Source organism: Larus michahellis, chromosome 1 (assembly GCF_964199755.1).
Source record: "Larus michahellis chromosome 1, bLarMic1.1, whole genome shotgun sequence".
Taxonomy (NCBI): Eukaryota; Metazoa; Chordata; class Aves; order Charadriiformes; family Laridae; genus Larus; species Larus michahellis.
The window spans coordinates 16,477,373-16,690,470 of record NC_133896.1 but is presented as its reverse complement, the minus strand read 5'-3'; the positions used below and the strand labels follow the sequence as shown (position 1 = coordinate 16,690,470).

The 213,098-nt window shown below is 40.4% G+C and overlaps 3 protein-coding genes across 6 annotated transcripts; 2 read left to right on the top strand and 1 right to left on the bottom strand.

The window, feature by feature from the left end:
• The first annotated feature begins 53,804 nt into the window (after positions 1–53,804).
• Positions 53,805–122,449, top strand: LRRK2 (leucine rich repeat kinase 2). 2 transcript variants are annotated; one of them, XM_074582633.1, is made up of 51 exons: positions 53,805–54,127; positions 54,220–54,305; positions 58,593–58,699; positions 63,124–63,212; positions 65,155–65,289; positions 66,965–67,099; positions 70,502–70,633; positions 73,140–73,259; positions 74,440–74,564; positions 75,094–75,173; positions 76,032–76,138; positions 77,773–77,902; positions 79,057–79,181; positions 80,143–80,273; positions 80,750–80,894; positions 81,200–81,339; positions 82,696–82,824; positions 82,911–83,081; positions 84,640–84,895; positions 85,103–85,291; positions 86,668–86,789; positions 87,566–87,635; positions 88,103–88,323; positions 88,839–89,089; positions 90,362–90,510; positions 92,354–92,447; positions 94,329–94,515; positions 94,910–95,091; positions 95,621–95,850; positions 96,849–96,976; positions 98,068–98,286; positions 99,342–99,543; positions 100,164–100,252; positions 101,226–101,413; positions 102,340–102,494; positions 103,510–103,656; positions 103,810–104,001; positions 104,765–104,911; positions 105,239–105,339; positions 105,516–105,706; positions 106,380–106,540; positions 107,347–107,517; positions 109,416–109,516; positions 110,166–110,360; positions 111,334–111,527; positions 111,812–111,884; positions 112,687–112,871; positions 114,256–114,408; positions 115,136–115,344; positions 118,574–118,648; positions 120,541–122,449. In XM_074582633.1, the coding sequence occupies exons 1-51, from the start codon at positions 53,965–53,967 to the stop codon at positions 120,660–120,662; spliced, it is 7,599 nt and encodes a 2,532-aa protein (XP_074438734.1). In that variant the 5' UTR covers positions 53,805–53,964; the 3' UTR covers positions 120,663–122,449. The 2 variants fall into 2 exon arrangements, with proteins under 2 accessions (XP_074438734.1, XP_074438825.1); XM_074582724.1 differs by lacking the exons at positions 53,805–54,127; positions 54,220–54,305; positions 58,593–58,699; ... (6 more) ...; positions 75,094–75,173; positions 76,032–76,138 and having other exon boundaries at positions 77,834–77,942.
• A 9,946-nt stretch (positions 122,450–132,395) lies between these two features.
• Positions 132,396–159,510, bottom strand: ERGIC2 (ERGIC and golgi 2). Of its 3 annotated transcripts, none has more exons than XM_074582919.1 (14): positions 159,488–159,510; positions 154,140–154,285; positions 151,061–151,169; positions 149,059–149,105; positions 147,786–147,856; positions 146,209–146,249; positions 145,377–145,478; positions 143,803–143,898; positions 141,978–142,033; positions 140,896–140,994; positions 139,586–139,683; positions 135,819–135,981; positions 134,859–134,938; positions 132,396–134,072 (listed from the first exon to the last, which is right to left on the bottom strand). In XM_074582919.1, exons 2-14 carry the CDS (start codon positions 154,243–154,245, stop codon positions 134,007–134,009), a joined length of 1,134 nt encoding a protein of 377 aa, XP_074439020.1. In that variant the 5' UTR covers positions 154,246–154,285; positions 159,488–159,510; the 3' UTR covers positions 132,396–134,006. The 3 variants fall into 3 exon arrangements, with proteins under 3 accessions (XP_074439020.1, XP_074439104.1, XP_074438952.1); XM_074583003.1 differs by lacking the exon at positions 159,488–159,510 and adding an exon at positions 159,185–159,383; XM_074582851.1 differs by lacking the exon at positions 159,488–159,510 and adding an exon at positions 156,677–156,862.
• A 12,362-nt stretch (positions 159,511–171,872) lies between these two features.
• Positions 171,873–212,759, top strand: LAMB4 (laminin subunit beta 4). The gene is made up of 34 exons (XM_074572625.1): positions 171,873–171,906; positions 173,126–173,283; positions 176,934–177,069; positions 177,829–177,902; positions 178,564–178,752; positions 179,348–179,411; positions 179,975–180,189; positions 180,955–181,075; positions 181,742–181,930; positions 182,975–183,154; positions 183,959–184,068; positions 184,551–184,630; positions 185,632–185,782; positions 186,730–186,861; positions 187,612–187,797; positions 188,981–189,102; positions 190,070–190,190; positions 191,167–191,344; positions 192,680–192,823; positions 193,050–193,281; positions 194,881–195,038; positions 196,621–196,845; positions 197,936–198,156; positions 199,320–199,416; positions 199,772–200,147; positions 200,514–200,674; positions 203,702–203,907; positions 204,796–204,999; positions 206,581–206,725; positions 208,558–208,765; positions 209,393–209,531; positions 209,777–209,953; positions 210,959–211,112; positions 212,620–212,759. Exons 1-34 carry the CDS (start codon positions 171,873–171,875, stop codon positions 212,757–212,759), a joined length of 5,427 nt encoding a protein of 1,808 aa, XP_074428726.1.
• The last annotated feature ends 339 nt before the right edge of the window (positions 212,760–213,098 follow it).

Genomic DNA, 213,098 nt, shown 5'->3' with positions numbered 1-213,098 from the left:
GGAAGAGAGGCAGGGCACTGTAGCACTGCAAATTACACTGCAACTTTCTGTAGTTATAACGCGTCGGTGCCTGTCATTTGAAATTTCTGCATCAGTTATTTAGGAGTTATGTGAAAGGACAAAAAAAATAATTTTTAGTCATCAAATTATCATAACTGGTTGGGAAATAGGATTCATCAGAAACTTAGGGTAAGAGAGGAGATGAGAGGATCCTCCTGGATGTGCGAGTTCCCTAAGGAAAAGAATTACTAATGAGAGAAAATAAACGGTATAAAATAGATCATTGATTTTTTTGTATGGGGGAGGATCGCAAATGATCAGTGTTCTTTCTTCACAGGTATTACCTTGTCTGTGGCCATGAAAACTGCCACTGGCAGCCTCTTCCTGATATTGCCTAGGATCACCACTCATTAGACCTAGGACAAAGATATTTCGGACTGGTACCCTGGGATGGGATCTGCTTCTATTCCCCATTACATTGGGTGTCCAGCTGGAACTCTTCTGAGGTGCTGAGATGCACCTCTCCTACGAGGACAGACTGAGAGAGTTGGGGTTGTTCAGTCTGGAGAAGAGAAGGCTCCGAGGAGGCCTTATAGTGGCCTACCAGTATCTTAAGGGGGCCTTACAAGAAAGCCCTTTTCTTGTAGGGACTTTTTAGGATGTCAGGTAATGGTAGGACTAGAGGGAATGGATTAAAACTAGAGATGGGACGATTCAGACTGGACGTTAGGAAGAAGTTCTTCACCATGAGTGTGGTGAGACACTGGAACAGGTTGCCCAGAGAGGTGGTGGAAGCCCCATCCCTGGAAGTTTTTAAGGCCAGGCTGGACGGGGCTCTGAGCAACCTGATCTAGTGGGAGATGTCCCTGCCAATGTTAGGGCAGTTGGAACTAGACGATCTTTAAGGTCCCTTCCAACCCTGACAATTCTGTGATTCTATGCCTGCATGCTAACACTGCTATTCTCTGGGAACCTCTGTTCACTCTCCCTTTCTGATGCAACATTTAGAACCAACACCCTGTTCTAGTTTTATTTTCTAATTGGTTGCCTTGGTGAGTTGGACCATTGATTTAAGATTTCTTCATTGATGAAAGGGATGAACGTTTCATTCTAGAGAGGCTTTGACCAACTCCCTGAGAAAACAAATGAGCTTATGAAAAGCACCAAAGCAGACCTGTTGCTCAGGAGCAATACAAATGCCTGCTTAAGGCCAGACTTTCTGGACTGGGGCATGTTCACATCAGGTTCATCTTCTGAGAAGCTGAGAATCTCCCCCAGGTCTCTATTGAAATCTTTTTCTCAATGATTTTTTCCTCTGGGAAGGTTTTAATATCTCTTACGAAATTGCAAAACAGACAGCTGATTTAAAGTCCTCTTTTCTACCCAGCAATCACCATCTCCTGAGTCCAAAGCAAAGAGATAGCTGGTCTTCTCACTCCCAAGATTGTAAGAATTGAGTATTTGGTTACTGACATGGTCAAATCAAAATGTTTCTTCCATAATTTACTCTTTGGAAAATTTTACTGACATTTTCAGGAAAAATCCAGACTGAAACAAATGACAAACTGCAGTCTAATAAAGTCATAACTGTCTTATTTCCAAGGGAAGCACTGAACAGCTTTAACTGTGGCTGGCATCTGAAGAAGTGAGAGTATGTCCGCACCACGTGCTGAAGCTCCAAGCCTATATATCTGAACTAGAGCAGGGTACACTTAGCCACCCGAGCAGAGAGCTCTGCTCGGGCTAATTTGTCATTCAGACGGAGTTTTTATTAATGTAGTGCTGAACATCACACCAATAAAGCCATGTTTAAGATGTAGCCCAGGTACCACTGAATCCCTGAATATTTAGTAGCATGTCTGCACTATTGTTTGGCTCATGGCTTTCCATTTTATTGCACTTAGTGTACACCACTCAACACACTGCAAATTCATATAGGCATTATAAGCTATCTTCTATTAGTAAGACATACCCGAAGATGGTAGCAGTTGGTCCTCAAATTTTCCTGTGTCAGGAGAATAATTTATTCATTCCTTTTTATTCAGTCATGAAGAATCTTGTGTCCTGAATCTGTCCATATTTGATGAAACAGTAGAACAGCTACACTCTAGAATGGACTACATCTGTTGTAAGCAATGGTCTTACAACAGCAAACTGCCCCACCAGATGTGTTCTGCAACATGAGTTTATCTTGGGGACTGATCCTTAAAACAATTCAACGAAGAAGTCACAATGGCTTCAAGGGATTCTACTTATATGTATAAATATTTAATTCAGTATGTATGAAAAGTGTAAGATTTGTAATGGTTTAATTCAGATTTGCTTATACCTGCTTTTCAGCAAGAAAAAAGCTCTGGGCTTTTCGGTGAAGCTTGTAAATGTTCGGAAATATACCTGGATACAATAATGGGCCAAAGACGATAGTGCATTAAAGGAAAGTATTAAGTTATTCTGTACGATAGAGATTTACCAAAGAAAACTAGAAATGAAGGTGTTACCCCTGTGCTGGGAGAAAAGTTATAGCAACAGATACTTGGGGAAGGGAAGACTGGACCAGAGGGGAACAGCAATGCAGTCACAGCCAGTAACGTCATCGCCAAGGGTGCTGTCCCACAGCACCTGAGGCAAGATGAGAAGAGCAGGTCCAGTGACACTAACCAGGGTCCACACTATCCATAGATGCACCAGCCAAGTCCATAGAATTAAGGTCCAAGGTTAATCAGGAAAATCAAGTCAGCAAATCAGGGTCAGAATCAGGTCCAGTGAGGATAGCCAGGGCAGCCAAGAATCAGTAATGGCCAGATAAGTTCATAGTAGTGAGGCTGATCCAAGGTCATGCCAAGAGGTCAGATGCAAATTGACCGAGTACATGGACATGGCTGTAACGTAGCTCAGGCACAAAGAAGGGCAGGGGGCACAGCTGAAATGCAGCTCCAGAGTGAAGGAGATGCTTCTTACAGCTCTTCCTTGCATATCTCACCTGAACATAATTCACCTGAACCAAGGTTGCACAACAGCATCATGTCAGCACCAACCTTGAGCACAGGCAGACAACCCCCAGGAGTGTGGAGTGTGCTCAGGGCCTGACAACAACCAGAACAAGATAAAAAAGTAACTGGCACGTTTTACACCCTACTTGTTGCGTACTCCCAAACAGAGCTGGAAAAAGCACTATTCAAACATCCTTCAGACGGGACTCAAAGTGCTACCACCGAGAGGAGGAAGTGGTAGTAATGTGGAGACAGTATTTGTAATTCAAGTACACATTCCTTGAGTTGCAGCATGTGATAGGACACTTTTGGCTTTCCCTAACTGAAGTCAGCCAATGAAGGTACCAATTAGGTGCTCTAGGGGGACCTGAACACATTCTTAATGTTATGATCTAGTGTCTAAACCTATCTATTGGTCTAAAAATCTATCACTGAAGTTCATCTGACCAGTGTTTTTAAATTTACCACTACTTTTGATACTAAACAACTGTCTATGTCTCAATGAAAGTCAATCTCCTTTGGGATTGGCTTTACCTGAACAAAATGCTATAGGCCAAATATAAACCTAATTATCCTCCAGCACCCCAGGCTACTAAAACAAACACAGAAGTATTTTATCAGCTAAGTTCTAAAAACTGTTTCATAAGAGGTTTTGAACATGGGAAGTGCTATAGATCCTGTGTGCTGAAATCCATTGCATCCGATGCTTGGAAAACAGCAATGCTGATTTGAAGAAAAGCGGTTGTGAAGTTTTGACTGTAAGAAGTAACATTCCTTCTATCTAATAACGTTGACAGTAAAGTACTACTAATCCTCAACAACAACATTTTGCTTCTTAGTTCAATAGAATAATGTGGTGCTACAGCTGCTATTTTGATATCAACATCTGTCCATGCCTTATGGAGATTTTAACTTTAAAAAGAAAACTAAGCTAGCGGATGCCAGCTCCCTCAATTTATAGAATATTAGTGAATGAGAAAGCATTAAAAGCTGATTTAAAATTGCAATATATAAAGAATGAAGCATCAGGTGAAGTAATTAGCTAAAAGAAATGCCATGGAATTCTGAAATGTTATTTACACATAATTAATTTAGAAACAAATCCCCAAGACTTTCAAGTCATAGATGGTTACACAAGCCATATGCAGGTGTGGTAGGTAAACTGAGCATTCTTAGTTACAGGACAAATGCCAGAAGAGACAGTTCTGCACTTCCAGGCTTCCTTGCACAAAGCAGACAAAGGACTTTTATAAAGGATAGAATAAAATAATTTTTTAGAAAACTGACTGATCTCATTTTAAAGTCCCTATACCATGCAGGCATGCCAGCAAATTTACCTCACCTGTGGAAATCCCCATCTACCAGATTGCAGCTTCCAGCTGGAAGCTTCACCTGCAAGCTATTATGCTTTTGTCTAAAACACCGAGAGGTTCATCACTTCTTATTCCCACATGTAAGCATTTATACAAAATCATCAATCACCTTCAAAGCTGAAGAGATCATACTTCTTAAATTTCATATTGGAAGATTCATTTTACAGCTTCTTATTTATTTTTCTGGCTTTAATCCTGGGCAATGACACAGCTTTCAATCAATACACATGGACGTATTTCTTCATGTATAGGTGTTTCTCCACTACTTACATTTTTGGCTCAAGATGACGTGTAGGAATTAAGGCACTGAAAACACATTGGGAGTCAGTATAAACAAGAAGTTGCAGATAGGTACGTACCTATAACAAACTTTTAAAATAATATTATTTAACTGTGAAGTAGTAAAAACATGAGGATCACCCAGCCCTAAATGGGTCTTTCTTGAGCATCCATCCAGCAGTTTGAATGTCCTATTGAAAAAACAGAGCATGCTCACGACATTGAATATCACACCATCGTGCCCAATAAGAGGCACCTGACTATAAATCTCTCTCCTGTGTGCTTCACTTCACCATTTAAAAGTTATTTTGAATAAAAGAGTAAAAAAGAGTCAAGTGAGTTCAGTGGCAACATTTTTATTATCAGGAATCAGCACTACGATTTGAAGTCTTGAACCTCTGTCTACCATGACAACTAACAACGTTCAAAACTAGTTGTGCTGGCTGGTTGTGGCACAGCAGCTCAGTATGGAGGTCCGACTGCTTCCAGGAGCCTGGAGTGAGACAGCTTAAAATAGCGCCCAAGGGTAGACCAACAACAGACTTAGGACCTGTTTCTAAGTTTGGCTTAGCTTTGGGGGTAGAAAGGATGCACTATACCTATAATCTATACCCTTTGCCTTAAAGAAGACCTCTTCCACACAGTATCCTTTTCCTTCACCTCACTCAGTACAGCTGCTGTGGCTGGTAGGCTGGGAACAAGGGATGCTGAGCGCTTGTGCCAAATGGAGCGTTCCTGTGCAGTTGCTAAAATTATCACGAGGACTGAAAGAGAGAGAACGGAAATAGCAATTAACAGCTTATAGTTCCCCAAATGCTGATCAAAATTCTGTGTGACACATAAGAGACACTCCTGAAGCCCAGTGCATCTCCCCTGCTGGACATCAAAACCCTGTTATAAACTGAAGAGTTATGGGGGCTTCTTGAAGAAAAGGCAGCCACAGCCCTTAGAACTTAAATTGATTGCTAACACCAGTCTTCCCATCTTCACTCCTCTTCCTCTGCCTTCCTTAATAAATGGTTTAAAACATTTAGGTTTTGAACATACAAAGCATTACATTTACACTGAAGCCACTAATATTATCCTTCTGTCCAGCCAGCACTTCAGCAAAGGCTCCCCAGTAACAAGCATTCAGACACCACTCTACCCACAAAATACAAACAAAAGCACCTTCACGGTGCATAAACCCTCTTCCTAATCTCCTAAAGGAGGCTTTACAGCATGTTCAGAAGGCAGAGACAGAAGTCTGGCTCTTGCAGACAAGCTGAGGAATCTATTTCAAATCATAGGACTCTTGTAAGATGACCTGCTGTTGTTCAATCTCTTCCATAGCAGGTAATTTCTAACTCACTACTTTCAAGGGTGGTTTATCAAACATCTCAAACATGGTGATTTCACAGAGAAACACATTCTGTCTGGTTTGCGTTCTCTCCAGCTATTCAAAGCTAGCACTTTGCTGAACTTAGAGTTCACATGCTTCTTAACCTTGCTCAGCTTCTTCCAGGCAGCTACTAGGGACAATCAGTCCTTGTCAGCCTCTGGCAGAGACCCAACACCTACCATGTATCCAGATGCTTCCTTGTGCCTTTGTATATGTTTCCACCTTCCACATGAGGCTGACAGACACAAAGTCTGCTCACATCACATAGCCACAAAAATGCCTCAGGAATTAAAACAGGCTCTCAAGTAACACATCCGCAGTTTGTGAATAGTGACCTACATGAAGAGAAGTATCAGGTACAGAAGAAAAGCCGTGTTTCTTCTCCTATTTTCAATGTAGTGTTTTTCTTCAAGGGAGAAAATACCCATAAGAAAACTCTGCAAAGATTACTTGCTCTTAGGTATGCCACACAAGATATAGATTGCCCATTTCACCCCAAAATAGTACGCTGCTTTCCAATTGCCTCATCTTCTGAATGTTAGGAGGTCAGAAAAATAGAGGCAATAAGGTGCAAGTGCCTTATGTCACAGCCTCCTGGAAACCCAGGAGGACTGCTGGTGAGAGCAGGGGATCCCATGAAGGTCTTACAGGACCCCGTGGTTGATCTCCTACAGGCAAGTGCCCCATGGAGGTATTTGTGGTGACACATGCAGTACATCAGCCAGGCATCTGCATCCCAGGGCCTCAGGGCCTGGATCTCCCACTGGATGCTCCTACATACTTCTCCTTCGCAGTACATCTTCCAAGACCCAGTTCCACCTGGTCTTTTGCCATTTTCTGTATTAATATAGGCATTTCTGTGAAGGGACCCAGCAAAGGCTGGGTTTGATATGGGGTTGGAAATCTCTGTGCAAAGAAGGATAAACGTTCTGATGAGTGCCAGCATAAGTATGAACCTCCCAGTACAGCCTAGCATACATGCTCCATAAAGGAACCCCATCCACGTGCGCACAGACATCTGGGTAAGAATAACAGGATTCTTCAAGGGACGTCTTTCTCTATAACCACATGGAGGGCCACAGAGGAAGCCCCCCACCTCTCCAATACATGCAGTAGTCAGGCTTTCCTGTCCCTATAAGGGTAGCCATCACTGTGCACTGCTGGAGGACAAAACTGGAACCTCTTCCAGATTTTCTGGAGCATGGGAGGTAAAAAGGAGAGAGCCATGGGCCTCTGAGCCTGACAGTTCATTTAGATGAGCAGCCGGCAGGATCACTAAAGCTGTTGGCAAGAGGGCCGCACCCTGAACAACCACAGACAAACTCATGCTCCTCTGCAAGGTGTGCAAGCGTGCCTGAAGTCCACGAAGCCACTGGGAGAAACTACTCTGCTGTTTCAGAGAAGACAGGAAGTCTAAGGTGACCGTTAAGCATAAGGCTGAAGTAGAAATACCTGTTCTGCAAGGATGCAGGTACTGGAGACCAGGACCACTCTGCTTACTTGTCTTCAGCTTTTTCAATTTTATTGTTGTACTGACAGTTGTTACAGATTTGGTCCCTTTGTGCAGACCCTAGTGGTTGATAGCCCTCTACCAGCTAACCAGTACCTGCATGAGCTATACTATAGAACCACAAGTTCCTCAGCCTGACCTTTGGCTCCTCTGTGCAACAGACACTCATAGAAAGGGGCGTCGGCTTTTTATTTCCCCAAGGAACTAAAGACCAAAGGAGTCACAAGTTACAGTTAACTTGGAAGCTGACATTCCAAAATCCCATAGAGCTAGCAGCTTCTTTAGTACTAGCACAATAAATGCCTGTTGGGACGGAACAGAATGGGGCAAAAGGCAGCACCTGGTAGCAGCTCCTATTTTAGTGCATTCCCGTTAAAGATAGCAAAGAGGGGTGCAAGAAACATTCTTGTAAGCTTGATATTTATTTTATTTTTTTCTGAGAAGAGGCAGGTACCAAGGATGCGTCCCTCTGAAGCAATCTGCTGTAACATTTTAAATGCAGCCTGGGATCGTGAGCTACAACCTGGCTAGTAGCTAGCAATTAGAAAGAGCACACTTAACTTTGCAGACATAGAGGCCTGTCAAACTGAGATGAGCCATAACGTCACTTGAGAAACTTAGAAATGTCATGAAAAAAATTAATAATGTTTTTGAGGCACAGAGGTACCACACGGGGCCCAGTAGAGGCATTACTTCTGAGTGTTTATTCGCAAAAGAAATTGGAACCAAAACAATACATTTTAAGATGCATTCATACCCTCTCTTCCCATCACATCTGTGTAGGTTGAAATTCCACAGCAGCGATATCCGCAATGAAATGCTTAATAACTTTTCAAACACCCACTTGCTAAAAAGCAGCACAGGCCTCCCCACAGCTGATACCTCAGCTTGTTTCCCAAGTCGGAAAGGGACTTTCCCATTCCCAGCATCTTCCTCCAACATGAACAGAACTGGACCACAGCAGGGAGTGGGAGAGAAAGAACACTGAGGACTATTTGGGACAAGGAGTCTCAGAGACTCCTTATCAGCCCCACTAAGAAGTATGTCCTAGCTTTGCAGTAATATGGCTCTGGGAATAAGATGTTTTTCTAAATAAAATAGACGTAGCTATTTGTGGATAAATGTTAATGAAAATCTCGCAGAAATGACTGAGTATCTTCAGGTTTCAGTTTCTGGTCACGTAAACTATTTCAGCCTTACTAGTTTCTTCTCAGAATCTGACAGTTTCAAAAGAAATTGGTATTAAAGTGAATTGCTAATGTGGAAAACTGCCTGTGATGCAAAGGAATTAAACATTTCATGAACGAAAATGTGGAAATCAAAATACATGGTGGGAGTTGATGTACAGTCAAATCTTCATTGCCAGAAATGAGACATTTCCCTCCCTGCCCAGCAGTGTGAGCAGCCACCAGGCAACAGCCACCACAAGCAGGATTCTGGGGAGTCTCTCCCTGCACCCCTGTGACTGCGCCAACGTAACCCACAGGGGATCAACCCGGTCACTAACCATTTCATGGGGAAGGGTGGTCAGCCTCCCCTCAGCAGGAGGGGTAGACCCTACCTACCCAAAAGAAGCAAGAATTCACATGCCAGGGTCAGAATCATCTCCAGAGTATTTCAGAGGCCTATGCTTATTGCACTTCTGGAGAGCACCATCAAGACATGGCCTCAAGATCAGGAAGATGCAGAAGGAAAATGGCTGGGAAAGAGGTTCACACGCTGCAGCACTGAACAGCCAATGATGCAGTTTGTCTTCTGTACCCAGAAGGGCAGTAAAGTAAGACACAGGGCACCGTTCCATCTTCGTGCAAAACCTTGCTAAGCTCTCATCTCAAGCACCTTTTGCAGCCCCACTCTCCACATCTCAGGAAGGAAGTAGCAGAGATAGGGAAGCAACAGAGAAGGGCAACTAGAATGATGAAAGGGAGAGATCAGCTGACTTGCAAGGAGAACTAAAAATGCTGAGGGGGCACACAAGCAAAGCTTACAAAATCATGAAGGCAGAGGAAAAGTTAAATGCACAACTTATCCACCAAATCCTTCAAATACCAGAACTATAAATCACTTACTGAAAATAGTAGGAGATAAGTTTAAAACATATAAACTGTTGGGGTTTTTTTTCATGGGTTGCACTGAACTTGCAGAATCTGTTGCCATAGGACAGGAAGCTGTCAAGGCAAAAGGTTTGAACATGTATTGTACCAGTACTGAAGGAGCAGACCAGGACCTTCCCCTCTAACATCCCTCACACAATGATATTATGATATGGATATTAAAGGAGTACAAGTGTAACAGACGTCAGAAACAAGCTAGATTTGTGTGTTGCCCCTAAACAGCATTTCTGATTGCCACCAGAGACCGGTCTGACCCCACAGGGCATTTCTTGCATTCTTGGAAACCCAATGAAATGTCCATGAGATTTCCATCAGACTTAAGTGATTCCTACACAGTATCCAGGCAAAGCCTTTGCTGGTGAAGATCTTGAGGAAGGAACAGAGATGTTCATAACTGGTGGAAAACGAATAAGCTCTTAACAACCAAATTCAGGGACTCTACAAAGAAAATCACAAAAATGACTGGGGCATGGGCCTGCTCAGCAGAGAGCAGGATTAGGGGGATAATTATGTATTTGGCTTGTGCAGGGTGATGAAGGCTGGAGAGGGCATTAAAACACAAGTGTCAAAGTGGCCATAATTTGAAATAGGATAAAGTATGCTGCTTAGTGGTACAGTCAGAAAATTCAGCCCAATTTCAATTTTCTCTGAATTTGTTCAAATAAAAATAACAAAATAAATACATAAATGAATAAAATAGAGGTATAGCTTTTCCCTGTAGTCTTGGGTCTTCTCAGGTACAATGCCAACACTACTACAATGCTTACAACCTTGCTTACCAACCAGAGGGCAGTGACATATGCAATATGACAACAGCGCTTGTATTCAGAATTGTTTTACAAAACACTACTTATTTTTTAGTACCTGAGAAAAATACTGAATTAAGGCAGATAGCAAGTCCTCAAATAGTTGCAAGTGGCTTTCTTAAACTCAACAGTTTTTGAAATTACTATATCAAGAAAGTTAATCTTGAAACAAGAAAAACAGACTAAGCTGACATCCCGGGTTGTCTACTCTGCTGAAGACAAATCAGTGATAAAAGATATGTTAATCTCACCATGAAATATATTGAAACAACATCACCTCAAATACACTATCTGGCATTGCACCCTCCCCACCTCAGTATGCTGCATCCATTTTTATTTGACCTCTTTTTTTTTTTAAGTATAAGTGGCTGACATGATCTTTCAACCAAGTCCATTCCTTTTGGTCTTTCAGTAAAGACTTAATTTAAATCGTTTCAATCACACAAAGTAAACCTTACATTCCTAGTCCTATGTCATGCAATTGTTCTTCCAAGAGTCCTTTCACCATCCAGCAGGGTTTGTTTCAGTTTTATTTTTAGTTGTTTTTAAATTCTTTCTCTTACCCCTATTTTTAGTAGTTGTTTCTCCTTTTTCAGCCTTGGTAGCCACAGGTCCCAGGCGTATCAACCCCAAATAACGAGGCTGTCTGTACCACTACAGAAACTACCTCACCTTTTCCTTTCCATGTGATCCTGTCATGATGCTTTTTCCCAGCTACGTTTCTCCTCAGCTTGAACCACAGACTCTGGCCAGAAGCTACTTTTAGTATTCTGAGTCTGGTGCTCATTTCCCTCAGCAGTGATTAGCTTAGCCTAATGCAACCATATTTGCAAGTTTATGAGGACAGCTTATCCTCTGATGCACATCCTTTGTGTCCAGAGACTTGCCTGTCTTTTAAACCGAATTTAAAGTCACAGAAATATGTTTATAAACATTGTAATATATTATAAATGTATTTTATATTGAACTGAATTTGTATTTCACTCTCTGGTAATGTTTATCAAACACTAACTTTTATAAATATAATAAAACACACATGACATAAAAGGTAATAAAAATAGAGACAAGGAAAGTTAATCTCTCAAATACAATGTAAAGAAACAGGACCCAGATCCTTAATCCAATCTTATTATTTATTTCAAACTGCCTAGGAAGTCCACCCAAATTACCTATACTATTAGTTGTTACTGAAGAAGTTGTTTTCTGTTGTTGCTATGGTGGCCACATGTGCAAACCCAGATTTGGAGTGAATGTCAATAATCAGTCCTGAAAGAAAGTGCACTTAGTCACTATCAGAGCTACTTGGAACTACGCAGATTAAACATGATATCTACTAAAGAAGCATGGGGTTTTTTCCTTTAAACTGACTGTCAGAAGGAAAGGTTAATTCTACAGTTGACTTGTCTGAACGGAACAATAGGAAAATTTCATAGTACACGAACCAAGAGGTGGACCCAAGTCCTGACAGAGCAGTGCCTGGCATGACAAAAAGTCCAGTTCTCAATAGTATGGAGCCCCATGTGCTTTCCAAATATGTTTTGTTTGCTAGTGTGAGACCAACCCAGCAAGTGCTTCATCTTTCACAAGGTTTCTTTGTACTAGCATTCTGTTAACCCCATGATTTTATATTTACACACTACTATGGTATTTATCAGATGTTAAGTACTGGCTTTGAGAAAGCCTCAAGGCTTTATTTTAATCATATGGCATTTAAGAGTAACAGACATGAACTAAGAATTTGAAGCTATAAAAATGGCCATGCAGGAAAGCAAAACGTTTTTAAAGAGGTAGCTTGCTAGTGAGAGAGTGGTCTGCTTTTCAGAAGTTAAACTAAAAATGTCAAACTAAAGAAATCTGAAAAACAGAATCTTTCATTGCCTGCTTTTTAATGCACAGTCATAGCCTGAGCTAGTTTAAATGCACAGGATTTATGCGTGCAGCATAAGTCTTTTCCATTTCGCTCCAGAACGGATTAATACATGGAAAAAAAATCATTTTCTAATCAAGACTGCAAGATGATTCAAAACCATGTTTCACACTTCTGGTATACCAACCAATGTGGGTAACATTTAGCATAAGATATCTCTTAAATTTTCACCTGCTGTTGTTTAATAGATTTTCTTCTGTCACTGACAGGTGTTTTAGATTACTTTAATTTTAAGCCTCTGAAGAATGCTATTAAGAAATAATTTTGACAGCAGGAGTAGCAAAGAAGAGATATGACAAAGTTATGCTACACATTATTGGAGATAGGTCTAAAGCTAGGTCTATGCTACATATGAAGGTCTAAGGTCTATACTACACGTTAATGGAGACAGGTCTAAGGTCACACCTTATTTTTGTGCATTCGTGACTCTCTGTGCAATGGTTTACAAACACTGATAGTAGCAAAGCAACTCAACAGCTGAAAGAAAAGAACAGGGAATATGACATACAGGTCATGGTAGGACAACTTATGTGTTTTTCTTACCTTCATAACTACTCCAGCCGTTTTTCTACCTGTTCTTCATCTACTACCGAACAGATGCAATTCACCAAGTGACTAACAGCTATACGCTGCCTGTTAAGATGGAAGAAAAGACATAAAAGAGATGTTTGTATGGCTGTAAATCACAGGGCTTTGAAATGAACTGTACAAGTCCTATCAAAACATATGCTAGAAGCCATCTGCGTCGGAAAGGGAACAGGGGGAAGAAAGGAAGGAAAGAACTAGAGCCTAAATTTAAGTGCTCTCAATTACATTTTTGTTTCAGTATTTCCTCTTGTGTGTCCAGTAAAAAAAATTTTCTAATACTAGAACAGGATGTTAAAAATGGGTAGTTTTCTGTGTACAATAAATGGGTGACAATACAAATATTTAATATCTAATTGACTGTTCAAGATAATCTGTACATCAGCAAAAGTAATTGTGTGTGATTAATCTAAGAGGAATAAGTGCCACACTCCAACCTCTGAAAGTATGATTCATTTCGCAGATTTACTATCTGTTGATAACACCTGACCCTAACATCAACAACCAAACATCAATGTGACTGATAATGATTTGAATTTGACCTGACAAGAATAGTATTTACATAGCATCCAAGAGACTATTAATCATGCAATCAAAAATTACCTGAAAGAAATGCTGTATTTCAGAATACGTTGTGCTAATGCATCGTAAACACCTTGCTGTTCCCTGTCCAACAAGTCCCATGAAAAAGTGCAGGCTTCACCATCTGAGATCATGTATGGCATGCAACTAAAAATCCATCAGTGTATATACTTCGAATATCCCTGAACTAGACCTTAAATTGATAGTAAAACATCTCAAATGGAAAAGTGTAGCTTTCTTTTTAATACTTAACGCATCATTCTAAACATTTTACGTGTCCACAAGTAATGGAGTTTTTCACAACTAAAGGCTTTTAATTTATTTCCATTCACTTAATCAAAAGTCACACCTGAGAACAGATTCATCAGAGTCACCAGAAACATTTCAAGTTGCAACAGTCAGAAAGCTCAAACTTCCAAGGAGACAGAAAAAGTTCTGAACAAATGCAAATAGGGGCAAGTGAAACAGATACCCAAATTTAGGAATCTTGTAATTATATCTGCTTGGAAGTGGTTGCTTTTACAATGGTCAGCATTCAACCACAATTCAAACAGAAAGGCTATAAAAATACTTACAACTGCGACAGCTTCAGATTCAACAGATACAGAAAGTCAACGTCTGTTTGAGACATATGGTTCTAATCTCAACTGTGATTGTTGACTCAGATGAGATTATTGCAAGCCAACTGACATCTTACAAAAATTACGTCCAAGTCAGTTCAGAAATATCACAGTTTACTTACCCAAACTGAATAATACCTTCTATACAAATAGCGCAATTGGTAATGATGAAAACGCTTTCATTAGCTCATTGCTAAGGCAGTATACTTTCTGTGCTCTGCCTCATATTAGAGTCTGCCTTTTAACCCTAACAGGACAAATCAGGCTTGGCTGAGAGGTAATTTCACAACTAGCAAAGACAAATTCATTTAAGGAACCACAGGTTAAAAATTATCACGTGGAATTCCCTTATTTTTACGTTGGTAGAAATTGTGTAGAGGTGTACCAGGACTTGAACTATCTACTTCTGAATTAGCTTAAAGACTTGTTACAAACTGAGAGCTTTCTTTCATTAATGGGACAGCAGGGAAGAAGCTGAAAATATATCCTGCAATGCCTGGTACAAACAGGCTGCAGATTTAGTGTTATTTTTACCATCCCAACACCAAAACACCCCACATGCAACTTGAAAGCATGTCTGGGTGGGAGTCCCCAGCTGTCTGTATTCAATGGGGTTCAACTCATTCTGCAGTATAATTCATATGTCAATTCTTGCAACAAGTGCCTTTGCAATAGCTCAGAAGAATTTTGCTTTCAGTTTTCTTTTTTCTTTTTTTTTTTTAAATAAACGCTGGAAAATACAGAACTACTTTCCAAAACAGAAAACCTCTTACTCATCCTCAGAAGAAGTAATTACAGTTGATCTGAAAATATTGTAAATCAAAACATCAGGAAGAATCTTTTCTTATGCCTAAATTTTCTTCACTGTCGAGAGTTGAGGTTCTTCAGCCTGGAGAAGAGAAGGCTCCAGGGAGACCTTATTGTGTCCTTTCAGTACTTAAAAGGGGCTTATAAGAAAGATGGGGACAAACTTTTTAGTAGATTTTGTTGCGATAGGACAGGGGCAACAGTTTTAAACTAAAAAGAGGATGGTTTTAGATTGCATATAAGGAAGAAATGAGGGTGGTGAAACACTGGCACAGGTTGCCCAGAAAGATGGTAGATGCCCCATCCCTGGATACATTCAAAGCCAGGTTGGGCATCCCTGGATACATTCAAAGCCAGGTTGGATGGGGCTCTGAGCAACCTGATCTAGTTGAAGATGTCCCTGCTCATAGCAGGGGGGTTGGCCTAGATGACCTTTAAAGGTCCCTTGCAACCCAAACTATTGTATGATTCTATGATTCATTACAGATTCATTTGGCAAGTAAAGGAATCCTACTTTGACATATGTGGTCCTGAAAACTACCATCAGACAGGCACTTATAACTCAGAGATGAACACTTTTAACATGCCATCCCTGCAGTAACTTGCAAAGGAGATGCTTCCTCTTCTTACTGAGTTTAGTTCCAGGATTGTGTAATCCTAGTCAACTTTGGGCTGCTTTCAAAGGCTAGGAGGGACTCAATGACTCTCAAGGGGAGAAAAAGAGATAGCATTCAAAGGTTTAAGGCTTAAATTCCCGTTCTTTATCTCCCTAGGCAAGCAATGTTTTATCATAGCAACATAAAATGCTTCTAAGTAGGTGCAGTGCTTTTTCAGCAGCAAGAAAGATAATGGGCTCTGAAAACAGATTGCTTGCTTTAGTGCCATAAGCAAGGTCCTTGCAATGCACAAACCGTCCAAGTGGTCAGTGAGACTAACTTTATAACGAGCTGAAATATGATGAAAGGCAGTCTTCATCCCATGCACACCTCCAACACCAGGTGCTGCATCACTTGACACCTGGTACCCCACTCATTAGTGTGATCTGCTATTGTCCTAATGAGTCCACTGGCTTGTCAAGAGCCCTGGATCCTCTGTTATCTCAAGGATTAAGCAATTGCTTGCTTTTTAAAACTGCTCTCACAAGAATACAGGAAAGTAGAGAAGTGTGGCTCAAGACGATGAATTCATAGTGAAAATGTTTGAGTGATACATTTAATTACCTAGACATTCTCAATTTGCACCTACAATGAGATAAAACTAAAATCTTTCCAAGGTTTTTTTTTTTCTTCTTTCAGCTGATTTCAATTGCCAAAACATTCCAGTTCCCAAAGCTGGACAGTTCTCGCGCAATCAGCCAAAGTACCTAATATAATGCCAGAATTCTTTGATCAAGCTCAAGAATAGTTCGGCTGACAAACATCAAAATTTTCACCTGCTTTAAGCCCACAATGTTACTTCACCAAAAAATGAATTTGCATCAAACCGAAAGCTATTGCTGCTGCCTTTTGGCAGCAGCGTGATTTTAACATGAGCAAAGTCAGTAATGATCTGTTCCCTAGTTTCACAAGGAAAAAGTGGAACTTCCAAACTGAACTTGCCAGTATGCTTCAACTATGTCACATAAAATTTAAGTATACTCGTATTTATAAATATTATGGTAAATATCAATGTTATGCTATTACATAAGTGTTACTTAGCATTTGTAAGTCTTCACTATAGCAAACTTTTGCTTTACAAAGCAATTCAGAGTCTAGGAAGAATATCTAATATAAAATAAAGTAGATTAGAAGAATTCCCTCTCACTTTGATTTAATGGCATACAAAGCTTAGGTCCTAACTACAATTAATGGGCTAGTATAATTTATCATATAGACTTGTTATGAAAATATAAGATAAACAGAAAATAATTACACACACTGGTGGGTAATTTTAAACAGTCTCATCATGAAAATGTACAGGTTTTTGCAGCTCTCCCAGTCATTTTTGTCTGACTCTAATAAAGCAAAGATGTAACTGTTTTCCCCAGCAGTGGGATCATAAACAAGTACTGTAAAATCTGTTTATATAAGAGAGAGAGATAAAAAGAAAAAATGAATAGTTCTTAAGGGAAAGCTTTCCAATCATTTTCCAATTAAAATCCTAGCCCTGAAACAGTTCTGAACTTAGATAATGAGAACACTAATGCAGGCTGTTAATTACTTTTTATTTCTGTGAAAATTGCAAGATATTTTGAGCATAGTTGGTACAGCTCCTCTACAGTATTACTCCAAAAGCACTAGGAGGAGCTCTAATTGTTCCCCAAAAGGGACTAATTACCACCTAATAGCTGTTAAAGTAGGCCCAGTTTACTGAGTTTGTTAATGTAGACTTCACGTAAAAAGTATGAAATACAGCCATACCACAGAAACTTAAGTTTATTACTAGAGATTAAAAAGACCTCCTGCAGAACAAATTTTATCGATGTTTCTTGTTACTGTGATATCTCTCTCTGTACATATTTTTTTATATTTATCTGTCTATATATCTGTTCACACTGTTCATCCTATGCACATACATTATGTGTTCCCATCAGAAGTAGAATGGTGATGGCTACGGGTGAGTTGGCCTCCCCGGTTAGTAACACACACCTGAGTGGATATATAATGATGTACATATATTATATATAAGCTTTTTTGGTTTGAAAGAACACTATGCTGACCAGAGGTAAAAGGCAACACTTTGCAGAAGCCTGGTTTAAAACAGACTTTCTTTACACACTGCTTTTAATAATGTCTTTAACTCATTAGATGTATATATTTAAGCTGTATGTGGTTATATACCAAAAACTGCATTACAGTTACCTTAGGTTATATCTACACAGCCACAAACCTCTCCCCTGGGGAGCAGTTTCCTTCTTGCAGCCCAAAACAGACCACATCTACTCTTTCATGTCCACACTGCACTTTCAGTGCTCAGTATCCATTCTACAATCTTACATGTCTCCTCATCTGCACACTTCCTTAGTACAACACATGCTCTATGTGCACCATTTGCCTGCTCATATCACAGAAACAGATGGAACCACAACTTTCTGGATATCAAGGAGCCTAACATCTGCTATTCAGCACTAACACACCATCTCCCAGGATGCTATATTGCTGGAGATAAGGACATAGCTCCAGAGGGCAATGGTAACCATCACTGACTCATAAAGGAGAGCAGGGAAACCTGTGCATGTCTGCAACGAGCATGTTTGTGGAGGAAGACTGAGTAATTTGAGTGTTGGCTTCCCAAATATATATAGGATAAAGTTGGCAGTCTCTATCAGTCAGGGGTTCCTCAGCTGCATTGGGGCCATCAACAAGAACTGTATCCCTTTGTTATCTCCCATGAGGTTCCTACGAAGAAAGCGGTTGCAAAGGCTACCTCCCCATCACCCTTGGAAGACAACTGAGAAATATGAATACAGAAGCTGCACTTACAACAGCAAGGTCTTTAAGATTTCTTCTCTTACTAGAAAGGTAAAACCAAGATTGTCTTCCCAGGCACAGATACCCAAGGTTCAAATACCAGTCTAAGGCTTGGCAGATACTGTGCATCTCCTGCTACCATAATCACACAGGCATTCACTGCTGCATTTCCGCTAGCCTTGAGCGCCTGCCAGACCTTGACCAGTGTTTACATTTGTCAACTTACCACATGATGTCAATCCTTAAGGAACTGGGTGAATGCCAACAGCCCTAATCCCAGGTGCAGCTGCTTCCCCAAATTTGCAAAAGCTCTGCAGTAGACCCTGGGAGAGTTTCCTAAAGGAAATTACTACAATTTTGCATTGAAAGGTCAGTGCCATCAAGTGAAGAGCCATTTGCACACAACTCAAATGCTGAAAGAGGCAGGTGTCAAAAGCAGAAAAACAAAGTTTCAGGGCTCCAGCTCCAGATGTAATTTGCACCTTGAAGATTAAAAACTCTGCAGCTGGCATTAGTAACAGTTTGACAGCTGTGAAATCTGTAGAGAATCCTGACAATCCTGAGGAGAATCATCTCCTCAGGACTGCCTCCATTCCTGCCTACATTCAGAGGCAGAAGACAATGCTATACAGATCTGTGGTTAAAGAAGCAGTGAACTTGGAAAAAATGGCCAGGGTAGCCATCATGACAATTCTCTGGCCCTGAGTTTATGCTCATACAGCTAAATAGGCTTCTCCCACCAAAAGTGGCCTGATTCATACCACCCATTGGGAACAGTCCTTTGCCTGTGTTAGCACATATCCATAACAAGGCCAGTGAGTTTGCCTGCAATTAGCTGATTCTGGTAAACTGCAAAACAGAGTTCTTGAGTCTGGCTACTGAAGAAGGGAGAGAGGAGGAAGAGCATGAGCTCAGCAGAAAAACAGAGCCAACACAGTATGTACAATAGTCACAGGAACACTTTAGGCTCTCTGAGTGAACAGCTGAAGCACAAGTTGTTCAGATATTGACCAAGAAGACAGTGCACCCCAGTAAGGTCTGTGTATGGGTCCCACCCAAAAAGAGACATCCCCCATTACGTAATTTGGGTTTAAGAAGTACACAGCTGAAACGTTTCATGGACTTTAGCAGATACAACTGTGATTTGTGAGGAAAAAGTACTGCCATAACTGAACTGCCGAGTGACCTGACTGGAAGCCAGGTCTGTTCACATGAAACAGTCTGGAAAGTTCAAGGGCCAACAGGGGCCAGAATCTCCTGACTACAGACATCCTCAGTCTTAGTCTTCACTTCATCCTGCACACAGGTGTCAGCATAGAAGTGAGTGCTGTGCTCTCGTTGCAGTGATGCATCAAGGGGCAGGAACCACTGGCCTTTGCCAACCAGTGAAAACTCTGCTGGTGAGACTGCATCATTCACAGCATGGAGTTCATGGCCTTAAAACAGGCTCTTTCAAAAAAGTTAAGAGGCTATATTTATGATGTCAACCTGAGGTGCCAATAACCAACATTTCTATGCTGAAAAGGGTCCAGATAGTTGTTCCCATGCAAGATGGGTACCCAGTAAGTTACAGGTTGAGCATTCTCTCCTAACCTAGAAAATCCCATCACAAGGATGGTGATGCTCAAGTTCAACATCCATAGGCTCCAGACACTGCGGATATCTGAGAAAACTAGGAAGCATTTAGATGACTTGATAGTCTACATGCGTGTTCGCAAAACTCTGATCCTGAAGCTTACCATTAGCTTCTCTCAAATAGATTGGAGAGGGGGTATTTAATCTATTTTAGAAAATTATTTGTTAACCAGAGAATGAAGCAGACTGACACTGATCAATGGAGCCCTGCAGTGGATACTTATAGTTCTTTAAAGGATTTGGAAAAAAATCAGTGCTATTCAGGAAATAAGAAGCAAATGATATTAGGATCATGAATCATGACTTTGGTAACTGAAGGAACTTTAAAACATACTGGCAATAGGTTCTATTTACAAAAATTTTCTCTAGTAGCAACTCTTTGGAGCTGCAATGCATTGATTTGCTTTCCAGAAAAGCAGACATAAGTAACTCTGGAAGCATCGACTAACCACAGATCATTGCACCCAATATTCATCATTCTCAACTTGAAGCCAGAAAGTTGAAACAGATGCTTGAGTGATACGAGTCACACTTTGTGCAGACTCCATGCTTAGAGACATTCCACTAGTGGCAGAAGACACCTCCGCAGAGAACAGCTTGAAGTGACAAAGGATTAAGAGTCAAGGATCATCTCAGTGTTCACACAGTGATCTCAGCAACGTTCTATTAATTATGTTGAGGAATTAATGCCCAGGGCCAAAAGCACACCGGAGCCCACAGGCTGCCATTTTGGTGCTTGAGTAGAAAGCCAGCCAGGAATGATTTGCCTGAAGTCTAGACCACCTTCTGATATTTGGTTGAGAGGCAAACAGCACCGAAGGAAATGCAAGTGGTAGGTCTCTAGTGTGTGCCTGAGTCTCAATTACTTCAGTCATAGCAAGTCCTCCATTCTTTGTTCAGCTTTTGAACAGCATTATTCATTTTCTTACCTTGGGATTATCTTTGAAACCCAATGTCTTATTTAAACTTCGAACCCGAGTGTCTCCTCATCTGAGTCCATGACAACCTTCCAATAATTATACCAAATGTTTCAAACTGTATGTAATGCAGAGAGACTGCTTTTTTTTTTTTCAGACAGGCATGTTTACTACCACTGCTGCTTGGAAGAGAACCACACATCTGGGCACTGCTCCATCTATACATAGCTCAAGTCTCATAAGCTTTAGAGAGCACTGTCAAGAGCACTGTCTATAGAATAACTGGCAGGCATCTGCCCATACAGCCTGAGGAGGGCAGCCCAGCCAATAAGTCTAATTCTGAAAAAGAATCTCATCTCCAGCTCTTGTAGTACCCATTTTTGGAATTTGCAGCACAGATCTAATCACTTCTACCTCAAAAGATGGGCTCTGAGACATCCCATCCTGAATTGAGTGTAAGAGAAGCTTAGAGTGCAACGAAATGCCAACATCAGTGCCCATCATGCCCATCATTCTCCGTGTACCCATTCAAAGCCCAAGACAAATATTTTCTTTCCTCAGTCCAACTGATGATCGCCAAATACTACTCCCACAACAACGCAGTTTTCCTGCATTCTACCTTCATCTTGACATCAGGTATCTCGCCTCTGCATCTCCCTTCAGTATCCAGAAGGAATCTTCTTGTGCATGAGTGAATTGGATGTCTCACTCAGTTCTCTGCTATGTCTGTTTTTCTAATCTGCCTCTTCTTTGTCTAGATAAGGCTGCAGAGAGATGGTGGCTCCTACTACCACTCAGCTTCAGCATCTTGATCAACTCAACATTCCCCAAAGGGGGAAAAATAAAGCTATTAATCTGCCATCTTGTCTGCTAGGAGTCCTTGAAGTAGTTAATCTGATTAACACCTACAAATTCAAGCTAAACTATATTCAGTATACACTATTCCAAGCTACACTGTTCAAATAATCCTGAAAATATCTGCCCAGGAGGAGTTAGCCCTCTAAGGCAAGTAACCCCTTCTTTACACACCTTGGAGTCAGTGGATATACTCCACAATTCTTACAGCCTACTGATTTTGCACTTGTAGATCTGATTTTGCAGCATCTGGAAGAACATGGCCATCCTTGGAAGTCAGGAAGGAGTTAACACGTGGCAATGGGTGATGCAAATTTTTATTTTGTCAGCTGAACTGTCATCTGTGGTAGCACACAGTAGAGCTGAGAAAGCAGAGAAATGGTACTTCTCCAAAGAAAGATTTCAGATGTATTAGATGCTTGTGACACTGAGCAAGAGCTGGAGGAAGGGAATTAGAATCACTTTGTGGTTTCAGAGCTGTCACACAAAAATGAATATTAGGCAGGGGAATTCAAGACTGGGAAAGATAAAGTGAGCTGTCTGTAGGCAGGTCAAAGGATAACACTCAGAATATCAACAGTATGAAACTGTATAAAATGACAGCCTTTGCCTCCATCTGTCCAAACAGATTTCTGTGTTGAGTTTGGTTTTGGCAGGGAATAGAGATTAAAGATCTTAGACAGGGACTCCAGTATTAAAACCTTTCCTCTAAGTCCAGAGCTGCACTTGACGTCTGTTGATGAGCAGAAGAGGATAGCCTTTCCTTCCAGAGTGTCATTGCACTGTTCTTTGAAACCAAACACGCTGCAGCTGGCAGTACCACGCTCCATGCATACAAATCTAGCTAAAAATCCCAATTGTATGAGTTTTCTATGTTGACTACCTATGCATTCAGTAACAACCAGGGACTCTACCTGCTGAACTGCTGATGTTTTTGATACTGTTTCTTGACTTCAATAGCAGTTTTAGGGTTATCACAATTACTTACTCCAACTTGAACTGCTCAGCACCAGTGCAACTTGTCCTGTGTCAGTCATTTTCAACTGCTAGTAACAATCTCACACTACTTAAACTGTGCTTCAGTGTTGCTTGTTTCCTGCTTCAACTCACAAGACAGAGCTGCTTCTAGACTTTCATTTTAGATGCTGGCTGACCCAAACCTCATGGCTTCAGCTTCTAAAAACCAATTAGATTCCACACCATCATCACTGCAAGTTTCATCTTGACACCTGGAGTGCAATATGGCACAAAGATGGCAACATAAACCTGTTTAAAATCATATAACACCACAGCAGGTTTACAGGAGTACTGCGAGAGTATGAACAACATAAAACATCTTTAAAAGCAGCATAAAAGATAAAAGCTTCATGACAGTCAACACAGCCTTGTAGGTGTTCCACCTTGGCTTCTCATCAACAATTTCATGTATCACTAAGTTCAATTTATGTAATGCCATAACTTTTTATTGATTGTTGTTACATCTGCAGGAAAAAATTAAGGTTTTGGGAGCATTTCACATTATATATTAAGAGCTGAATTTTGATATCGACTGCATCATGTCCATCAGTCTGTCCTATACACAGTAGACACGATTCCCACATCTTTCAAATCATATGTGCTGAAAAATTATATAGTTGTACTTTCAATCATTGCTAGGATTCTGGATATCTTCACACCATCTTTTTATTTTGTACAGTAGAAAAAACACATTAAATAATTGCAAACTAATGCTTAACCTTTATTTAGCACAAAACCCTTGTTTTTCTATTTTTCCAGAGTGCGGTACCCTCTGTGACACCACTAAGCTGATTAGCTATTTCCATTTTGCCTTGGAGTCTCCATAATATTATTTGTTCCATACTGACACTGATACTAATATTTTCTACGTTGGAAAGGAAGAATTCAGTGAATTAACAAAATATAAGCAGAGACTAGGATATGCAGTTGAATGAAGTGTGTGCAAGGCAAGCAGGACAGAAAAGAGGAACCCTTTTAAAATTCTGTCTTCAGTAAGAGGCAGCACCCACCTATCACTGCCCAAGACTTTAGCCCCTGTAGGATCTGTCTCTTAGATAGGCATAAAATTAATTCCTTCTCCAGTGACACCGGATATACCATTGCTGCCTCTACTAGAAGTTATGTCCAAAATCTACCTGAATCACATAATACAGCTGCCTCAGCTTTCTACCTAACCTCATGAGCTGAGATAGTCCTTCACAGGCAAGTGATGCAGTTCTTACATACCTCCACAGGAAAAAGACTCTTACATAGTTGCCATCATTATACTGCCACTATTCAAGACATCAAAAGCCACATAATCACTGAACAGAGATAGCTGTAAGTTTCTAGCTTTATGCACACATTAGGAATCAGATCTGTTCAGCTGATTGTCATCCTTAACCAGCTATTAGCTCTGGAGACAGTGCAATAAGCAGCACATGTCCAGGTGAAGCCATTAGCAAACTACAAAGCTACCACATGCTGTTTATACTATTCTTGCATAGACAGGAAATTAGCCTCTCTATGAGAAACTTTGAAAGTCTTCTATAAATAACACTGATTCTCCAGGAAGCAAGGATCAGAAAAAGACTGCAAGTGCTGAAATGCCCATTTTTAATTCAACCACAAATACCTTTCACTTCGTCAGAGGTGAAAGCTCCAGTACAGCTCCTCTGTACTGCTAGTACAAACATCAACCTTTTTGTACTGATACAATTTTATATCCACTTCTACCCCATTGCATAGGTATCATTAATATTATTGGCACTTCAGATCAAAAAGGTGTTTTAAGCTTATCCAGATATGCTCTAATTATCTCCTCATGCCTTCAGATGAGTACAAGAGTGAGGAGCAACAGAGTCAATAAGCGAAAGACATGGGGTGATCTGAATGGAAGGGATCACAAAATCAACAATATGGTCTGAGGCAGGGTCACCTCCAGCATTTGCAGGTAAAGCAAGGAACTGCCTGCAAGGCACTATTATGGAGAAATTCCCAAAACCCTTTTTAGTAAGTCAGCATTCTTGGGTGCCTCACTGGAGCGCCTCTATGCTAATGCACACAGCGTGGGGAATAAGTGTGATGAGTTGTAGATCTGTGTGCAGATGCAGGGTTCCAATCGCATTGGGATCATGGAGATGTGGTGGGATGGCTCCCACAACTGGACTGTTGCAATGGAGGGATACAGGCTCTTTAGGTAAGGGCAGGATGAGAAGACAAGGAAGGAGAGTTGCCCTTTAGGTGAGAGAGAAGTTGGAGTGCATGGAGTTCTGCCTGGGGATGGATGAACCTGAGGGAGCTGGCCAATGTCATTGTGAGGCTACTCTCTAACACCTTTGATTAACCACAGCAATTGGGAGAAGTGCCTGAAGACTAGAGGAAAGCAAGTGTAACTCCTATCTTCAAGAAGGACCCAGGGAACTACTGGCCAGACAGACTCAACTTGATCCCTTGGAAGGTGATGGAGCAGCTAATCCTGGAAACCATTTCCAAGCATATGATAGAAGACAATCATCAGATAGAGTCAGCGTGGATTCACCAAGGGCAAGTCACGCTTGACAAACTTGATAACCCTCTATCATGAAATTATTAGCCTGGTAGATGAGGGGAGAGCAGCGGATGTAGTCTACCTAGACTTCAGTGATGCTTTCAGCACCGTCTGCCACAAGATTCTCATATAGAAGCTGCTGAAGTATATGCTGGATGAGCAGGCAGGAAGGTGGATTGAAAACTGTCTGAATAACCAGGCCCAGAGGATGGTGATGAGCGGCACAAAGTCTAGCTGGAAGCCAGTAACTAACAATGTAGCCCAGGGGTCAATACTGGGTCTAATCCTGTTTACCATCTTCATTGATGATCTAGGTGGTGATGCAGAGTGTTCCCTCATCAAGTTTGCTGATGACACAAAACTGGGAGCAGTGGCTGATATACCAGAGGGTTGTGCTGCCACCCAGAGGGACCTTGACAGGCTGGAGAAATGGGCTGACAGGAACCTCATGAAGTTCTACAAGAAGTGCAAAGTCCTGCAGCTGGGGAAGAACAACGCCATGCACCAGCACATGCCACGGGGCCAGCTAGCTGGAAAGCAGCTTTTAGAAAATGACCTGAAGGGAGCGTGTAAAGAGGATGGAGTCAGACTTTTCAGCTGTGCCCAGGGACAGGACCAGAGGCAATGGGCACAAACTGAAACACAGGTGATGTCATTTGAACATCCATCAGGAAACACTATTTCACTGTGAGGGTGACTGAGCACTGGCACAGGTTTCCCAGAGAGGTGGTAGAATCTCCATTCTTGGAGATACGCAAAAGTCTGGTCATGGTGCTGGGCAACCAGCTCTAAGGTGACCCTGCTTGAGCAGGGAGGGTGGAGCAGATGAACTCCCAAAATCCCTTCCACTCTCAACCATTTTGTGTTACTGTATTTCTTGGTTCTCATATTGCTTCCGCCACAGCTTCACTGAGCCATTGGGACTATTTCTCCTTGTTTGTGACACCTTCTATTTCCTCAGCTGCACAGATATAGCAGAACAAATTTTCCCCCAGCATTTGCACAGTAAAGCCCTGAGTATCAGATTACAGCACCACACAAATGAGTAAGAACAGACCTGCCAGATGTCAAGGTTTGATCTGAGTAGTCCAAGCTTCAGCACTGCTTCCAGGAATTACAAGTTCATGGACTTCCTGAGACAGAAGTGAATCTTTGTATTTAATAGTCATTGACATATTTTTCTTCTATGAATTAATCCCATCATTTTTGGAACATGACTAAATCTTTAGCATCCACAATATCCTGTGATAAGCAGTTCCACAGCTAAATAGCATGTTATGATGAATTATATTTTGCATTTGTTTTGAACCTACTATGGGCTAGGTGGCTTTGACACCCACTAATTCTTGCACAGAAAGAGGATGGAAGAAGTTTCCTATGCAATTTGTGCCATTCACAGCTTTATACACGCGTAACCCAGATCAGTTCTGTATTTGAGAGCAAAGAGCCTGGATAAGGATTCAGCAAACTGTTCCTTGTACAGAAATAATTCCACTCCTTGATCAGAAAGTCACCATCTATTAGATAGAACACTTCCAGCATTACTATATTCTTCTTGAGATGAGATGACCAATTATAAAATGTTCAAGATGTTGTATACCATAGATTTATACAGTAACATATTCATTTAGTGATGAACAGTTCAAGAAAGAAAGGAGCACAAGCAAAGGATGTTGCTGAGAGAGGATGATGTTAATTGCATATACTAAACTTCACAATGGAGCATGATGGCTTTAAAGCTGTGAATAAGCCTGGGAAACGCAACATTTCTACACAAGGCAGTGAAAAGGACTCTCGTGACAGAAACAGCAGCTGCAAAGAGGACAAAGTTGCATCCACAGAATTTATTTTAACTGTTCATAAGTCATAGCCACAATGTTGATGTGCAAGATGATGGAAACAAAAGTTACAGCTGCAATACTCAATGACTTTTCCACTGTGTGTACAATAAAATGTGAACATACAAAGACCAAGCGAATTTTTGGTCCTCCATGCGGGAAAAACTGTATTATAGTCCTTTTCCATCAGCAGATATATCAAAGAGACCAAGAAACATTCTTTCTTCAATTACTTGTTTTCATAAACAAGAAGGCAAAAAGCCTCCATATTTTTAGGAAGACATTCATAAAACCTTGACTAGACCACAGCACACAAGCATAGACCATTTACAAAAATGCTGGCTACTCTGGTCTGTAGCAGTATTAGGTTTGTTTAAGATTTGGCAACTGCTCAAGACTTGCTTATCCTGACTTCACAAGAAAGGCTCTTCTCATAAAATTTCCACATATCTTGTATTTTCAAACTGCCACCTTCATCAGTTCTATTCTTTCACTGTTTGCTAAAGCAACTGAAGCCCGAAAAAAAATACATGTTGGCGTGGAATAGCAGCAGTCACTAGATTTTCATGGTAACTATCTCCAAAACAAGTTCATATTATTCCAAGATGTATTCATCAGCAGGAAATGCAGACCTGACAGCAAATATATGGTGCATGAAGCTCTTCCAAATAAACAATGATTTTAATTTGCTAAAGATAGCTCAATAGGTTATGGCAATATCAGGAAGCAATACTCACACTGATTATTTTCAGCAACATCTGTAAGCAGTGTGCACACTGAGCATTTTTGCCCTAATGAACACTTTCAGGTCTAATACAAGAAGCAGAATAGAAAATGAAGTTCTCAAAACAGAACCATGCTTAAAACAAAACCTCAGGTTCACCTCTGATGTTTAAAGAGGAAGTGAAAAAAAAAAATGCAAAATTGAACAATAAATACGAGGCTAAATACAGTGATTGCAGGGAGCATTGTAAGGCTGATGAATGAGGCTGAATTGCATCAACTTTTTTGTTAGCCCTTTCTGCACTAATAGGATAATGTGGATATGGTAACATGGCACATTTAAGTCTCATCTGTGAATTTTTCAATTAGCAAGTAAAAAACAAGGAACAATAATAATTTTGTCAACAAAAGCAGACTTTAGTGTTGGGTTTTTTAATTCCTAAAGAGAAGTAATCTGATAGAAATAATGATAATGACAAATTACTGTCATCGTAAATATTCTATTAAAACTCTTCTTGCAGCCCTAGCCTGTTAAAACCTTATACTTGAATTCTGAGCTTTTTTTTGTCTATGACTGAATTTAGTAAGTATATGATTATATATAAGATTTGGACAATCTAGACTTGTAGCCCACAGCCCACCAGTTATGCACACAACTAATGCTCTGCTAAGTTTTGTTTGCAGCAACAGAGATCTGCCATACATTGATTTAACCGTAACAAGTTAGGGCATATTTGTTTTCTGAAATTGTTGGCTTCACAAAGGGCAAATTGTGCCTGACTAACCTGGTGGCCTTCTACAATGGAGTGACTGAGTCAGTGGACAAATGAAGAGCAACTTACATATCTACCTTGACTTCTGTAAGGCCTTTGATAATCCCACATAACATCCTTGTCTCTAAATTGGAGATATGAACTCCTCTATGGATAAGAAACTGTCTGGATAGCCATATCCAAAGAGCTTTGCAGTCAAGTCATTGTCCAAATGGATCAGTCTTGTTCCTTTTACCTAACTGGTCTGTGTGAGCCAATGCAGGCAGGACGCAGGAACAGCCACACACCACAGATGACAGGCAAAGAACAAATTTAATCTCGATACCTCATAGACTGGGGAGTCCCTGAAGCAACACCCGGGCAAAGGCACGCAAGCAGGGACTGCAGGCACTGCAGCGTGAGAGAGAGTTCTTGTTAGCAGGAGTCCTTAGCAGCGAGAGAGTCCTTGTTAGCAAGAGCACATGCAGACTCCCTGTTCTTGTTGGTATTTATAAGGTTCAAACAGGCATAGCTTTCTCACCGTGCTTTGATCTTCTTCCACAGTAGGCCAGGATTCTCAAGCGGCTAGATAAGGTGTCCCCGAGTCCATCACAGACTTCTGTTATCTAAGTGCAAGCGTTTTTCTTGCAAGCACCTGAGACTGAATAACAATTAGTGTGATATATGTGTTTTCCAGTACCCCAGGTGTGAGTCACTTGAGCGTATTTACAATCCTCCTTGCCAATCTTCCGTTGCCTTCCCACATGGTCTGTAACTGACCAAATAATTTTGGAATCCTTGTCCACAGGGGCACAGGTCAGAACTCACATAACCATGACTGGACCCCATTCATCTCAGGATGTGTAGATACTTGTGCATACAATGTTGCTATAAATATCTGTACAATTACAAGTAAAAGTCATTTTTGCTATATAAATCCAATTACTTCAGTGTTTTTGCCATCCTTTGGCCAGTGCCAGAGCAAATCCCTGCCTGCGGTTTGTTTGGATTGTGATGTACCTGAAGTGAAGTACATTTAATCCAGCAGTGTTTGTAAGTAGTTTATCTCTGATAAATCCTGTAAAATCAAGCTGAATTCTAAGAAGCTACTGAAGAGTTTGATGGGAAAATGGGCAAGATTTGCATGTGCCAGGATCCAGATCTGGATCCGTCTGTAGCCTATACCACAAATATTCTGCCCTCTATACTTAATTTTCAAAAAATTCCATTTGTGCCGGAACGATGAAAGAGATAGCTAATTACAGATTCTTAAATTAAACTAGCTCTGTAACAGATATTTTGGAGCAGTTGGCTTTGTTACAAAATGCTTCACAGTCTCCCTTTATGACTCCATTCAAAGCCAAAACCTGATTAATTGCACAGTAAAAACCTTGAACAATCTCCAGACAAACTGAAAATAGGATATGCCAAAATTGGTTGAATCCAAAAATCTTCCATTGCACACAAAATAGCTCAAAGCACAACTTTTTACCAATAAGAAGACTAAATCAAAGCATAATTGAACAAATAAGAACAAGACTTATCTACAGCTATTACCAACCAATGTGATCAAAGGCAGAAAAGGAAACCTATAATAGCGATACATGGAATTTTAACTTCATTTGAATGGGGCAAGCAATACAATCACATGAAGAAATACTTTTCTAATAAAATAGGAGTGAAAATTTCAGCTAGTGAGTATTAACTCTCAGCTTCAAAGACTTCTTCGTCATGGCCAATCCATTGACATACTACATTCTAGCCACTAGTTTTGGGGAAAAGATTAGCAAAATACAGCTGCAAGAAGCTGCACAAAAAAATGCATAAAACAAGGCTTTAATTTGATGCATAACAAAAAATAAGCAAAACAGTCTGCCCACCAAAAATTACTAACTTAAAGACAGTGCAATACATTTGGAAGCCTCTGACAGATCAAAAAGCAATGCCATTCAGCAAGACCGGACCAAGAAATTGTTACCTGTCTGCTGACCCTGAAATTCAGATGACTAGCACAAAATTACATAAAATTGAGAAGCAATACTAAAACTTTGAGTATAACGTTAAGTGGAAATTGTTTGGGTTTTTTGTTCAGTGATTTTCATAAATAGTTTAATAGCTTCTAAAACTTCAACTATTTTTGCTTCACTGATACTTTAAAAAGAATTCTGACAATAATAATTTCTACTAATCATCTAGATTCAAAATCTTTGTTCATGTTCATTTTGTCCTAGTTTTTGTCATGAAAGAAGAGAATCCAAAAGCACATGGGCTGGGCATGAGCCCTACTGTGCACGAATGCACAGAGATCATAAACGAAATGCAAATAATTACTGAAAGCCCAAGAGTTTTAAATCTACAATTAAGGGATGAGATTATCCAACTGTGAGGTTGTGACTGACTTCCTTCAATAGAATGGATATATTTGAGATTTGGGCTTTGTATGATGAGCCATAACTGAGGAAAGGAATTTTTTGCTGTGAGAGGAATGTGGTGATGTGGCTGCTGTTCATGCAATGCTCTCTAGTACTGGACAAATTTTGTTGCGGCTAAATTACTCTGGGAGAGAAAAATGAGGTATTATCTGCTAGTATCTATGAAGGTTTACCTTATGGAAAATACAACTGCTGGCCAACATATTGACAACACAAAGTTGTGGAATACTCTTGCAGTCCCCAAATATTCATTCCTGTCACTATAACCCAACTCATGCATCTGAATACAGGCTAATTTTAGCTTGATAATAGACATATCAGAACCATATTTATCAGAAGGTTGAGGCCATACATCAACAAAAATAAGTCCCATTTCACTGATTATAAAAAACCAAAAATGAAATTTAAAGCCTTATTGTGGAGTACATTTGCAGAAACCAAATCTCACTTTTTACTATGGAGGAAAGAGGATGACACTCCTGAAAGTGTTAAATGCAAGGTTATCAAATACCCAACTACAAACTCTTCAGGGAAATCACCACACTTTAAATAGTAACAGAAGTCCATGAGTCTTTCATATTAGACTCTCTTACACTTGCACAGCAGACAAAAACAGCTGAGATAATACTGTTAAACAGTACTTCTCAGTGAGAAATTAAGTGCTACAGTTTGCGCTGTATGGGACTATTGGCTGGCTATCCAAGAGACAGCAATGCAGCATTTTTCTATACCAACATATGCCCTCTATAACCAGTAGTGGTTAAGACACTGACTGCATCAAAAGTGATGGTTCAGATCAAATCAAAGTTCACAGAAACTTGCCAGGCAGCCTACAGATGGATTTCACAACCTAGTTTTGTGCATTACAAAAAAGGAAAAGAAAAAAAGAAAATAGATCAAATCCAGTCTTGCTGTTTCTATGCAGGGGGGAGGAATATTTCTGCTTTCCTCCTACTCTTTATGGGGAGAACAGAAAAATAACTACAAGGTACTTTGTCACTTTAGCCTCATTCACGGTGAGTCAGACACATGAAATTTTCACGTGAACAGCTGCAAACTTTCTGAACCAGCAGCAGTGAGTGTAGCTTCGCATACAGTTGCAAGATTCAATATGTATCGCCAACTGATTAAACCATTCTCATACAGGAAACAGCAAAAGTCCTCACAGGCTGCGTCCATGTTACAAAATAGCCCTAATAAGCAAGTCTGGAAGCAGCCAGCCTCATCATCTACATAATAAGTATCCCAGTGATTCAAGTGGCTTAGTGTAGAATGAAACCTCAGAGTGACTGGGATAAGATGATAGCAGGGATTGCTGTTCAGAGGTTGCATGGACAAGAGTTTGCTAATGTCACATCATCTTACTTGCCACAGTCCATCACTTGCCTGTCCCAGTACACTTGAGGCTTACCAAGCTCATATATATCAACACCATGCTCTAAGGCATTCTATATTCATCCTTCCCTTCTTGCCGTATAAACACTAACTTAGCAAATTGCAAAGTGGCCTCACCCCTTATTTTGGGGCAGAGCCTGTCTCTGCAAGCATAGCAGGGGAATACTAGTGCCCAGTGCTGCAGGCTATACCAGCTTCACACAGAAAGACATGAAAAGTGAGCTACTAACACACCAGGGAGGATGGTCAGATGCCTTTCCCCTCTATGAGCTGTTTCAACTGCAAGCACCTGTGGCAGCATGACCACTGGTCTATGACCAGGTGTCTACTACTACCAAAGCTCAGGACAGGGAAGGGTGACACAGCCTCTACGCCAGGCCTTCACTTGACCATGCTCCAGTCCTCTGAATGGAATCCCATCCTCCCAGTTGGGCTTGCCTCCCTCTCCTCTATGCAAAGCCTCTCAGCTTCCACGGTGCCAAACTTCTTTGGCCCTCACACCTCTTTGTTGGCCACCCCCACGTGTCATGTGGGCCAGGACTTGAGCAGTGGCTTTGGGACACTCACTCCTGAGGCATCACAGTGCTCAGGTGGAGAGGGCAATAACCTATACGAAGGCTTCATTTTCCTTTCTGTTTAAGAACTCAGCTGAGACAAAGCTTATTTAAATTAATATTTTTCCATAGTAAACATCTGGCTAATTTTTTTTCTCCTTTAAAGACACAGCTAGAAAAGGGCCACACGTATTCCAAATAAATGCTTTCTTCCCTGCGATCTTGCAGAGTCCATTGCACATTTCCCTTTCTAGCAGGTGCTGCTCTGAGTCCATGCACAGGCCCACTAGTGCTATAGGTAATCAGCCCCTGATATAACAGAGTGTTATTCAGCGACTGAAGTGAATGCCAAATCAATTCTGAAAGAGGCTTAATTACACTGGCAACACCACCTAAAACAATAAGGACCTTGAACACTGTGCTCTTGTTAACAGAGTGCAAGGACAAGAAATAAAATTGTACCCTTTCATTTCCAGAGTTGGAACATCACCCACTGATGTGGTAGGAAGCCTGCCAGAAAGCTAACCACTGCCAGTATTGACAACACCAAGATAAATGCACATTGCAGCAGGCAGTTGTGCTACTGTGAGCAGTGTTGCCCCCTTGATGCCAAAGGCTCTGTTGTCTTATGAGCATTTTAATATACATACCCTCTTTGGAAAGAGGCAAAAGCATGGAGGACTTGGCACACCTGCGGTGAACATTAACTGAGATATCTGACTGTCTTGTGGCTCGTGGTTTTTATCTTACTGCTAAGATAAGATCAGCCACTGTAAATAGACTACAAAGTCTTCCATATCACCACCACAAGTAGTATAGGAAATACACAAGTATGCTATGTTTCTGTACTCAGTATCAGCATGTTGAGTACCACATTATACTGCTCACACAGTAATACATTTACTGAAGTGATTTTCTGGTAACTGCAATGTAATTTCAACACTATAATCAGTTAGGCACAGTATCTGGAAATGTACCATTAGGAAGTTTATATACCATAATGATTTTCAAATCAGTTAATAATGCTCTAGCACAGTATTTGACAGTGCCATTATAATTGGGTTTTGACAGTATTGTGGAAGATCCAAGACAATCACTACTGGCAGCAGCAAGAGGGATGGCAGGCACCTGGCCAAGCTGGAAGAGGGAGGGGAGTGATGCTGCAGTGGGATATGACAGCAGGGCATGACCCTCTTTGCCACAAGTCCTGTCTTGGGGCAGGCACCGCTCGTGCCTCCATCAGACTAGTGAAGGACCACAGGAAACAAACATGCCAAATTCAAGACAGAAATATCTTGGGCAATAAGAGGAGTTCTCTGAGGGACAAGAACAGGAGTAGGGAACAAAGACTGGAGAATCTCCCATCACACCAACAGATTTCTGGTCTGATCCAAACTACATAGTGCACAGAGTTGGCATCTTCTGGAGTTGTTACAGCACAACCCTCATTTATCTACAGGAACTTTTGCAGCATATGGAGCATCAACTTACCTTGGAGTTAGCACAGATATGATACATGTGACAGACTGCACATACATTTAATTCACTAATAAAAAAATAACTTATTGCTATTGGTATATAAGGACTATCACATTTCTGTGTTACTCAATTTCTGAAGTGAACTATATACCTCATGCTCCCCCATACTGCCTTCTGGCACGTCCAGAAGTTGTATTCAAGGTAAAAGATTTTAGAAGTTGCTTGTAATTGAAAAATAAAAAAGAGAAAAGAATCCCACTTGGCAGAACTGACAAGATAACTTAAGTTGGACAGAGAATATGCAGAGTCTATCTTTGAAGAAAAGACAGATGCTAATTTATGCTTTGAAAATTAGGGATTGGGGTTAAACCAGAAGAACATTCTGTTCAAATCCTATTATTTGTTTACCCTTGATTTGTTATTGTGGCAAAAATTAAGAATTATTATGAATTTAGAATAACAAGATTAAAATATCGCTTGATCCTAGCAGCATGCTGTTACACAAAACCTTGCAAAAATAAATAATTAATGCATTTGATATGGTAGGTAATTTGTGGAAATATTCAGACAGTAAAACTATTGGGACTAAAGCTGTTCCAATGATCAAGAGAGAAAAATATTGATCAGTAGCCCCTTGCAGTGACAACAGACTAGTTTGAAGCACTTAAATACTCAGTTTCACAAGAAAATTAATGAAGTTAACACTAGTCCTACTACCTTAATGAAGGAAATAAAGATGACAGGCCTTACCACTGTCATTGCTGACAATCACAAATCCAATTACAATCAATATTTCAAAGAAACCACTTGGCCAATTAAGAGCATTACCAACTTGTATTCCTTTATTTTACTTTGAAAATGTTAGTAGATTGACTTTTTTCCCCCCAGTTTGAGAAATGCAATAAATAAATAAGCAACCAATTTAGAGAGATGTCCCCTTGGTAAATGGAATGGAAAGTTTTATACTATTTCAGTGGTAAGCTAGAACCTGCTACATGATAGCTTAGCTATTACCTTTCAGTTACTTCAGATAGCACCAGAAAGCTTAGAGAGACACACAAGAACCCTAATTTTCTAATTGTCCATCATTTTAGCTTCTTGCAAATCTGGTAAGTGCTTCTTAGAACAACTTTTATATTTGAACTGATGAAATAGGCTCTTGTAAAGAAAATGCCTTGGATTTATAGCTAGTGCACAAACATCTATTGGACAACAGTGCATTCTCTGGAAGAACTAAAACCAGATCTACTAACCCTAAAAACATTTCTAAAAGACAAGCTTTCCACTTGGCAAACCCAATAACATATTTTTCTATAAACTGTCAAAATATATCTAGCATAAATACTGAACCCACATGAATAACTGCCTATATAAGAGCCAAGAGCCTTCTTCCTTACTAAAAATAGTGTAGCTCAATTCACCAATAAATGAACAGACAGAGAGGGAAAAAATTATGCTACTAGATTATTACTTACCTTGGTGCCACATTCTTAAATTCTGCTTCAGGGATTTACACTCATTTGCATCCCTGTGTTTATTTGTGCTCTTTATAAAAAGTTGATGACAGATGGATGTTATGCTACAATTAGTGAGACCCATAAAAATTAAATTGGAAAAGACAGACAAAGCTCTAGACACAGGCAAAATGCATCATACCTGGCCCTGTAAACCCACTGGCGCTGTATAGTATTAGCTCTAGTTATTAAGCAAATACTTAAAAATGAAACAAGTAAGAACTGAAATAAACCCAAGATGAGCAGTGCTACCCAGGGCAGACACAGTCCTGGCCTCTAGCTGATGAACAAAGCCATTTCTGTGTGCATTGTAGTGTAGCTGGGATGGTCTAAGCTATAGAAAAGTAGCATAAGGAGAGGTAGTACCTTCTAGGAGACCAAACATTATGAGGCAGACCGTATTAAGTAAACCAATGGCCCGCATTTCCTGTTATATCCACAATCCATATATTTCAGTCACTCTAAAAGTGTTGATTCTTCCTGGCTCTTGTTTTCATGCACCCAGTGCTATTTTTGATCCTACATTCCCTTGCAAGTCCATCACGACCAAGTGCTACCTCCCCACAGATCAGCTGCTCCTTCTGGATCAGCTGGCCCTTAACCCTCCTCCTCCCAGCCCTCTTCAAGATAACCTTGAAGCCAATGCCCATGAATTTAGGCTTTATGTTTCACCTCCTTAGAAACCAGCCACAAGCCCCACTTATCAATTTTTCAGTTGTGTTTCTTGCCTTAAAGGTCTGATCAAGTGAAAGCTTTGCCTCTTTAAAAAAGTGTTTAATCAGCGGGATACTGGCAGAAAACATCCTGAACATCTCCTTCGGTTTCTAATTTAGGCACGCAAAGTGCATCATCAGCTATTCAGCAGGAAAAAATATTTGGACTTTGAAGTACTACAGTAATCTTATCTGCTCTGTTAATTTATAGACCTAACAGTGTATGGCCAAGCAGTGCACCTCAAAGGATGATGAGAGGCAAAAGCAGACAGGAGGAAGACAGCAATTTCAGGAAAGGTGGAAGGCAGGAACTCCAGGGACAGCCCTTCTTTTGAGCAAATCTAGGTCTTCTCTGGCCTCTCCTGAGAAATCATAGTTCCAAGCAGCCTTAGTTTAATTTAGAGGACCCACAGGACCAAAGGATCCATAGACTGTATATTACCATGTAAGTAGCATAACCACCACTAGGTGTCAGCCCAATTTAAGGTATTATATATACAATTTTTTTAAAATAAAATCTCACTTTCATTATACTTTAATCTTCAACTACACCACGGAAATATTCATACATACATATATATCCCTCTTAAGCTGACTTCAAGGAACACACCTAATGACATACACTCAAATACCTAGCCGCTTTTTGAAATTCAACTAGGGCACCTGCTTTCACAAAGGTACATTTGGAGGCTGTGGAGATGATACACCTTCATGTACAGAGAACAAGCTCAGGTCCATGGACAGTACTTCGTGTTTTTAAAATTCAAAGCACCAAGAGCTAAAAATGCGAGCTGAAAAGCCCATCTTTCAGGTTGAAGTAGAATACCTGCCCTACCACTGTTTCCTGAAGCAATGAATTCATTAAATTAACACCACAGAGCCCCTGATAGCTACAAGATAAAAGCAGATGGACCATGTATCAGCACTTTGTGCAGGAGAGAATCAAATAAATGTCATATGACTTCTGATAGTCTGAGCACTTTCTGTCATTCAAATTCACACCACCCCCTTTCCAATCACAGGGCTTAACACACACTCAGAACAGGGAAGCAACACAGGGAAAAATATTTATTAAGAGTATTATGCCTTCAGCCATAAATATGCATGGACTCTTCCAAGCACACTTCAAAAACAAAAAACGTGGTTATGAAGTCTCCTGTAATTAAATTTTCATTCCCTTCTCTAGTGGGAGTATGATGAGACAAAACTGAATGTGGAAAAACGGACATGACTGACATTGCGCTCAGTCAGAAAGAGCTTGCAGAGGAGAGTACCCAGGCAATACCTAACACAGACTCTGCAGGCTCACCAGTGATGTAAAGCACTGCAAATAAAATAATGGGAGAGCAGGAAGGGGAGCAGGGAGGGGGGACCAAACCAAAAAAAAACCCTAGAACTAGCAACAGTCCAGGGAAAAGAACTGTCATGAATTCAAACATCAAGTGGGAAATTTTATTCCAAATATGATAATGAATGTAGCCAAGAAGGAAAAAGGGCTCAAGACAGCAAAAAGATTCTCAGAAGAGACATCAGAGGCAACCGAGAACAGAAGGCAAAAATGGACTCTTTACAACACTGATCAACCTGGAGCTCCAAGCTGGATTTCACTTCTAAACCTAATCCTAGGAACGGGATGAGCCTCAGACCCAGCCCCCAGCCATAACCCAGATTAAGAAATTCTTGGGGCAGGCATCTGCTGTGTCTTCTATCAGCCTGCCCCTTCCTTTGGAGTCCCCTTCACAGGCCTACTCCAACAGAAGCTTTAGGATTTGCCTCTCTCCTAACCTTAACGATGGGCACAGCCAGAGCATTAAGCCAAGAATCCGAGCAACAGCCGAAAAACAATGTTCTCGGGGGAGATCTTTTGGCAGACCTTCCCTTGGCAGCTCCCTTCAGCCCACACCAACTGGAACTCAAGGCTTTGCTCCTAGCTCTTCTCTCAGCCTCAGCCTCCAGCCCTAACTTAGGCCAAGCAGGTCTCAGGGGAGAGGTCTTTTGGCAGCCTAAACCTTCTCTTCGTGGCCCCTTAACACTCAAACTCTAAATGGAGCCCCAGACTTTGTCCCTCTGCTAATCTTGTGATGTAAGCAGCAATAACAGTGGCCTGGTTAGGAAGGAAAAAAAATTACTGAACAAAAGAAAACGTCTGCTGAAAAATACTGACAGATAAATGCCAGATAGCCTGGGAAGTAGGCTTAGGAACCAGAAACATCCCTGAGAAGTGTAGCTGGCCTTTTAGAAGTAGACAGACAGATACCTAGAAACCAGAGACATCCTAAGATATCATCAATAAGTGCAAAAAACCAAGAAACTGTAACATCTGAAAAAGCGGAAACAGTCTGGGAAAATAAAAATAGGTCTGAAAGAACAAAAGCCATCATCTATTAGCTGTTACAGATGAAAAACAGAAGTTAACAGAATCTATTGGCTGCTCAAAGCTGTGGCACCCTACACCCTCTTATGTCTGTATGATACAAGGAGGACTTAATTTTTATCTAAAGTTGAGCTTTTCTCTGAGGACTTCCAGTGACACACTTACTTTTTTTTTCCTAAACAGGCTGAACTCTCCACACAAACTTTCTGTGAGATCTTGGACCATCACTAGGGACCACCTGATTGACTCCAAACTCTGTGACACAGATGAGCTTTGCAGTGAGACTTATTTTATTGGTCTCCCTCTAGGTCCCTCTCTGAGGTCTGTTCAGTTTGTCCTCTCACTTCTGGTTGGATTTCCCTCTGGAATCTGTTTAATGCACTTGGTACCATGCATATACATAAGTAATCTACCATAAGTATATCTGCTCTTATATTGTTAAGTTTGCTTCACTAGTGATAAGTTTGTAGTAACCTTCAACAGTATATATCTATGTGGTTGTTGCTATTGTATTGATTGTTACTATACAATTGATTTCTGCCATACTATTAATGTTGCTATATTATTGACTGCTGATAGCAATTTGTAATAGCTTGATATTTATATTCAATTTATTGATCATAGATATACTTGCTAGTGATGATTTTTTGCGGTATTTGTAGTAATCTGTACTAACGTAGAGAACTTTAGAGGATAAAAGCCTCCATGTCCTCATTGCGTTACAGAATCCTACAAACCCACAGTCATGATCTCTGCACACCTGCAGGCCCAGTAGCCCTTCAGGTTGTGATGTGCTGTCACGAAGTAGCAAGAGACAGCTGCTCTGCAAGGAGCACTGAGCCAGGAGCCAAGCATGAAGCCAGGCAGCAGTGACCTCCCCAGCAAGGACAAGGCAAGTCTGTGTCAGGATTACATCCAGAAACAGGCATCTGGGCAGATACTGTCCAGCAAGTCCATAGTGATGAGGCAAGTCCAAGGCCAAGCCACAGGCCCAGGTCAGGATCAAGGAGGTCTGAGACTGGAAGCAGACATAGCTGCTACACAGCTGTAATGTAGAAAGTGCCCGGGGCAGCAGTGAAACCTCAACTTATAAGCAGCTCCCAAGGGAAAGATTCAAAGTGCTTTTCTGATGGGGCACTGTGGATCTTATAGATGCAGAACAGCTGAGTGGAACAAAATTGCTATTGGACAAATTGGGATGGTCAGGAAGATAACACCAAGTGACTACCCCTTATCTGAGAATGCAGTACATGTTAATATACGCATATTCCTCCTGAGCAGAAAAAAGGGTGGGTGGTTTTTAAGCCAAATAAAAATTATATTACCCAAGTCATGATTCCTCCTTTTACATTATGAACATTACTAGCGTTAAAGATGTCAGGGAGGTATATGAGGCAATAAACCTTTGTAAGCATTGTTTATATATTGTATAGTCACATCCACAACAGAATTATAGCCTACTCTGCCTGTTGCAAGACTGTGCAGCTAACCCAGGCGCATGCATACGTGGCCCTAGCTGCAGAATGATGTACAGGTCTGGGGAATATTTACAGAAACACAAGGTCTTGGCTGCTAGAAATCTGTGGGGTTTTTACCCACTGCCATCAGTGCAAGGCCTATGTGGCAAAGCATCACAGGTATAAAGGTTGGAAGTGTGCAACATGCTGTGAGCATATCTTAGTCAAAAAAATCCATCACCAGTACTTCATGTCTGTGATCAGCAACTGAGAAGGAAGGCAGGGCTGCATTTTCCATGCTAGAACGCATGCAGAAAGGCATGGTATATACCAAATTACATTTCTGCCACGCAGTACTGGAAGCGCTGGAGTTTGAAAAGGTAGAAAGGAAATCTGACAGTTTAAAGGGATACATCCCTTGTAGACTTCATTCAGTTGCTTATAGACAGAAGTTTGATGCTTTCCTAGCCCATACACCAATGGCTATAATGGCTACTTCACTCTTAGTCAGCTTGTGTTTATCAGAGCACTACATACTATCATACTATTTAAGAAAGTAGTTACAATCACATTTGCTCCCAGAATTCATTGATTAACTCCTACTTTTCCCTGCTCAGGAGGAATGAGGACAGAGGTACCTCAGATATTTTTAAATGGGAATATTGAAACTGAAAGTAGAATCACTAATTAAAAATGAGTAAGACTGGAACAAGGTATGAAAGGGGGAAGAGATATGCATGCAAAAACATTAGGAACTGTGCTGAGAAACCTCAAGATGAAACAGCTCAGTGGGAATCTTGTCAATGATAGATAATTTCTAATAAAGGAAGGTAAAGACAACACAGAAAGGGTCTGCTCAGTGGTACCTAGTCACAGGATGAGCAGCAGTGGCACAAACTAAAATAAAGGAAATGCCATTTAAGCACAAAAAAAATTTACTGGGCAGGTGGTCAAACACTACAATAGACTGCCCAGAAACCCTTCAGCCCATGGAGATATTCAGAACCCAACTGGACAAGGGCCTGAGCAACCTGTACTGAGTGACCCTGCACTGAGCAGGCATTGGACAGACAGTCTACAAAAGTCCCTGCCAACCGCAGCTCTTCCGTGATTCTGAGATTAATTACTGTTGAATATTGAATTGGCAATGAAATAACAATGCTAAAGCCTGAAATAAGTCAAAAAGAAGCAGCTTACAGGTCCATTTTATATGCAGGTAAAATTTAAGCTCAGGAAAAAGCAGCTGAAGTCACAGTGCCACATTGTCTGGTTAGATATGCAGGAATTAGTTGTCATAACTGGAAAAACATCAAGACAATATCAGAGAAAGGTTAGTAAAAACATACAACCTTCATAACATTTTTTTTTTCCACATAAAGGTCAGGATCAGGTTATGTAAACTTAAAACACAGAAGTGAAAGTAACACCTCAACTGTCACAAGCGGTCAGGTCACAATATTCACAGTTCTGTCGGATAAAACGTGCCAATATGAGCAGTTGCCTTCGCTGACCGCCTCACAGATTTCACAAGAACAGTCACATTCATAATAAAGATTAGCAACAGAAGGGCAGTATACTTCTCCCAACCCCACTCCCAGTCCTATCTGTGTAAAGGCAAGAGCAACCTGTGCTGACAACTGCACACAGGAGCAGTTCTATTCTATGTATTCCAAGGCTGGTCAGGCCTTTATCCAGTCAAGTTACCAACGCATCCAAAGACACAGACCTAACAGCTTCTCCAGGCAACCTGCTGTACTGTCTGACTTGTCTCATGGCAAAACCGTTTTTCCTTGTATCCAGACTGAACCTTTCAGTTCAGTTTATGCCTGTTGTCCCTCATCCTCCCACCATGCACCACAGAGCCTAGCTCCATCTCCTCAAAGGTACTGGCAGGCTGCTGTTAGGTCCTCCCACAGCTGTCTTCTCTGGTCTGAAGAAATTTCTTCAGCCTCTCCAAACTGGGCAGGTCCTCCTAGTCCTTAACCATGTGGTGGCCCAGTGATGAAAACGTATTCCACTTACATGGACATGCTCAGTAAGTTTCCACTATGTGTTCAACAACCTACATGTAATACAAACAGAGAGAACTATTTCATACAGTAAAGGTATGATAACCAAATAAGAGGATCCAAGCAAACATCACAATTTCTATTCCAGATGTATAAGAGGAATAGATTATATGGGAACAGGCATATGCAATTGGCAGAAAATAAATAATAGCTCATTTAGCCACATTTGTAAGGAGCAGGAATCAAAAAAAAATCAAATTAGATGCATTATGCAGACAACAGCTTTTTGGCCTCATGTCCTTATAGATCTTTGCTTCTGGATATCACAAAATGGGACTTGAGATTTTTGGGGCTGTACTTTGCCATTTAGGACTCCAGGGTAATTCTTCCTTATTCATAACCTATAACTCCCAGAATATCTGAGAGGGCATTTTGTCATGCTTTGACCAAGTTTGTGTTGCTCACAAACAGTATTCAATAGGAATTTACTTTAGTATGAGCAAGCCACCAGCTGAGAATGAGATATTGAAACCACTGACTGCTTTGGTTGGATCTGCCAGCCTGCTATATGCATCATTTTCCAGAGGAAAAAACAACTTTAGTCTAGGAAGATCTCCTCATGTATGCTAAGTATAACTAATGCTCAGTGAATACCTACTGGTAATCTCCAGTAAGATTAAAAAAATAAAATGTTGCATTCTCAATAGTTAAACTCAGCTATCAGTCTCATAAGAAAAATGTTGCAAAGTTACTGCCTCTTCACAGAAGACAAAATGAAAGAAAACCAAAGGTCAAGGAATAACGGAATTGTCAGCAACGCTCTGCTTGGTGAGATGGGGAGCTTACTGGGAATTGTGGCTTCCAGAGGGCTTAAGAGTAGCTGATCATGGCAAACCGCTATAGAAGAAAAGTAAAACACAGTATCACTTAGATTAAAATTTCTTGAGACTCCCACTTGCACACATACAGTCAGAACCAAAAGTGCTGGATGAAATCCATATCATATGTGAATCAGCTTCAGAAAGGGTCAGGTCACCCTTGACCATATAGGCAGCTTATTGAAGATTTCCAAGTAGTCAGCTACTGTAAGCATACAGGTTAGTTCATGCAGACAGGTTAGTCAACACTACTTCTGTCTGAAAGAGAAATACTATAGGAAAACATGGGAACTACTATTCCCTCTAGGTCTGATGGCAAAGGACCAAGATCATACACAACTCTCCTGAAAATGCTAAATCAATGTAAAATAGTGTCACAGTCAAATCAATTAAATTGTTTGTAAGATTATTAGGCTACTGTTGATGAATATGCTGAGCAGAGCACATTGCTCCTGTTAGCTTCTACATTGAGGACAGTAAGGAGGCACAATTCAGAGCAGAAATCAGGTAGTCCCATGATCTGCACTCCCTCATTCCACAGCCCATATACTGCCTTGCTATCACCCCATGCTCTCATGTGCAGGCAGCACTGATGAACTTTCTGCATGTTTTCTGAATTCCTATCCAAATCAACTACTACACAAAGTTAAAAGAAAATTCAATTACAGAAGACTCAAATCTATCATTGCATTCACTTAGGAAGTTTCTATATAGTTCAATGCATCCTTCATTCATGCATAACATTACACTAATTCTGAGAAAGCATAACCATATTAATTATTCATTGGATGATGAGGCCACGGAAATTGTTATATTTAATCAGAAGACTGGCTGATCTGGACTTACAGCCTGTGTCCAACAATAAATGCTTCGGAGAAAAAGAACAAAAAGCCTTGAGCAAGACTTAGGAAAAACTAACTTAAGATTTATTCCACAAAGCACAAATGTTTAGACTCCAGAAGAAGCTTAACCACTTTAGCTCTCAGAATTCTGAGGAATATCGAGTGCTCCTTTAACTCTGCTACACATTTTCACTGTAAGGCAATGAGTTCTACAGACCCGTTAGGGTATTGTGAAGCCATTATTTCTTTATCATTCATATCACATATCTTGCCTTTCATCGTAGGGCTAGGGTAATGGCTGTGCTTAAGCAAATGAAAATAGGTCACATGCAGAGAAACAGAAGAGTGTCCTGCAGGAGCTGTTGTGTGGCAACAGCACAGGCCACGCTGTTGGAAAAAGTGACAGGAGATCAGAAAAAAAGAAATCAGAGCACTTCTGAGTCACTGTGTGGGTAGGTACTGAGCTAAAGAACTTATGCAAAGAAAGTAATCATTCAATGTTCAGAATCAGGTAACAGTGATTACATGCTATTTACTATTACAATCTGGAAGAATATATGTATTTTTGCTTAGTAGATTCAAGATTGATTGCAAAAGTATTTGTATACCTTCATCTTTGCTAGCACTCTTAGAGGGTTTTTTTGCTCTACACTTTGACTGCTCTCTCACAAGACACTGCCCAAGAGTATGAGTCCAATAAACCATCATGGTAAGAAAATTCCTTGCTGCTTTGCTAAGGCAGATGCTATGTTATGTTTATGACACTGCCACCGTCAATGGCTAAGCCACACCCCAGTCTGCACTGACTCAGTGCACAAAATGCACAGATGATTCTGGCCACCGTTTTAGCTTCAGTTTAGATGTTTGCATCATTATTATTCAGGTATCACACTGCCCTTAGGAAATACATTGTCCTTTTCAGGGGAGCTCATCTCCAATTCCTTGGGTATCTCTACCAGGTCACTGCAAGGTGTGCACCAGTTCCGCAGAGTGCCTACTTGGGGTACATTTATCAGTACCCTGTGAAAGGAAACAGCTCTGAGGATAAGATGACGCACACAGGTCACAGCCCCAACAAGCACTTTGCATGTAACCACATCAGAGGGGCAGCCACACTACAGCTTGCTCCAGTCCTCCAAACGAATCATGGACTACCTCAAGCCCCACCATACCTTCCTGACACGCTGTGGCCAGGCACCACACACGTGCCCACAAAACTGCAAAACATTAGTGACAACCCAGACAAAACAGCAACCAGAAATTATCTGCAGCCAGTGACCCATGTAAACCTCTGCAGATTCATGACTGATGTGCAAATTAGAATATTCTTGAAGGCAATTTCATTGTGGTTGTCCAAAACCAGTTAGTTGTTTTTCTGAGAAAAAGTTGAACTAATTAAGGACATTCACATTTGCTGAACAAGTCAGACTGAAACCTTTGCGTACACCCTAATAAAATTGTTCAAATAGACTAAGATTTGGTTGCCCTTTTTTTTTTTTAGAACACTCAGAACACTCTGCACAAAATTCAAGTCACACCAAAGCATAAGTGCTAAGAGTAACAAAACCCACAGGGATAATTTCTTGCTGCTATTAGGCCTCACACCAACTGTATCACATAAACTGTAACACAATACTAAAGCATCAAATGGCAAAGCACTTCAACTACAGGTGTCCCTAACTGTATAGTACAGTATCAGAGTGCACTGAAGATATTTATTCACGAAAACAGAAGTTTTAAGTATAGACTTAAAAAAAAAGTCTAATCTAAGTGTGATTTTACACTCAAATGAAAGCTAGCTTTGCTAGTCTTTGTCCAGAGTTCATCTGCTGTATTTGTGGTACCACTTCCACAAGCTTTGTACTGATGGGGAAAAGTACTATTATATTCCACACCAGACAAACAATTCTCATTTTAGGGAAATTGTTAAATGGCCTTAGTGATGCCATTTTCTTTTAGCCTGCTTTGGATGTTATGTTTTCCTCCCATTTAGTTTCTGCAAGATGCCTCTCAAATTCATTCAATTATCAACTCCATCTTTCAAGACTCAGGATACACAGCTGCTACCATTGCTTCCGCTGACACCTACGAAATACAAGATCCAGGAAATCACAAGGTCTTTTGAGCATTTGCAATGAAGTGTATTGACTAGTCAGGCTACAATGAAAACCAATACGCAGGGTACAGGTTACACAATGCTCTGCCTACACAGGCCCATAGCTTCTGGGAAGCTACCTGACATAGTCCAGAAGTTGCAACCACCACCATACACATTGGCAGAAGAGTCATATCAGATACAAATAATATTTCCTGGTACTTCCATTCCCCACAGTCCCCTCTCTAGAGAGTGAGGGGGTCTAGTAGCAAGCTACTGAGGAGGAAGTGCAGCAGCAGGCTCTTGGAAGGTATAGATAAGACCGGGCATGACATGCAGGTAGAAGTCATGGCCAAAGAACAGGCCCAGAGGAACACAAGACAGGCCTGGCAGAGGGACAAGACTTACCAGAAGTGGGTTGACACTTCCTGAACCCGGCTTAGTGGCTGAGCACTCAGGGCCTAATCTTTCCTGTCACACAAACACAGAATGAGGAAGAAACAGAAACCAGAGTTTCCCCACGTTATACACGTAACAACTTAGACTTAACAGTCCAGGAGTATGGCCCCAACATGAACAATTACGGTTTGGTCCATGACAGCCCATTTTACAAGAAAAATGAAATTCAAGCTCACAGGCAAAAAAAAAAAAAGTCTCTCTCAACCAATCTAGTCTTCCCTGACTGTTTCAGTTCTGGCCACATCTACAAAAAGAATAGGGAAATGACTACTTGCTTCTTACAGGAAGTTACCCATTCAATAAAGAAGAGACAACAAATATTTCTTGTGTTTTTTTCTGTTACGTTTAGAAGGATTTACATCTGCAGGGGTTAAGCTCTTTTCAGCAACAGGCCAGCTGCACCTCAGGCATCCTGTTGCATGGCCCCACTTCAAATTCTGGATTAGCCTTTCAGCCACATCCATGCATCACCAAGAGGGGAATCTGCTTGACAGATGCCTGGATTCAATGTGAACAAACTCTCACCAGATGCACTACTAATATGATTACTCTCATCCCCATTCCTAAAGATTCACAGACTCCCAAAGCCAGGTGCAATCAGTCCAAAAAGGTAGAGGAGGTCACCAGCTACAACAAAAGCTGCGGGAAGTCAGAGTAGAAAGAGTGGAGTTCAAACACACCAGTTGGAAAATGCAGTCCCACAGCCTGAGACAGACTTCCTAACTATGGCTGTCCCTGAGAACTTGGCCTGACAGCCCTGTCAGCTTTCAGGAGCAACTCAGTCCGGAAACCCCGGAAGCTATAAAAGGGCAGAAGCTAGCAGAATTTGTCTTGCTGACCATTGAGTGAAAACTGCAGGACACCTACCAACTTCAGGAAGCCCCAACTCACCAAGGATCCTTTGGCCCAGCCAGCCAGCCTCCTCAGGCTGGTACAAGAGGACCACATGTGTACATGCATGTCTTCCCTCTGAATGTTGTGTATTTTTCCCTTCTACATCAGTCAGCTCAACCAATCAAAGCTCAACTGAACATAGATTGTACCTGACCAGTTACTACTTTGGGCAAGAACACTATTAAAAGCCAGAAGCTACATAACTGCAGCTGACCACTCCAAAAACTGAAAAGCACATCTGTTCATAATTCAACATGCCAAGAAGCAGCACAGCCCCTTGGGGGTAGTGTTCAATTTGGTGCGGCCACCAACTCTGTTTCCTCTGGGTTCTTAGACAAAAGAGGCTCATTGCCAACTAATTGAACTAATCTTGCATGCAGCCAAAACTCTTAGTCCTCACCTGTAATTGAAGGAACTCATTGAGTCAATTACTATTAAGACTGGATTTTAAACAAATAAGATCAAACATTACCACAGACTCACTATTCTACCAGTTAGAGGACATCAGCAGTGGATTCCACTATGGGCAAAACAGATCCACCACCCTAGCCTTTGCTGGTGGTCCAGTCCTGAGAAGCGACTTATGGTAATATATATGAGGACCTCTCTCACAGAAGCTTCCTGTGACAACACTGGTTCACAAACCTACAGGGAGAAGTGTCTTGAAGTCTTCCATCAAAGCCAGCCATAATGCCTACACAGTCAATAATAGCAGTCCTTGGATGGTGTCCAACATTCTCAGTATGAGCATCCAGGCAACTTTAAAAAATATACCTAACTAAAAATTGATCTGTGAGTAGCAACTGCTAAACCAGAACTACTGACAAAACTGGAATTTCTAGTATTAGAAAAGCTCTGTTAGATCCTCTCCAAAAGCTCACAATTGTATGCATCTTTACAATCTCAAGGCTTGTATACCTAGCAGATGGAAGATCCATACCTTTGAAGTCTGAATATTAACATCAAAAGCACTGCTAAAGGATGGCTATACTTCCTGGCCTTTACAGAAAACAGCTTATTTTACAGCAGTACAAAGGGCTGCAACATAGCAGTTACCCACCTCAAAAGCTGACTGTGAATATATAAGTACACTGATTACAAAGAATTTCATACACACAGGATACCATCGTCCTGAGAAACAGCTGTGGAGGCATGCAAAGAAATAGTGACAGATTACAAATAGTCATTGGAGTTAGTGAAGAGACAAACATTACAAGAACAACAGCCCTAGAAGTGCGAGCTACCATAGGCACTAATGGGGTCAAGTGAACAATGTAACAGAAGACCTCCACAGTCTTCTAACAGTCAAGTTAGATTTCCAAATTTCAGGAAGGAGGAGTTTAAGAGATGGACCTGTTTGAAAGCTAGGGCTGTGGAGTAAAGCACTTTGAGAAGACCCTACCAATAATAACTGGCTAAAGAACCATCAATATCTGTCAGATATGCCTGTTAACAACTATTCATCTTAGGGCAAATGGTTACACAGTTAAAAGGATTTCCAGGGAGTGGCAGATACAACACAAAGAACTGTAGACATCGCTCAGCCAACAGAGATCTGGGCATGTGTTTTTTCAAAGCATGCGCATAAAACAAGACAACAAGCTATGTCTGATAAAGGGCAGAAGAAGTGGAAGAAACACAATGACCCCCAACAGAGAGAAAGAGAACACATTGTTTAGACTAGTTAAAGATGAGGTGACCCTTTGTTGCGGTCTTCATGGTTAGGCAAGACAAGCCATCCACACTCACTGATGCAGCATTAGAGAGAGTGCAGAAATATAATAAACTTCCAGAACTGAAAAATATTGAAGCCGTGCTCCAGAGGTAAATTCCTTTGCCACTTTTCCCATGGTCTGATAAGAAAGCCATCCAGACAATTACACTTCACTATCAGAGCTCAACCTCTCTACCAGTAATCAATACAAGACTGCTCAGTCTACAACCCCTAATCACTTCTACAAATATTATTGGTATCTTCACCAGATTTTCCCAGGAAAATCTAGGAAAACCGTACTTACCAGGACTGTCTTGTTCTTTCCATTCTCCTGTGGTCTAACTAATTAACACACTACAGAAGACTTTTGGCAAACTCCCAGACTCATGGAGACTTAGCAAAAATCAGCAACCCCTCCAACCAGCCCTCCAGGGAACTACCACCTGCAAAGGAATGAAGCTTGAGAGCCATGTTGCAAGTTTTGGGCTTGAGATGCCTGGATCTCAGGAAGCTGGTTCCTTCATTTACTCAGCCACCTTCTAAACACTAATATCTTTTTTTGTTCTTCACCAACACAAGTGGAAAGAGGAGGAAACATTAACCCAGGCCCCAAGCTGTCTAGCTCAGGAACCTACAATTACTACAAATTATTTACTCAAGGAGCTACAAATGATCTGGCACCATGCCAGCTGTATACAATAGGACGGAACAGGCAGGGAGACTGCAACATTTACTATAAAGGTGGGTAGAAGATACACGCTGAAGATTTCAGACATCTGTAGTTTCAGGCAGGACTTATCATCATGGTTTTTGTTTACAGTACTGTCTAAGCTGATGCATTAGTATAATTTGTTTTCCCTGTCCTTTGTGCCTTCCACAGGGACACCTGTCATGCATCTGGAAAACAAAAAATAAGATACTATCTTGGTATTGACTACCAGCCAAAAAAAAAATTCAACAGCTGCGGAATCTTGAAGCAATAAATATAGATTTGACTGCTCAATTTTTATATTGCATAATGCTGCCGAAAGCAGCCCATTGCATACATATGTGATGAAACCAGGCATAATGCAGAAGTGATTGCACCGAGTACGTGGTCAGACATCAACATTCATACAGTCATTAATATATATAGTGAATCCTAATGATGTTCTGAACATTAAAATTCAGCTTTTATAAAGTGTGTTCAACAGTAGCCTCATTCCAAGTTCTGTACAACAAAAATGCTCAGTGTGATCAGGCTGCCACTTTTTCACTGAAATTAGGTGACAAATAAGAACAAAGACTTCCTGATGTATGTGGGTTAAAATTACAGTGATCAAGGCAAAAGTCAAACATTCAGGTTGCTTTCTATTCTTTCTACACACCAAATCTCAGTCTTGAAGTTATGTTTAGTATTCCATATAGCTTCACATTACCTCAAGGTGTTCATAAGCTACAGCAGGAAAGCTGTAGTGGCCTAAAACAGTAGGTATCCCATTGATGATGCCACCACCAAGCAGTAAGGACTCAGTTCACTTGAAAAAATGTGTCAGAACTCCAGGGATCTCTGATATTGCGCAATTTTCCAGTTGTGATACGGGAATGCAAAAGCTGGGGGTAGACATATGTTCTTATACATTACCAGACAGAACAATTTATTAGTCTCTGCTATGCTAGCATGTCATGGTATGTCTTTATGTCTGTCCAGATGGCCACACACTACAAATTCCATATTACTTAATGGCTATTAGTAGTCACATCTGAATCTAAGAGGATAAATACAGAATAGTCCAAACTGGGTAGTTAGCTACGGCACCCATTAAAACCAAAAACGGGAAATAACTCTTTTACGCCCAGCCTCAAGAACAAACCAGCTGCTACATGAATCTTGCAGATTTCATGAAAAACATTAAAAGGAAACCTCAAGTGAACACAAGTGCTTGGAAGTGAAAGTCATCTGGAATTTAAAGAGCAACAAGTGAGGTGGAATGACAACAAAATCCCTTGAATACGTAAGTAGGATGTGCTGAAGAAGTTGCAGTTGAGATCTCTTAAGAGACTGAAAAGAAATCTTTTGGGAGTATAAATCAAGATTACGTTTTAGCTCTGATCTTTACTTTCATTTTCCACTTATCTCTGTAATATCCTGGCCTTAAGTTTGCTAAGCAGCTGACAGTTGTTTGTGACCGAGTTGACCAGAAACGAACTGAAAGAACACAGAAAAGGCTCTAAAAGCAGCAAGACAGAAACTATTACATGCACATAATCACAAGTAGTCTGCATCCAGCACACAGTTAAAGAACTCAACGTATTTCAGTAGAAAGGCCTGGTCTCCAATTTTCTTTAAAGAAATCCACAACTTTTTTACACTTACATTCACTGAAAACTCTAATGCATAACTTGTACTTGTGCTTTCTTATATAAACCACAATGCCAGGAATTCGAGAGCAGCAGTACAGCTGCTGTGCTAAATGCATGAAGCAGCCACAAATTCAGTTTAAGATGAGGATTTCAAAGTTGGTTTAGTATGACTTTATCAATATCACTAGTTGTAACCTACAGCTGACATTTCTGTTCTGTATAAAATATGAAGATTGACCTTTAGAATCTCTCACTGAAGTCTGGTAATGGCTATAGCTTTGCAGATACTGGAGAAAGCTGATTACTGATATAACCTGAAACACTGTATTTGCATTCACACCATTTGCAAGATAAAAGAATCTTGTCAAAACTGCAGAAAGCAAGCAATGAGGCTTTAAATCTAAAAGTTAAATCTTTAAGTTTTTCTTTGTGCTTGAATTACTGCTTCTGTAAAAAGGAAAAATATCTTTCAAGTGAAACTAATCCATTTAATTCAACGAATTTTTGGTTTAGTCCAGATGTAATGCATTCCACACATCTCAAACTATGAGTCACTATTTCATAAAGCTATTACATTCATATTTGTTTTCCAGTGCTTCAGAGAGAGTGAAAGTAGCTCACCATTTAACAAGTGCAGCCCTAGTTAACAGGCTATAATTGGGATGCCAAGACAATAGTTTCTTTGTGCACAAAAACCTAAGAAACACTGAATGATGATGAGAGCCACATACAAGTTTTGAGACCAAAACACCAACAAACCACAGTCAGTTTATGCACGACCACATGGCTTTAGAGGCATTACTAAATAATGTTTCTTAAAATTTATTTTCATAAATAAATAAATTACCTGTTAGTCAGATATTTAATGAACATTATGCATGTCTGTCAACCAAACATTGTAATCTAATCAAAACCTTCAAGTATGTCCATGATCCTCCAAAACATCAGACATTTGTCTAACAAAAGTCCAATTCAACTGAAGAGCTTACTCCCTTAAACAATACTTTTATACTTAAGAGGTATATGCAAGTTCTTCATGTAACATATTCCACTGATACTACCTTTCTAACCAATGGTTATTGTAAAAAGTGATTACTAGTCTTTTACCCACACAATGCTGTTTTGGAGGGGCAATGGAGACACCAGAAACATCACCAGACCTCAGAAAGATTGCATCAACCACAAATGAAGCAATGCACACCCACAGCAAGAGAATCTTCTTATCTCCAACCAGCAATCTCTCCCCACAAGGCTGAGAAGGAAATTTGACCTCCAAGTACAACAAAGCACTGTTCTGGTTTTTTTTAAACAAACCCACAGGCTCAAGTCCATGAGGCCAAAACACACCACCCTCAGGGAAAGTGACCTAGAGCTTCACTTCAGCTACCACACAGCACCCTTAAGAGCTCAGCTCCCCCCACATCTTCCCTGGCCCCTCACACACCCACCACACGGGGAAAAGCTGACAGCCCCAAACACCACATGAGGCATGGAGGCAGCTCATCAGCTCAGGACCTAGTCCCTGCCCAGGGAGCTGCACAATGGGTACATACATCAGCTACAGTTGTTTCCCCTCACCTGCCATAACCAGTAGGGCACTATAAAGCTACATTTCCTTCTTCAGCAACTCAGAAGACACAAGGCAGACTACAAGCTTTCCTCCATCGCGCGCGCGCACACCCACCACCACCCTCACCTCAGGGGGCAGGTCAACCTCCGGGCCCTTTTATAGCACTGGAGTGCGACGGGGCGGAACCTAGGCTCCAGTTCCGGCAACTATTGGACAGCTGTGCTGTCAATCACGTGAAACGGGGGAGGGGCCAGCGTGCTTGGCCCCCTTCGCCGAGTGACGTGTGCGCCCCCTAGGGGTGGTGGCGGGGCGCCCGCCCGCCTGCCTGTGAGGGCTGGTCAGTCGCGGCGGCCGGGGCGGGAGGGGCCGGCGGCAGTGGGAAGGGTGACTGGAAGCGGCCGGGTGACGCCGGGCGGGCGGGCGGGCGGCTGTGGCAGCGGCAGCGCGGCGCAGCGGCGGGACGGGCCCGCACAGCTCAGTCCTCGTCCCCGCGGGCCGTGCTGGCCGGCGGATGGGGTGAGGCGTTCGCCGCAGAGGGGCAGCGGGTCGGCCATGGCCAGCGCCGGCCCTAAGGAGGGGGAGGCAGCGGCGGCGAGGGAGGAAGAAGCCCTGAGGAAGCTGGTCGTCCGGCTGCAAAACGTCCAGGAGAGGAAGCGCCTGGAGACGCTGGTGCAGACGCTGAGCGACCTGCTGGAGCTGGCGGCCCGGCAGAGCGGTAAGGAGCGGGCGGCCCGGCCGCCTGGCCCGGCCCTGCCCTGCCCCGCCCGCCGCCGGTCGCTAACGCGGCCTGTCTCTGTCCCCTCACAGCTCCCCGGCTCTTCAGCGGCAAAAACGTCCATGTGCCCTTGCTGCTGGTGGTGGACCTGTACCCGGGCGCGGCGGGCGTGCAGCAGGTGAGGCGGCGGCGCTGAGGGGCCGGGTGAGGGCTGCCGCGCCCGAGGGTGAGGCCGGCACCGCGGCCCTTTCACGCAACAAAAGTTACCGCTCAGCTTGCTTATTTCTTTTTAACTTGCCCTCTTCTGGGACGCTGCATGAAGTACTACTGTTGATCTGGAAAAGGGCGCTGTATCCGCTTGCGTTTAAAGGGGCAAGTTTTCCAGCTTTTTGCAGATACCACTCGTTGCATCTCTGAACGGCAAAAGGCGGCCATGTAGAAAATATAAATTATCCAATGTGAACACAGCATGGTATAGCCTCCTGAGTTACAAATAATGCTATGTAATATATTTTGACGTGTCGATACTAAATTTTGCCGTGGTTAGACAAACTTCTGAAAAGCAGAATTGTATAATATGAGTTCATACATGTGTGTATCCCTATCGTAGAAGGATAGTTGTACTAGCCCAGTTTTTTAAGGGTGAAGAAAAAAACATTTTAGCTAAGAGAAGGTTCTTCAATTTAAGGTTCTGCTTGGCTGCTCTTTTAACAGCATTGGCCCATTTAGACGAGGTGTGGCACTTGCACAATGTGATGTTGTACTTATGGTACAGCTGCCAGACTTGTCATATGAAACAGCTCCTTCCTGGCAGGCATATATTAAATTTCTGACTATGTTATGCTTAAAGGATATCTATAAGCTCCAGATTTCTGTGCAATTCACTTGATTATTATTAAGCCCATTTGTATGGTTACAGTATTTTTGGCATCTTTTTACTTTTTTCAATTCAACTGGAAGGCAAAGCATAAATTAAATTGCAAATGTCTCTTAAATAAAAGTATATTTTACAAGATTTTTTGATCCGGTAGACCTTAGCAAGAGGTCAAAGGCATAAAACTCAGATTAAAATATTAATTTGTGTAGTGATTAATCTGGAGTAACAGTGATCTCAGGTTTTCTTTGAAGATTAAATACTTGTGCAGAGTCTGAAATTTTAACTTATTTTAGTATTCAATTGTCAAGTCATTAAGAAATACATAAGGATAAATCAGCAGTTATTTTCAGGATAAAGCATATTGTGTGTATAACAATTTACAAAACCACTGCCCAGAAGTTTAGACTAGGAAGTTAAAAATATGAAATCCAACCACAACCAGAAGTAGGTCTGAAGTGACAACACAAGACTCTCAGAAGTGCGTAAGGAAGATAGTGATTATTTAATTTTCATTTTAACCATGTTAAAACACCTCACTCTGGTTTAATACAGAATTTTAAAATCAGTTTTCTCTCTGCCTACATTTGCAGTCTTACAGTGTTTTGGCTTAGAAGTTTTGGAGCTGCTTTGCATTACTACTTTTCATTAAAGTGTGAAATTCATAGCCAGTTCAAAGCTCAAATCCTGTTCCTCGTAAAATGTCATAGGCAGCTCTTCCTTCACATTCAGTTACGATATTTACAAACATCCACAATATGTTAGTAGGGCTCTGTCTTCTTGCTTCATTCACTGTGTTTTGTTTACAGTCTTTGTGAATACATAATTCTCGCTTTATGGCAGTGATGAAGTAATGTAGTCCTGATTTCAGTGCAGTCTCTTTACACTACTAATGAATCTTCACTGAATAAATGGATTAATCAACCTCTTTTGCTTTTGTCATTGTAATAAAATTGACTCGTGTAAGAGAACAGACACAGTAAGAGACATAGCTAAAGTAAGGATTTGATTTTCTTTCCTTCCCTTCATTAACTGGTTAAAAACCATCATGTTGTGCTGCTGTTCCACTGGCTTGTATGGAGTAAATCTGCTTAATAGATAAATATTGACAGTACCAGTGCAAACTGGACTACAGGCATAAAGCCTGCAAGCTTCTTTAGAGGTAGGAAGGTACTGGGCTGGAAAGTTAATAGTGCCTTAAAGTAAAATAGATGTCTTTGATATGATAGTTTCTTTCTGCAGTTACTGGCTGGCAATGATTGGACCAGCTTAGAAACTCCAGAGCAAAATATGTTACACTTGAGTGAAGAGCAGTCAGCAGAGCTTTATTGTCTCACATAGAAGGTGTGACCTAATGTAATATAAATTCATTGCATGCTAGAAATGAAAAGGGTCTGATTTAAAAATAAGAGTTTCAGTGCTGCCACCAACTGTTTCTGTGTACAGGGACCCCTTTAAGTGTTCATAAGAATGTCTTTGTTTACTCTTTTTTTTTTCTTTCCCTTTGACCTTTAGGATTTCTGTTATTTAAAAGACCCTTACTTTCTTATGTAATTATTAAACAGATAATAAGCTCTCTGTTATCTCAAGTTGTGATTTTAATATTGTAAAACAGACCACATGTGAGCAGGTCAGATGTTTCCTTCGGTCTTCTCTGGATCCACAGTTCTCGTAAATGTTTTGACAATACTTGGGAGTCAGAACAATCCAAATAAAAATGTTTAATGGAAATATAAATTTAATCAGAAACAGTTTCTATATGAAAAGGAATTGCATGCTGTTAAGCTAATTTTCATCAGGTTCTAAATTTTACAAGAACAGTTAGGATGTCATGAAGTGGGACTTTTAAAATCTTTTCTAAGCAACGCACAGTGTATGAATTCATTGTCATCTCTACAATGTCTTTGCCATGTAGGCTTGAAATTTGTATCTGATTGATTGTCACTGATAAACTCTGTTTTGCTTGGGATATGGAAAATTAGGTAATTAACATATCCTCATGCTCAGGAAGACTGGTGATTGCTAAGGCTATTCTGTGTACTTATGTTTAGTCAGGACTCAGTTACAGAGACCGATCTAACCTTCCTGAATGTCCATAGTAATTGGTTTGCAGTCTTATGCAGAGGGAACCAGCTTGCTATCCAAGCAAGAGAAGAGAATGGAAATTGGCTCATGGTCAAGCTCAATCTGGTTGTAATTGTAATTGGCTTAAAACATTTGGGTCTGCAAATCTAAACCAAAACAGAAAAAACCCTACTGCAGATAGCGTGAACTATATAGCCCATGTAACCAAGTATGTGAAAAGTAAAAGCAGAATTCCAGTTCCTAGGGAGCTACATCACTTTTTTCATACTCACCAAAGCCGTCATGAAAGCTGTCTAGATTCAAGCCTATGCTGTTCCTATGGGTGTCTCTACACTACTAGACTTGCAATTTCATGTCTCTAGTCTTGCAGGCTGTAGGGTTACACTTTCCATGAACTTTGCAGTTAAACTCTTCAGAGGTAGCCATTTACATTCCTGTTTTTGGCTGTCCTGTCTTGACCCCTTTGCTTTACATAATACTTCTGCCGAAAACTGATCCAGTTATGCTTATAACTTTTGAGCCATACTTAGATTATCTTCTGTCTTAACCCTATTCTCAAAGCACACAGGCCTACTTCATTATTATTTTTTTTTATATGACCGAGGAAACTTTTATGCCTTGTTTTAATTCCTTTTTGTGAAATCTGCTTCATCTTGACTTTTGACATTTCTCAGTTCACTTCTCGTTCAATACAGCAGGGTTTTCGTGCTCATCAGTTAATTCTTTGTACGGATTTTGCTTACTGCATCCTCACTAAAGCCCATTCAGTCATATCAGCCTGCAGACATTCATAAAAGAGCAGATTTCTCCAATACGGAGACCAAAGAGGAATATTTTTCAGTTTTGGCATCATTTAGAGATGTTTGAAAGTCAAAGAATTTGCACAGGATAGAGCCGGTAGTTATTGAGAACAAATGCATTGTCTTTAATTAATCTTTTATTCCTTGTGATCCCAGAGCTTTCACTGCCTTCATTACCTTTTGAAAGCACACAGTATTGAGGATTGATGTGAGAATATGAAATATATAGTATTGTTTAGGTATCTCATCTCTATTTAAAACATTGAACACCTTTAAAAACCTGTCCTTTCTCCTTACAGTTTGCAATTAAATGACAAACTCTTGTGGAAACAGCTGTTCTTCAATAAAGCTGGACTACGTGTAATAGTGCAGTGGTCTTCCCTGGGCCATGATGACATACTATGGATCACATCATATTTTTCTCTCTGTCATCATCTCTTTTAACTGTGTGTCCTTTATCCTCAAGCAGTGCTGAAGGACATTGAGAGTGATGTGTTCCTACAAGCAATGCATTCAGAATCATTAATGTATGTCTTTTACTTCCATCTTTTAACTTTTTATGTCATTTGTCTTGTGTTAATTAATTTTCCCTTATTGATTTAACTAGATAAGTTTTCAGAACATCCATCTTCCGAAAGCCAAGAATATTAGATGTAAGTTCCAAACAGAATACCTGTTCTAAAATAGCTGCATTTTTGTTTTACAGATGGGCTGGTCACTTCTTTGTAAATTAATAGAAATTTGTCCAAGTACTCTGCAGAACATAGCTCCTAAGGATGTTGGGAAGGACTGGGAAGTACTGGGTGTTCACCAGTAAGTATGTAGTATGCAAAGAGTCTTCTGTAATGCTTGCTTATCATGGCAGCATATATATGCAATGAAATATAGTTATGTAAAGTTATTACATCAGCTTCTAAATGGTTGAATATTCTTTTGGGTTTCTTCAGCCTTCAGAATGGGAGGCTCACACAAGCAGGGATCTTATCTGTGTGTATAAATACCTGATGGAGAAAGTAAAGGAGATTGAGACAGGCTTTTCTCAGTGGCGCACAGCAACAGGACGAGAAGCAATGGGCACAAATTGAAATATAGGAAATTCCACTTAAACATTAAGAAAAAAACAAGCAAACTTTTGTTTTGAGGTTGATCAAACATGAACAAGTTGCCCGGAGTGGTCATGAAGTCTGAAGCCTTAGAACTATTCAGAACCTGACTGGACATAGCTCTGAGCAATCAGCTGTAGTTGACCCTGCAGGGGTCAACCTTGAGCAGGGGAGTTGGAATAGGAGACCTCCAGCGGTCCCTGCCAGGCACAGCAATGCTGGGATTCTGTGGTTACCAAGGTCTTCCATTTTAATAGACAGATGCAGTGTTACCTGTATGGTTGTGTGTGTGTTCTTTCCAAATGTGAGGAATTATATCTACAAGCCTAAAGTAGTGTAAAGCAAGAGGAGGGGGTTTTGTCACACCCAATCTTATCATCTAAAAATTAAATGGTGACCCCAGCTACCCGTTGAGGTTGAGTTAATGGACACAATTACCTTCAGAGAGGGTGGTTCATTCTATCTTTTTAGTAAGTTATCCTGGAGCAAATTGTGGTTTGGACTGGCTCGTATCTGACCATTAACCATCAAGGGAGCCTAAGCAACTGTTTTCTGGATGGCTGTGGTTAGGTGGGATGAAAACCCACATAGGTTAGCTCTATGGTTGTTCCATAGCACAAACACTAATTGTAGATGTAGGCATGATACAAGTAGGGGTGGTGTTCTCTCACTTGGACAGATTGCCTCATTCAGAGTTGAGAATGACCGCAAGAAGCCACAGCCTTATAACTGCCCTAGTGAATCTGCTTCTGACTTCATAGTCTTCACCATACCCTTCCTTAGAAAGGTTGCTATTGTAAGATCATTTGCATGAAGATGCAGTTTGGTTTTGTGGGGTTTTGTTTGTTTTACAGTGGCTAGAGTACATGGTCAGTGGGTGAATGAACTCCCTTGAAAGAAGCGTTGACAATTTTTGTTAGAAAGCGAAAGTGATTTTGGTTGCTTTTCAGGAGCAAAACAGAACTCAGCTGAAGCTGTACAAGCTAGCTGCAATATCTTTGGCAGCTTAAAGGCTTGTGGATCGACCGAGAGTTATTCTGAGAGCTAGAGATATTGCTGTTCATTCTTGGGTCCCAGAAAACTTACTCTTTGGTGCTGATCTTTCCCAAAACCCTCCCAGAGCCCACACAGTGTGTGCAGTTGAACAAAGCATCCTTTTCAAACTCAAATTTTACTAAAGATCTGTTGATAACATTACTGTACATGATTCCTTCCCACTACCGATATTTTAGCCAGCTGTGTATCCCTGTCAGTTTTCCTTGCTGTGGAAACTTGTTCTTAGTATGGGAGTGGGCTCAGACATTTCTGTCAGTGCCAAAGGCAGAGCAAGCCAGCTAAATTATATCTCAGGTTCCTTGTAGGTGGATTGGACTAGTATTGCAGTGCATCAACACCATAATGAATACATGCTGTTTGCAACAAGGCAGGAAACAGTTATGGTAGATAAGAAAAGATCGGTTTTTTGCAAGAGATTTTCACTTTTGTGTAACTATTTTAGGAGAACAGAAAACTTAAGCTAGAAAAAGCATTTGTTTCTGTCTCTCAACAGTGAGCCAACTTGACCACAATACAGTTGTGTTTACAAACAGTAGTTTGATATTGATATAGGTGTCCTTGACAGACAATGCGATAAATAATTAAATAGTCGCTGTCACTGTGAGGAGAAAGGAAGGAAATGCCTTCAATGTATTTGCATCCTTTCTACAAGCTCAAAGAGACTTCATGAGATGTTTAGTAATCTCTTACATTAAACTCTCAGAGAGTAGATGAGGTTTAAAAAATTTTACATCCTCACTCTTTATTATACTTGAAATGGGAGGGTATATGCAGGGCATTTTCTCCTTGTATTAGACATGCTTTAGTGTGTGATTATTTTACTCTGCAGTATACCGAGCCAGTCCATGTCTTTATGTATCAGCACTTGCCTGAAACAGATCACCCTCTATAAAATGCCCTTTTCCAAAGCAGAGTTACTTCCCCACAGCAGAAATCATGAGCCATTGGTAGACAAGGGAGAGATGTTTAATGGCTTCAGAGTGTTTGATAACTCAGTGAGGTTTTCCATTTATGCAGGGTGTAAGAAGGTCTAAGCCACAGCTACTTATGGGACAAGGAGGTGAAGGAATCTTCACCCCATGTACAGTTTCTGCACATGTATGTACATGCACACACACCTGTAACCACACAATAAAATGCATTAGGAATTCTTAAGACTAGAACACTTTAATCAGGAGGTTAAAGTGGATTTAAGGGTGTCTGTTTAGCTACTCTACCAGCTTGGTTAGAGTGGCTCTGTGTTTTGCTTGATTTGTCACCCTACTACTCAGTCCATACACGTAGGCTGTACGCTGGGTCAAGAATTTACTGCAGGATTGAAAACCCAAATGTCAGCATCTATCCTTGTCTGTGGACTTGTAAGTCCAAAGTGTGCATACAGAAGTTTCAGTGAGGTATCTATACTCAGTTTAAGAAAAAAACATCTGCATTTAACTGGATTTTATTTCCCATTCTTAAGACCATCCCACAGAGTATTCTGACTAACCTTAGACTTCAGTAGCGGTTTTGTGTTTATGAGAGTGCAAGTGTGTAAGCAAGTCATGGTTTGTCTGAACAGAAAATATATCTTTTATTGGACTGATACTGTTATAATTTCCTATCTTGCAAAAGGTAATGGATATTATATCTCCCATCAGACTTTGACTGTTATGTGTACTTTGATCATCGTAGCTACAACACTAGCGCTACAACAGAGGAGAAAGAAACTAGCAACATCATAGTACGAGGGGAAAAGAAATAAAACACCGATACGTTCATTCTACTTTATAAAGTTTGACTTTAGGAAGGCAAACAACATCATTGCTAGAGCTGGGGAATGAAATTTGGATAAAACTTCAAGTGCTGCTTTTTGTTTTTCAAGACAAGAAAAGTATCTGCTAACATACTGCAACTACTATACAGTCCATTTGTATTAGATATTATATATACAAAGACTGAGATATATTATATATACATGCTTTGAAGATCGTTAAGATTGCATAGTCAAATTCTCCACAATCATGAAAATAAAAAAAAAGAAGGTTTCTTTAGGGTTTTTTTGTGTTACCCTATTCATTTTTATTTAGTTTTTAATTACACAGTCTGGGTTTTTTCCTCCTTTTGAGATGTGCTTCATTCAGTGCAAAATCAATGCATATTTATTTTCTGTCGTCATCATTCAGTGTTCAGCCCACTGCTTTATTTACTGTATGTTACTGATACCTTATGTGAACACTGGCCTATTCATTTTCTCCTCAGCTTTTCGTAGTGTTCATCAGTATTGTTTAGAGCTTTTAAAATTTTGTTTATTGAGAAGGTGTTACAGATTTGTGGTAGCTGTTTTACAGATGGTAGTTTGAGCAAAATACGTTAAAAGTATCAACTGAGTTTTGCGTGCCTAGTTTGATACATGCACTGGATTTTTCAGTGTACTTAGCATTGTTTGGCTCTCTGTTTAAAAAGTCAGCTTTGGTTGACTCTGATGAAGCATTTCAGGGGATAGTATCTATGGGTCTCAGTTAGGGCCACCCAGAGAGTAAGGAGTGTGCAATTGGCAGTCTATGACATGGGGTTTTTTAGTGATTTATCCAGCATCACATAAGTGCTGTCTGGTGGAAACTTAGATAGGATAGAGTTTTTCAAAGTGCTGTTTGAGTTTTTTAGCTGCGATAACTGCTGCTTCTCTTCCAGCAAACCCTTGATCGTTTGCTCTAATTTATCTCTTGCAACAAACAGAACAGTGCCATACTGTCCACAGTCTGCTGCATTCCACAACACTGCTTTCTGTAGAGTAACCCCATCCTGAATGAGACTTGTCCCCTGTAGAATTAACGTATAATTGATTACAAAATCAAAGTAAAATTGATAAATTATACATCATTATTTTAATGAAGTATGAAAATAGTTAAAATGCCAACATTATTTCATTACTAACTTGAAAAACACATAAACTGAAATAAAAGTTTCTGAAAAAAATTAATCAGAAGCTTTTTAAGCTTTTGCTATTTTCTGTATTTTTTAAAGTAAACGTTTGATAAAATTTTGTATATGTTAATATTTCTTCAGCCATAACTCTTTTTTTTTTTTTCTTATTTTCAGGCAGATTCTTAAAATGCTTACAGTCCACAAAGGAAATATAAATCTCTCAGTAATAGGACTGAAAGCATTAAATCTACTCCTCATGTCAGGTATTGTATGTTTTACTTTCCTACTTTGTCTAAACCTTTAAAACACAGAACTGTGATATAAAGTGTCTCACTGTACATGCAGGGTCTGATTTTTCTCTTTGTTTTACTCTGTAAAGTCACTTGTCATTTGTACTTGTATACAAAATAACAAGAGTACTGTTTTGCACCTTTTTTACACAGGTAGAAAGGATTCTCCAAATTGCAAGACCGTGAAGAACATGACCAATTAATTTTGCCAAATTGTTATTAGCATAGACACAAATACTTACTGTTAAGTAGATAAGTAAAATAAGTAAGAGTTTATTTTTTCTTACCAAAGTATAAATTCGGCAACATTCTGACTTACTTCCTTTAGTACTGGTTAGTACTTTTGAAAACAGTAAATGATCTCTGACATTATTCTGCTCTGCAGAGACCTGATTTTACCAGGTACTGAGGACTTTTCTCATGATGCTGAAATTCTTGATCTTCTGTTGAAAGTAGAGACACCCTAAGGGAGAGATTCTGCTAGTTTTATTCAAGCTACCATATAATATTAGCACAAATTATTGTTAGACTAGGAATGTTTCCATTGATTTTAATGGGCTTTGGAATCAGCCTTATTTACAAACTGAGGATTAAACCTGACTTCAGGTAGTTAAAGCTAATCCAGCCGTCCAAGCTTCTGCTGTAGGCAGTAGGGTGAGACAGGCACTTTCGGAGGATGGCTCATGCTATTCGTTTGTCTGTTTTATAAGATCACTTACCCCTTGAACCTGTTTTCCTCTTCCTTTTGATTGTAGAGAGGTCTGGAGGACTAGCTTAAACCAAGTACCTAACTTTGTATCTGCTGCAGTTGGGTAATACAGGTCTTGTTGTAAGGCATTGCACTGTGTGATTAATAATAATAATAGCAAAACCTGACTATTAGTAACTGTAACCAGCAGCTTCTTTCTTTTATTTATGAGGTATCATAAAGGGTCCTAAACTGTTGACTATATATTCCAAAACAGTTTATTCCTCACTGCTACTGTTCTTCTCAGCAGTTTATTAACCAAACTTAAATTCTTATTTCAACTACCATACTTCAGAAAAATATATGGAATTTTACCTTGTCAGAAAAATCTCAGTATTCTTTATATGTCTCTAAACTTGAATTGTACTATAGCTGGAGCTGACAGACCAGTGTGAATGCCATGTAGAAAGTTCTTCTCTTTAAAAAAAAAAAAAACACAAAAAAAACCCCAGCTGCAGCTGAAACACTGGAACAGGCATTATGAATTCTATTGTTATTGCTGTAAGCTTGAAAAATTTTCATGAATATGAGTATTTTTGCCTACACATGCTATAGAGAGAGTAATATTTTTTCATTATTTTTTTAATGTCATAAGAGCAACAGTGAGATTGGCTTGTTAGTGCTGTTTCAGGCTGAACAAATGGCTGAGAGAATGAGAACAGGGTTTCTCACTGTTTTTTGATACAGACAGTCTGATTTCGTGGTTTACTGTAGCTGACAGGTACATTTCAAAACCCCTTTTGTTTTCCTCAGGCAGTGTAGTCCTGCCCGCTTTATTCCGTGAACCTTACTTCTTAGTGAAATTTTTCAGCTTGCTATGACTGCAAAAATGGGGCTTTTGGTGGTTTAATTTTCTACCAGTTTAGTGAGTTGAACTGGCTAATTGAGGGGTCAGACAATTACCAAAGCAGTGCAAGGTGGGAGGGAAGAGCAGAGAGGAGAAACTGTCTTTTTGGCAGTAATGTTTTAGAACATCTCAGTTTTATTTTAAAGTACTACCTTAAGAGATAACATCTTCATGTGTTATACAAAAACCTGGATTTGAGTCATCAGAGTAAATTTTAAGGACGGTATTAAAGAATTTTGGATTTAAATGGTTAAGTACAGTGCTTCAATAAAAATGTTGAGAACTAATCAGTGCAACATGTAATCTCTTCTGCTATTCAGACGTTATTGCTTTCCTGCTCTTGGAAGAAGAGGTGGATGTGTTTTCATTGGTATTTAATGCCATGCACACTTTCCCTAAAAATGAAGAGATCCAGCAACATGGATGTAAAGCATTACACACACTTTTTGAGAAAGGTATTTATATCTTGTAGTTTATTAGATTAGAAAAATGTGTAGGTTGGGAGGGGACTGTAGGTGTTTATTTAACTGTAATAAATGTAATAAATGAATTCTTGCATTCCAAATTCTGTTTTCGGTGTTATATGTGTTAGCACAAAACAGGTTTTCCAAGCAATATAACAAATCTTCTAAATTAGAGCAACAAATAGGAAATTTTCAAAAAATCAAAATATCTCTCCATTTCTGACTCTAGAGGTAACTGAAAAGATGGGGTTTAATGTTAGTCAGTAACGCTGGAACAGAGAGTAGTGACATTTTATTTTAATTCTCAAAAAACAGGGTTGTTTATTTAAAGACTGGCAAATTTTAGTAACTTGTGAACAATTCCAAAATAAAGCAAAATGTTTGCACTTTAGAAAAACATGTGATTCTTCTTTTAATCATGAGAATGCTAAAATATGAGTACATACATGTATATTCCTGTGTGTCTTCTGAGAAATGGAGTCACCATTTATTGAATTTCTGCAAAATTTTCAGGAACTGTGTGTGTAACGGCCAGAAATCCCACTGTTGTAGCAGCCTTGCTTTGCTTCAAAATAAATATTGAGAAATAACTAGCACTCCTACCAAGTCTGCTGTACTCCTTCGCTTCAAAGATAGTCTCCAATTCTTTAGATTTTTTCTTTCTGGCACCGTTTTATATTGTTTTTTCTAAGTCTTCCTCCCACACGTGTGCCTGGAATTATCTTCTGCATTTCTTTCTCTCTTCTAGTCTCCCTAAATACTTTTGTCCTGGTGTATTTTCTCTTCCATCTCCATAAAGGTCTGAGCTGCTTAGATTTTCTGTGCATGCTTTTTCAAGTGCCTGATTTTTACAGATCTACAGACTGCTCCAGGTACAGACCTGCATACCTTCCTGATGGCAGTGCTAATTTCATAAGTTCTTAGGTTGTCCCTGGCTATTTTTTTCCTGCCTCTGAGCCACCTTGTCAGTTATTGTAATGTGAATGTTTGCCTAGCCTTAGCTTGAACCAGATTCAGAAAACGATTCTGCTCACAAAATGTAAAATGGATTGTTCTTTCTCAACCTGGATCAGTTTCCTTATCTGGTTCATTGCACAGACCTGGTTCATTGCACAGACGTGCAGTTATGTCAGCACAAATGATAGAGGACAGGGATGGAAAAACCTTAAGCCATTATTACAATGAAGGTAAGGTATTATTAAAGCATGGCAGTAGTCTTTATGGAGAGAACTCCATTATAAAAAAAAAAGTTGAGAAGTAAAATAAAATCATGGAGTATGCAAAACGGCATTCTGTCAAATTGTTTTCACTGTATGCTTAGCCTTTCCCTCACTTATATACTGTCTTGGTGAGGGATATCTGAAGTTTATTCTGTGAAAAAGACTAAAAGACTTTTTTTTTTAAATGTTGTTTGTTTCATAGGGAAGTATTTAAAAAACTCAGTTACTTAAAGTGTAGACTAGAAAAAGGTCTTTATGAAGTAGCTCAGTTTTTAGTAAAAGGAGTCATAACTGTGAACGGTGTGTATGGAGAATACCTTACTTCTGTGAAACATAGAAAATAAATATAAGGAAACTTGATAAAGACAATTGTCTTTTCTCACATTGTACCAGGATATGAATTATTTCCTCAAAACATACTGTATCTCTCTTGCTTTTCAATTTAGTTCCTGAAGAGCAGCTGACTGAATTTGTTGAAAGCAAAGATCATATGATTATACTGAAAATATTTAAAGAGTTTCCAGAGAAAGAAGAGGTGATTCTTCCTGCACTGTATTCATTGCATTCCTTAGCTGGTCCAAGTAAGTGCATTATTGGAAGTTATTTTCAACTCCTTATCTCCCATAGCATGCATCAGCTTACCTCAGTTTGCGGTAATCTTTCAGTAATTGTAAAAAATCAGTGAGAACTGGTTTGGAATTGCCAGACAAATTACTTTTCTGTTTTCTTTGGGAAATACTGATTTGTAATTTTTCATGGGAAATTTTCATATTCAGCCATTCTGATAAAACTGAAATCTCTCATACTGAACAAAAAGAGACTTTCTTCTGCTTGGAGTAAGTGGTAACAAACATGTTCATTATCGTTCTAGCACTTAAGTTCAGGACCCTGCCCTGTCTTTTTAATGCTTGAAAAATAAGATATATTTATTGACTATTTATTGACTAAACAAGTCTTTCAGTAAGTTTGGGTAGCAGGTAAAGAACACCGTCATCAGAGGCTGTTCCACAAGGGGAAAATCACCCACACAAATCCAGTGGCCAGGGCTGAGAAAAAGTGTCTGGGCTCAGACACCCCACTCTGATCATTCAGTGGTGGCTGCAATGAGGAGCATTGGTAGCACTGCGCACATTATAGAGTCTTACGGTGTCCTCAGGTGTTGTGCAATAAGACTGGAAGAAAATGTCTTCATTATGTCTTGTCTTCTGGTAACAGCAGTCCCTGTTGTGGGCAAGATCAGGTCCTGAGAAATATGGTTGATGATTTGTGTCAATTTGTTGACAGCAATTTGATCTTGTTGACACAGAAAAAACTCTTGTCAGCTTCCTGCTGCTAGTCACAGCAAAATTGCACAATTTTGGCAAGCATAGAGCAAGGTCCTGCTCTCCATGTGTTCCATGAGGTACATGATGTTGTACTCTTGCAGATGTGGTTGTTCACAAAGCCTTGCTCATACATCCTGTCTGGCTCTATAGGAATCGTGCTGGCCCCATGTATGCCACAAAACAAGAAATAGACTGGACTGTTCTACATTTCATCAGACTCCAAGCTATATAGTTTCTCGTTCTCAAACTTCTTGCTGTTCCAGTTTGTGCTTAAAAAGTTAAGTGTTCCTTGAGCCAGAAATAATTTTACCCTAGCCCAGAAGTTACTGCCATTTTCTAAGGAATAGGATGCCAGATTTTAAATGCTTTCTAAAAGAGTAAATACTTGTAGAAAGCATAACAAGAGAAGGGCATGACAAAGATCTGCTCTAAAGTAGGTATTTATTTTGGGGTTAGCACTCTCGTTTCTGATACAAAATATTGAAAGTAGACAGAGAAACAGACATAGCTTGCACATGAATGTGCAAAGCTAGGGTACTTTTGCCAGCATTCGTAATCTTGGTCTGTGACATCCCACAATACCTGCAAGAAAATGTATTCCTTTAAGGCCACCATGGAGAAGGTCGTTCACTGTAAGTACACACTCTCACTTATCCACTAGTAAAATGTTTGTCTCCTCATACCCTGAAGTTCAAGTCTCTATTCCAAATGAGTTACATCAAGGATTTGTACCTCACTATACCTTCTTTCACTAATACATATGTAGACTTTGGTCCTGCTCATATGTCATGAGAGATTGAAGGGTAAGAGTTTATTCCAATGCGGTGCAGGAACTCTTTTAAATCTCAGTAGTTTCGATGGAATGAGAAGAGCTTTGCTGCTGACTAGGGGCTGATGGGTCACAGAATGTTAGCTATCTAAATGGTAGTCATTGGCAGCCATTTAGGCTTCTCCTCTGTTTAATGCGGAGAAACAAGCACCTCAAGAGGAAATTTACCTAACCCTAAGAGAGGTATATGTTACAGGTGGGATGAATCACCATACGGAGTCCTCGGATCTCTTCATCAATTGTTGTGAGAACCTAGATGACCAAATTTTGATGGTTAAGATTAAACGAGATCTATTCCACCTCCCCTTCTCTAGCTTGTTCTGGGAACAATTTTAGAATCTTCTAAATATTTTAATATGTTTATAATGTCACCTGTGAAATGATAACTTAATGTGAAGTGATGCAGTGCTATTTTGTGGAACATACCTTTAAAAAGGTGTTTTCAGTGGAGAATGACATAAATAAACTGCTGTCATCTTAAAGCATTTTGAATGGTACCTTCCTTCACTATGAAATAGAATGCTTCAGAAATGCTTCCCACTCAGACCTTGCTTTTTCAACTTGCAGAGTGTCATTATTTAATATTCAGATACATATTATTTTGAAGATCTCCTACTGCTTTGAAGACTAATTATCTTTAATAATACAGTTGTGAATATTCCTCTTACGTTGTATAGAGGAAAGCCAAGCTTTTGAAAGAATGATTAAGAAGGTTTGTAGACCTCAGCAGAGTAATGCTAACTCTGTTGGAGTCAGTGACAGCACTCCCTTTCATTTACTGGGGCCAGGATTTTGTCCAAGATTTTTTGGGTTGATATTCTGTCTCATACCCTAGATAGACATACTACAAGGATGCTTTTATACACTGTGTCTTAACTGCCATAATGCTGTTTTGCCTTAAAGTATAGTATGACGGATCGCTCTGTCCTCATTAGGAAAGGATGTATTCTTTTTACTGGCTCATGTGAATGTCTCTTGGTTTCTGTATCTGGCCTGCGTAATAAGCAGTAAATAGGGTGAGGGTGACCAAGCACTGGCACAGGTTGTCCAGAGGCGCTGTGGAATCTCCATCTTTGGAGATACTCAGAAGCCATCTGGCTGCGGTCCTGAGCAGCCTGCTCTAGATGGCCCTGCTTGAGCAGGGGGGTTGTATAAGATGACCTCTTCCAACCTCATCCCTTCTGTGATTCTGTGAAATACAAAATTTGCAACGAATTTCAAAATATTGCAGGAGCATTAGATGAACATTTCTGTACGCTCAGTACACAATAGGCATATGGTAGAACTAATTTAAATTAAAATAATGTGTTGCTAGCCTGCCCCCTAAAAAGAAGGAAAGCTTAGAAGAACATGATTAAATCAATTAAGTTACATTTACTAGCAAAAAACATTTCTAAGTTGTTTCTTAATTGTATGCCCCGGTAATGTTACTGAAATACTGTAAAATGTTTACCTGATCACAGTCATGTTGTAAACATCATTGGTAAGATTGAATTAATATTTATAAAACAATTTGTTCAGCTTTATGAAAAATGTTATATAAGAATAATTTGTGAGGAGCTTTCTGTTACATGGCCATGTAAAATGGAACAAATGCACAAATGTTAATACAGACTCTGAACTTAATGACTTATTTCAAAGTGTTGATAGTCATTAATGTCTCCTACGGCAATACCAAGGAAAAAAATGCCATCTTTCTCTCAAGTTGTAAGGCAAAAACTGAAACATAGGCCCAGTTTTCTAAATAAATCTATTTAAATAAAGTCTGAATTAGAATCCAATTAACTTTTTTTTTTCTTACGGAGCAGTTTTTGTTTCTCTTTCTTTAGCCAGCAATGTGGAAGTGCTCATGTCTGGAAATGTTCGCTGCTACAATATTATAGTGGAAATGATGAAAAGCTTCTCCAATAGTGAAACAGTTCAGGAAGTGAGTTGCTGTTTGTTGCATAAGCTTACATTGGGTAAGTTCACAAAGTTTTTTATGGTCAGCTTACTCTGGCTGTGTAAGAGTTGGAGTTATTTGACAGTAAGCGTCACAGGCAACAAGAGAACTACTATTCCAGTTAATCCTCAGGGTGGTGTATAGCTCCATGTCTCTAATGATGTAAACATAGTGAGGTAACACTGGCCACGGTCAATATGGTGTTCTTTTATGTACTTTGGTTGTCTGGGCTTACGTGGGCTAGTGTCACATCAAGAGGAATGATGGCGATTACAAAAAGGGATTTGCTGTGCCTCTTAGCAGCTCTGTACCCTCTCTTGCCACTATAATAAGCTGATCTGAGCAGTTGCCAAGGACCACGTAATAGGAAGTTCAAATGAAAATAAGTAAGTTTTTCCCCCTGCTGCATACAAAAACACTTTGAGTTTTGCCAGAGCAGCTCCCACTCCATGACAGGTTCTTCTTCATCAAGGACTTAGCCAAGGTCTTTCTCATGAGTTAGATTTACGATTCTTGCAGGTGGTGGCCTGAAGCTACTGCAGATTCTGGTACCAGTGCATGACTCCCCTTAATCAAGTCAGTCCCATTCTTTCACTATCTGTTTCTGCTTCTTCATGCAGATCTTGTAGAAAATACAGATCAAACTTGAGTGCAGCCCAGAGCAACTTCCAGTTCCCCTTCAGAAAGACAAATAAAAATTTCAAGAAAATGTCATGGCCGCTGAGGTGGTATTTGCAGTTTTTTGGCAAGAGGTGATGTTACCCTTGAATGGTTTCCTGTGCAAGGCTGACTGAAGATAGGAAACCAAGCACTTGTGGGGACACAGCAACTCTGTTGACATGCCTTGATCTTGCCTTAAGTGCAACCAGCCTCGTTTCGGTCCCACGTTTGTCATGCACGTATGATGACCAACAAGTAATAGTGGCAGCAAAGCAACCACAAGTTACATTTCTTCTTTCAGCATAACAGGTGCCCTTCATCTTGATAAGGGGCCAAGTCAGAAGAGTTATGGGAAGAGGTGTCCACAGCACCACACAGTTAAGGAAACAGGTGTGAAATTGCTAGGTGCCCCTGGAACCAGGAATCCAGCCAGTGTGGATTCCCATATTATTCTGATGGACACTGTCTTCCTAAACCCGTCTTGACTGGCAGTGAAATGGTAAAGTCAGCATCTGCTGGCTTCCAAAATCACCATCTTGCTAATCTGGTAATGACTATCCTAGATTTGACTGTCATCAGAATTTTAACTGACTGATACCTGTTTGGCCAGCCACAAGTCCAATGTAATTACTCATCACATAGCCTAAGATTATTAATTTCTGTGAGGTAAGTAACATATTCACAGAAACATACTGTTTCCATTAAAATATGACAAGAAAGAGCAATGCTGATATAACATGACCACACTACTACAGAGTAAGAAAAAAAATACTGTTTCCACTTGTAATAGTTGTTAAGGCCAGGATTTTAGAATGATGAAGCTGGAAAGGACTTGCCTTAAAGTCTGTTCTTAAACATTCTGTTAACTTGGTCTAATCAAACTGAATCATAAAATACTGGGAGAGGTACTTACCTCCCAGTGCTCCAAGTGAAAAATCTAGACATTGATGGTAGTCAGCACCTGTAGGACTCAGGGCCAAAACTAAGCGAAAGAAATGAGGTTAACTTTTCTTCTGTATGTGATTATATTTTTGATGCTAAAATATGTGAGACTTCTTAATTTCATACCTTATCTTTTGAACCTTATCTGAAGGGTTTGAGAAACATCGATACAGATTTTAATTTGACCTTTCACATTGCTAGTGTGATTCTCATTTTTACTCATCAAGAATTAAAAAAACCTGAATATCAAAATAGAAACCATAGCTATCAAACTGTATTTTACAAAGCGAGTGTTGCTGAATTATTTTATGCATAATAACTTGTTTTTACAACAAATGAGAAAGTTATTTTCATTTGCTTGCTTTTTGCAGAATTCCTTGTATTCAAGCTATCATGTAAAACACTGTACAGCCTATGATAAAAGTTATGCTTTAAATGTATTTCTTATCAATAGGTAATTCTTTCTACTATTCCAGAATGTATATATTCTGTATTTATAATGCTGACCTTGATCTATTTAATGAGGAGGGCATAAACAGGGCAAAACAGGGCTAAACCACTTCCTTGATAGGATAAATCAAATCAGCAGGAATTCAAGACCAGGACAGCATTTGCTTCCGGGCAGGAAGTCTGCAACTAATACACTAACTGTATTTTTCTTATTTTGATGACGATGTGCACTTCATTTTGCATTAAACCTTAGACTTTTGTAAAAATAAACCAAAGAACTTAGATCCCAACTGTTTTTTATCCTTGATCTTTTCTTTCCACAAATAAAACATTGTAGTGTCATGCCCTGTAATAAGAAATCCAACGTTTGCTACAGACCAAGTTTGTGCATTGTGTGCTGAGAAATTTATGTTAAATGCGTGTAAAGCTCTAGATATGTGTTTATATTCATTTAATATCTTATTTATTTTCAGGAAATTTTTTCAATATCCTTGTATTACATAAGGTTCCAGAAGTCATTGTGAAGGCTGTTCAAACATATCCTGAAAATACAAAGTTACAAGCTGCAGCTCTCAGTTGTTTAGCTCTTCTGAGTACGTAAATTCCTTCCTAAATACATAAATAAGTTACTTAATTTGTCTGTCTGCTTGTTAATTTTTTTATACTGTTGCTTTCCTGTAGTCATTTGGAACTCCATTTCTTTAACATGAAAGCCTCTCAGGCAGGATAGCTGTGAGAGAGCTTGATTTCCGACATGCTTACAGTTTGTTTACTGTGATATGTCTGTGTTCGTACCATATGCCTAACACTTTCAGTGTTCAGAGCTGGTAAGTTACGTTGACAGATCTTAACAAAGCAACCAATTTGTTCATAGGCAAATATCGGATAATCCCTACTTAACATAAAATCTCTAGAGATAACAACACTAATTTGATGCTGTGTTTGCCATGTATGACAGTACTCATTATATTGTGGCAGTTGATAGCAAGACCAAATCAATGCACGTGCTTGAGTTCTGAAATCAATTAAAAGATTAAAACTTTTCCTTGAGTGCACTCCAGGTATTATTTTGAAATAGAAGTTAGTTAGCTAGTGGCAAAAAGGTGGGGATCTGATCCTCTTAGTCTTTGAGTAATTGAGTGACTGTTCCATACAAAAGTCAGGAGAAATGCTGTTTCAAAGTCCCCAAAAAAGCAAAGATCAGTAGAAATCAATATACACTCCAGTAAGCCTCTGATATTATGGTCAGTGTTGATATACTTTTTTTTTTTCATTAAATGCTGAAAAATCACAGGTATAAAATGATTTCTTTTAAATTACACTGCACTTTCTGGGACCAGATATTTCTCTCTTAACAACTGCCATTTGCGTTTTGTTTTTTAATGGCACTGCTTCAGAGTGTAGATGGATCTGTGATAAGTGGTTAATGTGCAAATGAATCACAATTATATTTTATGTCTGTGGTATTCTGTATGTAAATACACCAAAAAAAAAGTAGGTGCAGGTCTTTTCAGAGTCTGAGCATTGACTGATACATAACTATGTACTAATTTACTACACTATAACAAATTATTTCGGTCCCTTTACAACCTTAAAGATGTTTTTCAAATCCGTCACAGAATTTATGTCAAAAGACTTCTCCCTTCCTAGAAAAGGCTAATCCTCCCACTGATTTGCGCACATAGACAGTGTGACCACCTCCACAACTACAGGAAGGTTAAGACATAAGTGTTTTCACAATAACAATTTATTGTAAATATTTTATATTTCAAGCTGAAACAATATTCTTAAACCGAGACTTAGAAGAAAGAAAAGAAGAGGAGGAGGAAGAGAAATTATGCTGGTTGGAATCATGTTACAGAGCATTAGAACTGCACCGAAAAAACACAGATGTGCTGGTGAGAATTTCTGGATGATGGGGCTGTGGAAAGACTGCATTAAATAAAATGTTTAGCAGTATCATTTTCTTTCATATACCCTCAGGCAAACAAGGCCTGGATTAGATTTAGAATAAATCTCACCTTTCTGGCCTTTCTTAGCTTTGTTCACCTCAACTGTTTTCAGTTACTCCTTTGGATCAAATGTAGGTAATTAAGATGAGACTTGTTACCTGAAACTTTGGCCATTGAGAGAATGTTGTTTATTGGTCTCCTCTGTATACAGCAGCAAAACACAACAGAAGAATTAATCTTGGCCTAAAATAGGTTTCAGAATGCAAATCAAATGAAGAGAATGTGGCACATGTTTGTAACTCAGACCTATTCCAGCTATGAAGAATGTGACAAGTACACAAGTTGTTGTATTTCTACATAAAGCACCTTGTCATGAACTAAAAAGCAGTAAAACTATTTAAATTTTTTCATATATTTTTTATATTCTAAAGGCATATTTTCGTGATCCTTTTGTCTCCTCTTCGTTTTTATTTAGGAGGCTGCATGCTGGGCTTTGAAAAATCTGTTTCTGTATCAACGCAACCTTCATGAGAAGATTGGAGATGGAGATAATCAGTCAGTGTTAATATCTTGAACTGTATTTTTGTAAATGAAAAAAATGAAAGCCTACTATTAGGCCATTTGGGGTTTCATGTTTCAGTTCTTTTTATTTTTCTTTCTTGTTGTCTAATATATGATGAAATGCATCAACAACACTTGGGAAAGTTTCTTTCTTGAAAAGTGTGCTAACCTTGACTCAGGCAAAATTGCAAGTGTTTTAATAAAGGGTTAGAACATAGCCTTATAGAGCTAATTTTTAAAGTTCATAAGGAATTACATCATCAGTTGCAGCAAGGATAGGGAGGATTAAAGAATGTAAGAGTATGGAAAATGGAGAAGATTAAGATATCTAGTAGAATCATAGAATGGTTAGAGTTGGAAGGGACCTTAAAGATCATCTAGTTCCAGTCCTCCTGCTGTGGGCAGAGACACCTCCCACTAGACCAGGTGGAAGTAGTATGGAAAAGCAGTGGTCATTTTCCCACAGATCAGATGAAAGGGTATAGTAGAGGGGGTGCTGTCTCATCAGGGAGAATCTAGTCATGGGTAAGACACAGATTTTCATTTTACTTAAACTATTTCTCAGAGTTGCTTAAAATTTTAATCATTCAAATTTTAGTAAGTGTCTTTTATACCCCTTTGTGGACCTCAGGTCACTTGGAAAGCATGGTTCCAAGTGAATTCAGTGAGATTCAGAGTAGGCTAATTTGCAAAGGACTTTCCATCTTGCTCTAGAAAAATATTGGAAGCCAAATACAATCATCTGAAAATTTAATTATGTCACTTAATACCTTTTTAGGAAATTGAACTACAGTTATGAAGTAACTGCTTTAATATGGTCAATGTGCAGTGATTTGTTTCTCTCTGTGAAAGGTTCCCAATACACAGAGCAGTGATGCTCTCCATGCTGATGCACAGCTCTTCAAAAGAAGTGTTTCAGGCAGCTGCTAGTACCTTGGCAATTTTGTCACAACAAAATGGTAAGGGAATTTAATTATCTTTGCTTTCTAATTCAGCAGAAAGTTATTGCTGTAATATTAAAGAATGTTTGATGTGTTGTATGAATACGATGTTCCTCAGAATTAGAATATTATGCAGTTGTGTTTAGTCTGAAAAAGCTATTGTTGGCTAGTATCAGAGAGAGTATGTGGAAGTAAAGAGCTCTTTGCCAGCTTACGTGTTGCAATTGCTATTTTTTGGAGCAGGAGGCATGAAAAGACTGTGTTCTCTTTGTATGCTTGTTTAAACATCACACATTTGAATTTCGTCAAGAACAGCATTTGTTGAAAATCACGTGAGTAAGGATTACAGCCCAACAGATACCATTTTCTTGCTTAACACAGGGGATTTAAGCAGTCCTGTTGACTTCGGTGAATCAAACCATTTGTAGAAAGTTAAGCATGTGCATAACAGTTTTCAAGATTGCTTTAGTCCTGATCGTGTCCCTAAATATGGCTTCCTAACTTTTTTCAATTTGTAGACCCCCTCAAAATTTTTCAGTGGAGATGTGGACCCCTGGGTAGAGTGTTTAAGCCTACTGACAGTTGGCCTGCTTTTATTAAATACCTTTCCCAGAACCCTTTGAAATTATTATGGACCTCAAGTGGTCTGTAGACTGCACATTGAAAACCACTGGCTAGATAGGAGGATAAAGACTAGCAGTTAATTAACGTTCTCTAGGTGAGAAAGCATTGTTTTAACACTAGGTTACTGAGCCATCCAAGTACATAAAACCTAACAATTAAAAGGTTTTATAGTTACTTATGAGTTAAATATGTATCTATATTGAGAAATAGATCTCATAAATTTATGCATAGTGTTATAATATATTATGCCAGGTACTTTCATAACATGTTACTGACAAGTGGGCCTCTGATTCCCTTTGAAAATCTAAAGCAAATTTTCTTTTTCTTTTTTTCATTTTTTTCCCACTAAATGACTGTACTTACACCAGAAATGACAGACATAAAGAAGCTTAGTAAAACCCTCTGGTACAATGCGATATTGCTTGAATTAACCATTTGAAATGAATGTACTGAACTGGGAATGACAAGAATTGGCGGTAGTTACCATGATAAGTAGAATATTTTTATAGCATTCTGAGCTGTATTGGTTACAGTTATAGCTACAACATGTGCTTGGCTATTTGATTTTTTTTAAACTCAATTAACAAAGTAAATATAAATGTAGTTTCATTTTTGAACCCTTATTTTGGAAGTTAGAAGGTTTTTTGAAAATTTTAAATTCTGGCTTTCCTACATGACCACAGAGTGCAATTAAGAGGAAAAATGGTTTAAGAATAAACATTTTTGAAAATAAAAGCAAAGCTGTACATTCTCCTTCCCTTAAGTTAACTTTATGTAAGTAAAATTAGCAAATGTTACTAAACCTATTAGGCATTCAGGAATTATAATGCTTTTGATTAAGCTATACAAACAGAAGTCAGCTTCAGCTCAAATTGTTTCCCATTCTAATTTATGCTTCTGTAACATATGTGTCTGGTGAGGAAAAGAATTTTAAAAAGGGGGGAAAAAGGTTAGCAGTTCTGTTTTTGAGAACTATGCATAAAGAGAGAGAGGTTTACTTACAGGATGCTTGCTATTTTGTGTTGTAGTAAATATTAGGAAGACACTTTTGGCTAAAGGAATACATATGAATGTTTTGGATATAATGAGGAAACATCCACATTCTCCTGAAGTGGCTGAAAGTGCCTGCAGAATTCTGAATCATGTTTTCGAAGGAAGGTAATATACTTAGAAATACGTGGCCACTTCCGAAGTGAAGGTTTGTGAGATTCAGTGCTGTAATTGATTACGTTTAAATTATTGACTGTTTCACTGCTACTAAAATTGACCACAGGCTGACAGCCCTGTTCAGGACATTGAATTTCATAAGCCCTGTGGTCAGCTGCCCAGCTGGAGATGTGTAGGGAGCTGCACCTTCTTCCCCTCATGGTTCTTGAGCAGTGAGGTTTGAATAAACTATCATTAGCTGGTGTCCCATCCTGTTAGCCACACTGAATTCTGAGAGCTAAGAAATTTCCCACAATATTAGCTCTGATTGTTAAAATAACATTAATATTACTTTTGTGTTGGCTTTTGCAAATGCTCTAGAACATGACTGTAAACTAAACTTGTGACTCGTAAATACTAGTATACAGGGTGGGAACGTTATTCCAGGTGTCTTGCCAAGTTTTTCCAGCCTTCCCTGAAACCTTTATATATGCTAAGCTGTCTGTGAAAAAATGACAGACTCAAGATATAGTCACAGAATTTCTTATGAATAATTTCATTTTATAAAGAAAAAAATCTCAAAACTTCCATAAACGTGTTCACAGGAAATATTATAAAATGAAAGGAGAAAATAAACTTAAAAATGAATCAGTGGTGCTTGGCTGCTGTCATTTCTAGAGACGTTAATGACAGAGAGATTTTTTTTTTTTTTCTTCAAGATTAGAACCTAACATGATTGATATTTTTCTCTTTATTCTACAAGTATCTGACAATTTGTCAGTACTTTATGACAGTTGTGGAGCACCAAAGTAAGGAAGATGTGTCTTTTCACATATCCGGACTGGAATCAAAGTGAAAATATGAATCCACCACTCACCCTGAATGAAATATTTTATTCTCTATGTATGGCTGTTCTGGACTGGATTGAAAATTACTTCTCAGCAGTCTAGAATGGAATTAGTTGCATAGACTGAATTAATGAAGTGGCATGAAAATAATATATTTGCTATAATGAAGAAAAGTACCATAGTTTAGTTTGTATTGCATAGCTCAAGCCAGACTGACAGTGTTCTAAAGGGTTATCTCACAGTATTAATTAAGGAAACAAATACATGTAAAATTTAGAAATGCATTCTCTTTATTTGTTTTATAAACAATATTTTCAGTTTCCCTCATCTGGATATAATGACAGTAGCTGCATCAGAAGTTGTAAAAGCCATGAGGAAGCACGAAAAATCACTGTCTGTACAACTGGAAGCACTTCGAGTCCTTTTACAGTTTATGATGCCTGGTAAGTCATCCAAAAATATAATCACTGTGGCATCATACACTGAATCAGAGAATAGAATTAGATAGCTGGGTTTTAGCTCTGAAACTAGTAACTTGACTAACATTCACATTTTCAGTTTCCTTCTAGTCTTTGAATATAACCTAATACTTCCTTTTTTTTTGCAATAAAGAGCGGGATTAAGACTTGATATGTGTATTCTAACATGTAGGCAAGGCGCTTTTTTTGCGAGCATCCTGGAAGTGAGGCCCTTCTAAAGCATAATCAAATAAAGAGAGAGCCAACTGGATGTTGGAACTTGCAGGTTAATTGGGGAATAAAAAGTAATTCATGGGGAAAATAGTAATCAGAACAAATATGAATGCTTGAAGTGACTTTTAAAGGATTTCTGGGTACTTTCTGTAGTGCCACTTGACTGCAAGTGCCAACGGCTACAAGAAAGGTAAATCTGAAAGACCTTTCTCTGTTCTTTTGTTTGTACTCATCCTCCACTTACGTCATCTGTGGGTAAAATTTGTCCTGTGATGTGCTGCCAAGTGAGAAAGGGCAACTAGTTTACAACTTCTCTATAGTGTCTCCTTTCCAGAAGGAAGAGGCACTCTGAAGTAGGTATCAGGAACACCATGAAACCCTGTAGCTCAAAAGAGTGAAATATTGCAATGTACCTTAAGCAAAATTCTTTGGCATGATTTTGCATTTTCACGGTAAGCAGTGGGCAAACATATGGTGAAATCATTTCAAAACACAATGTACTCACGCTACAATGTAAATCTAGAGAGACTCCAGTCTCTGTAACTACAGCATTCTGAAAATATTGTAAGTTCTGAAATACGCCCTCTGAATCAGTTGTTGAAACCTGCGTGTTCAATTCAATTGTTATATTGGATTAATAATATTGGGTTAATACTGGGGGGAATATTAAATCTTCTGTTTGCCTGAGGAAGGCTGTTTTCCATTGTTGCAGATACAAACAATGACCAGAATGGTTCTTCCAGAGATGTGGGAGATGCTGCTTTCGCACTTACAGTAAAAGTCATTAAAAGCCAGTGTCTGTTGGAGGGAACTCATTCTCTGGTGCTTAATGCTTTGAACAGGGTATAGTTAAAGCTTTATTCTAATGAATCTTGTCACTATTTTACACTTGCAGTGGTGAATCATTTGTAAGTTTTAGTTCCACATTGATTTTCCTATTGATTTGATAGAATTAATCTTAACTCCTGCATTTCATCTATCATTTGTGTTTCCTTCTTACTTTCTGTTCTGGAGTGTATTTGATGATCCTTTATACAGTAACTCTAAAGGACATTTATAAAAGCAAGGCAAATTTTTTTGCAAGCATACAGTTTGTTTGTGATTTTTTAATGGACTAGTTTATACATGAAGAGTGTCCTCATACTTACACCTCAGCTACACATAGAACTGAGTGGTTCTTTAATATAATTTCACATACTTTAGGAACAACAACTGCTTGTTCTTAAAGAACAACTTTAAGAACAAGCAACTCTTCTGTTGATGTTGTAAGCAGAAAAAAATTGATCTGATTTTATATTTATATTATATTTCTCCATTAGTTTATTGGAAATCCGAGCATTCAGAAGTGTGGATTAAAACTGCTTGCTTCTGTGTCTGAGTGCACTGGTGCACTAGAAATTTTAACCCAGCAAGGAGCTACTGACACTGTGCTTCACAGCCTCCAGATGTTTCCAGACGAACAAGGTAGGGAAGGTATTTTGTTAGTTGAATGTGAATGATATAGTAGGAGGGGCTGGTGAACCATAGAAGCTGTAACCCATCTATTACACTTGTTAATAGTGGATGTGATGTAGGTTACATGGCAAGAAAAGGCTGCAGTACCACATAGTCCTCAGGTTCACCCACTTTTTAGTTATGCCTGGCCCTGTAATAGCTTATGCAAATAACTTCCTGGAATATTAGTAATATAACACAACTTAGATTGTGGGTTTATTCCACTCAGAATGTCTGAATAATCAACATTATTAACCTTTCTTTTTTACTTCTAGACATACAGTGTTTGGGTTTGAGTCTTCTGCGCTCTTTGATTACAAGAAAGAGTTTATGTATTGCAACTATGCATGTCCTGTCAACAGTTCTAGTTTCTACTCTGCGGAGATTTAAAGAAGTCACTGAAATCCAGATGCATGTACGTGTTATTTCTGCATACAAAGATGGAAGTGAAAGGCAAAATTTTAGAAACTAATTATTTTAATGTAGTTACATTTGAAGTAAATTCCTTATTTTAATTACTTCATTTTGATTTTATTGCAATTACTAGATTAATTTAAGCCTTTAAAATTAAACCAATATGTTCGCTGAAGAGATGGCTTTCTTGGAGGCATATATTCAATCCAGAATACGTAAGCATAGGTTTAGGTGTTTAATACTTCTGAGATCTGCAAACTAGAACAAATTTCTCAGTCATGGTCCATCATTCAGTCTATATCCATTTAATGAAGTAACTGTCATTATAGTACTGATTGCCCTTTTTTGAAAGGTAATAGAAAATAACTTACTTCCCAGCCCTGTCACTAGCAATAAGCCTGGTGTAGGAATGCTGTATTTAAGAAGGATATTACTGGAATACTGTGTCAGACTTCAGGTCTACTTCTGAATGTGGAAGGAGAGTTCTTATTCTGTCTGCAAACACACGTTGAGTCCTCCTTGTGTGAAAGTTCTGTTTCCTCCGCTTCAGAAGCGTTTCCTGTTTGTTGCAAGTTTCATTTTTCTAGCAGAATGGAGCTTGCCTGTGAGATCAGCTTCCTGTGAGAGTCTCCGTACTTCTGTTTCAGATCAGTATGGAAATATCACAAGTACAGCCTCCCTTCTTTACTGCTCTTTTCCCTCAACCTTTCCAAGTTTAGCTTAGCAAGCAGTGTGGAGAGAAATCAAAATAATGTGGTGGAATAAGAAAGTTCCTTAAAGTGATATAGTCCCAATTAGGTTTGGACAAAGAGTCCATAATTTACTCAGTTCACCCTTCTAGGTGAACTTTACTTGCAGAATCACAGGATAGTTTTGTATTTCTTTTTAGTTTTTAGATATATCTGTAGAGTTTTTCATTTAGCCTATGTATTTTTTCAAATTCAAGGATTACAGAGCAATGCATTGGGATAGGGGATGCATCTTCATCCCATATCCTTAGAAGGAGATTGTTTCCTCTGTATGTTTTCAGGAAATCATGAGTATGTTTGTCACTACCAGGCAGGATGTTGTCAGATATTTTGGTGCATAATTTGGCTTTTCAAAGTGTCAGTTAATATCTGTTTAAGTGGGTCAGCTAAACAAGCGTGAAACTACAGCTATATAACACAGAGACACTAGGTGTTCTGCCTTCTTTCCTGATCTTCTCCAATTTGTGAATTATTGCGTGTTTAAAAGCAGGACAAAAAAAATTAAAGCACATATCTTTTGGTTGAAATTTGATTTTGTTGCATGACCTGTTCTAAAATGACGCTTTTTAACACTGTACTTATTTCAATCTTCTCGTTTGCGTTCTTAGGGATTTCATGCAATCTTGTCAATTCTTGGTTTGTCACCTTGTTTTGCAAAGCTGCTGGTACATGAATCATTTGACGCAGTCATTTTCTACCAGATGTCTATGTGTTTCACTGACCAGCGAGATCGACAGGTATCTTTTTTCTTTTGAGAGCTCCACAGCTAAAAAATTGTGGTGCTTTTTTTGTCCTAACTTTCATTGTTTGTCTTCCCATTCAGTTTCAAAGCCTCTGTTGTAGATGCTTTGCTAAAATAGCTGAAAATGATGATATAAAAAATATGATGCTGGAAAAAGCATGTATTGAGTACAATAGTATTATGGCTGAATGTTTACTTCTACTGGGAGCTGATATTAATAAGAAGACAAAGACAAATTCTTTGATCTATCAGGTAATACATGGAAATATATATAGTTTTATCACTTTAAAATTTGTGTCTTTGGGTTCCTTTTTCTTTTCATGTAAACTTATATTTGGCAGATCACAGCAGCAACACCCTGTGCAATCTAACTGTGACCTAGTGATGGTAACCATTGCTACTCACGGCGACTTCAGACTCAGTCTGATTTTCATTGAAATGCCTGCCACTTTATTGAAGCTCATAGGGTCACTGTCACCTAGAATGTGCCCGCGCTGATGGTTCAATTCTGATGCAAGTTCACTTTAAAGTCCATGCTTTCCGATTGTTTACCCTGTTCACATGCAAACCTGCGTTCAATCAAGTACTGACTTAGCCTTAGCTTTGGAGTATTTTTGAGGAAGAAGACTTAAGCTCAAGCATAGCAAACTCCCCTTATTTTTTCTGAACTAATCAGGCATAGATGGCAAGTCCATGAGAGCCCCGTCCATGAACTGATATTCCAAATTCAGCTCCTTCCAAGCTCTCTGAGGCCAAAATACAGATGGACTAGCAGGCAGCACTGTGCATAGTTAGGCTTCAGTGTGCTTAGTCCCACTCTGTTCTAGACCTGCAAAGATGACTTTTTCCAAAATGCCTGCCCTGGAATGGTGGATTGTTTTACTTTGTGTTGTACTTAAAGATGAATATAGTCACCAGGTTTTGTGCTGATTTAACTGTTCTGGTTAGAATTCTGACTTTTTATCAACATAGCTGAAGTAATAAAACATCCTGGAATGCCTGCAGTGACAGTAGCTGCAAAGAGCTTGATCCAGACAGTGGCCACATCCAGAGCATCAACTATTTGAAATACGTTGGTGTCTGAAATAAGGCCATAGGCAAACATCCCATCTGGATTCAGCCATGCCAATGGAGAGGCTGTTCCCACTGGCTTATAAGTGCTCCTTGCTAAATGTGACTGCCTTTAAAATTTTTTTTTGAGAAAGAGTGTATATGAGCACGTCTTGAATTTCCTTCAGTGTCAAAGTTTTAAATGGTCCAAGATAACCCCACCAGTACTGCCTGAAGTGAACTAGGAAGTGTTTACTTCTGCTGGCAGAGCTGGCTGGGTGATAATGCACAGCTGATTTTGGAACTGACCAGCCATCCATGGAGTCTGAGGTAGGCAAATCAGTGTTAGTGAAACACAGTGGAAATACTGAAGGAACTGGAAGTATTTCTAAAAAATATTTGTAATATTCACAGTCAAGGCTGTTCTGTGTAGCAATGCGGGCTGAGAGACTGGAAGCAGTAAAGCTGACTGAGGCCAGTGAGCCTGAGTTCCTTAGCACTAGGCAAGGCTTGATGAGTATCACTGTTGTTGCCTGTTCATCTGATATCCAGGCGTTCGTTATATTTTGGGCAGACTTCAGGAAAATGGGAATTGTTACTCAGATGCCTTATGCTCTGAGGGATAGGGAATTGTGTAATTGAAAAAGAGACATGATACTAAAAATATAATTAATCTGAATTTGAGACAAGTCTCTTAATGCCATCTGAGCTGTTGTTTGAGTGCCTCACATAAATTTTTTTCATTGCTTTTGTCTGTTAGGTTTGTGAGAAAGGAAATAATCCTAAATTGGTAGAATTGCTATTAGCCAATGGTGCTCGAGAGCAGGATGTTCGGAGTGCTTTAACCATCAGTATAAAGAGAGGAGATAGTCAAATCATCAGCTTGCTCTTGAAGAGGCTTAGCCTTGATGTCGCCAACAGCAGTATATGTCTTGGAGGATTTGGTATTGGGAGACTAGAACCTTCCTGGCTTATTCCTTTGTTCCCAGATAAACTTACTCCATTAAGAAAACAAAGTGAGTATATACAGAATTTGCTATACAAAATGTGTTAATATCTCTTGATGGTACTATATAAGTGTTTTAGATCCAAGACCTTCAGTTGAGGATCTCTTCATAGCATTCAGCTTGTTACAGAAAGACTGCTAATTTCTGTGATTTTTTTTTAAAGCTATTTGGATTTCTTGGAGAATATGCTATCTTTTCAGTTTCTTATACATACAGATGCAAGTTCTGCACTGGCAAGAATGGTGCTTAAATTCCAGATGAAGAATATTTCAGAGGATAGATCAAAAGCCTCCACTGATCTAAACTTCTCTGAAGATGGAGTGGATAAAAACTATGATTGGAATTTCATTTCTGACCCGTTAGTGGACAGTGTTTTTCCTTTGAGTGATGATATTGATAGTGAAGGTAATTGTTTTTCTTTTCTTTTTTCTTTTTATAATCCAAATCTAGTGTAATAGGGCTAGATCATAGCCATAAATCAATTGTTTATTTGTATTTGAGACAGAAAACTTCCCATGAAAGAAATACCTTTCTCTAAATTTTTTTTTTGTGGTGACATTGGAAAATAGTTTGTGATTAATATGTGCTTTACCTACAAAATTAGGACCTTAAAGCACTTTATTCATTCATGCGCTTAAAATTAGTTCTTCACGCATTCAGTTTCTTATAGAGAGAAAGAGTGGGATTCGTCCAACCGAATTTAGATATTGACTATTTTGATGTCTGTTTCTGAGCTATTCTCAGATGCTGCCTTTAGAGTCAATGGCAAAAACCAAGTGCTCCAAGAGCACAATTTGTCTCATCATGAAGTCAGGTGTATTGTGATCTAGAAACTCCTGTTCCCTGGGTTGTCTGTAAATAAAGCGCGCACAACTATGTCTGGTATAGAGGACTATATTGTCAACAAATAAAGTAGGTGAAACATGCCCTATCCCAAAGGTATCTAATTGATCAGAACATGTAAATGACAAGCCTGGGTTCAGTCCAACATCATTCTTGGTAACCATGTCAGGAAATCTGAATGTCTCTAACTTTTATTCAGATGTCACTGGTGTTTTAGAACTGCTGGATACTTAAAATCATCACAGATGAAGAATTTGAATTTTAGAACCAGAGAATCCTAAGGAATTTTTTTGCTTTTGTTTTGTTCTTTTCCTTTACATCATTCAGCACCATTTTTCATTTCTGTAGGACTGTAGCACAGACACATAATAGGTACTATTAGTTGCCCATATAGAAAAGTTGTTTTCATATGTAAATTATGGTAAAAAAAATACAGGCTTTGCTAACAGGAGTGATTTTAGGAGTTCTAAAAGTAGCTTTGAGAAGGAGAACACTAGATGAGTCCAGACAACCCTGTATCACCACAGCCAGAGTGGCGTTTGATGTTTTCATTCCCAATAAATGTGGGAGTGCAAATTTATCTATTAAAATATAAACTTTTTCTATTTTAAAAAGTTATTTACAATGTAGTAGCACAAAGATGTGTTATGAAACATGTGTAATAATCCCAGCCTGCTGGAAATTTTAAATGATAAAGCTTCAATGTAACAAGCTGCAGGTCATATTTGGAGCATGGCAGGTTGGTACGGCCCATGTACTGTAAAACACGTTGACGACATTCTTGGCCTATTGCACACACAATTAACCAGTGAGATCCTGCCAGTATTGATGCTTTTGAAATGTATCTCTCCTTTGTATGTCAGCATCTATATTACAGTTGAATTCTGAGCCACATCTTTAAATAAATTTTCTTACTTATTTTTCCTCCTGTGTACTAGGAAGTGAATGTTCACTTTTTACAAAAAAGAAGTCCAATTCCATTGCCGTTCCTGACTTATATTGTAGGGAAATGGCATTTCAAAGAGGTTCTCCTACTTTGCCACGACATTCCTACTCTGTGGTAAGTCAGATCCTTACTCATTCCAGGATTCTTGTAAGTCCATCTGTGTTGCCTACAGCAAAATTGTGAATAATCAAGTATTAGGAAAGGTCTTGTAACCGTATGGGCTCTCGTCTCACTGTTGCCATTTAATATTTCCTTCCATTGCTGTCCAAGTACTGTGCTCCAGATCACTGCACAGATGAGAGTTTATTTCAGCAAAGATGTATGATCAATAAAAAGTACACATTCTTGTGAATTGCTCAGATTTCTGGTCTGATGTTCAAATGCAGATACAGAAACCGTTGGCCTATTCACAAAGACTTAACTAGCCCTTAGTGAAGCTAATCTTCAGAGTGCTACTGTGGTCAATGACGAGAGACCTATTCCATAAGAAGACGTAAGAGAACAAATCAGTGGAATCAAAGTCAGGTTCCTGCGAGAGGAGCTTGTTGCTTTCCATTGACTGTAAAGGGAAACTAGGAAGACTGGCTTCCCTAGAGAAAGTTATTTTTTGTAATATCCTGCTCCATCCTACTACCCCACCCTACTGAAAGTCATTTTAGGTTGCCAAAAAATGCACTGCTGTTCTTTCATATTGCATGGATCAGTAAGTTTTATAAAGATGTGACCTCTTGTTATTTTTAGTTGCAATGTACAATTTCTTTGTGTTCCCCCTGGAAGTTCTGATAAAAAGAAAGCACAATAAAAAGACATTTACTGAATTCAGATCATTTCAGATATCTGCATATGTCCGTAACTGTTTTTTTTTTTTGTTCTCTTCCGGGACTTTCCAGGGACCTGGCTCAGATTATGAACCACTAATGAAACAAAGAAGAAAATTCTTCCCTTCTGATGAATCCCCCAGTAAGTTAATTATACAATTTAACATATATATATAACAGCTTTTTCGTCCTTAATGCTTTCACAACTATAGCATGCAAAGATCTTAGTCAGATTATATATTTGTTTACCAAGAGGAGGATACATTCTGGAAATACTACAGTGGACTACAAATAATGCATATATAGGGATTTTTTTTTTTTCTGGGCTTCACAAATAATTTCTGTAGAATCGAACCAGCAATGAAATTTCCTGAGTGCCCTTGTTACCTTTCAAAAGCTATTTCTGTTGTGCAGTGCATAAACATCCATCTCTTCCCTGCTGTCTTATAAATTTCTGTCTCTTAGTATAAGTCTTCATGGATTTGGATCCTAACCAATATCCAGACATTCACTGTCTTCTGCTTCTTTAGATCCCAAGTTGATTGATCTTAATTTTAATTACATGATAAATGAAATCATGCTGTTTTTCCCATGTTTTTGTTTTAATAGAAGGCATCTCAAAATTTTCACCATATATAAGACCATCAGACAGTCTTTCTTCATTGATCTCAGAGAAAGAATATATTAAATCACTAGATCTTTCATCAAATGAGCTGGAGAACATTGATGCCATCAGCCAGAATAGCTGCTTAACTAGTCATCTGGAACATCTTGAGAAACTGGAGCTGCACCAAAATGCTCTTAAAAACATTCCAGAACAACTGTGTGAAGTAATTCTGCATAATTTTATGTAATACAAGTTGAGATTAGTTACAATAAATTGTTTGTCTCTAACAATGTACCCATAACAATGCTACTTATGAATATGGGTGTATATTTTTGCATGCTTCATACATTCACTCAATTTTCATTCAGTGGATTTATGTTCAGCTAGAAATAAAAGTATTTTTTTTATGGAACTGTTTAAGTCACTTACCGCAGAGAACTGCTTTAGGACATGTTATATTGAGTAACATAATAACGTAAATGGAACCGAGAACTCCAGGCAATTCATATTTGTTAAATTTTTTGAAACTGAGCTAATTAATTTTGAGGAATGCTTTATATTTTATTCTGTAATAGAAATATTATGGGTTACTTTGGTATGATTGCTATTTTCTGCTATTTTTCCTAGTGAGAGAAATATAAGGAAATTAATAAATTGTATAAAATATAACTCAATTTAAAACCTATAAATTAATATTTTCATTTAACTTTCTAAAAACAAATTATCGTTTTCTTTCAGAACTTGAAATGCTTGACTTACTTGGATTTGCACAGTAACCGATTTACTTCTTTTCCGACTTATTTACTGAAAATGAATTGTATTGCAACTCTTGATATCTCTCGAAATGACATCGGACCCTCCTTTGCTTTGGATCCAAACCTCAGATGTCCAACTCTAAAGCAACTTAATCTTTCATACAATCAGCTGGTCTGCACTCCTGAATTTCTTACAAATGTTGCTGAAAATCTGGAACAGCTATTGCTAGAAGGGTGAGTAGCATTAGTAAATGGACTGTAGCATAACAAACGTTAACGGAAAATAGTATTTGCCATCCAGAATGATGACTCTTACAGCATGGAAAGGATTGTTTATTCAGCAGTGAAACACTGACATTGTCTTCCAAAAGTGTATATTGCTACAGTTGTCAGTGTTGTACTGCAAAATACAGAATTACAGAATATCTGTGGGCCTTGATAGAATGTAACAGCATTGCAGTTTCAGTAACATACTAAAAATGTTGTAGTTCAGCGATTTTCTGCTGACACTCTGTTCATCACAGGACTGTGTTGTCTAACGTATTCAGCTAGGTTTTCTGTGTGCAGAATACTTTCCAATTTATTTCGTATTCACCAAAGGTGTTTTGGAAGTATGATTTGTGGAAGTGCATTTATTGGTATGAATATGTTTTAAATGAGAGAAGCAGAGAATATATGTCATTTTTTTTGTTTACCAGCACTTTTTATCATATTTGTTAGTGAGTGAGATACTTCATACCCTTGCAGAATTCTTAAAAATGCTATTATTGATAGCTCTGCAAACTGCAGATGCTGTCTCTTTCATCTCTCATAATTTATTTTAAATAAGGTGGTGATATTTTTTTTACACAGAAGTTCACATAGAATAAAGATAGCAATACATGTAACTAAAACAAGCGTCATTAAATATGTGAATCAAATTTACAAAAGCAATATTTTAAATTCAAAATCCTGTTGCATTTCTTCATTAGCTTTATTTTGAACTTTATTAGCAATATTACCCTTGCAAAACAGTGCTGCATAGTTCTTTTATCTCTGTGTTTTCAGGACCTTTGTCTCTTTCTGTTGTTTTTCTTCCCAGAGTCCATTGTTTGTAATATTACATACTCATCCTGAATTGTATCCCCTATGTGGGATTCCATGCTTTTTTTTTTTTTCAGATCGGTAGTCATTCTGTGATGATAATCCTGCAAACACATATCTTTAGTAAACAGAACTACTCACAAATGCAACAGCCCTCTTTGTGTGGAATTGTGAGGAAATGACACCTTGTAGTACATTCTGACATTTACTCTCCAAATTATTTGAAAAAATCTTAATATCCATCATGTAACTTCATGTTGCCACATGTACCAGTATTTTTGCTGACTGGTCAGTCTTTATACAGATAAAAGTCTTCCTTTTGTTTACCATTGTAAGGATAACATTGTCAGATCAATACTCTTTCACTTTTTAGCTAATAGTTTCTAAATAAAACATGACTTTTTTTTTTTCTTGTTATCATAGAAACAGAATTTCATGCTTATGTTCACCCATATGCTTGAAAGAACTGAAAATTTTAAACATCAGTAAGAACAATATTTCATCCCTTGCTGAGAATGCCCTTGTGGGCTGTACAAAACTGGAGCAGTTCAACGCCAGGATGAATGCTCTTGGTAAGTATCTCTGAAAATAGGATCCACCTTCTAGAAACCATTCCAAGTCACAAAAGTACTCAGCCACCAGCATTTGGAGTCTTGGGAGAACAGAAAAGAACACCATGTATGCTTGTCCTTGTTTATACAGCTCCCTAAGCATCAGCTTTTGATCACTGTTGGAAGGAGTATACTTTCAATGGGGCTTGATGGGCATTTGATCTGACTCAGTGTAACTCGTCTTGTTTTTACCTTTGTACTGGATGCTATAAAAATGATTGCGTGTACTTGAGATCGTACGTACTGTTGGGGAAGTTAGAGGAAATAATTCAAAGTTAGCATGCAAATCTAGTACTAATATAGGTTTAATACTGTACTGAAATACATATCATACAATCATCCTGGCTTGTATTGGAAATAGTGTGGCCAGGAGGAATAGGGAAGTGGTTGTCCCCCTGTACTTGGCACTGGTGAGGCCACACCTTGAATACTGTGTCCAGTTTTGGGCCCCTCACTATGAGAAAGACATCGAGGTCCTGGAGCATGTCCAAAGAAGGGCAACGAAGCTGGTGAGGGGTCTGGAGAACAAGTCTTATGAGGAGCAGTTGAGGGAACTGGGATTGTTTAGCCTGGAGAAAAGGAGGCTGAGGGAAGACCTTATCGCTCTCTGCAGCTACCTGAAAGGAGGTTGTAGCAAGGTGGGTGTCGGTCTCTTTTCCCAAGAAACAAGTTAGAGGATGAGAGGAAATGGCCTCAAGTTGCGCCAGGGGAGGTTTAGATTGGCTATTAGGAAAAACTTCTTCACCAATAGGGTTATGAAGCATTGGAACAGACTCCCCAGGGAAGTGGTTGTGTCACTATCCCTGGAGGTATTTAAAAGACGGGTAGATGTAGCGCATGGGGACATGGTTTAGTGGTGGACTTGGCAGTGTTAGGTTTACAGTTGGACTTGATGATCTGAAAGCTCTTTTCCAAGCTAAATAATTCTATGATTCTAAGTATTATCACACCATATCCAACGTTGTCTTCTGAATAAGATAGGATGTTTGATTCACTTGCCTGAACACAGGTGTCATTTGAGATGCCCTGAAGTATCCCACTTGGCTTCCAGCTTCTGGTTCAGAAGTAACAGGTCTTCTGTAGCTCCTGTGTTGTATTTCCAAGCCATGTGCAGATAGCTCAGGTACCACAGGGTGGATCACCTTCACTAGAACCCAGTGTTTAAGCAATTTAATTGAGTTCAGAGTGTGTTACAGCGATTTAGCATATTTTATGCAAAGGTGTCAAAATTAATTTACCTATGAAAAATAAAATTACATAAATGAGGTTTTAATGATACTGCAGGAGTTGCTAAGTTATTGTCAGAATTTATTTCGGTCTTCAAGACAAAGTTTTTTGACATTTTGACATAAGGCATTTTGAATTATTGTCACAGTATTTTAGAAGGTAGCTCTTACACCTGCATTAAGCACAGCTGAGCCATTAGAGTCATTTTTATATGCAAAAGACCCATCACTCACTGGGTGAATTATGGGAATGTTATATATACTGGCAATACAGCAAAGTGTAAGTAAGATTATTCCAGGGTTTAATGCCAATATGAGATGAAGTATAATACCATGCAAGGTGATAAAAGCCAATACATTAACTCAGTTCTAAGCTTCTTTCATTTGGGGAGTTTAGTTTTAAATAAGCTTTAGAAAAAAAAATCAGATTCTGCCTTTGGTAGCTTGTACAAAGTCCTGTGTATAGCAGATGATAGACCAACCTTTTAGTCTGTCTTTGATTTTTAGAAAACTCCAGTCTTAAAAATAGTTTAAATAGTTCTGAAAAGTAATAGGATTAACCTCTTTTTCTACTCTAGAAATAATACCTGAGTTGTCGTCCAGCATAACAAGCTTAAAATTATCCCAAAATCGTTTTATTAATGTTCCAGAAGCAATTCTTCTTCTACCACAGTAAGTTATTATTTTATTTACTGAAGTTAATGTCAAGTTCTTGATGAAGAAAACCTGATGGCGAGGCCTTTGTTAAGCAGAAAATTCTGCATGTTTTACTGATTTTCAGGAAATCTCTCTTGGTTAAATCCAAAACTTAGTAGCTTTTAATTGAAGACAAATTAGTCACATTTTCTTCATTATTTTGAGAAATTCTGTTCCTCAGATTCAAATCATTGTTATTGAAAATATACTGCTTTGCTGCTGAAGCTGACAATTCTTGCTGAGAAGACCAGAATTAATTTATTATCTTCTTGAAACCAGCAATAAAAAGATACTGGCAATTCTTCCTTTTCAAGAAGTTCTGCAGACTTTTGCCCAAGGCTACTGAGATCAGTTTTTCACTTCCCAAATATCACAAGATATCTATTCTCAAAGAACGACACTTCCTCTAGATGGAATTGTGATAAAGATGCATGTGACATTTATTTTGCTATACCTTCAAGGCGTTACTCATGTGAAAATCAGACTTCTGCTTTTTTTTTTTTTTTTTTAATAGAAGTTACTGACCTTAACGGGTCACTAGAATCAGATTGTGGAAGGAGTGCTTGAAAAGGATGATCAGATCAGTTACCTGATAGATGTGGGTAGATACGAGTGCTGATGGCACCGTGGGGAGGGCAGATGCACAGATTTGTGAACTTACATTAATCAACTTTGCATAGAGCATGTCATTATTAGCATGCTATTACACTGTTTCAGCATGCAAACGTTTATATTTACAGCAACATATTTAACGGATGTGTTGAAAAAGGCGCACCTTTCAGCTTCTACATCTTCTAGCCCAGACAAGTCAATAAGGAGTTGCATGGAATTTTTTGCGTGCCTCATGTTCCACAGTAACATAAACAGCGTATTTGTCCAACAGATGACATACAGAAATTAAATGTTCTTTTTTTATGTAGTTCTTAAATACCTGTGTAGTTGAACTATATAACTTAAGCAGATACATGTATTTACAAACATATATTGATAGAAACATTCTGATAGAGTGAGATATCCATACCATCTGATGTTGATCTCCTAAGTTAGGAGCAGGAAAGAGAGCAGTTCACATAACCTAGTTTATAAGTGAAATCTGGGGTTCTAGAAAATTGATAATACCAGGAAGTTCCCCATTGTGGTTTTTTTTTAATTTGAAATTTATAAAAAAGCACATGAAAATACATATTAGTATTACGTTAGATTGCAATTAACTTTTTTAACACATTTATTCTAGTAAGTTAGACATTGCACGTAACAGCGTACTCCATGGTCCAGTACTCACCAGGAACTGGAATCCTGAGCTAAACTCTATTCCCTGTTACCTGGATATAAGTGTATATTAACTATACTTTTTACAGTTTAATTACTGAATATTTGCACTACAGGAGTGTGAACCATATTTATCTGTGTCTTCTACTCATCTGAACAGAGCTACGCATGTCTGCAAATCATGGAAAGAAGGAAGGAGACTATTATCACAATACGTACTCTTATTTAAAGTCACTCTCTCATTTACTATCTGAAACATTTACACAAAGTACAATGTGGATGTTTATTTTCATGACCAGGCTATTTGATTCACAGACAAATGCACTGAAAGAATGTTATACTGAATCAATCATATGTATTTTCTTATAATTTTTTCTGAGGTAATGAAGACCTACTTATAAAATCTTAATTACTTTTGCTCGTAGTAGTAATTCTCTATCTTCTTTTTTCTGCATTCCTGTCAGAAAACTGTCTGTTCTGATATCTAATCCATTTGTTTACTTATTAAAAATTAATACAGTTCTAGTTAATCTCAGTTTTATTTTTTTCATTGGCTAATTTTTCTCCTTTTTATTTTCACGGGTTTAGTTTGCGATCAGTAGATTTAAGCCAAAACAAGATCATAAGCCTGCCTGGACCAATGCACTGGAAATCATTAAACCTAAGGGAGCTGTTATTTAATCATAATCAAATAGATGTCTTGGACTTGAGTGAAAAGGCATGTGCATGGTCTAGGCTAGAAAAGCTACACCTGTCCCACAACAAGTTAAAGGAGGTAAAGTGTAACATTCTACCTAAAGAAAATGAAATTACTTTTCCGTTGAATGCAATTTTTCGATTTCATTTGATTTTCATGTCACCTCTTATATCATTGTAAATTCTATTAGTAAAATGCAATGTAAGTGTAAATAGTATTTCCTGTGAATGAAAATCACCATATTCTATTAAGCTTTTCTGTCTGGCATCTTGTGTCATATAATCAGTTTGTGTAATTAATTCATTGGGGTCCTTTGTCTATTAGTGTTGGATATTAAGCCTGTTCATTAAAAAAAGTTAAACTACAGCAGTAAAAATAATACCTAGTTTTTTTAAAATATTTAATGTATTCATGCTAATACTTTTTTTTTCTTTTTTTTTTTTAATGTTCCATTAAATGTTCTTTTATTTAGATTCCTCCTCAGATTGGCTTCCTAGAGAACTTGACTTCTCTGGATGTTAGTCATAATCCCGATTTGAGATTCTTTCCAGACGAAATGGGAAGACTGTCCAAAATCTGGGATCTTCCTTTGGAAGGCCTCCATCTTAATTTAGACTTCAAACATGTGGGATACAAAGCCAGAGACATTATCAGGTTTGTTGCCCTATTGTTCTTGAATATTCTTGTTTTGCTTTCTTGGGATATGCAGTAAGCATTAAGAAAATAACATATCCTTTTGAAAAGACATGCTGGTTTGTCCTGTGAAATTCCAGCATCATATCATATATCGTATGTCATATCATTACATGTCAATACACACATATAAAACAGATTTTAGTGATTTAGACTACAATAGTATTACTTCTTGAATTTGGTGCTTCTATAAACCGTGCAATAAATGGTGCTTACCAATTATTTCTAATATGTTTCTTGTGTTCCCAAGTGCATTGCACAGAGCATATTTTTGGGTAATTACAAAACAAAAAAAAGGGACAAATTCTGAGTTAAGCTTTAACTTTCAAATCATAAATTTGCATAGACTGTTAAAATCCCAGTAATATCAAACAAATATTGAAAATTTTAAGAAAATTGTATGGGTTTAGATTTTTCCTTGGTCTTGAGTTCTGCTGGTATTTTTCTTTATTATACACTTCTGTGAGTTCTGCAAACTTTTTTATGCCAGATTTCTTCAACAACGACTCAAGAAGGCTGTACCTTATAACAGAATGAAGCTCATGATTGTTGGAAACACTGGCAGTGGGAAAACTACCCTGCTACAACAACTAATGAAATGCAAACGAACAGAATTGAGCTCTCCAAAAGCTACAGTAGGCATTGATGTGAAAGACTGGATCATTCAAGGGAAAGGCAAAATGAAGAAAGAGCTTATATTAAATGTGTGGGATTTTGGAGGTATTTCAAGAGTTTATTGTGCTTTATTATTGTCTTCTCTAACATAATACATCACTTAAGAGTCAGCCTGTGAAATTTCTACATTGTGGCCAGCAGAATCACGCAAACTTACCTTAAAAGTTAAGTGACCACTTATAAATTAGTGAATTCTGCAAATTGGCAGCTAATCCCTCAAATTTAATATAAAGCCTCAGGAATTTCTCATCACCAAACGTGGTCTGACCACTCTTTTTAATCATAGCAGTGTAGAACTGTCATTTCAGAACAGTAAAAAATGGCTTGTAATCACCAGAAGAATTGTCTTCCACTCAACTCTGTTTCTCCCTTTTATAGTCTGGGTCTCTCAAGGCTCTACAGTATCACTGTTTCATAAGGTCACAGAAAACAAAGCTCTTAGGAGGAGTCTTTGAACTATGGGCTTTTGGAAGACTTTCTAAGTTTGAGGAACTCCAGAAGCACTTCTAAAATTCAGGGGTATTTTAGGCTATAGAAAATTCTTTTTAAACATTGGTCCATGATCATGTAAATACAGTCTGTATCACAATGGATAGGCACAGAATAGCAGCATTCAAGCTGAATGTCCTGCTTCAATTGTGCTTAATCACGTGAATTTAGGAGTCTTATTTTAGAGCTGCTGAAAGAATAGGAGAAAGGGAGGGAAGAAGGAAGGAAGGAGTGAGGGAGAAATTCAGTATTGTAGTTCTTAAAGAATCATGACCTTTCAAGCTGTCATTGTAGCAACCATGTTTATCCAGTTGTTAAATCTTACACTTCTTGATTTACATAGTTCAATGTTACACTTCAGTGAATGATCTACCATAGAGTACCTGCCTAAAATTCATAGTTATTACCCATTTCCTGTCAATTTAGATAATTTTCTGTAAGCATTCATTTCATTTGTGGATTAGTGATCTGAGAATAAGTGTTCTCCTGCTTTTTTGTGATCTGAAGATGTTCAATGAGGGAAGTACTAAACAGTGGAAATTTTTTAACATTAGGACAAGAAGAGTTCTACAGTACCCATCCTCATTTTATGACCCAAAGAGCTTTATATCTTGCTGTTTATGATCTCAGCAAAGGACAAGCAGAAGTGGATGCTATGAAGCCATGGCTTTTTAACATCAAGGTAAGCCATAGATATGTACAGAATGGAATTCCTCTTTCCAGGGAGCTTTTGGTGAACAGCAAATTAACTACACGTATTTTTAGAGGGGGAAGAGAAAAGAAGCTCTTCAGCAAATAAAAATAGTAAGACGAAACAAGAGCTGAAATACGTCAGATATTGGATATGAAAATATTTGTAGACATACAAAGACATACATGCCATTGTAGATTCTGGGGAGATCAGAATTTGACTAATATAAAACTGACTAGATGCTGGTTTGAAACCGTGCTGTTAAGCGTATGCTTAGCCTCCTGTTGTTAATAGAGATGATTCCAGGACTATGATAAGGAAATTGGTCTGAGAATCCGCCTATATATTTTTCTTTTGCTCTAAGTATTTTATTTTCCTTTAATGGAATCACCCCATGGTGAGCATTACTTATCCTTTCCTTTTGTATGATGGTTAGCCATGGCTGGGCAATGCCATTACGTAAAGATTTTGTATACTGATCCTGTTTGTTAAACTTGTCTTTTCCTCTTCACCTTGAGCAGTGATACGGGACAGAGGGTTACAGTCAGTTTAGTGTTGGTGAAGACCATTTCTGATGTGTTCTCCTTTGCTATGCAGTACTAGCAGGTGTTTCATCGCTGCACTGTTCTGATGGGAACGAGCAGAGTACCCTTTACTTTTTAAGGAAAAATAAAGTTATCCCTCTATTTTACTGACAATGTTATTAATCTGCAAAGCTTGAAATCCAGATCTACACTGCTTCCTTTTAGAAAAAGCTGATTTTTTGGTATTTCTATTTTGAAATTGACTGCTCTCTGTATGTTAAAAAATATGTTTCATATAGGCTGATGCACTTTTATTGCCTTATCCAGTGAAGGCTATTATACGGGATTGCTGTTTGAACTTATTCTGAATAAAGCCATCAAATAGTATTTCAGATTTCAAACTTACTTAAAGAGGTATATTTAAAGAGGAAGAAAGAATTGCTTTTTTCATTGTAATGATTGTTTTGACTAAATTGCGCACTTTTATAAAGGTGGATGTAAAACAGTAACATCAACATTCACTACTGAGTTAATCAGCGGTGTGGATCTTACTAACAGGCTCGAGCTTCAACATCCCCCGTCATTCTTGTCGGCACTCATTTAGATGTTTCTGATGAAATGCAACGTAAGGCCTGCATGACTAAAATTACTAGAGAGCTGTTGAATAAACGAGGCTTCCCAGCAATCCAAGATTATCACTTTGTGAATGCTACGGAAGAATCCGATTCCATTATCAGACTTCGGAAAATCATAATAAAGGAGAGCCTTCACTTCAAGGTAAGCTACATACTATTTGTAATATTGAAAACATCCTAGTTTTACTTAAGTAAATACATTTTTAAACATTAATTAAAGACATAATTAAATACATTTAAATACATTTTTAGTGTGATAGCAAACTCATAAGATCTTACACATAGCAAAATAATGAAGGAAAATTGCCAGTTTTGTTTTCATTTCATTTTCTACCAAAAAAATCAACTTAGTAAAAATGTCAGCTAAGTTTTGTACCAGTTACATTTTCACAAAGTACTAATGACATTTTTGACACGCAAAAATGCTACATTGCGTTGATGTTTAACTTCTTTGAGAGGAAGGTTACAAACTAAGAATTGGAGATTGTGGGAAAATTGTTTCCCTTTTTACTCAAAAAAAATTACTAGTTCAGCCCCCATGAAGAACGAAAAACCTGTTTTTCAGGTGCAGACTAATACCAAAGGTCAAAGGATGTCTCCAGGAAGGAACTCAGGCTCAGGAAACAGGGGCAAAGCACCCGACTGTGTTTCCCTTCAGTGTCACTAACCTGGCCAAACTTATTTCTTCCTCTCCTCTTCTCCACTGACTATCAGCAGTGGAGACGTTTAATTGACCTACTGCCCTTTTCACCCCAGTTTATCTAAAGACATGTCTAGAGATATTACAGATTATAAGAGTTATCTTTTTTTTTATTCATTTGCCTATTGTCTTGTGTTAACCTGAGATGTATGACATCATCTGTTCGTACATTGGATATTTTCCTTTTACTTCAAATCAAAGCTTCTCTTTGAACTTCTTAGAAGACATAATTTTTTAATTTTTATGTACATGTAATAAGGAAGTATTTTCTTCTTTGAGTATTCATTTATAGAAAGACATTCGTATTGTAATTCTGAAAGAAGAATTAGTCACATCTAATCACACCTTTCAGAAGCGATGTTAGTCAATAAATGAGTATTCTTGTTCCTTCTGGCTGCTAGTATTGAGTGGACATAATCACATTACATCTTAGTTTTATTGTCTGCATTTCACATGAATAAATAATACATATAAGATTATTATTCTTAATTATACAGATCAGAGATCAACCGGTGGTTGGTCAGCTAATTCCTGACAGCTACCTGGAACTGGAGAAAAGAATTTTAATGGAACGTAAAAATGTCCCAGTTGAATTTCCTGTGATTGATCAGAAACGCTTACTGGAACTGGTACAAGAAAGCCAGTTACAATTGGATGAAAATGAACTCCCTCACGCGATTCACTTTCTAAATGAATCAGGTAAAATATTCTCTTCAATGTATGTTTGTTAGCACTTTGTTGCAAATCTGCAGCAGACAGACCTGTACACATTTTTAAATCTCGCACAGGGTTGCCACAAAGTGTTGAGCTGAAATGCTTAAGCTTGGGTAACAGTTTTATAATCCAGGTTGTTATGTCATAAAGGAATTCCATGATATAAAGGATCATTACTGTAACAATTTATATATCTTACCCCTCCTTGAAAACATCATACCTGGTGGTTAGACAGCAGTTTCTGAAGAAAGATGCAGTTGTAATAGCTTGAATAGAGTAGCAGTTAGGCAAATATATGTAACATCTTATCTTAATGCTGTACAGACTTTGTAAGATTAAATAATAAACCACACCGAGCATAGCTGCTTGGCTAAAACCGAAGTCCGTTTACAAATCTAACAAAACATCTGAAAATAAAGGTAAAGCTGAAGAAACGATGATTGCATTCTACTCTCCTGAGATATTGACATAAATTCGGTAGCTGTATTTATTATTCAAATTGTTCATGTCAAGTCATGTAAGAAAAACAGCCCAGAGAGGGGTGTTTATTTTGCTTAATATGGAGCTTGAGAAATGCATGGCTAATTACAATATTCTTTGTGCAGGTGTACTCCTTCATTTTCAAGACCCAGCACTACAGCTAAGAGATCTGTATTTTGTAGATCCTAAGTGGCTATGTAAAATCATGGCACAGGTTAGACTCTGATTACTTTTTGTATCTATATTCATGGAACTTTTTCCCCTGTCTCAAACCATTGTAATTTATCAGTGGTTCTTCTTCACCATTGCTTAACTGTTTCATGATCTAGAATTTTCTCAGGGCCCAGATTGGTTTACCTGGCTCTTTCTGTTTCCTTTGCTTTCTAGACAACTGTCTGTCTCAGTGGTTCTATGTTTTTATGCTGTAATGTCCAATATCATTTAAACTACACTGGACACAAAAATACATCTAGAATAGAAAAATGCCAGGGATGCAAGATAATCCTGCAATACATTGTGATAGGCTGAAGTGAAAGCTGGAATTTTGGATTGAAGTAGTAAGAATGGGGGAAGAAGGGTCATTGTATGCTTGGTCCTGACGGCAGAGGAGAGTGATACAGATTCACGTGTTGGGACGGGAGAGTAGCTTAAATGGAAACCATCGCTGATATATTGATCTAGAAACAATTTCAAAATTTTTATATGTACATATTCAGATTTCCTAACCTCTGAAACTTTACCTTTCATTCAGTGCAGGAAATGAGATGGCAAAAATGTAAGTTTGAGCCTTTAAAGCTGGTTGGATTAAGAGTTAGAAAAGACCTAGAAGATCATGTTGTCAGTACCAGTATGCTTGTGTGAAGTGCTGATATGAAAAATCACTGTACATAGGCTTCTTTCAGAGAACACTTTCACAAATTAACTCATGGAATAAATCTCCATATAATGTGGAATAGTGAAAGCTACTGAAGAATGGTAGCACGCTAGTGGCTTGGACAGGTTGAATACTTTCACTGCTGTCGTCTTGCTGGTTAGCATTATGGAAATGTTTGGTTTCGCTGTGAAATGTAGTCCATTTTTTCCCCCTAACCAATAGGCTATCAAATATTTCAGGGGAAAAAAGATTGTCAGGAAAATGCAATCTGATGATGACTGTACACCTGAAATAGTTTCACTTTTTTTGAAAGATTCTGACGGTGAAAGTGGAAGGGTTTTCTAAATATCCTAAGGGAATTGTTAAGCGTTCAGATGTGGAAAAATTCCTTTTAAAGAAGAGCAAGTTTCCTAAGATCTACATGTCACAATACTTCAAGCTTCTGGAAAAGTTTCAGATTGCGTTGCCATTAGGAGAGGATCAGCTACTAATCCCAAGCAGGTAAGCAAAGAACTAAACCCACACATGAGAGCCATAGGGATCAATTGAAATTAAAAGCTCCCATCAGGCTAACTAGTTTAACTGACCATCACAGCTGTTCCGTATATGAAAACATGATACATACTTAGTACACTACATTTTAGTGAACAGTTTCACAGGCATGTTAAGCCAATCTTGTAGCAAATAAAGCTTACATCCTGTTAGCGTGGTGGATAAATGGAATCTATAAATGTTAAAAGGCTTTATGAGGATAATATTTCTTTTATAGTTATGATGCTTTGAGACTGCAGCAGGAAGATTATAATTTAGCTTTACATCACGGTATGCCAGCATTGCGGATATTTATTGCGTTATAAAAGATAACCATGAATTTCTGTAGCCTGTTTGCTTGGAGTGAGAATCACAGTCAAGTTACTCAGAGGCAGTATCTCCTCCAAACAGTCTAGTTATTAAATGTGGTGACAAAAAAGTGTTATGTATTTGAATGCAGTCTTTTTGCTTCATTTGAAGCAGGTGACACAGTTTCTCTGCCTCAGTTACAGATTTCCCTCATGTGTTTAATAATGCTTATTTTGCTTAATGGAGAGAGTGCTGCATGGTTGCATTGATTGGAGTTTCTACATTCTTCAGAGTCCTGGGATAGATTTGCTCTGAATGGCTTACCTGGCTTATGTGTGTTTCAGGTTTTTATAACATTTACATTTGATATCTAATGATTGTTAGTGAGGTTCTATTGGGTTTAAATTACAGCAGAACTTCACTTTATTACAAACAAGCAGAATCGGAATATACACTATCTGTCTGCTCCCTGATCATTTCAATCATTCATTCATTAATAAATAATGCATTTTACATAATAATGTATGTCATCAATCAGTTTGGATAAAGTACATCATTAAATACTGTTAATATTTTTATTCTTTCAGTTTGTCTGATCACAGACCTGTTATAGAGCTTCCCCACTGTGAAAATTCAGAAATTATTATCAGGCTTTATGAGATGCCGTACTTTCCGATGGGATTTTGGTCCAGGCTGATCAACAGGTTGCTTGAAATATCACCTTACATGCTGTCAGGAAGAGGTACAAATCTTTATCTTCAAAAGCAAGAGTGAGCGTGTTTGCTTTGAATGCCAACATCTGCATTTTAAAGCTCTAATCCCTAATATTGTTTTGCTTTAGCTCATTTCTGGCCAGTTCAGAAATGTGAAAAAAGAACAGTGGACATTTTTGTAACTTAGAAATATCAGATAGTGCCTGATCTGTACAGTGTTGTGTAAAAGAAATTAAAGGTTGTATGCAGCCTATTTCTCTTTTTCACATGCTAGAGATAGAGGAAATCCTTAAATTTATGCAATATTGCCATTCTCCTCTACAAGGAATACAGGAAAAAGGATATGCCTTCCACACAGAAAAACAAACTGCTTTTCTTCAGATTCATTCCTTTATGAAAGTCTAAAACCTTTGCTTTTATCAGAAGGCAGCAGGGGGAGGGGGAGCATCTTTAATTTTTTCCCAATAACTCTATGCTTTGACATGAGGTCTATCTGCTGAACTTTGCAATTTCATTCATCTTTGTTTTTTTAATGTGTGATTTATGAATACCGGTGACAAGTAAAGTATGAAAAATATGCATTGCTAGACATACAAATGTCATTTATAACTGCCTGGTCTCCTGGCATTTGATTTCCTCCTGAGCACAGGCTTCCATATTCTTAATATTTCACGTATGTGTGATAGAGGGAAAATTTAAATCACTGACTTTTTTTCATATGTTGCCTAGGATATTCTGTATTTGAACCTGAATGTACCTAAGCATTTCTGTAATCCGTGCATGCATCACCTGCTGCATGACTTACTGTCTTACCATTAAATATTTAGTTTGTCTTATAGAACTGAACATTAGTTGACGTGCATTCAGCTTTTGTGGAGCTATTCCGTCTGCAAAGTTTTAGCCTTTATTTTATTTTTTTATTTGGGTAGGCATAAACCTACAATCATAATTAAATATTTTAAGTACCATAAATTATTCTTCATATTTTAAAATACGACATTCATATTGGAGATCAGATTTTTAATCTTTTTTTGTATTTTCTAGAGCGAGCTCTTCGTCCTAATAGAATGTATTGGAGACAAGGCATCTACTTGAATTGGTCTCCTGAAGCTTATTGTCTAGTGGAATCAGCAGTATTTGACAACAACCCAGACAGTTTTTTGAAAATTACGGCACCTTCTTGCAGAAAAGGTTAATTATTCCTGAGCCTGATTTTTGCTCCAGTTTGATTGCAGCTTGGCATTTTGGTTTGTTGTGCTCTTGCCTTTGGAATGTAGAGTTTAGCTTTGTAATTACAAGTATGGCAGGTTGAGGCTGTAATTTCCCTCTTCTGATTTCTTAAAGGGTGCATCCTTTTGGGGCAAGTTGTGGATCACATAGATTCTCTTATGGAAGAATGGTTTCCAGGTTTGCTGGATATAGATGTATGCGGTGAAGGGGAAACACTGTTGAAGAAATGGGCTCTGTACAGCTTTCAGGATGGTGAAGAACACCAAAAAATACTACTCGATGACTTACTTAAAAAAGCTGAAGAAGGTATATATTTATGCCATTTGAGGTTGTTCAAAGTATACCTGCATGTAGATAAATACTAAACGACATCTCCTTTATAACATTTGTGTACTTCATGTTATTTAAAAATGTTTCATTTCTGTAAGAAATAATTACAGTATGAGTCAAAAGCAACTTGTTATTTTTTCTTATGTAAGAGCTGTTAGTGTAAGTATAGAATATGGGGCAGATTGCAGCTATTCTTTATAGTCATATATCAGTGGCAATAATGAAAAGAATTGTTTTGTCATAGTAGCGATAATGTAACTTCATTCATGGAACTGAAACCAGCACATAGTAAAACTGATACTAAATCTTTTGATTGGACCACATAGAACAGTAATTTAAAGGGCAATATTCATGATAACATTCTACATACTAAGAGAATTCTTTCTTTTTATAGACAGAAAAATAATCTCTTGGTTAGTTTGGTGTTGTTACATAGCAACGTTTGCTATCACATTTGATTGGTACATATACAGAACCTTGAAAATACTTAAACATGTAAGATACATTAATTTGAATGGCAAACTTAATTAGCGTTCTGTTCCATATGTGTGTGTATGTATGTTTAGGTCTGTGCGTGCTTATGTATATATATAAACAAACACACACACATATGAATTGAATGTTAGGTACATTGATCATATAGACTCACAGAGATCCATGTACCTTTCAGTGCCTTTTGAATGATGACTATCCTTTTTTTCTTTTTTTTTTTTTCAAATGTCTCATTTATTTTTCCTAGGTGACCTTTTGGTAAATCCAGATCAACCAAGACATACCATTCCAATAGCTCAGATTGCTCCTGATCTGATACTGGCTGATTTGCCTAGAAATATTATGTTGAACAATGATGAGCTGGAATTTGATGAAGCTCCTGAATTTCTCTTGGGTAAGCATTATTTGTTAGGATTTTTTTACAGAGCTTGTGTAAACAAATATGTTGAAGTCAGTTGTGCAACATACGGAAAAAATTTTAGAGATTTCTGTTCTGTGGAAATGTATTTTTTAAGGTATTCTGAATTTCAGGTTATTGAGTTTTGATTTTCCATTAATTTGTGTGCTAGGAAACTGGTTTTTATATGTTTATGTTACTGATCATGAAGCTTAACACAGTAGATGATCCACACATTAAAATTGGACCCTTTCAGCTATTTTTTTGAGAAATAGTTGATATCCCCTTGTTTTTAATATTCTTTTCAATTTTATCTTTGAAAAGGTGATGGTGGGTTTGGATCTGTGTACCGTGCATCCTATGGCGGAGAAGAGGTTGCTGTAAAGATTTTCAATAAACATACTTCCCTCAGGCTCCTAAGACAAGTAAGAAATACTGCTTTTTTTTTTCTGTAGTTCTGCTCTTGGAATACCAACCCTAGTGAAGACATTAAAAAGCTTAAGTAAAGTGCAAGACTTCACTCCAAGACATTTCTGAGTTTTCTTCAGAGCTACAGAGGTTATGCTATTTCCAGTATTTCATCTGATTTTACGATTTACAGGAGCTTGCAGTGCTTTGTCACCTCCATCACCCCAGTTTAGTGTCTCTGCTGGCTGCTGCAATCCGTCCCCGGATGCTGGTGATGGAATTAGCCCTTAAAGGATCTCTCGATCGTTTGCTTCAACAAGACAATGCAAGTTTAACTAGAACACTTCAGCACAGGATAGCTTTACACGTAGCTGATGGCTTAAGGTAAATGTGACTTCTGTGTTGCTGCAAAAGCAGGATACAGCTGCAAGTAGAATATACTGCAAATGAAAAGCTTATCTTTCCTTTTATCTCAAGTAGAGTATTCCCTGGGTCAGACAAATGCTTGTATTTTTATGATTGATTATCTGATACATAACACAAACTTTTGTTACCTGTTTTTTTTCTGCTAACAAGCGTTGCTCATATAAGTAGAGAAATAGAGAAATCGATGGAATTTCGATGTGGCTGTCGATTTCTTATTAAAATGTCAAAGAAATTAGTTTAGTGCATTTTTAAAGTTCAGAAAGTCCATGAATGTGCTCAGGAGCTGTTGAAGTGTGACCGTAAAACCACAAAACCTGCAAAGGAGCTCAGGGACCAGTGAAGCTTAAACTTCTAAGATTCACTTTTCAAACTGCCAGTGACTCTTCAGATACAACTTGGTACTAAAATACTGCAATGTTTATGTGCCAGTAAATAGTATTTCAGAACAATTCTAAAGTCAGTACCCAGTAAGGTGGTGTCATGTTGGTATTGTAATGTTTGACATTTTTTAACACAATATTTAACATTTGAAAGTAAAATTTACTGTTGCGGGAATAATGCATTCAGTGTGTGTGTATGGATGCATCCCTGAATTAGGAATGCTTTCAATACACACTTTTTTGATTAACAGGTACCTGCATTCAGCAATGATCATCTACCGTGATTTAAAGCCTCACAACGTGTTACTCTTTACCCTGTATCCCAATTCAGCTGTTATTGCAAAAATAGCTGACTATGGCATTGCCCAGTATTGTTGCCGAATGGGAATAAAAACCTCTGAAGGCACACCAGGTATGGAAAAATGCTTTGTTTTACAGTGCATTATGTCAAAAAATAGCTAGAAGTAACTCAAATCTATACTCCAGTCAAAATCATGAAATATAGTCCTAATCCTATTACAGGTTGTGATGCCAGATTTATACCTCTTGGCCTTTCTGCCTGTTCATGTTTTAACCCCTTTTAGAAGAATCAAGGAGCATACTCTTTAGAATCAATAAGTTCTCTTTAAAAAGAGAACAAATTAAATTGCAAGCATTAATTATGATTTTTTTCTGTCTTGTTTTAGTATGGTTATTGTGATACTGAAATTATACTGCTAAAATTATTTGTTGTTTTAATTTTCATTAAGGCATAGGTAGGTCTTAATTTTTTTTAAAGGCAATAAATGCCTGCACTGTTCCCTGACTTTAGAGAGAACATATTACTATCTATTTTAAAGCACGGAACAATTTAACAACTTTGAAAATTGTCTTTATGTCTTGGAAACTTTGTCTGAGGGTGTGACTTCAAGTGTTAAATGTTAGGCCTTCGGTGAGGACTGCAGACTTGCCTTTCATTTTCAATATTCATTGCTAAATGAATTATTTTATGTGTAATGGTGCAGGAGCTCTGTAACTAATGTGCTGTCCCCTTCCTTTATACTGATTGCTGATATTTTTGGAGGTTTGCCACATGCAAACTATTGCCAGCCCAGAAATAGTGTGCCATTTTGGTGTACTTCCTGTGACATTTTCATCAATAAGTGTTTGCTCTTAAAAGGATAAAGAAGGCATCAGCTTGGTATGAATCACAACTATTAATAAATGATTTATTTGCAGGATTTCGAGCACCGGAGGTTGCCAGAGGAAATGTTATTTACAATCAGCAAGCTGATGTTTATTCATTTGGCTTGCTGCTTTATGACATTTTAACCGGAGGAGGTAGAATAATGGAAGGCTTGAAGTTTCCAAATGAATTTGATGAATTAGCAATACAAGGAAAGTTGCCAGGTATGCCGTGTTTCTTAAAGTTTTAACATGAAAGTGTGTCATTTGTCCTGCCTCCTCTGAAAATAACACCTCTCAAGTTTTATGTTGTATCTGGCAGTGATCTGAGGAGGAGACTAAATAATAGAAATTTTTAGAAGCTTCTCCTAATTTCACATGGACTGGAAATAGTGAGAAATAGGCATCTATTCAACATCACATTGGTTATAATTTCATTGCAATTTCAAAGGAACTATCTGGTTCACTTTTTAAAGAAACAGAGGTTTTGTATACTTGGGACTTTATCCAGACCTAGGGAAAAAGGATGTTGCTGAAGGTACCTTCTAATGCCATGTCTGGACTTGACCCTTACATATTACTGTGATATCATGCACTAAGATAAACACAATTTCCCTTGTGTTCTTTGATCATGATACATTACGGTAAAAAATCCATTATAGAGAAGCTGCATATCTTAAAATCTTTTTTAAAAAAAACAAAACAAACTCAAAATCATCTTTTTTATTTTTTTTTTTTTTCCAAAAAAAAGTGCCACTCCCTTGAAAGAGCAGCCACCCCTAAAGGTTTTAAATAGGGAATTCCCTTTTAACTTGTCAAGAGTGTGGAGTCCCTGCCCAGCTATGTAAAGTTCTTCATATTCAATTTGCATTACAATATGTAGTTGTTGGCTGCTGTAAGGAAGATTAAACAGGCTCTCAGGCTGGACATGGTGTAGTCTTCTTGACAGTGTAACTCAGTATTTGGCAATTTCTGTGTAAAGAGCTGTTGAAGTTTTATCGTACTACAAGCTTAATGCGTGGCATTCTTATTTATTGCCCTGCAATATTGGATATACTCATGAAACATTCTTTAAGACTGAAAAGTCACTCCATCTAGGAAAGGGCAGCAACTGTACCACTTAATCTGGCATGGCTTGTCCATTAGGAGAGACAGAGAGTTCATACATCCTCTACTCGTTAAAGAGAATAGTCCAATTCATAGCTCAGACAGTTTAAAACCCCTCCCTAAAGAGGCCGTCCCAAGAACTGAAGACTAAGAATCTCTTGAGTGCAGCTGTCTATCTGGCTGTTTCCTGTATTATAAGCCCTATGAAATAATCAGAAGTATTAGTTTCTGGAGGTAGTACAGTTCCATCTGTGCACATGCTCATCATTTATCTATTTCCACCAAAAACGGGCTGACTGAGGTCACAGTAAACAGTGCCTATCGTTTGCTGAACAGGATATGTTCATTTGCAAGTATTTATCATTAATGTTACCTCTGTCTGATGTAGGACTGGAATATCAGCTGTGGATTATGATGAACTAAAAGGAAATGCAATACAGGCGCTGTTATTCATGGGTGATTTGTTCTTAGAGAGGTCAGCGCCTATAGTTGTAAGATACACATTCAAAGCACTGAGTGGGAATTTAAACTTCCATATCTCATAAATGCTATATAGAGTTGTTTGTCTAAATTGCTATACATTTTATTGCAAGTTCATCTGTATTCCATATACTTCTGGCGAAACACAGAAGAGTTAAACGTGGAGAAAAATGTTCACAGGAATTGAAAAAACTGCAGACTGAAATGACGTGCCCTTTAATGGTCAGCATTAGTCAAAACACAACTCACACATATTTGTGATTCAGTCCCAGGTATAGGAACATTAAAAAAAAGTTAAGGCAAACCCCATTTGCTTTAACTGCTTTTAATGACAAGGATTCTAGCTCTAGCATTTCGTGCTGTAGCATTTAATGGCAGATGAGCGATTCCAAGCTGTTCATGCTGACATTTTACCTAACAGTATGGTATTTCTTAGAGCAACTCTGTAAGAAATTAGATGAATTCTTAAAATAAGAAGAAAGTTATTCAGAACTCCCATTTCTGAACTAAAGAAGTTATCTAATTTTACATTTTAGATCCTGTCAAAGAATATGGGTGTGCCCCCTGGCCTAAAGTTGAAAATTTAATTAAAAAGTGTTTGAAGGAAAACCCTCAGGAACGGCCAACATCTTCCCAGGTATTACTTAGTGTATTTATTTGTATTTTTGAGATAGATGAAGCTGTTGTGCTTTCTGAAAAGGAATGGAACGTTTTAGTTAGTAAGAGGCACAGGTTTCTTCTTTTCTGGAACTGAAACAGCCATGCAATATTGCCTGCTCTTGCCATCCAGGATAAACTGTTCCATTCAAATCTACCAGCCATTTATTCTAGCCTGCTGTTTTTCCCTGTTTTGCTGTATAGTTATTGTAAAGAAACAGGATTCGGATTACTTCATGGTCTTTACCAGAGCTATGCAAAAAGGACTTTGCTATTTAGTACCAAGGTGGTTAGTCTACACTGTTCCATGCATGTGAGAGGAGGAACAGCACTGTGGATCCGAAACCTACTGGCTGTTACCACACATCGTGTTGCCCTTTGAAATGGGTGAAGTTTTCAAACATGCCCTAACCCCATTGACTTCCTGAAATTTTAACAGAGAAATGAGTGTCAATGTAAAGCTGCTCAGTGCACAAAGATTGCTCATTAATAGTGGTAATACAAATGAGCAGACCTGCTGAGATACTGTGTCCATATTCCATAAAACATTGTTATCCGTTGCTTGTTATGTATTTCTCACTGTACAAGCCATTGTTATTACCATCTGCATGCTGTGGCTTTCTTTGTAGGTTTATGAGATCTTGAATTCAGCAGAGCTTATCTGTTTGATGAGGTATGTTTCAATACCCAGCACGTCCACAGCAGAGTGCATGGTAGCTGCCAATCAAAGCTGCAAGAAGGCAGGAGTCTGGATAGGCAATGGGAACACAGAAAAAGCACAGCTTTCATTTGTTAACCTAAATACAGATGGACACACTTGTGAGGTACGTGGGAAAGTTGCCATTTAAGCTAATTTTTTGGCACCCAGATGTATTTCAGACAAAGTAATTGCATTTTAACAGCAGGATACTACTTTTGGAGAGCTAAGCTTTGAGAGAACAAAGATTTCTCATAAGTGAGTCATCATTGTACCCATGAAATGAAGCAGAAACGGCAGTCGCTTTTTCCTCTCTTCCTGCCATCCAGCCTGAGCTTTCTCATAGTACAGTCTCTCCACTACTAGGTTCCTTTCTTCCACTCAGATGGAAGTGATTTCTAGCACGGAGGCCCTTTGTATCTCTACATCCCATAACAATCCAGCTAGTCTCTTAATGATTCCTGTCTTCCCATGGATGCTACCTCATTGTGTCACTTTGGGTGATACCCTCCATCTCTTTTCATTTGTTTTTTGTACCATTTGCCTGTGCCATCAGAAAAGGGAAAATGTTTTACCCAGGCTTGATGTGCTGTGATGAACATGTATGCCAGAACTGAGTGTGAGTCATCATCAAAGTTGTTTAACTGCCATCTGTTGACCATGATACACTTGAATTGGCAGCTTTTGGTATAAATGATATGGCTTCTTTTTCTAAAACTAAAATGAGAAAAAGAAGACCAGTAATTTTATTGTTAGCAATTAAACTGAACTTATATTGCAGTGTGGTTCCATTTGCTTAGTTCTCTGATGGCTTTGAGACCTTCATTAGAACAGAGAGAGACAATATTTTTTTCAGCATTCAGCATAGAGATTTTCCTGTGTACTGCTTCAGGGGTCCTTCCCAGTGCTTTGGAGATAGATGGCACAGTTGAAGATGTATTCTGCTAAAAGAGAATTAGATTTCTTAATGGGGAGGTTAGGTCTTGGGTTTGTCCAGGGTCCAAGCAGATTTTTATTTTATTTTTCTTACCATCAATTTACTAGCATTTACTGTTACTGAAATCATAAACAGGTTGTTTTTCTCTTTTTTTCTGACTCAGGATATTGCGGATAGTAAAATTTTAAGTTTGACCTTAGTGACCCTTCCTACTGAGAAAGAAAACTGGATTGTAGCAGGAACCCAGTCTGGTTCTCTGTGGGCAGTTAACACAGAAGAAGAAACAAGAAGGCACCGTCTGCAGAAAATGTCAGATTCCATCACTTGTTTGTACTGTAATTCTCTTTCAAAGCAAAGGTATAAATGAATCAAATATTTTGGGTTACATTTTGAAAATATGACTAAACAGAGATGTTCAGAAAATGACATCTGTACACTCATGCAGTTTTGTTCAGATATCTGCTTATTTCGCTTACATTTTCACTTTAATTTTGCACCCAGTGTAACTACATTCCTGACCACAGGTAGTTGTATTAGCTTTTAGGTTTCAATGAAACTCTTGAAATATCAGAGGCTACTTATTTAATTTTTTCTTGCCTGATTAAGGCATTTCTAGAATTCATTATTTTATTTTATTTCAGCAAACAGAAGAATTTCTTCTTGGTAGGCACAGCTGATGGCAGACTGGCAGTTTTTGAAGACAGAGCAGTAAAGGTAGACTTGTTCTTTGCTGTCTATTCTACAAAATGATATCAGTTATATGTAAAGTAACTACCAACAGTAGCTTAATTTCATGCAGCTTATTTTTTAATTGCTTCTCTGAAACTAAAAATAAATTTCTACTGCAGTCTTAGAGGAACTGTACATGTTTTACAATATCTGTTTTAACCAATAGAGTTAAGATGGGAAAATTATTTCTCATTATAGGACTTTGAAAGGCCTGGCAAACTGACTAGCGAGTGACATTAATGGCTGTTATAAAGAATATTCTAACAGTATTGCTGTTATAGCTCCTTTTTCTTTTTGTTCACGCTGAATTTTCGTAGAAAAAAAGAAAAAAAAAAAGACAATATTGTTTGGATTTTCTGTAGGTCGGAGTTCTGCTCACAGAACAGATAAAGAAATGCTGGGAGCTGCTTATATCAGCTGGTTCCTGAGGGTTATGCAGGGTTCCTGAGGGTTCCTGACCGTATGCAGCCTAGAGCAGTTATGGAGTTGCAATGTATTGCAGAACTCGAATGTGGTCCAGTGTGGGATGTCTCCACGGTGACTTTCCCTCCGGTTCTTGAACTGTGCCAGGGGTTGCAGAAAGTATCAGTCCCAGCTCTGTCCTGCTTCTGCTCACACAGGCAGTTTCTGTGAGACACCAGTTTCTAACATGGTGGAAAGGTACCATAATGGTTCAGAAAATCTGGCTGTGTAAATTGAATTCAGCAGACTGTGGGGCCTTGTTTTAACAGTTTCTGAGTGTCTGTGTACTCCTTATTTCTAATGGAGAGTATACTTTTTCTTGCAGTGTAAGGGTGCAACACCTTTGAAGATACTAACTATAGGAGATGTTAGCACACCACTGATGTGCTTAAATGAATCCTCATACTTATCTGAAAAGAATATAATCTGGGGAGGCTGTGGAACAAAGATCATTGCCTTAACTAGTGATTTTTCTGTTCAAAAGCTCATTGAAACAAAGACAAGTCAACTGTAAGTTCTTTTTATAAGTGATGTTAATTGGCTCTTTCGTTGTTTTCATTAAAGATTTCTGGCAGTACTTTGATGTAACATCTTGCTCTAGAGCTCATTCTTTGAGTTCTCTTGTTTCCGTTCTTTTCCTTCCCCAATACAGATGGAATACAGTGTGCATTAAAATAAGATCAGTGAGTAGTATTTAAAGTATGTACTGCTGCTTTTAAACAAGGAATATGCATTTTTACTATATAAAGGATTTATGAAGTCAGTATCTCTTCAGAAAATGTATAAATGCAACTGATCATTTTTTCTCCCCCAGTTGCATTTGTCCAGGCCCTGGTTACTTTATTTAGAATTATTCACGCATACTTTGCATAGCATTTGTCCTTAAATGTTTGTCAGTATGATATGTGTGCGTATCTTTGCCCTTTATAGTTCAGTCATGTATGATTGCTGACTTCTCATTATTTAGAAATTGAAGACTGCAGGTTTTGGTGTGTTTGAGCAAATCCTGCTCTGAAGTTAAGGGGAGTTTTCCCTGAGCAGGGAAAACAGTGTTTGATTTTATGCTAGTAGAGATCATTATTTTGGGAAATTACTTTTCTTTAGAAAATAATGTGTCAATATAAAGCGAGAAACCAAAACGTCAGTAAAATGCAGTTCAATGGCAAGATGCAAAATATGTCACAGGAGTAATCTGAGCTTTGTGGAGGCAAAACTGTATATAGTTTTGAAAATAAAGTTGTCAAAAACAAGTAACGTTAGGGAAAGTAGCGGTGTTACCGAGTGTCTGCTATCAGGCACGGGTGATTTTGAGCTGTTCTTTGAGATGAATTGAAGAGTCAGTGAAATAAGCTAATGCTGTTCAATTGATACATGCAGGCACAGAGCTGGCATGAGAGACAAATTCGTATGTAGAGGAAAATAGCCAAAAAGGCTGTCAGCTGAAGTAAAACAAGAGCAGAGCAAGGTGAACTAAATCTCACAGCTGCTTTTTAGGCTTACTTATCTTTGTGTTGAGTGACCCTTTATGGCCTGTGGGCCCTGTAAGAACTATTGAGTGTCTCCAAACATTGAAAGAGTGGTAGGAGAAAGGTGGAGTTTGCCCTGCTGTGATGTGAGCATATGTGATTTGAGCAGACAAATGGGGAAGACTTATTAATAGGTTTTGGGCATTAATGTGCCTCTGGGGATATCATCAGCATAACTCCATTACAGTGAGAATTTATGTCGAACTGTAGGAAGATTATAGCAAACCCTTTCAGTTGCATCCTAGCACAGTTTGGTTTTAAGGCTGAATGATTCTGTAAGAGTTAGAGGGAAGCTAATCCCACTCAATAGTCAAGTTTTTCTACTAGATTTTTTCTGTGTATCTAACTGGAGTTTTTTTCTTATCTAGGTTCTGTCATAATGCTTACAGCGATGCAAATATTATTTCAATAGCAATAGACAAATCCATCTACTTGGCAAAGAAAAACAGCCATTTTGTGGAAATCTGGGACAAGAAGACAGAAAAACTTTCAGAACTAATTGACTGTGCACATTTTCTTAAGTAAGTATTTCTGATTGATGGCCATAGAAAGCTGAATGTCAGATTGCCTTCTCTAGCATAGTACCTTTACCTGCTGGAGGTAAGGGATTTGCCCCATTCTTTGGGCAAATGTGGAATTCCTTTCCTCTCTTTTGGCCTGGAACTTCAGAATATCCCATACAGAATCTCAGTTTTTTAAGACCCTTAATATATTTCACAATTTGTCTATGACGTTGAGAAGATTCATTTAACAATGCTCGAGAAAGAAGGAAGTTTTTGCTGTCCTTCAGGTACTAGTGCTTTTGCACCCAGTTACTTCCTGCATCCCCTGAATGTCTTCTCTCTCCAATGCACAGATTCAGTAGGAGACAGAATTTTAATAGCAGTGACTGTGATTTTCATTTGCATTTAAATTGTTGCTCTCCCTTAATGTGCCACGTCCATTTCGTTTTCATGGCGAGGTGAGGAGCAGCTCTAGGTGTGCTCCTCCCACTTTGCAGTGACATTATTGCCCTGCAGACTAGGAGAGACCAGAGAAGTATACCTGCCTTTAAAGGTCTTTTGAAGCAGACCAGCTGGGTCTTAGAAGTCCAGGAGCTTTCATCCCAGTTTGTTTCAAGTCAGTCAGCTGATTAGCATGAGATTTTTGCAGCTTCTCGTTTAAAAGGCTGGTATTGAGAGAGTCAATTTAGCAGTTGTGGAGTAGTGTGCTGCCAGATTTTAATACAAATTTTCTCCGTGCTTATAGGGACAAAGTGGAAAAACTAAATAAGGAATCAAAACATAAACTGGCTTATTCTGGAAGAGTGAAGACAATTTGCCTGCAGAAAAATACTGCACTGTGGATAGGGACAGGAGGAGGACATATCTTGCTGCTTGATTTATCAACACGTCGTCCTGTACGAGTTATAGACAACTTCTGTGATTCTGTCAGAGTCATGATAACAGCTCAGCTAGGTGAGTACAACCATCACATGATGAGTATTTTGAAATCAGTGCCAAGTTTAGGGTTGCTGTCTGCTGTTTGACATGGTGTTCCAGGAACAGATTAGCATTTTCTGTGGTTTGTTCATTCATTCTATTCCACTGCTGTCATCTTCAGTCAATGTCAGACGCTCCGGTATTAGCTGAATACCAGCGGGCTGTCATACCTGTGCCCACATCAAGCAGCTCTCCCCCAGCTTGTCACTGAGCAGCACATGAACACCCCCCGCCATGCCATGCTTCAGCACAGCTCTCACCATCTTCTGTCCGATAGTCTTCATCTGTGTCTGCCTGTCTTCTTTCTCCAGCTTAAGTTAAGCTTCTGGCTTCTCTCTCTGTGGAGCTTGTTAGGTTTTAATAATTTTCCCTTAATTGCTTATTGCCTAGTTTTCTTCTCCCATCCTTATTCAGGAATGGTTCTTTTAGATTTGAGTCACAGGCAGATCACAGCAAAGCTGGGAAAGTGCAGCACACTTGGACTCAGGGTGCAGACTTGAATATATGTGCTGTTCCGGTCCCCAGGGCCAGTTGCTTTGAGCTGCTGTGGGACAACAGTAGTTGTGGGTTTTCAGTGGTAATTACAAACAGCCAGAGGTCCGTAGTTGAGTATGGGGTGCTTCTTGGCTGATGTAACTTCCTTCACCTGTGCACTTTCCTGCATCTCTCCCAAAAGTAGTAAAGGCCATACCAACTCAAGAGTTCATGGTACTGCAGTGGTGGGTATGCTTAAAATACATGTTACTTCAAGAAGTACTCTGTGGCACAACATGTGGATTCCCATTGCCTTCCTCTGTGCTTTGAAAAAAACTCTGGAGTTCCCTTGTCAGTGTGATTGAAAGTGTGTTTGCTGTCAAAAAAAGACTGAAGCTGTTGTTGTGGACTCAGAAACACGCTGCAATTCTGTTAACAAACTTCATAGCTGCAGGCTGTGGATGTTTTCTTGTTACCATCATGAACTTAATGTGGGGACTGTTTTTTCCTTTCTGGCACCAGAAGTATCCATAGACCACAGTTAGCTCATCGTGCTGACAATGCTGTACGAATCAAAAGAACCTCCATCTTCCTCTGACTTGCCTTTCCCTGAGACAGCGAGTTTGTAGAGTCTGTTTGGTCCTCAGCTTTTAAGAGTGTCAGCTGTAGAGTCCAGATTCACTAGCACAGTATTTTCAGTCCTTGTAGTCCTGATAGATGAAATATTAGTAATATAAAGGGACATTTTATTTTTAGCATTTTGTAAAGAACAGTTACTATGAAAACAAAATTTCAGCCTCACTTATTACTGTAATTGATAGAGAAAGTATACTGTATAGAATAATACAGTGTGATTTAAAAAGCCTGGAGTCTCATAGTCTTTGTTTCTAGTCACCTTAACATTTTAAATCAAAATTTTACGTGTAGAAAAGTTAATATTTCAGGAGAAAGAGTTTAGCTGCTTTTGCACAAATCTCAAGAATGGCAAGTAAGATTGACACATGCAGTTTGATGTGTACTTTCTTCTTTTGATCATTTTTCCCAGCAATTATTTATAAGCGCTGGGTTTTTTCCTAAATTCAAAGACTGTTTTTACTGGGGATTTTACAGAATCAGTGAAAAAGCCACTGAGGCTGCTGAGCAATTCTTCAGTAGTAACACATTGCTTGCGTGAAATGAGAGAAGATAGAGGGAAATATTTTTGTATTAAATAGTTTAATTTAAGATTAAAATATATAATGTCAGTCAGATGTAAATATTTCATGGAAAAGCGATTGCCAGACTTTGAGACATCAATTTTATCTGTAGCTGATCTATGAATACAGAAATATAATGTCTTTTTCTAATTCTGTCGCCTAACACATTGACGTATAATAGACAGGAGACTTATCGTAGAGAATGATTTATATGTAATATCTGTAGTTCATTTTGCAAGTGAAAATTTAGACTTCTGTATAGTAAGAAAGGACCCTAGTCTGAATAAGAAACATGATTTACGTTCCAGTCACATTTGTAAGGAATATGTATAGGACTGGTTGCAGAAAAAAATTGAAGTGATGAAAAATCTGAGCATGGAAGATGTGTGTGGTTCCCACCAGCCCTCATCTGCCATCAGCAGATTTACATCAGCATCAAAGGAGAATACACTGCAGATTTCCACAGGGCAGGAACAATCTCTCTCTCCCTTGCAGAGGTCCCGGGGGAACCACTAGAAACGTTTGATTATTCAGGAGGAATGTATCATGGGGGACACGCTGCAGCGTGGTCACACAAAACTTCCAAGACTGTGGCTTTCACAGTAAGCCATACTCAGTCTATTTATACTCCAGAAACCGAGCCCCTCCTCGTCTTTTCCCTGGGGGAGTGTGTAAGACTTCCTGTGTGGGGAGGTGTGGGGCACAGCTGGGCTGTCTGCGCATGGAGGGCTAGTTCCTTCCCTGGCCCAATCTGTGACTCAGGAAGCGAGGCCCTGTGTTCCTCTGCTAGCGTACGGCCAAGGGTCACTGCCCTCCTTGTGCTGCCAGGGGGACAGGGGGCTGCTGTGGCAGGAGAACATGTAACAGCTTCCATCTTGTCTTGCAAGACATTCATACACATGTTCTTGTTGGGAATGAGTGGGAAGTTGATATTGAAACACTGGCACATTGAACTCATCCTTCTGTGGTCCAACCACTCCTATCTTCCTAGTCTTCTTTTTTTTTGCATTATTCAGTAGGCACCTTCCTACGATCCATTGCCTATTTCTACTTCCCTACTAACTCTCCTTTCCTACATGCCATCGTTAGTTCAGAACACTTTTAATTAGTTTGTATCATATGTGGTTATTTTGGTTTTTCCATAACCAAACTGATCACCACCACTTTCTGTTTCTGCCGTGCGCTGGGGACCCCATTTGCAGCCCATCCCTTCGCTGTGATACCTGTTTGCTGTGACTCTGCTGCCTCGGCTTGTGCTGTATAACGGGGAGCTTTGCTCTTAGGCTTGTTCAACAGGCCGGTTGGCACGGTGCTCGTGCCTTTGAACCCTGAGAAACCCCTACATTAAACAGAGACATGAACTATATTGTTTTCATGTCTGGGTTTTTCATGGTTAGTGATTCTGAATAAAGGGTCCAGTTGACTGAACTCTGCTTTCTGTCTTCTTAGTGGCATGAGGTTATCTACTCTCTCTGTCCTTAAATTACAAAGTTCCCATTAAAATTAAAATTTGATAATGTATTTCTTTGAAAAAGGGAGTCTCAAGAATGCGGTCCTGGTTTTGGGATATTGCTATAAAAGTGACACCGAAGACAACAAATATCACAAAGGTACCTGAACTGTATTTTATTAATTTGTATTATTAGTGGAGTAGACACTGTTATGTTTGACTACCCACTAAGAGTGAAGAGTTGACGATCATTATTTGATAGAATTTTTGGAATGTCATTATTAGTTTTTGTTGTCTTTTGCATTTCTGGGCTCCATACCAACTAACAGTAACTTCCAAAAACGGATTAGAGGAAGCCACTATTTGAAGTATATAATATAATTTGCTGGAAAACTGTATTTGGGGAATAAATAAATGTCATTGTCTAATTGGAGAACGTATCAAATGGATTTCCAGAGGGGTCTGTGCTAGGCCGTGAATCCTCAGTGTTTCCCTGAATGATGTGGATGAAGGAATAGTGAATGTGCTTTTCAGATTTGCAGACAATTCTCAGCTAAGACAAAGCCACAAGCACACTGGAGGGCAGGATTAGAATTCAAAATGACCTTGACAAATAGAACAAATGGTCTGGAAGGAAACAGGATACAATTCAGTGAGGACAAATGCAAGACTTTTTACTTAATTAGGAGTGATCCGTTGTACCAAGGTGAGGAAATGATCAGCTTAAGCAGCAGTGCTGCAGAAAAAGGGTTATAATTGATCGGAGGCTGAACACGAGTCAGCCGTGTCACGTTGGTGCAGAAGAGGCAAACACCGTTCTCACACCGATCAAAAAGTGGCATCTCTGAGACATGAGCTAGTTCTTACGCTCGGCTGAGTGCTGATACGGCCTCTGCTGGAGCAGCGTATCCGTTTGGGGACATAGATGAATGATCGGGACTGTTAGGAATAGTCCAGAGGAGAAAAATGCAACCTGGGAGGAAATGCTACAGGAATTTAAGTTGGTTAATATAAATAAAGCGTAGAGAGGATATGATAATAGGCTTCAAATATGGAAATAAAGAGGAAGGGAATAAAGACTTTCTACATATTTCCTATGGACAGGATAAGGACTAACCAGTTTCTCTTGCAGCAAGGGAGATTTAGGTTAGACATCAGGAAAAGCTTCCTGACAATTAGGATAGTGAAGTGCTGGAATAGCAGGATAGAAAATCTCTGTCTTTGTTTTTTTCTAAGAACAGTTACCGCTGATGCTCTGATCGATGCCCTTCACCTTTGTCTTATCCCAGTTTCAGTGACTCCTAAAAATGTGGCAATGGCAGTATAAAGTTGAGGGTGGCAAGGGTAGATGAGATGACTGTTTGGAGTAAAGTAAGAATCAAACTTATAGTAGTGGGTTTTATAATCTGATATTCCCTGATTATTACCATAAGAACAACTATTTTAGCCTTTGTATTGTATTTAAGAGTGCCATTAACTATACAGAGAGGAATCAGAGACTCCCAGAAACCCTGGGGCCTTAGTTTGTGAGCCCTTATTCGTGCAAGTGTTCTCAATTACCCTTATTCCCCTAAAAGCAATGCAAGTTCTCCATCAATAGAGAGTTCTTTGGATGAAGGGAGATTGAAGAAGTGACCTTTTTCCAGTATGTTCACTGCCTGATGAAATCAGTTGTCATTTTTAGTTTACAGTGAATGGGGTTTGGGTCTTGTAAGCATTTAGGGTGTATCTGCCCGGGAAAACACAGGTAAAATTTTGTGCAGAAACCTCAGCACTGTCTGTAGCTCAGGTCAGTACCTTTGGCCCACAGGCACCAGAAAAGGTTTTTCAAGTGCTTTTAAGTGGTATACTCTAAGTTTAGGAACTGGAATCCAAATCATTGTGCAAGTACTTGCAAGTACTTGTCTTCCAGGTCCTACGCATCATGCTTCATTGCGGCAACTTATGAGTAATTAAAAAATAAGCAGATAAGTAAAACCAATTCTAATTATGCAGTAATTCTTCTCTGTTGCAGTTTTGCAGTTTTCAATTTTTTATAATTTTTTTTTCCAGAATTACAATCCTGCGTGTCAGTGTGGGACATCAACCTGCCCCATGAAGTGCAAAACCTGAAGAAACACATAGAAATGAGACAGGAATTAGCAGAAAAAATGAAGAGTTTTTCTTTGGACTGAAAAGTCGCCCTGCAAGTGCCATTCTCTCTTTAGTCTTCCGTCCTAGCTTACTGTGCAATATTTATAGCTTCTTGTTGCTGGGGGTTTTAATCGAAAAGCAGGAATAAAACTGCCACGAGAAGTGCAGTTGGTATCCATAGGATAACAAGAAATAAGTTATTTGTAATATCTGAAAGGACAGAAAACTATTGAGAATTTCTGAATCTGAAGCATTACCGTGCATCTGTTTACTCGGGAAGTTCTTCTCTCAGCAGCTACGGCTCAACTTCAGTATAACATCGTTCATCCGGGTTTTGATCCCGGTTAAATTGGGACTGAGCCAGGATGGCTCTTATTTACTTCATTATCTCCACTGAGTTGACGCTGTAATAAGCAGCAAAGTTTAAGCCTCTGTGTGTTTATTGCAGTTTGCATGTATGAGTTTGCTCTGACGATTCATGTTTTAGTAACAAGTCAGAGCTCATGACCCCGAGTATATGAAAGAAGACGTTGTATCTTCTATAATAACAGTGTTTAAAGGAACATATAATGACTACGTTACTCCTTGGAAACAACAGGCAGAATAGTCTTTATTTCTCCCATGAATTCTTGACATTTTTTCATTATCATCAGAAAAAAAAAAAGTTGTGCTACAATAATAAAATAGCTCTGAATTCAAAATTGAAATACACCGACAGACTTCTGCAAGTTGATGTCCTCTTGCAGTACTGCAGTCTGCCTTGTCCTAGGAGGTGTAGTCACATCCTTAGCAACATTCGGATGGGGCTTTGAGCAACCTGGTCTAGTGGGAGGCGTCCCTGCCCGGGGCAGGGGGTTGGAACTAGAGGATCTTTAAGGTCCTTCCAACCCAAACCATTCTGTGGTTCTGTTATTACCATTCCCGTGTGTCTGTTGCACAGCTCACTTGGAAAAGCCAAGAGAAAGCACAGGCTGAAAGCTCTGCTCTAAATGCAGCTACAACTCATACCACAAAGGAAGCAGCGCGCTGCTGTAGCCAGACCACTGGTTCTTCATCCAACTTGCTGGTTTGCTTATCTCAATTTAAAAAACCAAAGGGAACTTTCATTTTGATATTTATAATGTGCGGAGTTTCCGCTTATTCTGGTTTTACTTTATAGTGTTATTTTAGGGGTAAGCAGGGGAACCTTGAGGAGTGTAAGAATTGGCTACCTCTTGCGTCTAACTACAAGAATTGGTTGCCACACATCTTCATTCCAGAGGTGGCTCTTGCTGCTCTCTGGCTATGAGTCCGAGCTGCTGCTTCCAGCCTGCGCTGACCTGCTCTAAGTGCCTGCCTTATTTCTGTCCATCAAAAGACAGATGTCGTTTCCTTTTTTTGATACCAAAAAGAATCTATAGGATGCTCCTGAAATCTCAAGGAGTGGAGTATCCAGAGCCATTCCTGAGTTTATTTCTATGGAGCTGAACAAGGTAGAGCAACCAAAAAGTTCTCAGTTCCATTCTTACAGTTTTGGAGAAATTACATACTTGGACAACAGCATTTATTGTGTCCAACTGTATCATTGTGCTATTTTCTGCCATTTGTTGAGCGCGTACTCAGGCTTCCTTTCAGATAGGCACCCCAGTTTTTATGTATTCTTGTATTCTGCATACTGAGAGTAGTTTGCTATTTATATGGGATTTTATAACTCAAAAATATATATTATCTATAGTGAATACTTTTTTAAAAAATAAAATATATGTATTGTGATTATGTTTATTTATAAGTAATGTTGAGATGTATGCCTTAAACCTTTTTATTAAAACTGTGCTTTGTTAATAACGTAGTCCCCTTTCTGATTGCTGAATTTCCAAGGAGGAGCAGTTTTTGTGGAGCTTAATCCCTCACCTCAGGGTGACGCAAGGTCCCGGTTCTGTGGGTTGTGTTGACACAGCTGTGTTCCCACTCCTTCCATGTCTCTCGGTGCACGTCTTGAGCCCTTTTCCTTTCCCCAGTTTGTCTTCTGCTTGGTGCTCCTTGCAAGTGCTCCTCGCAGCCTTTCCCAGAGGTGGCAGGTGACCTTTACCCAGTGCTGTCCTTGTGGTCATTGGTCACCTCTTCCAGGATTCTCCGGAAAAGGACGATCCATAGACTGACTCCGGCCAACATGGTGGGTATTACAGGGAGAGCAAAGAACAAAAAACCAATAGCAACCAAACGAAAGACAGGAGATTATTACAAACCTGACTAAATTGGCCACTGTTGAATTACCAGTGGTGAGAGGGTACAATTCTGTAACAGCGGTAACTCACTGTGACTATTTCGGAACGCAGCCCTCATTCATATGGAGCACAGTGATCCAGCTGCATCCTCCCCAGATACTTTTTTTTGTACTGCAAGAAGAGAGTTGAAGACCACGCGTTGGTGCTTCTTGTTATTCTTTGCCGTTTGATACAGCCTGGAGTTGTATCTCCGGCCGTTCTGAGCCCTGTTCAGCTCATGCGCAGCCGCCTGTCTGCCGAGCGTGGCTTTTCTTGGAGAGAACAGCGACAGGGCATTCCCTGGCGAATGAAGCGGACAGCCCTCAGCATCCGCCTGGATCCTGCCTGGGGGAAAGCTCTGCAAGGAGGTGGCTGCAAAATGGTTTGGCCAGGAGCTGACAGGCAGTAAGTGTGCAAGTCCAGTTTGGGAGCACGCAGGGACTGGTGTCCCCTTCCCAGCGGGGACGTGCCACCAAGGGGAAGAGCAGTACTTCGCGTAGCAACCATTTAAACCTGCGCTATAAGGAAACCTTTCCCAGAACTGTCTCTACTGACAAACTATAAGGAAAGATGAAAAAAAACCAAGATTCATGACTTTCTGTGTTCCCTCTGGCTTTAGTGGAGCTGTTTGGAAGCCAGTAGGATGTGATCACACAAGACTATAGGCTCTACCAGACGTAGCACTTATCGTGTAAACTTCGGATAACATCCAGCACCTGAAAAGAGAGAGAGAACCCTTACTTCAAAAAACAGCCTGTGTGCTTATGGGCACCAAGCAGGGTGGTGTGGCTGCGACGTAACACCTGAGCTGGAACTTGTAATTAACCCCACGCTCCTCAGAACTGGCTACGGGGGTTTAGACCCAAGGACAAGACCAAGCTGCATGCTTGACTAGGTGTTGATTTTAATTTTTTTTAAGTATCTTTCCCCCTCCATCGACTTTAATTAGAGTCATTGTTTTTATTGGTTGTTTGCTCTGACATAGAGCTGGTTCATCTGTGCGTCAATTTTGACCTTATTTCTTTCACAAGCGGTTCCTGGTTAATCCCACTGCAAACAAGTGCTACAGCCTGGCTTCATGGACTGTCTGTATTATGTCCTGGCCTTCCTCTTACTCTGAAATCTCATACTGCCTCTCGCGTCCCTAATTATTATCTTATTACTGCTTCACGTACCACTTTGGGGCAAAACTGGGACGTGTAATGGAGGAGAGGGAAGGAGGCCTCCTGGGTGCTAGTTAATCCCCAAACACGGGCATTTGTCATTCCTGCCGCTTAATAACCATACCCATCAAATAAGCAAGACAAATAATGCATTTCATCATGAGTTCTTCAGATACCAGAGACATGAGAACGTAAGGGGAAAGAATGAGGCTCAGCAAACGAGGAAAAGAATGACATTTGTGTTTTTCTATCAGTCTTTCAAGGAGAAAAGTGTATGAAAAAATTCTTTTTCTCACTTATTTTCTGGCCTTTAAGTCATTATTAAAAAAAAAAAAAAAAAAAAATCTGAAAACAGCTCCCGATACCTGTCTTAAGAGAACCAAATTTTCTGATCAGAACTGGCAGTTGTTCTGGTTTTTTCTGTCTGCATGAGTTCTTCACCCCTGTTAGGAACTCAGCCCAGGACTGCACCGACCTGCGCAGTAGCTTTATATCAAACCTCCTTCCAGGCCTTTGAACGAGCGTCACTAAGAATCACACGTACTGGCTGGCCAATGTACCATTTTGTGAACTTTTCCAAACCTTTCCCCCCCACCCACCCCGCAGTTAGGTAGGCATGTATCTTTATACCAATTTTCTTAATACCTAAATAGTCACCTGAGAGCTGAGAATCGTACTTATTGCATACCTGTATTTTAAAATTCAGGATTTTAAGAGGGGGAACAACCCCCCAAACCCCCCAGCTGTATTATTGCTGTATTAGCAAAGGGAAGCCCATTTTAGCAAAAATTCAGAGGCCAATGCAAGTGAAGTTCCCAGCGCTCAGTTTCGAGAGCGCTCATGGCTGGGTTCCTGAGCTGGGCACCTACGGTATGAAGACACCTCAGGAAGACTCCTGAATGCTTACGCTAGGTCCTGGTCAATTCAATAACAAAATTACAAGAATTATCAAATTGCGAAAAAACATTTTTCGCCTGCAGTGACCTCCCGGTGACCGGTCCCTACCCCTGACGTGGTTTATTTGGACTGAGCAGTAAACTGGAATTATTTTTAAGAAGTTATTTAAAATTACCATACACCCATAGGTCAACAACAAAAAAGTAGTTTTTTTAAAATTAACCTAATACAATTCTACTAAAACCAAAATGTAAGTAAAAGCAAGTTAAGGCCTTCTTTTTTTCCCTTTTCTTTTGCGTTGCTTTGATTTTCTTGCAGCCTGAGAAGGCGGCAGGCGAATACTGTCAGGTTAGTTAAGCCCCGCCGTCACTCCCTCCAAAGCCCATCACTAATTAGTGAGAAGAGACTTAAAAATCAATGTTATATCTCTAGCGTAGGTAATTATTTACTTCACTTCCACCACAGCCCATTAGCATCAATGACCTGAAAAGTTAAAACGGACAGAAAAGGGGAAAGGAATTAAAATCTTCTGTGGCAATTGCAGTGTTTTGCCTTTTCTGCACCGTTTTTCACTGCCTTTTGCCGTGCTTTTCCCGTGTCACCTCCTGGCGCTGGCACAGCTGTGCCTGGCATATGGAGGGGGCTCTTTGCTGTGGTGGGCTTTGACCCCGCTCCCATCCAGAGGAGAAGCACAGGCACCATTTTGCAGCGGAAAAACCAGAACAGGAAAAAACACAACTGTCTTCCTGCCGAAGGACACCAAGGAGGGGAGGCCAGCGGGCTGGCAGCGTAACTAGTCACAGAGGGAATGGAGAAGCCTTGGGCTCCCCCGCAGGCCCTGGGTCAGCCCGACACGGCGACAGGAGCACGGTGGCTCGCAGGGTCACACATCCCCAGCATCGCCACCTCCTCCCTGCTCCAGGTTTCGGCAGCTCCGTCAGAGCCCGGCCCACGCAGGACCATCTCTCCCTGAGGACGCAGCATGGCAGGACAAGACTTGACTTTGTAGGAAGCAAGTGATACAGCGGCAACAGAAACACCGGGCTCTTTGCTCTGCAAATACATTAGATTTAGTTCATTGATGCTCAATTCTGCTTTTCTTGCCTTGACATCTCCGCCGTCTCCTTGAAAACATCTGTTCTGTGCAGAGCGGAAAGATCCGCCCCCGGCTGGGCTCCTGGGCTCTGCCGTTTGGACTTTAAATCAACAGAGCTGAGGCTCAGAAATGTCGACTTTGCACCATTATCATCAGAGGTCACAATAAAAAATTTTTATTTTAAAAGCTGCGTAAGCGCTCGCAGAACCATGAGCCCTTGGAAGAGCAGCAGCAACATCTGCAGCTTGCGAAGCAGCGGGCGGGTTGGTTCGGTGTGGCAGAGCTGCCAAAAGATGTGCAGTGGCTTCCCCACGGCCGTCCCCACCACGGCCACCCTCCCTGGCCCCTGCTCCCTGACCTCTGGCCAAGCACAAATCCGCAGCCACCGAGAAAGAGTTCAGTTCAGTTCAGTTCTTCACCAGTTCAGTTCTTCTCAGTAAAGGCTGTGCGGGGCTGAGGGACATCGAGCCCAGACGTCTGCTCCAGCACAACGGCGTTCACAGGGGCTGGCGAGACACAGGGCAGCCACGACCTGCGCCCGGCAGCACCCGTCCCCCAGCAACCTCCTCCCAGGGGGGCGCCCCAGGCTCCGGTACGGGCTCATCCTGCCGGGCTCCTGCCCCTGCCCCTCTCCGTGGGGCTGGGAAGCGACAGGTCTGTGCACGGCTGCCAGGAAACCACCACTGAACCCCGTCGGGTTTGGGCGAGACCTTACCCAAATGTAAGGGGAAGCCAGTTCTGCACACTAACAATTTCCTTACATTATTGTAAGCGTTTCCTGATGAACACCCAACATAAATCTCATGTAAATTTTGCCATTTTGAAGCCCACTGCTCAAACTCGGGTCTCTGCTGAGCTATGTCCACAGGTGGGCAAAGTGAACAGTGGGGCCAATGCCCCAGCGCTCGGCCAAGGGGGTGCTGACCCCAGGGGGGCTCCATTTGGACCCGTGGTTCATTATCCAGATCCAAGAGAGGCCACCTCGCCTATCAGAACAAGCCACCAGAGCTCAGACACCAGCCCCACAGCCCTCCTCTCTGCAGGGGAGCCATCCACGCAACGGGGCTGAGCCCTTCTCCACCCCGGCCAGGCTCTCCGGGTGCTGCCGATGGAGGACCAAAAGCCCATCCGCTCCCCCTGCGGTGGTGCCCGCCATGTGGAGGAATATCTCCCCCCTCTCCACATGCCTCCACAAACTGCTACGGTGACAACTCTTCTGCGTTAGTGTAACACCGTCAGGTTTAGGCAAAACTCAAAGGATGCTGTTAAATCACATGTGCACAAGTAAAGGTTTAAGGAGTTTCCGATTACTTCGGAAAAGTTCAAAATTTGGAAAATTAATTTCTCAACTTTAACGAACAGTCAGTCCCCCGCTAGAGCCCACGCTCCCGGCTGACGCAGAGCAAGAGCAGCCCCTGACAGACAGGGAGCCGGAGGCACGGGCTGCCCGGCCCTGCTCGGCAGCCGGGCTCAGTTTAAATGCCACGGTTATTCATACACGCTTTTAATAACTAACTATCAGCCAGGTAATTAAGCTTTACTAAACAGTAATTCTCAAATATTATCCATGTGTCAAAACTCACCTCCCCCCCATTTTTTTTTCCCTCCTCCAGAACACTAGCATGTGCCGAGCGCTCTGCAACTGCGAAGTCTCACGGCAAAACACTCTCCTGCCTTGTAATTACAGGAAAGTTTGTAAGGGAAAAAAACCCAAAAACCAACAAACACACACCGTCAATGCCCTGATTTATAGCCATTACAGCTAAACCCAAGAAGGGACACAACACCTGGGCTCTGCAGGGGCTCAGAAGCGCAGCCCGCTCTGGTCCAGTAGCAAGCTGGTACAGAGCAATCAGCCCTGCTGGAAGTGTCTTAAATTCCCATTGCTGGAGCTGGGGGGGACAGAAAAAAAAAAAAAAAAAAAAAAAAAAAAGGAAAAAAAATTAATCCTCAGTGACTGCAGTTCCACTAAAACCAGTGCCAGATACCGACGGGACCACACGCCCCTGCTCCTGCAAGCCCCAGCACAGGGGTGCCACGGGTGGGCAGCCCTGCGAGACGCCTCACTCCTTGGTGCCACTCGCACCACGAGGAGCTCGTCGCAGAGGGACACGCAGGTGGGTGCGGGGAGAGGCTCCTGCTGAGAGGCTGCTGGTGGCCTTGGCCCTGGAGAGGAGCAGGAACGGTCCTTCCTGGGGGAGATCAGAAAGCCGCCAGCTTGCCCAAATCCAGGCTCCAATACAGGGACAACAGATAGGGAAGCTCATCACCAGCTATTTTTAGCTCTGCAGCGCTTCACCTATCCACTTTTTCTCCAGTTAAAGGTTTTATCCTGGACAAACTTTGCTTTCTAGTTTAAAAGCCCTTTGGGCTCTGACCATGTCAGCTTTGACCAGTACCTGTGGAGATGCACAGGCATCGCCAAGACCTCAGAAGAACAAAGCACAAAGTTGCTGTTGCTACTCAGTTGCCCCATCGCTGCTGAAAGACAGAACTAACAGCGTCCCAGTAACACTGGAGGACCCATCATTCTCTGCCCTGTAGGAAAAGCCACAGGACCAAATGTGGGAGCTCCCTGGCTCCAGCAGAAGCTCTCACAGACCCGCACACCATGAGGCAGCACGTTGCCACAGCCCAGCAACACACAGCCAGCCCCCGGCTCGCTTTGCCCGCGGTGAGGGTCCTGCACAGCAGCCACAGCCTGCCTGTGGCTCCAGCCCACCCATGGGGCTCCCTGGGGAATGGCTTTTGTGACACCTCCAGTCTGCGATGGCGCAGGGAGGGACACGGGCACAGCAGCCGGGAGGAGCTCTGCTCACCCCGAGCCTGCCCGGCACCGGTTCGCAGTCACCTCTTGCCCCTACAGCAGGGCCCTCCTGAGCTCGGGTCCTGGCTTTCTGTTTTTCACACCTCACCTTGCTGGTCCTGGGGCTCTGACATTTCTATTTATATACACGACGTAAAAATAGACAACAAACGAGCCACAATGAGATTTCGCTTGAGTTCTGGCATGTCAAAGGCAGGGAGAGGCGGGTGTTGGCAGAGCGTGCCCTCAGCTCTCCCCCAGGACAGCCCTAAAGGTTTCTGCTTTACTGAGCTTATGGACCGGCTCGCAGAAAATTCTTCTGGAAGACAGGAAAAGGTGACACTGCCTTGTTCCTGGGCCAGCAGCAACCAGAAATGCTTTGGAAAGGACAGTAAGCCATGGCAAAAGGAAAAGATTTCATATCATTTTAACGAGACGAGCTGAAATGCATGCCGGTGCTCCAGCGAGGGGTGCGAGGGCAGAGGTGGACAGCCTACAACGCCAAACCTTTGCCAGGGCCCCGAAGGAGCAGGCAGACTCTCTTAAGGCTTCTTGAAGCATTAACTACTGTATGTTAAGTACATATGCAGGCAAGGATATTTCCTCTAAACAACAAACCACCAGCAAGGCCAAATGCTAGACACGATTTGCATTAACTGAGTGTTGGTAGGAAAAAAACAAACCCTGTCTTTACGAGAAGTAACTCTGCAAATAAGCACCAATCCGAGTACGTGATGCGTATAGATGTATCCTCCCACACCCCCACCTTCTGGGGTGCCTTTTAAAAAACAGATGGAGATATTTGCGAGTATCCCCAAACAAGCTGTTTTCATTTAGTATCTCCCAGAAAAACGCTGTGGCGCTTGGTTACCTCTGAAGATATAGAGGGCAGGGAGTTTTAGTATCATCAATGCCACCAGGAATGTGACCACGGTGATCACATGCTTCCTGCTTCAGTTACTGCATCAGTAACGCGTTATACAAGACGTCCTTAGTACCGGATCTTCTCGCAGAGAACTAGATAGCAAAATGACAAGGCAACAGCTGCCTCCCTGACCTTGGTTTTGTCTGTACAGTTAATCACAGCTGCATTTATACCAAATATACATTTGCCTCTGACCGTTCCTAAGCAACTATGCCGACTGCTTAGGGCTCAGTTTGTCACATCAGTCCCTGAAAATCTTAAGAGGATCTCAGGGAGAGCAAGGCAGAGGATGGGCAGTCTTAGTCCAGCCCCAGCAGGACTGACTCCACCAGAACATCTCCCCATCCCACCATGGGCCACCCCACGGACACAAACAGGCACCCAGGGCAGAGTCGGTCAGAAAGGCCAGGCACTGCACCCACAGCACTGGTCCCCAGTGGGGTGCTTTTGAGATGGGAAGAGCTGAATTTTCTTTCAAACTCAAGTTATCTATTTCTAGGATGAGAATTCCATGGGAGGGAACAGCAGCTTGGTTTTGCTTTTTTAAAGAAAGTCTGCTACATTAGTTAACCCAATCCCTCTCCTCCTACAGACACACATACATTTCTTCCTCACCTCCCTGCCAGCGAGAGCCCCAAAACACCTGCTAGAAAAGTCAGGGGGGAAGAGTGAAGAGAGCCTGAAGTAGGAAATTTCCATCCATACACCCACTTCACTCTCTTCTCCTGGTCTGTCCTGCAATAGGCACCAATAAACACAGCAGAGAAGGTGGTAAGAAAGATGGAGCAACAGGCAGCGCAAAGACAGCAGCCACAACACGCAGTAGGATCCACCACAGCCAGACTTCCACCGTCTCCCCCCTCACACTGTTCTCCTACACCCACCACAGCACATCTCACACAGCTCAAGAGCACAGCACATCACTCAGCTAGAAGACAGCATTATTATAAGTTACGTGAATTTACCCCTTACGTCAGCTCATGATCAATTTTTCTGCCCGAAGAATTCTCTCTCACAACTGTGGGTTTTGACCCCATCTTCGGTTTTTACCCTGCTGGCTTGCTTCTGCTGCCTTCTCCGCAGAACAGCCCTGCACGGCCTCCCCTGCCCACTGAACATCTCGCCCCGTCTTCTGCCGTACCATAAAGCAAGCAATCGCCCTCCCTGAACTCCTGCAGGTGCCACGGCTGGCAACATCCTCACTGTTTCTTTCTCTAACTAGAAATATTTTGTGAAACACATGCAGAAACACAGTAGTGAAGCGTGTCATCTTAACTCAGAGCATTTACAGCAACTTCTCGTGCAATTCTGGCTCACAGGTGATGGGGCTGAAGGTGCTCTGTCCTGTTAAAAACCCAGCTCAGTGTTTCCTCTTGAGCCCTAAAAACAACAGTTACTTGAGAAATATGGGTTACTTGAGCTCCCATGCCCTCCCCACCTCTCAGGGCTGGCACTGGCCTTCTGTGACACCGAGGTGCCTTTCAAGGGAGCCGGGGACAGCCACACTCAGGCACAGAACCCCAGGTCTTGGCTTGGAGGCAGTCAAGGCGACCGTCCTCCTGCCAACACAACCTGAGAGCACAGCTGCAGCAGACCAAAACCCAAACCATCCCAGCTGGAAGCAGGGAAGACTTTTTGTCCAGAAGGACAGCTGAGGTGGACGTGGGGAGCCAGAATAGCCTGCAAGCAGCATGCAAGTGCGTTATTAAGGTTAAAAATTTCTTCCCTGGCATTCTGTCCCTGCAACATCACGTAAGAGACAAAGATAAAAATACATATTTTTGACCATCTTTCCTGATCCAGAAAATGGTGTTTTTCATCTACCATCCCCCCTTTCAGAAAATACACATCACATCAACACCAGGGTTTCTGTTTCCCTTGGGACACCCATTCCTTTCATTTTTCCATACTATACTCACTTTTACACAATGTAAATACACAGAGCCAAAAGAAGTCACTGCAATAAACTCCTGTGTTCTCTGGAACGCCCTTGCACATGCTGGTTAAGCTAACGACAACGTGTGGTACAAGGCTGACGTGGTACTAGCAGTAACAACCAAACCCTTCTGCGTAGAGAGAAAGCAAACAGCACAGCTGCAGGTTCAGCTGATCCTGTATTCGCTCCACAATGCAGCATCTCACATCTGGAAGTCGATCCCAAGTTTTCTTCCATTAGCAGCTAGCCATCACACAAGCTTTGCTCTAGACATAACAACAGGAATACCCCACACAGGATTTAAGACACACCAAACCGCTTGGCTCTTTTATGTGAGAATAGAAAATAACATTTAAGTTCTGGTACATAAAGTCAACCAAGATCAGAATCTCCCATCAGTAAGTACAGTCTGTTCCAGGCAGAGAAGAAACGAGTGTTAGGACAAAGCCCAAAGCAGAACCAGTCCGAGCAGAAGTGGGGAAGAAACCTCAGAAGGAAAAGCCAAAGAGAAATGGGAACAAAAAATTTACAGCTTTTGATTTTCTTGTTCACCAAGGACAAGAGTTTCTCAAACTGCTGGAGTTTTAACCAGTGTTAAAAAAAACCAAAAAAACACCCACAAAAGATAAAACCGCAGACCTGGCTGTCAACCCCAAGGACCTGCCTTCCTTGAATTTCTTTCTCAACCATTGAACTGAACAAAGGTCCTTCCATATTTCCCAGATTTTATTTACTATTTCATATAATTTCTCAGTTTAGGAAGCCCTTTGCTTTGCATAGCAAATCACTTACATTATTTACACTGTGCTCATCACCAAGATCCAAGCGTCCTGTAAAGTACATTAACAGACGTCAGCAAAACCTGACAACGCCACAGAGATTTTTATTTTTCCATAATTAGTCCTCTCAATTATAATATTCATCCCATAACGAGTAAGGCCAGGGTCAGCATCATCTCCTCATATATTATTAAATCAGTTTTGCTGAGAAGGAATCCTATTATTAATTTTTTACCCTGGTGGAGTAACTGTTTAACTACAGGTGTACACCAGTAGTTCAGCAGTGACAGGATGTTTAGTTTCTCAAAGCACCATCTGCATTAATGACATTCATTCTCAGTAGCATATTTACAATATAAAACTGATATTGCTCTCTTCATTTATTTTACAAAAACCTTCATGAACAATAAGGATTAGTTCTGCAGACCCCTTCTCATCATCTGTCTGCAGCAAAATGATTCCAATTCCCTGAAGTCACCTACTACCAACTCCACCACTCCCTGCCTGGGCTAACAGACCTCCCAACTGCCCCGAGCTCCACGTTTCTGTAGTATTTAGCTGAACCAGAGCAAGGCAGCTTCTTGCTCTTTTGTCTCCCCACCTCCAGGATTTACATACCATGGCTTACATACTAGCAGCAGGGGTACAACGAAGGTTCCATCTTTACCAAGAAAGAGGCGTACAAAGATTTCCTGATCTTTTGCTAGGGAGTTTTGCCTTTTCTCAAAACTACAGTCAAATGCCTTATTTAAAAGGCTTCTTATTCCAAGTCAAAAAACTGTGCACACTGGAGCCCATTCTCAGAGTCCTTGGGCACTTCCACATCAACACCAGAAGCGATATTCTCATTGTTGGCAAAGCGGCTGTGTGAAAACACAGAGGAACTCCACTGCTCCGCATTATGTTTCTTCCACTAAGGAATGGTGGGACTACAGAAAGGCAGCAGCTACGACCAACATTATGGCTTGGGCTCCACCTTACTCCCTGAGTTCTCTCTCATCTCCCTCTTCAGAATTTTCTAGGATCGCTCCCCACCTGTAAGAATACCATCTTAGCCCCTGGCCCCACCATTTCAAAAGAACAAGAAAACCCAAACGGCAGCCTGTACACCCAAGAGAAACCCCAGCTCTATGACTGTCCCTCTTTGCCTGCTGCCTGGCTCTTCCACACATCCCACTCGTACTCTTTTCTCCTTGGAGCCTTCCCAGGCACAGAACCAAGAGCACTAAGATGCTTCAGTGGCCAACGGCAGTCATCACAAAGATGTTCAGCTTGATCGTGAATACCGTACTGGCAGCAACACTCCTTTAATCTCCAGAAGATGGTCCACCTCAGTGGTCTCACAATCTCCTAGGACTCCATGTGCACTTAGAAAGACAAAAAATTACACAAACTGTTTTGTTGGTGTTTTTTTTTGTTTTGTGAAGGCTTCGGTTTTTGCTGCCCATCAGCACTGTCTCAGCATATTGCACAATGTTTTCTTTATTATAAAAAAATGTCTTCTGTATCAGGCAGGAAGAAAGAAAGTTTTCTCAGGAGGCTAATGCGTACTATTGTCTGTACTTAGAGGTAAGTGGTTGCTTGTGTGGCCATCAGGAAGTGGGACCTAGTCAAATAAAAACAAAGTGTTATTAATTGGCTTGTCCAGAAATGGAGTCTCCCCTCCCTCCCCCAAAATATGCACTACTTTATTCTTGGGCATTTCTTGTATGCCTTTTGCCTGCTCTCCCAAACAAAAATTACACAAATCTGCTTGCCTTCCCTTCTCTCCCCCCACTCACGTAACTTTGCCAGCTGGCAAACTTTAACCAAATGTGAGACAAAGGTAGAAGTCTTAAAGGCTACCTACAGGCTTAAATGGGAAAAATAAAAGTAAGATAAAAATCAAGCAGCTCCTAAAGGAGCAATCCTATTGATGCCCAGTGAAGGCAAAAGTAAAGACTGCTCAGCTCTTTCACGCTGCTTGGCAGTAGCCTGCAGGCTAATCAGTAGCAACATTGAAGTCCTGCAGCACACAGCGCGTCTTCTTCGGTCAACAGGCCAAGCAGAAGAAGAATATGTGAGGGAGACTAGCGAGGCCTGGGAAAACATGTCATTTTTGTAGTAATATGAAAATAAAAAGAATATAGTAAGGACAACAGATGGAATGTAGCAGAGAAACCTCTAAGAGGCTTGGTTTCATTAATTCAGCTTCTTAGAAAACACCTTGCTCCCTTACGTGTTAGGTTTCCCAACTATTTTTAAAAGCTGTTGAATCTCTGCTCATATGTATGTCAAAGGGAGAGTTTATTGCAAGCATCTTAAACTCTGCTGGGACCAAGTCCCACAGTTGTTCTTGTCATCCACGCTCACGTAGCTGTACCACTTATTTAATACTGAAAGTTTTTCCTACCGATGTGGATTTGGAAGAGCCCAGTCTGAAACGGCAAAAAATAATTTCTGCTACAAATCTTCCAAAGCCATGTAAAATTCCTGCAATGTCAAATGATTAGAATTGTCACAAGTAGTAAAACCGTAGTATTTACAGAAGTATTACAACAAAACTCTACACTATGCTTACAAGGAATACAGTGCAGTAAATCGGTATGTAAAACACTGAGAAATGAACATAAAAAAGGAAACATCAAGGGCAGGGGGAATTCTAACGTTCTGAAATGCATCAATAAAAGCAAAACCAAATCTATTCAAGCAAACGCAATTCCCTCTGCCCAGCTTTCATGTGTGAAAATACACTCTGTGGGACAGAAATATCTACTTTGAAAGAGAGCTCTTAGTTCAAGGTCTCTTTACTATGCTTTCTTCAACTGAAAGCCAAGAAAAGTAGTAACTTGTAATCAAGATACCTTATTATGTCTTGACTACTAAGTGAATTGTCTTTTCAACTTAGTTTATTTTCTTTAAAGGAGCAAATCTTGCAGTACATTGACAAGTTATGCAAGGAAAATCCTCCCAATTACTTCAGATGGAAATTTTATCTCAACTTTTGGCACTGATTTAGCACTGGATCCCAACTATAGGAAATACACAGAATATCAGAAGTCAGTGTGTGTGTATATACATGTGTGTGTATATATGTTATCTATATCTACCTCCTTGCTTTTTCAGAAGTAAATAAACTATGCCAGAGTTACCAAAAAGGAATCAACAGGCCCTCAGAACAGCACAAATGGTATACTGGCACACAAAAAATGAGTAGCTTTCATTGCACATTTCAGTGCACACAAATGGCCGTTTAGTCTTAAACCTGCCAGAGGTTCAGGAATTCCCTGTAATTTATCCATACTATAATCACCATAAACAAAAAAAAACCCCGAAGCTAGTAGAACTTAAGAGGGAAAGCACTGATAGTTACCTGTAGTTGAAAAAATTCCACCAATAATGCCACAGAGCCTCACTAAGAACTGCCAAAAAGGCATGTGTTCTTCTGTCACCGTCACCATAAGTGAACTGATATCATATTTCATGAATATTCCTGACACCCCGTGGCTGCCAGCTGCATGGTTAATTACTCTTTCCTGAAAGAAGAGAGAGAAAAATTAGTTGCTTATTAGTCACAAGGAAAATAATACTAATAGATGTGATGACAAAGAGCTACTTAATCAGAGTTAGCAATCAACAGAAGACCAGGGAACACCAAAATAACTTTGGTCAGTACCTTTTAAAAGTCAAACATCATTAAATAACAATTTACTTTCCTGGTCGCTGGTCTTCTGTGTTGCACATCAGTGCTCACTGTCTGGCCCTGGTACTATCCTCTTGAGATTTGTTTACATGATCCTTTAAACAAGGACGTTTATAATTAAGCTGCTTTTGGTACCTCTAAGTGGGTAAGTGCCACAGTCTTAGTCTATCCAGTGAACTCGACTGCACTGGTATAACACAGTCCTCCAGCTCTTTCTACTTTATGCGCTGCTATTAATCACTTAAATCAGGATGAGACCTTCAGGAGACATTTAGGTTGTTGAACAGCCTTAGCTATGGCAGTTTTCCCAGAGGGTGTTTGTAGATCTACATCTGAATACTGCATTTAAGACTCATTAGGCTTCATCCTCCTTCCTTGGAGCATATCTCTAGATTCACATGCCACAGAAGATTTAATTGCTGGTTCTTAAAAGTATCAGGGAAGACCCTAAACTAGAGCATATCATAATGGAAATCAGAAGCTTAAGTTAAATTAGACCAATGCCTTTTTTTTTTTTTCCCCTTCAGGGCATACTTACACATAGGTCACAATCCATTACTTTGATAGAAAAGAAATAAAAGGAAAAAGATCAAAATCTCAAAATTTCTGAGGTCTGAAAACCGAATACCAATATCAAGCTTCTTTTCAAAATTTTTGTCAGTCAGCTCATTTCAGACAACAGTCACACAGCAAGAAATACACCTCGATAAAAATAATAACTAACTCACCATGACTACTCTAAACATACCAGAGTCCACAGTCCTAACCCAAGAACTTCTATAGTTTCTTCTTATTTACCCAAATTCTTAAACCAAAAGATCCCAAAGGGAAGAGTGTGGCTGATACAAATCTCTACTTTTTAAAAAAGGTTTCAGAAGAAAAAAGCTCAACACAATCTTAAGTTTCCTTCAAAAGTCTGCTACCATTTTGTTGTTAGTGAAAGCTGTTGATAAATGCACTGCCAGGTAAGTCTGGCTGAAAATATACAAGGGCAGCAGAAAAGAACATAATTGACTGAAGACAAACTCAGCCATGTCTAGGCTAATAAGAGTAGAGAAGACAGACAAGCAAGACTGAACAGAAAAGCAATATATCACAGCTCCACTTCACCTGTAGATTTAACAGTCTGTGCTCAAAAACCATGCAGAATATAGCACAAAAGAAAAAGCAGACTATCGCTTTGAAATACAGATTAGGCAACTTCTCCAGTCAGCTAAAGCTGACATAAACCATACTGCTTCTTTTGCTACCAAACCAAAGTAAAAAGGAAGGCAAAATAACGTATCAGTTATGACACCAGGTCACAGAAACTCTGCAATGCTTAAATAAATAAACAAAAACCAACCCAAAAGAGTACAGAATGCTTTCTGTATTTCAAGAGCATGACAACATTCAGCATTAGAGGATGGACGATCAGGGACGCTATGAAGGAAGAGAAGACTGAAGGTAGTTAAACAGAACCTTGCTGTTGGCAAGGGACAAAAAAATTATTTTCTTGTTTGTTTTTCCTCTACTGTTTCCCTAAGCCTTATTGGTCTTTTGAAGTCAAATGGTGAAAAAAGAATATGAAGTTAAACAGAATGCCCAAAACTCCACCCTCAAAAGATACAGAATTCTTTTTCCGCCACCCCTTTTGGTCTGCTTCTAGCTTCTATTGCTGCACATAATTTAACTGTTGGTTGCCAAAACCATGAGATCTCAGGCATCAGATCTCAGGTATCAGTGAAGCCTCATTAAATCTTTTTAATGTAGATAAACACAGTATATCAAACATCAACAACAGTGGAAATGATTCTGCCCACACCTTTTAAACTCTGCTTCACAGTCTGTTCACCACTGGCAACTAAACCTCATCGTATTCAAGTTTTAGCTGTGGCGAGCTGGCCACCTTCTTCCAGGTCTGCATACTCTTATAAAATAAATGCACTAAGTTGTTCAGTGTTAACTGTTCTTAATAGCTTTTCCCAGCTCATCTGCTAGGGGTATTTGGCTTCCAAAGATAAACACAAACAAGCTTTACAGGCAACAGGCCTACCTACTGAGAGAGCAAGCATGTAATGCCACCTTACCTCCATATTCACAACTTTTTCTCCTAAGCAACCTGTGACTGTGTTGCAACTTTCATAAAAAAAACACATCCCCCCAAGAAAATAAAAGAGCTAACTAAGACTGCACAGTTAATTGACAGAAACCATCTCTACAGCAGGAGAAAAATTTCATACAAGATGAAAAAAAATGCAATAAAGAGTAAGATAAGCAGTTGACTGATGCCCAGAAGTTTAAGGAGTGCCTTCTTTGCAGAGAAAACATGAAGCAGAAGATTGCTAGACCAGCAGGAGATGGGAGTATATTGCATTATGAAATTCCTCTTCATTCCTCTCTTTGCTCCAGTTTTCATGAGTTTTAGAATGAATCTTTCCCTTCAGCAGTCTGCATGTCCCAAGTTGACCCCTAAGATACCACCTCTATCCTACTTCCCCTAGCTATATATTTTTCAGAAGCACAGCATGGAATCATGAGGAAATAAAGATTTTTCTCCCTTGGAGAACACCACAAACTGTATTACAGTGAACTGCTATGAAATCTCCGAATTTCCTTTCAGCCCAAGGCTTCCTTCTTAACTCTTGTTTTATCTGTCATTTTTAATTAAACTTTTTGCAAAGATTTTTTTCTTTAGCTTTTGAATAAAAGATCAAAACAGAGTTCAGTATCTGGAAATAAGACATGTAACTGGTACACACGAGGCCTTTTCCTTATTTACAGCAGTCTTTAAAATTAGTACCTTATGATTTGCCCATATACTATGTTACAATAACTACGTTCTGTATGGATTCAGAATTAAAAGCCTCTCCAAGCCCATAAGTGGAAGCTCTCTAGCCTGGACAGTAATTGAAGTTGGTGGTTCCACAAAGGTTACACAAGAGAGCTGAGAGACAGAGAAGCTTTCTGTGTGATTAGTTTTTCATACAAACTATCTTTGTTTCCATTTCTAACACTCCACAATCAAGTTCATGACATTCATGTGAGCTGTGTTTTTTGGTTTGCTTCCCACATGGACAAAAAGCTAAAGGTGGATTAAGCATTTGTAAAGCTACACACAAGATTACAGACCAAAAAGATTACCGAGTTTCACCACCACCACTATTAACATCCAGTGAACTGGAAATGACTGGATATCTATTATTAACTCTAATACTAGAGTCCAGATCTACAGATGCAAAACACTAATGCAAGAAGTCAGCACGTGTCACCAAGCATATATATTTTAGCATCAGTATTACATTATTTACAGATAAATCCAGTGCATCTTCTACAAGTCTCTTCACACTAGAGCTTTCAAAACCACGGTACAACTCTCTGTTTCCACATTTGAGCTTCTGTTAAGAACAATCACTGTTTGATTTTTCTCCGCACAGTATTCTCTTACTTCTACTTACTCTTTCTGTCACTGAAAACTGATGAGTTTCTGCTGAAATTTTATACGTATGGAGTTTGGTTGGCACAATTGTGATAAAATATTGGAACATCTGGTTGTCTAGAAGAAAACAAATCTCACTGTTGAATTATGTACAGAGTGAAAGACCATCTGAGACATTCACAAATAAATCAAACCAATAATACTTAAAACAGTTAATCAGCTAAGCCGTTTACACTAGGGACATTCTTCAAGGAGTCACAGCACTGACAAGACTATTTCAGCACCATCTGCACAAACAACGTTAGTTTCCATGGGCAAGGCCTATGTCACATTTGTACTCAGAGAAATTTACATTTTACTTATGTAATGAAAAGATTCATTAAGGTCAGGCCACTCAAAGCTTCAAGTGAAATGCATAGATAGTGTTTTCCAGGACACTAGAACCGAACAAGTTTTACACAGTCAAATTCTGCATGATACACACATCTCGACAGTGCTTTGAATAGATTTTAGCCATTGAATTGTCTATACAATGCTGGAAGCCCTTCTAAACTGGTTACAGTTTTTCTCTTGATTAGACAGACTTCTAGAGAATTATTCTAGAGCAATCAGCGTGCTTACGTATTTATGATTGCTCTGTCTTTGTGCAATTCCCTAAGAGAACAAACACTGATAGACTGAAACAGTTAGTTTCAACAATCCTACACCCTTCTGGCTGGAACAGCCAACGGACTGACTGACTTTGAGACAACAGCAGCTTTAGAAGATTCTGGGGATCGCTCTCATAGAGAATGCAAGTCAGAGGATGAGGCATAGGTAGCTCTGTAAATTAGGTTACTAAACTCCTTTATCTATATCCGAGGAAACAAAGTGATAAACAAACCCTTCCTGTAGTAGCCTCACAAAATACACTGTGGAAGTGACAAACCAAATACAGGAATAGAATCCAAGACTCATGATGCCATTTTTTAAAAACCAAATCAGACTTATTTTTCCCCATTCCCATTATGACAACAATCAGATCTATGATTTGCTGCAAAATTCTCTGCAATATGTTCAGACGTACTGTAACTTCAACATAACACAAATCTGGAAGAAACTGCAAATCAACTTCAGTGAAACAGCGAAGTACAGCAATACTGATATTAAAAAGAAATCGTCCACTTAAGATGCCATGTAGCTAGCTGAACACTGCATTGCCCACTACCAAATGTAGCAGGACATGTTGTTTGTAAATCACAACATTCATGAAACATGATAATATTTTAGATGTAATTATTGGAAAAAATATAAAAACCAAGACGCTTTTTTTAAACACACAGCACTTACGATCTGATGCTATTTTTTCTGTTCCATCCAAAGGATTAATAATTCCTGGAATAAGCTCTCCAAATGACAAATGATCTATTCTGTGAGAGAAGTTATAGGCTGAAAGACAACACAGAGGAATGAAAAAACAATTTAAAACTATGAGATTCTGTACTCTTTGCAGAGAAAGAGATGCACCCACTTCTCACATTGGAAAATGCCTTATTTAGAGTATTTCAAACAGTGGCGTGCATTTCATTGGATTTATGCCTGTGACTATATCAACACATGTACATGTTTCAAACAAAACTCAAATCCAAAATACTTAACAAAGAAATTCAATTTCTCTAGAAAAGAACTTCTAAAACAAATCCTAACTCTATCTGAATCAACCCTGGAGTTGAAGAGAGTTAACATTTCATGACAGAAAATTTCTAGTTGGCCTAATACAGAAGTTATTCTACAGTTCAGGTTCTTGTATGTAACAGCATTAAAGAGGAAAAATTCATAAATGAAATGTACAGAGGAAGCGTAAGGCAACTACCAAGTTACTACATTGCCTGATTTTGCAAAGATATTTAAACTCTGTAATATTATACGCTTGTGTTGACATAAATTCATGGGCAGACATTTGGAGGTTTAACGAACACCAAGTTCATTTTTCACAGTACGCTACTTTTGCCTCACACTAAGTACAGCTGCAACACGCATTTAGTATCTGGACTCGCAACCTAAAAATGAAGTTTATAAGGACAAAGGTCAGAAACGTCTAACCTTATAAAAACAGATTTTGCAGGAAATAGGTAGCTTGGACAGAAATACGGGAATTTCGTATGGTATCTCTGTTACAACAAAATACGTCCGAGATTCCTGTTATCATTACTGTAGAAGCAACCTACAGGTAATACTAATAGTGTTAAATGTATGAAAGTAAGTCACTACTGAGTAATAACATTGCAAAGAATATTCTTCACTTTCTTCTACAATGCAATTGCCCAGCTAGAACATCTTTACAACAGCAAGTTATATCAACATATGAATTAGGAGACAGCAGTCTGAACAAAATGATACTCGTTTGTATGGAGATGATAGAAATAACTTACACTCGTGGCTTACAAGGGCTGCCAAGTGTGCATGGCCTCGAGGGTGTGGTATTGCCCTAGAGAAAACAACATATGTTTTATGAAAAATTTGTTTAATGAATCCACACAAAAGACACAGTTTTCCTAAACAGAACTATGTAGAAAAACTACCTCTCCCCCTCTATTTCAATAAATACGTTTTTATATATATATATTAAAAAAATATGTGCATATATATAACATAGATGTTTAAATATATAAAATATATATGTTTTACAAAGTTTTATCTATATAAAAATCATGTGTATCTATATTAAAAAAACAACAAACATGACATTTTTATTATTGCCAAGCACAGAAAGACTCAATGACAAGGTACGGGAACATTAGACTCATGAAAACCCTCTTACACAAAATTAGTGTCTTGCATTTTTAGAAATGTCAAACACACATCAAGTCACTAGGCTACTAGAAGAGCCACCAAGGCCTATCACATGAAAATCTGCTGAACTGCTCGAGTGACTAACGAAAACTTTACTGTACTTGATTTATGGATAAGCAAGTTAACTATGCTCTGTATTTGCTTCCTGACTGAGCAAGTTAACTTCAGGTTTGGACACTTGTTTGTAGACCTGCCAGGAAAGTACAATGCAGAGACTGGTAGCAGCACGAAGAAGGGGAAAAAAAGTGCAACTCTGTCTGGAAAGTAAAACAGTCTCTCAGACACACTTCATCCCTACCAGTCCCACCAATAATGCTGGAAATTTCCCTATTAGCTTGAGGTAAATCATTACCAAATACATGTAAGTTTTGGAGAAACAGAAGGTGAAGAAAGACAATGAGATCAGTCAAGATAGGACTACAATAAATAACCAGGCATAAGGTACAGAGGCAGACAGTGAGAAAAGCCATTAAAAAAAAATCTACAAGAAGAGAAAGAGCAACTTAACAGAACTACAAATGTAATGATGAGCAAAAGGAAACAAAGGAAAGCAAAAGATTACTCAGGGTTGCAGAAGTAGAGACAGGAAGAGAGAATTGATGGCAGTACATATGAAAGGCTGAAACGATCAGCTCTGAAAAGGGCTTAAGAAGTTGGACATCTAGGGGTAAATCAGAAGAGGTGGTACAAGACCAGACAGAATGATATTTGGAGAAATACCCATATAAAGACAGCAGCTGGAATTACATGTCGATAAATTAGACAGTACAGACTGCATGCTAAGATCTCTGGTGACAGATGTGACAGGAAGGCAAGCGAGGACAGCAAAGCTGGAGAGCACAGAGAAAAGCGAACACAAGTTTGTATGCAGCATATATAAGCTAATACCATTGCCAAAGCGTATCAGAAAGTCTCTCCTCAAATCAAGATGAACTGGCATTTAGCTCCCTAACTATGGTTCTATAACTATGTTATCTCAGCACTGAAATGGCACATATCTACACCTCATCCATGTTAGTCAACTGTGTACTAAGAGAAAGGAGAAGTTTGGACCGGCCTAAAGAATGGAGGCTAGCACAAGCAGTCCACTCTACATCATACACTTACAGGGGACCTATTTTCAAGAGTTTTCACCCTGTAAAACCCTGTAATTCATAACCACTACATTGCATGCAATAATGCACTGCATTGTTTTAGTAACTTATGAAGAAATTTGGTTTTAACTGTGCAAGAAGAGATACCACATGGAAAATAATACCAAGCGTGTGTATGGGAAGGTTAATAAAAACCAGTCATTAACTCACAAGTGTAAAAACATAGACACACATACACGTGCATGTACTATATATAATGTAGAAGTCAGTTATTTTCATTTATTGTTTTCAGGAATTGAACAGAACATACTTGCCCACAGTTATGTGAAAGTTCCCTGCCACTTTATTGACGTAGAGATGACCGTGAATTCTACATGCATCTGGAGACTGTAATGAATTATCTTCCCTGTTTAAACAAAAACAACATAAAGAGTACTTGAGAATATTCACTAACAGAAATAACAGCAGTACAGTTAGATTTCTTTTTCCTAGCAGAAAGATACAGCATTATCATCTACCACTCCTTATTGTATTCTTCTGGAATTATAGCAGGGATGTTGGAAGTGAAGGAGTCTAATAAAGGTCAGTCTGATGAAACCAGTAAGCTTTGTTCATACTTGTATTCAGAGATCCAGCCTACAAAGCTAACTTATGACACCTGAACATGTGAACAGAAAACATAAGACTGTAAGTATATCTTGCTGCCCTGGGGATTTTTTTTTCCCCAATTACTTCTACCAAAAATGGTTTGTTGGGAAACTTTTAATGCTACAGTGAACATCACAAAATGTATTAGTCACATGAACAACACCGTAGCAAGAACAGCTTTTAACATTTATTTTTTATGAAACCTTCCTCTTCCCACGTTTGTTGGGGTGTCCACAACTCAAAACGTATCTAAATCTACTCCTTAAACACATCTCAAGCATAAATACCATCTCACATACCGCACTAACAAGTATCACAGAGGCACAGAAGGACTTAATGACTCTGAAGACACCAACTAAATGAGAAAAAATATTTTTGAGCCCTCTTTAGCCTTGTCTTAGGAAGAAAGGATGTATTTGGTCCTCAAACAGGGAAATTACAACATGGAACGTGCATACAGGATTTTTGGTGTTTGTTTTGTTTTATTTATGGCTTGCTTGTGTAGAGGTTTTTTGTTTGTTTGTTTTTAAGGGGAAAAGAATTTCAGCTTTCATGTAGAAAGTGTTTTCCAGGGGGGCGTGGCTAGGAGATAAAATCACATAGCATCTAGATTCTGGCAGACAAAGCCTCCTATGCATTAGCCTCTAAGCATTTTGTGCACAGCTGGAATAAAGTGTAAAGAGCATGGTTTCTCCACACAATTTTAACAGTGCTGTCTTAGACCAGGGCATTTACTAACAAAACGCATTTTTATTCAAAGGTTGATTCTTTTAAAACCATAAAGTATTAAGTCACAGCTAATAGCAGGACTCCTTTTTTTTTTTAAAGTTGCTAGACAGAAAGATATTCTTCCATTAAAAAAAGGACTCTTGTTTAGTATTGCTTTGGCATTACTAATTCACATTAAAAAGGAAGCATCAGATAAAATGGACTAAAAAGGTGTATGCATATATTTATGTGTGTGTCTGTATTATGTATACATATATACCTATAAATACACACACAAAACCTGTAAACCTTCTCCAGGTTGGAAAACCCAGAGGTTTTCATGAAACAACAGCTCTCCAAAGCAAGTACTGAGTATACTAATTTAAAATGCAATAAAAAGCAGTAAGGTCTTCTTTTCTTACAACCTTATCTTCGGGGGGGCAGAATCATAGCCACAATAAAATGTGAAGTCTAATTAAATAGGGCATGGAGAGCGGAATGACAACACAACAAAGCAATTTTTCTTACCGTGGTGGCAGTGCTGTAGAAGCACTTTTAAAAGCACTTTTGAATATCACATCTTGAAGAGAGTGCTCTTCCTGCAGCCTACTCTGAATTACCTGCAGCATCCTACAGATTACACAGACAAGTGTGAAAGCATGCAACAGTAAAACAAAAAATAACTTGACAATTAATTATCAGCTTCAGTTGCAGGTTATAAATCAAGAAGTTAGTAAGGTTCGTGTCAGTATTAAAGTGGAACAATAAACTTTGAGAATGATATTTTATACAGAGCTTAAAGCTCTGGTGTTCACAGCAGCGTGTTACTAAAATACCAAAACTGGCCACATAACCTGGCTTCACGTTCTATTACAAGATTATTAGTATAGTGATCACACACATAACCAAGCTATTCCAGTTTAAATGATAAACAGCGCATCAATTATATGAAGTTACATGAAAGTCCCAAACTCATTTGCTTTTGCAAGAACATGCCAATTTGTTACTATGGTTCAGCTTTGACATTTAGATATCAAGCTATCTGCGTTACGCGTCTGAACCTGTAATTAAAACTTGTGCTACCAAGCATTCGTTTGGAAACATAAATTGAGTCCATCTTGGCTTGCAACTGCATGACCCAATTCCACAAATAAGTCCAAAGCCAATTTTTTACATAACAGAACTCTCAAATCATGAGAAAAGCAAAGTAAATGAATATCTTTTCACAGGTTTGCACTCTTAAATTACAAGCAAGAGCTGTTAGACCCAAGGCATAGTTGTGTCACGTGACTCTGGTGTACCTCAAAGCCACTTCCAGTACAAGTAATACAAACCATAGGCACGCATCTCAGTGCTTTACCTTTGCCATTCCTTTTGTTGTGGGCTGAGATCAAATACTACCTGAAACAAAAATAACACATCTAATAAAACATGCAGGAACCACTGAAGTCCCATCCATGAAACCCAGAAGAGAACTGGGGAGTGGGAAGTTACAATCAACTTCACACTTGGTACCACATACTCAAGTTTATGAAAGGACTTCGCACTTTAACACATTTAGTGTTCAAGTATGGAAATTTCTGTCCCTCTCCCCCCAGAATTATTCACTTGTTTGCATTTATAACTTCAGCATCTTTTCCTAAAGCTCTCATAACTCAAGTCATCAGTCTCTGCCCTTCTAGCCTTTGACTAACATGGGCTAGAAGAAGCAGTGAGTGTCCGTTTAATTCTAGTTGATATAACTGACATACATGGTTTTGATGCAAACAGCAATGAAACAGGCAGAGAAGCAATCTTTGAAAACAAGGGTCCAGGTGCACAAGGGTGCAGATTGTTTATTTCTGGGGTCATCCCACACTGCGTACTTCTTTAAGACAAGCTACGAGATCTGCTATACTTCAACCAGGGCAATAATATCACCAGTAACATCTGTGCACAGAATTCAAATCTATGTGTTAACACTGACGTACTCCAGACAGTAAATTCAATTGCAATTAATGCTCAAACCTAGCCAGAGCTATGGCCCAAAGAGATCAAGTACAGGAAGTTTCCTCTTTCTAGGATTATAATCACTGGGGCAACTGCTAGCATGCAGCAGCTACAGCAGCGCAGAGATGCCTGTCCAGACAAGAGGAAATGTTTCAAGGAGAACACACAAAAACAAGCTCCTTCCCCTTCCCGAGCATGTCCTTCCATTCAGCCATCTCCTCCTGCTCACACACAAGTAGGAATTTGAACAAAACTGTTATAATTTAGATTATCGTTCAGTTATTAGAGAATGCAATAATTACAGCAGAAAGCTACATTCTCTAATAGGTTTTCTGTAAATTATAAATTACTTTCATACAGCATAATTACTTCAAAGCTTATCGTGCCATCAAAACCATTTGAAGAACACAGACTTACACAGTTACAGAGCCTTCAGTTCACAATACAGAAATTAAAAAGACACTAACACAATTTACGATCTTTAATGCCATTCCACATTATAAGGATATCATGGAGACTTTCTACCCCTTTTTAGAATCACAGTATTCTTCTAGTTTAAAAGCAATTACATCAATTCTCTTTTTATGAGAGCTCTGATAGTTTTCCTTCCATATCAAATACTGTTAGCACTTATCCCTAGAATTTGCACATGTAAAAATAACTAGCTGTAGAAATCACTAGCTTGTTAAGAAGCACTGATCCAGGAGTCTGCTGTATTCAAATCTGCTGTATTTGCAGAGAGTGAACACACAGAAATTCCAACGCTAGCCTTTTTCCCTAGCAGATTCCTGGAGTAAGCACTGCAGACCTCACTCAAGGATCAGACAATACTTGGGAAGGCTCTGTGCAGCTCAACTGCGGGATAAAAAATACAAGCAAGCCCAGTAGTGCTCCACATCAAGTAAAGAGCAAACTGCTTTTTAAATAAAAAGGGAAGAATCAACTTACTGGTTCATAGATTAGCCCATCTGCAGAGGCGACCATTGTTTCTGCTAAATCCAGAACATCAGCCCCCACATCTATTTTAAACAGGGAGAAAAATATTAAGAGTCATACAGATGATCATAAACAAATAAAAAAAAAGGTTCAAGTTAAAATGAAGTTTCACAGTACAGTGGCAAACTTTCAGTATAAGTTTACTGTTCCCTGTTAACAAAGTCCAAACCAAAAGAAAAACAAACCTCGCAAGAAGCAGATTACTGGGAGGTAGGGGGAAACCACAGAATCCTACTTTCGACCTATCCTATCAGAGTATCATCAACTGATGCACAGTGACAAGAAACACACTTTTCAGATTTGCAATATTTTCTCACTGATGCAACACCTTCAGAGATGTATGAACCACATACACAAGCTTTCTAGGATCTGCTGTGCATAAGTATTTTTTCCCTGTTTCATAAGCACTGAATCCGAACCAAGTCTAGTCAAAACAGAGGATAAAGTTTTATTTCTCAAATTAAAAAAAAAAAAAAACCAAACACAATTTTCAATATTTTTTATGCTAACTGGAAAACAATTGAAAAAAACCCAAATTTTAAGAGTTAGAAGGGATGACTTACGAATTAATACTTGTGAGACAAACACAAATTGTATGGTATTGATGTACCTTACAATTAACGCAAGGTTTAACCTAGACAAAAAAAGTCAGTCTTGAAGATCTGCTTGCGTTCCTGGTAGAAGTAGTATTCTCTCTCTCTTTCTCAGTCCAGGACAACCAAAGCCAGACCATACAAATAATGGTTCATTACCCAAATGATGTCAAAAGAATAGTAAGCATTGTCTTTAAAAGGGAAGGCATTTGTCTGTTCATCAGGAGGATGAAATTACCTGATGCTTCCAGTATTGTTCAACAAAAGACCAGGTTTATATTTGCCAAGTTCATAAATAAATAAAAGTTGTGATAAATTCCTACTGCTGAGTTGTGTCTCACAATGAGCTTTTAGAATATTCCAGCTAGAGAAAGAGTGGAACAACAGGATCCCTTTTTTGCTGACAGGCAAAAAAAAGTTCTGAGATGCGAATGAGATGGCATAAATGCATTTCTTCACATCTACCAGTTCTTTCAGTGAGTCATATGCCATCCAGATCACTACATACCATCAAGATCAGAAGAAACCTCACTGTTAGAATATTTTGAACAATATCCAACTGTATTGCAAGTAAATGCATGTTCTGAAGAGCTTTTAAAGTGTTTCAAAACTTTCACTGATGGAATACTTACATTGACACCTCATGGCAACTGTAATATCAATATTGATTCTTAACTTACTGGAAAGAAAAAAAAAGAGACAAAAAGACAGTAAGTAACATTGAGTACATGTATTACTAAAATTCTCAGATTACTTGCAGAAACAGTCAAATAACAAAATTTACACCAATAAACTTAAGCTGTTTAAAATTTGGGTGAACCAAGATGGACTTCTAATTATTAAAGCTTCGATGATCGCTTGTAACTTAAGAGATAAAAGCATCAGATTTCCCTGTTGAATTTTACTATGAAAGTTTTAAGATACTTTTTGGAAATATTCTTGACCCAAGAGTTTGTCACACTTATTAAGAATATATAGGTTTCAATATTTTACACACTTTTTTTCCCCACACAACTACAACGGTGCAATAAATTCCACAGAATGCAGTGGATCAGGACAACGTAGGAGTTACAAATTTAAACTAAGTAAATACTTGAGCACCTTCCTCCTGTTTTGTCCTTAAGACAGGCCATAGTATTTCCAATCCCAATCAGAATTCCTCAGGACAGTGAGATTTGGGATCGGACTGAGAAGTTGCTAAAAACGGTTCCCAGAAAATGCTGCCATGTCATAAAGATCGTTGGTTTTGCTAGCACTGCTTCTTCAAAATGCCTTTGATGTTAAGATCTTTATCCTGAATGTTTCCACAACGAGGGGCAGTAAAACATAGTTCTTCCCACCAGAGCAAAAAAAAAAAAAAAAAAAAAAACACAACAACAAACCAAACACCCCCAAAAAAAATTTATGACACCGAAAGTGTGACTGTGTGGCATTCCCCAATATTCTGGGCATTTCCTATTGGTTTTTGTGTTAGTTTCACACAGTCCTATCACCTCCAGGGAGGTTCTTCTGGGAACTTAGCTGACCACAAACAAATCACATAAGGGATTCAACATTGGCTCAACTTGGGATCAGATATAGTCAGTAGACAGGAGAAAAGCAATTAAAGTGATACCAATCTCCATTGGCTTAAATTGTCACAGAACCCCAGGCTGAGTGATTAGCTCACAATCAAACTAGAAAATCTGCAACAGGACATCTCCGAAGTCCCACAATAGTCTCTTAACCACCAGACTGTCCTTCCCATGTGATAGCTTCACTAGGGTAAGGACCCACACTAGCAAAGATCTAAGTGTGAAACTCCCATCTGTCTGAATGGATTTACTCTAACTTGAGGTTTTGCTGCATCTCCCTTAAATTTCTCATATTTTTTATTTTTTCATTACAGAAACCTTTGGTATTTCTGACATACAAGACATCCAATTAACAGATGTATCTTTAGCTTGTTACCACAGCAACTAGTCAAACAGCTTTTAAAGTTGTTTCAGTTCCAGATGCATGATATTTAAAGGTGTTCAGTGCCCAAAGTCTCCATTAACTTCACACGGACTCATGGGTGCCTGATCACCTCATGAAGAACGGTGAACGCAGTCCAGACAAGCACATGAAACCAACCACAAATATACCTTCAGCCAATCTTGGAGGCCGTAACTGTAGACAAGATCAGTAGCAATTTCTAGATGACGTAGTCAAAGTTTTTAAGGTTCACCTCCAGCAGCACGAAGTATAATGGCAATATACTAACTGTAGAAACTAGAGTAAGCATCATGTGAATCTGGTGGGTTTACATAGCTGATGTAAACCCACTGATTTACATATCCTAATATAATTACAAGCTGATGTACATATTACAGTGTCCTCTGAATTGTTAGCAAATAATTTCTCAAGGGACTCCACCAGCAAACCTACACTATTTTGACTTCTTCATTGCAGAAATCTCTATTTCTCTTCTTCACAGATTCCAGAAAATAAAAAACTCAAATGAACAGAAGAGAAGATTCAAGTCCCTTTAGTATTTCATTTTTAATTTCAATCATAAATTGCTTGCAAGTCACATGAACATTTCAAATCTATTCTTTCCTGAAATAAACCTAATTTAAATTTTTAAAAGGAATTCTAATGGATAAAAATTACCTAGTAAAATCCTTGTCTACTTCATATTCATATTTCATCCATGTGTCCCGATACACCGTGAACTCCATTACAGTCAGGAAAGCTATCGTTGTAAATGCTATCAGAGAAACTGAGTGGTCAAAAGAGGAAAAAAAAAAGTTTATATTGTGAGAAATATTATTCAGAAACAGCAGAACAAAATTCTAACATTCCAGAATCTGAGCATTACCAGTGCCATACTGGTATCTTTGATTTACAAATCCATAAGCTGCTTTTAGAAAAATGTTTTCACATCTACAGTATTTGCTTTTATTTAGGAGGAGGAAAGAACAAGTCCTACCTTTGCATCAAGAATGAACTTTTTACATTAAGTACAGTCAAATACTAGAATGATGGGGAGGCTGTGAAATCCCTATGCAGAAGATTTAAGAACAGGCTAGATCCTCCTCAGCATATAGAACAAAATGCCCACAAATCACTGTCAGGGATGGTCTAGGCAAACTCAATCCTAAATTCAAGCATGAAAGGAGAAGGTGCACCCTGAAGTCCCTGTAAGCCTCCACTTGTCCAAAACCTAAGTTTTTATAACAATTTTTTTTATATCTAGTTTTAGAGCCAAGAAGCTAGCAATATACCACATTCCTAGAAGCGTTCAAGGCCAGGACGGATGGAGCTTTGAGCAACCTGGTCTAGTGGAAGGTGTCCCTGCCCACAGCAGGGTGGCTGGAACCAGATGATCTTTAAGGTCTCTTCCAACTCTAACCATTCTGTGATTCTATAAATACACATTACATGCACTGTCCAGTTAGAAAAAGGTGTGCTGATTATATTACTTGTGTATAGCTGTACAGTCAGGACTCCTACCCTAATATTTCAAACAGTTCTCCCTCTGGTGATAAGTAACATGTAGCCATCGCCTCTACCAACAGCTAAATAAGTGAAGAACTGGTTTGAAATTATTCTTAGGAAGAAAACTAAATGGTATGTTTTCATGGTATATGTGCCTCGCTTATCTCCAAAGCAGCCTATTCATCACGTTTGCAAAACTGTACAAAATATTAAATCACAGCTTTTGTTAAGTTGAAAAAAACTTCAGTTATATAGAACAGTAATGATTTGTACAGCTTGACAGTATACGTTTTCCATCTGCATGCTGTGGAGTATTTCTATGGAGTCTGTGAAGTGCAACTTGAGAAAAAACAAGCCCGTCGTTGATAGGCTTCAATTCCTACACAGCGGTCTACAGCGCAGGGGCAGCAGCTGGGACATGAAGGCACTGAACTACGGGATTAGAAAATAAAACAGTGGCTGCAGCATTGACTATCGCGTTGAACAGCAACATTTCAAGTTCTAGCTTTCAGCTGAAGCTATGTAATGATCACATATATGAAGACCTTCAGGTCAATGCATAGCGTGAAAGCAGATGCACTAATCAGTTAACTACTCCGGCTAACAATTTCCTTTTGGAGGCCAGTAGGCCAGACTCACCCTAGCTATGCAATAGGAAAGCTGGAGCCTTACTATCTATCCAAACGCGAGGAAACAATTAGAGCTATAGCTGCTTTCTGGGTAAATCTGAGGAAAGGTATTCACGGATCTGAACAGGAAAACGAAGTCTTGTAGAATTTCCAAAGACAGATCCTCTTTTCTGAATGCTCTCCCAGCCCCAGAGCTGGAGTCTCAGCCCATTTGAGAGACTGGTACTTCTTTTCCAATGGGTTTTAAGGCACTGAAAGTCCGAAAATAGAGTCTTGCTATGTTTTGTATCCCTATCACATCAGAAAATAAGCCTGGCACTTTAATGCTGAATGAAATGGGAATACTATATTAAAATTTTAGAATGGCATAGAATAAGACAATCCTATATTATCATTTATAAGGTTACTGGGATAAACCAAAGAATGCTAAAATAACTTCTGGTGTTGAGAAATCTTTAAGGCACCCTTCACCGAAGTGACGTTCTCATGAAGGATGGCGCTATACTATAAAACAAGTAATTTTTAAGCATTTAATGTTTTTCTAAGAACTACAACATAGAAACTACTCATTTGCTTTCTCAGGAACTGGAACTAACATTAGCAAAAACTTATTTAATCAGCTCTCCAAGATTATTTTATATATATTAATCCTCTAATCATTAACAGCACAATTCAGGAAACATATCAAAATAATACAGATCCTTGTGATATTTACTTCTACACAAGTGGCGTAATGACTTCAGAGGCTTATCTGTAGATTGTAATTGCTTCTTGTACTTTTTATTCAACTGAGTTTGAGACATAATTGCACATGAGAGAGACTTTTGTCCTCCACTTCAAACTAACTGCTAGCAGTTTCCTATCTAACTGCAAACAATTTCAATAGATGAAGTCACCGTCTCCAGATCAGGCTACCTCTAACCCAACCCAACTTAGAGGTGCAATTTTCTGTTCAGATACATATAGAAAAGGTACTTCTTACAGCTATGCTTTTTGAGAGAAGCTCAAGTGACTAATAAGGACAGTACAAGCACATGCCCTGGAGTAAAGTGTTTAGTTCTTCAAAGGGCTTTCCTTACTCTTACAATCAACTACACCTTCAAAACAAAAAGCTTTAGAGAGCTGCTCTTCATCCTGGTGCTTAACTTAGTCAGCTCTTAGACATCTCTGGAGAATGTTTTTCATCTTTTATGAAAGCACAAAGCTGAATCCAGCCTGCATTTCAGCTCATGCTAACACAGTCTCACACAGAAACCTGACAAGGAGAAAAGGACTTAGTGAGACGACAAATGAAAAAGTTATTATGGCCTTGGCACAGCGCACTTCCAGTTGTAATTGGTTAGACGTTTTTACAGTGAACCTTAAAATTGGTTTGAGTCTCACCTGTTCTACACAAAAATCTCCCTTGCAATGAGTGATGAATGCATCTATTTGGATAAGATACTATACCTTTACTTAAAGGAAGCTCTGTCAATCCACGAAAGAAATCAAGAAACCAATTTTGGCTAGTTTCAAATGAACACAGATGCCTGCCTTCCTCCTATTGAAGCTTCTATTCCCAAAGCATGCTAGAGTGAACTAAGAGCCAACATGAATCACGTCAGCATCTCAATAAGGCCTACCTGTGCCTCCGCTCACTGAAGTCTCCACATAGCTTTCAGGAACCTTTGGAAAGGCATCCAATTCTTTCATCAAATTCAGGGTCTTCTTCCGATTCAGTCGCCTCATCTTCAGCACACTCCTCTACTTCCTCCTTCATATATTCCCTCTGATTTGAGAATAAATCATTGTGATTAACATACACAAGCAGTATTACTCAAACCGACTGGCTATAATCAAAATGCAATAATAAGGCAATAAAATCTAACAAATATGTTTTAAAGAAACACATGCTAGACAACTGGATGGTCACTCTTGCTTCAAGATAACTGTTAAAATCATCCCGGACACTGCTGCTTACATTCCAACCACATCCAGCATATTCACCATTTAATTACTATGACTACTATGACTAATTTCTTTCTCGATTAAATTCTTATTGGTATTGAATATACTGAATTTTAAATAAAAAACAAAAACAAACAACCAAACCCTCAGTCCTGAAGTAAGCTTGCTAAACAGACCTGCCAATGCAAGGAAGTCACTGACTTAGCAGGGAATACCTAATAGGCTGCATAAACTCGGGTGGGTGTCAAACTGCACTGGGCTCCTGTATTCAGCCAATGTGGACACATGTTATAGGCTAAAGGGGGAAAAAAAAAAAGCATCTCACATTTTCACAGCTGTAGAATTTTATTGCCATAATAAAATTAACAATTTCCCCTCTATAAAAATTCCACCCGAAGCAAATTAAGTATCAAATCCTAGCTCCATCCTTCAGAATCCTTTTTGTTCATGACATGAGCTCTGCTCTTCTTGGAGTCGTTGATACATGAAGCAGCAGGATGCTGAGAGAAGCAGCCTGCCCAGGAAATACTGTCTTAAACTGTTTCCAAAACATGCAAATATTCTCACAACCCAGTCCCGCCATTACGCTGCGTGTTTTAACAAGCTGGCACTGCTGTTTTCCTTCTGAGGGAATGTTGCACTTTGACCAGAATTTCTGAAGCTACGAAAATCATCGTGCGTTTACTGTATTCTAAGAATACATCATATTATCGTCCCCTATTTAAAGGCACTAAGGCAGGCAAGCTAGCCTACACTGCCAACGTGCGAGACGATCCTCATCATCGTCTTGTAGAAAAATCTGTTAACTCATCTCCCCTCTTTCACGAGCAAGTCAAGTCTCCAGCATGTCCTAGTGAAATTACTTAACAGCTATTCCCTGCTCTGCCCCTCCCTGGTGCTGAGCAGGCTTCATACCGTGCAATAACAAAGGAGTAGGCTTTACTGGAAAGGGAAATTCACACATGAAGAATCACGATCTATGCCTGCAATTTCCTCACTACGCAAATTCGCTTTCAATCTTAGTGAGAAGATACAGACTCTGCACTTGGCGGAAGCATCAGTCAAGTCAGCCTGCAGAGACAAACAAAATGATTCTCTATGTGTTGCAGAGGATTCAAAGAAACCACAGTTAAAGTGGGCAGAGAAGATAGGTGCTGGAACAGGATTTCAGTTATATAGCTTCAAAACAAACAAAAAAAAAAAATCAGGGAAGCAAGGTCCTGTCCTTACTACACTACATAATTGTGCTTTAAAGAACTACCTCAACTCCACTCAGAGTAGCTTAAGGAGAAGTCGGATAACTTAGGAGCAGATATGGCAAAGCAGCTGCTTGGACACAATGACTGGAGCCATAACATTCCTTAGCCCAGAGGAAACATCAGACAGGCTTGCCTGCTGTCCTGCACTGGAGACAGCACTGAAGTGAACTTAGCATGGGTTCATTTTCCACATGTCTTCTCTGCCACCACATGTATAGGAGCACACCATAAAGAGGTACAAGATAAACCTAGAGAATCTGAGAGCACTTTACCAAGAAACTTTCTAAGTCATCCTGCATCAGTGAGTATGCAGATTTTTGTAATCTAGCTAGAAGTATTCAAGTTGTTCATCTGTTTCTTTAATCCCACTTATACAGACCTGGGACAGACAGCTGATACCTCCCCCCTGCCCATCTCACCACACGCGCCTCAGAAACACCAAGTATAAAATTTGGAATCCACTGCTACAAAAGTAAAGTATTACAAACACAACAGCTGTTATTATTATTACAAGCTAAAAAAAAAAGAAAAAGCATCGCGTAAACGTCACTCAAGCCCAGAGCGACAGCAACTCCGACACACCGGAGGGGCTCGGGCAGTCGCCGCTTGCTCGGACAACTTGGAAGCGACGCCGTTATCGGCGCCGGTGGGCGTCCGACCATCCTGTCCCACACCCGCGGAGCGGACCCACGCCGGAATCCCCTCCCGGGGGCCTCACAACGCCGCCGGCCGACCCCCACGCGGCTGCCCAGGTCGAGGGAGGCCCCGGGAGGCGGCGGTCAGATCGGAGCCCACACGCCCGTGCGGGCTGCCGCCGCCGCCCTGAGGCGGGCGCAGGCCCGCAGCCCGGCACCGGGCAGCCACGGGACGGGACAGGCCGCGCCGCGGGACGGGACGGGACGGGACGGGACGGGACAGGCCGCGCCGGCCGCCTCTCCCCCGCCCTCCCCTACCTCTTGCTTCTCTCGCCGTTACCCAGCGCGGCGGGGGAGGCCGGAGAAGGGAGGGGAACCGCAACGCCGTGCTCGGCGCCCGCCTCCCTGACCATGGCAGCGCCCGGGGCAGGCTGGCTCCGCCACCGACACCCGGCGGCGGCGGCAGGCACAGGCCGACGGGAGCGGCAGCCCGCGCGCATGCTCGCCGCCTCACGGGCATGCGCCGCCCGCGGCAGCGCGGCACCGGCTCAGCGGCAAGGAATAGGCGAAAACACGCGCGTTTAAGGAAAAATGGCTGTTGTTCCCCGCCTGCGCGGCGCGGAGAGGCCCGCAGCGGATCCCTCAGGTGTCTCGGGACCCGCGGCCTCCTGCGGCGCGTCCCCAGTGTCATCACTGCGCTACAGCCCGGCTGGCAGCGGCGATACTGTTGTAGAGGCTTTGGATATAAAAGCAGGTAATGCATGAGAAGAGGCAGTATCTTCTCTGAGCTTAACTAGGAGCGGAAAGGCTTTAAGACATTGGGCTATAACAGTGGGGAAAAGGCAGATGTTAAGCTCACGAGCCAGTCTTCAGATCTGAAGCGAAATAAAGTAAGAGAGCTCATTTGTGCCCCAAATACCTGTTCTTTTCCCTGTGTTGGTGGAGCCAATATAAAGGCGCTGCCTCTCACCACAGACCTTACCCCCTTAGTAACAGCACTGTTAGTTTATCTCCAGATGTTTTCCTTACAACTCGTTCTCCTCTATGCCGGCATCCCCTGTAGTCTTTACAACTATGCTGCTACCAAAACAGACTTACAAAGTCAATTATGAGGTTATGTTATGTGACTGCCACCATGCCTGCAAGTTCACGAGTAGCTGAGCCAACGTAAACATCATCCTACAGCCAAAAGGCGAGCTCTCCGATACCTTTGGGAAGTACTAACATCTTAGGTGACACTAAAATTATTCAAGGAGAAGTACTCCATATAAGATTTTTTAAAAATAATTTAAAAAATTATACCAAACATTTATATTGATAGATCAGAAAGGACAGAGACTGAAGACTCCAGTAATTTTTGATAATGAGGCAAGCAAGTAAAACCCACACCCCAGAAACACAGTGATGAGTTTCACAGCATTAGTACAGATTGTCTCTTTTTAGTGCTTTAGAGGAAAAAGTAGATCCATGACAAAAGAGTCTTAAGTAGCATGCCAGAGTATATACAATTTGAAGAAAACAAATCTTTGTCTGGTTATCTACAGCATTTGAGCACGAAAGGAACCTGAAAATGACAAAGTTGTATTTTTGGCTTTTTAGGGATAGGCAGACAGTGGGTTTCAAGGAAGGAAAGAAGACAGCAACACGCTGATGTTGCCACTGAGTTCTGATCAGTCTGTTTTGATCATTTTGGCAACTATAACAATAACTGGATCAGAGAGTCAGAAAGGAAAAGGGGGTGAGAGAACGATAACAGAAGAGATAAGTAACTAGGCCAAAAATACGTTTATCTGTGCATGCGTTCCCTCATCTCAGAAAGCGCAGACAGCTTTAGGTACAGCACTGAAAGTTCTTATATTGATGTGCCAATGGTTGTAGGGTATAATTCAGCAGCCAGAGATTTTGCTGGCTAAGCCCTATTTTCCCTTGAAATGCTCTCAGCACTGGGGCCTGGAAAGAGCAACCGATACATCTGGTTATTAGCTGTGCATCAGAGATGCTCAACAGATGTTCTCACAGGCTGTGAACTAAGGCAATCCAATCTGCTCACAGACAAAAATGGTTTTGGCGTTAGTGCTCAGTGCCACATTGAGATGCCTCTTACAGAGAAGTGGCATGGGACAGAACTGCTTGCAGCTTTGCACCATTACAGTCGTATTTTTAACTACAGATGTCTCTATAGGATTTTACAAGAGAAAACGCAGTAATCATTTTTCAGAAATTAAGAAAAATTGAGAAAATTATATAGCGCATTACACTGGCATTATATATTTGACTGTACTGTGCTAAAGCGACGCAACAGTGATCATACTGCATCCATCACATACCAGACTATTCCAGTTCAAACTGTGCTCCTTTCCTTATGCCCCTGCGTGTTCGTTTTCTGCTCTCCCGATCACACCTCAGTGGTGGCAGCCTACGAGCACCTGCCTGAAGGGAGCAGGGAAGGAGGAAAAACCCAGCTGCCACGCAGGCGAGCCAAGGGGCTGGCCCGCTGCTGCTGCTGCTTTATACACATTTGTTTCACTACGGTATTTAACAAGATCCCAAAGCACCCTGAGACTTAAGTGCAGTCATCTATGTAAAAATACAACTGCCTTGCCAAAAACCCCAGCACTTCTTAACACTGATGATTTATGAAGTCCCTTGATGTGTGCAAAGAGGGGAAACCACATAAGATGTCTCATATCTGTACAGTTTAGCAAACCACAAATGAAGCAGGACAGAAAGAAAAAGAAAAAAAATCCCAGGAATATTAGGCTACGAAGCGTAGAAGACGGTAGACCAAACAAGAGGAGAAAACGTAAACACGCACAGATTCCCCACCTGCGCTTCAACACACTTCAGCGTCGACATGCTGGAAACCATATGTGATACACACAATTAAAAACCTGGCTAAAGTGTTTTGAGACTAAACCCAGGCCGTTTTCTGCTGCTACAGTCGCCTGCACAGGTGTTTCACGACGGCTTGAAAAGGCGCTTTGAAACCGTTCAGCGAGAAAGGGACCGGGTCGCAGGAGCGCCCGGGGGTCACTGGCAGCGGGGATGGAAGCGGCGGGGATGGAAGCGGCGGGGAGGGGGTGAGGCGAGGCGGGGGTTGGGGAGGGTGGGGGAAAACAGCCGCTTTACCGGAACGTGGAGGCATCGAGGTGGCATTTAGGCAGGAGAAGGAAATGCAGGTGCAGAAGAGCACATATGGAGATGAGGGGGTGGGAGTGGCGGGAAAGGGGGTGGAGGGGAAGAAAATCAGTCCTGGGGGCCGGGCGGTGAGGACTGCAGGGACTGGGAGGGGTAGAGGGCGAGGGTGGCGGCCACCAAGGGACAGTGAAGGCGTTGAGGGGCGAGAGTAAAGGAGAGCGGGCCCCGGAGCAGCCGCCGGACACCACAGAGCGGCGATGGCGGCGGGAGGTCCCCGCGGCCAATGGGAAGGAACCACGCTCGCAGGAACCAGAGCGGAGAGGCAGCCGGAAGGGGGCGCCGCCTCCTGTTGAACCCTCGCCGGGCGCTGGGGGGAGCTGGGCGCTGCCGTCGCTGACCCGCAGCCGCGATGGTTGGCAGCGTCCGCCCTGTGCCCGGTGAGAGCCGCGGGCCCTCTCGGAGCTGGCTGATCTGCGCTCCCGCCGTTCCCGCCTTTTACCTCAGGGGCGGCTGCTCCTGACGCCTTTTTGCTTCAGGTAGCGGAGCTGTTTGATCACAGAGGGATTTCGGCCTTTGTGCGTCCCCCGTTTTAGCGGATGCTTAAAACCGGTTATTATAGTCACAGGTTGCCACGGATCTGTGTCTCCTGCCGGTGAAGTAGCCCCGTGCCGGCCTGCCCGGCGCAGGGCTGGCGGTCGCCGCCGGGCCTGAGGCGGTCGCCAGCCCTTCCCGCGGCCAGAGGTGCGGCTTCCTTGCCCAAAACCTGGACAGTGACGTCCCTGCATGTGTAGGAGTTTGGTTGTGGTGGTATTTGTTCACAGTCTCCCGTTTTTGTGGTGCATCTGTTGCTGGTTTAAATAAAAACAGGAGGGGCACGAAAGGAGGCCTTGGTCTCTGTTCTTCTACGTCGTTTTTTTCAACTCGGTCCCACTCTGGTCTTTTGAGAAATCCTTTTTAAAATGATCATTGTGAAAATTTCTTTTCATAGGGTCTCAGACAGCAGACCAGTTCACTGAAAGGAAAAATATGTTAAAGCTACTTACCTTATTTACCATTAATTCATTGTGTAAACAGGATCACTGCTGTACAGAAAAAACACTTTTAATACGTAATCCAAAATTATTTACTTCTACAGATCTTTTTAAAGAGAAATTAATCCTAATTCTTCTTTTGAATATTTCTGTGACTTAGCTAACATTTAGAATTCAATTTATACAGCTGCTTCATAAGCCTCATACTTCACTCACAGGGGAGCTGGCATAAGTACTGTAGCCGAGTAAAGCACTCTAAAAGCTGCGGTTAAAAATATTGTGGTGTAATCTTGTTGGTTTTCTTCTTTTTCCGAGGAATTTAAATTGCTTGGTGTAGACAGATAACTGATGCGAAGTTGTGTCTTTCATTCAGGGGAGATTTGCTGTATGTTGTTGATAGATTGTATGGTGTGTGTGGGGAGGAAGGGAACATCAGTCACTGAGCTGAATTCCTGTCTAGATTACAAATGTCAGGTTAGTAATAAATCCTGATCTGTCACCGCTTGGCTATTTTTAGTAATTAGATCATGATTACAAAGCAGAAATATTTTTATAATTGATTAAGTTACATGAAAACACTAATCCTTTCGCATAATGGCTTCTTGAATCGTCTAAACATTCAGGATAAGACCAGCAAGTATCAGGAGGCAAAGATACTTACACTAGCATATATTGTGACCTTCAGTATTTCTTTAATTTTAGTGTTCTGTTTTCCATTCTTTGGAACACAGTTTTCTTGGGAAAAGCACATGAACATTAATAAATAGGTTTCTCAAAGTTTCTTTGAAGTTGCATTCACAAAAAAACATATTTTTTACTCCTTTGCTACACGTGTGCTGTGTCCCAGCATAAAGCTTATTCTTGAAAAGTGTTACTGGTCTTAAAACCCTGGATGGTAGGAAGGATTTGGGCTTCTGCAGGGCTACCTGGTTGAGAACAGTGTTAGCTGGCGCAGTGTGGGGGTATGAATGATTTGCCTTTGACAGAGGAAAAGGCGTTGTCCCAAAGCAGGGTCATTTACCCAGTGTGCAAGATGCCAATGTACACAGCATTGCTATTTGTTAATTGTGTAAAAGACACTGAAGTCTTTTTCACGGTTTGTGAGAGATTTGGATAAGCCTTATGTGAGCTGATGTTGGTACTAGGATATATTCATAAATAACAAGTTTGACATGGTCTTACTAATATTTTATCAAAGTTTTTCAAGTTGTCATGACCCTTGTGGTATTAAAAATATACTAGTAGCATGCATGTAAGTTGATGCTTAATCAGCAGAACAAGGTTCCTCAAACTTATTGTGAAATCTGTGTAGGTAAGTATGCATGTTTGACTGTTTGGGCATTACAAGAAATAAATCTTTAGAGTTTTCTTGAAAATTATTCCTTTGATGTTCTGCCAGGCCAAACAGGTTTTAAGAAAATATTGGCAAATTGCTAGAGAGGTTTTGCTCTATAAGAGTATTGTTTTGATTTTAATGATACAGAACACTAACTCCATGTTTTGGTGTTTGTTTTTTTTTATTTTACCATGCCTCTTGCTTTCTGTAACAATTTGAGTATGCTTGGTGAGAGCTGAACCTAGCAAAAATAACAACTGTTAATAATTAAGTTTTATCCAGTCTAAGTGTAATCTGGTAAACACTAGGGTTTCAATTAATTTTCAGGACACTTCTGCAAGGCAATCTGAAAGGGTCAGGATACTCTTACGTGAGCACCTCAACATGCCCAGTAGGTCCAGTGCATCCCATCTCTTTAAACAGACGTTGTATTTCTGCACAGACCTGCTCACGCAGTGAATGGAGGCCCTGTGGACAGGCCTGTTTTTTCTCAGCCTCTGTTCCTGCATGACAATACTTTTTTTCCAAACTCCTAGCACACAGCACTTCTTTCATGTCCATCTGACTAAGCCACAACTTCCAGCTACAACTTCTGACATCTTCTCTGTAATCCCCTGCCCATCTCTCTTCACATCTTCCTAGCCCATTCCATGTCCCTAGGAGTACCTGTGGACCTTCTCAAAACATTACATCTTTTCCCTGCCAGGGTACCTGAATCAGCTGCTTCTCTTCCCACTGCCACCCTCTCAATCCCCAGCTTCAAACTGACCCTGACTTCTCCAAAGCTCTGATCCTTTTCTACCCTGTTTTCTGTTGCAGGCTGCTTACCCTTCAAGATACAGCAGAGACTCTGAAATGCCGTCTGGCTCGGTGTTCACAGACACCTTCTGCCTTAACTCCACTGCAGGGAGCTCAGGGTAATGGTCACAAACTATCTGGTGAGAAAGGATGGGCAACGTGTGAGCAAACAGATTGCAGTCGAAATGCGCTTCATGCAGATGGTCAGCAAGGGAAAGATTCCTTCCTGCCACCTTCTGCCAAAAAGCAATTGCTTCAATAATGGTGTTCGAAAGCAAGAGGTATTTCCTTCTCTCCAGGTTTGTTGCTGGCATTTTCTGTACTTGGCTGGGTTTCCATCATACCCAGCTGCTCCTTAGTGATGACACCACTTCCCTTCCTTATGACAAGGTGAGATCAGGAAAGTGAAGGCATTAATTTTTCTGCTTTCTCCCATCTGGTGCAATTAAGTACTTGAGAGAAAGATAAAGCAGAGGTTATATATTCTTCATCCTGGACAAATTATATAAAACTGTGCACCAGTTCCCAACTTGCTGGCATGCAGTGTTGTTACTGTACTGTTGTGACGTTGGTTATATTGTTAGGGTCCAGACGAAATCTAATCATTCCCCTCATTTATTTTGTGTGTGACTTATGCATGATGCTTTCTGTGTTTGTACAGGTTCCAGATGTTACAGAATAGACACAGATAAAATTAAAAAGCTGATAGCCATCATTCTGTCATACTTTTAGGTAATTAACATGTATATGTTGATAGATTTAAATACTCCCCAGAAGCCTTTGTAGTAAACTTCATTTGGGACTGAAAATGGAGACTCTCCAAAATGTCAGTTTAGCTGTTTATGTTGCCAAATTAGGCAAAAGAAGGTATGTTGTCATGGTTTTCACTTCAGTAGAGTTGACTTTCTTACTAGCGGCTGGTATAGTGCTATGTTTTGGGTTTGGGATGGGAATACTGTTGATAGCCCACTACTGATTTTGGTTGTTGCTAAGCAGTCAAGGCGTTTTCTGCTCCTCACACTGCTCTGCCAGTGATTAGGCTGCGAGTGCACAAAGAGTTGCAAGGGGGTACATCCAGGATGGCTGACCCCAACTGACCAAAGGTGTATTCTATGCCATATGACATCATTCTCAGCATATAAAGCTGGGGGGGAAAGAAGGAAGGGGGGAATGTTTGGAGTGATGGTGTTTGTCTTCCCAAGCAACTATTACACTTGATGGAGCCCTACTTTCCTGGGGATGGCTGAACACCTGCCTGCTGATGGGAAGTAGTGAAAGAATTCCTTGTTTTGCTTTGCTTGCCTGCACAGCTTTTGCTTTACTTATTAAACTGTCTTTATCTCAAACCAGAAGTTTTCTCAATTTTACCCTTCCGATTCTCTTCCCCATCCCACTGTGGGGGGAGTGAGCAAGCGGCTGCATGGTGTTTTTTTGCCAGCTGGGGCTGAACCACAACATACGTCTAGCTGTTCTAACGCCTGTCTGCTCTGTGCTTGCTGTCTTCTGCAACCAGGGACCTCATGGGTGACCACAGGAGAGGGGCTGTGTGAGAGTGCTGTTCTGGTGACAGCCAGACACCACGTGTATTACAGGTGTTGCTGACTACAGATGGAAAATGTCAGATTTCCCAGTTTGACCGTGCAGACCTTTCTGTTTCTGCAGCTTCCTGAACCTTTATTAATTTCAGTTTAAACAGACTTTTTCAGATTTCTAATGATTTTGTGCTACTTTTTTTTTCAAGTTATATGAGAAAGAAACCATTTCTTCCAGTCAACAAAATAATGAGAGAGAAAAGTGATTCTTTTTCAGCCCATCTCACTTTTACTAACTAAAATTAACTAAATGAACCAAAATTATTTTATTCCAGGTCAATCTAAAACATAATATTTAAATTTTCAGTTCTTGTAAAAAGTAAGGGGAAACTATGAGGGCAGACTTCTTTCATTTCAGAGACCCATAGTTTGGGTGCTCCCCAGGATGGTGGAAGAGCTGGTATCACTTTGTGCTTCCAACCGGAGGACCAGAGCCAGTGGCTCCCATGGGAGCTCTCTAACCATTGGGCTTTGGTGGCTGGGCAGGGGATGCTCTTGCTGCTGCTGCTGCTGTTGTCCTCCAGAAAACACATTTTTCTCTCCACTGTTTTCTGTCCTCAAACTGAAGCTGCAATCCTTCTGTCTGTCAGGTTCTCCTCCCAGCGGTCTCAGTTCCCTAGGGGTTTTTGGGAGCTTGTGGAATTGACTGTTTTCCCTTTGTTCTTTAAAATGTAATCTCCTGGGTTTTGATTTTTGTTTGTTTCCCCCCCCCAAAAAACAAACTAACCCAAACATAAACCTTAGTTCTCAAACAGACTACAGTATGGAAGGTTTCTGCATTGGTAACAAAACATTTCTAAGCCAGTAGGCCACAAAGGTTCCTCAGGGGCTAGAGAGCTCTGAGGATAATTCCTATCTGAGCTCAGGATAATTCCTAAACATCAATTTAACCTTTGCAGAAGAATTTGCTATAACCTAGAGAAAAATACTTAGGATAATTTAGGCTGACAGGTATGGAAAAATCTAATAACAGGGATTTAAAACAGAACACTGCCACAAATTTTGTGTGAATGAAAATAGGACAGTCTTGGCACTTTCAACAGTACAGATACCATTAGCAGAATAAGAGCGCTGTTATGTGCTATTAACAGGTGCTGTGGTGGGAAAAGCTTTCCATTGAGAAGATTCATTATTTTATGTTTCAGAGGAGTGGCTGTCATGGAAAAGCTGTTGCTGTTATCCTAGCTCTGTATATATTGTCCTCATACAAATTGTATTTTAAAGCTATAGTAGAGTTTTAATCCCTGGTTTACTAAGAAGTTTCTTTGGTCTTTGTTTGCCAAAATATAGCTTGATATTTTAAAACAAAGTATGATTGACTCTTTAAAAGCATGTAGGTAAATCTAATTCAACAACTGCTCTTCATGCTGCTCAAGTCAATTTGTTGGCAGAGCTGGAAGTTCTGTACCCTCTAGCCTGTGTTGTATGCACTTTACAATTTTTGTTTTCTTAAAGAAAGCAATTGAACAAATGTCTTTAAAAAAAATCTTTGGTCAAATTGTCTCTAAAAATAGACATTTTTTTAAATAATGTGAAGCACCTTGGCTTTAATGGCTTGAAAAGAGCATCAGTTTTCTGAGACGCAAATCTTTCCATGTACCTAAAATAGTGAGATGTGCAAAGCAAATATTTGCTTTCAAAAATCTTTTCCAGTTTTCTTATTTGCAGACACTTTAGATTATTCCTGATAAAGTCATCAATATAAATATAGCTTCTCTTAACTCCTGCAAGTCTGATACAACTCTCCCTTTTTAGTGGACTCCCTGTTTTAGAGAGAAAACTTGCACGGTTAATTCCTACAGTTGTGCGGTTTATGTATATAGCCTACAGTGCTTCCATTAAAGCCTCAAAATGCAGTTTTCTCCTCATAATCACGGAGGAAACTTGTATGCGGACTTAATGGGGCTGAATAAAGCCGGGACCCAGAGACTGTGCTCAGGAGGGTAAATCTGCTTTCCTTGATGTACTTTCCATTCGTTCCCCTGTGGTAGGTCAGTGGGGACACAGCAGAACACCCTGGGCAGCTGTTGGTGACAACACCACGTAGGAGCAAATACTCCAGGCTGAAGCACTTCTTCAGTCTGGGTCTTTGTTAGTGTCTCAAAATCTGTAGCAGAGCCAACACAGGTTCTCCAAACAGCTGTGGAAATGTTGCTGTGTGCAAGAAAAGAGCAGGGCATGCCAAGGGAGGAGAGTTATTTGTGGCTCCCCAGGCTGGGCGTTGCTTTGTGTTCCTGCCTGGAAGGCAGCCTTCATCAGGGGGACGCCAGTTCCATGGGGTTTTGCAGTTTATTATTCAAGTACAATAAATCATCACTAAAAAAATATACCTAAAAGCTCACCATAGCTATCATGACAATGTACAAAACAATATGGCTGTGCTGATCTAACAGTTCTCCACTGCTGGTGCTCTAGCTTCAGCCTTTGTCCACATACCTGGCATCCGTACTGCTGTGTCTCTGATCCCATGTGGCATGGTCCTACACCATCTGGACACACCAGCCAGAGCTGGATACTGGTAATGGGTTTTGTCAATACACCCAAGGCTTGATAAAGGGTGAAGCAGGCTTGGGGTTCATCCAGGAGGTCTAGTTGGGAGGGAAGCAGAGGGAGAGGGGCCAGAGGCAGCCCTGGAGACCAGACTGCAACACCTTGTGGAGGTTAGAAAAGCTCTTTTGCTTCCTTTTCCTCATACATGTCTTCAGTTGTTTCTTGCTGAACATGTTCCTTTTCTTTTTTTCTTTCTAGTTCCCTCTGCTGTGTTTTCATGCACAATAATCCGTTTTTTCAATTGAATTAAGGGAGAAGAATTTTTTCTAATTATTAGGCCAATAAGCAATGAAAAGTGTAAAATTTCAAGCACTTTAGTTTATTGATGTGAGAAGGTTCCTAGAAACAACCTTGTCCAATTGTACTGCATGAACTCACCAATTCTGAGTAAACTAACATTAGATCACAACAAAGTACCCGACAGACTTTTCATCCTACCAGTTGCACTGCCAGCTTGGAAGTGTCAGGACCTTAAGAAATAACAGGAAATGTTCTATCTTGAATATATATGTCTTGAATAGCACTTTGAAAATCACACTGATATTTAAAAAAAAATACAGTCTTTTTTCTCTTTACTGTTGATTAAAACGATCAGCAACGCTGTGCCTGCCAGGGAGATGATATTCAAGTTGAAACTGGACTTCTTGATTGTGGTGAAAAAACCAAAGATTTCAAATATCTGACTTGCACACAAAAGGTGAAGGGTACCATGGGGTGCTGTGACTGTTACAAAATGAAGAAGTTTCTCATAAATTATAAACAGATTTTTCATCCTTTTGAAATGTGGAAAAGCTCATTTAAACAATTATTAAATACAATTTTTAAAGTAGCTGTTTGCTCCAGGATGCAAGATATGGAAGAGCAGCCAGCTGGTGGGATGCAGAGGCGAAGAAGCTGGGAGAGAAGGGGTGACCTCCCTCTCCCCCTCCCCCTGAGCTCCACAGCGTGTTCTTCTGCTGTCCTTATCTCTCTCCTGATCAGATCTGACAAATAAAATACTTCTCTTATTTTATTATAAGCTTATACTTCACTCTGTTTTTATTATTTAGTGTTATAGTCTCACAATGTGTAGAAAACAAAAGAAGTCTCTGCCTTTGAGAAATTACACTTTAAGCATAGGATATGCTTGAAGAAATGAGAGCAGAAACAAAAGAGGAGAGAGACAAATGTAGCACGATGGTTTTACTTTTCAGAGCCTCAGATTTCATTTATAATTTTGACCCGTTCTTTATGGACAGGATTCATCTCAGTACACTTTAATTGCTTAAAATAGCGGCATCTGTCCTAAACTGAGGAAATGGGCTACCCATAGCCAAAGGAAAGCAGCGGATACCTCCAAGGGGGGATTTACCCCTTTAAGGTAAGTGTCTAAAGAAGGTGGTAGGATAGACCCTGTAGGGATCCCTGTCTTTCTCCTTTGATTCTGAAGGAAGCCTGGGTGATTTGTTTAGATTAAATGCTTAATTTTCACATGGCAAGAATAATCCCAGGCTCAAGTAATTTTATTTCTTGTTGAAACTTTAAAGAAAACCAGAATTGTTTTTTATTTTTTCTGATGTTTTTCACATTTTCATTACAGGGGAAAAAATCTGTATACTCAAAGAAAAAATTTTATTCAAAATGTCCATTGGAGGAAAATGCGTACCTGTATGGGCTGACGGCAACTGCCCATCAACCGGCATCCCAGAGCCAGGCTGTGAAATGTGGCCGGTGCCCCTGCTCCTGCCCTCTTCCCTCACTGCTGGTGGAAGGGAATATTATGCCGAAGTGCTAGCAGTTCCTGCCCTTTGTGTGTATTACGGATGTGCCTTGGGCCTAAGAAACAGCAACCGTAGGACCTGTGATGACTTGAAAAATCACGCACCAATGCTATCCACCCTCCAGCCAGCATAGGACAAACGATGCATTATAAATCCAGCTCCTTTACCAGTGGGGAGATTAAAGAAGCAAGAAAGAAGTTTCTTAATCCCTGCCTCAAGCAGTTTAAAACCTTCTTGCTTGGGGTCCTACATAAATCAAAACACGGGACCGGCTATATTCTGCAAATAAATCTTCCTTGATATTTACTTCTCACATAACTTCTCTGTAACAAAATCTGAATTCCCTACCAAATATGCTAATAAAACGTCAACCGTTCTATAATTTAGTAGCATCATAATACTTTCTTCAGTTGTATGTCTCTCTTTGAGAGAGTACTTGATATACTGCTTACACCTAAAAAGTAAAATTAATATCTTAATATATCATTTAGTCTATTATTTCTTAATATTGAAACTCACTAAATATAAACCATCTGTACAATAATTAATCATGCATGAATGCAAACAAAATGTAGATTAAATCAGCCTAAAAAAAGACTCCCACAAGTAATTTCCACATGCACTTGAGGAAAATAATTTCAAAAAATGGAAGTATATGAATTATTTCTGCTAGAGTGAGCAATCGTAGCAATGGCAGAGGACACTTAGTACTGAGCATTGCAATAGGATTAAAGAACATGTTTGGGGTTTTTTCCTGAAAGAATAGGAATTACCAAAAAAAAGCAATGATTAGTTTATAAAACATATTTTGCACATACAGAAAACCTGTTCGAGGATGTGATGATACTTTACGGACAATCATGAATTAAGCCTTACAAGCAGGCAGAGAACTGGTAACAAATATATCACAGCTGAAAACATGTACCCAAGACAACCTGCCATGCCAACAACTGGAATCAAAGTGCCACAGGTTTCAATAAAGACACCAAAAACCATCGGCCGTCTCTGTGCATGAGCCACATCGGAGCTGTTCCATCACCACACGTCCTGCCACCACGCTGGATGCCACACACCACTCTGCCCCTTGCTTGCTGCCGTGGGCACTTACAGGCACAGCCTGTGCTGAAATGCAAAGCTGTGACTCAGGTTGCCATGTTGTCTTTAACTTTAAATGGAAAAAAACCCAAAACCTAGTGCTCACGGCAGTGACCCAGAGCTTGAGCTAATTTGAAGCTGCCTCATACGTCCACACGGGTGCGATCACAGCTCTCAGGTAGGCATGTTTGCAGTCACCTCAAAACCCCAAATTGGCCCTTCCAGACCGTTTGCACCCCAATTGTGAGAAGTCATGCCCATGTTCGGATAAGCCAGTACCACTAGACTTTTGATGTTAAGTAGATGTAAAGACTCTGATGTTTCATTGCAAGCCGGACCGACTGAACAGTTGTTTAATTAAACAATTAAAGAGTTGTTTGTTAAGAATTCCAGCCTTCTGTTTTCTGTTGCATGAACTTTTTCTGCTGTGAACTTAACCTGTCACAATTTTCTTTCACTTCACATATTTGCTGATGCCAGAAGCTCCGGCAGAAAGGGTTCACAAATCAAGCCTTTGGCAGGTTGCAGGCTGGGTCTCATTCTCACCTACACCTTGGTGCCTCGGGGGACGCGCTGTCTTCTCCAGCTGAAGTGCATAGGTATGTCTTTGCTTGCTTCCCTCAGTCAGCTCTGCTCATTTCCAGCTGAAACACTTGGCTGTCTGAAACCCAGGTAAGAGCTCTTCAGTATTTAATTTTCTGGCTAAGCATGGAACTAAAGTATGTTGGGGTTTTGCTGATCTTTGTTTCGCTGTTTAAGTGAATCATGTTTAAAGAGTATCAATGGTATTAAATGTCCTGGTGTTAGACAGGGTAGGGACTGGGATGTATATTCCAAGATTACTCATACCATGGACACCTATATTTTACTGTGGTGCTGTCGCAGTTTAAGTCATCTCTAAGTCTGTCCGTTATTCTGACAGAGTATAAAGTGTAAAGTCCAACTCATCAGGAAGATGTTTGCTCAGTTTTGCCTCAGACTCTGGCTCTGCTGCCAGCTCTCTCTGTAGCCGGGGAGCCAGGCGCAGCTGCGCAGATACTCACTGGCATCATCTCAGCGTCACACACCAGGGTCTCTGCGGTCGTGGCAGGTGAGGGGAGCTGAAGCAGCGTGAAAGGCTGGTGGCCCTTGATAGCTTTTCCTGCCCGTGGTTGTTGAAATAGCCACGTAGGCATGGCTGTTGTGTCATGTGCTGCACAGAGCTGCATGAACCAAGCCTACATGGAGCCTGTAACATCTGAAATACTTTTCTTATGTTCCCCTTACTCTGGGGGGAAGTATTTCATCTTAGCTCATTCAGCATAGCAAAGGCTGTATGAAGGTGAGGAACAAGAATGGAGCTGGGAAGCGGCACTTTGGGCACAGTCATGTAGGGATGCCCCAGCAGCTGGAGCTGCATCAGGGCCGGCTGGCCCCGCTGGTGCCTACAGACGGAGAAAGAGGTGGAAGGCGCAAAGATGGGGGGCAGGCTGTGGTTTGGGAGCTCTACTTGGTGGCAGGATGCTGGGTTGTCTTTTATACCCATGGCTGCCTTCTGTTTTTCCAACAGGTTTTGTGTTGGCAACTCTTACTTTCCTCCAGGTGAGTTGGAAGAGGAAGGATGTGAAGTAAATGCCACAATGAACCTCACGTGGGTTCACGCTGAGGTTCCCCTTGGCGAGTCTTTTACGTTGATACTGACATTACCTGTTTTTCCTCACTGCACTTTAAGATGTGGTTATAATCTTGTCCCTGCCAAAATTCATAGCATTTGATGTGGCATTTCTCAGTGGCATCTTCATTAGGACCTTGGTCTTTGTTTTAAGTTATGAAAAGAAACAAGAACCTCCAGGAAAGGAGTTAGATCTCTGCAAACAGCCCAGATGAATCTAGTTAGGATTAAATAGCTTGTATTTGAATACTACAATATTTTTGCTGATAGCATTCTGTTTTTATTTTACACTAAGTGTTAATATGTTTTCATGGTCTTCTCCAAAAGCCCTTGTGAGGTGTCCCTCTGCATTCATCCCAGTTTCAGTGCCAGAATTTCCATCATGAGAAATTTTCACTAGAACAAAATCAAAGTCAGGGTTTCCTTTTAATCTTGATATTTTAATTATGGCTCTGTCACTTTTGTAAAGGCTAGCTCTTGGGTAAGCCTACGCGCAAGGGGTGCTGTGGTAACCCACCAGTTCTTCTCTTGCAGCGGTACCAGTTTGAGTTTCACAGGGAGGCATGAGGCTGGGGCTGGCAATCCTGTTACACCTCAGTAAGTACAGATGTTACAATTATCATGCCAATTTTGAAATATTATCATGCAATTTACATATGTCTCCAAGATTTTGTTAGAGGGCTTCTTTTAAGTACGCTATTAAGACACACATGACAGTGAATCCTTATTCCCCACTTTCCTGCCTAGGAGCTATGAGTGATATGAAACCTTTAAGTACAAAGAAAAGATACATGTTTGAGTAATTGAGTCAGAATCAGGTCCTGAAAGGGGCAGTCAATATCTGCTAACAGATAAGGAGCGTGGATCTGCATAAATAAAGAAGAGCAAGCCGACCAACCTTATGCATTGCTTTATACCTGGAGTCAAAGGTCACTCACCGTCTGAAGTATAGCCTCAGCCATAGACTGAAATCAGACTGTATTTTTACTGTTGTGATTGCATTACTGTTTCAAGTGTTCTGTGGGATCTTCACATATTGATTGTTTGGGGTTTTTTAACTGCACTTTTTATAACAAGTTGAGCCAAGTAAAGCTGAACAGATAAAGCCTCCAAGGTACCCATTCCTGTTCAAGGTTTCAGGACAGAACTTGTTTAAAAGGACAAGCCCTGCAAGGGAAGTCTTAACATAATGGGAAAGATATTTAAAGTTGTTTCAGGCAAAATAAACAAAAAGATCCTGCAATTATTTAGAGAGTTCAGAATTATTCTGTTTAATTATTAATGACCATTCCATGGGGTCTGAATGGAGGGTGCTGGGACCGGACCAGGGGGTTCATTGTAAATCATTAGAAAATGTGAGGGACGCCTGATGTCAATCCTGGTCTCAGTTCCACCATTATCACTTGGAAATGAACAGAAATCAGGAGAATTAATCCAAATCTGGCTCTGCTCACAGAGTCAATTGAGATGCCTATGATTCTGCTGCAGGAGTGCTGGGTATGGGTATGCCAGGGTAGGAAGCATAATAAATTATTGCTCATAGCAGACTGGCATGTTTACTGTGCAATAATGTGCTGAGGATTTAAGTTTTAGCATAGATTTGTAATATGCTAGCTGTATTTTTTATAATGATTTTGCATCAAGCATCTTCATTACCAAAGCTCTTCAAGATTCTACCAAATATTATTAAGGACAAACGGAGTACAGGTGAAGGATAATTTAGTTTTCTGCTGATGTTGTGATTTAACTGATTTTGTCTGGAGAATACTGCTGGCTATACAAAACAATTTCATCTCTGATCTTCCTTTGCGCTCAGTGCTGATAAGACTCCAGCAAGCACAGGATGACTGTGCTGCTGGATCCTGCCACCCAGCCATTGGGGACCTCCTCTTGGGTCGCAGCAAGCAATTAACAGCTTCGTCAACCTGTGGAATGAACAGGCCTCAGAAGTACTGCATTATAGGCTACCTAGAGGTTGGTTTGCTCTTTCTTTTTTAATAAACTGAACTCTGCTTACTAACAGTATTCTCACCTGTAAAAGGAATTTGCCCAGACTAGGAAGTTTCTGTTGGAGTTGTCTAAATAATCATCAGACAGAGTGACATAAGTCTGGTGGAAGGCTATGCCGTATTGCAGCGCATGTGCGGGGTTTGGCAGCAAACAGCCTCCGCAGTGATGTGTAGCTTCTCCAGAGGCAGAAGCATCCATGAGATGCAAATGAGCACAGGGATTTCTGAAGGAGCTTTGCTCTATAGGTCCTTTCCCTACTCATGCCTCAGAGGTGAAGACCACGGTTTGCATGTGTGTGAGTGCAGGAAGAGCGCGGTCCTGCAGGCGGTAGGCACTACCTTGATGGAGCTTCGCTGGAGGACATGTCCCATACAGTGTTGTGACCTGAGGCAGCCTGTTAAGAGATTCACATCATGTCCTCTCATGTCTTTTGATCCAAAATAAGACCAACGTTGATAAAAGCAGAAAGCCATCTCTGACAGGGGGAAAACCTAATGGTGTAGTCCGGCCTTTGGCCGTGTGGGTGGGTAGGCAGATGTAAAATGTGGGCGATCAGATGGATCCCTCTTGCTCCCTGGCTGCAGTGATGGCAGCTGTGCGGGAGCTGTGCCAGGCAGAAACGGGAATTCCCCTGTTGCACGTCCTGGAGAACTTGGCCCCGCTGAGCTAATAAATTGTCACAAATAGAAATGTTTTCACTAAATACCAGCTGTAGGCTGAAGAGGAAGTTAATAAAACACAGCTTAATTTATAAGCATTTGAAAATAATTACAGTTTATGACCTTCTGGCAAAACTCTGTGACACATTTACAGTGCAAAGCTCTGCCATACTGAGGTGGCACCAAGTACTGCTCCAAGTTCCTCATTGCAACTACAGTTTTCTGCAACACGTAAATACCTCTTTCCTCCCCTGTGAGCCACTTTTCACCCTTTGCTGGTTTTTCCCACATTGTTTGAACAAGTGGATCCTGGGCACTGACTCAGCAGGGCTCTGACTCTTGGCACTGCTTGGTAGACGGGCACAAAGAGCCATCTCAGAGACATCATCTTTCTGGCCCTTAGCTGGGTGACTGCTTTTTTCTCTCTCTTTTTAAGAGGAGATCAAAGAGCAATACAAAATTAATATTTTCACTTGTCTGTACTTATCCTTTGAATTATGTAAATACAGACTCATGAAAAGGAACAGCTGTTCTGCAATAATCCCTGTGATTTAATGCTGCTTCAATGTATCTTGACCCCTGGTGACAGTCTCCTAAAGAGGGTTAGAACTACAAATTCTGCTTTGCAGAGCTGAAGAGGTAGAGGCTTATACTCTGGCAATGTGTTCTGCTCTATCAGCTCGCCTTAAATGTATGTGTCACCTATAGTATATCAGAGTCCCTCGCAACTCAATTTTCTTTCTCACCAGCACATGTTGAATGCTTTGCTGGAGTCAGGCCAGGAAGCTTTGCATCTTTTGTCTTGCAAAGCAAAGTTCTTCCCCAGTTCCTCTCCTGATGATCTGTGTCAGGCGTCATGAGGAGAGCAGACCTTACTTGTGAAAGTATGTGTTAGTCAACACGGCAACCTGCCAGGAGCCAGGGCTCGGTTGGGATGTCTCATTGAAAATTCAGTTTGAAAAAAATTGAAGTTCAACTGCTTTGTGTTTGAAAAGACGCACTGCAAGTCATTTTCTTATTAAGAGTAATGTGTCTTATGGTTTCTAAATGTAGGTTAAGTGGTTTTTAGCCCTATGATTGGATTTACTACTTACATATGTTTTGAAAGGAAAAAAAAGAGGACTTAGTATTGAGGAGAATATAAAGCCGCACACTTCAGAGGCAAACGGGATCTGCCAGACTTGCCTTACGTGGACATGCACATGCTTGTCCTTTGGGGCACAAAAAGATTTTTACAGAGCAACCTTAAACATAAGTTGGCTGAGGGTCATATTGTATGTGTCTATGTAAACCAGAGTGGGTATGTGCAGTCCTGACAAATGCTTCAATAACCTGAGCTCTCCTTACCAGACCTTTGTGAAGTGATGTGACTGGCTTTTTTTTGTACTTCTGTCTCATCTTCTAAATTGTACATTTGCATATCTGTCAAGTCCGGTATAGAATGGCTGAATATCATATATATTTATCGTACTGTTTAGAACACATGAATTATACCATACCTGTGAATCTATATGTGTTCATTTATGTAAATGTGAATAAACCCCAGGTGATTTCATAATACAAAGATGTGCAAACCATTCCTAATACTTATCCGTAAATCCTGAGCATGCCAGCTGAGATGTCTCTCTGCCAGTCCCCTTCTGGGTCTTTTCCAACCCAGCTCCTGCCACTGACTTCTACTTTCTGTTTCCAGCAGCATCGCTGCCAGGCTCACAGTCAAGGGCACTGAATCTGTGCTTTCTCCGTCAGCTCCCTCTGGGGTGCTGTGTCGTCCCCCCTTCTCCCTGCCAGTGTCCCTGCCAGCCAGGCACACAGCTTGGGCATCACTTGCCTCTTTGCCTTATTCCTGGGTCCTCACACTCAGGCTCTGCCCAAATCTCGTAGGGTATATCTGCGTAGCACAGCCCCCCCCTGCCCACCCTGGGTATCCCCTGGGGCAGCCACTGCCATACGCTTCCCCATGGCACCGCTGGCTGCGATCCCACGCTGCTTGGGCTTCTCCACATGACTCAGCACGGGTCATCTCCCAGCCCAGCACGTTAACCTTGTCACTCTCCTTATGTCTCCCACTCAATTCCCTTCTTATCACCTTAAATAGGAGCTCCTTGCCCCTGCTTTCAAAGCCCTTTTGCAGACAGAAGCCTCTTATTCAGCATTGAGATATTGGCTAATCATCGCCACCTTAGTCTTCTGCTTGTTACGTTTTCAAACAAGACCCTTTCATCCTATTGACATCCTGATTTTCCTACTTTGCATTGCTTTTAACCTTTTCCAGTTTCCCTATGCCTACAAAAGGCACTAACAGTGGTTGGGGTGGTGGTGTCAGCCCAGACCACCTACTTATATTGTACCTAGATCCAGCCTTGCCTTCCATTTGTAGAACAGCATTTGTCCGCTGCTCCCGGCTGGGCCTCCAAGCTGCTAGAAAATGTGCAAAAGAGAGAGGAAAAAAATGTATAAATCATTTAGTGTATGGTCCTCTTCAAGGCTTCCTCAGATCTTGAAAGATCCAGTCCTCCCTTGTATCTCTCTGCCTCCTTGCTGACGTCTCTGCCTGAAAGTTTATGAGACGGGAAGAAAAGCTCAACTTTTAAAAAATAAATTTCTCCCAAGAAACTCTTGCAAAACAAACTCTCTGGCAGCTAAACCCAGAATCAACACCTTGACAAACTTATTTCTTTGCTCTTACTGAGTTCCTTCTCCACGACTGAAAAAGTGTATTTTTTATAGAGTGCCTGGGGCAAACCAAGGCCAACATTTACTATATACTTATGATGTGTATATGATGATTTTCTTGGACCTGTCTTATAAATGAGAGCCTGAGTGATTAAAACTACAGTCACCCAAAGCAACTGACAGGCTCCAATCTTGCAATGGCATAAATGTGTGTACATCTACGGGATCTTGAGAGAAGAGACGAAATTAATCTCCTATTATGCTCATTTTGTTTTCTAGGCTGAACAGAAGTGCTTTCTCTGTGATTCCAGATACCCATATAATCCCTATACGCAGCACAACAGTCACATGATTGAAAATGTTATTACAACTTTTGAGCCCGATAGGAAAAAAAAGTGGTGGCAGTCTGAAAATGGTAAGTTTATTTGAGAAAATATTACTGTAAAATGTTACTGTGAGATTTATTTATGTAACTGGGTTTCATCACGTTGCCTTCATGATGAGACCAAACCGCATCCATTCTTTGATTCAGTAATACTGAGTGATTTAAACCTATTTGTGTGTCACAATATAGGATTTTAGAAATTCTGTTTTTCTACAGACAGATTTTAAGCACAGTATCTCCAAGAGCTGGCTAGAAGACCCACAGCAGTGCTGTGTTATGCACAGTGGCCACATATTTTTCACAGAGTGTCTGCTTTTCAGGCAAATGTTGTTTGTGGCAAAAGGAACACTTGCCTACAGATATGTAATGACAGAGTGTGTAAAACACAAATATCCATTAAAAAAAAATAGTGCTTGCAGTGTAAAGCACCAGTACTTTAAGAAATAATTAAATGAAGCCTGGCTATCAACACCCTTATTGCCACCTGTTAATTTTGTCCCACGCTTCTTTGTAGTAGTTCTTCACCGATAATTTATATATCCTTACAGCTTCTCTGTGAAGTCTCAGTGACATGCAGCATTGCCGGTGCCAGTGCCAGAAAGGCAGAGCATCACGTTGCCCCCGAGAGAGTGATCCAGCCACACTCTGGGTTTGTGCACAGGGGATGCCCTAAAGAACCTAGCTGCTGTGCTGGAAAAGGCATCTTTAAATTCCCTATGGAAGAGCTGTCTCAGCAACCCCTCCAATGTGCATGTTGTGCTCCTCACTTTGTTTTCATTCTCTTTTCAGGCATTGACCATGTCAGCATTAGGTTGGACCTAGAAACTTTATTCCAGTTCAGCCATCTTATCCTGACTTTTAAGGTACATCTTTTACCAGAGCTTTTATGTAATGTTATACACTAATTACTTAACCACAGGAATAAATTGCTTAGAGATGCAGTGACAGCTCCATCTTCAGAGGTTTGTAAGAACAGGTTAGATAAACACCTGTCAAGTATGGTTAAGTTATAGTTGATCCTGCCTTAGGGGAGGAGGATAGACTGAATAGCTTCCTATGCATGTGCCTTCTGGTCCTATTTTCTATAAATCTGAGAACTAAAGCTGAAAAAAAAATTAAATTGCAAAATTAAGCCCTAAAAATTTAGGACACCTCTGAACTGCAGTTGCTTTTTCAAATTTAGTTCAGCCTTCTCATGCATATCTGTTATGATCCGGATGGTTACAAATTTTATTTTCTATAAGATTCCTACAATGTTACGATAAACTTCCTTACTTAGAAAGTAATCTTGTATCTATATGGAAGGTTACCCTTCCCTTTTGCTAGAAAGTGGTTTGAATGAAGAACCCAGCTTTTTCAGAGAATCATGTAACCAGCACAGTAGCCCTGTAGTGAGCCTGCAAGATCCCAAACACAGAATTTTAATTGCCAGCTGTTGGCATCCCCCAAACAAGAATGTCAATACAACAACCCGTGAGATATCAACACCTGGTTGAGGAATTCTTGAAATAATGTTTCTTGCAGACATTTCGGCCTGCAGCAATGCTGGTTGAGCGCTCCACCGACTTTGGTCAGACCTGGAAAGCATTTAGATATTTTGCACAGGACTGTGCAGCCTCTTTTCCCAACATCTCTTCTCATCCAGCAAAAGGTGTGGGAGATGTCATTTGTGATTCAAGATATTCAGACATCGAGCCCTCCACTGAAGGCGAGGTATTGCCAAGTGTCCATGTTTGTATGAGTTCAGATCATATGTGGCTATTTTTCTGGACCTGAAGGTCTGTCCTCTGTATCCATCAGATCCACTTCTACAGATTCTGAGACATGAAGTGCTATTGACTTTACTGAAGAGGGAAAGACAACCACTGTGTTTTACCCTCCATTTCACATCCAAATGAATTCATAAAACAACTTGGACAAAACCTTCTAGTGCTCTTTCCTTGTTTTCAAATTCATATGGAGGTCACCCTTATGAGAGATCTTGACACCCCATCAGCCGCTACTGTTAAAGGCAGGGGCCTGTCCTTTGATCCCTTTGGTGGGTGCTGGTCCCATCTCATCATCACACTAGGGCATTGCTTTTCCTTCCTCCTGACACATCAATCCACCTAAAGGACTTTTTGCCTTGCTCAGCCAAGGCCAGGCTGAAAGGGTGAGAGCACTTGCTGAATCAGAGCCACAGCCTTGTGTTTTTTCTTTTATGGGATCAGTAAAGTGGCATTAGTAACTAATGGTATCATGTAACAGTCTTTATATCCAAAAAGAATAGCTTCGGCAATCTATAGAGCTGTATTAATTTGTTTTCCAGGTTGTTTTAAAAGCTTTGGATCCCAGCTTTGAAATAGAAAATCCATACGTGCCATATATCCAAGGTATGGACAGTACAGGTTTTCTCCAGAGATATTTTGTTTGTGTGGCTTATTTTGTATACTGAAAGGGTGTAAAGCTCAGCTGGTGTAAGTCAATGATGTTGAAAATTAGGTACCAAAACCAAAAGAGTGTAGGGAGACATCTGTATTAATAAATAAAATGGGTCAATCTTATTCTCTAGCCCTGAGGGCAAATGGCACAGCTCTGCAGAGTTCATGCGTGCAGCTGAACTATCTTTCCTTCTGGGATCAAGTGGCCCAATCCACACTGCCTTTTGGGAGCAGTCCCAGAGATGTACATGAACCAATGAAGGCAGTGACTGGCAAAATACAGGTTGGCCCCAGCCAGAGGGGTACCAAGGAGAGTGCTAACACTTATACAGCTGTGTGCCAGGAGTGGGTCCATGCCCTGGCACTGTATGGGTTACTGGTCTCGGCCAATATCAAATCATTTTAACTAACTCTTCAGTGTGGGGAAATTCTTGGATGACTGATCCAAGCTGAAGATTTGACCTTGTTCATTTTCAAGTGAACTTGGACTCTTGATTTCTTTTCTTTCCTTCCAGAGCTCATTACATTGACAAACTTAAGGATCAATTTTACTAAACTCCACACCCTTGGGGATGCTCTGCTTGGGAGAAGGCACAGTGATCCCCTTGAGAAGTACTACTACGCTGTCTATGAGATGGTTGTGCGGGGCAGCTGCTTTTGCAATGGCCACGCCAGTCAGTGTGATCCAGTACAGAATCTGCGGGGAGATGTGTTCCATCAGTCTGGCATGGTGTGTCATTTATGCTGTCAATACAGCTTCTTCCTTTAAAACCCCGGGCTGGATTGCTCAGAAGCTGTCTCTTTGTTGGCACTAGTGTGTTTCAAAAGCAACTGAGACAAGACGTTGATAATAGCAGCAAAATACCAGAGCTGTAATGGTGCAAATGTAATGCAGTAAGTGGCCTGTGGTGTGTGCAGACTTGAATGGCCACTTGTTGGGTGCATTCCACACTCCAGCTGGGCTCCGGGCTCTGCAGCAGGAGAGGAGGCATTGGCACAAAGAATAGCTGATAATGCAAAGCTAACCCATGAAAAATGGATTATTAAAAAATTCAGGAACATGATCGCGAATTCTTTCCCTCTGGGAACAAGTGGTTTTGTCTACTGGAAAATATGTATTTCTATATAGACACATGTAGGGAGAGAGAGAGAATTTAGAAGGTTGAAGTCTCGTTTGATATCTCTAGAAGTATTTTTTTATAAATATTGCTTAATGGCTTTAAAACTATTTGGTTAAAGTTTGCAGCTATTCTCCAGAGCTTTTACTCAAATAACTGAGAATTATGTCAGCTGAGGGAGCCAAAGAGCTTTGAATTTTCCTGATCTTGCTGGCATACCTCGAGCATACCTCTCCTCTCCTCTCCTCTCCTCTCCTCTCCTCTCCTCTCCTCTCCTCTCCTCTCCTCTCCTCTCCTCTCCTCTCCTCTCCTCTCCTCTCCTCTCCTCTCCTCTCCTCTCCTCTCCTCTCCTCTCCTCTCCTCTCCTCATGTTGCAGGTCCACGGGAGATGTATCTGCCACCATAACACTGAGGGTTTGTCTTGTGAAAGATGTAAAGATTTCTACAATGATGCTCCCTGGAGGCCAGCTGAAGGGACACAAGATAATGCTTGCAAACGTAACTCAAACATATTATTTTCCTTTCTAGTAGCTGGGGGGTGGGTGTAGCACAATCCCAGCCCAGTGCATAATGGGTTGGCCAGGTTTCTGGGAGGGAGACTTTTCCATGCCTCATCTAGAAAAACAGATGGATTCCTGTATCCATCAGCGCTGTGTTACCCTAAAAGAAGGAGAGCTGTTTCATGTTCTTATTTTTCATAAAGAGAAAAAGCCAATAAAGAGAGGAAAAAGCAACTAATGCAAAAAAGATCATTTGTTGGTTTGCATAGGGTCTTTCTTGTGAATGAAACAAGAATTTGGACAAGGCTAAATTATTTATTTCCATGATAATGAGTAATATAGGATATACAAGAATAATACATTAGGATCTGTAGCAAATATTGAGCTAGATCTTTGTTCAGTGGAGCAGTTCCCCACTGTATATCAGGCCTACTCACCCGCATAGGTACTTTTTCAAGTGTAGGGCCCAGCTCTGTTGTAGGTCTCTGATGTTGCCCCCCAGCTGTAAAGCACAAGGCCTGGGGAGGTGTAATCTTTATGGGGCACTGAAATCATACAAGTAACAAGTAACCCTGTGTTAACAATAGGCAGTAATGGTGGCATGACCACAATAATAGCTGTTGTGGTGTGAAATATCCCACTGTTTTGTTTTGTTTTTTTTCAGGGTGTAACTGCAATGGCCATTCTGTCAGATGCCACTTTGACATGGCCGTGTACCAGGCCAGTGGTGGTGTCAGCGGTGGTGTTTGTGAGGACTGCCAGGACAACACCACGGGGCAACACTGTGACCAGTGCAAACGTTTCTTTTACCAGGATCCACTCAAAGTCATCTCAGACCCTCAGGCGTGCCTCCGTAAGCTTCCCTGTTTTAGCTTCTGTAAGAATGACTCAAAACAGGGAGGTTCTGGTCTTCTTTGCTCTTAACCCTATGGCATCCCCATACTTAAACGTTCATATGGTTGTAAAAATGTTACTAAACTTATAACACCCAAATTGCCTTATAAAGTAGCTGCATGACAGCATCCTGGAAGCAGCATTGCAAAAGGGCTGCATATTCCAACTCATTGCTAAACTGAGTTTAGAAATCCAGCAGAACTATCATCTTTCTTGAACAACATCAATGTAAATACGAATAGCAGTAGCGCTGTTGCTTCTGTGATTACAGAAGAGGTGCAAAATGGTGGGAGGAGTAATAGCTTGTGCTAGGCACCTGCCATACGCAAGAAAAACAGTCTTTCAGGCATAAAAGCCCTTCTTCTGAAAGATGAGCTAAATTCAGTATTAATATAGGATGAGAAAAATGCTCTGAGTATAATTTAATTGTAGTAATTGATTGGCGTAAAAAGTCCTTAAGGACCCCAGGGGTGATTTCCCAGGGGAGTGGTGTGGTAGATTTCTGCTCTGCTGTGAGAAATAGGTAGTGCCTTAGGAAATAACGGAATGCATCATGAAGGCAGTGTCCTTTGCTGAATCCATTGCTTCCAGTAAATAATTCAGCCAACTCAGACCAGCTCTGGGGAGGTGGCTTATGTGTGGTATCCCTGCAACCCTACAGCTTTCGTGAGAGCATCCCCAAAAGTATGGGCTCCACTCTCCCCCAGGTGCTCTGAAAAGGGTAGGGAGTGAATGAGTGATGCCTATTTCTACCCAAAGCAAAGGCTGTATTTCTGCCAAAGTGAAGACTGTAACTCTCCTCCAGAGAAAATCAGATCTTGGAATCATTCTCATAATATTTCTTACCAGTGGCTGTGCGTTAACTGTAAAGCATCCAACACAGTGAGCATGGATGAACTTCTCTAATCTTTGCAAGAATCCTGAATTTGTGCCTACTATAATTGTGTTTTCATGCTTATATCTAAATGTGCTTTTTTATGTTTCTCCTTGACCATGCCTGTAGCCTGCAACTGTGACCCAGAAGGTACGTTGCACAATGGCATGTGTGAGAGCCGCACAGATCCTGCTCTGGGAATGGTCGCGGGCCGGTGCCCTTGCAAGGAGAACGTGGAGGGTGTCCGCTGTGACAAGTGCAGGGCAAACTACTACGGGCTGAGTGGCAGTGACCCTCTGGGCTGCCAGCGTATGTAAACCACCTCTTTTATTCTTGTTTCCAAAGCATTTTTAAGAGGTTAAGATAACTGAATGCACAGATGCACACATTAATGCACTACCTGCTTCACAAAATGCCCAGTTGCCTACTATAATTTAATGTCAATGTAATTTAACGTTCCTGGTGCAGCATCTGAGATGAAAAGATGCAAAATCACTTGCAGAATACATAGTATACTATAATGGATCAGGCTGTTGTTAATAGAAGGATCGTTAAATATGCAATTTAATTGAAAAAGGAGATTAAAACCCATGAAAATTATTTTAGCATCAAAATCAGCATAAGGGTGAATGAAAAGCCACAGATGGGCTGTTAGGATAGTTGGACTCTGCACTGCACAGTGCAGTGTCGAAATGGCAGGAGCTGCTGCCTTGCCATGAGATCTTCCAGGCAGCTGCTCCCCCGAGAGAGGGTCACTGAAAAACACATCCCACCCCTACCTAGACGCACTGTGGGTTTGTGAGCACGTTATGCCCACAGCATGGTACTCAGCAACACGCCAGGACTGTGCAGTGTGGTTCAGCACACGGCAAACCACCACGCGGGAATTCTACCAGTGCCCCTGCTCCCCCTGGAGAGGGTACCCACTGAGGAAATGGTTCATTCCCCAAGGGCAGCCTGAGGGCTGCAGGGTGGCAGGGCATGTCCATCTGCAGAGCATCCGTCTGGAGGATGGAGACTGCCTGTCATGCTGCTGTCACATCTAAAGCAAATGTCAGTCCTGCTGCCGTCACTGGGGCCTGCAGGGGTAACCGCACATTTCTCTCCCCACAGCCTGCAACTGTGATCCCTCCGGCAGTTTGCCCTTCTCCGTCTGTGATCCTGCTACGGGAGAGTGCCTCTGCCAGCGGTTCGCCACAGGGCGACGCTGTGAAAAATGCATCGTACGTACTCAGTTTTTTGTTATTATTTGTGCATGTGGTTTTAGAAGTCTCCTCTCCCATCTCCCACCTTTTCATTGCCAGAAAAGTAAACAATGAGTCAAAATTCAAAAAAGTTTTACAGCTATATGTTCCTGTTTTGCATTGAAACATCTGGTTCTTTTTTACTGCGTGCAAACATTTGTGCAATCAAATTGAACTAGGAGGAGCACTCCCAGGAAGGAAAGGAAATGCAAAATCATGTCCTCAAGTCATATTTGCTGTTTACAGAGCAACTTGCTTGCACAAATGGTGAAATATCTGGCTCTTTTTGCAGTGGCTGAGCACCCATGCAATCTGGTAAGAGAAGCAATCTCCCATGGCCAAGCACAGACAGCAGCACAGTAGTGCTCCAGAGCATCGTTCATCCAGGGGAATAAGTTCTGTTGCGCTTTACGTAAGAAAATATTTTCTGTAAAAAGTCTTTCACTTTCTTTTTATCCCAGGTAGGATACTGGGGTCTTGGCAGCAGCTTGTATGGCTGTTCTCCATGTGACTGTGATATTGGTGGATCCCACAATAACCTGTAAGTTAATGTTCTTCAAGTTCTTTCTTGGTTTTACCTTTTATAAACTCCTGAGCTAAATTTCCTGATTAGGTTAATAGAGTCTCAGTGCAAATGGGAAAATAGATTGTAGACGTAATTTTGTCATATACAAACAGTGTAAAGTCAGGTTGGGATCTTAGAAATTTATTTGTCATAAGGGGATTTACCATTTTCCTTTGAAGTCAACTTTGAATCAGCTAGAGTCAAGATTTGTTTAATATAAAATATAAACCGCATGCCATGAGAGAACCAGAGGCCCTAATATTAATAGAAATCAGAAGTAAGTCAGAGGTGACATTTTTAACTTAGCTTCCTATATCTACTTTAAAAGCTAGAAATAGCTCAAATTTTTTCTGACGTACTGGTTCCTATTCAAAATATATAATTTTAGAAGCCAGTTTGGTTTCAGTTGGGCTCCTCCAGGAGTTGATTGGGGAGGGGTCTTCGCTACTGCTGTTAGACTTCAGACATAGGAACACATAGTCCAATGCTGTAGAGCAGCTCCTTGTGAGCAAGTAAATCAAAGCTAGTAATCATCTGATGTGTTAAGTAAGAGCATAAGTATATGAAAACTACCATATCATGTCAGATCAAAGGTCCTTCTGATCTCATGTCTGCCTCCAAAATTTCAGGTGATAGATGCTTAAGGATTGTGATAGATACAGTAATAGATATAGAAGCAGATACAAGAAGCGGATACAGGAATAGATAGTAATGTATGCTCAGGAAACAAAAGGATCTGTGCTTCAGGTATGGAATGGACAGAGAAAGACAAAGCGTGTCATGTCTTCTAAGTGATGAAAAAGTAGCAATGAATAAATCCAGCATCAGAAATAGAGCGGTGGGTGGTAGGATGAAGTTTAATAGAGGAGGCAATCTGAAGCAAATCTGAAACAAGGGTGGAGCTGAGCTGCTCTTGTGCTGTGAGGACCCAGCCATGCTGCACTCTGATGTCCTCCCTTTACCAACTCTTACCCTAGGTGCTCACTGAAGGATGGGCAGTGCAAGTGTCTTCCCAACATCGTGAGCCGCCAGTGTAATGAGCCAGCCCTAGGCTACTTCTTTTTACCCCTGGATTATTATATTTATGAAGCTGAGTATGCAAAGCCCCTTTCTGGCTCTGCACCCTTGGTACGTAGTTGGCTTTTTAGGTGTCATACTAAGAGGGGACCCATGCGGTAGTGGCACAGGAGTCAAGGCTCCCTTGCCAAGCCCTTCCTCAGGGAGCAGCCGGAGTGGCTCTTTAGCAGGAAGATACAAAGCAAGTCCCTTGACCGTCCTCGGTTCATGTGTGTTCTTCATGGACATGACTATCCCATAACTGTGGCGGTTAACCAAGGGTTAACGAAGGGCATGGTGTGACCTGCAAAACTGTCCTTGCTGCTGCTCAAGAGTGGTCTGGTCTAGCATTAATTAGATAAATTAATTTAATTATTTAAATTAGAGGAAAATATTTGAGTTGCCAACAGCTATCATGAACTGTGATATTTCTGGGAATCTCCAACGGGGAAGTATCAAATTCCTCTCTGCTCTGTTGGACTCATTCTTACTGCCTTATATAATGGCACTGATTGTAGCCCAATTTCCTCAACAATTTGGCATCCGTCTGTAATGTTTTTAGAAAAATTAATTTTTATTTATTCCCTCCCACCCCCCAACATGGGGGTCGTTGTTCCGTATGCAGAGTACAAGTCTGGAATGCATCCCTTCCGCTCCCTATGTTTTTACTAACATTTCTTCTCCGATGTGTTGTCCTGAAGCTATAGAGAAGGAATAATAAAAAAATGTTTATTTGCAGGTCACATCCGCAAATATTTAGCTATAATCACAACCAGTAATCGTCCTACAGTGCAATAATTAAATGGAAAACAGATGTCTGGGACATAGCTTATGGGAGGAAGTGCAAGTTAATTTTAAGGGAGTGAGGGAAAAGGGTTTCCAGCGGCTGCTGGGCCATAGTTTACAGTTTCATTCATCAGAGAATAGAGCTTAGTTTAAGAATGTGGATTTTCATTTAGCTGCTTACCTACCCTTCAAAATTGTTGAGACAGTGCTGCCCCTCTCTCATTACTTCATAGGTTAAACCAAGCACTCTTCCAAGGTGTGACATTTACTTCCAGAAGCAAGGCTATGAGTTCATGATTGAAAATGGAAAGATTGTGTTAAACAGGAGCAAGAAACGAAGTGTAAGAAAATCTGGACTGGAACAGGTAAATTGGTACTTGAATAGTTACTTGAGATTACACCGGATACTAAAATTCTATTTTGTACCAGGGGACAAGGAAGTGTCTGAGCATGTGGGATTCGCAGTCCTAGACATTACAATTTTGACACAAATGAAATAAATTGTTTTGGTATGCAGTTGGGCCAGACATTTTGTTATGCACACCAACAGGTTTGCTCTATGTCCAGTGCCGTTGTAGACTTGGGTTCAATTAATTGTTCAGAAGAGCCCCCACGAAAGAGAAAATCTTTTTGTTTTGTTTTGTTTGCAAGACATTTCCAACATTTTCCATTTTCCAACAAGTTTACTAAGACATTAATATGGTACCTACTGCATTTAAATGCTGTCAGCTTTGACATTGTAAGTATTGATATTTATTTATTCAGCTTATAATGAAAAGTCCAGCCATGTATGAAATCAAGTTTAATCTGTTTAATGTTTGTAATATGAATGCTTGAAGAAGCCAAATATACAGAAATGGATGGGTTATTCTAGTCCCTCTCGTTGCTGTTGTTGCAAAGCTATAGGAAGCTTTTCTTTATATGTGACTCTAAACATCCTACGTTTGGGATAGTTCTTAGAGATTGTCAGTCTCAAGCTTGTTCAGAAAATGAGGCTGACTGATGACCGAAATAAGTAAACAACATGGCAAAAATATTTCCTTTCTTTTTTCTGAGTTTGTTTTTTTTGTAATTTGACTCTGTGTGTTGTTGAAAATGTCAATATGTCTTTGTAGGGTGTGATGCAGTTTGGACAGGACTCGGCTGTGGCGGTGGTTTTCAGGCAGCCCAGCACTGGTCGGTCTGTCACATGGACGGGACCCGGCTTTGCCCGTGTTCCTAGTGGAGCTGGGCTGAGATTTGCTATCAACAACATTCCCTTTGCTATGGACTTTGATATCACGATTCGTTATGAGCCTGAGGTACTTGTGATATCTTATGTGTCTTGTGATGTTCTGATAGATGCGCGGTCCATTTTGTCAATAATAGGATGCATCAACTTGTCCCACTCTTTATATTTAAAATTAAAATTCTTTGCCTGTTCATCCATATCAAGCAAGTGACATGCCCTCCATGGATCCCCTTAACCCTTTCCACTCAAATCTGAAAAATCAGCACTACAAGTGTTTTCTAAACATCAGCCAAGAATTTGTCTTCTGGAGTTCCTCTTTTGGTACCTTTGCTTGGACTGTTTGCAGTGCAATCAGACTCATGCAAAATGCAGCTGCTTTTAGATGGACATACTGTATTTCTAGCTGGGATTTTCTAGGCAGGAAAATGTGCACAGGCAGGAGTGATCAGAGTAGATATTTATCCAGGGCTTTTGCAGACATCCAGCTTCCCAGTTGCTCCATCTGGGCTCTGACATGTGTGAAAATTGTAGGAAAATAGCCAAAATCTTATTTTTCGCCTGGACAAAATTTCTCAATGATGAAGACATGTCTAGGGAAATCTGTTAACCCAAATCTGATTAAACCTAAGTCCACACCCACGTCTTCAAAAACGCAGGCATGTGTTTTGTCGGTACCAGTATTTGTACATGCCTTGCTCTTTCACTTTGCAGGTTCCTGGGACAATCCCACCACTCGAGATCGTCCTTCTGTCTATTGTATTGTGTTCTCTTACTGTCATTTGAAGGCAAACAAAACTCCCAGTGTCTTAAAACATGAGAACAATTTCGCAGTGGGCTGGTTTGATGTATTTTTTTCCTTCTAAGGATTAAACAGTTGAATTTTAAAGACTTTTGTTACAAAGTATTTTATGTTTGTTATTCCTTATTAGATGTGAGAGGAGGCAGATAATGAAGGATATCTCCAGGACAACACTGTGCTAAGAAAGGAAACAACTCCAATGACTTTAACAGAGCAGTTTCCATTTGCATCAGCTGAGGTCCCATTTCCATCTCCGCTATTCAATTAGCCATTGCAAATACAATGCATTTTTCACAAGTAACATTATTTTTTTTAGTCCTGTAAAGAACAAAGACAAAATCTGTTTTGTCACTGCAGTGTGCAATCATTCAGATGGCTTTTGTTAACCTTGGCAAAGAGAAAGTGGTTTTTTCAGATATGAAAAATGACCATAAATTTTGTCTTTTGTTTATAGTCCTTGGAAGACTGGCTGGCAAGTGTTGCTGTCCAGCCCAGTGGTATTTTGTCAAGTCAACGCTGCAAAAACAAGGGCTTTTCACAGGAGCCGCATGCGTTGCCTCTCCCAGCTACAAAGAGGTCTGACTATTCCTTTCCTTTCGCCTGTAGATTTTCTGTGTACAAATCTTTTACTGCAGCATTGCAGAGCAATAAATGTGTGGGAAAGTGGGAATATTAGAAACACATGTGTGGCCTTTCCTGTTGCTGTCACACCACAATACCACGTAGGCTCTAAGGAAGAGTCTGATGCTCCAGTCCTCAGCCTGGCAAAGGTTTGCCCAAGCCAGCAGAGCAGCCTGAGATCCTGCTGGGGTTAGTCATTGCTTTGGCAAAGATCCAACTGCAGCTATTTCAGTATAGAAAGGAAATACTGACTTAAAGTCACTGTTGTAGCCTATTTTCAAAACCAGCTTTTCAGCTTGAACCTATGTTCAAGACCTCAAGTTGTGCCAGGGGAGGTTTAGACTGGATATTAGGAAAAAATTTTACACTGAAAGGGTTATCAAGCATTGGAACAGGCTGCCCAGGGAAGTGGTTGAGTCACCATCCCTGGAGGTATTTAAAAGATGGGTAGACACAGCACTTAGAGAGATGATTTAGGGATGGTTCTTGTCAGAGTTAGGTTGATGGTTAGACTAGATGATCTGAAAGGTCCCCTCCAACCTAGGCGATTCTATGATTCTATGTAAAGAATAGAGAGGAGCCAAGAGGATGTGACCGAAGTCTTAATCAAACAGGGACAGGAAAGGACAAATATGAACAATGAGTTGCAAACTCCTTTGCTTGAAGTACTAAAACCTGCCATTTTCAGTTTAATCTCACCAGGTTTAAATTGTGCTTGGTGAATCATCCAGGCAGAAGTCCTGCAGCTTTCCCAAAGCCCTGCAAGCAGCGGGGCTGGGGTGTGCTCCCCGCAGCAGCAGGGCTTGCTTGGGGCTGCAGGCATTACGATGCAGGCACAGAGGGGAGGGAGAGCTCACAGCAACCTGTAAACTACCCTTGTCCTGACTCATGGATATAACTGTGCTTTATTTCTGCTAAACAGGATTGCACTTCTGCAAACTCCAGCCTGCCTGGAGCCGGGAACAGAATATTCTGTGGATGTGTATTTTTCTCAGCCCTCTGCCTCTGATCCAAAGGTGAAATCGTTCATCTTGATTGACTCAGTGAGTAGTTCTGTCACAATTTCCTTGAGGCTGTATTTATACCAGGGTGATTTTTTTTACACAGACTTACTCAAAATATTTTAAAATCATTTATAGCATGTTTTAGTGGAAATTCAGGGAAGTGCGCTTCTGCTTACCTCTGTTGTCACTGTGTTTGCATGTTTTTGTATGTAGACACAGTTGTATCTGTTTTAATTTTCATAGAGCAATACTGTAATATTTCATCAAGTCATACTTGTTGCATATGTTAATAGTCAGAGTATGTATTTCTGTCTGTTGCTCATTTATTCTGAGCACACTCCACACATGCTGACAGGATGCTGTGATTAGGGATATAAACTCATGCAGTTCTTCATCACTTAGGTTTTTTAAAAATCTGCATATTTGTTTGAATCTAATTAAAAAATCATGGATATATTTAAAGATGATTTTGGAGAAGTAAAATTAGTTCTGCACTTTCCCGGGAATCAGGTCCAGACATTTCCCAACTTTCCACCAAGTCAGGAATAGAGTGTTAGTTTTGGGTCCTTCTCTTGAGAAAAATATTTTTAAGTCCATTCCTCTAATTACTTCTGTAGAACTGGACCTGACAGGGGCTGGCCATACTTGGACATGGAACCTTCAGCTGATTTTTCTTTATCTTGGTAGTACAAGTAAAAATTTTGGCCAGATGCTGCTTTTGGAGTCATCAACACAGCACCTCTTAGAAGCAAAACCAGTTCTGAGCATATATCTGAGGTCTTATTATAATCTGACCTTTTTATACATAGTCTCTTTTATTTGAAGAACTTGGGGAATGTCTAGACCTTCAGAATAAATGTGAATTTAGATGACTGAGCAGCACAACAGCAGATTTGGAAACATGGTGCTCCAGGCCTCTGTCCTTGCAATGCGGAGCACAGTAAGAGAATGTGGGAAATTCTGGTTTTTAGTATATCTAAGCAAAAATATTTTCTTTTCCCTCTTAACGCCAAAGCTTGGACTTATTCCCAGAATCGGCTCTGTGGAGAACTTATGCAGTGAAAAGGATTTAGATGAGTACCAGAAGTATCACTGTATTGAAATTGCATCAGAAGTTGGACCTCACGTCCTGCCCGAAGCATGCACACGACTCATAGTGAGCATGTCAGCCCGTATTCACAACGGTGCCGTGGGTAAGAAGCAACCTGCACAGGCAGCTCTTTTGGGCAGTTACTGCTTTTTCCCTTGAGTTTGTAGGATATGTTGACTGGAGAGCTCTCAGCCCACGGGCATGTATGTAAGTGAAGCCAATCAGCACGTGGTATGTATGGACATGAAGCATAAGTCCCACTGAACTCTGAGTGTGCTGCAAACACCTTTTGGTGGCATGGCTCTCAGAGCCCATCACACCTGAGAACTTCATGGAGCAGTGTGACAGGGACCATGGCAGTGCTTGTGTGTTTTCTGGAGAGCATTTCAATCAGATGCAGCTTCACTAGATAGCCAAAGCAGTTTTTGGCCTAGTTTTCTGGCTGCTGTAAAATGACAGAGGAGTTTTTGAGCCCTCTCCCTGGATGCTGCAGGCCAGCTGGATGCCCTGGTAGGACTCCAGGCATGATGGTACCACAAGCTGATGTGCTGGAAGACATTCACCAAGAAAACCTCAGTGGTGTCCCAGCAAGAGGGCAGTGGCAGGTGGGGTTTGAAGCCCTAGGCAGTCTCCTGGACCCGCCATGGAAAGGGCAGCTGGGCTCAGTGTCTCAGGAAACTTCTTTGGTGTTGGGCCCAGAGAAATGGACCTTCTCTGCACTTCCAGTAACAAAAGGGGCCTTTCTGGACAACTTTGGTGGCCAGCTTATTTCAGCAAGCCTTGCCTCCAATGGACCTGAGAGCTTGGTTTGGGCTATTTTTAGAAGAACCAGTGCCACACACATCATGTGACATGGTCATGGCTATGCAGCCACAGACACCCCTGAATTTAAGTTTGGGCTTTGCTGACTCCCCATTATCCCAGTTCCCATAGTGATAGGATTCTCCCAATGAAACATGGTACTTTGGCTTTCTAGCACTGGCATCTGAGCATCCTGGACAAGCATCCTCTGTGAGTTAGCAGACCAGCTTCACTCAACAAGTTAGTCCAAGCTGTCCAGAAAGCAGCAAACAATACACAGGTGCAGTCTGTCTAAGTACTGCTTGCAGGTTGTGTCCAGTGCTGAAGCTAGACATAGATTTATATCATAACCTTCTAGGCTTCAGGACTTCTGGATCTACATTTTGCTACGCCCTCTTCTGTCCTATCCCAAAAATGTGCTGAAGGCAGTGCCCTGAATGTGGCAGCTCCAACACCGAGACTGATACAGCATCACCATTGATGCTACAGCATAAAATAACCCGAGTGGTTAGCGAACCCCTGATGAGAATAATGAAGCTCTTTCCTTCCTATTTTTAAGTGCGAAACCTGCAAGTTTACGAGAGCAGTCACGCTCCTTTATAACTAAACCTGTTTTGATTTTCTTTCCCCATGGCAGCGTGTAAGTGCAATCCCCAAGGGTCACTGAACGCCAGCTGCAGTAAACTGGGGGGTCAGTGTCAGTGCAAAGCCAATGTCGTGGGACGCTGCTGTGACACCTGCTCTGCGGGCAGCTACGGCTTTGGCTTCCATGGCTGCTACGGTGAGTACTTGGCAGCCAGCACCAGCACCAGTATCTGGCTCTTCATGCACACCCCAACTTTTTAGGTCTTTGAATCCACAATTATGTGTGAAGCAATACAAAAAATGTTTCCATAAATAACAAATTTTCCATCCCCGCTGCTTGCACTGCCTTCAAGCAGTGTCAGCGATGAGCAGCTTTGGTGGGAATATGTTCAGGACGCAGCTTTGCTTTCATTGTTTTCCAGCATGCGAGTGTCACCCGCAAGGTTCGCTGAGCACGCTGTGTGACCAGGTGACGGGGCAGTGCTCCTGTCGCCGGGAGGTGGATGGTCAGCGCTGCAGCCGGTGTCTGGCTGGGTATTTTGGATTTCCCCACTGCCGTCCTTGCCCATGTAATGGCTATGCGGAGCTTTGCGACCCAGTGACCGGAGCGTGCCTGAACTGCCGCAAATTCACGGCTGGAAGCCACTGTGAAAGGCAAGTTGATGGGCAATGCTGCAAAGCTGACACAAATACTGGTGCTCTATGAAACGTGTGTCTAGATGGGGGGCCACCTACATCCCCATGAATGCATCAATGACCTTAACTGGAAACACATACCTAAACCCAGGATTAAACTGGGCACAGATGCTGAATGGCAGGTACCTATTTGTTCAGCAAATGCATGTGGGGAAGGTGCGTGTAATGCCTTTGGGAGGACTGCAGGCAAGGCATGCACACAGCACTGGAGCGGGCTCCCCGCAAGAGGACATTTGAGACGTGAGTGCCATGGCACCATCTGCTTGGAGACATGTGCAAAGCACTGCATGTGAGATACACTGACTCCTGTCAGCTTTTAAATTGACAAGAGGCTAACCTTGTGCTGAATACTCATTTTTAATACCTGCAATTATCTCTGAGGTTCTTGAATAAACATGCCCTGTTTGGTGGTTCATGTTACTTCCATATGACCAGCAAATGACTTTTCCCACGAGTTCCAGCTCCGTTGAAAACAGTGCTCCTCTTTTTTATTCTATGTACTGGTAGCAGTGTCAGAGTTCAACACGGATGTCAGAATTAAATTCATTAGCTGTTTAGTTTAGTTTGGCTGGATTGTACCTTGTCATTCACTTTTAAGAGGATTTCTCCATGAAACCTATTGAACTTATCTTGCATTGCTTTTGGACAATACAGCCTTTGGCTACTGTGCTTGTAGGTGGCAAATAGATTAAAAATGGGAGACTGAAGTACTTGTTGCCCTCTGCCTCTGCAGGAGCTCCAGACCCCAGGGTGAGGATAATCAAATAGCCAAGACTTTTAGTCTGCTTGTATACATAGAGAATTGTGTTCCCATGTGCCATAGTAAAGCAGATCAAAGACTGAGGATGCTTCAGAAGCTGCTGTATTGCTGCAGCTGTGGGGCCACAGGGGGCTGGGACAGGGAGGCAGTGGTGGGCAGGGTGATGATGGTGGGTGGACCCCCAAGGAGCCTCCAAAACCTGCTGCCTGCCTGGGTAACAGCATAGCCACCACTGTCTTGAAACAGCCATCACCTTGTCACCCCAGGTTCGCAGAACGTGTCAGACAGAGTACGTCTGCTGCATCTAAAACATGCAATATTTTCTGAGTGCTTTGAATGAATTGTTGGTTTTTTGCGCATGCCAGGACTTTATAATGTCATGCCAGTCACTCTCAGTGTGTGTGTGTATGAAACTAGTTGAATATATGCGGTGATAGGCGAATATGCAGAATTTTTACATGGCACCTTTTAGCTGCCTGGGCAGAGCATGTGTGGTATGTCATACGTATATATTATCATTTAGATTAAAATTGTTCCAGGGTAGGTGAAAGTCTTCAGAAATATTCCTTGAAAAAAAAACCTGTTTTTTTTCTTTTTCTCCAGATTTTGGGAACTCAGCTCTGATTTTCCATTTTAGAACACCTTCGAAGCTTGATATATCTGTACCAATTAATGGGATAGCATTACAATGACCCAGAATGTTAAATTAATTATACATACATATAAATTGATTCACCTGCAGGGACTGAAAGGAGCACTTGATAATTTCTGCTGCTTTGTGTTGACTGCTTTCACAGGTGCATGGACGGCTATTATGGAAACCCTCTGAACGGAGAACCCTGCCGCCCATGCATGTGCCCAGGGGCACCTACAAGCAATAGATATTTTGCACGTTCCTGTTACCAGGACCCCCACTCTGCACAACTAGTCTGCAATTGTCTCGAGGGATATTCAGGTACGAAGCAAAATAAGGATTAAAATTAATGTAAGAAAGAAAAATGACCATCGGCTGCCCATCCTCTGTTCAGAAATGACAAGTGAGGTTATGGTAATAAGATAGATAAGAAAAGTTAACACTCAAATTTACTGAAATTAGGTGGGAAGTCCTGACTGAGAAGAGTGGGAATTGTGCAATTAGTGTTTGAAAAAGGGAGTCATCTATGTGGATACAGTGAAGCAATTAATTAAGCTGATGGCAAAGTCTGGAAACCTTCTCCTTTCCAGGGGCACTACATTAACCTGGTGGGGAGAGCCAGGGAGAACTGCAGTTGCTCATTACCTCTGAAAAACAAGTGTTAGAAGCCCAAATCAGAAAGCACAGGGCATCAAAAAGAGCTGATAAGATTTCCCAATCAGAGAAAATCTTTCCTCATATAGAAGAATCTTGCTTTGATGTTATTCCCAAAAGCGACTGTTTCACCATTCAAATGGTCACTGTAGAAATGAGGTTTCCATTCTCAGCTGCCTCAAATGCAGATATTTGTGCAGCAAACTGATGCCTTGCTTCCTAAGATCCTGTTGACTTAGCTTGAATTTCTGCAGGCAAAACTGAAGATATTTCCCTCCCCCTTGGCATTAGAAAGATCTCCAGTGATGGAAGCAAACCCTAATGGTAAACGCGGCCAAAAACTAAACCAATGCTTTTGGTTGTCATCAAAGTCATCTTTACTTAGGCCATGTTCCTTTGTAAGTCAAGAGCAGTTTTGCTCAAGTAATTGCTGTGGGCCCAAAATGACACAGGGGACTTCTGTCCTCACAAACCACCACAATCCTCAGTCCCGGACTTCCTTCCTCCTGCTCCTTCCCAGCAAGGCTCTTGCTCACCTCTGTGGCACCGAGCTCACTTCCTCAGAGATTGTGAAGGGCTCTGGTCCCGAGGACCACAGCAAATGAGCAGAGTCCTTGGTTGAGGATGAGCCAATGGATGAGGTCCCAGCAACACCAGTCTGCCCAGAGAGCTTTCTGAGATGCAGAGAGGTAGCACCCTGATCAGGGTGGGCAGTGGGATGGTATGCAGAAGTAATTGTAATGCCAGCAAGCAAGGACAGAGTGTCACAGAGCTTGTCTGATCTCCTGGGGATCCTCCACTGTGTTACGGAAGTGAGGGCAGGTCTGCTGGGCTCTAGGTTGCTCCGTGGAAGGGCACTTCCCACCTTCCCGTGCTGCTATCCGGGTGAAGGCCCCAGGGAAAATCCTACAAATATGGCCAACCCTGACTACTGCCATTGAAAAGACTTTGCTGGAAAAAGATGTTTGGAGGTGTTGTGTGAGAGGGTACCTATTTACTCCAGCTGAAAAGACTTCCTTGGTAAAAACGACTTGGGATGAGGAGATTGCATTTCCATCAGATTTCAGTGTGGGAGATGTAATTTAAACTGATCATAGGATTAAAGGGCAACAGTCTCAACAGATGGATATTTTCCATTGGAAATGTGCATTTGAACAGACAGTCTGAATCTTGTAACAGTATTACTGGAAATTACGTTTCACTTGAATTCCCATCAGCGCGCAAATATTTTTACCTTCTTCTCCGACAGGCAATCAGTGTGACGAGTGTCCTAGTGGGTTCTACAAAAACCCAGGCAGCCCCAGGCTTGACTGTGTGCCATGTCCCTGCAATAACAACATTGATGTGACAGACCCAGAGTCCTGTAACAGGGTCACCGGGGAATGCACCAAGTGTTTACACAACACCCATGGAGCAAACTGCCAGTTCTGCAAACCAGGGTATTTTGGCTCAGCCCTCGATCAAAACTGTCAGAGTAAGTAAGCAACAGCTCTGCAACTGTGTCTTACTATGAAGAAAAGTTTTAAAGAAATTAGTCTATAGGGAGAGGTTAGCCCTTGGAGGGACAGTAAAACTAAAGCAGATCAATGGAGCAAAATATGAGAAGACTAAATATATTTCTATGCAGTGATACAAATAACTGTTAATATGGCATCTATTAAATTCTTTGTCATCCAAGTCTCACTAAATCTCATACTGAATATCACTCCTGAGAAATACTCATTTGTGAAATGAAATCAGTACTCTGTTAAAAAAATAAATGTGCATTCAGCCCACTCAGGAGGGAATCAAAAGTAAAGGAATCAAAGATAATTGTTTATCCATGTTGCTGGCTGATGCCAACTAAGCAATGCTCAGTTAACCAGATGATCCCTTGCTGAGCTCTCTGCCTTACCAGACATTTTCATTAGGTGGATAGAATGACCCTGTTCAGGCAGTTCAATAGACTCCATGACACTGTCAATAGCTCAGCACTTTTAACAGAAAGGCAGGACTGTAAGAAAAAGCAAGGTATCAGTTTCTTCCCAACATTCCTCAAAGACTATTTTCACAAATGTGCCTGATTGAGGGTCTAATTTCTACAGGCCAGACGATTATAGGTATTTTCAAGAAACTTTTTTTCTGGGAATCTCTAACATACTGTTCAAGCCCATTCCTTGTTCATTCTTGGAGATGTCCATTAGAAATGGTTAAGCAAGAACTTTTGGCTCCTCATAAGGAAGGCTTCTTATCTTACTTGGCTTACTGGGGTTTCCCACGCTGGATAGTGCCTACTGTAAATCACCTTCTCCTTACCCAGCATATTTAACATTTCATTCTAATAAGATTCAAAATTCATTACGCCTTCATTTTTTGTGCTTGTATTAAAAGTACAGAACGTTCCCAGTAAGTTTGCTCAAAGCTATATATAAGCTATTATAGAAAGACAGGTCAACTGTATGAGATTAAAAATGTGTTCAAGATTACTAGAAGTAAACCTACAACATACGCTTTATATACAGCTCCGATTGTCCATCAACTGTCTATATTATCGTCTGCTCTAGTAATTGTCCTTCTTTTTCCAGGGTGCACATGCAATCTGGCGGGTGTTCGCCCTGCCATGTGCCCAGGGGGGGATGCAGTATGTCTGTGTGACCCAGCCACGGGAGCTTGCCCTTGCCTGCCCAACGTGGTGGGCGCGACATGCGACCAGTGTGCCTCTGGCTACTGGGACCTGGCTAGTGGAAAAGGATGTCAGATCTGTGACTGTGATCCAAAAAACTCCCAAAGCAATCAGTGCAACCAGGCAAGAAAATTACTTCACTTTCTGGGAACTGGGGTAGTGGTGTTTTGGCATGGCAAGGTGGGGACCCTCCTATAAATGAGGATAGTTTTTTGTCATGCTCTTTGAAAACAAGAAGTCTTTGGAAGTTTGCCACTGGTGCAATCACGCTTTGAGTCATTATATCAAATGTGCTGTTCTGAAAATGTGTCTCTGCTTGTAAGGAATTTCTCTTTGCCTGCGTGTTTCTTTGTCAAGTGGCATCTTAGAAATACTTTGTAAGAAAATGTCACATAGGAAAAAACTGCCTTGTAAACGTACATATAGGGAAGAAGGAAGTCCAGACTTGGACCCAAGAGTCTTATGAGTATTTTTTTAAGTGTTTATTTTCATAAAGTAGCAGCTGTGGCCATTACATTAATCATGCCTCGTCTATCAGACTGCTAGAGTACCTTTTCTCGTCTTTAATTCCTGTCCACTTTTTAAGGCTAGAATGTAGGAAAAATAAAAAAGAGGTGAAATTGTGGTCCCATGGAGTCAACAGCAATTTTGCTATTGACTTCGGAGCACCAAGAGCTTATCCCAGGCTCTTGCTGGTGTGCTCTTACATTTTCCTTTCAATATGCTTTCTGTTTGTTACAGTTTATTTAGTGGATTTATTATTTTTCCTAGCAAATGTAGCTCTTAACCTCAAAGAACTACTACTGCTTTTCTGAGCTGTACCAGTTATCAGAGCTGCAGTTTAATTTAACAGCTGAATTCCAAAATAAATTTACTAGGGCAACGTACATAATGTACCCTCAAGGTTTTCAGTTACAGTTAATATATCATGTAGTTAAAAGTTGAAATGTTAAGATGAGTAATTTGCTCCAGCAAAAAGAAGAAATTAATCTGTTTTGCAAAGGAAAAGAATTCTCTCTCAAATCATAGTCAGAGGATGAGTTCTCAAAGAGCATCTATAGACTGGGACATACAAAATCTTTCATATTAGTAAAGTCCGTTTTGTTTTCACAGCCTTCAGGAGGAAGATGAGAAATGTAGGCCAATACAACCTGTATTGGTGTATAAACCATGTGTATTCAAAGACTGTGTGCAAGCAGTGTCACCGCAGTCCCCATACAGCTATATGACATAAGTCATAGGGACAATATGACTCTGAAGTTATTTAATCCTAACTGTCTTTACAGCTTACAGGCCAGTGTCCATGTAAGATAGGTTACAGCGGAAGATGTTGCGATGAATGTGAGGAGAATTACTTTGGCAATCCCCAGACGCATTGCATTTGTAAGTATTACTATGTGGGGACAACTGGATTAGAAACTGCCTCAAAAGAAATGTTTACTTTTTATATTCATAGGGAAGACAGGACATACATCTAGAGAAGCAGGCTTTACATACATTTGTGTGTATAAGATGGATAAAAATGTTGATATTATTTATCTATATTGTTCCTTCTATGGTTATGATGGGACCATGGAAGTTAGAGATGAAGAAGAGCCTTTAGCCAGGCAGTCTACTTTGCTCTAACTCAAACATCAGTTTGCTTTTATTTTCTTAAAATGCATGATTGTACTTTTTGCATGCATTAATCCCATGGAAAAGGAACAACTGGATATAACCTGCTGTCCCTTTCTTGCAGTGTGCGAGTGTAACCTGGAGGGAACCAGCCAGTCCAAGTGTGACAAAGCCACTGGCGCGTGTAACTGCCGTGCTGGCGTCACTGGCCGGTTCTGTGACCAGTGTGGCCGCGGCTTTGAGAAAAACTTTCCCTCTTGCCATCAGTGTCATCTTTGTTTTGACCAGTGGGACACTGAAATTGCTGCCCTCGCTCAGACTGTCCAGGGGTTAATGAGGTTTGCTGCAAATCTCGAAGATAAAGGAGGACGAATGCCCATCTGTGACATGCGCTTCAAAGCCTTTGAAGATGCCATTTCCGAAATTGAAAGAATTTTGAGACATCCTGTTCTTTCACTGGAGGCCCTCTCAGGCATCAAGGATTTTCAGGGCTACATTCTGTAAGGGCGCAGCTGCCCCTGAAAAAATCCCTTGCTTGAGAAAGCAGTCTTCCCCTGGGCTCCACAGCCATCCCTAGACATCAAGTCCCACTTCTGATCAGCTCACAGACGCGGAACTACTAAGTCGCTGTTTTCAATAGATCTGTGAACAAAATAGTCCTTATATATATTATCTGTTTCCCATAGCCATATACTTAAATGCTGGAATTTTCCAGTTCATCCTAAAGGTTTTCTAACTAAGCCATTACAAGTATATGTTTCTGCTCATTTAGAAATTTATCTCTTCTCCTTAAAATATTGTGTATCTCAGTTCTAGTTTAAGAACAATTTGGTCTGACTTCTGCATAACTGCAATTTCTCTTTCAGACAAAAAGTTGTACAAATGGATCCCCTTCACCGTACGCTGTATGAGTTTCCTGACCTTAACAAGAACATAGAAGACATCAGAGAAGAAGCTGATCTAGTGTATGGACTTCTACAACAGAAAATACATCTGCATCAAAGTTTTCATTACTTGAACCTCAAAGGTAAGGCAGACAGCAATTAAATTAAATAGGTGAATATTTTCCGTGAAATTTCAGAATGTTTTTCTCACCATTGAACCATACAATATTTCAAAGAGCCCTAGATTTTAGCTTCCTATGGTAGCTCAAAAATGTAAATACTAACAACGTGTTATACTGACTTTCCAAACTCCCTTTTATCTTAAAATGCCATGATTTCTAGCATCCTAAATTTCAGATGAATGTGCCAGGGTCACGTTAGTCAGAAGTCTTATGAATCCCGATGTTTACATCAGGGTTTAAAAGCCACCCCCGTTTCACAGTACAGACTCGCAGATCATACAGTAGAATAGCAAAGGACTTTTTCCCCACTTCCGAGTCCTCTTGCTCTTAGCAATACTTAAAGAATGTTGTACAGCAATGGTTTGTTTAATTAAAGCAGAGAGTCATAGTGCAACTTCTTAGTGTTCCCATGGGAAAATACATGACTTTGTGTGGTAAGGAACTAGCTCTCCATCATCAAAAAATGTGAAGTCAGAACTGAGTTCCTTGGCATTTTTGAAAGAATTACACCGTCTGTGCTTGAGCTAAGTATAGTCTCCATCAGCTGCTAATAGCAGTAATGATAATGTCACAGACTTGTTTCTGGAGAACGATGGGGACATATCAGTCAGGGATCTCAAACAGATGCTAGATCATCCACAATGTCAGGAGACTGTCAGCAGTATACTCTCCAAAGAGATGGCTGCCGAGAAACAAACCCCCAGAAGATAAGGTGTGCACCACAGAGGACACAAGCTGCAGGCAATGCACTCCCATTTACAGTTCCTCTGTGTTTTGTTCAGGCAAGGAAAAGATCATTCTAGTCAAGAGCAAAAAAAAAAAGGAAAAGTCAACAGAATACAAAGCCGAGGGAAAGGACGAGGGGAAAAGAGGGATTAAGATTTAGGGCTCCTCTGCCCTGTTGTATTTGGCAGTGCCTCTAGGGCCGGCTCATCTGCTCAGGCCCTCATGTTAGCAGTCAGCACAGCTCTCCCAGGCTCCAGGCTCCACTTCCCAATTCAAGTGAGTCTTGTGCAGACTCTGAGAAAGGCAAGAAGGCAAAGAAACAATAAATCCCAGGGAGGTCAGTGGATACACAGCTGAAGCATCCGTGGTGCTCTCTGGTCACGTTCCAAACCCGCTTCGTCTTTTGGCCTCAGGAGATGAATAAACAACCCTATAAAAAGCACACGGGGGTGTGGGGAGGGGAAGACCTTGAATTTAAGATGAATTTCTGGTCAGGGCCACAAATATTCATTGGTCCTGCTACCAAGCATCTGACAGCACAGAAATAACATTTCCCTCAAGATAACCAGCTTTTTTGACATCTGGGAGAAAGCCTGGCTCCCTCACCCCATCTTCATTTTGGGACCAGCAGCACATACTAGGTATGGCTCTGTCTGCTTTTTCCTCTCTCTTTTTTGCTAGGGTAGAGCAGGATATGGTCACGTACACCATCCGAGGCACATTTGGCACTTGTGCCCTAGACACATGTGGGCTCCTACCTGATGAATTAAAATCACTGGAGAAAACTACACAAGTATCCTTAAAAGAATGTTTGCACTTCATGAGATGTCATTAAATTATGGGTTTCCAGCCTTTGCCCCTGGCTTTGCAGCCATCGTGGTATGGTAATGCAGTGAGTACAGCTTCCTAGGCTGTAAATCAAGCCTGTGCTAAGACGCTGTGTTTAACGTAAAGGAACTTGGAAGCTCTACAGCTACATCACAAACCAAGCGTGAAAAATGCATTTGGGCCACTTAATGGAGAGCTGAACCACTGTAAAATATTCCTGCAGTGGAACTGTTGCACAGAAAACAGTCTCTGGCTGAGATACGGAGTTACAGCAGCCTCTTGCCAGGTATTTTGTATTAGGAGCTAACTTTAAACTGTACGTTGTTTCCAAGAGTTACAAGATAAAATAAATAGCCCTGGTTCCACACCATAACTAAACATTGTTCAGCTTCAATCAAAGCAAGGCCAAGGGCTTTAGAGCCTGATTCAAAGCACACAGGACTTGATGAGTGCCATGTCCTTGACTTCAACTAGTAACTGAGTTGGTTACCAGCACAAAGAGGGATGTTAATCAATGACCTCTGATGCTTTTTCACTGCTGACACATCAGTTTTGGCTCATTGCACATACTTCTGCCTGGGGATTTGGGGACAATTTCAAGTTCCCTGGAGATCTGGGAAACCTTGACAGCAGCAGCTTTAAATTACGTGTTTTGCAAAAGGCCCAAGTCCTGCAAAAAATGTAATATTCTCCAACCCTTTCGAGTCTGCTTAATGGAAAGCTTACATTAAGCTTCTTGCTGGAAAGTATTTTTTGCTTGGCCTACAAACTTATCATAGAAATGCCTTTTTTTTAATGCATCAACCCTGAAATTGGATTTTCCAGAGCCAAAAAAACCTCATAAATTTCCATTTGTAATCCAAATTTTGGCCTTAGTTCAGCAGACCATTTAACTTTTGGGTACTATGCTGAACCAACAGGACAAATGCTTTCCTGACTCAGAATCAGAGCGCCGATCATTTCATAGGTTTTATAACTGTCAGAAACAGTTCTCCTGCCTAAACTTCAAAACAGCATAAATGACAGGAGCTTTATCAAATCAACAACAGCAGCAATGAATGAGCTACTGATGAATGCAAATCAGTAGCAGTTTGTGTCATTAATGGGATCCCTTTCGTACTTTTGTATCTTCCATTGGCTTCTCGTACACTTTGGACTCTGGAGAATGACATGAGATCCACTGTATTTGCATCTATTTTAGCAGGTTTTATGAGCATCAATAACTATTCCTGTTTGGCACCTGGCTGAGTAAAGGATTAAAAAGCTTGACTAAGGACATGACAGCTCCTGTCCCTTCCTGCCATCTCAAATCAAACACCAGTGACGACAAGCTGAATCACCCGTCACTCACCATTTATCCGGAATTCACATAAATACATGAATTAAATGCAAGCAAAATACAGTCGGTACTAAACCCTATTTCTGCTACTACAGAGGCCATCAGCAACATTAGGAAACACTTTGAAGTATCATTGCTGGCAGAACAGAAGACCAGTGGGACAACTCCTATTGTAAGACACTCAGAGTACACCAGGAACCACGCGCTCGCTATGTTGGGCCATCAGGCCTTGAAAGCAAACAATGTCCTGGAACAGCTCAGGAAGATCAAGAGCTCCAACATCCAAAACTTGAATGAAAAGGTAGGCACTGTGAATTTTGATTGTGAACTAAACAAAAATCTCTTTTTTGATGCTGTTAGTAGGTTTTATTTTTAAAGAGTGCTTACATGCATTTTTAAATTTGGAAAATGACACTTCCCCGGCACAGACATGTAGTCACATCAGAAGCAGCTGCACTTCTCAGCTGTGATTACTACCACCCTTCTGGAAGCCGTTGTTCCCAGGGCAGACCCAACACAAGGAACTGTTTAAGCACTCTCTAGTCTCAAGAGGACATCATTGTCAACCAGAAAGATTAACCCCAGCCTCCTCCATCATTAACTTAAACTAATCAGAGCAACTTTGCCCTGCAGTGGATGGGGAGTGCTCACATATCCTTTGCATCACCCATGGGAGAGGAAGGAATTTCTGTCTTTTTGCAGGTCAGCAATGGATACCTGATAGCACCTTCAGCCAGCCCTGCCAGGTCTGGAAGAGATCCTCCATCTAGGCCTTTAGTCTCAACATCTGTGTGAAACTATATGGAGGGCTAGGCATGGTACCGTGTTGTGTGAGAGGTGATCTGGATCCTTCAGAACAAGCCATTGACCCATGGGCTGGATATGGCCAGGGGACAGTTTCAGCCCTTTTGCCATACAGAAGTGAAGCAAGGGTCTCAGTGCAACACATGGAGCCCGACAAATGGCTCCTACAAGGATGCTTAGAGACACGGGCTGCCGTTGCATCCTTCAGGTCAGGGGACCAGTAACTGGCAGCGACACCCATCTTTGGAGAGACGAGACCACCATCTTTTTGGGAAAATCACATCCTATGTTCAATGTTCACATGATGTCAAACATTTTCCTCCCCCCAGGAGTGTATCTCAGTCCCCCAAAGGAGTCCTGACATAAGCATCTTCCTTTATTGCAGATCTGTGGTGTTCCAGGAGACCAGCCCTGTGTCACAGCAGCCTGTGGGGGAGCTTTGTGCCGGGACAGTCAGGGAGTCAGGCAGTGTGGTGGCCCAAACTGCAGCGGAGCTTTTCCTCTCTCCACTGATGCCTTCAGGAAAGCTGAGGAGACTGCTGTGTTGCTAAATAACTTGACTACTCTGCTACGGGAACCTGAGACTCAGGTGCTGTATATCAAACCTACATCTGTTCAGTGAAATGGATGGAGGATGAAATTTGGGAGGTCACAAATCTACAAAAACTCACCTGCTCCTTGGACAAAGAGCAGTGACATAGCGATGGACCCTGTCCCAACATCACAGACCTATCATGGTTCAGTACCAGGAGTATTAGGTGCCAGTCCCACCAAAAGACTGTGGCTCTAGCTATGCCTTCCTCTTCCTCACAGCTGCCAAGATCTCATGGGTCATGGGCCTTGTGCCTATGGAAGTTGGTGACATCAGGCTAGTATTGTCTATATTTTTATTGGTAAAGATTCAAATGGCACCATTTGTCAGTTGCCTGAGCATGGCCCATGCTTATTGCAATGGGATTACTGCTGTGCATAGCACTAAGCTCTATTTATACAACTTCATATGACTTTTTTTTATGTTTGACATTAAATAATTTTTGCAAATAATTTCAAGACTTTTCTGCCCTCGGTGATGTTTAGAAGAGCATCAAGTAGTCATCTGTACTGCACAGTAGCATTGAAAAATAACTCAAGCAAAGTGTGGCCAATGCAACTTGTGCCAAGGAAACAAAACAGACAAATCCCAAAATACCAGTAAAGACAGTTTGTTCTTATTAACAGAGATGATGCCTGTTACAGTTATAGGCAAAACACATCTTCCAACAGAAATGTCATTCTGCTGTGGCTTTGTCCTGTCCCTGCAGGGTGCCAGGGCATCCATTTCCTCTTTTTAAAATGCACTTGACACTCTGCATCACAGCTAACCGGGTCAGAAATGAGCAATTGGGGCACATGCCTGAGACCCCAGGACACTGAGGGGCGGCAGCAAAAGGCATCTGCCGAGCTGGTGAGCGCCAGGCTGCCGGGACACTGCCTTGGCAGTTGCAAGCCTCAGGCAGCTCTGCGATAATATGAAGAATTTTGAGATGTTTCAGAAGTAAAAATACCATTTTTCTTGTTGCATGGGGAAACAGCAGATCCCGTCCCTCTAGACCGCAGACTGCAGAGATGCAGTACCTGTGCGTTTCCTTAAAGCAAGGCATAGCCCCTAGCAAAGCAAAATATCGTTGGAATTCAATGATTGATCTAAAGCTGTCATTTAAATTATCACAAATACTAATTTAATGGCAAAATGTAACTTCTAAAGACAAGCCTTAAACTCTACCTTCCTCATTTGTGTACTCTTAAGTGTATTTTTCACAGCAACTCCAATGTGAAAAGGCAAATGAAATTACGTGCCTTTTCTGTACCGAATCGTATCACTGATGTGCTGCAGTACTGCAACAGAAAATAACAGTCAGAACCTTCTTTTAGAAACAGAAGGGGCTGTGGTTTAGCAGTGGTTGTGGAAAGAAAAAAATGCTTGATTTAGGCTTTTCTGAGACCAGATGAAGGCCATGATGTAGCAACTTCTGGAGTTCCCCAAAGGCGTCTCCTACTATTTTTCAAAGCTACATGAAGTGATTCCAGCTGAGGCTTGGATCCAAATTGTCTTTGTGTCAGACCTCAATTTACCAAGCAATGACTGATAACCTCCAGAAAATGGCACTGCTATTTCTAATAATATTTCCAGGTTGAAAGCATTAGAAAAATGGCAGAAGACACCAAGTTGAAAGGCTCACAATTTAATGGACAACTGGAGAGGGCTAAGAATCAAATTGAAGTTGATGGAGAGATCGCTAAGAAATTCATCGGAAAAGTGAAAGACTTCTTGTTAGGTAAATATGCAAAGTTCTTTTTGACTGATATTTAATATATATTCCAATATAATATAGCATAATAGATGGCCAGAAAATTATCTAGCTGTATACACGTGAAATTTCTTGTCTACCTCCTGATCTGTGCAATCGTTTCACACCCTTTTTTTCTAGTGCTTCTTTCTCCCAGGTCACCATACTATGTACTAATTTTCCAATAGATCTGTTACATTCTGATTGTCATCTTTTATTATGCTTAATTTTGCTTAATTTGAAGCGTACAAGTAATTCCCTCAGTTCCTGGTTTATCTGAGTAAAGGACTACTAAGATAATTTCATACAATATATAATGACCAAGCATGTCCAATGCATCCTCAAATTGTTATTCCACCCCCTTCTTCCAGGCCCATAAATAGAGGCCCTCTGTAGGTAGCGTGGGAATTAGGACGCATACCACTCCATCATCTCTGTAAAGCTGTAACTCAAGGAATCAAAGGATTCTGGTAGAACTTCACAGCTGTCATAAAAAATAACAGAACCACCATATATACCCTAAAACATTTCCACCCTCACGATTGCAGAAAAATGTTCTAAGGACCCTAAGTTTTTGTACCAGATGCACACCAAAGGAGTTCAAATGTGGTAGGATTTTTTTAATCTCTTGCATGTAGCTGATCTCATAAGTTTCTAAGGATTGCATGTTGTCAGTCCTTTGGCATTCATACCTCTACATCCAAATGGGAGCAAGGGCAGAGGACAGAGGACTTCCTTTGGTTGGGAACATTTAAGTTATTTTATTGAATTGGAAGAAAATCTCCATTTAAGTCCTTAAGATTCTTAGATTTTTATTTGATAGCAATTGAAAATTCCACCTTTGGCTCTTCCTTTATGTTTCTTAGTAGACATATGACATTTACTAACAATTATAAAAGCATTTTTTCATGAATTTTTGTTTTGTAAATTGAAGAACAGTAACAGCTGAGATGCGTGCAGTTACATTAAATCTGTTGTACTCTACATTGATGTGAATGGTAATTTTAGATGAATATATTTCTACACAAAATAGTTCTCAGGAATGCACTACTGTTTGCACAATAAATGTCTTCTATTTAATTCTTGGTGAGTTACTTTGGAGCGTTAGCACAAACGTTTGTTTCACCTGTTTTATCACCCAAAGTCTTGTCTACAAAGGGAAGTGAGCAGAAAACAGAAGCGACGATGAGACTTCACAAGGCATTGACTACTCTAACTCTCTGTGCCTGTGCCTCTTAGCCAAGAACCAGGACAAGCTCGTTTGTAAGGGGAGCTGTCAAAATATGTTTTTTCTACTGTAAATTCCCATCCTATCTGAGTCTATCTGAGTCTGACCCAAGTTCCCTCTGTAGTTTAGCCTTTCTCATTAACCAGCAAAGGAACCACTTTCTCAATATTGTGGCGACTCCAGGGAAGGGATTACACCCCCTGGCTGGCTTGGAAAGCTCCATTCACACCCCAGTCTCTCCAGCACCTCTTTGATCTGGGGGCCAAGGGAGAAATGGGCTCTGACACATCTAGCTGTGCCGTGCACCAATTTAAAACCTTCTGTGGGCTCAGTTCTACATCAGAATTTTAATAACCCAGTTCAAAGTACGTTCAAATCCTCATTTTAGCCAGTTCTGACAACACTAACAGCAGTACCTGGAAGCATAATATTAAATTACAAAATGTTGGAGATAATTCTCTTACCCCCTCGCTGTGCCTGTCAGCTTTATTCTCCCACATAACTCAGAGGGTAGGCAGCCATAATGATCATTTACATTTCACTGGGAGGAAGGAGTTGCTTCAGGATACCCGCAGCTCCATTTCTGTTGCAGATGAGAGTGCGCCTCCAGAAGACATTGAGAAGGTGGCGAATTATGTTTTGCAAATAAACCTTCCCCTGACTCCACAAGAGCTCACGGACATGCTTGGCAAAATCCGTCGCGTTATGAACCACTGTGAGAAGTACAAACTGAATGCAAATAAGAGAAATGGAAAAAGGGAAGAAGCTCAAACACTGCTGCTGGAGGCACAAGAAGCCAAGTGAGTAGGGTGTTCTCATACTGATGTGCCAACTCCAGCTGGGGTGGCACTGTGCACAGTAGGGCTGCTCCCTACCCCAGGCAGTATCCTAGTAATGCTGGAGGAAAGGTTCAGGTGACAGCAGATTTCAGCCTGCCATTTGCATGGGGCCTCTCCAGCAGGAACGAGCCATGACCGCTCGGGTTGCGGGAGCTGACATGCTGCAGGGAGGCAGCTCCCACCAGCTCTTGGCTCCTCTGCCTGCTGAGTCGAAGAGGCCAAAGCAGCTACTTACTTCCACATTGGACCTAGTGGAGCATTACATCTGGTTCACTGGGAGGTTTAAATATGGGTGAGAAAGAACAAACAAGAATTGGGGAGGGAGAAAATATGTCCACCTTCCTTACTAGCCGTGTACCACCAGGCAGCCTGCAGCATCCAGCCTCACCTTTAACACAGCAGCTCATGTGCTCCCACACAAAGTCCCTAACTGAGGTTTTGCTTTGCCAATTTACAATCCACAATTTTAACGGTTGTTGTTGGGCTTGAGGGAACATTTCTGCACGTGAGCATGGGTGCATCTGAAACATGTTCTTGCTTTGCTCTCTACACCACGATACTACACACGCTTCTATTCTCCCATTTTAGCAAAGCAGCTAAAGCTCTTCCGCCTGTGGATGAAATTAATAATAAACTAAAAAATGTTGTGAAGTCCCAAGGAGACTCCAAAAACACCTTCATAAAGTTAAATGAAGAAATACGAGGCATCAGAACACGAATCTCACAGGTATCCTGCTGTAAATATTTTGATTTATTTACTCCATACATTTTAGAAAAAGATACTTCATCTCAATGTTTCCTTAATGTAAATTTAAATAAATAAAACCAGAACGTGGCGCAGGTATGATACTGATTCCATAATGTTTAAGGGTCTCTTCTTAATCAGTTGACATTAATCTCCTCCATTATCACACTCTGCAAGCTGGAGAGACGTTGCATAAGAAACCACAGCCTTCAATTGCTCTGTTTTAGGCTGAGAACCAAGTGAACAAGACAAATGACAAACTAAATGACTTGTCAGCGAAACAGTCTGAGATGGAAGATGAAATCACCACATTGCAGGCAAAAATGCTGATGAACAAGAATCAAGCTACAAAGGCAAGAGCAGGGGCACAAGCAGCACACAAACAAGCCCAGAATATTGATAAAGTAAGCCTTTCTGTCACATGCTAAGGGAAACAAGATTCCCTCCATGTTTAATAGTATTTTTGATTCAGTGTAGTTGTACTACCCTGCTCTCCTCAAAATTGTTAACTTTTTCCCTATGCCATGCAGTGTAAGTTGTCACAGGTTAAGAATAATTTCTTTTTTATTTTAAGGCTTCTGGCATATAACACTTCTGTTTGCTTGAATGAAAGGAAACATACACATTTCTCTGGCTACTCAGTGACATTTTTCCTTGCACTGTGTATAAGACTCATGTTACCATGGGCACAAGTAAACATAGCAGAACAAATCACAAAACCAGATATTAAAATATGTGAGTGATGGAAGCAGCCTGGCCATTCATCCCATGCCATTCTCCCTCAGAGAAAATTGCTGTGGGAGTTACTTGGAGTTTTTGGTTGGCTGGGTGCTTTCCAGTAGCTCCAATTTTTGAGACTGCAGCTAGAAATTTGCTAAAATTGTGAGGAGAACCAGGCATCCACAGTGCAAGCTTGGAGCATGACCAGACTTCCAGGTTACAAGAAACCTAGTCAAAATCTAAACTGCAGCCTCAACAGCAACCTAAATCAGCAGGGAATGGATTAGCCAGTAAATATTACTATAGCCAAAAATGTAAAAAAACCCCCAATGTTGCTACAGATAATTCATTAAATTTGAATTATGCCTCATGGCAAAATGAAACTTACAGAAAAGCCCTACTAAAAGAAGTAAAAACAGCATAAACTTTAAAAATCTTAATTTACATCCTTGCCTCCCCTTTAGATTGCTCCACTGTCAGTTTGTTTTAATTGATTTCTAAAAAGTTTTGCAAAGCATTGTTCGAGGTACACTCATTATGGACATTTTTTATTTTTTTTTTAGATTTAAGAGAATGAGAGATTTAAAGTTTGGTTCAATGATGATATTCAAGAACATATACAAATTTGCTTCAGTATGCCAGATTAATAATGAGATGCTCTTAAACTAAGTAACGGTATTTTGTTACAGGAATTTGCTGACGTTAAAAGAAAGTACATCATTCTTCAAGAAAAGCTAAAAGTCCAAGGACCTCCAAAAGTAACACTAGAAAAAGTGAAGCAGCTGAAAGAAGAAGCAGAGAAACTGGCTGAAGAGACTGAAAAAAAAATTAAAAGATTAACAGGTGGTGTTTTCACTTCCATAGCGAGTGGTGAAAATTGTGACAGTCACGAATTACACCGAAGTCCTTGCCCACAGACACTAACAGACTAGGTTTACCTGAAATCAGGTTTAAAACAATTTCCCTGGTGAAAATCCCTGCTTGAAGCTTCTCAAACAGTTTAAAAGCAGATTAACTGATTTAGCTTATGTACTTTTTCTGACATAAATTGGTTGCTATAAGCAGTTTAAGAAGTGTCCACACAGGGAGTTGCAGTGATTTGATTCAGACAGTTTAAAAACAGAAGTGCAAAATCTGCATAAAACCTGGCTGCAGATTCAGCTGGAAGCCTTGATTTATGCACTTGCTTTGGCCATTTGGACCTTAAATCTTTCCTCTGCGCTGTCTTTTCTTACATTACCTGAGTGATGGCTTGTGTTTCAGAGCTGCAATGTAGCCGTTTACTATCACTCCATACTTGTTCCCCTTCAGACATTATCTCTGAGCAACGTCAGAACAAAGCAGGTACAAATTCTGGCTTGTGGAGACTGAAACTGACGTGCCCTGGACCTGAGGGGCTGTGGCCAGGAAGCAGAGAGGTCATTGGCAGCAGAGACCACGGCTGCTGTGGCCGTACTGGAACTGGTCCTCACACTACCCTTAGGGTGGGTTTAGAGGGTCACCAAAAGAGAAGAGTGCATCTCATGTAATTGCACACAGGCAACCTAATTCTGCTTGTAGTGAAGGTCTGGGCATTCCCACTGGGAATCCTTGGGCCTAGGATCCCGCCAGGCTCAACGTCTGAAAATACTGTGTAACATCAGCAAAACTGAAACAGAAATTCCATTTCAGGAGCAAATTCTTCAGGACAGGATATGAATAAATATTTTGAGCATACGTGAGAAGGAACTTCTTTACTTCGAGGGTGGCAGAGCCCTGGCACAGGCTGCCCAGAGAGGTGGTGGAGTCTCCAACTCTGGAGACATTCAAAACCTGCCTGGATGCGTTCCTGTGCAACCTGCTCTAGGTGACCCTGCTCTGGCAGGGGGTTGGACTAGACGATCTCCAGAGGTCCCTTCCAACCCTATGACTCTATGATTCTATGATATACATTCAAGAGAAGCATTAAGAGCATCCCATGTTACATTGGTGTAGCTTCACAGGGACCAGCAGAAAACATTCCTGTAAATGAGGGAGACCTAAGCCCATTACACCCGAATTGTCTAGGCTTTACACACATCAGTGGACACACTGTTCCTCTGAGTGTTTCCATTTAAACCAACTCTAAGAGCTCTGTGTCCTGCTCTACCCTAGCTGATGAACAAAAGCACATGCTGAGAAACTGATTTAAGGCTGTCATGTTTCATTCACTATCTGCAAGCCAGACTTTTCCCTCCAGTTGCATATATAACATTCCCCATTTGAAATGGGCTTATTGCCTCTAAAACTGCTGGGAAAAGAAACGCTGTTAATCCCTGGATTTTACTTACACAACAAATATGAGTATTACTGCATGTCTCTACTCTTCCAGATTTGGAGAAGAAGCTTCAGGACCTGAATCAAACCAAAGAAGACAAGGCAGAGCAACTGAGACAACTAGAGGAACAAGTGATAGCCATTAAAAATGAAATCACAGAGCAGGAAAGCAAGTATGCAACATGCAAAAGTTAGGATCTGAACAGACCATCCGGTAAAATGCAACTAAGTCTGTGCTTACCACCTCCTGAGCTTCCCAGCAAGGAGGGCTGTCCTCTGTAAATACATCTGAAGGTGCCTATAGTATTTTGGCACGGTGAATAATGTAATTTTCTCTTGTTTTTTTGTCCAGTTCAGTTTATATAGAAATAGGAAATACCTTTTAATAAACCAGCTGATGAAGTAATCAGGGTGTAGTCTTTGAGGCAGCTCTATAATACACTCCAGTGCACAGCCTATGGCTTCTCTATGTAGGGGCTGGAAACGCAAGAGGAGGACTGCTCAGAGAGCTGCAGGTAACTGCCTCGAAGATGG

Bases quoted from the DNA above. Each gene is read 5' to 3' on its own strand.
- ERGIC2 (XM_074582919.1), bottom strand. From the start codon at position 154,245: ATGAGGCGACTGAATCGGAAGAAGACCCTGAATTTGATGAAAGAATTG. The intron at 143,899-145,376 runs GTAAGAAAAATT...TTGTTTAAACAG, and splicing joins TCTACAGCACTGCCACCACG to GGAAGATAATTCATTACAGT. The intron at 139,684-140,895 runs GTAAGTGCTGTG...GTTTTCTTCTAG, and splicing joins AGAAAAAATAGCATCAGATC to ACAACCAGATGTTCCAATAT.
- LRRK2 (XM_074582633.1), top strand. From the start codon at position 53,965: ATGGCCAGCGCCGGCCCTAAGGAGGGGGAGGCAGCGGCGGCGAGGGAG. The intron at 98,287-99,341 runs GTAAGCTACATA...TTAATTATACAG, and splicing joins AGGAGAGCCTTCACTTCAAG to ATCAGAGATCAACCGGTGGT. The intron at 101,414-102,339 runs GTAAGCAAAGAA...TTATTCTTTCAG, and splicing joins CAGCTACTAATCCCAAGCAG to TTTGTCTGATCACAGACCTG.
- LAMB4 (XM_074572625.1), top strand. From the start codon at position 171,873: ATGAGGCTGGGGCTGGCAATCCTGTTACACCTCA. The intron at 193,282-194,880 runs GCAAGTTGATGG...CTGCTTTCACAG, and splicing joins GCTGGAAGCCACTGTGAAAG to GTGCATGGACGGCTATTATG. The intron at 198,157-199,319 runs GCAAGAAAATTA...CTGTCTTTACAG, and splicing joins AAAGCAATCAGTGCAACCAG to CTTACAGGCCAGTGTCCATG.